Below are 280567 nucleotides of genomic sequence, written 5' to 3'. Positions count from 1 at the left end.
ATTGAGGAATTTTAGCCAAACTAACCAAAAGAAAGGGGGTACACAAATACTACATCAGACATAAGTAAGGCATATTCCAACAGATACCACTGAAATCTGGAGGATCATGATGGAATGTTTTTAAAATATTGTATGTCCACAGATTGGATAATGTGGAAAGTTCTAAGCATAAGGCCTACCAAAGTGGAACCAAGAGATTGTAAGAAGCCTAAATATATCAATAAGAAGCAATGATGTTGAGGAAGTAATAAAAGCAGATAGACTCACCAATTTCCCAGATTTTAAAAGAAGTACTAATACCAATTATCTTAAAACTATTCCACAAAGAGGAAAGGAAGGGATTCTTCCAAACTCTTTCTATGAATCCAGTATTACCCTCTCAGCAAATGTGAGGGACTGTGTGCACATAAAAACATTCACATACTGTAAACCAATATTCTCGAGGAACACAGAGACCAGTATTCTCAATATAATACTTACATATCCAATTCTACATGACATTAAAAAAGTCATGTACCATGAACAAGTTGACTTCATTTCAGGGACATAAGTTTGGTTAACCTTGGCAAATCAATAAATGTAATACACCACATAAATTGAATCAAGGTGAAAATCCTAGATTATCTCAGTGATGCAGTAAAAACCTTCAATAAAATTCTGCATAAATTCATGATAAAAACCCTATAAAACCTAGTTATAGAAGGGTTATACCTTAACATAATAAGTGCTATCTATAACAAACCCATTGCCAATATTGTTGTGGATGAGAAAAAACTGAAAGCACATCCTCACTATGGAATAAACCTAGATGTCCTTCAGCAGATGAATGAATAAAGACAGTGTGGCATATATACACTATTACTAAGCCATAAAGAATGACATTTTGGCATTTGCCAGTAAATGGATGGAACTGGAGAATATCATTCTCAATTATAGAAGCCCCAAATGTCAAAGCTTGAATATTTTCTCTGATATGCAGACGTTGGCACAAAATAAAGGGGTGGGGATGTTGAGAGCCACAGCCAAAGGGGCCCCAGCAAACTTCCAGCTGCCAGCAAACTTCAGACTGCCAGCTGATGATTGGCTCATAGCAGCCCCAGCAACATCTAGCTGATTGGCTCCTCCACGGAGCTGCTCATTGGGGGACTTCTTTGGCTCCGCCCACACAACCCAGCCAATCGGCCTCAAGAGCAGGAGGATTGTGGGAGGTTGAGAGGCTGGTGTGGGGGTGAGAGGCTTGTGGAAGCCGGTGGTGGCAGTTGGGCTCTGAGGGTTTTTTCCTGAGGAGCTGTTTTGTTTGGCGTTTGTAGTTCTAAAAATAAAGTTAGTTTCTTTTGACAAGTGGCTCCTGAATTGTGCCCAGCCAGACTGCGGCATTTGGTGGCTCGCATGGATAGCGACTGAGGGTAAGTAAACTGCTCGCCCCTGAGGGCAGGGCGAGAGGATGGGTAGCCATTCTGTTTCCTCTTTTGTTTTGCTTCATTTTTGTTTTAACTTGCCTGTCCCTGGAGATGAGTGAGACGGAAGAAAAACCGCTCACATCTGAGGAAAAACTATTTGCGTCTGAGGAACAGATAGGGAGAAAGGACGGATGCACATGTCAGGAGGATAGAAAGGCTATAATGAATTTTTGTTGTTCCATTTTTATTGGATTCTGTCTCAGTTTTGTTTGGCGTCATCTTGTTGGGTTGTATTATAGTAGAAATATGGGATCAGAAATTAGTAAAAAACAAACCGAAAGACTGTTAAGTAAATTATTAGAGGAAGGAGGCTTCCCAGTAAAATCAAGAGCAGTCAGGGCATACGTTGATATAATACAAAAATGTAGCCCATGGCTTTTTAAGGAGGAGTTGTTAGATATATCACAATGGAACCATCATGGTGAAGATTTAAAAAGAATAGAAAAGAACAACCCAGGGACTCTGCCAGTTGGCACATTGCCATTGTGGATGTTTGTATCTGGTTTGCTTAGTCCAAAGCCTTCAGTTCAGACAAAGACAGAGGAAGGAAGTTTAGAGCAGAAAAAGCCATCAGGGGAAAAGTTACAACAGGAGACTGCTAATAACACCTTTCTATCAGATAGCGAAAGTGTCCAACCAACAGCACCACCTCTACAGGAGACTGCTACTAATAGCATTCTATCACCAGAGGGCATAAGTGTCCAATCAACAGCACCACCTCCATATGCTAGGAGACTCCCAACCCCCGCAGTTTATAGTTGAGATCCTGAGACAGGATCTCAAGTATGCCCTGTATTTGAGGTAGGAGGGCAGCGAATTTACCAGGGTTTAAATTTCAAATCAGTGAAGGAGCTAAAAGAGGCTGTAACAACCTATGGTCCTCAAGCACCCTTCACTGTAAGCTTGGTCAAATCCATTACCAACTTAAACATCACACCAGCAGATTGGGCTAATATTTGTAAAGTTGTGCTAACTGGAGGACAATACTTGTTATGGAAGGTTGCCAATGAGGAATTTTGCAAGGAGATGGCTAGGCAAAATGCAGCACCTGGTTATCCTCAGAGAAATCTAGATATGTTATTAGGAAAGGGACCTTATGAGGATCGGCAGCAACAAATTGCATATGATCCTGGTTTATATTTACAAATTGCTGTAGATGCAGTTAAGAAATGGAAGTCTTTACAAGGACATGGAGGTTTACAAGGTCAATTATCTAAGATAATACAAGGAGCTAATGAACCTTATGCTGAATTTGTAGATAGGCTTATTCAAACAGCTACCAAAATTTTTGGGAATACAGAACAAGCAATGCCATTAATAAAACAACTGGCTTATGACCAAGCGAATCGTTGGTGCAGAGATATCATTAGACCATGGAAACAGGAAGATTTAAACACATATATTAAATTATGTAGAGACATTAATGAACAAGAACAAGTCATGGCAGCTGCAGTAAAACAGGCTTTAGATGCCAGAGACATTAATGAACAAGGGCAAATTGTGGCAGCTGCAGTAAAACAGGCTATATATGCCAGGCCAAGAACATGCTACAATTGTCAAGAAACAGGACATTTTAAAAGGAATTGCCCCATAGGAGGAGGGTTTAACAAAACTAGGTATCAAATGAGTAGAATACTGGGTATTTGCCCACGATGCTGTAGAGGGAGACATTGGGCTAATGAATGCCGTTCTCAAACCACCATAGAGGGTACTCCATTATCAAAAAACGAACAAGGACAAGGTGTTTATCCACAATATTGTGGACAAAGGCATCGGGCTCCGTTGCCAAAAAATGGACAGGGGGCCCCAATGCTCTGGGGCCCCAAACCACAAATATACGGAGCACTGGAGGAACCCAGCAACCCCAGCAACCCCATCAGGGTAGTGCCCAGGACATCAGATCCTTCATCAGACAAACCAGAGGGAGCACAGGGTTGGACATCTGCGCCTCCGCCAAATCAGTACTAACTCCAGAGATGGGAGTTCAAATCATTCCCACAGGGGAAAAAGGACTCTTCCCAAAGGAACAGTAGGCTTATTATTGGGATGCAGCTCTTCTACTCTAAAAGGACTTTTGATAAGTCCTGAGGTAATTGATCCTGATTATGAAGGTGAAATAAAAATTATAGCCAGTTCTCCAAAGGGTATATCAGTAATTTCACCAGGAGATAGAATAGCACAGTTACTAATAATACCAAGCCTACATGATAAATTTTCCAGTCATGCTGTAGAAAGAGGTTACAAGGGATTAGGCTCCACAGGTGTAGATTGGGCTATGCTTTCTTTAAATTTAGATTCTCGCCCCAAGCTAAAACTAAATATTCAAGGACATGAATTTAATGGGCTACTGGATACAGGTGCAGACCTTAGCATCATCTCTCGTCAAGAATGGCCAAAACATTGGCCATTACAACAAGCCACTCAAATGCTTCAAGGCCTAGGAGTAGCGACTAATCCCAATAGAAGTGCAATGGTATTAGATTTGAAGGATCCTGAAGGATGTGAAGGAACTATACAGCCATATGTATTGGATCATCTTCCCATAAATTTATGGGGACGAGATGTCTTAGATCAATTAGGTTTGACATTAACAAATAATATCAATCAAAATGCACCCACTATTATGGCTAGACAAGGTTTTAGGAAAGGAAAAAGATTAGAAAAACAAGAACAAGGTATAGCAGCACCAATACAAATAGATCAAGGAACAGACAGACATGGGTTGGATTTTCACAAAGGGCCACTGAGACATTAAAAATTACATGGAAATCAGAAAGACCAGTATGGGTTCCTCAGTGGCCCTTGACTAAAGAAAAGATACAAGTAGCCCAAGATCTGGTCAAACAACAATTAGCGGAAGGACATATACAACCTTCTGTATCTCCCCATAATACTCCCATTTTTGTCATCAAAAAGAAATCTGGTAAATGGAGATTACTGCAAGATTTAAGAGCCATTAATAATGAAATGGTCATTATGGGACCTGCTCAATTGGGGATTTCTCAATTGTCTGCTTTGCCAAAAACTTGGTATGTTTTAGTTATAGATATTAAAGATTGTTTTTTTTTCAATTCCAATTCATCTTGAGGATAGTCCACGTTTTGCATTTACTATCCCTGCACTAAATCATGAAGGTCCTGATCAGAGATATGAATGGAAAGTACTCCCTCAAGGGATGGATAACAGCCCAACTATGTGTCAAATTTATGTTAACAAAGCCACTTAGAAATCAAAATCCTGAACTACAAATATTTCATTATATGGATGATGTATTATTAGCACACAAAGCTAAAAACACGTTGCTAGAATTTATGCCACACTTACAAACTTATTAAAAAATTATAATCTAGACATAGCAATAGATAAAGTACAATTAAATTTTCCAATTAATTATTTAGGAGTTCTATTATCCTCAACCATGGTCCGTCCACCAAAAATTCAAATACGAGTAGATCAACTCAAATCACTTAATGACTTTCAAAAGTTATTAGGAGACATAAATTGGATAAGGCCTTATCTAGGTATTCCAACAGGAGAATTGGGACCTTTATTTGATATCCTAAAAGGTCCATCAGATCCAAATTCACCCCAAATGTTAATGCCTGAAGCAAGAAAGGCATTAAAAATCATTGAAACATATATGGAAAATATGCATTTGGATAGAATTGATATAAGTTTGCCTTTATTATTTATTGTACTACCAACAAAAAATATTCCTATAGGAATATTTTGGCAAGAAGGTCCATTATTGTGGATACATTTATCTTATTCTCCTAACACTATTCTTACTAGGCATCCTGAGGCTGTAGGACAATTAATACTCAAAGGAATAAAAGCAGCAAAGTGAGTGTTTGGAATTTCTCCCAATAAAATTATTACTCCATATACTATGAATCAAATTGATGAATTAGCTAATGAGTTAAATATTTGGGCAATAATCATGTGCAAATCTAATGTTTCATTTGATAACCACTTACCATCTAATCCTTTATTGTCTTTTTGGTCATTGCATCCTGTAATTTTTCCAAAAATGACAAGAAAAACACCTATCATGAATGCTCCAAATATATTCACTGATGGGTCAAATAATGGTACAGCAGCAATAGTTACACCTGATCAAACTTTTACATTTTTAGTACCCAAACAATCAGCTCAAAAGGTAGAGCTTAATGCAGTATTACAAACTTTTGTGATGTTTAAAGATTCTGTATTTAATTTATTTTCTGATAGTCAGTATATAGTTAATGCTATAATATCCCTTGAAGATGCTGGTAGGATTTCCCCTTCTTCTACTGTTTTCTCTTTGTTTTCCACTATACAAAGTTTAATCTGGGACAGGAAAGATCCATTCTTTATAGGACATATCAGGGCACATACAAGATTGCCTGGAGCCCTTAGTTTGGGCAATGATTTAGCAGATAAAACTACACATGACATACATATTTTCTCTACACTAGAAGAAGCTATAAATTTTCATAAAACATTCCATGTCAATGCTAATACTTTACAAAAGCATTTTAAAATAACTAAGGAACAAGCTAGACAAATAATAAAACAATGTCAAAATTGTGTGACCTTTTTACCACAAGTTAATCTTGGAGTCAATCCTAGAGGATTGATACCTAACCATATTTGGCAGATGGACGTCACACACTTGCCAGAATTTGGAAAATTAAAATATTTGCATGTTACAGTTGATACTTCTTCTGGATTTTTGATGGGCTCCCTTCATGCCAGAGAAAAAACTAAAGATGTTATAGCTCATTGCTTACAAAATTTTGCCACTGTGGGTGTTCCTAAACAGTTAAAAACTGATAATGGTCCAGGTTACACTTCTAAATCTTTTAAACAGTTTTGCTCATCATTTGGTATTACTCATATAACAGGAATCCCATACAATCCACAGGGACAAGGCATAGTTGAAAGAGCTCATCAAACTATTAAAATGTACTTATTAAAGCAAAAAGATGGAATTGGGAAGGGGTATATATTCCCCAAAGATAAACTTAAAATAACCCTTTTTACTCTAAACTTTTTAAATTTGGATTCATCAGGACTTAGTGCTGCAGAAAGGCATATGTGTCCAAAAAATGTACATAAGCCCAAGGTACTTTGGAAAGACATTCTAACAGGACAATGGAAAGGTCCTGACCCAGTAATTGTCTGGAGTTGGGGGTCTGTTTGTGTGTTTCCACAGGAAGAACAGCAGCCGATTTGGATTCCAGAGAGATTAACCAAGGTCCTGACCCAGTGATTGTCTGGAGTCGGGGGCCTGTTTGTGTGTTTCCACAGGAAGAACAGCAGCCGATTTGGATTTCAGAGTGATTAACCAAGGTTCTGACCCAGTGATTGTCTGGAGTCGGGGGCCTGTTTGTGTGTTTCCACAGGGAGAACAGCAGCCGATTTGGATTCCAGAGAGATTAACTAAAGCGATTTCTACAGACCAAAAAGAAGATGATTTAGCTCAAATCCATAACAGCTGATATCCAAAACTCCAATTTGGCTATCCTTACATCTGCGAGAGAACCAGGATGCTTTTCTCAATATCTATTTTATTATTGCCCTTTCCCATATCATGAAGTTCTATTTTGTTTTTTGAGCTCATACAGACCTAGGTTAATGTTTTGCTGATCAGTTCTATTTTTTTTTTTGACTATAGAGTTTTTAAACATTGCAATGGAGATTTCACCTGTAAAAAGTTATAAGGCCTTTACTATTATGTTATGTGTTGTATGTATTATATTATGTGTGCACACTTGTGTTTTGTGTTATATGTTTGAATGTACGTATGTCCATATATCATATATGATGAGCGCTCATGAAAAAATGGATCCAAATATTTTTTTTTATTCACGTGATTTAAATGGTTTAATTTAAATTGGGTAAATAACTGATTAAGAATTGTTTTAATATGTAAACAAAAAAGGAGGTTAACAGATCTGTTTGTTTACTTTCACCTTTCCTTTTCATTATATTTAATAAATCTCTTGAAGATAATGTAAATTGTTAAGAAAATTGTTTTCTTTTAGTGCCTTCTGGAATGTTACATAATTTTTTCTTTAGCCATTATTGCCAGAATTCCTATCTTCATCCCTATGCCAGTGAAGACAAAGAGAAAACTAATCTACAGTTTCTGCAATAGCCATCACTGAACCGCTTACAGAACTTGCCTAAACTATATGTCACTTGTATGCATTGTGAACTCATTTGTATGCATTGTGAACTATCTGTTGGTGCAGCGACTTGTGGTAGTGTTGGGGTATTTTTGCTGATGATGTCATCAGTGGTACAATTTTTCCAACAAGAGCCGTCAATTGGCTTGGCGTATCTTCCTCCCTTCTGCTTGTCATGATCATTCGGCTAAAATTTGGGGGCCAACAGAGGTGAGGCAAAGAACTTCACCCCTCGCTGGTACAAAGACCTCTCCACAGGTGTGGCTGTATACTGGACCAGTAGTCAATGATGGGTAAGATCCAATTACAATGGTACCAACCTAAGACAGGAGGCTGACTCCCTGAGGTCAGCTCATCCGAAGACGGGTAAGGACCATATGTAGTATTGGACAACCTAAGGCAGGCACAGTCCCTAAGCCACATGCTTGTTGTTTAAACAGAGAGGGGGAGATGTTGAGAGCCACAGCCAAAGGGTTCCCAGCAAACTTCCAGCTGCCTGCAAACTTCCAGCTGCCAGCTGATGATTGGCTCACAGTGGCCCCAGCAACATCTAGCTGATTGGCTCCTCTGCGGTGATGTTCACTGGGCTGTTTCCCTGCCCTTCAGACTGCCAGCTGATGATTGGCACACAGTGGCCCCAGCAACATCTAGCTGATTGGCTCCTCCACGAAGCTGCTCATTGGGGGACTTCTTTGGCTCCGCCCACACAACCCAGCCAATCGGCTTCAAGAGCAGGAGGATTGTGGGAGTGGGAGAGGCTGGTGTGGGGGTGAGAGGCTTGTGGAAGCCGGTGGTGGCTGTTGGGCTCTGAGGGTTTTTTCCTGAGGAGCTGTTTTGTTTGGCATTTGTAGTTCTAAAAATAAAAGTTAGTTTCTTTTGACAAGTGGCTCCTGAATTGTGCCCAGCCAGACTGCGGCAGTGGGGAGATAAATAAAACCAAGAAATAAAGGGGGGAAAGGGGGGAAGAAGGAATTCATTACAACAGAGAAAAGATCAGTGGAGTAGAAGAAGGGGATTGAGGAGGAATAAGGGATGTAAAAAGGGAAAAACTGTGAAATGAATCTACTGTCTTGTCTAGAGCACCACGGAGTAAATATCTGGGAAAGGTTTCTGAGTTTTCTGAGTTCTTTATTTTACATGCAGGAAAATGAAGGTGCATGAAAAGAGCTGGCTTCAAAGCCTTTTAGCCCATTGCAGTGAGTGGATATCCCTTTAAATCTCAAAAGCCCTGTTTCTGTAAGTCTTTTGGTGACTGCCCAAAGGATGACTGTGTCTCTCAGTGGACATCCTGGGACTTTTTGAAAGTTCCCATTGCCCACAAGACCTGCCCTGCAATATCAACTCTTGGAGGCCTTTACATCAAAATATTTGACAGGAATACCTCAATTCAGGAAGAGAACATTTTCTGGAATTAAAGAGAATATTAGGGACAATGAAGCTTTGAGGAATCACTGAGTGGGGTAGAGTTTTTTGATGTTCAGCTGTTATCCTAGTGGAAAAGATCACTGGGTTAGGAGAGACAAAATGGTTGGTTTTATGATGTGTGGATCATAAAAACTCACAAATTTTCTCTGTGCTGAGTTGGCATGTCCTATACTCTGTCTTAAACACTTGAATGATCTTTAGAAGTTGCCTGGCTATTCTAGAGGACAGTTGGGCTTCATGTTACCTTTGGGCAACCTCCACTTCTAGAACATTTATTCCATGAGAAGGTTTTTTAAATTTCAGAAATGATTATCACTTTTGATGCTGTGGCAAGAAAATTCTCCCATCAATCATTCTATAAGCTGAGAAAATTATATATTTTTCAATAGAAATGGCACCTCTATCTTGAGGTCCAGATTTTATTTACATATAGAGCAATAACTTCTTACTAGAGTTAAATAATTTTTATCAATGTATTATTGTTTTCTCTTATAGGTCTGCAATAATTTTCTTACTCTCATTGATTATCTTCCAGGAAATCATTACATTTTATTAAAAATATTGATTATGTGAAAATTTATTTTTTGGAGAAAGTAAAAAAAAAAAAAAAACAACATGAAGAATCCCTGGATGTTTATGATCCTCAGAACTTCATTGACTGTTTCCTGATAAAAATGGCCCAGGTAAAGTGTTGCCATCAGCCTAGTCTTTTGATTCCTTAATCATGTTCACTTACAAGCTGTAACTTTGCTATGGATGTTACATGGTCAGGACAATAGTGATTGTCAAGCACTCTGATAACCTAGGGGAGCATGAATATCCACGAGCATCATGGAAAACATGCAATTATTAAATAATTAGAATATGCTGACTCTATTCTTTAGATAAAAATCTATATGAGGAGAAAGAGAATGCACATCTATGTGTTTGAGAGAGTTAATAAATACATAAATTGTCAGACTGACTCAAAGAAAGAAGAGATGACACAAATTAATAATTAAACAAAAGCAAGGACATGGCTGCTGAAGAGACAATTTACAATCAAGTTACAACATATAAAATACCAAGCCATGACATGAGGATGGAGTTCATCACTGCACAGTGCCGCAGTCTGGCTGGGCATAAATAACCGAGCCGCCACGAAGTGTAAGGGTCCGGCGAAACGTCGGAGGAAGAGACCACAAGAGACCAGCTTTATGCAACATGCATAAGGAGATTTTTATTGAAGAGGATCCTAATTCAGCGTGCTGAGGCTTTAGGCTCACTCAGGAAAGGAAAACAGCCAAGAGCCCAGAGCAGAGGTCAAGCAGAGCTTAAGTAAATTTTTTGGGGAGGGCGGGGGGCTTTGCATACATCAGAACAAATCATCATGAGGCACGGGAAAATTGAACAACAACTCTGAGACATGATTAGTACATTCATTGGCGGGAACAGATTGGATGGGGGTGATTGGTCACTTCTGAGCAGGGTACACATTCAAACTGATTGGTTTTAGGGCCTAAATAACTACGTGACAAACTACACAGAGTCCCAGGTTATTAGACAACCAGGGAGTCAGTGAGGATATTTACTGGGCAGTTCCAGTATTATCCTAACAGCTACAGGGATTACATGTTTTGGGGGTAGCAGAGGAATTTTAACAATACCTGGTCTTTTACTTTTTAACTCAGGCCTTGCAGCTTAGAAACTTTACAATGCCTGGTCTTTTACACTTTAACTCAGGCTTTGCAGTTTAGAAACAGCTTAGAAATTTTACCTTTACAGAAGCATTTGTTGGTTCAAAACAGCAACTCTTTATTGATGAACTCCACCAGCACTCCACACATGCTCCCTGGGAACTTTCTCCCCTTCCACTGGGCTCCGCAGGCGCCTCTCGGAACCCCAGAACTCCAAAGTAGAGGGTGCCTGAGGCAGCAAGAGCCATCCTATTGCTGGACAGTAAAGTTCATATATACATTTGAATACACACCTTAACATGACCATCATCATCTCAATGGCTCACTGTTGTCACCTCTCAACCACTCCCTTCTGGCAAAATGCCATGCATCATCCCGACTTGGCTATGGTCCTCAACAGCACAGGGTTTGGGATATTGGAAAGGAGCAGCTTACCCTAGGTGCACCCTAGGTGCATCACCTGCAAGTCCTGGGGATTGAAATAGACCTTGACATGTGCAACGTGAACAGCAGAGTGAATTGCAAATGGGTTGAGTCTTGTAGATGGTGGTATGTGATGGGAAAGAGTAAGTGGAGAGATGAGAGAAGCCTTGTTGGATGTAACTTTAAATGAAGTCACACATATAAAGATGGTGTCTGTTGAAAGGTTATTTATTCCCATTGTCTTTCCTTGCAACCTTTGTCAAATATCAGTTGGTTCTAAATGTGAGGCTTTGTGTGCGGACTTTCATGCTCCTCCAATGTCTTCTAACAGAGACTGGCAAGTGCTATACACCACCTCTAGGAGTTCTGCCTCTATGACCAACCTTCCCACCCTAATAACCTTCACCATCCTGAGGGTGGAGACACTAGAAAACAACAGACAACCCACCTACTGGATAAGAAGGTAAGTAGGAATGTTTCTGAACTCCAACAGAAACAATCTTTTAATTTTCCTCTGACATTTTCTTTCTCTCTCTTTTCCTATCCTCACACTCACAACATTTGGGAAACCAAGTACTTTTCATGCATTAGGCTAATGAGAAATGGTATGTCTGAATGGTGTTGCTGCTGTTTACCTGTGACAAGTCCTTACTTCCCCCATGCTGTAGTATAACACTGTAAGGGTCCGGCGATGTGTAGGAGAAAGAGACCACTCATGCAATTGGCAGAAGGGGATTTATTGATCCAGCATGCTGAGGCTCCATGCCCACTCAGGAAAGGAGAGCAGCCCAGAGCCCAGAGCAGGGGTTAAACAATGCTTAAGTACACTTTTTGGGGAGAGCGGGGGCTTTGCATACATCACAGTCTCCTTTATCAAATCACCATACACCGCGGGAAAATCAAACAACAATTCTTAGACTTGATTAGTACATACATTGGCGGGAACAGGGCTGGCTGGAGTGATAGGTCATTCCTAAGGAGGGGGTTACATTTAAACTGATTGGTTCGGGCCCTGAATGTCTATGTGACAAGCAGCACAGGGTCTTGAATGCTTACGTGAGGAGTTACATAGGGTCCCAGGCCATAAATCAACTAAATTCCCAGTAGGGCCTTGTCTTAACTGCCTCAGGAATTTAACCCAGGCTTTGCAGTTTAGAAGCAGGTTTACAATGCCTGGTCCTTTACATTTTAACTCAGGCTTTACAGCTTAGAAACTTTACCCTTTCAACACCAGAGAAACACGCTGAGGCAAGTTTAGAGTGGAAAGTAGAAGCTTTATTAAAGGACAGCAGAAAAGACTTCTCCCTGAAGGAAGAAGGGGATCCAAGAGGTAGAATCCATGGAAGAGGGAGGCTTCCCTCTTTTATAGCTAAGGTCTTCTTTCAGCTTTCCCGCATTCCTGTGGGCTCCTGTCTTTTGTTCTGTTATCTTGCAGTGATAGAATGTAGGTGGAAAGGCCCAAAGGTTGAGGGACAGATGGGCCAAAGGAGTAATCTGGGCAGGAAGGACTTTTGGATTAGCATGTCCATGTTTGCTGGGAGCTGCTTCATTAACATTTCCTTGGGATGGGCTCTGGGCCTTGGGGACATTCTCAATTCCCCGTTCCCTGGACTCCATTCTCAATATGGCCTTCATTTTGGATTTTACTCGATTTTAGACCCGATTTACCTAACTATACTAACTACCTATCTTTAAATCTGGCTTCAATAGTATATTACACTTGTATTATATATTATTTTTTTTTACTTTTAATTTCTTCTTAATTATAATATTATGTTTTTTTGTATTCTATTGCTTTCCCACTTACTTGTCTCCCCAAAATATTTTTCTATTTTCTCCTGTTACTAACCAACTTCTAACTTCTTTTGATTTCTCCTTCACACTTCCTAAGATATAATCGCTCTATATCCTCACCTTTTACCTCCTTAACATCTCATCCTACAATCTCCTCCACTCTCTCTTTGTCTACCATAAGAAACTTTAGACACTTTTGCAAAACTTACTGCTTATATTGTAGATAATAACTGAACCCCGCATTTCTGTCTTTTGTGACAAAACCATAAATGTCTTAATAGGAGCTATTTGACTTAAGACTATATATGGTTTGTATTGGGATCTGTTAGTATTGATCTCCCCCTTAAAAAAGAGGTATTGTAACCCTGCAGAGACACCATAAGTCTATAGGGTAAAAATTATAACACCTCAGATCCTCACCTCTAGAAGGGAAGACATACAAACAATATGAGAAAACAAGGGAAGAAAGTGCCCCAAACAAATCAAGATACTAAATTATTAGAATCCTTGGTCAGCATAGCAGAATAAATGTCAGAGAAGGAGTTCAGGATGAACATACTTACAATGTTCTATGAATGAAAGGATGATATAAGAAAGCAAACATAGGCAGCAAAAGATCATTTCGGTAAAGAGCTACATAAGCAAATACAGGAATCAAAAGAATACTTCAATAAGGAGCGGGAGGTTCTGAAAACAAAACAAAACAGAAATCTTTGAGATGAAGGAAATAATGAACCAAATTAAAAACTGAATAGAAAGCATTATCAACAGATTAAATCACTTAGAAGACAGCACCTCAGACAATGGAGACAAAATATATAATCTTGAAAATAAAGTTTACCACACAGTGAAGATGGTAAGAGACCATGATCAGACTATCCAAGAATTATGGGATAGCATGAAAAGACCACATTTAAGAATTTTTGGGATAGAGAAAGTCATAAAGATACAAACCAAAGGAAGGAACAATCTATTCAATGAAATAATATCAGAAAAATTTCTTAACCTGAAGAATGAATTAATTGAAAGTCAAATACAAGAGGCTTACAGGACACCAAATGTATCAAATCACAGCAGATCTACACCAAGCCACATTATAATGAAAATGCCTAACATACAGAATAAGGAGAGAATTTTAAAGCTACAAGAGAAGGGAATCAGATTACATATAGGGGAAACCAATTAGAATCTCTTCAAATTTCTCAACCCAGACCCTCAAAGCTAGAAGAACCTGGAATAACGTGTACCACACTCCAAAAGAAAATGGATGCCATCCAAGAATCTTAAATGCATTAAAATTAAGGTTCATATTTGATGATGAAATAAAAACTTTCATGATAAAAAAAGTTAAAAGAATTTACAATGAGAAAGCCTGCACTATGGAACATCCTTGGCAAAATGTTCCATGAGGAGGAAATAAAAAACAGCAATGAAAATTATCAAAGGGAGGTATTACACTAAATCAACCTCTGGCTGGGATAAAGAGACTACTCTTATTTTCTATATTGTCTATGTACTGTAATTCTTGGGCACTGCCACCCTTTACTGCTCCCTCTCAATTGCCACAGTCGTAGCCTTAGTTTTCACTGGAAGATTAACAGCAACTGCTCCAGCCAGTTGACATTAGCTTAAAAAGCTTGTATTAGCAGTCTCTCACCTCCTTTTAACAATATACATTGTTATCATTGGTTGCTTTAAATCTGGCTTCTCTTTGTGGACTTAAGCCTCTTATCTTATGACCCATGTCTTTATATGACTTTATCTTACCCATTTCTCCTACCATGAAACTATCTCAGGAACCTACAGACTGGATAAAAGGGTCATTCACATCCCTGTCTAGACCTTAAAACTCCAGGAAATTATTTAAAATATGATTTTCAGCACTGGGGGAAATTCAAGGTTCTCATAAGTATTATTGTTTTTATGTGAAGGGTCTGCCTTTTCCTGCCTTGCCTATAAGAACTGCCTTGGTTATAAGATCTATTTCTAGTTTCTTAGAGGCTCGGATTAAAAGAAATCAGCCACCTATGTTTTAATGTTATGGAAATATAACCCATTAAGTCAACATGATACTTTTTAACCCCTAAAGGATCCAAGCATGAAAGGGGGAAATACAGTAGAGATTCTCTCAGAACACACACAAAAAAGATAACACAATGTCATCAGTGTCAATGTAAACCCTCTACAACTCAGTTGTAACATTGTTTGCCTTTAAATGACAACAACAAAACTCACGAGAACTAAGAAACAGCTCATTTGGATGAGATTCCCTCAGGGGTTCAACAACTCTCCTACACTCTTCCTTGGAGCCTTACCCCCTGACTTGACTGGGTTTCCAGGACAGAAACTAAATTTTGTCTTGTTACAATATGTTGATCACCTTCTGCTGACCAGTTCAACATAGGCTCAATGCCTCTGAGGAACAAAGGCCCTCCTTTCTCTGTTAACCGAAGCAAGATATGAAGTATTGGGGAAAAAAAGAAGGACACAAATCTGTCAGAGGCAAGTTAAAAACTCAGATTTTAACATTATGTGGGGATGCCAAATGCTGTGTACTAAATCAGTAACAACAAAAAAGTGCAGTTTGTACTATCCCTACCCCCACCACTCATTGAAAAGTCTGAGAGTTCCTAGGAGCAACAGGGTTCTACATGGACTCCTGGATTCTTGGGCTTGCCAAAACCCTGTATAAGGCCTTAAATGGAGAGGGAAAAAATCACCCTTTCAGTGCGGACCAAACCAGGAGGTAGCCTTTTGACAATGAAGCCTAAACTCTCTGAGGCCCCAGCCCTGAGACTTCCTGATGTAATCAGAGAGTTCAACCTCTTCATTCATGAAAAGAACAAAATATCCTTGGGAGTCCTAAGCCAAGAGTTTGTACCTAGGCAAAGGCCAATGGTATATTTATCTAAACAAATTAACTCCGTCACGGCTGGATGGCCACCCTGCCTCAGAGCACTGGCAGCCACCACTCTGTTGATCAAGGGAAGCTGACACTAGGACAAGACCTCAATGTTAAAAGTCCCTCACTCAGTTGTAACCTTGAATAACAGAGGTCACCATTGGCTCACAAATGCATGAATGACTCAATATCAAGTGTCGCTATGTGAAAATCCACAGGAAAAACTCTTAAACCCAGCTACCTTCCTCCCAGGCAATGCAGGCCCCCATGACCATAACTGTTTAGAAGTACTAGGTAGAATATTTTCCAGCAGACCAGACTTGGTCCTATACACTGATGGAAGTAATTTTATGAGAATACCCGATTATGCCATCATATTCAACTCCAAAATAGTGGAAAAAGAGGCACTTCTCCAAGGACAGTCAGCACAAAGAGCAGAATTTTGGACATTAATTAGGACACTGGAACTCAGCCAAGACCAGCAAGCCAACATCTATATTGAACCACAGTATCATTTTACTACTCTATATGTCCGTGGAAATTTATAAAAGGAAAGAGGACTCCTTACTGAAGAAGAAAAAAGGATCAAGAACCAAGCCGAAATTTTGGAACTTCTAGAAGTAGTATGGGAGCCAAAGGAGGTGGAATTGTCCCCTATTAGGGTCACCAAAAGGGAGATGACTCAGTGACAAAAGGAAAGCATCATGTTGATACTGCCACCAAACAGGCTGCCTGAAAAAATTAAAAATATTGCTAGCCCAGAAATGCTCACTTTTCTCAGGTACTCTCCTGAGGAAGAAAAATGGATTAAAAAAAGGTGTGGGGAGGAAACCAAGGCCACAACAGGATGGTGGTTCATAAGGGACCATCAAGTGTATATTCCCAAACAACTAGCTTACAGACTGATCCGCCAACAAGGCGACCTGACCCATGCTGGGAGCTATCCATGAAATGTGCATGGACTAAAGTGATGTTGAAACTATTAGTCATGAAAACCTGGTATTGGGAAATCCCAGTGGGAACCTCGCTGGTTTGAGAATGTGGCGTCCTGTCTAGCTCCTGCTAAGGTTCTAGCATAGCCCCAGAGACGGGAAAGACACCTTGGAGCCATATAACCTCCCAGAGATGGGTATGGCTTGCCAAATGCCAATCAACCTGTTTACTGCAAGACTCCTTTGCAGTAAATGGAAGAAGAAACCAAGAAGAAGCAAGCACTGAACTGAATCCTCCTACTGAAACCTTACCCTGCCTTTGATGTACTCCCACATAAAGAATTGGAGCCTTTTTTCAGCTGTTCATTTCCAGCTCCTATCAGGACTAGAAGACCCATCAGGCACTCCTCTTTGAATCTTATTTCTGGCTCTGTCTTTATTTCTTACTGATTATTTTATACTTTTTATTTCCAAGGCGGCTTACACCTCCTGAGCGGGAACCTACCCTATCCAGGTGCTAGTCATCTCGTTATAAACCCACGTGGGAAAAACTGCCTCGAGGACCTTACTAGGCTGGTTCTACCTCACTGCTTGTCTCCTTGCACTCTGCTCCTCTGTCTCTTAGCATTATACGACCTGCTTACAAAACAATGCTCACCAGGGATCTAAAAAATTGGCAGAAACACAGACAGCACTGTGGACTGTTCCTATTTGAAGATATAGAAATGAACTTCACCGAAGCACCCTAAACCAAGGATATAAATACTTAACAGTTTTTGTCTGCAGTTTCTTGGGATAGGTGGAAGCTTTTCCATCCTGAACTAAAAAGACAAAAGAGATAACTAAGGTTCTCCTGAGGGTGTTATTCCCAGATATGGAATTCCTATAACCATAGGGTCAGACAATGGACCAGTATTTGTGGCTGAGAGAGTACAACAGGTGACAAGGGCTTTAAAAATTCAGTGGAAACTACATGCTGCCTATCACCCTCTTAAAAATGAGATGCTTGCCCCAGGCAAACAGGATTTTTGCCATTTAGAATCCTATATGGGTGACCACCCTGACTGGTCAGCTTAAGGGGAAACACCAGATAATTAAGAGACTTAGATTTACATAAAAAGCTAAAAAGATAGGGGATCATCATCTCAAAAACACCTGGGGACCAAATATGGATAAGAGACTTAAAAAGAAGCCCTTAAAACCAATGTGAAAGGGGACCCACATTGTACTCTTAACCACCTCTACTGCTCTCAAAGGAACAGAAATGGACACTTTGATCCACCACTCCAGAGCCAAACCTGCTGGCCCAACTGAGGATCAGGGAAATGGAGAACAGCCCTTAATCCAGAAACATCCCTGTGTCTGATGTTACAGAGAAGGAGACAGTGATCTCAAACCCCTGCTGTGACCACACCAGAAGCTAGTCTGTCAACCTATGGCTGAAGACCAAGGAGTCAACTGCCTGATAAAAAAAAAATGAATGATTTGATTCTCTACAAATATTTTCTTACTGTTTACATACTGCCTTCCTTTGTCTAAGTATATATACTTATTGCAATTGCTTGTTGTTATTAATCTGGTCCCTCAGATTCTACCTCTTCATGTGACCTATGTATCTGAGAAACTGGATTAGACCAGGGAGTTGCAGAAAACTTGAGTAACTATTGTTTACGAAGAGATGACACAGGGGAAAGTTATAGAAATAAGATCACAGATCATATGGTAAAAGTGGTCCATGTGCCTGTACAGAATTGGAAAAAATTCTGGGTATGGATATTCCATCTATGACCCACATAGACAACCTCTTCAGAGGATGATTCTCTTGGATAAGAGGGATCAAGACAATAATTGGGGTGATTATGGTTATATTTGCTGGATGTCTACTTATTCCTCACTTTCTGCTCCTCCTAATCAACATTATAAGAAGTTTTATAAAAACAGTTGTCAAAAAAGAGAGAGTCTCTCATCTATTGCTCATGAGAAGATACCAGCAAGTGGTAAAAATGATGCTCTCTGAAAGCTGCATATGCATTCTGAGTGTTAAAAGGGGGCAAATGAAGCAGCACCTCCTTCCTAAGATGTTTCCTTTTATCTCTGTTAATAGCTGCAACCTGCTAGTTTTGGCTTCTGTAATCATCTCGCTCAGTAACTATGGTAGGTATCAGAGCAGCCTGGGGAAAGGGGGAAACATCAAGGGTACTTGCATGAAAAAGTCTTAAACCCTGGGAGTCTGTACTGTATATAAAAGGTACTGAGAACAAAGGGCTATGTTCAGTCTTTGTAAAAGACTCCACTGAGCCCACACCAGTGCTGAAAGAACCTTGCTTTTCTACATCTCCATATGCCACTTGTCTCTCTCCAGTGCCATGATTTCCATACTTTTCCATAACACAGGGAAATAGGAGCATGAAGAGAGGGTCTACAGAATGGGAGAAAATTCTTTGCCAGATACTCCTCTGAAAGGAAATTAATATCCAGAATATATAAAAAACTAAAAAATATTTTTTAAAAAATATTGAGAGAGAGAGAGAATTTTTAATATTTATTTTTTTAATTTTTGGTGGACACAACATCTTTGTTTGTATGTGGTGTTGAGGATTGAACCCAGGCCGCACGCATGCCAGGCGAGTGCGCTACTGCTTGAGCCACATCTTGAGCCCCTAAAAAATCTTAATACAAGAAGACAATTTAATTAATAAATGGACAAAAGAACTAAACAGACATCTCTGAAAAAAAGAAACACAATGGCCAAAAAATATTCCAACAACTCTATCATGGAAATACAAATCAGAACTGCACTAAGATTTCACCTTACTCCAGTTAGAATAGCAATTATAAAGAATACAAATCATAATAAATGCTAGCAAGAATGTGGGGGAAAAGGTATACACTGTTGTTGGGCTGTTAATATAGCAGTATGGAGTCCTCAAAAAACTAGGCATGGAATAATCATGACCCAGCTATACCACTCCTTAGTATTTATCCAATAGAACTAAAACCAACATATCATAGTGATACAGCAACGTCAATGTTTATAGCAGCCCAATTACAGTAACCAAACTAAGGAACCATCTCAGATGCTCATGTAGATAAATGGGAAAAAAGTGGTATATTTGTATGATGGAATTTTACTCAACCACAGAGAATAAAATTATGGCATTTTTTTTGTAAATGGGTGAAAATGGAGAGCCTCATGCTTAGTGAAATAAGCCAGACTGAGAAATTCAAGTGTTGCATATTTTTTTTTCTCAGATGTGAAGCTAGGCCAAAATAATGGGAAAAAAGTAGGGTGTTTGTGTATATAAATCCATGAAAATAGAAGGGATATAGTGAAGTAAAGAAAGGGGATTTAGAGGAAAGAAGAAGGGATGAGTAACAGGAGGAATGATGGAGTGAAATTGACCAAACTACCCTATGTACAAATGGATCTACCCTGGTGAATTTCACCATTATGTATATCTGTAAAGCACTAACTTAAAATCTATGAATAAATAGAAAGAAGAGTGGGATGCAGGAAGGGGTAAAAGTGGAAGTGTTGGGCACTGAATTAGAGCAAATTTTATTTGTGCTTATATGTCAAAATGAATCCTAATATTATGTATAACTAAAATGAATAAAAAAGAAAAAGAAGGAAAGACTGAGAATTGATGTAGAAATTAATGATGACTTTTATTCAGAACATGCAAGGGATGCATGGCTCTAAGGGGTCATATTCCAATCACTTTGCTCTTTTACAATGGTAGCCTATTAATAACTCAGCATTGGATCAGTGTTAGCACTTGGGGTGGTCAGTACAACTGTTATGTAGCACAGGGAAGAGCAGATCTATTTCTGTAGTCACCAGGAAATCTCTCCAGAAAGGAGAATGTGTGACCTGTGAATCCTGAGGGACTGGAGAGATGTGAGAGGAGAAAGAGAGTGGATAGACAATGCCCCATGCCCCAAAAGAAGTGGTTGAAGATAGGAACACAACCGCAGTCTGCTCTTCTTCAGATAGGAATGAAGCAGAGTTGGTATGAGGGTGGCAGATATTGAATTCCATTGGCAACTGGGGTGACATCAAGGTCTTTTGGGTTAACCAGAGATTTCAGGTGAAAGTGCTGTAAAATAGTAGTCAGGAATAAGAACAGCTCCATGTTGGCCAGGGACTCTCCCATACACTTTCGTTTCCCTGAAAAATAAGAAAGGTAGAGAGTGGTAAATGCTCTCATGTAACTGGGAGCAGTGACAAGCACTGTGATTCTTACTGGCAAAATAATAATATGCAGACCATTTGTTGAATGACTTAATGTTAAGATAATGGTAATGGAAAAAGGATGAACACACTCCTCCATTTATGATCTTAAACAAATATTTACTATAAACAATATATACTGAATATAGGCTTATAACAAGCACTTTAACATTTGAATTTTCTAAAGTATATTTTTCTAGAAACACATGCACAGTGGTGTGTTTCCTGTTCCCATAATAAAGTTCCATGATCTTGCTTCTCATTCTTCAGACCTTCTATCCCCATCTCTAACTATGCATACTTTTCAGAAATCTCCAAAGGACATGATATTCATGCTGGGTATCATGTTAATCGTCTTGCATAAGAGACAGCTTTCCTTTCCTAAGAAGCAGATGAAATTTCATTTCTTCTTAATACTCCCTATGATTCCTTCAAGCAATAAAATCTTGCCCTCTTTGGGTTTCCTCAACATCGTACTTATGATTTCATAGAAGCACGAATCACCTAGAATTATACTTTTTTATTTACTCATTTATTGTCTAACATGTTGAAATGAAAAGTAGTAGAGTAATAGAGGAGTAGAGTAGTCTCTGATCTGGTCACCATGGTGTCTATACTGCCAGATATAAGACAGACATCAAAGTCATGGCATTGAAGAAGAAGATTCCATGATCAGAGACTCAGGACACACACACATACTGTGGGTGTGGAGATCCAATATTCAAGACATGATCATGAATGTAGGAAGAGCAATGTGCTCTGAGATCATTGCAGTAGTTCCTGCCACATCCCCCAATTTTCCATGACTCCATAGTTTTTGGGAAGTTTCTGACATTCCTGAGAAGACTACCTGGTTCATTCCTTCCTTAAAAATGTGTTGCTATTTTTTTCCTGTCCATTCTATATGTCCCTACTGAGGCAACTGCAATGTCATTTAGCTAACAGAATGTTGCTTATTCCATTTTATTTTTGCAGGCAGCTTTTCCTTGTAAGCCTGGCCAGCCCCAGAAATCTGTGCTTCCCTATCTTACAGGTTACAATGAATTGGTCATTCATCTGCTTCCAAAACAGGGTGTGAGGTCATTTGATGTGTGTTCTGTGCTTGTGGAAACTTGTATTTCCATAGCTGAGCCTGGATTGGAGGGTTTAGAGGGTGAGCAACAAAATACAGAAAACACCCTATATCATTTTGGAGTGAGATGACTTTACATGATGGGTAAGAAAAGTTAAATAAGTTTTACCATATAGAAGGAGACCTATTGTACCTCAATAATGTATCTGGAGATATAGTTTAATCAAATATATTTTAGATTTCTCAATTTATAAAACCTGGGTCAACACCTCAAAACCCCACTACTCCATTCCACCAATGGGAATGTGTCACGAGCAGGGAGAGTGCATGGACACTGAAGTAGTGCTCCTGATCATGTACAAAGAACAAATCTACCAACACCTGTGGTGATACTGTGTGAGGTGTAAGTGATCCCCAAAGCCTGTCTTGAAGTCTGAAACACATATAAGAGGGAATTTCTTTTACCTGATGAGAAAGGTATGAAGTAGTCACTTTTCTTAAATTTGCCATGCTCATCCAGAAAATGGTGAGGGTCGAATATCTCTGGGTGAGGGAATTCTTTGTTGTCATAGAGCACTGATGTCAGTGATATCCATATGGGTGTGCCCTGGAAATAGCAAACAAAGACACATCATTTTAAAACGTTCTGGAGCTGAAAGATATAATGGAAATCACTGAGCTCAATATTCTTGTCTATAGAAACCCTGTCCAAGAAGAACAGTTACATTTTCAGAGAGAGAGAGAGAAGAAGGAGGAGGAAGAGGAGAAGGAGGAAGAGGAGGAGGAGGAGGAGGAGAAGGAGGAGGAGGAAGAGGAAGAGGAGGAGGAGGAGGGAAGGGGAGGGAGGGAGAAAATGTAACAAACGGGCTTTAGTTGAGGATAATGACAGTGAACTTGCTAAAGTCCTCTCAATATCTTTTAAAATATTTTGTACTTGGGTTTTTGGTGCCTAAACTTCTGAATCTATTCTCCTTATCATCAAGCTAGGACACTGGTGTCTGTCACCACCTGCTGCTCTACTTTATCACATCAGTATTCACACAAGTCACATGTGTATTGTCTTAATCAAAGTCTTCATCTGCACATGAAATGTCCAGAACTCTCTTCGTAGGACCATGCCTTCTAGTCCTGAAGCATGAGGCTCTAACCAATCACTACATTTTGTGGTGACTTATATGTTGTCCCAGCTCAGCTAGCAAGGTGGCTTTTCAGGTGTAGGTATTACCTGTGGGGTTGAGCTACACTCACCAATTCCTTTGTAATCCTACCCCTTGCCTCATTTGAATGACTTCTTCCCAATTAAAGAGTTCAGCACATGCTCCTCTCTCTTTTTCCACGGACCCTTAAGGTCAGAGGAGCTGTCACAGGACCCAAAGAAAAAGTTATTTCTCTGTCTCTGTGTGATTATTTTGTGCAGCCCGGTTCACCCGGAGTGACCTTGAGTGTTTAGTCGTGAGATGCAACATTAGGTGAGTGATTTTGTAAGTAGGATATTCTCATGGTCTTAAAGGATCATGAGAAAGATGTTGATCATTTACTTATAAGAGCAGAAGCTCTGCAATGGAGAGATCTGTTGGATACCACCTTCTTTCCTGAGGAAAGTAGTATAAGCTATATTGAGTAAGTGACATGATGTGTTCCCACTTCACCATGTGATTCAGTGAGACTTTCATTGGCACTTATGTAGTTTTATTTCCAAATTCATGATGAGAATCTAATCCCTGGCAAACAACCACATAAAACCAGCCTGAGGAATGTTTTCCTGGATTCCTCCAGTAAGGTGAACATGATGAAAGGAAACAAACAAGTGCCGCAAAGGGAACTACCCCTGATTACAAGAGAGTAAATGGAAAACATAATTACATTACATGCCCACTCTTTAACTGAATTGTAGAAAGAAAAACTAGAAAGAATATTTGAAAATTATTGGGATAATTCAAATATAGGCTATATATTAAATAATATTATTGTATAAATAATATCTTCCAAGTATGGATGCAATCAATGACTTACAGAGGAGAAAAATTACTGTTTTAGGAAAATTATTGAAGTATTAAGGTGTAAATAGATAGTTTAGTAGGTAGATATTAGAATAGAAATATGCATGTTGAATTTTTTAGATTTATTTTTTTAAATATAATGGTGGAGAAAATTCAATACTGCAAGATTTCCTAATAAATATTAATCACTGAATTTTAAAAAATTATTTCTTAGAATATTTTTGAACATGTAGTAAAAGGCAAAATTTCTTTAAGATACAAAAGTGGATATATTTTCAGCAAATGTTACTCAAACACATAGACATTCATAAAGAAAAAAACATGATTAGTACTCCAACATGCATATAAGGTAAAGGGAAAACTTTGGTCTTTCATCTAAATGTAAGAGCTAAAACCAAAAAATCTGCAAAAATAAGAGTAAATCTTTGAGAGCTTGTTTTTGCAAACTCTCTTCCATTAGGACACAGATTCACAAAATTGATTTCATATTACTGCAGAAAGTTCTTCTTAAATGGATGTCTTATAATATGTTTTGGAAAACAATGTTCACTAATGCAGCCTGCCATATGTTTTTTTATAGAGAGTGAAAAAGAAAATTTTTGAAATGTATAATTTGTGTGAATTTAATATTTGTTTCCATAACTTTGAACATGGCCATGACTGTTGGTTTGTAGATTGTTTGTAACTGCTTCCATGCTGTGACTGCAGAGTTCAGAAGTAGCATCAGGATTCTCATGTCCTGCAGAGTCTGAAATGTTGACCATTAAGCCAGTATAGAAAAAAAAATTGTCAACTCCTGTCTTAGACCATTGTCTCCACTGATATCAGTGATTTCAGTCTATAGCAGAAGAAAACAAGTAGCTAATTTTTAAAAGGGATAGAAACCTACACAGAGTTGCATCATTGATACCAGATTGTTCCATGCTGATGGGCATGTATGGATTCATCCTTCAGGGTTCTGTAGACCCAAAAAAGAGCAGTCTTTTATTATATTCCACTAAGCAGTGGGCTGAATGGGTATAAACTCAACAGATACAGCACTACCTCAAGCAGCTTCCCAAAGTGATGTAATAGATCAGGGAGACCAGCAATCCCTACCCAATTCCTCAGTCTATTTCTCATTTGTTATTTACAGGAAAATAAGCAACCTACACTAATTTTATCTTCTGACTCCAATATCAACCAATAAACATCTTTTTTTTTTTTTTTTGGTGGTGGTAGCGGTGGTGGGGGAATTGAACCCAGGGGCATTTAACAACTGAGCCAAATCCCCAGCCCTTTAATTTTTTTTTTTGAGACTGGGTCTCACTGAATTGCATAGGATCTTGCTAAATTGCTGGGGTTGACCTTGAACTTTCAATCTTCGAGTCTCAGCCTCCCCCATCACTGGGATTACAGATTTGAGCCACCACACCTGGCACCAATAAACATCTTATCTTGATTGTGTCTTTTGCTGGAAACAGTGAAATCAGGTCCAAATCCTATACTTAATCTCTCACCACTAGAGTAAGTCCCATAATCTTCGGCTAAAGTCACCAATTCAGTCTTTTCCACAGGATAACATTAGTCATAGCAACATAACGGATCTCACTGCATTTTTCCCATGCAAACACCATTCTTAACTGTATTCTTTTTAAATTTAATTAGGATATATTCTTCCACAAGTAAAAAAAGAAAAGGAAAGACAAGAAAAAGAGTAACTTGTAACATAGCATGTACAATATCTGGATAAACGTAGAAAGCATGTGTAGGAAAGCATGATAAAGTTGTGAAGACAAAATTTGGTCTCAGATTTTAGATGTGGGGGTTGGGGATGTTGCTCATGGATGGAGTATTTGCCTAGCATGTATGGTGTTATTTCCAGCATGAAAAATAAAGATTCCAGATAGAGGAGACTCTCAGAGAGGGACACTAATGGCTACAGTCGATTCTGACTATGCTCATATGCTGTTCAATAAGGAATCGGGGCAGGAAGTGTTCCATCATTCTGACTGCTTATGGGAGAGGAATAAATCCTTCAAGGAGAACATAAACACCACTTGACATTCTGCATGGTTCCCTATATAATAACTGGTACTTAACCAAAAGTTATTTGGCATCTCAAACACAAAGAGGCCACAAGAAGGAAGAAACAGATCCATTTTGGGGAACATTTATCATACAATTTTATGCAGCCAGCATTAGTTTGATATCTGAAATCTGAGAAGAAACATTTTCAAAAGAAAAATTATGGATCATAAGAGAATAAAGTAAATAAAGTCATAAATATGTAACAGGTCAAATATAACTCTGGGTTTATACTTCATATTTGTATATTTACTGACAATAGTGTAGTGGATACACACAACCAAACCCAAGATTCATTCACAATCAATATTGATTTAAAATTAAGAGGGTAAAATTCCATAATTTGAAAAAGAACATCTCCCCAAACCTAATTAAATGTCATTTTCAGCGCTGGGATATTAAAACTCTGCCCATTCCTGAAGATCAGATGAAAAAAGAACGCCTGTTGCCATTAATTCTGTTTACTGTTATCCAGAAACCCTACCAAGTGCAATAAGGTAATGAAGAGAAATTAAGAACATAAAAACTGAGAAACAAGAAATAAATCAAATCAACTCAGATAAGAGCGTAATAAACACCAAAATTCCAAGTGAATTTACAAGCCATTGGTTATTACTGGTAAATTTTTCAAGGTTACTAGATATAATGACATCATAATGATAACATCAAACACATTTCTATACCAGGTAGAAAGAAAAGGCAAAATCATTTTAAAAACGCATTACATCAACAAAAAATATTCATTTGACAGGAAAAACCTATCAAAGTATTTATAAGCCACTGCCCTAAAAGTAAAACATGACTGAGAAAATTAAACAAAGCAAAAATACAAGGGGAACATAATCATATTCATTCATGAATTATCCAAGATATCAGTTATTTTCCAATTTATATATAGGCTTACTGCTATCATGATAAAACTGTCTCTTGGGAAATTGACAATCTGAATTTCCAACTCTTGTTTGGCAATGTAAACATTTAATAATATAAAAAAAACAATGTTAAAGAAGTTGAATTTTTTGAAAGACTCACACTGTCAGATACTGACACCATTTAGAAAGCTGTATACTCCAATTGGAAATAGCACATAGTCAGTCCATTAAGCAGACAAAAGTAAGATTTTTGCACTTGTTTCATCTTGTGCGTTAGAGATTTGCACTCAGTTCTGTGAATTTGGAAATATGGAGAGCACCGAGGTGTAGCACAGAAGGAAAAAGCTTACCTTGGGAATGAGGTAGTTTCTGAATTTAACATCACAGGTCACTGAGTGGGGTATACCAATGGGACTGAGATTAATGTATCTATGGATCTCATGTAACACAGCGTTTGTGTAGGGCATGTGGTTCCTGTCCTGCATGCAGGGACTGTTGTGTTTGCCAATCACACGCTGGATTTCTTCCTGGAGTTTAGCTAGTAAAACATAAATAAGAAATGAGTGGTTGGGGCAGAAAGAAAATATTTGTAAGAAATGGAGTACTATGTGGATCAAGATGAAGGTGTCCCAACAGCATTATGAATATAAATATGACCTGAGTGGAATGTATACATAGATAGTTGTGCTGATAGAGATACAAACCACTTTCTCATAAGCTGGATTTTAAAATACATTGGACCAGACTTATCAATTAGCATCCTATACAACGTGTAAAAATAGAGGTAATTAAAAAGTAATAGCAAATACATCAAGAATTTATAGTACTGGCTGAAAGAAAAATCACAAATATTAAATTTATATGAAAGTAATTTGTGATGCTTAATATAAATTACAACAGAGCAATAGATGTGTGTGTGTAGTTTATGGGTGTGTGAACAATTTGCAATGGTGCTCCCATCCTACTCCCAAATCCTGACCATAGCCACTGAGCAGTTCATCAGCTTGTTCTGAAATTGATATTCACAACTCTAAAAATGATTCTCTGTTTCTTATTTATCTATTATTGGGCAATGGTGAATAATTTACTGGAATGGGTATATATACACATCAAGGTAAAGATACACACATAACCCCCACCACACACACACACACACACACACACACAATTCCCCATACTCCCTTTAGCAGTATAAACCAGTATTTATTGTTCATATCATTATGGTGTTACCCACATACTGTTCTGTGGTATAAAAACTATGATTATTTTACATTGTTGGTACTTTTTTGATCTTCACCCTTTTTCTCTATACCATTTTTGGGTTAGAATTATTCAAGTTGCTCAGGTAGAGATGATTCGTGCTCCAGGAATAATCTCCCAGATTGGAGAAACCTCAGACTATCAGTCACATCTCTTTGTTCTTGGTTTCTCCTCTCAAACCCACATCGTCCACCTGGTCCATGCTGAAGGGTGCTTCCTAGGCCTGGTACCCCACAGCCTCCCTGATGCTCTCATTCTTCTCCGGGAGCCCTTCCCCATTCCTGGAACCCGTGGTTTCCCCTGACATGGTTTCAGTTATTTGAATGCAGCACCTTCTCTAGTAATTTTCTAAGGAAAAAAAATAAAGGTATCCAAGTCTGAAATACACTTTTTCTATTAAATAACAAGATATTAGTTACTCCCGAGAACTCTGGTGTGCTATTCTGGTCCTGCACATATGGCATAGCAGATTTCTCTGAAATTCCCTGACCCTCTATCTTGGGTGGATGCTTTTATTTCATTCACTGTGAAGGAAGCTCAGAGAGAATTTTTTTTTTTTAAATAAAATGACTGAATACGGAGGTCTTTATCCCACAGTTCTTCCTTCTCTGGAGGGTACATCTTACTTTCTGGAAGCAGGAAGGAGAAAAAGAGTTCAGATTCTCCAGTCAGTGAAGGACCAAACCTTCCTTTGTCAGCATCACACACAAATCTTTCTGTGTCACTATGTAAGGTCCTTCAGCTAATGGATTTTTAGGCTCCATTTGTCTCAAAAGACTTTCTGTTTCTGAGAGAAAAAAAAATCAGTCACCTGATAAGGGGAGGTCTGGAAGGATCCTAGGCAGAACGGCTTCTTCTTCAACCTCATTCTCCCCCTTCATTGGCATTTGTGTTTTCCCACACAAGCTTCCATGTGGGGGTTGTAAGAACAGACCTTGCTTTTCTTTTTGTAAGTAAAATCTTTGAATAGTTCTATTACAAAATCATCCCTCCTGTAGAGCTAATCACCGTTCTGCAACTATCTCTGTGTTCCAGAAATTTGGTGAGGTCTGCTGACTGCTCCTTCTTCTCCCCTCCACCCACTTTAAAGGGCTTGCCTTTTCACTGTCATCTGTCTTCACTTCTCTCAGTCCTCCTCTGGATTACAACTGGTGGCACGGGAGACAAACAGTGAAGCTTGCTTCTCTAAGTTAACAAACAAGCGAGGGCCAAGCAGCACCTTCCCAACATCTAAGTTCACTTGCTCATCATCTGTGTTCATACCTGTGACCTGTGGGTACTTCAGCAGGAGCAGGAGAGCATATTTCAGTGTTATGCTTGTTGTCTCTGAACTAGCAATCCACAAATCAAATGCAGTGATGACCAAGTTTTCATAAGTAAACGCCAACTTTTGATTGTCCTTTTCCTAGGAATGATTGGATATCCATCAAATGCTAGCAGATGCAATTATAGTGAATATAAAATAATTCAGAATGTTTTAAAGCTGGCTAGCACAGACGCTGGAAAGGGTAGTATAACAAGAAACTAATGTTTGGTGTGGTAGAGACTAAACTACTTGATCTAAACTTCACTTCCTATACCTGGTTTTGTGTTTGCCTAACATTGCCATTCATGAGACTCTGCAGTTAGTTATGTAGCATGTGTCTTTCCCAAAATGACAGAAACAGAAGGCTGTGTATGTCTTTCCTTCTATTTTCTTCTTCTTAAAAAAGAGAGATGAAAGTGAAGGTAGGCTCTCACCTTGGGACACCAGGGTTTTATCATAAAAGTAAAATCCTCTATCATAGATATGGCGTAAAGAATGGAAGGCCCTTAATATCCTGAAGCTCCAATATTACTCTGACCAACCATGACTTTCCTTGCATTTGAGGTAAATAAACCTCTATTACTTGAGAAAATTATTAACTACATTTTTTTAAATTTTTATTAAGAGAAAAGGTGAAGGTGAACTAAACCATGATAAATGTTATAAGCCTGAACAGAAGTTTGCAATTCTTCTCCTCTGTGAAAATTGACATTAATTGACATGGAGCCAATAGTGCCCCAAATTTCCAAAGAATTGAAATTGTGAAAGAGCAAACATTGCAGCAATTTTTAAAGTATTTTTTTAAGTTGTTGATGGGCCTTTATTTTATTTATTTGTAGGTGGTGCTGAGACTCAAACCCAGTGCCTCACACGTGCTAGGCAAGTGCACTACCGCTGAGCCACAACCCCAGCCCCACATTGCAGCAATTTTAAGTAGTTATTTTAAGGAAAAAGAAATGGGTTCACCAAGACAGGATGAGCCAGCACTATTGTAATCCAGAGGCAGGGCAACAGAAACTATGGTCTAAGGAATGAAACAGGAATAAATAGAAATGTATAAAATGAAAAGACATAACTCAGGAAGACAAGAAGTTGAGACTATAACTAATCAAATACGATAAACCAAAGAGTAGGGGTGATGAGATGCCACAGAGAAAGTTTATGATTGAAAACACATGAAATTGAATTGACAATGTAGGTGTTTAAATATTGCACACAGGGTATCATTAATTTAGTATTATGTTATTTGTTAATTCCAGGGCAAGCATGGTACATTCATAACCTTCACATTACCTGTGTTATGCCTGACATTTTGTAATCAACACTGTCGAACTAAGGTAATCCTTCTCAACACATGTCCTGGCTAAGGGAAGACAGTATTTGCCTTGGAAATACTAAGTTCATGTTGTTTTTTTGACCTTGTCGAATTAGTTATTTAAGTAAGTCTTAAAAGTAAAATTACTCTAAAGCACTGCATTATTAAGTCAATATTAATATTTTCATCTTCTGAAGTGAATTTGCAGATTTACTTGCAACAGGCCAATAGTCTATCATTATTAATTAGGATGATGTAATCTATATTGAAAGAAACTAAAGAAAAAATAAATGGGCACATGTTCCATGCCAGAGATTAAAATGTTAATATTGCTAAGGTGTCATTACTCTAGTGATGCCACAAACATGGTCACAAATGGGAATTGGTACTTCTACCAAAGTAACTGTCATCCTCTTTTAATACACTTAAAGAAAGTTTTGGGGGGGGGAAGGTGGAAATGCAAAGACCTGCAGCATCAAATAAGTGCATGAAAAATTATACTAGATTTGTATCTCATAGAAGCTGACACTCTCTACATCCAGTACCGGGGCAGACAATTTGGAGAAAATGTATACGTATTATGTTGCTATGCAGCTTGCTTGCCCCTAACTGAAAATAGAAATACGTTCATTCAAAAATTGGTGCTGAATCTTTAGGTTACTGATGGTCTAGCACAGTGCCTGGCCATTGCTTCAATCCTTTTGGCTCAAGTCACTATTTCAGTGGCATTAAATAAGAAATTTAAATAAACAGATTAACTTTGTTTCTTTTGTCTTCTTATTGGTACCAGCAACTTAAAGATTTCTCTGTCAGTCTAATTTACCTTTATCAGATACAACTGAAAAGTCATGTGGTCACACTTGACATGAAATGTAGACTTTGCAAAAATTACTTGGAAAAATCACCAAGTAAATGACTTACTGCAGCCTTCATCATGTAACAATAGTAATTGCTGTACAGGAAGAAAGGTCTTATTTCCTGAGTTAACTGACTACAATATAGTAAAGGCCAGTAATCAACAATAAATTACACACTATAAAATGAAAAAAATATGGCTTATTAATAATTTAAAAATGAATTTGGTGGTAACCACCCATGCACATGTTGGACTCACTAGAAAATATTTTTATGTCAAATATCTCACATATCCTTATAGATCTTAAGAAAACCATGTACAAAGAAGTAAAAAAAAAGAGAGAGAGAATATATGTATGAAAGGCTCAGAATATCAATGAAGAGAAACTAATGATAAAAGGGAAATGATAGACATTCTGGAACTAAAAATGCAATAGGCAAAAAATTTATCAGACATGTTCAACTGCAGATTTGAAGAAGTGGAAAAATCAGTAGGAAATATGAAGACAAGACAACATAAATTACGTCGTTTGAAGAAATAAAGAAAAGGAAACAATAATGAATAGAACCAGACCAGTGGAATTCCACCCACTGCAGCATATTTCAAATTATGGGAAACCCATACTGAGAAGACAGAGAAAAGAGACAGAAAACAGTAAAAAACATAATGACCACCATCTTTCAAACTTAAAGAAAGTGATGCATCTATACAGGCAGGAAGCCCAATAAACTCCACAAAGGATATAAAAGCAAAGAGATTAGTTCTGAGGCATATTTATTTAAATTGTTGAAAACCAAAATCAAAGAACATTGAAGTCAGCAAGAGAAGTGAGTCATCATATCCCAATAATCTTCAATAAAAGTAAAATGTGTTTTTTTTTTTCAGAAAACATTGAAGTCCAATCAACCTTGGACTAGGAAGATAAGTGCAGGCTAAATGAAGACATGAAAAAAAAAAAGAGCTGAACAATCACTGGAACTAAATATCCCTTCTCAGAAACTGTAAACAAACTTATTAGCCCAACTGACCAAGAACAAAAAAAGAGAAGATACCAATGACTAAATGCAGAAATGATAACTGGGATTTTGCAGAAATAAAAAAGGTGAAGTGAGATTACCATAAAATACTGTGCAACAACAACTGAGAAAATCTGGATACATGGAAAAGCACCAGGAAACACAAATTACCAAAGTTGATTCAAGGTCAAGATAGAAAAAGTGACAATCACAAGAAGTAAAGATATTGAATTCACAATCAAGAAAGATGTGGGACCATATGAGTATACTGGTGAATTCTATCAGTCTACTCTTTCTCATTACACACAACTATTGATATGATCCTACCTATCTGAGAGTCACTCTTCTGTCCATCACTGCAAATATGTTAAGATCTATTTCAATATGAAGAACATGCAGGTAGTCCATCTAAGATAAGCTATTCATTCCCAAGCTCCCAAACACCATGTGCAGGATGAGCTCTATCTTCATGTAATGACATGTTGTTTTATGTTTTGTTTTTGGTACCAGGATTGAACTTAGGGGCACTTGACCACTGAGCCACATCCCCAGTTCTATTTTGTATTTTATTTAGAGAAAGGGTCTCACTGATTGCTTACTGCCTCATTTTTGCTGAGGCTGGCTTTGAATTCCTGATCCTCTTCCCTCAGCCTCCAGATTATAGGCATGCACCTCCGTGCCCAGCCATATTTTGTGCATTCTAACTTGGTTGGGTATTATTGTGTCTCTATATCTCTATAGCTATGTTCATACTTTGATTTCTGCATTTGCTATTGGTATCCTCTCTTCTTGTTATTGAGTCAGTCTAACAGATGTTCTATGGGTTAACTCTTGAAAGAATTATGTTTGCAGTCAATTTATCCTTGGCTAAATTATTTTTATCTAAATAATATGTTCAAGAAATTCAATTTAGCCACATGGTGGTACATGCCTGTAATCCTAATGACTCAGGAGGATTACAAGTTTAAAGCTAACAACTTAGGCCCTAAGCAACTTAGAGAAACTCTGTCTCAAAAACAAAACAAACAAGCAACAGCAACAAAAAACAACAACAAAAAAAAACTGGGATATGGCTCAGTGGTTAAGCATCCCTGGGTAATCCCTCCCTGGGAGAGAGAGAGAGAGAGAGAGAGAGAGAGAAAGAGAGAGAGAGAGAGAGAGAGAGAGAGAGAGAGAGAGAGAGAGAGAGAGAGAGAGAGAAATTTTATGTTTTCCATGATACCTCATGGAGATTCATGCATATCTATGAAAAAACTACTTGTTAATCATATTGTCCTGAACTTTTCAGCATCCCTGGAAAATACACAACTGTTTAAAGACCCACAACATGCTCAAGCAATGAAACAACTGAGCTGAGGTTCACACTTTACCGTCTTCATTTTTATCAGGAAATAATCAATGAAGTCTCGAGGATTGTTAACATCAAGTGATTCTTCATGTTCTTTTACTTTCTCCAAAAGATAATTTTGCATATATTTTACATTTTTAAAAAGAATGTTGTGACTCCCTGGAAGACAATTGATGAGAGCAGGGAAAGTATTGTAGATCTGTAAGAGAAAACAACAAAATACTTAAAAACAATAGTGAAGGAACATGCATGCACCATGTAACAAGCCCTGGTAAGAAATAAAAATTATGTCTATTTATTTATTTATTTATTTCGGCTTTTGCCAAGAATTGGTGCCCCATCTGCTGAGGTTGCTCCAACTTTCTACACTCAAATCCTGGGTAGCAGCTGCAGATGCTTCCTATCTTAAGATTCCAGAGTCTAGTAGTGGTGGTGGAAGCCAGAGTAGAGCAGCAGAGTTGGGTCTCATCGTCCAAAGCTAGTTTGGCACCTGGCATATTCCACCCAACCACCACCCACCACCTTGTTCACACTCTAGGTTCTCTGCCCTCCTCTGTGGAGTTGGAGGCCAGAAGACCATGGAAACATATCTTTGTTCCTCTTTCATGTTCCTTGGTCAGGGAACTGCTACCAAACCAGAGAGATGCCACCTTCCCAGAGCCAATGCTGTTGTCATTTTTGATTGGTTGATTTTATAAGATAAAAGTATACTTTATCCATGAAAAAAAAGCATCATGGAAAGCTCAGAAATTCTTGGGATTCTGGGAAGGGAAATTTCCCACTTCTTCCACCCACCTCCCTGGCATCACTGTGGAGGAAGAAACAAGAAGCTTATCTGATCTAGAAGGAAAGAAGGGCAGGCAGTGTCTCTCTCCTCTGGGGCTGCCTGGCCTCCAGATGGTCAGTTCTCACCTACCTTCGGGTTCCTTGCCCAAGTCCCCTGTGGAATGCAGGCATGGTACTGTGGCAGGCACTAAAGGGCATGTCAGCTGGTGAAGACAGATGGTGGTGGCAGCAACCGAGGGAGGAAAGTGAGGAAGAGGGAAAAGAGTGGAGAGGGAAGAAAGGAAAGGGGGGCAAGAAGGAAGAAAGCCAAAGAGGTGGGACAGCACCAAAGGTAGAGTAGGGAATTGGGAGATGGTATACACTCACTAGGTTTCCATCAACTCTTGTCTCTGAGTGTGTCTCTGTGCCCTTCACTTTTCTTTATACTTTCTCGGTATTCTCATTAGAACAACCCTAGCCCCCACACTAGGATCTCACTGTCATCCCAGTCATTCAAACAGAAGGCAGAGAAGGACCATTACTGAATGAGGGCTTGGCACTCCAGAGCATGGTAGAGGGACACATGGGGAGAGGTGGCCCATTGGGCCCCTGCCAAGAACTGTTTGTACCTGGTGTACTGGGTGAAGGAGGTTTGGAAAGAGCTAAGATATGCCTGGGAAAACGGGTCTTGATACTCAGCTTGGTATGCAGCTCAAGGTACTCGGGTGATGAGGATGAACTATACTGCCTCAAGGATCAATTGGTCTATTCCTTCCAGCTACTGGAGGCCACTGGTCTTGCCCACATCCAGCATAGGCAGTGGAAATGGGGTTCCCCTCAATGAAATGGGCTGGCTGAGAAATAAAAGCTAAGAAAAATAGAACAACGAAAAAACCCCCACAGAACACAGAAAGTAGTTTCAAAAGTACGGGCAGGATGGGCAAGTTGATCAGATGGATTGAGCTTATAGACCATGGCAAAATGAACCCCGCGCCTGCTTTACTTATATTGAGAAACATTAAAGGCCTTCCATAGAATGTTCTTTACCAATAAAGGTTAAAGGTGGGCTGCTCCATTTCTAACAGGTTACAACCATCTCTAGAGCTCCTATGGGGGAACTTTCCTAGCAGAGCAGAGATAAAAGTGATAAAGGTCATGTGCATTGGGCAATCTAGTTCTATGGGAGAGATAGTTCCCAAATCTAAATCTCCCTGGCTTCATGCTGGGAGAAGATCCTCAAATACTTCACAGATGGATTTCCACATATTCCCCCTTTTTATTTTGCAAATGTAAATGATGAGCTTTATTTCAAGTTCCTGGGTTCTTGTACTGAGGGTGCAACAACCTATTATCACAACAGAAAAGAGAATTAGTAGCAAACATATTATTCCAATAGTATACCATGAAGAATGGTTTAACATGTTTCCAAGATGGTAGCCATTTAATTTATAAAGTATTTGATCAGCTAGAGATGCAGGGCCCATGAGATTGATCCTTCTTTTTTAAGTATACTGGATGCTCTGATGTATAACCATGAGGTTTTAAGCTATTATTATTGTTATGCCAAATATCCATCAGATAATTTATAATTTTTTCCAAATTTCATTGGGAAACATAAAATTTTGACTGTAATAATACAGGCTTATTTATATTTAGCATGGCATTTAAGCACTAGTTTGAATTTGAGAGTAGAAAGCTTATTATTGATATCTATAATAGCTTTTAGAACAATCAATTTAGTTGTAAACTCTTATTAATACTTACCTGATTGCATAGGACTTTAGAAATATCTTGAGCTTAGTTAGATAACATTTTTTACAATTTACAGGATATCTATTATCCATTTTTTATTTCTATATATCCAATAATTAAAACATAAGAGGATTAAATATAGGCTCATGGGCCACAGCAGGAACCCTCTTTTTGGTTCCTGCCTATAAAGTTAGATATGGGGTCATTTGTAAGATGGAGAAAATGAGGCAGTAATTAAAAGCCAGAGATCTTTTTAAATATCATCTTCCCTGAAGGTTAGAATATTATCAATGAAATTTTCAGGGGTCATAAATCATGAGAGAATGAATTATGTCCATAAATATAGTGAATATGAAGACAGATATAAGCCTGAAAGAATACACTAAGATATATAGGACCCAAATTTTCACCAAATAAGAAATGACTATTATAAATCCAAATGCAAATTATTGATCTCTCTAGTATAACATCAATTGGTTTGCCAGGCTTTAATTTGGCCTTGATTATATGGCTGTAAATAATACCCAAACAATAGGGAATAATCTAAATCATATAGATTTTTAAAGAATCAAAATAATAGTATATCTAACCTTATTTTTATATTTTGAAAATTGTTTTAGATAACTCAATTACATTTATAGCTTCTTAGATATTTTACCAAATTAAATATGGTTGTTTGCAAATTTAAGAAGTAGAAGTGAAACACATTTAATGGCAGTATTTCCATGTTAAGCCTTCTTGGCTTTAGACTTTTTATAGGAAGTGGCATCTTGATGATTGCCTTTTATCAATTTTTGAAGGTTAACGCAAAACTTATTTATCACTATTAAAGATTTTATGTTGCACTGGCAAAGCATTTGTATATCATATTAGTTTAGGAGAGATGCCAAATTCTATTTTCAAATGATTGGGGCAGTAAAATATTTGTAGATATTCTGTGGAAATAACTGGCTTGTTATGAGAAAATTCTATTTCAATAATCATTCTATTTTTCTTTTTAGTTGTAGGTGGATACAATGCCTTTATTTTTATTTATTTATTTTTATGTGGTGCTGAAGATCAAACCCAGTGCCTCACCCACATTAGGCAAGTACTCTACCACTAAGCCACAACCTCAGCCCAACAATCATTCTATTTTAACAACCATCCAGACTTATAAATACAATATTAAGTTCTAAGGACCAGTATGAATGGTTTGTCTAGGTCCCTCCTATGTTGTTCTTTCCTCAAAAGATACCATTAAATAGCCAATATGTTAATTATGGGACCAACATATAGTTAGGTTCCTACTGTAGCCAGTATGATTAAATCTAGTCACATGGATGGGTGTAATATAAGTATATATATGTAAGACCACCCATCTATGAGTATCATTAATAAATACTAGGATGGATTATCCTGTCTACATTGTAAGGGACATTAGAGGTGGACTTGAGGAAAAGGTCTATAGAAGTCTCTATAGATTTCACTTTTGTGATAGCTCACAAGGTCTACATAGCTATAAACACTGTGGTTGAAGATTTACCTTCTTGTATAAAGTTTTTTGGCCATTTCCAAGATGGCTGGTTTAGAGTCTACCCTTTGAAATCTGAATTATCCCATTGTTCCATGTGTTGCTCAGCAGTAGTAAGACTTTTAGTATCACAATATAAAGTAATTTTTAAAATAACTTTGTGAAATTTAGCAGGGACATGTAGGATTCTGTTTTCCCCCTTTTTAAATTTAAAATTGAAGAAAAAAATGGATATAAGAGTATCATTAGTCTTAATTGTAGATAGTGACCTAGTATAGTCCTATGAACCAACCTAACTTTAAATGAACATGGATGGGTATCTGAACTTGGAATTATGTGAGAAGCAGAGTTTTAACTCATGAGAGGTGGCCTCTATAAAGGTATAAAAGGCATAAATAGACATCTTCTTGGAATAAAAAATACATATGTTTAGTGAGCATAGGAATTTTTTTTATTTATCACTAATAATAAAAAATGAAATAGAACAATGAATACACTTTTACTTACCAATTTAGGAAAAAAAATTGTTATAGTAAAATCTAATGTTGATCTAAGTATGGGGAATCAGTACTTTAAATATTGATGAGTAGAAGTGAAACAGCAGTATTGTTTAAGACAGTGATTTAATAAATTATTTAGTAAAATTTAGACACTAATATGGCATTGACCCAGCAATGACATCTCAAGGGACTTATGCTAAAACAATCGTTATGCATAAAGATATAGCTGTAGGAATATTTTTAATAATTTTGATTTTAAGGTAGTAAGATTAACTCAAGTGTTTAACATAAGATTTTGGATAAAGAAACTATATGATAGAAATTTGACATTGAATTCACATTGTTAAAAAGCATTACTATGTATAGTTTAAAATGATTTTATAAGTTTTGAAAATATTAAAATGAGCCTATATTTATATAAAATATGTATATCTATATGTATAGAGAAGAGTTTAGAAGGCTAAGTACTAAATATTAACTGTAGTTCTCTACGGACAGTAGAATTTTGTGAGATTTTTTTATGTACCTTCTTAATTTTTGTAACAATGGGTCTCTTGGCAGAACTTAGGTAAGGTGTTTTAATCTTGAAATTAATCTCAGTTTTTCATATAAATTTCAGTCTATAAACTTTGGTATATAATCCTTTGGGTCAATATAAAGTAGTTGACACATTTTAATGTTATATCTAGAATATGAAATAGACAAATTCAGAGAACCTCTAATCCCTTCTTGAGACAAGGTCTTAAAACATTTTTATATTTTATAATGTTACCCTTTAAATAAGTTAGTGTCTCTCAATTATCTTTTAAAAATAGAGATAAGTTTATTTCCTAGTGTAGAGACTAACATATAATAAGCTATATATTATATAATCATAGAAGAATAAATCATTTGATTAGATTTTTAATTATTTTGTTATTATTTTATGAGTTGGAAGAGACCATTATAAAAACTTTAGTCGTCTCTTAAACCTATACTTTAAGGATTTGTATATTTAGGAAACAGAGATACTGATAGACCCAACCTGATCTTTTCTTAAAATGGGGAATCTCGCCACAAAACCATGAAAAGATAATTTTGGCTTTACTATAAATTACCGCAAATTCTGAACCTACTTGGAATGCCTGCCAGTGCCCTGAACTCACCCATGTCCAATTTTCCCTGACCAGATAACAACCCTTTCCTAAACTTAGTGATGCCTCATAAATTCTGGCCTTCCCTGGCCAGATAATGACCCTCTCTGAGTCTCCAAGATCTCCATAAATTCTGATGCCGGGGCCAGCAAAAATGTAAACTTGTGTTATGCTCCTCAGAGTGTTGTTATCTGTAACCCCCCTTTGTGTAACTTTTTGGGCTATAAAACTGGGCCGCAAAGAAGCCTCGCGGCTGTCCTTGGCTCCCACGATTTTGATGGACAAGGCAGCCCGGCCGGTCGAAATAATAAGCTTGCTTTAATTTGATTTTAATTGGAGTCAGTGGTCTTTTCTTGCATCCTGGTCTAACAATACAATTGATATATAAGAATTAGAATAATTATAATAATTATCCTGATGCTTTTAAATCAATTAAATTTAGCTTTCAAAGAGAAATTTGAAACTTGGAACTCAAGATGGTATTTGAAAATATTTACCATTCAATCAAAAATGTATGAATCTTAATTTCTTAAAAATTAGCGCTTTTTCACAATTTTTAAAAAATGTTTATTTTTTAGTTGTAGTTGGACACAATATGTTTATTTTCTTTATTTATATGTGGTGCTGAGGATCGAACCCAGGGCCTTGCACATGCTTGGCAAATACTTTACCATTGAGCCACAACCCCAGCCCCAAATTAGCTCTTTTTTAAATAATAAAATTTTCCAGGCATAAGAGATTAATTTGTATTTTGATTTACATTAGCATGGTAATATTTGATCTTAGGAAAAAGGCTTAAATAACTTTGATTGTCTCATGTACTTCTAACCAAGTTAGTTATATATAAACTTTTCCATCAATTCAAATATCACCTATTTAGATCTTTCTGTATGTAACTTCTCTATCTTTCTATTATTAAAGCCTTTAATACATAAAGACCTTTTTACCCAGAAATATTTTCTGTCTTCTTTTAGGACTCTCTAATTTTTCTTTCCTCTCTGTAGAAACATTTCTTTCTTTCCTCTAGGATTCTTCTTTTTGGACATATTTTGAAACAATTGTAAATCTTTGAATCTAGATAAATTATTGTTTTTTAATAAGAAGAAATATTTTAATGGAAATGTAGCCAGAGTTTTTGGACACCTTTGTACTAAGAATTATATATGTTTACCATTTTATGAAAACATAAACAATAGGAGTTAAGATTACTTAATGTTAGCATCTTAACCTTATTAGACAATAAATATCTCTTGAAATAGGCATTTATATAATGAATTAAATTATCCTCGCCTTTATCTTTAACTGTAAAAGGCGGGGCATTGGGTAAATGTACATAATAATATGAGTTATATTTCCTGTTGAAGAAAAACTGTGAGAAGCAAATAGACACAATGTTAATTATCCTATAAATTAAAAATTATGTAGATTATTTAACCAGCTGGAAAAAATATGTATTAAGAATGAAGACATTGTTTTTTTTTTTGTTTAATTACCCACTTTAAATTGAATCTTATTAAATCACGTGATTTAAAAGTATTTTGATCAATTTTTATTTTACTTCAAATATTATGAGTGCACTTTTTATTTATGTAAACTTTGTCATTATGTAACGCAGTTAGAATAGAAATCTTGTGCGTATGTGTAGAAATCAGAAGATTTAAAAATCTGGTAATTACCAAAACATATAAGATATTTCAGATATTGCAGATGTCAGCATTTTATTTTCATAATTGTCAGATTTATTCCCAATAACATCCGTGAAGAAAAAAATAATAATCAAGAAGCTTTTTAGAATTATTATTGTTAGAAAAAGTTTTTACAACTCTTCCTTAGTAGTGTAGTTATACAGAGAATAGGAAATGAAGTTCCTTGGACAAACCTGTTATTGGGATTAGGATTAGTTTATGTAACTCAGCATGGGTGGGGGGGGGGAGTTAAACACAAGGCTGCTATTAAAGACACAGGAATTTGTTGGCTTGGAATTTGTAAAATAACTTTTTTGGTTAGCGAGCATTTCTTTGGAAAAATGAAAGAACATTTTGTAGCTGGACTTTCCTCTTTGAGGAGCAGCATGCAACACGCAGGCTTGGCAAAGCTGGAGGGCAGGCCTGGAAGGCACCCCCAGCCATGGTGGGAGGCACTGAGAGAAAGCCTGAGAAAGCCTTCCTAGCCTGCGGGAGGCGGGGCTTGGAAGAAGCCGGTGCAGAAAAAAATTTGCAACGTCGCTGCCGCCTGTCCTGAGCCCATACTTCCATGTGTCCCGAAATCTCGCCTGCAGCTCTGGTTCCCACCCTGCGCGCTGGCCTGTCTTGAGTGCTTTCCATGTTTGTCCATCTGAAGTTAGAATATTGGTAGTCCTGGCTGGTACCCACCTGCCAGAACGACCACGTTGGCCCCAGGTGCCACCAAGCCAAGAGCTGCAGCAGCCATGGCCGCTGCCGATGCCACCGCTGCGGTTAGGTGTCTGGCTCCCTTTCCAGGGCTGGTGCAGCAGCTGGTCCACCTGCCTGTCTCATTCATGGCTTCTGAGTCTGTGGCCCATTTCTTCTATGGACAGATTTCTCCATGTCTGCGGGCTGGCGTATGGACTTTTTTAAAAATATCTTTTCCCTTTTGTTTTATTATTGTCTTCAGAATTGCAAAACAGATTTTTTTCTCTGAAGAAAAAGAGTTCTCCGTGTTTAACGTCCCATGATAAAAACTTTCCCCTCTCCTCTCTCCTTATACGAATCCACAATATGATAATCCATAATACCCACAAGGGTGCTTTTTCTGCAAGAGAGGGCCAAACTCTCACTAGTTACCTTTCAGTTCCACACCATGGGAAGTTCTCACCTGCATGCTGTGCAGGTAATGGAAATGGGGGTCTCCTTGGTGGAATGGGCTGGCTGAGAAATAAAAGCTAAGAAAAATAGAATGACAAAAACAAAACAAAATAAAACAGAACAAAACAAAAACAGAACACAGAAAGTAGGAAGGGGAGGGAGCTGATCAGAGGGATTGAGTTTATGGATACACTATGGCAAAATGTAGCTCATGCCTACTTTATTTATATTGAGAAACATCAAGGCTTCCATAGATTATTCTTTACCAAAAAAGGTCACAGCTGGGCTATTCAGTTCCTAACAGGATACTCCCATCTCCAGAGCTACTACGGGGGATCTTCCTAGCAGAGTGGAGATAAAGCTCATGTGCATTGGGTAATCTATTGCATGGGAGAGCCATAGATAATTCCCAAGGCCAAACCTTAATCTCCCTGGCTTCATGCTGAGAGAAGATCCTCATGTTTTTCACGGATGGCTTCACACACACTGGTGGGGCCAAACTACTGGTCTTGTTGGCTTTCCAGGGCTGACTTAACCACAGACCTGGTGGGTCTGTTTCTCTCTCAGCCAATGGAGGTGGAATTCCAGAGCCACCTGTTCCTCTATGTCTTCATTTATGGCCTCTGAGTCTGTGGCCCATTTCTTGTTGTCTAAGATTTGCTGTTCAATCCCTGATTCCTCCACTCTCCAATGCTTTTACAGCATTCTTCAGGGACTTCTCTGCGGCCCCTGGTTTGAATGATGGCAGGCCAGGCCCCACCCCAATGGTGGCCTCGTTAGAATTCACCACTGAATTACAGTGGGTATTCTGATGATAGTTGAAGTGGATGGGTTCATTCTCATTTTGATGGTTAGGTGCTGTGCTATACTGTACAGCTCCCTCAATGGTTATACATGTCTGCTCTGACCTGCAACACAATGTGGTTGCCAAGGCAGCTATTTTTCCACTTCCGGTTGATGCAGGTAATAAAGTCTTCTGTGACACAGTTGGAAAAGTAGTTAGCATTCTTCATCAGGTAGTCCACACAGTGCATGTCTACAGCTTCCTTCAAGTCTTGGTCTCCACCTAGCTTGTGAGCTACAGTCTGAAATAGGGCCTTCTTCCTTCATCTGCTTGATGTTGAAGCCTTTCTTGTCCTGTGGGACCTTTTCAAACCAAAGCTTCTGCTGCTCAAAAGTAGCAGGGTCTGTGGCTTCCATGGGTGCTGAAGCTGCTTTATCCACCTTCACTGTTGTAGCTCTCCGCGATCTCCTTGGGCTCTGTTCTGCCCCATCAACTGCACCAACACTGGTGCTTGACATCAGAGCTTGCTGTGCATGGCCCAAAGTAGCAGCTATCCATGCCCACATCCACTGTGTCACCCAGAGCACTGCCGTGACCACCTTGGCCCCCAGAAAGAGGTGGTGATGCCTGTTGTGGCCAAGGACCTGCCACTGCACAGGGCAGCACGACCAGCACCCAGCAGTGTAGAGCACTGGGAGCTTTCATTAGGGGTCCCTGGGATGGTGGTGAAGCCCAGAAGGACCGCTATGACACATGGGTTGCTGTTGCTACCAACCCATTTCCACATCCTCCACACCTCAGTGACTCCTTAATGGGGTGAGGTAGAAAGGCAGTGACTTCTTTTTTTTTTTTTTTTCCTAAGTTGCTTAGGGCCTCACTGCATTGCCCAGGCTACCTCCAATTTTGGATCCTACTGCCTCAGCCTCCCCAGTTGCTGATATTGCAAGCCTGTCTTGAATTGTAATTTTTATTGTAATCATGAACAAATTCTCTACGCTTATAGAATGATTGATGAGAGAACCTTGGGACCAGAGAATAAAAAAAAAAATGGTAACTATTTTCTAAATTCTTAAGTGACTCCTCTTCTATAAAGGCAATTTTTAAAAGATATTCTACATAATTTTTTCCACAATTAAAAAATATAAGAAGACCTGTATTAACATGATTCACATTTTGTATTGCTACAAACGACATTAAGGGATTTGGGGTTATCTTATGGAGAACATAAAGCTCAGACACGGGATGAGTGTTTCAGAAATGGAAGGAGCTCAAAGAAACTAAGAAGCTCAGTTGTCCATGAGAGTGGTTGAGCAACTTGTAAAGACTACTCACATATTAATTCAGTAGAGTATAGGACATGCCAATTTAGCACAGGATGAAATTGTGAGTTTTTATGATTCACAAACCATAAAACCAACCATTTTGTCATCCCTAACCCAGTGATCTTTTTAGCTAGGATGGCAAACCATACTGAACACCCCTCCATGAACTCAGTGATTTCTCTAAGTTTCTTTGGCCCTAATATTCTCCTGCCTTAAAGATATCCTCTTCCTGTGTTGAGATATTCCTGCCAGGTATGTGAAAGCTCTCTAAGTGTAGATTATAGAGCAGGTCTTGTGAGCAATGTAAACTTTCAAAATGTACCAGGATGTCCACTGAAAGACATGGTCATCCTTTGGGCAGTCATCAAAGTCCTTATAGAATCAGAGCTTCTCAGATTTACTAGGATATCCATGGGATAATGGACTAACAGACTTGAAAGCAAGCCATAGATGTGCACCTTCATTTTCCTGAGTGTTGAATAAGGAACTCAAGCACCTTTCCCAGATATTCATACATGATGCTCTAGGCAGGACAGTGGAGTCAAAACAATTAACTTCACCTCACAGTCATATATAATTTTGGATATATCTGGAAAAAAACCATAAAACAAACAAACAAACAAACAAAAAAATAAAATGAACTACAAGTGTTTTCTTAGGAATAAAGTAACTTGTCCTTACCTGAATCCACTGGGAGCCTAGAATCCTGAAAATTTCATTTAGCCTTTGCATCAAGTCGAGAAAACATGGATCATTATAGTCATAACGATTATGAAAAATAGTGGTGTTGATAACATTGCAGACAGCAGAGCTCAGGTTGAAGGTGGGATCACAGGGTGAGCCTAAAGAATTAGATATGAAACATTACTCAGCATTAAAAGAGAATAAAATCATGTCATTTGCAGGTAAATGGAGAATATAATGCTAAGTAAAGTAAGCCAATCTCAAAAACCCAAAGTCCGAATATTTTCTTTGATGTAAGGATGCTGACTTAAAATGGTGATGGGTTGGGTAGTATGGGAGGAATGGAGGAACTTTAGATAGGGCAAAGGGGAGGGAGGGAAAGGGAGGAGGCAAGGGGGCAGGAGTGATGGTGGAATGAGTTAGACATCATTACCCTAAGTACATGTGTAAGACACGAATGGTGTGAAAATACTTTATATATAATCAGTGACTTGTAAAATTGGGCTCTATGTGTGCAATATGAAATGCATTGCATTCTGCCATTGTGTATAACAAATTAGAATAATTAAATAATTTAATAAAAAAGAATTAGATATGATATGAAAATGACATTAAAATATAAACCTAAAACACTATGTCTTTGTTAACAGATAAACATACTTCAGAAATTTTCAGCACTATTATACCTGCAAATTCCCCTAAGAGCAAAATAGAATGCATTAAGCCAGCACATCACCTATATCTGAAACCTAAGCTGGCCATTGTAGCCTAGCTACTTAAGTAAGAGAGTTTATTATATTCAATCCACATCCCTTGCTTTTACTTATACCCATTTAATTCAAGGGTTCTGCTATTTTGAAAAATATTTCTTACATAATAATTTAAGTATTCATACACAAATAACGCTAATTTAGATATTTTAAGCAATATTTTATCTACCCATCATCTGGCAGGAAAATATTTATAGGAATTAAAACAAAGCATTACTTTTACCTTAAAAATGAGTTAACTTTGAAAACTTAGATTGTTAAATAATGGAGATTAATATGCTCAATTCTCATTCACTGCTTTTACCTATATCCCATTAACCCCAGGAATTTACTTGCTAATGGCAAAGACTATGTTAATCATCATAATTTGAGTATTCAGAGCAGAATAAACTTGTGTCTATAAAGTCTTTACACAGTACAGCACTGAGGTAAAAAGGGAGAGTATACTGAGTACCTGGAAACTTTTTGTATGTAATGAGTGGCTGAAAGAATCATGTGGTGAACCAGTGGAGAAGAACAGAAAGGAGACTATGGGTGAGTTCATACCTTGGAAGGAAATAATGTGAAAAGGAGATTGTAATATCAAAAATAAATACAAAGAATGAAAATCCATCTCTGCCAAGAGTTTTGACTACCTCAGTGAAAAATAGGCCCTTTTTTAAAAAGTAGGGTTTTTTCTCTTGTTTTTTTTAACCTTTTTTCTTTGTTCTTTTATCCTCACTATTTTCCATTTTAATATTTTTTTCTTTAAATTTTAACTTTTTAACACTTTTTTTCAAATATTATTTAATCACATTATATTATCTTTTACTATTTTCCATTATGCAAGATTCTGTGTTTGTTTACATGGCATATGTGTGTAGATGAGTGTCTTCTCATTGCATTGATAGATTTGAAAAAATATATGTATGTTTATGTAACTTTAATTTCAAATTAATTACTTTCTCCTGCTCTTGTTTCTTATTTAGCCTTGATTTAACTCAATTGGATATAACTATATGAGGGTTAGAGTTGTTTTGATCTTACATTGACTGGTTTGTTCACACCTTGGTTCTTGTCCCTCTTATCATCCCTTCTTTACTATCTTCTCCCACTAATAATCGAATTTTCCTGTTACTACTTTCTTTATTTTTTTTATTACTGTTATTTTTTTTCTTTGTACCCTACATTAACTACCCACCTCCTGCATCTCATCTGATCATTTTTTAAATATTTAAAACTTTTTCTCACCTTCCTATCTCATTTTCTTTTTCCCTAAGAATCTGGAATCCTACTGAATGCTAGAATTATATAGTTTATGTAATTCTAACCCCATTTATGTTGTAATTATTAATACAAGAAAGATAACTATACATGAAAGAACACAGATTGCATAGTAGACACCTGCTGTTGAATGCTCACTCTAGTTCACAGCTTTTTACTGTATGTATTGATGTTAAATGCTGACCCCACCATTCCTATGTAGGTGGCAGTTAGTGTCAAAGTAGACACTGGACATTTATCTTAGAGCTGTCTCTCTGTTGGTGACATTAGTGTTATTCTTGGATCTCCTTCTCTCTAAGAGGGACTAGAAAGTGATTGGGACACTTCAAGATCACAGAGTTGGGATCCTGATGCTGAAAAATACATACAACTAGCCCAAGCAGCAGTGAATCTCAATCCACAGGTGATCTAGCCCCACCTAAGCCTTATCATTAGTTCAAATCACATAATTGGGGAGACAAAAGCCCTAAACCAACAACCATGTCCCAAGGAGGAACAGCCAGAGGAGAACTCCAGATCCCACTCCTTGAGTCCTACATATATATATATATATATATATATATATATATATATATACATATCAGAGAAAAATCTCAGAACAAGAAAGATAACTATACATGAAAGAACATGCTTATAAAAGAGGAAGGGGAAATCATCTCAATTGAAAACATAAGGTAACAGGAAAACAAATCCCACCTCCCCCCCAAAATACACAATTTCCTATCAAAGAATAAGTGGATGAAATTCCACAGTAAAATTATATAAAACTTACTATTAAAATGTTCAATGAACTTTAGACCAATATCTCTGATGAACATCGATGCAAAAATTATCAATAAAATTCTGGCAAATTGCATACAAAAAAGTATTTAAAAAATAATGCATCGTGATCAAGTGGAGTTCATTCCAGGGATGCAAGTTTTGTTCAACATACAGAAATTAATAAATATAATTCATTACATCAATATACTTAAAGATAAGAGTCATGATTATATCAATTGATGCAGAGAAAGCATTTGACCAAATACAGCACCCTTTTCTGTTCAAAACACTAGAAAAACTAGGGATAGTAGGAACATTCTTCAACATTGTAAAAGCTATCAATGCTGAACCCAAGGCAAAAAAATTCTAAATGAAGAAAAATTAGAAGTATTCCTCTAAAAACTGGAACAAGACAGGAATACCTCTTGCACCACTTCTATCCAATGTAGTCCTTGAAACTCTAGTCAGAGCAATTAGACAGATGAAAAAAATTTAAATTAAATTAAAATTTTAAAATGGTGGAATGTGATGGACATTATCCTAGGTACATTAATAGAAAAAGAAGAACTCAAACTATCATTATTTGTTGATGCATATGATTCTATACTTACAGAGTACAAAAAAGTCCACCAGAAAACTTTTAGAATTAATAAAGGTATTCAGCAAAGTAGCAGGATATAAAATTAATACCTATAAAACAAATGCATTTCTATATATCAGTGATGAATCCTCTGAGAGAGAAATTAGAAAAACTACCCCATTCACAATAGCCACAAAACAAAACAAAACAAACAAACAAAAAAATCCTTGGCAATCAACTTTAAAAAAGGATGAAAGACCTCTACAATGAAAACTACAGAACACTAAAGAAAGAAATTGAAGAAGACCTTATAAAATGAAAATATCTTCCTTGCTCTTGGATAGGCAAAATTAATATTGTTAAAATGGCCAATTACCCAAAGTGCTATACAGATTCAATGCAATTCTAATTAAAATCCCAACAACATTCCTCATAGAAATAGAAAAGGCAATCATGAAAGTCATTTGACAAAATAAGAGACCCAGAATAGCCAAAGTAATTTTTAGCAAGAAGAGTGAACCAGGAGGCATCACAATACTAGACCTTAATCTGTACTACAAAGGTATAGTAATAAAAATGGCAAGTATTGACACCAAAATAGACATGTAGATCAATGACACAGAATAGAAGATACAGAGACAAACCCACATAAATACAGTTACCTCACACTAGAAAAAAGGAGCCAAAAATATACATTAGAGAAAAATAACCTCTTCAACAAATGATGCTGGGAGAACTGGAAATCCACATGCAGCAAAATGAAACAAACCCCCTATCTCTCACCATGTACACAACTCAACTCAAAGTGGATCAAGGACTTAGGAATTAGACCAGAGACCCTGACCCTAACAGAAGAAAATGTAGGCCTGAATCTTCATCATGTCAGATTAGGTCCCGACTTCCTTAACAAGACTCATAAAGCACAAGAAATAAAATCAAGAATCAATAAATGGGATGGATTCAAACTAAAAAGCTTCTTCTCAGCAAAAGAAACAATCAATGAGGTGAGGAGAGAGCCTACATTTTGGGAGTAAATTTTTGCCACACGCCCATCAAAGAGAGCACTAATCTCCAGGATATATAAAGAACTCAAAAAACTTAACATCAAAAAAAACCCAAACAACCAAATCAATAAATGGGCAACAAATATATGAAAAAATGTTCAACATCTCCAATAATTAGAGAAATGCAAATCAAAACTACTCTAAGATTTCATCTCACTCCAATCAGAATGGCAGCTATCAAGAATACAAACAATAATAAGTGTTGGCTAGGATGTGGGGGAAAAAATACATTGCTGGTGGCACTGCAAATTGGTACAACCACTCTGGAAAGCAGTATGGAGATTCCTTGGAAAACTTGGAATGGAACCAACATTTGACCCAGCTATCCCACTCCTTAGTCTATACACAAAGGACTTAAAAATAGCATACTACAGGGACACAGCCACATCAATGTTTATAGCAGCTCAATTCACAGTAGTTAAGCTGTGAAAGCTACCTAGATGCCCTTAAATAGATGAGTGGATAAAGAAACTGAAGTATATATACACAGTGGAATATTACTCAGCATTAAAAGAGTACAAAATTATGGCATTCGCAGGTAAGTAAGCCAATCCCAAAAAACCAAAGGCCAAATATTTTCTCTGATAAGTGGATGTTTATCCATAATGGGGATGGGAGACATGGAAAAAATGAGAAACTTTGATTGTGCAAGGGGGAGGGGAGATTTGGGGGCAGGAAAAATGGTGGAATGTGATGAACATTATCCTAGGTATATGTATGACTGCACATATGGTATGAGGCCACATCATGTACAGAGAAATGAAAAATGCTGCAATTGTGTACAATGAATCAAAATACATTCTGCTGTCATATATATCTAATTAAAATAAATAAATAAATAATAAAAAATATTCAATGAACTAAAAGAATATATGAGGAATTAATAGAGAAATTCAGAGGTGAAAGGTCATTTTATAAAAGAGTTATTGAAAAGAAACCAATCAATTCTCCTGGAAATGAAAGACACAATGAATAGAATTAAAAATTCACCTGAAACCATCATCAACAGATTTGATTTTGTAGAAATTAGACCTTCACTCTTAAAGACAGAATTTAAGGCCTTGCAGACAGCGTACATGAATTTGAGTATATAGTATGAAACAAATGCACAAAAATGATAAAATATGATCAGAATACATAAGAACTCTTGGACAATATCAAGAGAACAAACCTGAGAGTCATTGGGCTAGCAGAGAACATGAGGATACAGTCTAAAGGCATTAAGAACAATTTCAATATTATAACCCAAAACTTCCCCATCAGAAAGAACATAGACATCCACATTCAGAATGCAAACAGTACCTCAAATAGAATAGATTACAAAAGATGTTCTCTAAGACACATCATAATCAAAATGCCTAACATAGAAAATAAGGAAGTGTTAAATGCAGAATGAATTTAACAAAATGATGCTCTGTTCATATGTAAATATAACACAGGGCATTCCATCATCATGTGTGTGTATAAAGCACAAATCAAAATAAATAAACAAGAAAGAGGAAGATCTGTAGAGTAAAATGAGAGTAGGGTTTGGAGAAGTGAAGGAAAAGTGGGTGTGAATGAGGACTAAAACAGAATGTATGTACAACTTTTAAAAAATGAACTTAAATGTATGGTGTATAACTGTAATTTTTGTATTAAAGAATTTAAAGCATCCAATACAAAAATGTGAAATTGGAGCTGAGGTTGTGGCTCAGCAGTAGAGCGCTCATCTAGTATGTGAGAAGTGCTGGGTTAGATCCTCAGCAACACATAAAAATAAATAAATAAAATAAAGGTATATTGTGTATAAATACAACTAAAAAAATTTTTTAAAAATGTGAAATTGATGAATAAATTTTTTTTTGATTTAAAGTTTAAAAGATGCTTAGGAACTATCTGTCTATTATCTCTAACAGAACTTCAAATTTGATTTAGTTGGACAAAGATGAGTTTTGTGAATGATTAGACATCATCCTATATAGAATTCTCAAAAGAATCGTATGTAAAATGAACTTGAAAACCCTCTCATCACATAGGCCAAACTGTCTGACACATAATGTAATCAAATTAAATTATCAGAAAAGTTTCCTTTTCTGGAGGAATCTCTGCAGTGAAATTGGCATGATCAAATGGCTAATGTGCTTTACTTGTGGGAGTTCACAAATTTACAGCGACAGACTCTAAATAAAGGAGAGTTGAATTAAAAGCATTCTGAATTAAAAGTAGGGCATATCAACAATAGTTAACTTGATAAGGTAGCTACTTGAATGACAGTGTCTTTTAAACATTACAGGGATATAAGCTTTTAGAAAAAGTGTTGTTTTAGCCAAGGAGGTAGAAAGAATTTGAGGAGTCTTGTGGATTAGTATGTGTGCATATATGCATCGTACACAGGTAAAAAAAATTTTTTTTTCACTACTGACAATGCAGGTCAGTCATATGTGTACACATACATTGGTAAAAAAAAAATACCTCTCTGGTTGAAATCATCTCTTCTCCCCATGGGGTCACAACTAGGGATCATAATATAAGATCTCATTCAGCCTGAAACACTTGCAAGGAGGTCAATCAAAACAGTAATCTGTTAAGGTTGATGACATAAAGAGGCACCCACCATTGTTTTTTTTCAATTCTTCCACAAGGCAGCGGGCTTCCTCTTGAATTCTGTCCTCAATGCTCCTCTTCCCCATGCCCAAATACCTCAGGCTCATGAGGGAGAATTGCCTTATTTCTTTCCATGTTTTTCCATTGTTGAAAGCTATTCCTATAAGGAGGAGAAACACATGGGAGAGAGATTCCATCCAGGCAGAGGAAAGTCACATGTGAATGGACAAACTCCTCCTGAGGAGCTATTCTGGTCTGTTCAAAACATCCTCCTCACCCCCATGACTACTGCCCAACAAACATATGTGCACACCCATATGCATTCAAACACTTACCAAGGCCTTTATTACATCTTTCAAAAATTGGGATAGAGTCTCTTCCAGCAAATTCCTCCCCATTATCAACCAGGGCTTCCTTCACAGCTTCATATCCATGCAACACTACAGTGGGCTTCATGCCCAAATACAGAGTGAACACAGGCCCATAGACTTTTGAGAACTGAAAGTGAGAAAGAATATAAAAATATTAGCAAAAGAAATAATGATTTATGCACACATCATGTCTGATTTTTACGGTTGTTACTATTGTAATTAATATGTTTGTTCTATGACACATAGGTGCAAATATTTTAAAATTTCCCATACAAAGATGATAGTGATTATAATAACTGTCACTTAGAGGTGGTTTATGATATGCCATTCAATGGCCACACAATTTGTACACATATTATAATTAATTCTCACATCAACATTTTCAGCAGGCATATTTGCCCTATTTTACAAAGAAATGTAATTCTTTGTAAAAGAGAATTCCAAATTAATTTCTAGTGCCTCAAAGCTAATATAAAAGAGACATAAATTAGAACCTCTGCCTATTCAACACCTGATATTTGAGCAATTTATTTTATCTGAATACACAACATGAATTTAATACCCAACAAACAGACTGCATCAGGATCACCTGCAAAACTCTTCTCAACAATATTCTGACTCAGTAGTCCTGTGGTGAGCACCAGAAATCTACAGTTTTAAATAAATCTATATGATCCTACTTCCAAGCTCCATTTAGACTCTACTCCTGCCACAAATTCAGAGAATGAGACTACATAGGTAGCACCAGGACATGCAGCAGCTACTAAGAAGAGCCATTTCTTCTACTCTCCTACATTCTTGACCCTAGACAAATGATTTGTGTAGAAACCCAAAAGATGCTGATATCATCAATTGGGCCCTAACTCATTGCTCGTTTCTTTTATTCTTTATGGTATTCCACACCCACAGTTATTTCCTTGACTTTGCCCAAAAGTAGATTCTTCAGAGAAGTTCTATTTATGATAATCCTGAATTAAACACAGGGCTAATATGGTCCATGATTTATTTAATGAACTCTCTACTCATAAGCACTCTCTTAGCATTGACCTTCAGGAAAAAATCACTCCAAATGGCTGTATAAGAAAAAAGGGAAGAAGCATTCACTACTTTTTCCAGTTTGTGATCTTGATTCGACTGGACAAGGATCTAAATGTTTCTGTAGTTACAAAAATCATTACTTTGTTGGACAATATCTGACAATGACAAACTGGAAAAAGCAATAAGTACATCAGAGCTTGTGTTGCATGTAGTATTTTGCTTTAAAGTTATCTAGTAAAATACTGTGCATCTAAAAATATATTTTATGGTTAAGTGGGCGATGATTTACTGCCTTTTGCAAACCACTGAAGGAGCATAAAATATACTTACCTCTGCTAAGGTTTTGCTCACATCCTTAAAATCTATCTGTAGGGCATTCCCAATAATTGGTAGAGGAGTGGGACCAGGAGGGAGCTTCCTTCTCCCAGATGTGGGTCTCCAGAGTGAAATGAGAAGCAGACAGGAGAGAAGGAGCACCAGGACCACAATGGGATCCATTGAAGTCTTCCTTCTTACTGAGACAACTGTGAACTCTGATAATTCAATAATGATTTCTAATAATTCAACTTGTAACTCTTTGACCTATGAGGGGCCGTTCACCTAGGTGTACTTTAATCCTTCTAAGTAATCTTTCTCTCAATGACTGGAATAAAAATAAAATGTTCTCTAGTGATGTTCTCTTTTTTGTCCAGTCCCCATGCAGGTGATAGTGCTTTAAATGCGCTAGGTTGGTGACCCGTTAGCAACAATTAAAAAAAATAGCCCACTTGCTTTCAACATGCATTCATCACTGAGAGAATTTAAAATTAAGTTTTGATGCATGAAAATGAAATTAATTTTGGATTCTTAGAGTAATAACCAGTTGGGAATTTATGACTTGGGTTAGTTTGGAATATTATTTGAATTGTGTGAAGATTATCTTTTGCTATTAAACACTGGGAAACTTTATCTCAGTAATAGAAGGCTTTCAAGTATTTAATATGCTACTTACAGAATCATTTCTCCACAAAGCACCAAATACCTAACATGATTCATATATTTTAAATCACCAAACATCAAATTATTATCTGAAGTTGCACAGTCTTCAACATTAAATAATTAGAAAGATAGACATTATTATTGTTTAAATTTCCAAAGGGAAAATTAGAGACATTGTGAGCTGGGATCAGAATGAGTGGCTTGTATGATCACATGGTACATATACTATGACTTCACTGCAGCTCAGGAAGAGTAATTTAGAAAAACAAAGCAAACCCCATAAAATGTTAGTTACTATGAAAGTTCATCACACTGACTCTGTTCATAAAGCACAGGCTTCCCATCAAATAGAAGCTCCTAATTTGACTTCAGGTGAGTAGGACCAGAGGTGCTCAAGAGAGGAAATTAAAGGTTGCCTTTTCCTCTGCCCATCACTGCAGAGATGAAACCTGCTCAGCAGAAATGTGGCAAGAGTCAACCTCAGGAAACTGAGTGGGGAGCACGAAGAACCATGGCTTCCCACTTCCCTGTCACCTCCAGACAAGCTGTTTCAGTTGTTTTGCATTTGTCATTGTTAGAAATAAAAAATGAAATGATGCACTGCAGTGAAGGGAAATTATAGACAGAACTACAGTTGTGGGGGTAATAGATGATGAAAGTGAGAAAGGAATTAAACCCAAAGTGCAAACCAACACCACTTGCAGACCTGAAGGGGAGGCAGCTTTGAGTCATAAGAAGTCTTCCACGATTTCTGGAATGATGTGTGTTACCAGATCACTGAGATTGATGCTTACTCAAAGGCATGTTTTGCAAAATGCTTTGCAATCATATTTTATCTAAATTGGTTAGTATGGTTACTTCTGAGCTGTTCTTAAGAAAGACTGTTATGTAATCTTTTCTTAATCATGTTTGTAGGGGAACTGACAGTTCACAAAGAATTTTCACATCTCTCAAACTCCTTGTCTAAGGAAAATTATTCTCACTGTAGAGCTGAGGAAGCTGGGTCTTGGAGATGCAGTGCCTTGGCCAAAGTAACAGGGATTGAAGGTGGGAAAGCTGTTTCTGGAATTCATGGCACCTGTATCTTGTACCCTTCCCTTCGAGAAGACACTTCTTATACGCTATTGGTGGAAAAATTATAAAATCATTGTGCAGAATGAAATGAAGTTTCCTTCATATGTGTGCACAGAAATAGAACATGAGAACTGGATTTATCATAAGACCCCATCACCCCAGTTCTGAATAAATACCCTAAGAAAATGGAAACAGAATGCTGAAGAGATATCTTTGCTACAAGCCCATGTTTATTTCGGTGCTATTCACAATAGCTAAGACAATGAACCAATTTAGGTGCTCATAATCAGTTGAATGATTAAAAATAATGTGGTGTATATTCATAGTGAACTATTATCCAGCCAAAAAAGGAGAATGAAATAATGTCTTTGCAACAAAATGAATGGAGCTGGAATATATTATGTTATCTGAAATTACAAGGGCACAGAAAAAATAAATATATGTTCTCTTATGTGTGGAAGCTAAAGAAAGTCAATTTGTAGAATAAATGTTAAATAGTGGTTAGTTGAGGCTTGAAAAGGCCTGGGGACACATTTAAAGAGAATATGAATTTGATGAAAGCATGTCATATGTGTGCATAGAAATAGAACATTGTGATAGCAAGGCACATATGTACAATTCATGTGTTAATCAAAAATTTGAAGAATGTATATTAAAAAGAAAAGAGGCATTGACTTCTATGTGGGTCTCAAACACTTTCTGTTTGTATCCAAAGTTCAATATTTTGTAATTCAGACTAAAAAGTGGACTTTGAAGGTAAACATGAATTTTATTAATAATTACTGAAAATATTGATTGATTCAGAGGTCAGAAAAGTTTGGTTGTATAACCTTTATAATTTCAGTGATTGGCTTTTTAAGGGGTGTGTTGGAGAGGGTAGGAATGGAGTGCAAAGGGAGGTACTGAGGAAAGAGATTAACCAAATTATATTGTGTGCATGTACAAATACATAAAAATGAATTACACTATGATGTTTAATTATAATTCCCAGTTAAAAATTAAAATAACTTTAGTGATCGCCAGTCATGGCGAATACTTTATCGAGGGAAAAATAAAAAGTCAATTTGCTGCCTGACCCACAGAGCCCTGAACCCTAAAGAATCACATTAACTTATTTTGTATAAAGTAAACTCAGTTGGTCTTTCTAAAACAATCCCTTTATTCCCTGAAATATGTGTATCCCTGCTTAGCTCATCCTTTCTGTTTCCCAATTGAGGCTCCTGATAATCCTTCCTTTAAAAGCATAAAAAAATCATAGATAGTTTAAAAATAGAAGGGATCTCTGCAGTCATTTTGTTTAAAATTTCCTTTTATTTTAAGGATTGAGCAATTGGTGTTGCAATGGGATAAAGTACCACCAATTCAGCAAGGTAAGACTTTCTCTCAATCCTGGTTTTCCTGCTCCTGACTTCTCATTTCCCTCGGCATAGAAATCACAAAGGGATTTTTATCACCCTGTCTTAATACTTAGAAAGGTATCAGCAGTAAACCCTTAAGATTTATAGGGTATGAAAACCTCATCTTTGCTTGAGTTGTAGATTAGAACTTTTTTATTATCAAAATTTATTAATTTTAGTTTCACAGTAAAACTAACTGGATATTCTGCAGTTTCCACAAGCATTCTGTGCACATCAACTCACATCTCTCACAATCAGCCACCCTCAGGAGTGTGGTTCATTGGATACAATCAAACCAACATTGATAGATCATAGATTACATAAGGTGCACTCTATGTACTGTATATTCTACAGCTTTTATCTAAGGTATAATGGCATGTATCTATTATTGTACAATAATGCAGAATGGTTTCAGTGCCCAAAGAATCCCAAATCCTTTGTGTCCTGCCTATTCATCCCTCCCTTCTCCATAAACCATTGATAACATTTTGAGCATTACCAAAATTGTACATTTTTCATTATGTTATAGAATTGGAATGAATTCTTTAACTTAGTAATATGTATAAAGTTCCTGCATATTTTTTCATGTCTTGATGGTTCACTTTACTTTAACACAAAATAGGATTGCCTTGCATATATGTATCTCAGTTTATTTATACATTAACCTGTTGAAGGACTTCTTGGTTCCATCCAGTTTTGGGCCAGAATGAATAAAACCCATACCTGTGTGCAGTTTTTTGCATGGATCTGTTTTTTGTTTTTTGTTTTTTTTTTTGGATAAATACCAAGGAGCATGATTCCTGGAGCACATGATATGTTACAATATTAAAAAAAGAAAAAAAAAGGCTGGGCACGTTGGTGCATGCCTGTAATTCCAGCAGCTAGGGAGGCTGAGACAGGAGGATTGCTAGTTCAAAGCTAGACTCAGCAAGGGCAAGGCACTAAGCAACTCAGTGAGACCCTGTCTCTAAATAAAATGCAAAAGAGTGCTTGGGATGTGGCTCTGTGGTTGAGTGCCCCTTGAGTTCAATCCCCAGTACCACCAAAACACACAACCCCCCCCAAAACCTGGTAAAATGTCTTCCAAAAGATTAACACTATTTTGCTTTGCTACCAGCAATGATTAATGGGCCCCACTGTACCACTTTCTTGCAAACATTAACTTTCATCAGTTTTGTTTTAGTTTATAAGTGTTTGTTTATATATAATGTTGTGCAATTTTCAGTAAGCTTATTTGTCATTTTCGTGTTCTTTAGAAAGAACTCTTTAAATGTTTTGCACAATGTTTTACTTGGCCTGGCTTAAGAGTCCTTTTTCAGATATGTCATTGGCAAGTATTTCACCAGTCTACAGTTTGTATTCTTATTTCTTTGGTAGTGTCTTCTGCAAAGTAGAAGTTTTTCATCTTAGACAAAGCCTATTAATCAGTTCCTCCTTTCCTGGATATTGTTTTTGTTACAGTATTTAAAAGGGCATTGCTAGTGCATTCAAAGGACCTCTATATTGTCTTTTCAGAATTCATAATTTTGCATTTTATATTTAAATCTGTGACCTAATTTGAGTTATTGTTTTTCATGGTTATAATATCTACCTGTAGATTCATCGTTTTGCAAATAAATGTCTAGATGTTTCAGAAAAATTTGTTGAAAACACTATCCTTTCTTAATTAAAATGGATTTGCTTTTTAAACTCTATTAATTATAAAGTATTTTCAGCTGTCTTTTCTGTTATAGTAATCTATTTGTGTGTTATTCCACCAGTTTCGTACCACCTGAGTTACTCTGATTTTTAAACATTTTATTAGTACATTATATTTATATATAACATTAGGGTTTATTTTGACATAATTACACCTGCACGGAATATAATTTGTTCCATTTCAGTCCCCAGTACATCCTCTTTCCCTTCTTTCTTTACTCCACTGTTTCCCTTTCATCTACTCTATTGATCTTCCTTCTATTTACTGCATTTTATAAATTTATTTTATAATTCATTTTATAAATTTATTGTATGTAAAATGTGAAATTTACTGTGTAATTTCTCCCACTCTTCCCCCTAATTTTACTCTAGCTTACATAAATGATAGAAAACATTCTACCTTTGACTGAGTCAGGTGTATTTCACTTAGCGTAATGGTCTTAAGTTCCATCCATTTACCAGCAAATGCCATGATTTCATTTTTCTTTATGGCTGTGTATATATACCATTGTGTATGTGAAGCCAGACTTAAAGCTAGGTAGTTAGTGTAGTTAGGTAAATCGGGTCTAACATAGAGGAAGATAAAGAAAATGGAGACCATTATCCAGAATGGAGTCCAGGAAAGCAGAGCAGCATTTGGGGAAATTGAAATGATAATGTCCCCAAGGCCTGGAACCCATACTAAGGAACTGTTAATGAAGTAGTTCCCAGCAAGCAGGGAGGTGCTAATCAAAAACCACCCCAGGCCCTTCCTGCCCAGATTACTCCTCCAGACCACCTATTTCCCACCTTTTGTCCTTCCCACCTGCATTCTATCACTTCAGGGTAAAGGGAATCAAAGGACATGTGGGAGGACTAAAAGAAGACCTTAGCTATAAAAAAGGGAAGACCTCACCCTTCCACGGATTCCGCATCTCTGGTCCCCTTCTTCTTCGGGGAGAAGTCTTTTCTGCTGTTCTATAATAAAGCCTTCCATTTTCCACTCTACACTTGCCTAGGTGTGCTTCTCTGGCATTATACTTCAGCATTCGGGGAAACAAGGATTCATCACTGGTAAAGAGTGGTAACATATATATACCACATTTTAGTTATTATTTCATCTCTTAACAGGCACCTGGGATGGTTCCACGACTTGGCTTTTGCAAATTGCACTGCTCTAAATGTTGATGAGCCTGTATCACTATAGTATGCTTATTTTTAGCTCATTTGGATAAATACTGAAGAATGGAAAAGCTGGGTCATATGGTCGCTTTAAGGAAGCTCTATACTGGTTTCCAAAGCGGTTGCACTAATTTGTAGTCCCACCAACAATGTATAAATGTGCTTTTTTCTCCAAACCCTTGCAATATTTATCATTTGTATTCTTCTTGATTGCCATTCTAACGAGTAAGAAGAAATCTCAGTGCAGTTTGAATTGCATTTCCTTGATTGCTAGGGATGTTGAACATTTAAAAAATATATTTGTTGGCCATTTATATTTCTTCTTTTGAGAAGTGTCTGTTTAGTTCTTTGTCCATTTATTGACTGAATTTTCGTTTGGCATTGAGACTTTTGAGTTCTTCATGTATTTTGGATATTAATCCTTGGTCAGAGAAGCAACTGGGAGAAGTTTCCTCTCATTCTGTAGTCTCTCCTTCATGCTCTTGATTACTTAATTGTGATTTCCTGCCAGTTCAAGTTATTTCCAGTGGTTAATTCACATTTATTCTCCTTTAATTGACTACTCTTCTAATGAGATGTATTCATACCCTGGCTCTGATATTTATTTTTCATTTCTTCTACATGAAATATTTCATAGAATATGTTTTGTAGAGCTGATTGTGAATTATTTTGTAGTGTTAGTAGTGAGTTATTTTAGTTTCTGCTTATCATGGAAAGTTTTTATTTAATTTAAACTTATGAAGGATAGTTTTTCTGGATATAGAAATCTTGGTTGGCACCTGCTATCTTCAGGGGTTGGTATATATTGCTTTAAGAACTCCTGGCTTTTAGGGTCTAGACTAGAAATCATTAGAAATTCTAATTGGATTATTTCTAAATGTGACCTGAGGTTTTTCTCTTGTGACTTTTGAAATTCTATTCTTATTCTATGTATTAGACATTTCAATAGTAATGAGTCTTGGAGAGAAACTTTTTTGACTTTGTCTACTTGGTGTTCTAAATGCCTCTTGTATTTGAATTTGTATCTCACTTCTAGATTTGGAAATTTTTGTGTTACTATTTCATTGAAAAGATTGTGTATTCCTTTAGTTCACATTTCGGTGCCTCCTGCTGCACTGAGTTTTAGATTTGATCTAAATGTTATCCCAGATTTCTTGAATATTCTGGCTGTGGTGTCTTGACATCTGTTGTTTATTGTCAACTCTATTTTCAAGATTATATACTTTATTTCCAAGGCTTGAAAGTTTCTTTTCTATGTTACATAATCTATTGGAGGTGCTTTCAATTAGATTTTTAATTTGATTTGTTAAATCTTTCATTTTTAGGATTTCTGTGTAGTTATTTTCAGAATCTCTTTATTGAAATAATATTTAATTTCTGTACTTTCTCTCTTAGTTCATTGCTTACATTATCTTTTAGCTCATTGAATATTTTAACTTTGAATTCCCCCAATTTTTTTATTCATTTCCTCTTCTGATGTCAATCGGATCAGTTTTTCAAGTTTGTATGGCCTCTTTGGGGTGATTTGTTCCTTTAATTTTTCATACTCTTTGTATGTCTACTTACCTTCTGGAATGATTATCTCTTTTACTTTTTTTGCAAAGGGCTATTTAGTGAGCTTTTCCTTAGGTACCCCAGACTATGTGACTGTGCAAATACTAATACTCCCACTCAGTACATATTCTTTGCCCTGAGAGATGATGAAACAAATTTTTAAACGAAAATTTTAAAAAATTGTTTTAGTTTTTGATGGAACTTTGTTTTATTTATTTGTATGTAGTACTTAGAATCAAACCTAGTGCCTCACACATACTAGGCAAGCACTCTTCCACTGAACTGTAGCCCCAGCCCCAAACAAATATTTTCTTATAAATTTTTATTAAATTATAAAATAAAAGAAAAAAAGAAACAAATTCCTTCTAGTCAAGGTTTACAAATGAAAGCAAGGGCCAGTGATGGGAGCTATGTTGATTTATCCTCTCTCTGGTTCTTATCAATTTGCACTTGGAGACACAAAGTTGTCCTGGAGTTTTCTATTTCCTGATTCTTCCCAAGTTGGAAGCTGCTAGGTATGGGGGATAATGACTATAGCTAGTTGAAGTTCCTAACTCTAATAAGTTGGGGACATATGAGCAGCACAAGGAATTTCTTGATGAACCAGTTTGGGCAGAATGTGGGCCTCATATGTTACTTCTCAGAGTACTTCTCAGAGCCTGTTAGGCTAAGTGCCCCCAATTGGGGCAAATGCAGAGGCTGCAGCAGGTATTCTTGCCAAACAATGCAGGGTAGAAAGCAGGTAGTGCCAGATTCATAACTTCTTTGCAGAATTTTAGGCTCTGTACCTGGGAACAGGGAAAACACTTGTATTTGGCAAGTCCCTCTCACAAAACAGGTTAGGGTAAAATGTGAGATGCACGTGTTATAATTCTATCTTGGGTTTCCTATGCTGTGCACAGGAGGAAGGGGTGGGTGGCTAGAGGTAGAGGCCAAAGCTGTGGTGGGTTCCTGAATGTTTCTAGGCGGAGGAGATTGACTCACCAAGTTCTGTGTTGGAGTAAGGCTGTGGGAACTGCAAAGCATTACAACTGTCATTCTCCAGCTGGTGACTTCAGACCTGGGACCCTTTGGAAATTGTTGAGCGCCACAGCCAAGTCAGGATGACGCATGGCATTTTTGCCAGAAGTAGTGGTTGAGAGGTGACACCAGCGAGCCTTTAAGATGATGACTTTTGAGTTCTCGAGTTCCCCCATTGAGTTCCGGTTGAGCTCTCCCTGGGAATTCCTGAAGAGTTCGCATTGGTTGGGGAAGTGTCGGAGGAGGGTTTTTCCAGTTGGTGGTTCCTGGAGGAATGCATGGCATTCGGGAGAGTTCCTGGGGAGCGTGTGTGGAGTGTGCTGGTGAAGCTCAGAAATAAAGTTTGTTCCTCTTGAATGGCTCATGATTTGTGCCCAGCCAGACTGTGGCAGGAAATCACTTTTTACTGGACCTGTTCTCTACATATTACTGATTCCATAGGGTTGTGTTCTCTGCTCCCCTCTACATCACAGTCTATGTTCCCCTCCATACATACCTGTGAGAAGATTTGTGTCAGCATCTACACCATGAGCCTAAACCATCTTGTGGCCATGCTTCCCACCTAGTCAATGTAGTGTCTGTGGGGTGCCAGAGAGGTGACAGTGCCAGAGTTTCTGATCCTCAGAGTGCTACAGTCTCAGACAACAGACTCCTTCTCAAAATGGCTTCTGGATATAGCACACTGTGTGTACACTGAGAAATGCAGAAAAATCCATTTATATAAGTAGCCTGCTTTGGACTGTAGGTCTCTTATTCTATTAACATTGTATTGGAGGTTCAGGATTTTGCAACAAGCTGTGGCACTGTCATTTTTTAACCTTTGCACCTTCAGAAGGAAGAATTCCACCTCCCCAGCAGTGGTGCTGGGTGCCTGTGCTAGAGTGTTTTGTTTCTCTTTATTCTGTTTTCACTACTCATTGAATTTTACTAGGTATCCCTCTTTGGTATTAAATTCCAGTGCTCACCCATGTCCCCTCATTTCATTGTGCAGTTTGTAAGGAGCGGTGGAAAAGCTCCATAAATTCGACAAGCCAAACAACTGTTTACCTGCCTGAGATTTTATTAACGAGACCACAGCTGCTGGTCACAGAAGAGAAGGGGGGGGGAGAGAGAGAGAGAGAGAGAGAGAGAGAGAGAGAGAGAGAGAGAGAGCGAGCATGAGCAGGGTGTTGATATTTATGGGCTCAATGCAGGGTGAGGGGAAGTAGAGTGGAGTGGGTTGTTACTTCTTTATTGGCCAAGAGTTCGTCTCTGGGCAGGACAGGTTATGAGTCTCCTAGGGGTTGGAGGTCACAGTTCGTGCCATTTCAGGGATTAGAGGTGATTTGCACCACTTAGGTGGTAGTTTGCGCCACTCAGTGCGTCATGGACCTGAATTCCCGGAAGAGTAGCACTCTGGGCACCATCTTTACCAACATTACTCCCTTTTTTGTTTTGGTTTGGGGGTGTTGTATTCATTCTGGCTACTTTCTGCTGAGTAGGGGCATCGTTTAGAGGGAGGGAGGTCAGTTGGTTGGAGAAGGAGGGCCAGGAGGCCCATATTCATGCGCTGAAGGCATGGATTTCCTCCAGGGAGAAGTCCATGAATGTACCCTGTAACCACAAATTGTTGGATATAATGAGCCATTCATTGGGGTGGCTCAAGGGGGGGATAAGCCAACTATTTTTCCAGCTCGTTGGCAAACAGCTGGTAATCCCTGAGGAGGAACTGATTGAAAGTTTGGTTAGATATTTTGTTAATTTGTCCTTGAAGGAATTTTAAAATGCAAACAAGGAAGGCACAGAATAAAAAGACTCCAATTAAAGGTCCCAGCATTGGGAGAATCCAGAGGATGAGGGGGTTTGTGAAGGGGTCCCAATAGGATGTTGTGCCAATTGTAGCTTTTTTTCTAGTTGTTCCTGTAGTTGTTTAATCTTCTCTTTCACTATACCTGACTGATTAATCTAAAACCAACATTCTTCCTGTAAGATCACACAGAGGCCTTCTTTCTCCTCTGTGGGTAGATCTAAGCCTTGGCGGTTTTGTAGGACTACTGCCGCTAGGGAATGTAATTGATTTTGGAGGGTAAATATGGACTCGGCCACCTGTTGGAGGTCGTCTGTGAACGCTTTGGACAATTGATTATAGTATGTGAGGGAGGTAGTCAAACCCGCTGAACCCATTGCCAAGCCTGCTGTAATTCCTAAAATAGAGAGGAGAGGTATAAATTGGATTGCTCTTTTGGGTCTTATGTGTGTCATGAGAGGGATTGGTATTTCTGTATCTCCTGGAACCATGTCTATATAGGGAAACAAGAGAACAAGTGCATATGTGCCTGTCCAGTCAGGGGGCAGACAGCTGTATAAGTTATTCCACATAAAAGTGATGCTTTGGAGACTGGTGGGCAGTGGGCCTTATTACCCTTTGATAGAGAGATTGTTTGTTGACATTGCTTCTCAGATAAGTTTTCTACTGGTATGTTCCCTGATGACTGAAAACATAATGGAGTAGCCTGGTAGAGAGGGACACCTGAGAGTTTGGCTGTGGTGTCTTGGGTTGAAGAGTTCTTCTTGAGTGTAGCCCAACTATTTATTTGGTTTGCTATTAGTTTTGGGGATTCAGTTCTAGCCTGCAAACACAGCCAACATCCCTGTACATTGTTTGTATTATTAGTGGCCTTTAATAGATTGAGAGAGATATTGATAAGTTTAAGAGAGAGAAGAGGATCTTTGACTGTTTTTGCCTCAACCAAATCAGGCAGTCATTTGGGTATATCAATCGTCCTTTTCCAGCAATTCTTCCTGTTGAATGTCCAGCCACTTGGGCTTGGTGTGGAGGGAGCTGGGCCCGGTTTTTACAATGGCCACCCAGTATCTATTGTTATTGTGCTCACAGGCCAGGGGATCACCGTAGTAACATTGCTTTAGAGGGGTTTTGTTGAAGAATTTAAAACTCCTCCTAGGAGGAGTTTGGGTACAGTTCATGGGAGGGGTGGTACAGGGTTTGGCTTTCCCTGCACTATGCTTTGAAAGAGAGTTAGAAGGGTGTACTGTGTTGTTGTGGGTTCCTAGATCCTATTGGGAGGCCATTCTTATGTGTGTTTTCCTTTTCTGGCATGGAAGGGAGGGTGGTGCGTGACTGTGAAAAACGGAGCTTGAGAGGGTTATTGGGGATATCTCACAGATAAATCTGGGTGATTGTGAGGGTCCTTCAAGGTTGGGAGTTGTGGTAGGATTGTCTTCTGCACGGAGTGCCACCGGTTTTAACCTAGAAATATGAATCCAGGGGGGTAGTTTCTTTCCTTCCTGTTGGAGTTTTGCAGCACTGGATGTACACAGGACTACCTTTAATGTTCCATCCCATTTTGGGGTTAAGGGGGATCTTTCCCCTGGGGAAGAAAAGTAGACCCATCCGCCTGGTTTGAGGGGAAAGGAGGCAGCTGAATTCTCTGGATCCAGAAGCAACAAATCTTGTTGCTTCCATAGCTCAGAGCATATAAGGAAGAGGAGGGGAAGAGCATATTGGTTGGGGAGGGGGCCAAGGCTCTGGTGAAATTCCCAGGGATAGAAGAGGATGACCATACATTATCTTGAAGGGGGAGGCAAGGGATGGCTTTTTTGGTAAAGCCCTCAGGTGTAGTAGGGCAAGAGGGAGGAGTTTAACCCAATCTAAATGAGTCTCTAAAGACAGCTTCATTGTGATGTCTTTCATTGTGCAGTTGGCTCTCTCAACCTTACCTGAGGCCTGGGGGCGATAGGGACAATGAAAGTGCCATGGGATGGACAATGTCTTTGCCACATTCTGGGTTACTTGGGAGATAAACTTAGGCCCATTGTCAGATTTGATTGAAGCGGGTATCCCAAAATGAGGGATTACTTTGATCAGGATGATGTTAGCCATTGTGATAACCTGCTTATTTGAGGTAGGGATGGCCTCCACCCAAGCCAATAATGTGTCTATTAAAACTAGTATGTAATAGACAAGAATATGTCTATTAAAACTAGTATGAAGTTTTTTACTCTGGAAATGTTGGTGAATTCAATTTACCAATCTGCTCCAGGAATATGGCCCCTTGCCTGATGAGAAAGGAAGGTTCAGGTTCTAAAGATGTATTGGGATTCACTCTTTTGCATATCTTGAGGCTGTGATTTGCTGTATCACTTCTTTATCCTGGGGAGTCAGAGTAAATAAAGAATGGAGAAAGGCTTTGAGAGTCTGTGGACTGGTGTGGAAAATGGAGTGGAGGTAAGTAAAGAGGGTGTGTTTTGGTGGGTCTCTGTTATTGGGTAATGTTGGAGTGCACATGTCGATGAGAGATCCAGTGGGGTCTGAAAGGGCAGCTGACCTGGCTGCCTGATCTGCTTTTGAATTCCCCTGTGTGATGGGGAGGAGTCATTTTGGTGTGATCTGCAATGGACAACTCCAAGTTTTTTGGGGACCTGGGAGGCTTGTAATAGCTGGATGATGTATGTGGAGTTGGTTTATAGACATGCCCTTTGAGTTCAGGAGACCTCTCTCCTTCCAAATTTCTGCATAAGATAAGAGAATGTGGAACACATATTTGGAGTCAGTGTAAAGGGTAAGATTTTTCCCCACTGCCAATTTGAAGGCTCAAGTTGCAGCTACCAGCTCAGCCTCTTGGTTGGTGGTATTTGCAGGCAGGGGATTGGCTTCTATTACTTGTGATAGGGGCACTATGGCATATCCAGCTTTTCTGATCCCCTCATGCATAAAGGAGCTGCCATCAGTGAACCAAGTGTAATCAGAACGATCTAAAGGTTCCTCAGTGATATTAGTTGGGCATGGGAGGAATTTTTCTAGAATTTCCCTGTATTTATGTATTGGGGGTTGTGTTTGACCTTGAACGTGAGTGGGTACCAGAGTTGCCGGATTGAGAGGGGCACAGGTTTAAAGGACATGGAGGGGAGGAGTCATAGAGGAAAGAGACCAAGAGAGAGAGAGAGAATTCAAAGAGAGGGAGGATTTGCAGTCCTTTGTACGTTAGCAAGTCCTTGAGGTGATGAGGAGAGGTGACAGTGATTTGAGCTCTTAAAGTTAAGATTTTGCGATTCTTTTAATAAAACATAGGAGGCCACTAGGGCATGAAGACAAGGAGCCCATCCCCGGACAGTTGGATCTGTTTTGAGAGGTATGCCACTTGAGCAAAGGTGGGCCCATAATTTGTCCCAGCACCCCCAAGCCTTGCCCTTTGTTTTCATGGACATAGAGAGTAAAAGGCCTATTAACATCTGGTAAGTGTAGAGCCGGTACTTGTAAGAGGGCCTTCTGGAGGGTTCTGAAGTGTGGTGCAGCTGAAAGTAACAAGGGCTCATGCTTGTTTCCTTTTACTAGGTCATATAGTGGTCTGGCAAGTAATGAGTAATTTGGTACCCATGCCCTAAAATAGCCTGCCAGACTCAGGAACTAGAGAATCTTCTCTTTAGTTTCTGGTACTGGAAGGCTTTCAATAAGGCCTTTTCTGTCAGTTGGGATAGCTTTCTTCCCTTGAGAAATGTGGAACCCTAAGTAAACAACCTCAGAAAGAGTGAGATGCACCTTTTGCAGAGAAACCATATATCCTTCAGTTCAGGAGGGTGGCTGTGTCAGACTTTGAGGTTTCTAATGAGGGACTACAGAGCAGGAGGTCATCTACATATTGTAGGAGGGTTAAGTCAGGGAATAGAGGGAAAAAGTCCTCAATATCTTCAACAAGGACTTGTCCAAAAATATGTGGGTTGTCTCGAAACCCTTGGGGTAGGACAGTCCAGGTTAACTGTTGGGAATGTGTAGTTTCTGGATCAGTCCAGGTGAAGGCAAATATGTCTTGGGAAGAGACGGATAGTGGAATCAAAAAGAAGGCATATTTAAGATCAATAACTAAAAAATAGGTAGAGTTTGCAGGAATAGAGGAAAGGATAGTATAAGGGTTTGGAACCAGGGGATGTATGGGCCTGGTTGAAGAATTTATTAAACTTAAGTCCTGCACCAAATGGTATGTTCCATTAGGCTTTTTTACTGCTAAAATTGGAGTATTGAATGGAAAGTGTATGGGACAGAGGAACCCCTTTCTTAATAAGCTCTGAATGATTGGATTTAGGCCCTTAAGACTGGCAGTTGGCAGCAGGTATTGGGCCTGGTTTGGGAAGTGGTTAGGGTCTTTAAGATGCACTTCCACAGGAGAGCAATTTGTAGAGGATGGGGTTTCAGTGTCCCACACAATGGATCTACTATTTTACAGGGGAGGGGAAAATATGTGTTCTGGTGGTTGTTGGAGTCTCCACACCATACTCAAAGGGGTAAAGTTTCTTCTTTGTTATGAGTAGGGGAGGACAAAAGGGTAAGGTTATGTAGGCCTTCAGGATGTATCCCTTCCCAGCAAGGGGACCTGGCATTGAGGCATAACTAAAAAATGATGTGAAAAGGAGAACTCAGATAAGGAGCAAGTGAGGAGAGGAGTTTTGCGTGGGATGATGGTTTAAGATTCAGAGGGATAGGTAGTTCCCCAAAACTCAGAACTGAAAGTGTGGCCCTGGTGTCTACCAAAAAGTTTATGGGATGCCCATCAACTCACATATAACCACCCTGGGTTCCTGCTTGGTAATTGAATAGGTTGGGAGAGAAGACCCAGGGCCCTGTAAATCCTTGGCTCCTAGGCCCAGCAAGTCACTGGCAGGGGGACTGACCTCAGCTCCCCTCCGGGAATTGGGGCAGTCTGATCCCCAGTGGCCAAGATGTTGGCATCTGGGGCATGGTCTGGGTGGTGCCCTGGGGTTTGGGCAAGCCCTAGCCCAGTGTCCTTTATTATCACACTTAAAGCAGGGCCCAGGGGGTCCTCGTTGTGGGGGTTGTTGTCTCCCCTTTTCTGTAGGTTGGAAGGAGCCCTGTAATACCTGGGCCAACATCTGGCATTTTTGGAGTTTTGCTCTTTCATCTCTGTTGTGGTAGACCTTGAAGGCTGTGGCCAAAACCCCAGTCTGAGAAGTTAAGGGTCCCCTCTCTAATTTTTTTTAGCTTTGCCTGTATGTCAGGGTAGCTTTGTGAGAAAAAATAGGTCATAAGAAGTTGCCTCCCATCCAGGGATTCAGGGTCCAAACTATTATACTGAAGGAGAGCCTTTGTTAGTTGGTCTAGGAAGGCTGAGGGGTTTTTATTCTTCTCCTGGATGACTTAAGGAGTTTATCAAAGTTAATAGCTTTTTGTGCTGCCTCCTTTAGGCCAGTCATCAGACAGATAATAAGGTGGACCCTGCACCCCAGTTCTTGGGGGTCATTATAATCCCAATGGGGGACTTGGTTGGGAACTGCCTGAGCCCCTAGGGGATGGTGGGCATCAGTCTGATGAACCTGGTCTGCTTAGGCCCTAGCCTGGTCCCAGACCCTTCTCTTTTCTTCAGGGAGGAGAGTGTCCAACAGAATCATATAGAGATCAGGAAAGGTGAGGCTGTAGGCTTGGGTTAAGTATTGAAACTCTTTAATATAAGAGACAGAGTTTGCAGTGTAAGATCCTAATTTTTTCTCTACTTGAGAAAGGGCAAGCATAGAAAAAGGAACATAAACCCTTAAAATCCCATCTGGTCAGGTGACTTCTTGAAGGGGGGCCACAACATGTGAAGTTTTAGTCAGGTGATGAGACATGGTGACTTGTGGGTTAGGTATTGCATTAGTGTGTGAACAGATGGCGGGTGGACTAAACTGAGGTGGAGGGACCAGGCGGAAGGAATGGAAGCTGGAGGAGGTTGTGGGGGAGTGTTGGCAGAAGAAGAAGCTGCAGATATAGAGGATGGGGAAGTTGGAAGGGGTAAAAGTTGGGAAAGCAGGAATGAGAGCGAGGGAGAGTGGTATGGAGGTGGTTCATTAGCTGGGTCAAAAGTAGAGGCGGACAGCAGAGAAGAGGAAGAAGGGGGAGAAGGTGTGGAGGCAGAGAGTAGAGAAGAAGAGGAGGAAGGAGGCTTGTGAACAAGGAGTAGCTGTTGAGGCTTGCATTGGGTGTAGAGATTTGAGTAGCAAAGGAAATCGTAGCAAGGAAAAAGCCTCCACATGGGGAATCTCATTCCACTTTTTTGATCGCTCACAGTAATTAAAAAGATACCAGAGTAAATTGGGATCCAGAGACCCACATCTGGGCCAAACGTTTTGGTTGTCCAGGGGATATATAGGCCAATCCTGGATACAGAATTTTATGAGCCTTTTTGGTTTAATATCAGGGGCTAGGCTCAGGGTTGTCAAATTATCTAAGAGGCACCGCAAGGGAGAATTGTTCAGGAGGGACAAGGAACTTCCCATGCTGAAAGAGCGAGATGAGAGTCAGAGAGGGGGAGGGGGGGAGAGAGAACCCAGGCCATAAAGAGCTTCCTGAAAGCTCTGGAGCAGAAGGAGGGTCAAGTGGGCATCCCCAAATGGCCACGACTGCTGAGAAATAGACAGAGGGCACTGCCTTGTCATCACAGGGGAGTTTGATCTGTGAGACCCAAATAGGGCCGAGGCCGCAGGCAACCTGACAGCAGAAAAGTTTTTCAAGTGGAACTAAAGAGTCAGAAGGAGACTTTTTCTGGGAGGAACAGAGTTTAAGGTGGAATTGAGGAGTCAGAACTCAGGTGAGATGGATTGTGGCAGCCATGCTAGCCCATCTGTGGGAGCTGAGAATGAGGGGAGACAGAGGAGTCAGGAAGGGAGAATCTATTCTATGTCCCAGGCAGTCAACTCCCAGAGGTGTCCTACTAGATCACCTAGGGGCCACCATGACCCTGACGGGTCTGAGTGGGGTGCACTCTCCCCCTAAAACTCCCAGAGGGATTGCCAGACATTCCCTCATTCTGGTGAGTTAGGGTTTAGGTGCTCATGGGATGGAGGAACTCACCAATCCGCTGGCTGGTGGTGGGTGTCAGGCAGGTGATCAGAGGAGTGGACTGCGACAGGAATGGTTGGGCTCGAAGTTTGGAAACAGGGTTCTGCCTTGAGCAATGTAGATCTATGTCCCAGGTTTTAGCATCAATGTAAAGAGCAACGGAAAAGGTCTGTTAATTAATGTAAGGAGCATTAATTAATTAATGTTGTTAATTCAACAAGCCAAACAGTTTACCTGTTTGAGATTTTATTAGCGTAACCACAGTGGCCGGTCACATAAGAGAAGGGGGGAGAGAGAGAGAGAGAGAGAGAGAGAGAGAGAGAGAGAGAGAGAGAGAGAGAGAGAGAGAGAGAGAAGCGAGCATGAGCAGGGTGTTGATATTTATGGGCTTAACGTAGGTGAGGGGAAGCAGGGGCTGTTACTTCTTTATTAATGGAGAGTCAGTCTCTGGGCAGGACAGGGTATGAGTCTCCTAGGGGTTGAAGGTCACAGTTCTTGCCATTTCAGGGATTGGAGGTGATGATTTGCGCCACTTAGGTGGTAGTTTGTGCATTCATTGCATCATGGACCTGACTCCCAGAAGAGAAGCACTCCGGACACCATCTTTACCAACACAGTTACACACCTGTTACTTGATTCTATCTTGCAGAGAAACAGATGACCCCTGGGTACCTCTAATCTTCCACATTGTCCCTTCCCATTACCTGCCCCCCTCCCCACTACTATTAATTTTTTTGATTTCTTCTTTTTATTTGGTACTGGGGATTGAACCTAGGGGCACTTAACCCCTGAGACACATCCCCAGCTCTTTTAATATTTTTTTTAGAGGCAGGGTCTCTCAGAGTTGCTTAGGGCCTCACTAAGTTACTGAGGCTGACTCTGAACTAGCAATCTTTCTGCCTCAGCCTCCCAAGCTGCTGGGATTGGAGGCTGTGATTCTTCTATTAGGGAGATTCTCCCATAGGAAGAACAAAGCATTTTAAAAGAATGATTCATTCCAGGTATTCCCCTGTGTCGGTTGTGATTCACTTCTTAATTTGGGAAAGGCCATTCCTTAGCTCTCAGGCACCATTCCTAAAGTCTTAATTACTTGGTTCCCATAGTGGGTGTGTGCAGATAACTTGGACTATGGTGGGAAAAAGGTAATTGTGTTCCTGGCCCCAGGTTAGGAAGGGGAAGAGGAAGAAGAGGAAAAGAAAACATCATCCATTTTAAAATGAGCCTCAGTGGAAGAGCAGCAAGGACCCTATTTAAAGCATGAGGTAGAGCACTGGTACAAGAAGGGCAAGCTTTCCTAACATGATAAAGTTCATTTACCAAAATGTACATAAAACATCATTCTTAACATTAATATGTTAAACCTCCATACATTCCAGCAGATGAGAATTGAAACAAGCATATCTCTACCAACAATTCTACTCAATGCTATGCTAGAAATTGTAACCAGTGAAACAATACCACAGAGAAATTAAGACATGAGAATTAGAAAATGCTAAATAAAATGATTAATCCAATCAGCCAGATAATGCACCTTGTAATTCCAAATAAATCTGCAGATAGGTCATTGGCAAGGAATAGTAAATTGTGTTAGGACAAATGACACACACGTGAAAAAGGAGGGAGACAGGAAGGAAAGCTCAGACCAGCAGGCTTTTCTTTATTCAGTATTTAGCAGTGGAGTTCATTGGTAGAACCCTGGTGTGGCTCATTTGGGGGGCAGAAAATGGTCTGGGTTATATAGGCTTCCTTTAGGGTAGGACAGAAGGGAATTTCCTGGGGACCTTTGTTTTGGCATTCACGTGGTACAGGAGTGTCAACAGGGAATTTTCTGGGGCTTATTGTATTGGTAGGCAGTGTCCCATTAGGTTGCAGGAGGGTCCCATTAGGTTGCAGAGGGTCGGGTCTGTGAGGTGCAAGTTCCTTTTGTGTTCTTTGTTCTGCCTGAGGCCTGGGATTTTAAAAGACAAAAGTTTAAGGGAAATGTCCTTGGACTTATTCTCCGTATCCTTCAAATTTCACAAGAGTTCCAAATATAAGATTATAAGGTCAAAATATGATTAAATGAATTCTATTTCCACAAAAAGAAATGACGGACATTATAAAAATTGTAATAACAAAACATTTTTATTATTCAGGAAAATCCTAATAAAAAATGTATAAACCACTGTACTGAACACAAAACATTAAAGAGAACATGATTTATTTATGAACTGAAACATCCATTGGTCACATATCAGTTCTTTTCAAATGCATCACAGATTTACCCTCACCATGGTAAAAGACCCAGATGAGTCAATGGGTGAATTGACAAACTGAATGATAAATATACATTTGGAAATGTAAACACTTAAGAAGACTGTGAGATCAGGTAGCAGGAGGCGACCAAAGGAGGCAGATTTAAAAGGAAGCCAAATGAGGGGAAGGAGGCTTTATTGAGATGTCACTCCAGGGTGGAACTCGATCAGACCCACAGAGTGGACAGGAGAAGGGTCTGAGGAGAAAACGTGTGGGGACTTGACCAGACTGGAATTTTATGGGGGCTCTTGGCCGGAAGGGAAGGGCTTGGGACAGGAAAAGGTGTTTTTAGAGTCCCTTGTCCCATTTGAATTGGTAGGGGAGCTGGCTGAACTCCAGGATTGGCCAGGAGACCCTGTTGATTGACAGGCGTTTCCGTTGACGCCTGACTGATGTTTCTTTCCCGGCTGGGCTGCTTCGTCCTAAGTCACCACCACCAACCTGACAAAGAACTAAAACAATATTAAACTGACAGAAGAAACTTGGAAGACTCGCACTGCCATATACCAGCTCCTCTTCTAAAGATTTATAGCCCAAAGTAGAAACAGTGACTTACCAGCTAGAGTCCAGGAAGAGATTGTGTGGTTGTCGACAGTGGATCCCTTGCATGCAGACAGGAGCTGCATGCCCTAGACAGGTGCTGTTTTGTCTTCCATACACAGACCTCATTCTCACCAGCCAGCCCCATGCAATGACCTCAGATGTTAAATTCAGAAACTACCTTATTCCCAAAGTGGGTTTCTTCTATGCTGCACCGTATTGTTCTCAATATTCCCCAAATCACAATATGATTCCAAACTTCTGCACGGGACAAAAGTGCTAAAACCTTACCTTTGACTACTTAATGGGTTTTTCATGGTTTGATTTTGGGTTATAAATCTTTAGAAAAGGAACTGGAATTTGGCAGTGCGAGTCTTCCAAATTTCTTCTGTCAATTTAACATTGTTTTAGGTCTTTTTAGTCCATATCCCCAATGACTCATCTGGGGTTTTTATCACGGTGAGAGAAATCTGCTATGCATTTGGAAAGAACAATATCTTGACCCATTGACTTTTCAATTCATAAATAAAGTACATTTCCAATTTATTTGGGCTGCACATTATGTTCTTTTTAATGTTTTGTGTTTGGTACCGTGGCTTATAAATCTTTTATTATATGGAAATACAATTAATTTAATCATTTTTTATCCTATATTTAGAACTCTTGTGAAATTTAGCATTCATTGCCCATGATCTATCTATAGATTTATTTGAAATTACAAGGTACATTATCTGGCTTAATATTTTTATTTAATATTTTCTAATTCTCATGTTTTAATTTCTTGCTGTTATTGTTTCACTGGTTAGAATTTCTAGCACAGCACTGAACAGAATGGGTGGTAGAGGTGTGATTGTTTCAATTCTCATTTGTAGGAAAGTGTGGAGGTTTAACATACCAGTGTTAAGAATGATGTTTTATGTAGATTTTTGGTAGATAAACTTTATCATGTTGTACCAGTGCTTACCTCATGCTTTAAATAGAATCCTTGCTGCTCTTCCACTGAGGCTCATTTTAAAATGAATAATGTTTTCTTTTCCTCTTCTTCCTCTTCCCCCTCCCAACCTGGGGGCCAGGAAGAGGATTATCTTTTTCCCACCATAATCCAAGTTATCTATATTTGAGCAAACACCTACTATGGGAACCAAGTAATTAAGACTTTAGGGATGATGCCAGAGAGCTAAGGAATGGCCCCTCCCAAATTAATAAGTGAATCGCGCCCCCCCCCTCCGGCGGGAATGAATATGTTCTTTAAAAATCCCTCTGCCTTGGGCTGGGGATATAGCTCAGTTGATAGAATTCCTGCTTTGCATGCACAAGGCCCTAGGTTCAATTCCCAGAATCACATCCAATCCAAAACCAACCCCCACTGTTCATCTCTGATGGGAGGTTCAAGTAGGAGGATCCTTATCTCAAAGCCAGTCTCTGAAGCCAGTTTCTGAGGCCCAGCTTCCTCATTCCTAAAATGAGATTAGGAAGATAAACATTATGTAAATGGGATCTTGATAAATTAAATTTTCTTACTAAATAGCTTATAAATAACCATAGTAACCAGGTTAGTGACATAGTAGTATACATCAGTCCAATGACGTATTGAATCATGACTACAAAATGTATTCTTCTATTTTGATTTGCATATTGTTCCCTCTGTGCTTGGAGTATGTTTGATGTAGTCCCTCCCACCTGCCTCCAAAGAACATGGCTGTTTTTCTATATTAAATATCATTGCTTGTGGTCCAACATTTAATTCCATTACACCTGACAAGAGCATAAAAAAACTGCAACAGAAGCAGTCCCATCTGGAAATGACTGGGGACAGTGAAGACATAGTTTCTCAAGCCTTCTCCTTTCAGTTCTCTGAGATTCGCTCTTCCTCAGTCCTGCCAAGAATGGTTCACCGTTTAGTGATGGAGAGAGGTGAAACCAAATCTGCCTCTTCTCCTTTGGTAGACTCTCTGATCCGGCTATGCTTGGAGTGAAATAATGAGTATAGACTTGATGGGAACTTTGTTGGTCTATAAACATAGTGTAGTGTGCATTCAGAGTAACTATAGGGAGTGTTTGTTTCACTTTTCTAATGTGGTTTTTTAGTCAGCTGTGGTGTCATAGTGCACCATTATGGTTGTAAAAAGAGTTCATTTAAATTCCAGTTCTATCCACAGTGAATTGTATGAGATAAAGGTATCCTGTTTTTGCAGAGTTTCCCTGACCCATTTGACAAAACAAAACAAGAAAAAAAACAACCAACCAACCAAACAAAAACACTGCTTTCTGTTCTTCAGATTTTTTTGTGGGGGAGGGGTAATTCTAAATGGCAAATTCCATATTTTCTTAGTTAACTATTTATATAGTCTTTTAAAATGTATAGATTTTAACTACATATTTTTATATTCAGGCAGTTGTGATTTTAGTTCAATTCTTTAAAATATTTAAAAGACTTCAAACACAAACTGTCTCCTACTGTTTGATAAATTATCACAAGTGTTAGACCAGGATGCAAGAAAAGACCATTGACTCCAATTAAAATCAAATTAAAGCAACCTTATTATTTCTACTGGCCAGGCTGCCTCTCCCACCCAAAACCGAGGGAATAAGACAGCAGCCTCATCTTTCCTGCAGCCCAGCCTTATAGCCCAGAAAGTTACACAAAGGGGGGTTACAGATAACAGAACTCTGAGGAGCATAACACAAATGGTAGTTTACATTTTTTGCTGGCCCCAACATCAGAATTTATGAGGACCATTAGAGCCTCAGAGAGGGTCGTTGTCTGGCCAGGGAAGACCAATATTTATGAGGTGTCACTAAAGTTTCAGAGAGGGCTGCTATCTGGTCAGAGAGCCAGGCAGGGGTGAGTTCAAGGCACGGGCATAGTATCACCAGAGGTTGTGTCCTTGTTTATTTGTTTGTTTCTTTTTTTAAAATTCTCTGTTCTTGTGCTCTGTCCCAGAATGGCCAAACCAGATGGTCAAGGATAGAGATTTGTAAAGAAGAGAAAGAGTAAACATAATTTATTTTTATCTTTATCAGGTGACCAATGGACACTCAGAAGGGATTAGAATTTATCTAGTTGATTGGCTCTGCACTTTTATGTCAACAGGACACATTCTTAATTATGAGGGAGAAATATAAAAGCTTTACCTTGACTGTAAACTCACAATTGTCTCAATGAAAGGAGAAGGCATCAATGGATCCAGCTATGGTCCTGCTTCTGAGTTTCTTCTGTTTGCTTCTGCTTTCACTAGGGAGACAGAAGTCTGGGAGAGAGAAGCTCCCACCTGGCCCTACTCCTCTCCCAATTCTTGGGAATATTCTTCAAATAGATGCTAAAAACATCAAGAAGTCTTTAAGCAATGTAAGTATGCCCATGCTCTTCCAGTGGCTTGCAAAGGGTAAGTAAATTAATGCTTAATTTTTAATTAAATGTATTCATGAGACAAATCATTAAGAGATTATTGCTTTGCAAATGCTCTCTGTGGGCTTTGATGTTTCCATTTGCCTTTTAAATCTTCCATTGTTAGAAATAGTGAAATGAAATAGTGTATCTGGGATAAGAGAAACATTTATTATTTTGACTCAGAATCAAAATATCAAAATGGCAAAGGTGTAATTAATGTGCCTCTACCCTTGTCTTAATGTCATTTTCTGTAATTTTTTGAAAAAGTTAAACAAAAATGAAAGTGTTTTGCAAGTAGAACATTCCTTCAAGATGTTATCTGATGCATTCTTTGTAGTTATGTTCATGACCATCAAAAGTAAACTTCTCTACATCATGCTAAGTGAAATGAGCTGACTCAGAAAAATTAAGGATGGAGTGTTTTTTCTCATATGTGGAACTAGAACTAAATAAGGAAAACAAAGTAGAACTGATCATGTATCAAAAAGATATAGATTAGTGGAGAAGGATACCCAGGAGGAGGTAGAGGGATAGGAAAGGGGAGGAAATGTGTAATGAATTTACAAATCACATGTTACGTGATTTTTGTGCACATATAAATATACCACAGGGAATTCCACCTTCATGCAGATTTAGAAAGTTCCAATCAAAAATAAATACATAAATGAGTGAAGGAAGATAGTAGAGTATAGGAAGCAGAATTGGGTAGGAAGGACAAAAAGGGAACAGAAAGTGTAATTGAGTAAAAGTCAATGTATGTATGATTTTGTTAAAATAAACCCAACTACTATGTATATCTGTAATGCTCTACTAAAATAACAATAATTATAAATATGAAAGAAAAGGTGGGCATTTCATTCAGCTGAGTGAACCAAATAAAACATTATGTACTCATTCTCAGGTAAGAAATATAAATGTACAATAATAAATAGTGATATCAAAATATAAACTTCTTTCAAGAAGAAAGCTATACATATGTTAAGAAACAGCTATGTGATAGTCTGTCAATGAAATGGTGAAATAGGATATCCTAGCCCTTTACTCCCTTTTCCTGAGAGAACTACCCACAAAATAAAAAAGCCCAAGGAGACTCAGAGAAGTCCACAATAGTAACACTATGTTGTAAAAACTCAAAAATAGTTTCTCAGCTCGGTGCAATGGTGCACACCTGTAATCCTAGTAGCTTGGGAGGCTGAAGCAGGTGGATTGCAAGTTTAAAACCAGCATCAGCAATTTAGCAAGGCCCTAAGCAACTTAGCAAAACCCTGTCTCTAAATAAAATATTAAAAAGGGCCAGGGATATAGCTCAGTGTTTGAGTGCCCCTGGGTTCAATCCTCAGTACCAAAATAAACAACAAAAAACAAAAAATAATAATTTCTCAAACTGCTAGGAAGAATAGTTTCATTTTACCTGCATCTGCTCCAGCAGATTAAAAAGTTCATCCACCACAATCAGGCAGGATCCATACCAGAGTTCTAAGGATAATCCAATGTACATAAATCAGTAAAAGTGATACAATGAAGGACAAGAACATGACCATTTCAATGGGTGCAGAAAAAGCATTTGACAAATTTCAAATCCTTTTCTGAGAAAACCTTAAAAAATGACACAATAATAGTGTCATTTAGCACACTAAAACACACATGACAAACCAATAACTAACATCACACTCCATGGTGAAACTTGAAAGTTTTCCCTAAAAAATTAGGGAAAGTGCAAGAATACTGAGTCTGCCAGTTTTACTCAACATAGGTCTGAAGTGCAAGCCAGGACAATTAAGCAATAAAAATAACTAAAATGTATAGAAGTTAAAAAAGAAAAGTAAGAGTCTCTGTTTCCATCAGATGTAATGTACACATGGAAGACTCTAAAGTTCAACCGAAAACAATTAGAACTAATAAATTAATTCTATAGATTTAGCATATGTAAATAACATACACAATTCAGCAGAGTTTTAAAAAACAAACTATTTGATAAACAATAAGTAAATATTTCATTTACAATAGCATGAGAAGATAAAAATATTTAGTAGCAAATTTCACCCAGGAAGTGAAAAATCTGTATCCTGAAATATAAAACCCATCAATGAAAGAAGTCATAGAAGACAGAATACATGGAAAAATAATCCATGATTATGAATTGAAATATTAATTATTGTTACAGCCTAAGTTGATGTACAGGTTTTATGTAGTCCCTGTGAATAATCCAAGGCCTTTTTCATAGAAATTTTAAAAATCCTAAAATTTGTTTAGAACCGCAAAAGATTCTGAATGGCCCATGAAATTTTATACAAGAAGAAGTCTGTAGGCACTGAATTATATGCATACCTACAGCAGGCAAAACATGAGAATGCAGGCATAATACGGCACATAGAACCAAGGACTCCATGCAGAGTGCAGAAATAAACTTACGTTTTTCATAAAAGGATGAGGAATATACACTGGGGAAAGAATAGTCTTTTCAGTAAAGAGTATTTGGAAAACTGTATATCCACATGCAAAAAAAATGAAATTAGATTTATTTATAACATTACACATAAAAATTAATTAAAAACAGATTTAAGACAAATGTAATTCCTGAAAGCATCAAACTTGTAGAGGCAAACATAGGGAAGATGTTATTGTTACAGCAATGATTTTTTTTACATTTCCCTTTTTAATTGACATCTAAGAATTATACTTATCTGTAGGATGCTGTCATGTGGAGACTCAAGGAAACAGATTTGTGGTCTGACAGGTGGAAAAATATGCAAGACACAGGATTGTAGAATTTTTTTTTTCAGAGATGATGACAGCCTTCAGCCTCCAGGTTCAGCTTCAACCCCCAGCCAGTTCCATTTTAGCCCCCTATTAACCCCCAGGGCTGTCCAGAAGAACTCATTGGTGCACTTCAGAGCATACAATACCCAGCAGGCAGAGGTTTTTGCTATTCTGGTGTAGGTGTGTGCCCAGTTCACAATGGTGTTGGTGAGGAAATGCCTATAGATGAAAGGACAAAGCAATTACAGGTATTAGTACAAGTAAAGCACATCCATCCAAGAGAATGCATGCCATCTCTGAGTCCCAGGAAAGCACAGGGGCCACCTGTGGCCCCTCCACAGCACAACTGTCAGTACATATCACTATGGGGGATGCTTCTTTTGCTATCACCATTCAGCTCAGCTCACTGACTTGCTTGTTTTGTACTGCTATCAAACCAGACAGCGTCTATTTCTGACTTTACAGCCACTGCCTTCCACACAAGCAGTTTTCCACAGCTGGTCATCAGTGTATGAAACACTGAACAGTATAGGTGACTTACCTGCAAGAATCAGAGCCATTTGCTGCTGCTGTTTCATTTCTGCATTACCAATCGTTGGGCTTACAGGTGTTAATCTTCCACTTCCTCCTCTTCAGACTTTGGGAGAGGCAAAGGGATATTTTCAAGGTATGTAGATCTTGCTTCAGCAAACATACTTTGACTCTCAAGGCCTCTTTATCTTGAAACTCCCTTATCTTTGCAGTCTCTGGTACAGCTGCATCAATTTTTGCTCTCAGAGCTGTAAAAAACATTTATCCCATGGCCCCAGTGGCTGTGCACATAGCTCCTCAGGCTGTTTTTCCATCTCATCTGCAACACTACTGCCATCTTTGTCCTTAGTGTTGGGATGGTGCCTGGGCTCCATTGCTCAGGTCACAATTTGATTTGCATGGACATATATGTTTATATATACTTGGTTTTTTTTTTAGCATTTTTTTTAGTTGTAGATGGACACAATATCTTTATTTATTTATTTGGTGCTGAGAATCGAGCCCAGTGTCTCACACATAGGAGGCAAGTGCTCAACCACTGAGCTACAACTCCAGCCCCATCACTTTTAACATTTTAAATGTACGTGTTTCTTCTTGCTTATCTTGAGGGTTAGGGCTTTGGTTTGTTTATTTCGAGGTTATTTTATTTTGTTTGCTTTCCTTGTTTCCATTTCTCTCTTCTCCCACTAAAAAAGTCACTTTTTTTGATCTTTCTCTCTCTCTTTCCTTTTTTTTTTCTCCCTATTTTCTCCTCTATCCTTATAACCATCACCTGCTTATCTCTTTTGCATTGTCTCTATTTACTTTTGGACATTGTAAACTCTGTTCTACCTTCCTATCACATTATCTTCTATCTTTATAAAGTGTATTTTTGCCATCTTTTAGAATAAATTGGTTTATATAAATTCTGCCCACACCATTATTGTTGCTGCAGTTATTACTGCTGTGTATGACATAGTAGACTAACCAGACCTGAAAGAAAATCAGTGCCAATTAGATTACTATATTCAGCAAAATTGTCCTTTAGAATTGAAAATGAAATAAAAATCTTCCATGGTAAATACAAACTAAAAGAATTCACAACCAATAAACCTGCACTATAAAATATACTCAATAAAATATTTTACGCAGAAAAATAAAAATAAAAAGAAGCATAGGCATGAATTATACTAGAATCATAGTAAATTAAAGGAGAATTTACTCCCCAGCTGGCCGTTTGGTTGGTGGGCTCCCATGCAGCATCAACATGTGCATTGAGAAGTTTTATTTCTGTTCAGGGACCATCTATCCAGGTCATGACATGATGTTTGTCCCCAACGATTATAAGGTATTCAGATTTGGTAAATCCAAATGTCATAAAGAAATTTAAAAAGAAGCATAATCCTCCATAATCAGGTGGACTAAAGCATCCCAGAAATCAGCTGGTAAGGAGCTTATGGTGGATAATTCATTTGAATTTGAAAAACATTGAAATGAATCTGTCAAATACCAGCAAGAACTATAGAATAAGGTTAGGATGCAATGAAGAAAGTTGAAGATATTAAATAGAAACACGATGCTAAATCAGATTGAAGAAAAATAAAGAGCTACAGAAAGTTCAGGACATTAAAGGAATCAAGCAAAACATCCATCTTATCTGATCCCCTCTTGGAGGCCAAGGAAGAAAAAAATGGTACAACAGTTACAACAGGATATGGACATGGAGAACGTTTCTTAAAAATAGCACTCTCTGTAACCATTTCTATATGTACATTTGAAAATCTCTTTTAGAGACTTAGAATTTAATTCTAAATTATTTATTTTTATGTAAGGTCAGTGAAGTGAAAGGTGATTACAAATACTTTCCTCCTACATTGCTATCTGCAAAGCATCAGATTATAGATGTTAGATTGTACCTCATTGTAACATCTTTATTGATAGACATGTTAATTATTTCATAAATCATGAAAATTCTGTTTACAAATGCACAAGTAGATTGTGGACAGAATGGCGATTCCATTTGGATAATGGCACTGGGCAGCATTTGTGTAATAACTAATTACAAGTTCATGTCCAGTGATATATAAAACAAAATTTTCTTTATAGTAAAATGTTCCCTTTATTATGTTATAGAAGGGAGGATACAACAAGAAACTAACAATTTGTATTACAATCTCAAAATCATTTATTTTTATTTCAGTATTTTCTGTTTTGATTTATGAGCTTAAAGGGGATTAATAGCCCAATACATGAAGCCTAGTTATGCTGGGCTGTTTAACCTGGTTTGCCTATTCTTGGCTGGTTACTGTGGGTGTTTGTCAGGAGAGTGAATAATCTTTAGTTGAAATGGCACTATACTATTTCTGCTTTAGAGAATAGTCAGTTCTAATTTGTGATTCATGTTAGAGAAAACTCCCTCCCTTTCCCAGCAATGATCTAGAAGCAAAGAAATCCCAGCATCTTTTAAATTTTTTTGTATAGTTTTCTTTTTCTCTCTTTCTCTCTCTCTCTCTCTTTCTTTCTTTTCTTTTCTTTTTTTAAAAAAAACAGATTCCTAATTATTATGGAAAATATAGTTTATGGGTATAGCATCTGCCCATCATTTGTATGCAAAATAAAAGCATTTTTTCAGTGGATAAAAAAGTAGAATAAATTCTAAATTAAATGTTAGAAATAAATAAAATGGCAGTAAAAATCATCTTCCTGAAATAACACTGAATTAAACAGTCTAAACTCTTCAATTAAGACATAGATTGGTGGGCTGGAGTTGTGGCTCAGTGGTAGAGCGCTTGCCTAGCATGTGTGAGGCACTGGGTTTGATTCAAGCAATTAAATAAATAAAGGTCCATCAATAATTAATAAAAATATTTATAAAAAAGACATAGATTGGCATATGGGATTAAAAAACAAGACCCAATAATATGCTATTTGCAAGAGACTCATCTTACAGACAAAGACATCCACAGACTTAAGATAAAATGATGAGAAAGGATATACCATGAAAATTGTAGCTAGAAGTGAGCAGGGAACTACTTTCATATCAGATAAAGTGAACTTCAAAGGATCAATGAAACAAAGATTTGGTTTTCTTTTTTTTTTGAAAGTACACATAAGATTGATAAACCTAGCCAAACGTAGGCAGTGTAGACCTAAATTAACTAAATTAAAGATTAAAAAAGAGATATTATTGCAAATACTACAGGCAAAGATGATGCATAAAACCTATTCGGGTAAGCTGAAATATCTTGAATTTATTGACAAATTCCTAAAGACATATGACCTACCCCAATTGAACCATGAGGATATAGACAATTGAAGAATATTAATATCAAGTAACTAAATTGAAGCAACTATTAAAAGCTTTCAAACAAAGAAAAGCTCAGAGCCAGATGGATTCTCAGCTGAGTTCTTCCAGATCTTTAAAGAAGAGTTAATATCAATACTTCTTATATTATTCCACAAAATAGCAAAGGAGGGATCACTGCCAAATTCATTCTATGAAGCCAGAATCACCTTGATACTAAACAAAGACACATCAAAGAAAGAAAATTTCAGCACAATCTCTTTGATGAGCAGAGATACAAAAATTCTTAACAAAATACTGACAAACTACATTAAAATGTATTAAGAAGATAATTTACAATAATAAAGTGCACTTCATTCCATGAGAATGAACTTAGTTCAACAAAGATTCAAATCAATCAATGTCATTTTGCCACTTAAATATTTACAGACAGTAATTACACGATTATCTCAATAGATGCAGAAAAAGCATTTGATGAAGTCCAGCACCCATTTATGTTTAAAACATTAGTTCTCTAGGAATAGAAGAAACTTAACTCAATATTGTAAAGGTTATGTGTGACAAACCCAAGGCCAATATCATACTCAATGGAGAAAAACTGAATACTTTTCTTCTAAAAAAAGAAACAAGGCAGAGATTACTACCCTCACCATTCCTATTCAACATATTCTTCGAAAACTTTGCTAGCACAATCAGGTAAAAGAGGAAATTAAAGTAATACAACAGGAAAAAAAGGAAGTCAAATTATCACTGCTTGCTGATGACATAATCTTATAATTAATAAACCCCAAACTCACCAAAAGACCTTTAGAGATGATAAACAAATTTTAATAAAGTCAGAGGATACAAGCTGTATGTACATAAACTGATCCCTTTCCTATATATCAATAATGAATCTGCTCAAAAAAAATTAGTAAAACTACTATTCCATTACAATAACTTTGGAAAAATACTTGGGAATTAATTGAATGAAGGAAGTGGAGGACCACTACAATGAGAAGATTATAGCACTGAAGAAAGACTTGAAAGATGGAAAAAGCTCCTGTGTTGAGGATAGTCAAATTTAATATTGTCAAAATGACCATATTACCAAGAATATTATACAAATTTAATACAAACCACATCAAAATACACATGACATTAATCAAAGAACTAGGAAAAAGTTCTTAAATTAATTTGGAAGAATAACATATCAAGAATGGCCAAAGCAACCCTGAGCCATGCTGGAGGAATCACAGTGAACCTAAAATTTTACTACAGAATAACAAAAATATCATGGTATTGGCACCATAACAGACCTGAAGACAAAAGTAATAGAATAAGAAACATGAGACAAACCCCCATAGATAATCATGTGATGCTTGATAAAGATGGAAAACACATACATCAGAGAAAAGATACCCCTTTGTAACAAATGGTGCTCAAAAAGTTGTATATTCATATGTAGAAGACTGAAAGTTGACCCCTGTCCATAAAAGTAAACTCAAAGTGGACCAAAGACCTAGTAATTAGTCCCCAAACTTTGCAACCACTAAAATAAAATGTACGACAACATGCCAACATATTGGCACAGAAATTATGTTCTTTAACAAAACTCATAAATTATAATAAATAAAACCCAGAATAAATAAGTGGGACAGCATCAAATTAAAAAGTCTCTGCTCAGTAAAGAAGATAATTAAGAAAAAAAAAGCATACAGAATGGGAAAAGGTTTTTGACACCTGCTTTTCAGATAGGGGGTTAATATCCAGAATATGTAGAGAACTCAAAAAATTTAACAACAACAGCAACAACAAACCCCAATTAATAAGTGGGATAAAAAACTAAACAGACACTTCTCAAAAGAAGAAATACATATGGATAACAAATATATGTAAAACTGTTAAACATCCTTAACAATCAGGGAAATGCAAAGCAAAACTAAAATGAGAATTCACCTTATTCCAGTCAGAATGGCAATTATCAAGAATACAAATAATCAATATTGGCAAGGTTGTAGGGAAAAAGTACCCTCATACATTGTTGGTGGGACTGTAAATTAGTGTAACCACTCTGGAGATGAGAATAGAGATTCCTAAAAAAAACTAGGAATGGAATCACCATTTGACTCAGCTGTCCCATTCTTTATTATATATACAAATGACCTAAAATCATCATGTTCTAGGGATGTGGCCACTTCAATGTTTATAGAAGCACAATTAACAATACCCAAACTATGGAACAAACCAAGTGAAAATGAAGTTTTGATATGAAACTTGATTCCCTTCTTCTGCTGACAGGTGGGACTGGAGTTTCTTCACTTCTGCTAGTGGGTGGGGTCTGCATGAAGTTGCAGGCCTCTGCATCCAAGAGGTGTTGCAGCTTTCTTTGATGGGCTATGGCTTCCCTTCTGATGTTGCAGCAGACCCCAGCAGCTCACCATCAATTTATTTTTCTTCCCAGTTCTTGTCTTATGAAATCCACAAACCAGGACGAGTGAATAAGAGTAGGATTTATTGAACAATAGAAAGTGGAACAGAACTCTTACAATAAAATAGGGGACCCAATAACAGGTTTTCTCTGCCTAAGTGTGCTAGTGTAGGGGTTTATAAAGCACTTGGGTCATTGCTATTGTCTAAACTTATGCTAATTAGGGTTTAGAAACCTACCAGTGCTATTGGTTAACTCTGGAGTCTGCCACGTGACCAGTGCTGGCTTCATGAAAGAAGGTTTGGTTCATAAGTAATTGCTAGGGAGTTTTAAATTAAAGAGACAAGACTCTCATTACCTTTAATACCAGCTCTGAGATGGCTTCTCCTAGCTCCTGCCTCCAGCCACCTAATTCGGTGGCGAGGTTTACAGAAGAGACTAGCGAGTGAGAGAGAGAGAACACACCAGGGAGTGGACTTTTATTGGGGCACAAAAACTTCTGGGGAAAATCCCATCCAATGAAGGTTAAAGGGGGCAGCATCCCAAGGTCAGGGGCAATGATTGGGTCTTTGGGGCAGTGGCCAGACACGGACAAGCCCTCGGACCTGGAAAAGGGTAAGGAAGGCTCTAACACATCTATGTCTAAGCGCCTCTCACTCAGCCAGGGAGGTAACTCAAATCACGTGTGAGGATGACCTCCCACATATTCCTCCTTTTTTCTTTTAAAAAGAAGGTGATGATTTACTCTCTTGAGTCTCAGCACTCTCGCTCTGAAGACTCGCCATCCTATAATTACAACACAAAAAAGAATTAACAGCAAAGAGAACAATCCAATAATGTACCAGGTCAAGTGTTTAAGAATATTTCCAGAGTTAAATCCATTTATTTCCTTCAATATTTGATTAGCCAAAGAAGAAGGATCTGAAAAATCAGCTCTATTATTTTGAATATCTTGGATATGGTGATGGAGTTCCAAAAGATCCAAGCTATTATTATTATTTTGCCAAATACCCAACAAATAGTTCTTAACCTTCTCCCAATCCCAGAGAGAAGCATTGTCGTTGGCAGCTGTAACACACACATATTTATAACTTGTGTGGCATATAAGCCTTTCTTTAAACTTTAAAGCTGAAAGTTCATTACCTATATTTATAACAGTTGCCTCTATGGCGTTTAACTTAGTCTCAAATCTTTCATCAATATTTACTTGATTGCGCAGAGCCTTGGAAGTATTTGGGTTAAATTATTAAGAAATTTTGCATGTTGAATATTTTGAGATAAAGTTATTGGGGCTGTGACAGTGGATGCAATGAAGGAAACCAAGGCCCAAACTCCCACAATTATAATTCCAATAGTACATCTAGGTCTCGCTAGCTGGGTATGAATTTGCTTTAAGACTTGGAAACCAGCATCAGAATACCATGGCTCTGAAATATTAGCAGGCAATAAAACAAAAGAGGGCTGATGAAGTACCAGCACTCCTTTTCCTTTGTTATATCTAGTAATACAATTGGTTAGGTTACATTTGTTACCTATTACAACATATCTGTCATCTATCCATTTAACTTTTACATTTCCAATGATTAAAACATATGGAGATTGGACATAGGCTCATAAGCCATAGCAAGATCCCTCCTTATAGCTCTTGCCAACAAATTTTGGTAAAGGCTTGTCTGAAAAATGTAAGAATTCTGAGGCAGCAATTAAGCACCAAATATCTTTTTGAATACCACCCTCACTGTAAGTCAAAATATTACTAACAAATCCTGCAGGTGTCATAGAAGAAGTTTTTCATAATTGTCTCATCAATTTTTGGAGAGCAGTCTAAAATATACCCACTACCTTTAGACACCTTATGTTATATACAGGAAAAGTAAATTTACACAATATATCCATCTCAATTGTAGAACTATTTGGACAGTGAGAAGGTTTTGCATAAATAACTGGTTTGTTATGGGAAAGTCCCATTTTAATCACTGATCTAGTATAAGGTTTTAAGTCTCCATAAATAGTATGATTAGTCAGTCTAGGTCTCCCAACCACTGTCTTTTCCTCAAATGATACTCTCAGACAGCCAGCATGTTTATTGTGGGACCAACACAAAGGTAATTGGGCACTGTAGCCAGAATTATTAGATCTAGTCACATGATTGGGAGTAATATGAGTATCTGTAAATCCTCCCATTATGAATGAGTCATTAGTAATACTGGAATAGATTCTCCAGTCCACACTGCTGGATGTACCAGGGGTGGATCTTGGAAATATGTCCAGTAAGTGTCTGCTCTACTGCCTTTTATCTGACAGCCCAGCAGGGCAATCACTGTAGCTACCATCAACAATGGAGTCTTATTCCTTCCTAGGAGTCGAATTATTCATGAAGCTTGTGTTGTCAACTTCTTCATGTCTCCCCATGAGCTCAGCTTTTCAGCTGGGTCATGTTGGTTCCTCTTCATTCTTCTTCCATATCACTTCCTTTTGAATGGAGGCTATTTTGGGGAGTCATAAACCTATCTTCCCCTTTTAATTTTTGTAATTGCAGCTTAATAGATAAATGAGCTCGTGCCACAATGGCTTGACCTTAGGGGTTATAAGAAATTTTTGTTTTATGGTCAATTTGAAACTCTTGGCAAAATTGTTGAAGAGCTTACATAAGCTGGTGCATTATCTATTTTAATCTGCAAAGGGCATCCTAACACAGCAAAGGCTGCTAGGCAGTGAGAAATTACATGTTGAGTATTTTCTTTTGTACGTGCTGTGGCAAAAATAAATCTGGAATGTGTATCAACTATCACATGTACATAACATTGTTTACCAAATTGAGGAATATGAGTTACATCCATTTGCCATATTTGATTTGGTTTTAACCCACAGGGATTTATCCCTGATGGCAGAGATGGAGTGTGAAAAACACCCTTGGGGCAGTGACTTACAATTTGACAAGCTTGTTCTCTGGTAATAATAAATTTTTTACATAAGCTACAAGCATTCTGATGGTGCAAGGAATGTGAGGCTTGTGCACAATCATATGGAGATATCTGTTGACAAACAGCTACTAATTTATCAATCTTGTCATTACCTGAAGTTAAAGGTCCTGGAAGATTAGTGTGAGCTCTTATATGTCCTATGAAACATGGGTATTTTTGCATTTGTACCGCCTTTTGTAGGTTATGAAATAATTTAAATACCTCTTGTGATGAGGTATATCCAATAACTGAAGTTTCAATATTTTTGGTAACTCCAACTGCATATAAGCTGTCAGAATAAATATCAATAGGCTCATTTGTAAAGTAATTTAAGGCACAAATGAGAGCTTGTAGCTCTGCTCTTTGGGCAGAAGCATATGAGGTTTGTATTACCTCTGTGTGAACAAGTCTATAAAAACCTGCTTTACCTGAGCTTGAACCATTAGTGAACACTAATAGGGCTCCATCTATGGGCTGTACACGTACAATCTTTGGGAAAATAAGCAGTGTTATTGATGCAAATTGAATAATTTTATCACAAGGGTAATGACTATCTATCTGACCAGAAAAATCAGCAAAAGCATTTTGCCATAAACTAGAAGCTTGAAAAAGCCAATTATTTTGTTCAACAGAAAAATGAAATAATTATAATATCAGGTTCAGATCCAATTAATTGTAAAACTCTCGTTCTACCTTTAATTACTAATTGAGTAATAGAGTCATGAAAAGGAATTAATGTCTTTTGGGGAGAGTGGGCTAAATGAATCCACTCAATAAATCCCAATCTTTGCCATATGGCTGCCATTGGGGTATGCACAGTTGGAAATATTAATAAAGATACTAGTTCTTTAGTATTAACTTTAGTAAGCTGTGCATTTTTAATTGCACTTTCAACCTTTTTTAAAGCTGTTTTAGCCTCTATTGTCAGCTGATATGGAGAAGTTGGAGAAGGCTCCTTGCAATATCTGAAATAAAGGACTTAAATCAGAAGTAGTCAGTTTTAAGGATGGCCTCAGCCAATTAATATCTCCTAATAATTTTTGAAAGTCATTAGGGGTATGTAATTCCTTAACTTTTATCTGTAGATTTTTGAGGACAGATTGTATGTCCTTGAATTATCTGACCTAAATATTGAAAGGGAGGCATCTTTTGTAACTTTTGAGGAGCAATGCACAAACCCATTGCTGTAAGTGAAGCCTCTAACTGAGTAAAAATTTCTGAAAGTACTTCTGGATTAGCTTGAGCCAATAATATATCATCCATAAAATGAATAATATATGCATCAGGGAACAAAAACTTTCTGGGGAAATCCCATCAAATGAATGTTAAGGGGGGCAGCATATCCCAAGGTCAGGGGCGACGATTGGGGCGGTGGCCAGACACGCCTCTGCATGGACAAGCCCTCGGACCTAAAAAAGGGTGAGGAAGGCTCTAACATAGCTGTGTCTAAGCGCCTCTCACCCAGCCAGGGATGTAACTCAAATAACATGCAAGGATGGCATGTTATTTGAGTTATTCCTCCCACACTGGACTCCAACTTTCATCCAAGTCTGCTCCACTTCCATTTTCTCACTGCAGGTCAGGAAGTGGGAGGTTGAGGTCCTAGAATGGACTATGCTCAGAACTTCTGAGTGCAGTCCTGTGCCAAGCAGGTTGGGCTTCTATAGCAGACGTCAATATCATGCCCAGGCCTGGATGCCAAAAGTGACAGGTCAGAATGCTTTGGTCCACAGTCCCTCAGGACCCAAATGCCTGCCTGATGGTTTCCACGTGGCTGTAGGCTGTGCTTTCCCGCTGGAATTTCAACCCTCCTGGGCTGCCACTCTGCCACTGTACTGCTCGGCTGCTAGTTGGCAGTCAGCTGGTTTCAGGCACTTGGCAGCCCAGGAGCCATGTCACTAGGTGCCCATCATAGACAAAGGCTTAAAGAAAATGCAGTATAGATACATAATGGAGTATTATTCAGCCATACATAGGAATAAAAAGAAATAAAATTATGGCATTTGTTTGTTAAAAGGATGAAACTAGAGACCATCATGCTAAGTGAAGTAAGCCATACCCAGAAAATCAAAGTTGAATGTTTTCTCTGTCCTACAGAATCTGGACCAAAATAAGAGACAAAAAATAAAAGGGGGGATTTTATGAAATATAGAAGAGATCAATGGATAGAGGATAAGGATTAGAGAGAGGTATGGGAAAAGAGATGAATGGTAGAATGTATCTGGCCTCACTTTTCTGTTTACTATATGAATATATCAAAAGTGAATCTCTCCTTTATCTATATCCACAAGGTATTAATTTTAAAAAATCAAATTGAAGAAAAATTAATAGAATAGAAGGAAGGAAATAGGGAGAGGGAGGAGGGAAGAAAAAGGGAAGTATTGAGGAATTAATTAGAGCAAATCATATTCAACACTTGTTTCAACACTTGTATAATTGTTTCAAAAAAGAACCCTAATATTATGCATAACTAAAATGAACTAATAAGAAATAAAAAAGTTATCTGCACGCCACATTAATTGCAGCATTATTGCAATAGTTAAGAAATGACACCATCCTAAGCAAGTGTTCATGATGGCTGAATGATCAAACCAAGTATGGTTTATATATAAAATGGAATCTTATTCCACCTTAAAAAAGAAGGACATCCTACCAATCACAACAGCATGAAATAAGCCTGGAGCTATGCACTTTATGCTGAGGGAAATAGCCAGACAGAAAGACTTTTACTGTATAATATCGCTTACATGTGGTATTTTATAAATAAATAAACAAAACAACCTCCCACAAATTCATAGTAATGGAGACCAGACAGGTAAGTGTTAGAATCTGTGATGTGGGAGAAAAGGTGAGATATTTGCCAGAGTGCAAGTATTCAGTTATAAGGTGAATAAGTATGGAGACCTAAGGCACAGCATGCTTACTACAATAAATCATAATATATCTTATACCCCAAATTTGCTAATGGGTTCTCAGCACACACAAATGAAAATATTAACACTGAGGTGATGTGTATGTTAATTACCTTGGTTGTGGTAATGCATACTAAATTTAAAAATCACACTTTATATTCTAAATGTATATAAATTTTATTTTTCAATTATACCTCAATAAAGCTGTTAAAAAAAGAAGGAGAAAATTCCAGGTTTGGAGTCGGTATAAGAGAAGAAAAGAATTGGATCATTCAGGGTCTGCTGGGGCATGGAGTGGGTAACATAATTCTGTGGATTCTACACAGTGCATTAGTCTGTACCCTATGAATTCTGTGAGGTCAGAGAAATTATTCTCCCATGAAATGGTGCATGGTCTGGCATTGTCTCCATGGTACTTGCTCTTCTACTGTATTAGTGATACCTGTGGTTTTGACTATAAAGAGTGTTAAGATCATCTAGGGTCACTTAAAAAATATAGATTTACAGTATATATTGCTGGCTTACTTTATCAGGATCTCTACTGCTCGAGCCCTGCTGGTGACCCTGAAGAAGTCACCTGGGTGTTGGTGTAAAAGTTGATGGTACTGAGAGCTGATAAATTGTCCAAGCTTCAGAAGTTGACAAATATAGGTTTAAATTTGGGTCTTCTATTTATTATTCATGGTAAATTAAAAATGAGTTTGTAATTCTTTTGACTTCATTTAGTTTACATGTAAAACAGGATTAATAAGTGCTCTAAGTGCATTGATGTGAGAGTTATAATTATTAGGATAGATATCAGTTGCCTGACCCAGGCATGGCGCATCAGAGACCATCCATAAGTGACAGCTATAATCACCATCATGTTTGTTAAAGAAATTCAGATTTGAAGATTCATATGGCAGCAATAACACAACAAGTACAATGAGAATAATCTGAATAACAGTGTGAATCATTCAAAATACATAGGTCCAGTACTGATGTCTTTGGCTAATATTTGGATTTTCTTTCCCATTTCCAGTTGTCAAAAGTCTATGGCCCTGTGTTCACTCTGTATTTGGGCATGAAGCCCACTGTGGTGTTGCATGGATATGAACCTGTGAGGGAAGCCCTGGTTGACCTTGGAGAGGAGTTTTCTGGAAGAGGCAGTTTCCCAGTATTAGAAAGACTAATAAAGGACTTGGTAAGGGTACATGTGCCTGGGGTAGTGGGCAGTGGTCACGGATAGGAGGAGCCCAGAAAAAAGAGACTTGGAGATCTCCTAAGGCTAAGCTGGGCCAACTTTTGCCTGCCACTCATCAGCTTCCTCTGCCTCACCTGGGATCTCACTCCTAGTTTGTGTTCTCCTTTTTTAGGAAACATTTTAAGTAATGGAAACAGATGGAAAGAGATGAGGTGCTTCTCAGTCATGACTCTGTGGAGTTTTGGGTTGGGGAAGAGGAACATTGAGGAATGTGTTCAAGAGGAAGCCTGCTGCCTTGTGGAGGAGCTGAGGAAAACCAAATGTGGGTGATTGATTATTACTGTCTTTACCAGACTGATCTCCTCCCTACTAAGGCCCTTGGACATAGTTCCACATTTTGTCCTGTCTGTCAGCCTTCATGTGGAGGAGGGATGATTTGAAGCAGAGAGCCAGAGTTTGTGTGTCTTTGCTGCCTGTGCACAGGCATGAGTGGGCATGCATGGTGGGTGTAAAAGGTCATATTATCCCCCTCTGACCAGCTTTATTTCTGTTTTCAAATCATTGCATTATAAAAATAGAAGGTTTAGAGTTTCATTTTCTTAAAGAATTAAAGAGCAGGGTTCCCCATAGCACATTTGTGAGTTTCCCACTCCACAACTTTCACCATTATTCATTGGACACAGTGGAAATATCTGCCTTAGACCCTGTGGCACTGAAGCAAGTGATGTGTGATCTTGTTGAATTGGACAATGGTTGTATAGACAACTTCACAGGTTTCTTCTAAGGCTGGTGCCTACAATTTCCACCAAGAATTACACTAATATATGGTTGCTCATATCCTAGAAAATCTCATTAATCATGATTATGGTAATTAGTTTCCTCTCCCTGTCCTCTGTTGTGATCCATCAAGTGTTTTTCACATTGTCTGATTTTTGGCTTGGATCCAGATTGATCCGTTTTTAAGTTTCTCTTCCAAATGTAATAAGAGGAAATACTAAAAATCAGATTTTTATCAGTGAATGACACACAGAAAGAAATTCCTAAGCTTCTGAAATTGCCCTCCAGTTCCTTAACTGAAATAAAGCCTTTTCTGAAAGCTTAGAACCCTTTAACAATTAAAGGATATTGGCAAAGTTGTATATAACTCAGCAGATTTGCTATTAGCCAATGCTGTATGCTGTCTTTTTTCCTGGTTTATTTTTATTTATTTTAAAAATTATGTTATTGCTCTTATTTATTAACATGTAGTTATTGTGCATGTTTATAGGGGTGAGTATGATATTTCCACACATGCATACTGTACACACTGATCAAATCCATCCTTTCTTCATCTAATGTCCTTGATCTACTCACTACCCACCTTTGCCCATTTTTAGTAATCATTCTTCTATCTTTATATTGACTTTCTTTTCAACTACCACACAAGACCAACCATTCAATATTGTCTTTCTGTGTCTGGCTTCTTTTATTTATCATCATGTTTTCCATTTCTGTTCATTAAGCTGTAAATAACAGGATTCTGTACTTCTTTATGGCTGAATATGACTCCATTTTGTATATATAACACGATATCTTCTCTTGTTGATAACTACCCATATTAATATCATGGCTTAGCTACCATGAGTAGTTTCACAATAAAACATACACATCTATGAATGTCTTTAGTATGCTTATTTCATTTCCTTCATCTATGTATCCATATCAGTTGATTAAACCACTGTTTAGATTATAATTCTCATAATCCCACTATTTTAATTCTGAACTTCCCTGCATTTTCTCACACATGAGCATTTGGAGGGCAATTTATATCCAAAACATAATAACCCAAAAAGGAAAACCTTTGTCTTATTTTAATTCCTTTACATTTAAAATGATAGGATTGTCCATAATGATGATCAACATTCAAATTTGTTAAAACATATTATTCTATTGGTGAATATGTTTCAGAAAAATATCTCAAAAGTTCACAAGAGAAAAGATTTGCCAAATAGATTTAAATTTGAAGCAACTGGAAATGATAAGTACTCCTTGCCAAGGGGGGGAGGGATTTATCTTCCCCTCTGTCTCTGAAATTAAGAAACAGATTCCATTTGTCATTTTAATCTTTTTGGTTTTGTTAGTTTAAAATAAAAAGATTTCTCACTTTTATTTTGACAAACACACGTCATTGTTTATGTATGTTTGCCTTTTTTCTCATAAAACATAGATGCTTTCTGCTTTTATTCATTTGTTCCACAATAGACAATTTTATCCAGAATTGCTCTCTGTTTACTCTGTCCCTCTGCTGGTTTTACACAAGAATCTTTGAAAAGGTCATTATATATGTATATTTAAAAAAATGTCTCCCTTACTACTTTTCCTTTCACCATCATTCGCAGTTACCTATAGGGTTTAATAATAAATAGGATTTTGTACTGAACGTGAATTAGCAGGTGTTTTTAAAAGTGATCATTTAAAACAGTTTCCAAAATAAACGATACTTTTTAGAATGGCTTAAATTAAGGAATGCTGAATGTTTTCCTGTTAAGGGGACTTCTTGATAGATCATGCTTGAAGTTTCTAAAATTACCTTTTCTTATTATTTCAAAGATATAAACTTACATAAGTATGTTTTAATGTTAATAGTTTTAATGTTTCTGCTCCTTTAGGCTCACCCTGTGATCCCGCCCTTTTCCTCGGCTGTGCTCCTTGCAATGTGATCTGTTCCATTATCTTCCATAATCGATTTGATAATAAAGATGAGCATTTTTAAACTTTTTGGAAAAAAAATAAATGAAAACCTCAAGATTTTGAGCTCCCCATGGATCCAGGTTAGATCAAATTTCCTTTTTCCTCAAAAAAAAAAAAAAAAAACCACTTATGGTCTTTTTTTAGACGTGTCAAACTTCTAATGTTTCAAGCAGTGAAGTGAATCTATACACCACAATCTCACCTATGGAGTTGGTGTCAAGGAGTGGGTATCAAGAAAAGATGAATGAGGGCTGGGGTTGTAGCTCAGTGGTGGAGCACTTGCCTGGCACGTGTGAGGCCCTGGGTTTGATTCTCAGCACCAATAAAAATAAATAAATAAAAATAAAGGTTAAAAAAAAACTAAAAAAAAGAAAAGATGAATGAGCCCTTTATTTTATGCACAGGAATATGAATGCCCACATAGAGAGCTGATATGCAAGCCCATTGGCTCTCTGGCCAGTGCTTTCCCAGTAACTCCCAGAGCCTAATTTTCATAAAATACTTTGGTGACTGCTCAAAGCAAGACCATGGCACTTGGTGGGCATCCAGACCCCTGTGGAGGACTTATCATTCACAAGGGCTTTCCTCCAATCACCACTTAAGAGATTTTATCACTTTACTTGGCAGAAACACCTTTGTTTAGGATATTAAGGAGAGAGAATTGATGCATGCACAGTTGTTGTCAATAAATAAATAAATAAGAGGGGTTTGATGCTTCAGTTGAGATCCTAGTGGACAAGGTCATAAGGTTAGAATAACAAAATGACTGGATTTTACTCTGTATAACCCCTGAACAAACACAGCTTTACCCTATTCTCAGCTGACATGTACTTTATTCTCCATAAAAGCTTATTGTGAGATGTTCAGAAATCTACTGGCTCTTGTGCAGATATTTTATCCATTGAATACCCAATTGTATTTTATGGTATTTGCAAAACCTTCCCTATTCCTTAGAAATTATTCTATTCTGAGGCTACTTTATACCAGCAGCAGCAGAGGGCAGCATTGTGCTCTTTGTTGGGTTACCCAAACACCCTTATATGTCCTTACTCTGCCCTCATCTACAAAATATGAATTGTGGTAATTCACACCAATTTACACATCCATATTATAAGGAAAAATTTGGTTGAAAAAGGAGAGAATTTATGTAAACTTATTTTTATCTCTAAAAAATGATGTGTAAGTATAGGAAATGATTATTATTTCTGATCCTCTAGTCATAGTTCTTTCCTTCATGTCTTTCTTTAAGCTTAGGAATTATTATATATTTACAATAAAGATCTACCCCTCAGGGTGAACACAATTTTTCTCCTACATTTTCTAAGATGGACTATGTGTAAGATTTATGTACCTTTATTACATATTATTATTTAGTGAATATTTTATCTTTTAGGTTTGCAATAACTTTCCTGCTGTCATTGATTTTTTCCCAGGGAGTCATAAAATATTTCTTAAGAATATTGCTGGAGGAAGCCCGGGGCCAAGCCAGACCAGACTGGAGGAGGAAGCCTGGCCCCGCCCCGAGCAATAGTCCAGAGGAAGCCCATCAACCCTTAAAACCCATCAAAGGGGTTGTGGCTACCAGCATGGTTCTGCAGCTGATCCAGGTACTCGGTTTCCAACTCCCCCACCCTTAGCTGCAATAACTCAAAACATTTCCCACAAGCTTTTGGGGGGTGTAGCTATCAATGCAAAACAATAACTGTACAGGCACCTGGTTTCCACCTCAGAGACTAGAGTAGGGAGGATACAGGTGGAAGCTCATGTCCTTTCACACTGGCTACATCTATTACCCTGAACACAGGGGCTCAAGCTATGAATAGACAACATCACCTACTGGAAGAAAGGAAAACAGAGTTCAGAGAGACTTTTTTTTCTCTCTCTCTTTCACAACCTTAACATATGTAAAACCAAGAGCTGTGCATGAACAACCGAATCACCTAAATAATATAATATAGAGGAATTGCATATGCCCCACCTTCCCCCATTTTTTTTCCTTATTTCTTTCTTACTTTCTTTTTCCTTCTCTCTTTTTTCTCTTTTCTTCCTTGTTATTTTTTTGTTCATTCTTACTCCCTCTATCTCACTTTCAACCCCCTAACATTTACTATCTATATGTAGGGTAACTTTCTAGATACAGATAGGAGGTTGAATCTATACATTCTTCCATAAATTTCCAGTCTATTGGTTAGAGTTCTCCAAAGTTGCTAAGTTAGTTTAACCTCATACCCTCACTCCTTTCCCTCTGAGTATAACATCCTTTGTCTGAAATTCAGTTTTCTATATGCCACCAGATATGGTATGCCTTTTATGAAACTAATGACTATATTTTTAAATAATAATTGAAACCAATATCTGTAGACTTAGATTCTAACTATAAATGTATTAATAAGGAAAACTTGTGCTTAGATTATGTACTGTTGATGTTAGGAGCTGTAACATTGTCTTTCTCCAAAAAAGAGGGATTTGGGAGCTATACAAGAACAATATAAATATATAAGGGGAAAACCATTAACACAACAGTTTCACAAAGCTAGAAAGAAACATGAGCAGTATGAAAAGACAAGTAAAGAAAGGATCACAAACAATGCAGGTCAATTCAACATTAGATAAGGTAATATCTGCAGCTGATGGAATGTCGGATAAAGAGTTCAGGATATACATACTTCAGATGATCTGGAGTCTCAAAGAAGATATTAGACACAAAATCAGACAATGAAAGATCACTTTGACAATGAATTACATAAACAAATCCAAGAAGCAAAAGAACAACTCTACAGGGAGATAGAGGATATAAAAAAAAAAACAGAAATCCTGGAAATGCAGGAAAAAATAAACCAAATTAAAAACTCAAATGAGAGTATTACCAGCAGAGTAGAACACCTAGAAGACAGAACATCAGACAATGAAGACAAAGTTTTCAACTTGAAAAGAACATAGAAAGCTCAGCGAGAATGTTAAGAAACCATGAGCAGAACATCCAAGAAATATGGGATAACATAAAAAGACTAAACTTAAAAGTTATTAGGATACAAGAGGGTATAGAGGTCCAAACCAAAGGAATGAGCAATCTGTTCAATGAAATAATACTAGAAAACTTCCCAGACTTAAAGAATGAAAAAGAAATCCAAATACTAGAAGCCTACAGGATGCCGAATGTACAAAGTCATAAGAGATCCACACCAGACACATAATAATGAAGATGCCTAGCATACAGAATAAGGAGAGAATCTTAAAAGCCACAAGAGAGAGGAAGAAGATTACATTTAGGGGTAAACCAATCAGGATAACTGCTGATCTTTCAACACAGACTCTGAAAGCTAGAAGATCCTGGAACAACATATTTCAAATGCTGAAAGAAAATGTGTTCCTACCAAGAATCATGTATTCAGCAAAATTAATCTTCAGGATTGAAGATTAAATAAAAATCTTCCACGATAAACAAAAGTTAAAAGAATTTGCAGCTAGAAAACCAGCTCTTCAAAGTATTTTTGGCAAAAGATTACAGGAAGAGGAAATGAAAAATAACAATGAAAACCAACAGCAGGAGGTAGTATAGTAAAGGAAAAACCAAACAAAGAGGAAAAACAAATCATGTTAAGTAACATAAATAACCAAATATGGCTGGAAGTACAAACCATATCTCAATAGTAACCCTAAATGTTAATGGCTTAAATGCAACATCAAAAGACATAGGCTAATAGACTGGATTAAAAAAAGATCCAACAATATGTTGCCTACAGGAGACTCATCTGATAGGAAAAGACATACACAGACTGAAGGTGAAAGGTTGGGAAATATCATACCACTCATATGGACCTCGGAAGCAAGAAGGGGTCTCCATACTTGTATCAAATAAAATAGACTTCAAGCCAAAGTTAATCAAAAGGGATAAACAAGGACACTACATACTGCTCAAGGGAACCATACACCAACAAGACTTAATGATCATTAATATATATGCCCCAAACAATGGTGCAGCTATGTTCATCAAACTCTTCTCAAGTTCAAGAGTCAAATAGACCACAACACAATAATCATAGGAGATTTTAACATACCTCTCTCACCACTGGACAGATATTCCAGACAAGAATAAAGAAACTATAGAGCTCAATAATACAATTAATAACTTAGACTTAATTGACATATACAGAATATACCACCCAACATCAAGTGGATACACTTTCGTCTCAGCAGCACATGGATCCTTCTCAAAAATAGACTATATATTATGTCACAGGGCAAATATTAGCAAATACAAAGAAGTAGAGATACTACCATGCATTTTATCTGATCATAATGGAATGAAATTGGAAATCAATAATAAAATAAGAAAGAAAAAATCCTACATCACATGGAGAATAAACAACATGCTACTGAATGAACAAAGGGTTACAGAAGACATCAAAGAGGAAATTAAAAAATTCTTAGAGGTAAATGAAAACTCAGACACAACATATTGAAATCTCTGGGACACTATGAAAGCAGTATTAAGAGGAAAATTCATTTCATGGCATTCATTCCTTAAAAGAAGGAAAATCCAACAAATAAATGACCCCACACTACACCTCAAAGCCTTAGAAAAAGAAGAACAAATCAGTAGCAAATACAGTAGAAGGCAAGAAATAATTAAAATCAGAGCTGAAATTAATGAAATCAAAATAAAAGAAACAATCAAAAAAATTGACAAAACTAAAAGTTGGTTCTTTGAAAAAATAAATAAGATTGATAGATTACTAGCCTTGCTAATAAAGAGAAGAAGAGAGAGAACCCAAATTACTAGCTTATAGGATGAAAAAGGCAACATCATATCAGACACTTCAGAAATACAGAAGATAATTAGAAATTATTTTGAAACCCTATACTCTAATAAAATATAGTGAAGGCATCTATAAATTCCTTAATGCATATGAGCTACCCAGATTGAGTCAGGATGATATAAACAACCTAAACAGACCAATATCAAGTGAGGAAATAGAAGAAGCCATCAAAAGACTACCAACCAAGAAAAGCCCAGAGCTGGAAGGATATACAGCAGAGTTTTACAAGAACTTTAAAGAAGAACTAATACCAATACTCTTCAATCTATTTCAGGAGATAGAAAAAGAGGCAGTACTTCCAAATTCATTCTATGAGGCCAATATTACCCTGATTCCAAAACCAGATAAAGACACTTCAAAGAGAGAAAATTTCAGACCAATATCCCTAATGAATTTAGATGCAAAAATTCTCAATAAAATTCTGGCAAATCAGATACAAAAACATATCAAAAAGATTGTGCACCATGACCAAGTGGGATTCATCCCTGGGATGCAAGCCTGGTTCAATATGGAAATCAATAAATGTAATTCACCACATCAATAGATTTAAAGATAAGAATCATATGATCATCTTGATCGATGCTGAAAAAGTATTTGACAAAATACAGCATCTCTTTATGTTCAAAACTCTAGAAAAATTAGGGATAACAGGAAGTTACCTCAACATGGTAAAAGCTATATATATACGCTAAGCCTCAGGCCAGCATCATTCTAAATGGAGAAAAATTGAAGGCATTCCCTTTAAAATCTAGAACAAGACAGGGATGCCCTCTCTCACCACTTTTATTCAACATAGTTCTTCAAACACTAGCCAGAGCAATTAGACAGATGAAAGAAATTAAAGGCATAAATATGGAAAAGAAGAACTTAAATTAGCACTATTTGTCAATGACATGATCCTATACCTAACAGACCCAAAAAGTTCAACCAAGAAACTTCTAGAACTAGTAAATGAACTCAGCAAAGTGGCAGGACATAAAACCAATACCAATAAATCAAAGGCATTCCTGTATATCAGTGACAAATTCTCTGAAATGGAAATGAGTACAACTACTCTATTCACAATATCCTCAAAAAAAAAACCCACAAACCTGGGAATCAACCTAACAAAAGAGGTGAAAGATCTATAAAATGAAAACTACAGAACCCTGAAGAAAGAAATAGAAGAAAACCTTAGAAGATGGAAGGATTTACCTTGCTCATGGATTGGTACAATTAATATTATTAAGATGGCCATATTATCAAGAGCACTTTAAAGATTCAATGCAATTCCCATCAAAATCCCAATGACATTCCTTGGAGAAGTAGAAAAAGCAATCATGAAATTCATCTGAAAAAACAAAAGACCCAGAATAGCTAAAGTATTTCTAAGCAGGAAGAGTGAAATTGGTGGTATCGAGATTCCAGATTTTAAACTATACTATAGAGCAATAGTAACAAAAACAGCACCAAAACAGGGTGGTAGACCAATGGTACAGAATAGAGGACACAGAGACAAATCCATAAAATTATATTAGACAAAGGTGCTAAAAACCTTATATTAAGCAAAGGTGCTAAAACCATGCAATGGAGAAAGGATAGCATCTTCAACAAATGGTGCTGGGAGAACTGGAAATCCATATGCAACAAAATGAAATTGAATCCCTTTCTCTCACCATGCACAAAAGTCAACTCAAAATGGATCAAGGACCTAGGAATCGGACCAGAGACTCTGCATCTAATAAAAGATAACGTTGGTCCTAATCTTCATCAAGGGGGGGCAGGCCCCAAATTTCTTAATAAGATACCTTAGCACAAGAGTTAAAACCAAGAATCAACAAATGAGATGAATTCAAACTAAAAAGTTTTTTCTCAGCAAGAGAAATAATATGTGAGGTGAATAGGGAGCCTACATCCTGGGAACAAATTTTTACCCCTCAAACATCAGATAGAGCTCTAATCTCTAGGGTATACAAAGAACTCAAAAAGTTAAACAACAAAAAAGCAAATAACCCAATCAACAAATGGGCCAAGGACTTGAACAGAAAGTTCCCAGAAGAGGATATACAATCAATCAACAAATACATGAAAAAATGCTCACCATCTGTAGCAATCAGAGAAATGCAAATTAAAACTACTCCAAGATACCATCTCACTCCAATAAGAATGGCAGCCATTATGAAGTCAAACAACAACAAGTGCTTGCAAGGATTTGGGGAAAAAGGTACACTCATACATTGCTGGTGGGACTGCAAATTGGTGCAGCCAATTTGGAAAGCAGTATGGAAATTCCTTGGAAAGCTGGGAATGGAACCACCATTTGACCCAGCTATTCCCCTTCTCAGACTATACCCAAAAGACCTAAAAAGAGCATACCACAGGGACACAGCCACATCAATGTTTATAGCAGCACAATTCACAATACCTAGAATTTGGAACCAACCTAGATGCCCTTCAATAGATGAACTGATAAAAAATGTGTTATACACAATGGAATATTACTCAGCACTAAAATATAACAAGATCATGGCATTTGCAGGCAAATAGATGGAATTAGAGCAGATTATGCTAAGTGAAGTTAGCCAATCCCTAAAAAACAAATGCTGAATGTCTTCTCTGATATAAGGGGAGTGATTCAAAATGGGATAGGGAGGAAGAGCATGAGAAGAAGACTACCACTAAATAGGGAAGAGAGGTGGGAGGGAAAAAGAGGGAGAAGGGGAGTTGCACGAAAGATGGAAGGAGAACTTCATTGTTATGCAGAATACATATATGATGTTGTGATGAGAAAAAGAAAAAAAAAGTTTGTCACATTAGATTGGATAGAGAGAAAGGATGGGAGAGGAGGGGAGGAGTAGGGGGGATAGGAAGGGCAGCAGAATAGAATAGACATTATGATTGATGTATGTACATTCCATGTATGTATTATATGTCAAAATACATTCTGCTGTCATGTACGACTAAAAAAAATAAAAATAAATTGTATGGTAAAAGAAAAGAATATTGCTGACTTGAAACAGTATTTTCTGGAGAAAATAAAAAACACTAAGAATCCCTGGATATTAACAATCCTAGGGACTTTATCGACTATTTCCTGATTAAAATGGAAGAGGTAGAATATGAACAACAGCTCAGTTTTCTGATTGCTTGTACATTTTGTGGTTAATGAATCACAATTTTCTGATTACTAGTGCTTGTTATAGATTGTCATATATCTTTATAGATCTGCATGAATCATCATGGAAGAATTGAATGTGAAATTTAATTGTTAAATAACTAGAATACATGAATCCTCTTCTGTAAGTGCTAGTAATCTAGCTGAAGATAGGTAGAATACGCACTTCAGGTGAAAAGGAACCAAGTGCCCGAACAGTGGCTCATGCTTGTAATCCCAGCAGCTCGGGAGGCTGAGGCAGGAGGATCACAAGTTCAGAACCAGCCTCAGCAAAAGCCAGGTGTTAAGCAACTCGGTGAGATGCTCTCTCTCTAAATAAAATACAAAATAGGGCTGGGGATGTGGCTCAGTGGTTGAGTGTGCCTGAGTTCAATCCCCAGTATACCCTTGCCAAAGGAACCAATTATTAAAAAGTTCCCAAATATAAATTGGAGCCATAAAATGCTGATTGAAAAGATAACTTGTACTCAGTGTATGGGAGGATGAGAAGGAAATAGTTGACCAAGAAGGGCTTCCTGCATGTTCTGAGGTTTGAGTAGGTCTTGACATATATTCAGTGAGGGATAGGGTAGGGATTTTCAAGTGGGTCAAATGGTCTTTGTAGAGGCTCAAAAGTATGTAATAGCAAAGAGATTAGGTGAATGGAAAAAAAAGGAAAGCCTTAGTTGAGTATCACTAAAGTGAATTTGAACAGAAAAGGAATGGAGAGTGGTATTTTCAAGTAAGCTATAAGCTATTTGTTGTCATGAAAAGTTGTGTTTTGAGTAGAAAGAAATATGAACTGGAAGAATGGAATTAGATAACTGTTAGGGAAATTTCTTAAAATCCTATAGAATGACCTATGATGATAACAGAGTACAAGAAATAGATGGATTATTTTCATGTCTTCAGTTTTGAGCTTGATGAGCATCTGGGTGATGAAAGTGCAGACGAGTCTGATAAAATCAAGGTCATCCATCTGGTCATATTCTCAGAAATGAAGGAAGAAAATCAGTTAGGCTAGGCCTAGAAGTCAATGTGGAAGCAACATTTTAGAATAAATAGAACATATAAAACTGGAAAGTGAAGAATGTTAATTTGACTAGAGTTTGTATCAGAGGAGTTCTATAGAGAGTCATTTTAGTAGAGGGAGAAAGAATGTAGTCAAATTATGGGGGGGCTTGCTTGGCAAATTTCCATATTAAAACCAGATATGCTGTTTGGGAAGTTTAACCCAGAGGAAAGATTTGGATGGTAAGTTTAACTAGATAGGATCTAGTTGAGAAAGTGTATAACAAGGGGAACATAAATATTGCGAAGAAATTTTATGAGCATTAAGTTCTCACTGAAGCAATGTGAGGTGGATTCCAGAACCTACTGAAAAGAGCCAACTCTAGAGAAGAAAACCGCTTCTTTGGAGCTCATGGTTATTTTATTGAACCACTTTTTTAGCACATTGCAGATGTGATAAATCAGTTATCAGGCCAACATCTCAAGGAGTCAAATATGCTGTAGAAAATGACATTTAAAAAATCATCTATGCATCAAGCACCATGGTGCATGCCTGTAATCTCAGTGACTGAGAAGGCTGAGGCAGGAGGAACTCAAGTTCAAGGCCAGCCTCAGCATTTCTAGTGAGGCCCTATGTTAACTTGGTGAGACCCTGTCTCAAATAATAATAATAATAATAATAATAATAATAATAATAATAATAATAATTGGCAGGGGTGTGTGTGGCTCGGTGGTAAAGCCCCTTTGGGTTATTTTTATTGAATTGACCCTCTTTGTCTCTTCTGATTGATTTTGACTTGAAGTAAGCATTGTCAGATATGCAAGTAGCTACTGATGCTTACTTTAGGTCTATATTTCCATGGAATATATTTGAACATCACTCACTTTCAGTCTATGCACGTTTTTGCCTATGACATTAGTGTCTTGAAAACAGCATATAATTGGGTCCTGTGTTTTAATCCATTCTGCCAGTCTCTAATTGGAGAGATGAAGGCATTTACATTCCATATTATTATAGAGGAAAGTTTATTAATTTCTGCCATTTTTATTGATGTCTAATGTTTGATTTTCTCTCATTTCTCATTTGCTTGGCTATTCCTCTAGTGAGATAGTTAATTTGCTGGTTCTGAAGTTTTGTTTAAAATTTCTTCTGTGTGCAGTATTTCTTGAATTATTTTGTGCATTGATGGCTTAGTAGTTAGTCACTATTTCTTTTTATGATCTGCTCATCTTAGAATAATTTTTATTTCCTCTTCAATTCTGAAAGATAGCTTTGACTGACATAGCAATCTTGATTGACAGTTCTTTTCCTCAAGACCTGGAAATTATCCTTTCAATTCTTTCTTTTATAGTTTGTCTTGAGAAATCAGGAGTAATTCTGTCTTACCTCTAAATGTAACATGATGTTTGTCTCTTAGGATTTTAAAGTTCTTTGTTCTCCAGGTTAGGTGTTTGATTATAATTTGTCTCGGAGAGGTTCTTTTTTGATCTTGTTTATTTGGAGTTCTGAATGTTTCCTGTTTCTGGAGTCCTTTTCATTCCCAAAGCGTAGAAATTTCTCTGAAATATTTTACTAAAAAGGTTATTGATGCCTTTCTTTTTAAATCTCAATTCCCTCTTCCATCCCAGTGCTTCTCAAACTTGGTCTCTTAATGCTGTCTCATGGATCCTTTAAAAAAAATTTTTTTTATTGGTTAGTTTTTGAGTTCATATATTGTGCCTTCAATTCCTGAAATTCTATCTTCTATGTGATCAAATTTACTGGTGAGACTTTTAGCTGAATTTTTATTTGATTTATTTAATATTTCATTTTTAGGATTTCTCTGTGAATATTTTTCATAATCTCTCTTACTGAAATGCTCTTTCACATCCTTTATTTTTCCTCCTTTTCATTCCTTAGACTTTCTTTATATTATTGATCCTTTTATTCATTAATTGTTAAAAATTCTTTGGAATTTCCTCTGCTTCAAAACTTGTGGATTCAGCTAAGGAGGAGTTATATATTTTTGAAGGTGTGTTGTTTGCCTATTTACTTATGATCTGAAATCTTTTTTTGTGCATCTTTTGGGAAGGATTCCTCTTCCTATTTGATGTGAGGATTCTTTAGTGAGTAGTTATCTCTTATTAATAAACCCTTTGCCAAGGATAAATCTTGTCTTCAAAACATCCAATCAGCATTTAAAAAATATTAATTCAACCACCAGTACCTCTTTTGAAGAAGAGAATAACCATGGTAATTTAAGAGTCAATCATATATCAACATATGCTATACAAGTTATCATTACTGATCACTGCAGCTCTATTTTTAAACATTTTTTTAGTTGTAAACAATACCCTTACTTATTTATTTTTATGTGGTGCTGAGGGTCGAACCCAGGGCCTTGCATGTGCTAGGTGAGCACTCTAGAGCCACGATCCCGGCCCCACTGCAGCTCTATTGACCAAAGTGTAATAATTTCAAATAAGATGAAAATATTGTTTATTTATAATAGTGTTTTTTATTGCATTGGAAAAGGGATAAAAATGGATAAATAAGGCATAAAAATCAAATTTAAAAGGAAGGAGGAAAAAGAATAGTGGTAAAGGGAAGAGAGATAGAAGTTAAAATGAGGTGAGTATAAAGGAAGAAGAAGGAAGGAAATGGACATGGAAAGGAAGAAAGGAGGGACCCATAAGGATTTAATTAATTGACAAAATACATAAAATTAGGTATAGTTCCGACAAAGCACAATATTTGGAGAGACACTAGGAAATAGTTAATATCAATTAGTTGATATAATATCTGTTCTATAGATTTTTTTTCCTTTCTCAGTTTTTTGAAATAGAGGTATTTCTTTCCAGGCTGTCAATCTCAGATCTTAAGAGGAAGATGATGCTTGTTTTTTTTTTTTTTTTTCCTGAGCTCTGACCCATATTGCTCAAACTTGTTAGTGGATTCTGTGTGCTGAGCTCCACCCTCTCATTTCCTGGCTGACTCAATCACACTTCTCATTAGAGCCTTAGTTCACATGCTGGGGTGATGTATGTGTGATGCATTGTCGCATGCCATCCATGGGCCTTGTGTGTGTGAGCTATGCACATTTGAGCTTATAAAGGGACTGGCCTGATGTTGCTGCCTGATTGGGCTGTGTGATGTATGTGTCCTTTTCTCTCTCTCTGCCTTTGATCCCACTCAGCCCCTGAGATGGGTGTGGCTTTCCAAGATGTCAGTCAATCTGCTGACCACAGGACATCACCAAGCAAGACTCCACCCTTCAGAACCCAATCCCTTGCCTTATTTGGGTGGAACTTTCTAGAATGTCTTTTCTCCAATAAATAGAAGGTTTCAGATGTACTCTCTTGCTCCTTCCAGTGCTGGAACTGACCTTTGAGTCACCAAGCCATCCTGTCTTTGAAACTTATGTTTGTGTGCTGCATGGTTTCTTTGCTGTTTTCTTAGTTATTGATACAGCCAGCTCCTTTGAACCTGGCTCATATCACCAGCCCAGTCAGCTGGCAATAATGAATCATCCTATCCTTCAAACTCCTTCTGGATTTGAGTAGATGGTGCAATGATCACTAGTTTGTGTTAACCCTAATCAGCCCCACACCCTCCTACCTCCAGTGTCAGACAAGGTCCTTATCCAGAGTTCAAATCACCGGTATCAAATGGAAGTATCCATCACTATTATTTTCTTTGCTTTTGAAAATAGAACTGACTGCCCTGAGTTTTTCTCCATTATCTTTTAGTCTCTCCTCTATGGACATATCATAGTTTGGCAGGTTTTGTGCCATAGTATTTCCCATGTGCTCCTCTCCTCCTTATCCTTTCTTTACTCTGTTGCTCTCCTTTCTATTTTTTGTCTCTCTATCTTCTACACATGAGAGAAACATTCAAACTTTGACTTTCTGAGTCTGACTTAGTTCACGTTGCATGATGTTCTCCAGCTCTTTCTATTTATCAAAAATGATATGATTTTATTCTTCTTTGTGACTGAACAAAATGCCATTGAGTATATATACCATATTTTATATATCCATATGTCTATTGAGGGACACCTAAGGTGGTTCCATAACTTGACTATTGTGTCTATAAACGCTGCTATAAACATGGGTATGAATGTATCAGTAAAGTATTCTGATTTCCACTCTTTTGTATAATATCAAAGAGTGAGTTAGCTAGATCATATGGAGGTTCCAGTTCTAGTCTTTTGAGGACTCTACATACTGTCCAAAGTGGTTGTACCATTTTTCAGTACCACCAACAATGAATGTGTGTACCTACTCATGTATCCTCACAATCAATTATGATTATTTGTTTACTGGAGAGAAGTGAAATGTCAGTGTAGCTTTGATTTGCATTTCCTTGATTGCCAGGAATGTTGAACATTTTTTTCACATATTTTTTTTGATAATTTGCTTTTCTTCTTTTGAGAAATGTATGTTTAGTTCATTTGCCCATTTATTGGTTGGATTGCTTGTTTCTTTGTTTTTGCTTGGAGTTCTTTCCATATTCTAAACATTAATCCCAGAAGAGTAACCAGAAAAGATTTTGTGCCATAGTATTTCCCATGCACTCCTCTATTTCCTATTCTAGCATTCTGTAGTTTCTTTCTTCATGCTCTTGTTTCTGTTGCTGAATAGATGCTTCTAAATTTTATGCTGTACCATTTATTGATTCTTGGTTTTATTGCTTTAGCTTTAGGAGTCTTATTTAGGAAATCAGTGACTGTGTCATTATGTCTGAGAGTTGAGCCTATGTTCTCTTCTAACAGTTGCAGAGTTTCTGGTCAATTCCTAGCCATTTGATCCACTTTGGATTTTTATGCATGGTAACAGATAGGAATCTGCTTTATTTCTTCTACATATAGATATTCAGTTTTTCCAGTACCATTTGTTAAAAAGGATATCTTTTATCCAGTGAACGTTTGTGACAACTTTGTCAAGTGTCAGAGATTGCATCTATGTGGATTTTACTCTGTGTCTTCTGTTCTATTTCATTGGTCTTTGTGTCTGTTTTTATGCCAATACCAATAACAATACCATGCTATTTTTGTTATTATAGCTCTGTAGTGTAATTTGAGATCAAGTATTGTGATGCTTCCCAAGTGCTGTTATTGCTAAAGATTGTTTTGGCTTTTATATATCCATATGAATTTTAGGACTTTTCTCCTGTTTCTATAAAGAATCTCATTTGCATCTTGATCAGGATTGCATTAAATCTGTAGATCATTTTTGGTAACATAATCACTTTGATAATACTAATTCTGCCTATCCAAAAACATGGGAGGCTTTCCTCATCTTCTGAGGTCTTCCTCAATTTCTTTCTTCAGTGTTCTCTAATTTTCAGTATAGCAATCTGTCACTTCCTTGGTTAGATTTATTCCTAGGCAGTTGGGGTTTTGAGTCTACTGTGAATGGAATTGCTTTCTTGATTTTTTTTCTCAGAAGATTCATTATTGGCATGTAGGAAAACGATTGAATTTTGTATGTTGATCTTATATTCTGTTACATTGCTGAATTTGTTTATTAGCTCTAGAAGTTTCCTAGTGGAATATTTTAGGTCTTTTAGGAATCATGTCATTTGTGCTTATTTTCTTCTCAGAGTGTGACTGCACTGGACTATGGTGTCCCTTTTCTTAAACTGGGTGGCAGAGATTCTATTGTCTCATTGGAGAGGAGCTGCTGAGCCACCACTTCCTGGACACTGCTGATGTCTATTGATTTTTTAAATTTTCTTTCTACTATGGAACATCATGTTTTGGTTTTGATCTGTTTGGTAACTCTAGGAATTTCCTCACAGTTCTTCCTGAGTTTGCCTCTGAAGAACTAACTGATGTTTCAATTAATGCTCTGGGAACTGCAAGGATATTGTGTGTTCCTCTGATCTAGAGTGTTCCTCATTTTCATTACTGTCATCTTAACAAGAGTAAAGTGCTTTACTCTATGACATTAGAGTGATGTGTGTTGTTTAGTGATGTGTGCAATTTAGTTCCTTGAAATTTTGACTTGAAAAACCTAGAAAGCTAGGTAAGGGCAATGTTACTTTTTCTAAGGAATATACCTATTGATATAATGTCTGTATGAATTTTGATTATGTATTATTGGACATGCTACAGACCACTTGGAGATTATACAAGCATCATTAAACAAATTCTTGCCTTTGGACTGGCTAAAATTATACATTTTATATGTTAATTATGTTATGATTATTTTATAGTTATATTTAAAAATTATCTTTAGCTAAAATTTAAAATTAATCCTTGCTGATGTCAATTTTATGTAAAATTATCCCTTTAGTCCTAAATAAACACCGTTTATCAAGTACTTTCTCTTTCCCAGTTTCCGAAGTCAGAGCTCTATTGAGTTAGCCCCCTTTCAGAATCTTCATTGTCCCTACTCCTTTCTTAATTCTCATTGTACAGTAAACATGCTTTGCTCATGTTTGTAGAATCTTTTCAATTTGTATATTAAAAGTAGGGTGAAATTCATGGTGAATATATTCTTGTATTTGTTTCCTAAGCCAAGTTACCTGTTGCTTCACATCTGAAATGCACTAGTTGCTAGCCCTATTTTGCCTTTAAAATTCATTCTCACATTCTGTACTCTGTTTTATAATGTGATGCTATATTAGTTTTTGCAAATTTTCCTGATTGTAATGAGTGTGTGAAAAGTCCTGAACCCAAATAAATTAGCAGTAGAAGAAAATTGCATATTCTTGATTTCTTATTATATCTTCTCTGGTATGGCCCTAATTTACTTGTTCACCTCAATTATGATCATGAATATTGACAAGTAAGAAAAATTCAATAACCAGTGCTTAAAATGGTGTATTTGGTCATCTTACATGCAAAGAAGTCTGTGGTGGGCCAAACTAAAGTTAGTACAGTCACCCAGAGACATTAGAGACTCAGGTGCCTCCATTTTCCTTCACTACATGCCTTGGGTTGCATATGGTTTCTTCACTCCAAAAATGAATTTGAAAGTTGTTCCATAATGTAAATTTTGAGAGGTTTGGGAAAAAATAAAACTTATTCTTTATAAACTACCCATTTTCCGAGAGTCTGTTATAGCAACGGATAATGAACTGAAAAATCATAAATGATTTTTAGATGCCACCTTTTATCTTCATGCTTAAATATTGCTGTATCAAAATGATTTCTGCCTTGCCAACAACTTGTATCTATGTTTTGAGTAAAAAGAAGTTAAGGGAAGTGTCATCATCAAACTTTTGCTTGTGTTTTATTGATAATAAATGTCTTAATTGGTCCTCCCAACTGTTAAAAGGATGGTGAACAGAATAGGTAACAAGTAGTGAGAGGGTAAGAAATGAAGATTTAGTTTACTCCTCTATAGTTTGCCACACTATACAGTAGCTTTTAAAAAATATTGCATTCTATGTTAGCGTAATTTTATAATAATCTGAATTCTTTCGTATTTATTATAATCAAATACAAAATTCACTGTCCAATATTTGCATTGTATTATTCATAGGAAAAGTTCAATCAAGAGACTGAATGAATTTACCACTGAAGCATTAATAACCACTATACGTGATCTCTTTGGAGCTGGGACAGAGACAATCAGCACCACTCTGAAATAGGGACTCCTGCTCCTGTTGAAGCACCCAGAGGTCACAGGTATTACTGCAGATTGTGAGCAGGGTGAATTTCACAACATAAATTGGCAAGACGCTGCTAGTGCCCTTCATCTTATTTCTCTTAAAGAAGATTCCTTATTGAAATTTCGGTGCCACCAGCTTTGATTTCTCCAAATTTAATGAAGGGATAAAACATTGTATAGTAGGGGACCATGTCTGAGAGAAGTAAAGGACCCCATGGGCAGTAGCAAGGCAGTGGAGCTCTGTTCACATCTGAATTCCACTGGGAAGTCATGTGCAGCATGCAACAGCCAACCTGACTTGGTCTAAGACTGTATATTGGTATTCCTAATGAGAAGCCACTTGGAACATTAAGTGTGTTCTTGCAAGATTTCTGCATATATCTTTCCCTATTCAGAACTGCTAATGCCGGATAGGAAAGATCAATACACTCCTTATTGGAGCATAAGTAGAAACTAGAAATTTGGTAGTGGGGAAATTGTCTATACTCTGAGAAGTATTCTAAACTGTTTGAATCATGAGGAAGGTGTTGCTACTTAGGTGTACCTAAAGGAGTTTTGAATTCCAGAAATATATTCCCATTAATCTTACCTTTTATGAACAATTTTTTTTGGAAATGCACCTTTAAAGTGTTCCAGTTATACAGATTATTATTGCAGATTAGAAGCATACACTATCTTTTCCTGTTTCAGGACCCCATCGAAACTATTATAAAGTAATTACAAATGAGAATTACACCTTTTAACGTGGGAGAAGAGGGCTAGATAAAACACTCAAGTTTCTGAAACACAGAGAGCAGAAGCAAAGGTCCTAATTAACTCAACAGACAGGATGAAGCTGTTATTTTCATAAGTGTGGAAAAGCCAGTCTGTGTCCCTGAAAAGTTCATAAGATTCAGGATTTAGAAGTATCAAATATTATATAGGTTAGGAATGAAAATAGGGGCCCCTCTGTGCTCAGGTCCCCTCTACAACTGCTTTGAGCAGTTGACTCTTTTCCTCTCATAGGAAGAGAGACATTTACTATCTAGAGAAACTGAACCCAAGAGGCTCTGTAGAAAAGGACACCATGCACAAACACGAAAGGACCAAAACACAGCGCTGAAAAGAAGGTAGAAATCCACTGCTTGGAATCCGATGCTCTTAGCTTTTTTTCTCTGTCTGAAAAACTAACAACCAGATATAGAATCCAGAAAATACATAGCTCCAAAGAGAAAGATCTGCATGTCCACTATCAAGGCAGAAGATTCTTTCCAAGTGACCAATGAGCAAATGAAATAAAATCATATACCAAGGAAAAGAGGTTCTTGGAATTTTAGAACATCATGGTTAAAAGCATACCAAGTTTCTGAAATAAATCAGGTCATATTTAAATCACAGATCAAAATAGCATCCGTTCTTAATAACTGTCATTTTCTGCATTATAAGGAAAGATAAGGGCTGGGCTTGGTGGTGCATGTCTATAATCCTCATTACTCAGAAGGTTGAAGCTAGAGGATTGCAAGTTGGAGGGCAGTCTCAACAACTTACTAAAACTTTGTCTCAAAATAAAATAAAAAGGGCTGTGGGTGTGGTTCAGTGGCAGAGCATCTCTAGGTTTAATTCCTGGAGAGGTGGGGGAAGGGAGAAGAAAGAAAAGAAATTTTCACATCTGCATGTTTGTTAAAATTTTTCTTCCCTTTTTCACTTTCACCTAAATACACTAGAGGATATGTTCAATCCAAATACTTGAAATCAAGGCGGAGGAAGTCAGAGGTTCCAGGAATCAGAAGATACATAAGGATGGGAGTTTAAGGGAGGGTCCTGGACACCAGGCCTAGGAAACAACCTGTTTTCCACACTAAGTAGATAAAGCAAGTGTAAGGGAAGATAAGAAAAATAAAAGAAGGAATCTGAAATTTAAACATTTAGAAAAAAACTATTACTAGAATTCTGAAACATAAAGCTAAGCTTTGGATACAATATTAATAAGAAACTAAAAAATTGGGAATTGTTATATATTAGTATATTATGTTCAAATATAAGTTAAACATAGGGAAAGAATGAAACATCAATAGTTACCTTACTAGTGATCAATAGTTATGTTTCATAACAGTATAAATCATGTACAGTGATATTAAAAATTGTGATCAAAATATATAGGTAAAGTATCTGAGGTGTGTGCGTGCGTGTGTGTGTGTGTGTGTGTGTGTGTGTGTGTGTATCTATTTGTGGTGTATATTTTGCATAAAGCAAGGGTGGATCTTCATCTTCCTTACCAGGAAGTTGTTAGAAATTATGTAACATTGGATAAACCAAGAAACATAATTGACCATTTCTTAGAAATATGAACATTTCAGAAGAAAATTCAAAAATAATTCTAAAAGTCTACAGCTACAGAGTGGGAGATTAATATGGGTCCCACTGACACACATACACACACACACACACACACACACACACACACACAGATGGGTACATGATTCATTAGTACAATATAATTTTAAAATGTCATATAATTTTGGTATAAAATTCAAATTTATTCCTGATTTTTTCTGCAGTGACTATAATTTCTTGAATCAATTATGTGATCGCTTCACATTTGAATCATATCTACTAGCATATCCAATATCTATAGGTTTGTATATATATAATTTAATATCTACCTTATAAGGGAGTCATAAATATATATGACTAATAATATATATGTGTATGTATTTGCGTGTGTGTGTGTGTGTGTGTGTGTGTGTGTGTGTGTAAAGAGAGGAGAGAGAAGGGAGGGAGGGAGGAAGGGAGAGAGAGAGAGAGAAAGAGAGAGAGCGAGAGAAAACAAGTGCCAGGATAGGTGATAGATAAGTAGATAGATATAGGTATCATAGCACTCATTTTATATTTTCAGATATATTTGGGGCCTATAACTTTGGACATAACCACAATGTAACCCTGTATTATTAACTTCATATAAGCTGTAACTTCATGTAACTCTGAATTAATTGGTAAGAAATACACTATTTCTCCTTTCCATCAGTTTTTATTTGTATCTTATCAGCTAAAGTCCAGGGAGAGATTGACCGTGTGATTGGCAGACACCGCAGCCCCTGCATGCAGGAAAAAAGCCATAAGCCCTACACAAAGGCTGTCGTGCATGAGATCCAGAGATACATTGGTATCATTCCAACTAGTGTGCTCCATGCAGTGACCTGTGATGTTAAATTCAGAAACTACTTCATCCCCAAGGTAAGACTGTTTCTCACACATTGCACTTTAGTGCTCCTGAAGTTCCCAAATTCGAAGTATGCTCCCAATCCTGTTCCAACACAAGACTGGGAAGTATAAAACTCATCCACATAGCAGTTTAATGGATTCATTTTTTGTTGGGCCAGTTTGGGTCATTAAGCTCCATAACTGTTCCTGATATGCGAAAGTATGAATTTTCCCAGTTTCTTCTGCTCTTTAAAGATTGTTTTATGTATGCTCAGCTGTTTACATTCCTAAAACAAATTTTAGTATCAGTTTGTTGATTTGCTAAAACTCTCTCCTGGAATATTTTCAGTATGTCATTAAATCTGCAGATCAATTAGGAAAGAATTGATATCTTGACCTGTTGTATTTCAATTCATGAACATTATATAAGTTCCCATTATATTTTGGCTCTCTGTAATATTTGCCAATATTGTTTCTTTTCAATGGAATGGCTTATACACTACTGAAAGTTTTTATTAGGTAATTAATATTTTGAAAGATATTATGAATTGTATGATTTAAATAATGTCTTTTCCATTTTGTTTTTCTTGGAATATAAGCATACAGTAACAGTTTTTATTTTAATCACTTTATATCTAGAATTCTTGTTAAATATATTCATCATGGCCAGTAATTTGTGTTTAGAATCAAATGGAATTTCTTAAGTACATTACCTTGCTATCTGGATTAGTACTTGTTTTATTGGTGATTTTCCCATTCTAGTGACCTTAAATTCTCTTTATTGCATTACTGCACTGGCTGAGATTTCCAGAACAGTGTTGAACAATGGTGTGTTGAGTTCACTTTTATTTTTTTTCCCCTCTAGCAGGGAATGAAGGTTTAACATTACATTATTTCATATGATATTTTACGTACATTTTGGCAGATATTCTTTTTAAAAATTGAATTTAAAAAAAACAAATGACAGCAGAATGCATTACAATTCTTATTACACATATACAGCACAATTTTTTTATATCTCTGGTTGTATATGAAGTATGTTCATACCAATTTATGTCTTCATACATCATTTGGATAATGATGTCCATTACATTTCACCATCATTGCTAACCCCCTGCCCCCTCCCTTCCCCTTCCACCCCTCTGCCTTATCTAGAGTTTGTCTATTTCTCCCATGTTCTCCCTCCCTACCCCACTATGAATCAGCCTCTTTATATCAGAGGAAACTTTCAGCATTTACTTTTCGGGATTGGCTAACTACACTTAGAATTATCTTCTCCAACACTATCCATTTACCTGCAAATTCCATGATTTTGTTCTTTTTTATTTCTGAGTAATATTCCAGATAAATAAGACCATTTATCCATTCTTCTACTGAAGGGCATCTAGGTTGTTTCCACAGTTTAGCTATTGTGAATTGTGCTGCTATAAACAAAGGTGCCAAAAACATGTATTGGAGAAAAGATGGCTTCTTCAACAAATGATTCTGGGGAAAACTGGAAATCCATATGCAACAAGATGAAATTAAACCCCTATCTTTCACCATGCACAAAACTCAACTCAAAGTGGACCAAGGACCTGGGAATTAAACCAGAGACTCTGCGTCTAATAGAAGAAAAAGTAGGTCCTAATTTTCATCATGTAGGATTAGGCCCCAACTTCCTTAATAAGACTCCTATAGTGTAAGAATTAAAACCAAGAACCAATAAATGGAATGGATTCAAACCAAAAAGTTTCTTCTCAGCAAAAGAAACAATCTGTGAGATGAATGGAGAGTCTACATCCTGGGAGCAAATTTTTACCTCTCACACATCAGATAGAGCACTAATCTCTAGGGTATAGAAAGAACTCAAAAAGCTAAGGACCAAAAAATCAAATAACCCAATCAGTAAATGAGCCAAGGACCTGAAGAAGATATACTTTCAATCAACAAATATGTGAAAAAATATTCATCATCTCTAGCAATTAGAGAAATGTAAATCAAAACTACTCTACGATTTCATCTCACTCCACTTAGAATGGCACCATTTGACCCAGCTATCCCTTTCCTTGTTCTATACTCAAAGGACTTACTATTTTTTATCTTTATCTTTATCAGATTTATATTCTTTATCAGATGAGGGAAGTTTTTCTTTTCTTTTCTTTTTTTGATGTTTCCTTAGAATGTGTTGTTTTGTTTGTCACTAATGAACAATTTTATCAAATGGATGTTCTGCCTCTATTGATCATATATGGATGGTCAAATACTTTGGTCTCCCTTTCCCCAATACATATGTATATCATAAGTACACACATAGCAGTATTTGATCTTCTACAGTGTGTTAAAGACATTTGTATTTATTTTTGTGACACATTATTCTTCAATTTTTCTTCTAGAATATTCCTTGTCATATTTATGATACCAAATTAAATCTGGCTTCATACTATGAGAGGGATCATATTTTCTACTGTGGACTACTTATTTATTTACCTTTTGCTATTCTACCTTCTTATTCTTATCTCTGTGACTTTTTAGTTGGTGTTTAGAATGCTTAGTAATATTTACCTAAGCGCGTATATATATATATATATATATATATATATATATATATATATATATATAAAGGAAAAGCAAAGCAACTTTGCATTTTCACATGATGTTCTTCTTCCAAAAAGACTTCTCCCTTCCCCTGCTAGGTGGTCAGAATGCTACAATACCTCCTGCCATGACTCAGAGCTATTGACTAACAGTTGAAAATTGCCTGCAATCACCAGCCAAACTCAGAGGTTCCTCCAGCTGTGCAATCTCAGAATCAATTTTTATTTCAGCAGCTTTCCAATGACTCTAACATAAGGCTTCTATGTATATCTGGACTTTGTAGTCAGTATGCTCCAAGCTACTCCATTATACATGGGGCCAACACATTATGAAGGAAAATTAAAAATGGTATAACTAAAAATTTTATTTTTGTTGGGTGTGGTGGTGCAAACCTGTATTCCCAGAGGCTTGGGAGGCTGAGGCAAGAGAATTGCAAGTTCAAAGCCAGCCTCAGCAACTTAGCAAGGTCCTAAGCAACTTCGTGAGATCCTGTCTCAAAATAAAAAGGGTTGGGAATGTGTCTCAGTGGTTCAGCACCCTTGGGATCAATTGTTGGCACACAAAAAAACTTAATTTTCATGGTGGAGAAATCATTTTGAATTTAGTAAGATTAGAATTAATATTTGCATCTTCTGGAGATGAAGGACTTGAGAGTTTTCCCAGAGGTGATGTGTCTTCCTCTGATGATGATAAATTTTATACAAGGGTTAAATTTTATTTCTTTTCTTTTTGTTTTTATTATCTTATAAATACAAAGGTTAGATTTTTCAATTTGCTATTTTAAGCAAAGAGCACAACCTGGAGTTCAGGCTGTACCCAGTACTTTTTGATTATAGAGTCTGGAACCCAAGGGAATAAGCTTTTCCTTTCTGTGTGGAACAATTCAATAAAGGAACTTGTAACACTCCCAAGCTGATTCTAATGAACCCTTATGAATTAATAACTTTTTTTCTGCTACCACAGGATTGGACCACCAAGCTAGATGGATAGAATGCTCTAAGACAATTTGTCAAACCTACTGTAATGAGTCAAAACAGTCAAAAGTCTAGTCTTTTAGGTAAGAGAGTTTCTCTTGCTGCTTCTCAACTCTGACATTGTAGCACAAAACCAGTCATAGTTTGTGTGTAAGTGAATGAAGATGGTATGTTCCAATATTTCCGACAGTGATTTTTACAAATTTTGCGTATCACAATATATATTCTTTTTTTTTTCAATTTTAAAAATTACTAGATAAAATTCTGTACAAGAACCAATGACATGTTGGATGGATTTGGATGGGTTGTGGTTTGCTGATGACTGATCTGAGTCAGCACTGTCTAGAGAACTTTTTAAGTGATAGAAATGTTATGCATATCAGTGCTGCCCACACAGTAGCTACTAGCCATATGTGCCGGGCAAGTGCCTGCAATATGATTAGTGCAAGTAAGGAACTGAATTTTAATTTAATTATTTTAAATTTCCAATTTGTTTTTAACACCATTGTTCACATTTTAACTTAATTTAGTTTTAATTAAATTTAAATATGTGACAAGAGTTTTTTTGTGTTGGCAACTGCAGATGTTAGACTTCCATTATAGTTGGGTAAAGGGGGTAATGAAATACAGTTAGACAACAGTAATAAATCCTAGTGTTCTACAGTACATGGGGATAGTTGTACTTCACAACAATTAATAATACATGTTAAAAAGAACCAGAGGAGAGAGCTTTGAATATTCCCAATGCATTGATAAAGTGATGAAAATACTACGCGCCTGATTTGATTTTGGCACATTGTACACGTGTATTAAGTTGTCACACCATAAATACATACATTTTTAAAAAACCAAATTCTTCACTATTATAAGCCCTGAAAATAAAAAAAAAAATGTAGGGTTGGTGCTATTTCACTGAGTGGCCAAATCAAATTGAATTGGAGTAAACCAATTACACTTTTTGTGAAACATTCATGAATTTTGCTAAAAATGTACTTGTTCTATGTTATTGCACTATATTACTCTATAGAGAGTATAATTAAAATCTACAGTGTATATGTCATAATGCCCTTTTAAGATGTTGAGCAATGTGACAATGGAAATGCATTGGGCTCCTGAGATATCACTTAGAGACCGAGTATTTGCACCTCTAAGACACACGTTTATACTTGATGTTCATACTCATGGTTGAAATAGAAAGGTAACCAACAATAAAACTGCCCCCTACTGACACACATACACAAACACCTAATTTTGAAATGGTTGATGAAACTTTTTTGAGATGGATGACTTCCTCTGAAATGTAGAGGTCAATGGTCATTACTGTTAGGGTCTGTAAACAAGTCAGGATGGCGCCTGGCATTTTGCCAGGGGGAGTGGTTTGTGAGGTGGTGCCATCGAGCCATTAAGTGTGGAGATTCCTTATTGGTTGACTGCTGTATCTAGTTTATGTTAATTAAGATAAGCTGTGTGGAATGTATATATACCACTCTTGTCCTATAATAAACGGCTCCCACTCCTGCTGTATCAATGTACACAAGTTGCTCGTCACCCCCCCGCCCCCGGTTATTTTACATTAAAAGTATGCCTTTTTTTGTGTGTTGGGGGATTCTTATTTCTCAGCCAGGGAAATGCAGGATCAGAATCACTGTTGCTTACATAAGGCAGCAGGTGAAAGGAGGGTTACTTGTGTGAAAGAGTATTTCCCTTTTGTCTTCTCAATGAATCAGGCAATGCCTTCTGACAACTGTATCCAGAAAATGGAAAAGTCAGGCAGCTACTTAAAAATGGAAGTTCCTTTAATCTAAGAATTTTTATTATCCAAGGGTCAGTGCTGCAGCCCGGCTTTTATCAAGATCTTGCTAATTAGGTTCATTTAAATCATCCCATAGAATCTACTCATGTCATAATCCTTGACAAAAATCCACCTATAATGTCAGTTTTAATTTTTGTAAAGAAAGCCATAGGTTTCAAGGATTCAGAGGTAGATGTTTTAGGGTATGAGGTCATTATTCAGCCTATGACAACATTATTATATCTTATTATTATCCAAATAACTGAGACAAGACTTTGTTAAGTATCCTGTTCAAAATACATAGGCAGAGCCAGGAGGTGAACCCCAGGGCCAGCTGACTGGAAAATAAAGATTTTTAACCAGTTGTTTTGAACACTTTTGGTTCATTATCATTTAGTTTTATAGCTTTATTGGTAGGCATTTGATATACATTTAATATTTGTTAATATTAACTGTAGAGAGAAGATATTTTCAAATTTCATAGGACCACAATTAATACCAAGAATCAAATTTTAGGAGGGAATGCAATTTTTCAAAAGCAGCACAGCACACTAGAACTCACTAAAAAAATGTCATGAGGATTGTAAGATAAACGACTTACAATCCAGAAACCTATGGTCAGCTGACTTATAATTAATTGATAAAGAAATATCAGAAAATTGATTTCCTGTATTAGTTAAGTTTCTCCAGAAAAAGATCCAAAGTGATACCTAGAGATGGATGAATAGATAGATAGATACAGATAGAAGATAGATGATAGATAGATAGATAGATAGATAGATAGATAGATAGATAGATAGATAGATAATAGGCATATGAGAAGGGATTTATTACAGTAATTGCCCCATATGATTCTGGAGACTGTGAAGTCCCAAGATGGACTGGCTGTAATCTGAAGAGACAGGAAAACAGGTGGTGTGACTCAGTCCAGTTCTAAGGGCAAGACCAATAATAGAATAATGCTCTTCTGAAAACACCCTCATAGGCATACCAAGAAATAATGTCTTACCAGCTTATCTGGGTATCCCTTTAATCCAGTTCAGTGGACACCTAAAATTCACCATCATGTCTTCCACGCACTTTTTCTTGGGAGGAAAATGTGTTCTTCCAAATAAGAGAGAAAAATAAAGACAAAGGAGAATCTGGATGCAGAAACAGAAGGTTTGAGAAGGTCAAAGAAAAACATCAGTCTAAGTTGAGGTATCATGCCTCAAGAACAATGTGTGTGGGGCGTGGGAGTCTCCGCTGACTTTTATATTTTTATGTATCAGTTAAAATGCAATGAAAATAAATAAATTATCTCTATATTTAAGGACCTATCAGATACTACCATACTTTAATTGCTTTTTGAAACAAAAGATAAATGTAGAATTAAATATATATGTGTATATTTTTATTTATATCAATCTTCATTATATCTTGCATATTTGAACTAAAATCTTGTGTGGTTTTCTTTCTTTCTTACAAAGGATGGTGATTTCTCTGAGACTTTTTTCTTTTATTTATCTTTTTATTGGTTCTTTTTAGTTATATATGACAGTAGAATCCACTTTAATATAATTACACAAGCATGGAACGTACCTTATTCTAATCAGGCTTCCATTCTTGTGCATGGACATGATGGTGGTATTTGCTATACTACATAAGAAAATTATGTCAGTTTCCTTTTTGTTCCAGCTAAAAAGCTGACTTGTTTTAGCATTTCTTGTATGACAGATGTACTCTGAAGAATTTCCTTACCTTTGTTTTATCTTGAAATGTCTTATTTTCCACAGAGTGTGGTGTTGGCAGGCAGAAAATTCTTCATTGACATGTTTCCTGTCAGCACTTGCTACGATGCCACAGGCTGATGTCTTGCATCATTTCTGAGAAAATCAGGTGTTATTTTCATGGAAGATACGAAGGTAAGGAGTCACATCTATCTTTCTGCTTTCAAAAGTCTCTGTCTTTGTTTTTGAAGTTTCTTTAAAAATATGCCATGATAGGAGCCTCTTAGGTTATATCCCACTTGGAGTTTATTTTCCAGCCTGGGTAGAGTCATGACTTTCCTTAAATTTCAAAGTTTTCAGTCATTATATCTTCAGAGGTGATCTGCAGGTTTAGTCACTCCTGGGTGGTCATTGCTTTAGTGGAGTGCTGCACTACCTGACTAATGGTTGCAGCATTTGCTGTGGTCTGGGTCAAAGCTACACCAGCTGCAGTAGCTGCTGCCACTGCAGCGAGGGAAGCAGCTACAATAGCAGCAGTAATCCCCAAATCTCGCCTAACTCGGGAAATGGAAATATCTTTTGTAAAGTGAATCTCTTGAATGGAGGAGTCATCCTCTGTTGGAAACGATAACATGGTGGGGAGGGGTGTTCTCATTAGCACTACTGTCATAAGAGAGGAATTCCAACAATTGGTTAACTCATATTGGGAATCATCACAATTAAGACGACCATTTTTGTGATTTTGAGTGGAAGTTACAAAGAAGAAAGGTGGCTTAACACATACATGGCCTTTAGTAGCATGTTTAGCTGAGGGTTTTTCAAAAGAACCATTCAACCAAATGGCATCCATGGTGACAATAGGACTGATATCTATATATTTGTAAGCACCACATGACAATTGTTTGCCTAATTGCAAAAAGTCTCCTGCTTGTCTTTCTTTTGTATTTTGAGCATTTGTTATCCAATCTGTATGATGTTTAAATATTAATGTATTTGTTTCTGTTAAAAATTCCATCTTCTCCATCCACCTTTTGTATGGGGACTTGACCAACTAATAAGCTCATCAGAAATGAAATAGGGTCTGGAAAGGGAGAGACAATCTCTCCAAGATATAGCTCTTAGAGGTCCTTAAATTTTTTCCATGGACATCTCTGCAGTAAGGGTTGGGGCCAATGACGTGAGTCTCTAGCGTGAGGGGGCATGGTCATGCCACTGACAGGCAGATCACTAACAGAGACTACTTTTGCTTCTCTTTCTAAGGAGAGTGGCCAAAGACCTAAAATGCCTCCTATTCCTGGCTCCCAAAGAATATCCTTGGGAAGGCAAATTGTAGACTGACACAACCTCTGTGCCTCAGACACATTCCTTAATATAATAAAGGCCCATGAATGATCAAGTGAGAGTGACATATTCCAAGGGTGCCTTGCGATTGCGTCAGATGTAACTGGACATCCTGAGGAAACATTAGCAGCAAACAAGGAAGGCAATTCAGTATCATCCAAACCAACAGGTAAAAGAATCCCAGGAGATGGAGCTCCCACCCACCAAGCATGTACTTGCGGTTGACAAAATGATGCACAAAAGCATAAACGGGGTCCTTTTCTGTGTTGATGCTAAAGAAGAGGAAAGTCCAATTAAAGTCCCAGCAACAGAATAAGTTGTTTCCAATCGTTTGGGTGTGGTCAACTCTGGTCAGGTGCAGGAGAGCCGCAGCTGCAGTTGTGGCTGTAAGAACCGCGAGCCTTATGATGATGTTGATCCAGGGGCTCCTGTTGTCCTCCTGAGTTTTGTCCTTGGGATGCATTCTGCAAGATTTGAGAGAGAAGTATGTACAACATCCTGATCACGATTACTTGAGCGTGGATTGCTCTCATGGTTATTTAATCCCAGTGGCATGAGTATTTTGCTCACTGAAGAGTTTTTGCCACTAGATGGTGCTAGCGGCTTCCCACTAGAGAAGAACTGTCCCACAGACAGCCATTTATGAGTGATAGCTATCTGCAAAGCAATTATTCCCTCATGGGACATACTTTGAAGTGTGTTCATTTTGCTTGGACAGACCAGAATAGGGCCTTGAGTTATCAGGCCATTAGGCAGAGGCCTTTCTTCCTCCATACTTACCTGTTGTGCATTTACCTGTGAGTTGCAGGTTATAATTGCACACATAAGCAAGAAGAGAGTAGTACCAGGGCTCTGGTCTCCAGCAGGTGACATGATCTGGGCTTGATCTGATAAGGGTTTGATATCACCCCAGGTTTTCTTGTGAGCCCTCTGGTGAGGAGGTGGTGATGATCTCTTCTCCTTTTGGCTCGGTTTCTGAGGCCTGCCTGTCGGTGGCTGGTCTGACATTTCTTGCTGGTACCCAAATGGAGTGAGAGTTGACCTCTGGAAAAACACACAGGCGAAGCCTCTACCCTGGGTAATCGAAGGGTGTGGCCCTTTCCATGCATTGTGAGCGGACCTTTCCACTGTACCAGGGGGACTGAAGTCAGGAAGGGAAAGGAGCCCCAGTGCTTGTATGCAGGGCTTATCCCATTTGAGTCAAAGGTAAGAAAACTGAGGGCAAAGAGAGCATGCGTCAATGCAAGGTGAGGATCTAGACATGTATGAGCATTCTTTTGTTTCTGCAATGTTTCCTTAAGTGTCCGCTTAGTGCCCTTGTGGATTATAAGGAATGCCTGTTGTGTGAGTGATCTTCCAGGACATCAGGAAATTTTGGAACTCCTGTGAGGTATAGGCTGGTTCATTGTCTGTTCTTAGAGACCAAGGCACCCCAAGCATTAACATTGCTGCTTTCATTGCCTTTATGGCATTTGAAGCGTTCTCTCCTGACTGTGCCATAGCATGTGTATATTTGGAGTAAGTGTCCAAGATAACATGGACATACTTGAGCTTACCAAAGGAGGAGATGTGAGTGACATCCATTTGCCAAAGTTTATTAGGGGAGAGGCCTCGAGGGTTTACTCCCTGTGGTTGCAGATGTTCAAGTGGCCCCAGAGGGGCACAATTCTTGCAAGCCTGGACTAGATGCTTGCATTGTGTCATAGTAAGTTCAGGAAACAAGACCTTCAAATAATTTGCAGACTTGTGAAACTTAATGTGGAGGATGCGGGCTTGCTCCATCAAGTCCAATGACACAGGACAGCAGGAAATAAATGTGTCTGTTTCCTGCAGTACAGCATCATTAGACCCATCGGAGATGAGTTTGTCCACTTGAGAGTTGCCTGTATCAATGAATCTAGGCAATCTAGTATGGATGGGATCTCACATGTGATATGAACCATGGACATTTCTGTTTTCTGTAAGATCCTTAAGGGTCCGGAGAGCTTGATCAATAGGCTTACCTGTGGGTCTAAAAATTGCACAGGGAATTGCTTTTGCCACCTGGACAGAGTACTTACTATCTGAAAAAAATATTTCTGGCAGTGTCTGCACTCATAAGGAGTGCCTGTATTAGTGCCCTAAGTTCTCCCAGTTGCACTGAGCCTGAGTGATGCTCCATGTGGGAGATGTCCTGTTTATTGGGAATTTTCAGGATAACACCAAAAGTGTGTTTGTTTGTGTCAGTAAATGCCCACATGGTGCTAAAGGTATGGGCTGAGATGCAGGGAATGCATGCTTAGGAGTTGTAATATCCAGCATTTGCAGTGTTAGGAGCAACTTATTGCGAGGGAGGTGATTATCAATCTGTCCAGGGAAGTTGGACAGTAAAGTCTGAAACAGAGTATTATTCTGTAGGAGTGTTGAGACCTCTGTGTGTGTTAATGGTAACACCAAGGTGTCTGGCTCTGTGTGAAAAATCTTGTTACAGTGATATCTTACTTTTAGCCCCACAAGAATTATACTTTCTAGCCTACCTGTGATTTTATGACATTCACTCCAGGCCAGATGCACCCAATACAGAGGTCCCTGGGCTTGCCATATAATGCCAAGTGGTGCTCCAGAAGTCATTAGTATTATTCCTAACAGGGATTTTGACTGGTCATATCTATGGGTCTCTAATCTCGAGACACTATCATTGATCATTTGAACAGTTGTCTCTGCTTGAGGAGTGAGCCTTATCTTGGAGGAAGGATCTTTCTCTTTTCTAAGCAAGTCAGACGCATTAGTGCATCCAGAGGCAAACAAAGGAAAGAGTTGAGCCAATTGATTTAATCACATAACTGTTGCAACTCATTAAGTGAGTATTGAGGTCTAATAGTCAGATTAGGTCTAAGAGGTTATATTCTTGCAGCAATTCTGTAGCCAAAAAACTCATATAGGGCAGAATGTTGCACTTTATCAGTGGCTATGTGAAGGCCCAAAGTGTCAAGATTATACATCAATTTCTCGAGGCAGACTTGCAATTTATCAGAATCCGCATGAGCAAGTAAAATGTCATCCATATAATGTATGACCAGGCAATGCTGTGTAAGAGGCCTGGTCGAATGAGAAACAAAGAGCTAACATATCGGAGGGCTATTTTTCATCCCTTGTGGGAGGACTGTCAAGTGATATCTCTGGGCAGGTGTCATGGTGTTAGGTTCCCACACTGTAAATGGGTCTGTCCTGATGTGCTATAGGTATGGAAAAGAAGCAATCCCTGAGGTCTATGGCATCAATAAAATAGTTGCTTGGGATACGGGCTGGATGAGGAATACCTGATTGAAATGAACATATCTTTTTCATATGTTTATTTATTGGCCTTAAATCTTGAAGTAACCTATGTTTCCCATTTTTCTTGGGGATTACAAAGATAGGCGTGTTGTGAGGGCTGGTAGAGGATTCAATATGCCCAAGATTTAATTGTTTCTGAACTAGTTGCTTAAGAATTGTTAATTTGGGTTCTAGGATAGGCCATTGTTCCCCCCAGATGTGATCTGTGGTGTCCCATTACAGGGAGATGGGATCTGGCTTAGTGATCAACGGAACAGTGGCCCCTAGAATTGGGGGGGGGCCACTGGTCTCCCCGACAGTCCTATTTTGTCATGTATCATAATTTCATCATAAAGGGCTTTAGCATCAGTAGTTATGACAGCATCCATTTCCTCCAATATGTCCCTTTCCCATAAGGTGTTAGGGACTTCTGAAATCAAAGAATAAAAGGCACCTTTCTCTCCATCAGTGTCCTGCCAGATATCAGGGGAGACAACTCTCCTGGTGGTTTATAACCCACCAACACCCTGAATTTGGGGACCCAGTACTGTCTTCCACTTCGTCATCTTGGATGCTGAGTTAGAATCCATTATAGAAACATCAGCCCTGTGTCCACTACGCCTTTAACAGCGACATCATCAAGCATAAGAGTCATTCTTGGCTTGGTGTCCAAAATGGGCAGCGTCCAGTGGATTTGAGGATGTTTCTTCCCTCTTGGTGGGGCTGAGGGTCACCCCGATGGGAGTTTAAAGGCCTGGCTCTGAAGTCTCTTGCCCAGTGATAACCCTTCTTACATCTAGAACAAAGAGTCTTGAGATACGGGGGTCTGGGGGACTATCATTCCTGGGACAGAATCTTCTGATGTGAACTGGTTGATTGCAGCCAAAGCAAATGAGATCAGACCCTTGCCGTGAAGGCCCATTATTTTTGTTAGTTACTAATGTGTGAATGGCAGCTGTCAATGCCTGGATGGATCCTGTAGAGGGAGAGCTCCTTTTAGCAATGATCCATTTAGAGAGGGATTCTTTATGTACTGGGGCAATTGCAGCCCTAGTTTCAGCATTGGCTCCCTCCTATGCCAATTGCTTCACCATCGAGTCTTGGATGGGGCCAGGCTGGATATGCTTCCCAACTGCCTCAGTAACTCGGGACAAAAAGTCAGGGAACCATTCCTAGGGACTTTGGATCAGGTTTCCAAAGAGTTCATCATATTTTGAAGGTGTAATATTTTTAAGACTCTTCATAGCAATGTCTCAAACTTGGTCAAAGTAAATGAGATTGCCAATCTTTGATTGTTCCTGTGGGCTCCCATAGGCACCATGAACCAGCAACATATCTAAAGTGGGATGGCAATGCCATAGGAGAGATTATTCCTCGCCATTTGCTCTGCTTCCTCCTCGAAGGAAGTTTTCCACTGGAAAATTGTGGGCCAGTTAAGCATGCCTTGAGAAGGTTCATCCAGTCATAGGAGGTTTGTAATTGGCCTGACCATTGTCTTAATATCTCTTCAAAGTAAGGAGAGTCAGGTCCAGACTCCTAAGAAGCCTTCCTCAGTAATACCAAGTCTGGCAAGGGAGTAGGCACCCCAGGGTCTACTTTCTGCATCAGAAGCAAAATTCACCGGAAAGTCAAGGAAAGGGTTACGAGGAGAACATGGGGGTTGACAAGAAACAGGGGGTCTTACAGATGGTGCCTCCTCAGCACAGGGGTGGTAAGGAGCCGAGGGTCTTACAAGTAGGGCCTCCTCAGCATAAGGGCATAAGTCTGCCCATGGGCATTTAGGAGGAGGGGAGTCAGACAAGGGAGCAGAGGGAGCTGCAGGATGCTGTGAAGCATAGGGCTCATCCTCATTCAAATTATTGTCCTCATCTGAATCAATGACACTTGAAGCAGAGGCCTGAAGGGTCATTGCTTTGTCCTCCAAAGACTCATTATGCTTTTCGATGACCTCTTCTGCAGAACAGCCATGAAGGCTGGCAATGATGGCAAGAAGGGTCAGGATGAAAGAGGCAGGGGGAATGCATCCCTCATGGACCTCCTTTTTTCTTGCAGAGTATAAGACTCTCATCCAAATTTGTGGATCCCATATGTTTACAGGGCCAATCCAGGGTGCAAAAAGGACAGCTTCCTGCCAGAATTGATCAATGTCTTTAGTTTTCACTTTGAGTCCACGCTGAGAAAGCAGTGCTTTCCATGCAGCTAATTGTGGGAAGGTTGCCTATGACTGATTGGTGGACCTATCAGAGGCCTCCTGAAGTCTCTCAAGGATAAACAAAGTCACACTAAGCCAAGCACTAATAAGGAGGAAGATGCCCAAAGTAGGGGCCCAACGCACATGCAGGGGCCACGGATCAGACAAGGAAGTCCCTAAGTAGGACAAATAAGAGTGTGTTTAGGGTCCAATGTGTTGTGCTTAGTGGAGGACTTCCTTGACTTGTTAGATCAAGGCCGTATGCCCACACCGTGCCCCCGGAGCCGAGTTCCCTTTAACAGAGAAATCCCAGGTTCCGAATTCTGGGAGGACCAGTCCCTCATGTGAATTCAACCAGTGAAACAGGGGAAAGGAGTGGTCATAAGGTGACGCCAGTCTTTATGACAGTATGTGCCTCAACTCGGGGTACCAATGGTACGACAAGGACAAGGAAAGGGGGTAGAGGAGGGGGTTACTTGCTCATCTTCAAGGAACCAACAACACACAGAACACAAACAGGGTCTACTACCCAAAATCCTACCTGAAACCTTATCTGAAATCAACGAGATGGCCAGTCCGGAAGGGCGAGGATGCGAGCAGACACATTGAGGCGCCAAATTGCTGTGGTTCTGGTCAACTAGTTGCTCGGCTACCTTGTCACGGAGGGTAGAGACATGGAATCAACACACAGACTCCTGGAGCTGGTGAGAGAACTGGCTGGAGACCCACCTCAGATCATCGTCCAGTAGCTCAGTTTATTTTGGGAATGCATATAATTGTTGTAGGGTTTGAGTGGGGCCATGCCCATCATTCATACACAAGCAAGATAGCATCCATAAGCCAATCATCTTATGACTAATGTAACTACACTATGAGGATGCTGTAAATATTGCTACCATCAGGAAGGGTCTTGGTCCCTACGGGAGGGGGTATCTATGTTAGGAGTTCCATGTGGAAGCTCCTGGCTATCAGTTTCCTGGTCTGGCAGGTTGGCAATGCTAACCACAAGTGCTAAGGATGTGGTTTCACTAATGGCTTGCTAGAGCAGATTATCCCATCCTGCAGGCGCTCCTATGAGGCCTGAACCAGTGTAGTTCTTCAAGCACTCTGAGCTGCTCATAGCTGCTAGCTGTAAACTGAAAGTTATCCCAACATCAATGGAGTATGAGAAGGGGATTGAGGGAAAGAAGGAGTGGCAGGAAAAAGGAAGAAAAGTGGAATGAATCCAAGTCACCAATTCCTTATTATTTAATATAAAGTATAAGAGAGCCGATCTTTGAGATTCTTTCTGTTGCTAATAAACTGGGATTCTCCATTTTTCCAAATTTTTATTAATGTTTATTATTTGTACATAATAATGGGGTTCAGTGTGCTACTTCATCACATACAAACAGCATGCACTAATCAAATCCAACATCTCTTTATCACCCTCCCCTCCTTCTCATCTTACCTAACCTCTAGTAATCACCATTTTGCATTCAAGTTGAACTTTTCTTTGCTTCTACATATGGCAGAGATTAGACACTACTTGTGTTTCTGAGCCTGGCTTATTTTACTTAATTTAATAAACATAATGTCTTCCACTTCTGTTCATTTTTTTTGCAAGTCATAGAATTTCTTTCTTTATACCTGAATTATATAGCATTGTACATGTATCACATTTTATTTAACCACTCATCTGATGATAGGCAGCTGAAATGTTTCTGTAAGTTAGCTATTGTGAAAATTGCCACAATAAGTCTAGATTTGAAGTTTTCTCTTTTGAATGTTGATTTTTATTTCCTTTGGCTGATTTTATTTTCCTTTTTTTTCCCCCCAAAGTGAGATACCTGGATCACATAGTTGATCTATTTCTTTTATTTGTTTTTAGAGGAGTCTCCACTATTTTTTATGATGGCTATACAGATTTTATTTCTCCTCATCCTCTTCAGAATTAAAAAAAATGTTTTTACTAGTGCCATTAGAGTAATGTATAATAGTTTGGTACATTTTGACATAATCATATATGCGTGGAATGTAAGCTTTTCCATTTCATTTCCAAATACCTGTTTTTGTTTTTGGTGGCACTTTTTTTTTTTTTAAAAAAAAAACTGTAATAGCTACTATAAATGGGGTGAGGATAATATCTTTTATGGTTTTGATTTGCATTTTCCTAATGGCTAAAGACATTGAATATTTTCTCATATATAAGTCTTTTGTATTTCTTCTTTTGAGAAGTGTCTGTTTAAATCATTTGTCCATATGTAAACTTGATGTAAGCCACCCATAAACTGTGTGTGAACTAAAGCACTGAAGTCATTAGATGCCAAAGTCTGGTATCTGGGAACTTACAGTGGCACTCCTACTGGTGAGATCACCCAATACATGTGAAATTCCTACCTAACTCTGCCAAGTTCAGCACTGCACTGGACTTGGGGTGATCTGCAGCAGCCACATAGACACACAATGTCTCTGAGATGGGTGTAGTTTGCCAAAGTGCCAATCAATTTGTTTGCTGCAAGTCCCCTGTCATCCCGAGAAGCAAGACTTTTCCTGCTGAAAGCCTTTGATGTACTCCCTTAAAGAATGGACCAGGAACCTTTTTCTAATTCATCCTGTTCCAGCTCCTGTATGAGCTGGAAAAAAAAAAAAATCAGGCGCTTCATTTCTCCTTTAAAACTATTTCCTGGCTCTGACTCTTTATTCTTCACCATTTCAGACTTTCATTTTCTCAGGTGTCTTATCCCCTTCTGAGCAGGAAAAATCACCCTAGCAGGGTGCTGGCCAACCCACAATAGTTACTTACCTCGTTTTTTGCTTTTTCAGAACACCTTTCTGAGTTGTTCATATATTTTAGATATCAATCTTTTGTCTTTTAAAGAATGGGTAAGTACATCCTCCAATCCTGTATGTTGTCTCTTGATTCTATTTATTGTTTACTTCAGTGTGCAGAAGGATTTTAATTTGATGTAATCCTTTTGCTTTTCTTTCCTGTGCTTTGGAAGCCATATCCAAAACCAAAAACCAAATAAACTCCACCAACCCCTGATAGAAAAAAAAATGTCCTGCAAAGAGAGAGTGCTTCCATGAAGGTACAGGTGCCCAAGAGAAAGTTTTCTACATTCCTGTATCTGAATTTAGGCTCTTACAACCTAATTAGTTTCAGAACTTAAGTTTACAGAGAGGCATTCAAGGTACCAATTCTGAGAAGGAATTCAGTGAGATGGGAAATCTCTGCCTAACCTACATAAAGGAGGAAAAAAAGATGAAAAAGAAAAAGTTGCCAACCTTAAAGAAAGCAGGGTCCCACAAAACTATTTGAGCATCAGGATACACAAAATCTGGATCTGGCCCTCACTGAATGGGCCTTCGCTGAAATGGATGGAAGCCACCAGGCATGTCCTGATACTTACCATTATTTGCAAGCACATGATGGATGGATGTACAATTTTAAAGCTTTAGTTAAAACTGCAAAAGGCTGGACTTTACTCCAGTATGTTCATGTGGTTTTGTTTGTTTGGTTTTTGAGGAGATTTTTGTGAAGGCCAGAAAGGGAGGATACCTATAGCTAAGACTACTAGCCATCTCAGAGTCAGAGGGCTCATCTTCCTGGATGAGCTGATTATATTTCTCATGCTCCATTGCAGTTCAGTGTGATCATGTGAATGAATTCTAGCCAATGGGATGTGGGCAGACGCATTGTATACCCAGACCTCAGCCATGAAAACCTGCACAGGAGCCACCATTGTTTTTCCTCCCACCAGCTCAAAGCACATGAGCAGTGACCTTGCAAACCACTGTGAAACAGGCAGAGCAGGAAATGGAAGGAAGCCAGGTCCCTGAACCAGCGCTTGAAGGAAAACCAAATCTGAACGCCCATTTCACTCTTCTAGTTGTTGAGAAATAAACTTTTTATTATTAAAAAAACCAAATAAACAAAAAGAAAACAAAACCCAGCCATCCAAGCAAACAACTGTCCCCTCAACAAAATAGCCTAAACATTGCTTCTACTAATGTCTTGACGAGTTTCTGCTATGTTTTCTTCTAGTAGTTTCAGTTTCAGGACTTATATTTGTATCTTTGACCCATTTTGAGTTTATTTTGTACAGAATGAGAGATGGGGATCAAGTTTACATCTTCTGCATGTGAATATATAGTTTTTATAGCTTATTAAAAAGTATATTAAAGGGAATGTTCTTTTTCCCAAGTGTGTTGTTAGTACTTTCTTTGAGCATCAGTTGACCAGATGTGCATGAGAAAAATTTTTGCTAATTTTTCTATAAACGTTTGATAGATTTCAGCACTAGCTCCATCCAATCCCAGCATTTTATTTCTTGGGAGAAGTTTTATTATTGATTAAAATTCACATCTTGTTATTGGTTTGCTTTTTTTTATGTCTTCATACTTCAATTTTGCTTGGTTTTCTATCTTCAGAACTTTATCCATTTTCTCTAGGAGTTACCTTTTGTTTCATAGTTTTTGAAGTACCTTTCAATAGTATTTTTTTACATTTCTCTGATATCAGTTGTAATATCTTCTTTTTATAATTGATTTTATTTTGTGTGTGTTCTTTATTTGTTTAAGCCTAACTAAATGTTGGTATGTAATGTTATCATAAAAACTTTGTTTCACTGATATTTTGTATTTTTAAACTCTATTTTGCAGACAAGTTGAGGTGCCAAATTGCTGTGGTTCTGGTCAACTAGTTGCTCGGCTACCTTGTCACGGAGGGTAGAGACATGGAATCAACACACAGACTCCAGAAGCTGGTGAGAGAACTGGCTGGAGACCCACCTCAGATCATCGTCCAGTAGCTCAGTTTATTTTGGGAATGCATATAATTGTTGTAGGGTTTGAGTGGGGCATGCCCATCAACCATACACAAGCAAGATAGTATTCATAAGCCAATCATCTTATGACTAATGTAACCACACTATGAGGATGCTGTAAATATTGCTACCATCAGGAAGGGTCTTGGTCCCTACGGGAGGGGGTTTCTATGTTAGGAGTTCCATGTGGAAGCTCCTGGCTATCAGTTTCCTGGTCTGGCAGGTTGGCAATGCTAACCACAAGTGCTAAGGATGTGGTTTCACTAATGGCTTGCTAGAGCAGATTATCCCATCCTGCAGGCGCTCCTATGAGGCCTGAACCAGTGTAGTTCTTCAAGCACTCTGAGCTGCTCATAGCTGCTAGCTGTAAACTGAAAGTTATCCCAACATCAATGGAGTATGAGAAGGGGATTGAGGGAAAGAAGGAGTGGCAGGAAAAAGGAAGAAAAGTGGAATGAATCCAAGTCACCAATTCCTTATTATTTAATATAAAGTATAAGAGAGCCGATCTTTGAGATTCTTTCTGTTGCTAATAAACTGGGATTCTCCATTTTTCCAAATTTTTATTAATGTTTATTATTTGTACATAATAATGGGGTTCAGTGTGCTACTTCATCACATACAAACAGCATGCACTAATCAAATCCAACATCTCTTTATCACCCTCCCCTCCTTCTCATCTTACCTAACCTCTAGTAATCACCATTTTGCATTCAAGTTGAACTTTTCTTTGCTTCTACATATGGCAGAGATTAGACACTACTTGTGTTTCTGAGCCTGGCTTATTTTACTTAATTTAATAAACATAATGTCTTCCACTTCTGTTCATTTTTTTTGCAAGTCATAGAATTTCTTTCTTTATACCTGAATTATATAGCATTGTACATGTATCACATTTTATTTAACCACTCATCTGATGATAGGCAGCTGAAATGTTTCTGTAAGTTAGCTATTGTGAAAATTGCCACAATAAGTCTAGATTTGAAGTTTTCTCTTTTGAATGTTGATTTTTATTTCCTTTGGCTGATTTTATTTTTCTTTTTTTCCCCCCAAAGTGAGATACCTGGATCACATAGTTGATCTATTTCTTTTATTTGTTTTTTAGAGGAGTCTCCACTATTTTTTATGATGGCTATACAGATTTTATTTCTCCTCATCCTCTTCAGAATTAAAAAAAATGTTTTTACTAGTGCCATTAGAGTAATGTATAATAGTTTGGTACATTTTGACATAATCATATATGCGTGGAATGTAAGCTTTTCCATTTCATTTCCAAATACCTGTTTTTGTTTTTGGTGGCACTTTTTTTTTTAAAAAAAAAACTGTAATAGCTACTATAAATGGGGTGAGGATAATATCTTTTATGGTTTTGATTTGCATTTTCCTAAAGGCTAAAGACATTGAATATTTTCTCATATATAAGTCTTTTGTATTTCTTCTTTTGAGAAGTGTCTGTTTAAATCATTTGTCCATATGTAAACTTGATGTAAGCCACCCATAAACTGTGTGTGAACTAAAGCACTGAAGTCATTAGATGCCAAAGTCTGGTATCTGGGAACTTACAGTGGCACTCCTACTGGTGAGATCACCCAATACATGTGAAATTCCTACCTAACTCTGCCAAGTTCAGCACTGCACTGGACTTGGGGTGATCTGCAGCAGCCACATAGACACACAATGTCTCTGAGATGGGTGTAGTTTGCCAAAGTGCCAATCAATTTGTTTGCTGCAAGTCCCCTGTCATCCCGAGAAGCAAGACTTTTCCTGCTGAAAGCCTTTGATGTACTCCCTTAAAGAATGGACCAGGAACCTTTTTCTAATTCATCCTGTTCCAGCTCCTGTATGAGCTGGAAAAAAAAAAAAATCAGGCGCTTCATTTCTCCTTTAAAACTATTTCCTGGCTCTGACTCTTTATTCTTCACCATTTCAGACTTTCATTTTCTCAGGTGTCTTATCCCCTTCTGAGCAGGAAAAATCACCCTAGCAGGGTGCTGGCCAACCCACAATAGTTACTTACCTCGTTTTTTGCTTTTTCAGAACACCTTTCTGAGTTGTTCATATATTTTAGATATCAATCTTTTGTCTTTTAAAGAATGGGTAAGTACATCCTCCAATCCTGTATGTTGTCTCTTGATTCTATTTATTGTTTACTTCAGTGTGCAGAAGGATTTTAATTTGATGTAATCCTTTTGCTTTTCTTTCCTGTGCTTTGGAAGCCATATCCAAAACCAAAAACCAAATAAACTCCACCAACCCCTGATAGAAAAAAAAATGTCCTGCAAAGAGAGAGTGCTTCCATGAAGGTACAGGTGCCCAAGAGAAAGTTTTCTACATTCCTGTATCTGAATTTAGGCTCTTACAACCTAATTAGTTTCAGAACTTAAGTTTACAGAGAGGCATTCAAGGTACCAATTCTGAGAAGGAATTCAGTGAGATGGGAAATCTCTGCCTAACCTACATAAAGGAGGAAAAAAAGATGAAAAAGAAAAAGTTGCCAACCTTAAAGAAAGCAGGGTCCCACAAAACTATTTGAGCATCAGGATACACAAAATCTGGATCTGGCCCTCACTGAATGGGCCTTCGCTGAAATGGATGGAAGCCACCAGGCATGTCCTGATACTTACCATTATTTGCAAGCACATGATGGATGGATGTACAATTTTAAAGCTTTAGTTAAAACTGCAAAAGGCTGGACTTTACTCCAGTATGTTCATGTGGTTTTGTTTGTTTGGTTTTTGAGGAGATTTTTGTGAAGGCCAGAAAGGGAGGATACCTATAGCTAAGACTACTAGCCATCTCAGAGTCAGAGGGCTCATCTTCCTGGATGAGCTGATTATATTTCTCATGCTCCATTGCAGTTCAGTGTGATCATGTGAATGAATTCTAGCCAATGGGATGTGGGCAGACGCATTGTATACCCAGACCTCAGCCATGAAAACCTGCACAGGAGCCACCATTGTTTTTCCTCCCACCAGCTCAAAGCACATGAGCAGTGACCTTGCAAACCACTGTGAAACAGGCAGAGCAGGAAATGGAAGGAAGCCAGGTCCCTGAACCAGCGCTTGAAGGAAAACCAAATCTGAACGCCCATTTCACTCTTCTAGTTGTTGAGAAATAAACTTTTTATTATTAAAAAAACCAAATAAACAAAAAGAAAACAAAACCCAGCCATCCAAGCAAACAACTGTCCCCTCAACAAAATAGCCTAAACATTGCTTCTACTAATGTCTTGACGAGTTTCTGCTATGTTTTCTTCTAGTAGTTTCAGTTTCAGGACTTATATTTGTATCTTTGACCCACAAAATGAACAGGATGAGAGATGGGGATCAAGTTTACATCTTCTGCATGTGAATATATAGTTTTTATAGCTTATTAAAAAGTATATTAAAGAGAATGTTTTTCCCCCTGTGTGTTGTTAGTACTTTCCTTCAGCATCAGTTGACCAGATGTGCATGAGAAGAATTTTTGTTAATTTTTCTATAAACGTTTGATAGATTTCAGCACTAGCTCCATCCAATCTCAGCATTTTATTTCTTGAGAGAAGTTTTATTATTGATTAAAATTCACATCTTGTTATTGGTTTGCTTTTTTTATGTCTTCATACTTCAATTTTGCTTGGTTTTCTGTCTTCAGAACTTTATCCATTTCCTTAGGAGTTACCTTTTGTTTCATAGTTTTTGACGTGCCTTTCAATAGTATTTTACATTTCTCTGATATCAGTTGTAATGTCTTCTTTTTATAATTGATTTTATTTTGTGTGTGTTCTTTATTTGTTTAAGCCTAACTAAATGTTGGTATGTAATGTTATCATAAAAACTTTGTTTCACTGATATTTTGTATTTTTAATCTCTATTTTGCTCATTTCTTTGGGTTATTTCTCATTTATTTCCTCCTATTAATTTTGTTTAGTTTGCTTTTATGTCACCAGATTATTGACCTGCTCCATTAGGTTATTTATTAGAAACATCAATATTTTTTGATGTGAAAGTTTATTGCTATAACGCCCTTATCAATAGTGCTTTTTTGGTGTGCTGGGTTATTCTTTGTTTCTATAAAGAGAGAAAGGGTCAGGCTATTGCCTGCTGGGTTAAAGGAAGATAGAGGAGACGCTCATATTGTGGTAGGGACTTTCTCAGAACAAAGGCACTATCAGTATGAATCTCCATGTTCCACAATGTTGTAACACTGTTGCAACACTCTACTGTAGAAATAGAATGCACAATCAGAATGTGTATTATCTTATGTGGGTGAAAAAGAGCTGGCAAGTAAAAGAAGAAGTAACAAGAGATACATAAAGGTAACTCCTTTCAGGGATTAGCCTTTGGATATGAAGCCACTAGGCCAATGCTGGCACTAATAAACACTGCTTTCTGCTGAATGCCACCCTGTCTCTTGTGTGAGAATCCCACAACAATCTCGTAGGGAATAAAGTCAATGAGCTAACTGAGCATCTAAGTTTATTTTGTCCAAAACAAGAGAGTATGGTTCTATCAGATTCAGAGCCGAACTTGTTGGTTTAGAATCGAGAGCTCTGTAAGTGACACAACAAATTATTGCTTTTCTGTGTCCTGGATAAAGAGTTTACCTAGATTTTTGTATTTAAAAATTCTAAAGTTCAAAAAAATTAAATCCTTCTGATCCCCATTTTGATCAGTAGATGCTGCAATGATTAACTCCATGTTTATTTCAAAAATCAATGATTATGTCCCTCTTTCAGCCTCCCTTGCTTGCTCCCCATCTCCCTCCTCCTTTTCTCTCTGACATACATTGGCTTGGATCTCCTCTCTCCTGCTCCGTTTTCTCTGCTTCCAGGGGCTGAGGTTGCTGTTGGGGGCCCGGCTGGTACCCAAGGTCTCCATTCAGCACTGGAGTGAAATCACAGGGGAGCTGGTGAGGGAGAGATGGGCAGGGGCCGGGCAGAGGGAATCATGGCCTGAGAGTTTGTGTGTGGGGGGAAGTAACCATGTTGGGGGGGCAGTACAAGGAAGGAGACTGAGTCCCCATTCCAGCTATGGACTAGATGTGGAAGTTCTTTGGTGATGATTAGTTTACTTTAATAAAACATATGTTTTGTCAAAGCTTGAGGATCTCCTTCTCTGCAGCTTTCACAAGAGTGTATGGTCCTTCTGGTAGGCTGGGCAATTGTATTGTACACATAAGGGTATATGTAGAATATCCTCTGTGATTGCTCTTCTAGACTTCAAAATTCTGGATGTTCCAAAAGGGTGTAGGAGCAATCTAAGTTGAGGTCCCTTATGGGTGTGGTGTCCATGATTCTTGTGTTATTTCTGTTGTTGCTTTGAGAGTAAATGTCCATTAGTAGGACCTTAGGCTCACCCTAGTCTTTTCTACTTGGGGCGTGTCCATTTTTTAATTTTTAAAAACTTGTTCTTTTTAGTCTTCACAATGTACAGTCATTTCCTATTTCTTTTTGTTGAAATTTTGCTGATATTTGAGTGGAGTTAAGTTCTAGGTAGAACAAAGTGCACTCTCTCTTAGCTGATTGGGTATTTACTTAGCAGTAGAGTGTCAGCTCTGTGAACTTGTAGTGTCGCACTAGATTTCCAGCACCACAGAGAAAAGAAGGAAATAAGCAAGAGTAACAAAACAATATTCAGATTTTTTAGAAAAATCAATGCATACTATGCATCTATGACACAAATAACCACAAACACAAACAAGAATACCGGGATCAACTATTAACAGCAATGCGAAAAAACAGTAATCCAGATATAGCATCATAGTAAACACCAGGTGTCAATTATGGTGTCCAGAGTACTAATAAGTGCAACAGGTATAGTGGGGGTGGAGATTATACAATGAATTTGTTCAAAAGATTTTAAAAGTATAATAGTTAAGAAAAAAGAAAATGGTTATGAAGACAAAAGAAAGTTTTAAATATTCAAAAGGTGAAAAGAAAGAAAACAACAAATAACAAGTAAGGCCATAGGGAGGAAAAAAATAAAAGAAAAAGGGAATCCGGTTTCTAGAGAGATAAAGTGGGAGAAAGAGTATCAAGAAAAAATATGACAAAAAAATCTGCTAACCCTCAAAAAATAAAACAGTGCAAAATAACAAAATGATAATAAAAAAGTCATAAAAAACAAAAAAGGATAAAATTTGAATAGATAACATATACATACACAAACTAAGTAAAAAAAAAAAAGCAAAAAAATCTTAAATAAAAAATAAAAGAATTATTCCAATGCAGTTAATTGAAACCATGGAAGAGGATGCCAGCTAGCAATTATTTCCTTTTATTTTTTGTCTATTCACCACTTAGAGAGAGCAAGAGCTCTTGTTTTAATGCAGGAATATGAAATGATTGGTTTGTGAAAGCAGTATCCTACTCAGTGCATCCTAGTTTGAATGGACTGAGTGGCAACTGTAGGTAGGTGGGGTTGACTGGAGGAGGTGGGTTGCTGAGGGTGACCCCTTCCTCTCTCTTTCTCTCTGATTACTTGCTGTCATGAGGCAAGCAGCTTCCCTCTGCCAGAACCATCCCTCCATGATGTTCTGCCTGACCTTGAACCCAGAACAATGGAGTTGGCTGTCTGGACTGAAACATCTGATGCTGTGAGGCAAAATAAACTTTTCCTCTTCTAAGTTGTTGTGTGTGTTTTGGTCATAGTAACAGAAAAGCTGACCACACCACTTGGGATTATATGGTAGACCTATAATTTTTTAGAAACCTCCAAACTGTCTTTATATTGGCTATAGTAATTTACATTTCTCCCAATAATGCATGAGACTTCCCTTTTCTCCACATTCTATCAAAAATTCATTTTTATGGTTTTTGAACTTTTATTATTGTTTGCTTTTTGTTTTTTAATGTTATTCATTATAACTGGAGGGATTTCACATCATATTACAGTTTTTAATTTTCATTTCCCTGATGGTTAACGATACTGACCATTTTTTTGTATATGTTGGGCGTATTTGAGAATTGTCCATTAAGATAATTTGTTCATTCTTCACTTGGATCACTTGTTTTTAGTTTTATTTTTTTGAGTTTTTCATATATTTGGGATATTAATCTTTTGTCAAATGAATATATGGCAAATATTTTATCCCATCCTATATGTTGTCTCTTCAATTTGTTGATTGCTCACTTTGATGTACAATAATTTTAGTTTGATGTAATGCATTTGTGCATTTTTGCTTCTGTTTCCCATGCTTTGGGGTCATATACAAAAAAATATTGTTTCTGTCAGTGTCTTGTGGAATTTCTCTTGTATATTCTTCCAGCAGTTTTAGAGCATCAGATCTTCCTTTAATGACTTTGACACATTTTGAATTTATTTCTGGGATCTCTATTCTTTCCATTGTCTATTTTTCCTTTTTCATTTTTTTTAAGTTTCATGCTGCTTTGCTTTCTAACACTCTGTAGTGTGTCTAGATATTAGGAATTAGGATGCCTCTAGCTTTGTTCCTTTTGTTCAAGATGTTATTAGCTAAAGGGTCTTTTATGCTTTTATTCAAATTTTAAGGCTGTTATTTCCAGTTGTGCAAAAAAGAATCCACTGGGATTTTCATGGTGATTGCATTGAATCCTTAAATTTCTTTGAGTTTCATAGCCCTTTTAATAATACAAATTGTTCCAATACATGAGTATGAGAGGTATTTCTATTTTTTCTCTCTTTCTTTGTGCATTTTCTTCAATTTCTTTCATTAATGTTTTGTGAAGATGAAAAGATGTTTCACTTCCTTGGTTAGATTTATTCCTCGATAGTTTATCATTTTATTGTAGCTTTTATGAATGGGATTTATTTCATGTTTTCTTCCTCAGAAGTCATATTGACAAGGACACATTGAACAGCAACAGAAGTGGTTCCATCTGTGAGTGACTGGAGGACAGAGGATACACTATTTCTCAAGTTCTTTCCCTTTGGTTCTCTGAGATTAGATCTTCCTCAGTTCTGCGGAGAATGTTTCACCTATGTAGTAATGGAGGAAGGCAAAGCCCTATCTACTTCTCTTCCTTTTCATAGAATCTCTGACCCAATTATCTTTGGAGCACAACATTAGGTAATGACTTGGTGAAATCTTGTTGATTTATGAAGACAGTCAGTATATTGCACATTCAAAGTAGTGTTTAGGGCATTTGCTCCACTTTTCTAGAGTGATGTTTCAAGCAACTATGGCGGAAGCCACACTGTACCATGCTGGGCTAAGGAGAACTCATTTAAATTTCAGTTCTATCCTCTGTGAGTTGTGTGTGTTTCCTTGTTCTCCTAGAATCTCCTTGAACTCCTTTGACAAATAAAAAATAACAATCTCTGTCCTCTGCTCTTTACATTTTGTTTTAATGGGTGAGGGTGAGGTAAATGGTAAATGCTATGTCTAATTACTTAGTTAACTACTGACATATGTTTGGTCTTCCAAAATATATAAATTATATAGTTACTTTATGTTTAGGCAGTTGTGATGTTAGTTCAATTTGTTAAAATATTTAAAAGACTTTATTTTCAAACACAAACTATCCCATTGTTTAATGAAGTATCACAAGTTAAATACTGTTGTTATGTTTTTAGATCATAACAACAGTATTTAACTTTAAGATCTAATCTCAGAGAACCAAAGGGCTGATTTAAAAATTAGGCCAGGCTGACTCCATGTTGTTCAGACGTCTGATAGTGTGAACTTGGGCCCCTTTTCCTCATGAGCCCACTTGCATAAAAGTTGACATCGCCACCTCCACCCACTTGCACTCTCTTTGAACTATGGAGCTGACTGACGATTGCTTCCTAAGTATGTAGAAAAAGGTGAAAATTCCAAAAAAATATATATAACTTGTGCTTTCTACTTTATGAAGTGTGTCTTGTGATTGTACTTGCCTCTCCTGCCCTGCTTCTTTGTGTGTGTGTGTGTGTGTGTGTGTGTGTGTGTGTGTGTTTCTGTTTTCTGTTTTTAAGCTGCTCCCCACCAGCCTTCAGTGTCTTGGGCTGCAGAACTGTCTGCTTTATGCTCCCTTGGCCCTGGCCAGAATAAATCCTTTGTCTTTACTTCAAAAAGACCAGGAGTTTAATTTGGGATTTTGGAATAGTGCATTAACACAGTTATATAGTAGTCAAAGATGTGTTGATTTCCCTCTAAAGTCATGAACTTCCAACTGGTCATCAGTCTGAGCACCCAGAATGTTGAGCAATGTTTTCAATCAAATGTGTCTTTTTTTCCTTAATCCTAGATGCACCTTGTTATAACCGAAGGTTGTGTCCTTATTTATTTGTGTCCTTGTTGTAAATTGTCCATCCCTCTGCTCTATCCCAGAAGGATCAAAGATAGAGGTTTGGAAAAGAGAGCAAAAGTAAGCAACAATTTATTTGTAACTTTATCAGGTGACCAGTGTACACTCATAAGTGTACACTGAGTATATTTATATGTGAACATACTGTTACCATATAAATATACTCAGTGTTTAAGGGCTGAGACTGACTCAGCCCTTTATATGTAAATAGGACATATTCTGGATTATGAGGGAGCACTGTAAAAGCTTTACATTGATTTCAAGCTCACAGTTGTCTCAGTGAGAAGAGAAGGTTACAATGGATCCAGTTATGGTCCTGGTACTCAGTCTCTCTTGCCTGCTTCTCCTTTCACTATGGAGACGGAGCCCTAGAAGTGGAAAGCTCCCACCAGGCCCTACTCCTCTCCCAATTCTTGGAAATATCCTTCAGATAGATGCTAAAAACATCAGCAAATCTTTAAGCAATGTAAGTCTGCCCCATGCTCCTCCAGTGGCTTCCAAAGGGGTAAGTAAATTAATACTAAATTTTTACTAAAGATATTCATGGATGAAAATTACTGAGAGATTATTCCTTTGCAAATACTCTCTGTGAACTTTATTTTTCCATTGCTTTTGTATGTTTACCATTTTTAGAAATAGTTAAATGAAATAGTGCATTGGGATAAGGGATTCATTTAACTCAGTGTCAAAATATTGAAATGGTAAAGATCTGAAGTGCCCCTGTTCTTTATTGTGTTATGGTCATTTGTTGTGATTTTTTTTTAATTAATAATATTGAAAGTGTTTTGCATTTAAAGCATTATTCAAGATGTTATCTGATACATGACTTGTAGGTATTTTTCATATCCATCAAAAGGAAGTTTCTCTACATCATGCTAGGTGAAATGAGCCATGCTCAGAAAATCAAAGGTTGATTTTCTTTTTCACATATGTCAGCCAGAGCAAAGAAGGTGGGGGAAATCATCTATCACAAAGATATAGAGAAGATCTGTGGAGAAGAAGGCTATCCAGAGGGAGGAAGGAGCCCTCTGTGGAATAAATGTAACAAAATCACAGTATGTTCACATATAAATATACTAAAGGGTATTCTATCTTTATGCATATTTAGAAGACATCAATAAAATAAATACATAAATAAGTAGAGGAAGCTGAGTAGGAGAGGGAGCAGGGAGGGGAAAAAGGGAGGACAAAGATGACTGAAATTGAGTAGATCAAAGTTCATGTACGGATAATTTTTGTCAACATAAACCAAACCTACTATGTACAACTGTAACATTCTAATAAGATTGATAATAATAAAAAACTAAGGGAGGACATTTTGTTCATCTGATTGAACCAAACAAACTATTATGCTCCATGAAAGAAATAGAAATGTACAATAATAAAGTAATAATTACTAAAAAGAAACTTCTTTCAGGAAGCAAACTATGCCTATGTTTGTCAAGAAACAGTCATGTGATAGACTCTCAGTGAGATGGTGAAATAGGATATCCCAGCCTTCATTCCTTTTACTCTAGAATGACAATATAGAGAATTATCCACAAATGAAAAAAGCTCAGTGAGACTCAGGAGTTCGTCACAGTAGCACCATGGTGTAAAAACTCAAAAACAACTACTCAAGAACAGGTTTCTTTTACCTGCATCCGCATCTTTCTATCCTCCAGCACATTAAAAGTATCATCCAGCATGATTAAGCAGGATTCATCTCAGAGATATGAGGATGTTTCAACACACACACATTAGTAAATGTGATACATCATGTTGACAGAATGAAGGACAAGAATCACAGGACAATTTCAACAGTTGAAGTAAAAGCATTTGACAAATTTCAAATTTGTTTATGACAAAACTTTAAAAAAATGACATGATATTGGCCACAACACAAAAAATCAGCATGTATGACACACCAATAGCTAATACATATTCCATGGGGAAAGATGAATGGTTTTCCTCAGAAATTAGAAAGAGCACAAAATGCCCATCTGCCAGTTTAATTCAATGTAGCACTGAAGTCCAAGCCAGACTAATTAAGCAGGAAGAAGAACTAAGAACCATACAAATAAAAAAGGAAGAAGTGGAATAGTTTGTTTCCATTGGAAGCAATCTATGCATGGAAAATTCTAAACTTCAACTGCAAACCATTAGTACTACTAAATGAATTCTAAAGATTCAGGATATGAAATAATGTAGAAAATTCAGTGGCATTTTCAACAACAAACTGATGAAGCATCAATAAAATATTTTATTTACAATAGCATGAGAAAAATAAAATACTTAGTAATAAATTTAACCAACAAGGTGAAAAATCTGTATCCTGAAATATGAAAAAAAATCAGTGAAAGAAGTTGTAGAAGACAGAAATACATGGAAAACTAATCTATGATTATGAATTGAAATACTTATTATTATTACAACCAAGATGATGTATAGACTTAATGCAATCTCTTATGAACAATTCAATGATATTTTTCATAGAAATTTTGAAATTTCGTTTAGAATTTCAAAATATTCTAAGTAACCAATGCAATCTCATGCATGAAGAAAGCTGGAGGCATCAAACTATGAACAAACCTAGAGTAAGCAAAACATGAGAGTTCAGGCTTAATGCAGATGCATAGATGCATGGACCTCATGAAAAGCCCAGAAATAAACCTACCCACATACAGTTGTTTAATTTTTCACAAAAGGAGCAGGGATATACAACTGCAAAAGGACAGATCAATCTTCAATAAGTAGCCTTTGAAAACTGTATATCCACACGTAAGTCCAAAATAAATTAGATTCATTTTTTAACACTACACACAGAAAAAAATCAGTCCAAAATAGATTCAAGATAAATGGAAGACCTGAAATCATAAAACCATTAGAGAAAAACATGGGGAAGATATTCCTTAATTTTGTCCTAGGGAATTTAGAAAGTTCATAGTTAAAATGTTCAATGAAGATCTAAGGAATGAAATTCAAGAAAGAATGCAGGATATGAATAATAATTTCAACAAAGAGAGATTCTGAAAAAGAACCAAATAGAAATTCTGGAAATAAAAAGACTCAATAAATCTAATTAAAAATTTAATGGAAAGCATCACAGAATAGATTAGACCACTTTGAAGACAGATTTTCAGGACTTTGAGGACAAAATGTATAATTCTGAAAATAAAGATGACAATAAAGAACACCCGTGAAGGGACCATGACCAGAATAGTCAAGAAATCTGGGATGATATGAAGAGACTTGATTTAAGAATATTTGGGACAGAAGAAGACTTGAATATAAACTAAAGGGACATACAATCTTTTCAATGAAATAATATAAAAAATATCCAAATCTTAGAAAGAATATGGAAATCCAAATACAAGAGGTTTGAATAATTCCAAATAAGCAGGAACAAAAGAGATCTTCTCCAAGATACATTATAATAAAAATGCATAATATATCTAATAAAGATAGAATTTTAAAAGCTGCAAGAGAAAAACAGCAATTAACACTTCAACTGATTTCTCAACCCAGACTCTAAAACCAGGAGAGCATAATAATAATGTCTCTGAGAGAAAACAGGTACCAGCCTAGATTACTAGATCTACCTAAATTGTCTTTCACAATGAAAGAAATAATAAAACCTTCCACGATTAGCACAAAGAATTCATGACCATGAAGGCTGCACTACAAAATATACTCTATGAAAATCAAAATGAAAAGAAATGAAAATTAAAATGAAAAGCAGCATAAAAATAAATTAAACAATAAAAATAATCAAAGGATAATCAAGTCTGAATTAATCATTAAAAAATGTACCCATGAGGAATGTATAGAGAAGAAATTAGGGAGAAATTTTTTAAAAATTCTCAGAATCAAGTGAGATACCAAACATACCAAACTATTTGGGGCAGTATAAAGGAAGTTTTAGCAGGATGTGAAGAAAAAGGAATACTTTTCCACAGTTGGTGGAATTGTAAATTAGTATAACCACTAGGGAGATCAATGCAGAGACTCCTCAAAAGACTAGATATAGAACCACTATATGACTGAGCTATACCATTCTTCAATACATGCATTTCCATGTTTATAGCAGCAAATTCACAATAGCCAAGATATGGAAACAACTTAGATGCCTGTCAATCGATGACTGGATAAAGAATATTTTATATCTATATACAATGGAGTATTACTCAGCCATAAATAAGAATAAAATTATGGCATTCACTGGTAAATGGATGGAACTGGAGACCCTCATGCTAAGTGAAATAAGCCACACTCATGAAAACAAAGTTCAAATGTTTTTTATGATATGCAGAAGCTAGACCAAAATAAGGGGGGGGATGAAAAGGAGGCATTTTATGAAAATAGAAAAGAGATCAGTAGAATGGAGGAAGGTGATTGAGGGGAAGGGAGGAGGAAGGGGAAAACAAAAAATGGAGTAATGAATCTGACCAAGCTTATCTATGAACATGTATGAATATACTATAGTGAATCTTACCTTCATGTATATTCACAAAGCAATAATTAAAAAGTTGCAAATAATAAGACGAAAGATCAATATAGTAGAGAGAAGGGAACAGAGGCAGGAGGAGGAAAAGAAAGTAGAAGTAGTAGAGAATGAGTTAGAGCAAATTATATTCAATACTTGTATAAGCACATCAAAAGAAGCTTTATATTATATATAATTAATAAAATAAGCATCTGTACTCCAAAAAAATGAAATTTTATTCAACATCAATAAAGAAGGACATTCTATATATAAAAAACTCAAAAAATTAACACCAAAAACTCAAAAACCAAACAAATAACCCAATCAATAAATGGGCAAAGGGACTGAACAGGCATTTCACAGAAGAAGAAATACGATCAGTCAACAAATATATGAAAAACTTTTCAACAACTCTAGAAATTAGAGAAATGCAAATTTAAACTACACTCAGACTCCATCTCACTTCATTCAGAATGGCAATTACCAAGAAATAAAATAATAGTAAATGTTGAAAAGGATGTGGGAAAAAGGTATACTTATACATTGCTAATGGGAATGCAAATTGGTGCTACCACTCTGGAAATCAGTGTGAAAATTCCTCAGAAAACTACAAATGGAATCACCATTTGACCCTGTTATCCCAATCTTCAGTTTAGACTCAAAGGACTTAAAATCAGCATACCACAGTAATGCAGCCACATCAATGTTTATAGCAGCTCAATTCACAATAACCAATCTATGGAACCAGCCTACGTACCCTACTACAGATGAATGGATAAAGAAAATGTGGTATATATATATATATATATATATATATATATACACAATGCAATATTACTCAGTCTTAAAGAAGAATGAAATTACAGCATTTGCTGGTAAATGAATGGAACTGGAGACTATTGTGTTAAGTGAAATAAACCAATCTTCAAAAATCAAAGGTTAAATGTTCTCGCTGATATTTAGATGCTAAGACACAATGAGAGAGGGAGGGATTGGATTAGATGAAGGGGAATTGAGGGAATGGAGGATGAATAGGAATATGAAAGACAAGAATGAACTGGACATAACTTTCCTATGTTCATGTATGAATACACAAGCAGTGTAACTCCACACTAAGTACAACTACAGGAATGAGACCCTAATTAGAATAAGTTATACTCTGTGTATAATATGTCAAAATATACTCCTTATATATATTTAAAAAGATAACAGCAACAAAAAGAAGGACCTTCTACTAATTAGAACAACATGGAATGAGCCTGAGTACTTTATGCTGAGGGAAATAACTAAACGGAGATAATTACTGCATGATCCCACTTACATATGGAATCTTATAAAACAAAATGACTCAAACTCATAGTAATGGAGACTAGAATGGTGGATATTAGGTGCTGTGATGTGGGGGAAAAAGGTGAGATGTTGGTCCAAAAGCACAAACATTCAGTTATAATGCACAGTATGTTGACAACAGTAAATAATGATGTATCTTATGCCCCAAATTTGCCAATGTGTTCTCACCACACACACATGAAAATGTGAACACTGGGGTGATGTATATGTTAACTAGCTTGACTGTGGAATTATTTTTCATGCATACATAAATTTAAAATAATCACAATATGCTCCAAATATATATACTTTTAATTTTTCCTCATACCTCAATAAAGCTGTTAATAAGAAGAAAATCATGGACTAGGAATCCGTATTATAGAAGGAAGAATTAACCATTCAGTGTCCACTGATTGATAACAGAATCCTTGTGGGTTTTCACAAGGCTGCAGTCTGTACCCTATGAATTGCTTCAGGGTGAGAGAAATTGTTCTTCCATGAGATGCTGCATGCCCTGGCACTGCCACCCTAGTACTCATTCTCTTCTTGTGTTAGTGATACCTGCGGTCTCAACAAATGAGTGTTAAGATCATCTGGGGTCACTTTTAAAAAATATAGATTTCCAGTACTCATTGTGGGCTTAATCAAAATCTCTAATGACCTGGAAGAAATCACCTGAGTACTGGTGCAATGGTGGGTGGCACTGGTGACCCATGTATTGTTCATGCTTCCAAAGTTGACAAAATAAAAGTTTAAATTTGGGTATTATGTTTATTGGTAGACTAAAATGAATTTGTAATTCTCTGATTTAATTTCCTTTACATGTAAAACAGGACAAATAAAATTCTCTAAGTGCATTGATGTGAGAATGATAATTATTAGGATAGATGTCAGTTGCCTGATCCAGGCATGGCACATCATAGACCATCCATAAGTGACAGCTATAATCACCATCACGTTTGTTAACAAAATTCAGATTTGAAGATTCATATGGCAGTAATAACACAACAAGTACAATGAGAATAATCTGAATAACAGTGTGAATCATTCAAAATACATAGGTCCAGTACTGATGTCTTTGGCTAATATTTGGATTTTCTTTCCCATTTCCAGTTGTCAAAAGTCTAGGCCCTGTGTTCACTCTGTATTTGGGCATGAAGCTGACTGTGGTGTTGCATGGATATGAACCTGTGAGGGAAGCCCTGGTTGACCTTGGAGAGGAGTTTTCTGGAAGAGGCAGTTTCCCAGTGGTAGAAAGAGCTAATAAAGGACTTGGTAAGGGTACATGTGCCTGGGGTAGTGGGCAGTGGTCACGGATATGAGGAGCCCAGAAAAAAGAGACTTGGAGATCTCCTAAGGCTAAGCTGGGCCAGCTTTTGCCTGCCACTCATCTGCTTCCTCTGCCTCACCTGGGATCTCACTCCTAGTTTGTGTTCCCCTCTTTTAGGAATCATTTTAAGTAATGGAAACAGATGGAAAGAGACGAGACGCTTCTCAGTCATGACTCTGTGGAGTTTTGGGTTGGGGAAGAGGAACATTGAAGACTGTGTTCAAGAGGAAGCCCGCTGCCTAGTGGAGGAGCTGAGGAAAACCAAATGTGGGCGATTGATTATCACTGTCTTTACCAGACTGATCTCCTCCCTACTAAGACCCTTGGATGTAGTTCCACATTTTGTGCTGTCAGCCTTCACGTGGGGGAGGGATGATTTGAAGCAGAGAGCGAGAGTTTGTGTGTCTGGGCTGCCTGTGCACAGGCATGAGTGGGCATGCATGGTGGGTGTAAAAGGTCATATCCTACTCTGACTTGCTTTATTCCTGTTTTCCATTATTGCATCATGAAGACACAAGTTTTAGAGATCTGTTTTCTTAAAAGTCAAAGAGCAGGGTTTCTCCATGGCACATTTGAGAATCTCCCATTCCACAGCCTCCACCATTGTCCACTGGACACGGTGAAAACATCCTCCTTAGACCATGTGGGGCTTAAGCAAGTGATGTGTGCTTTTCCTGAATTGGTCAGTGGTTGTCCAGTCACTTTCCGCTGTCTCACATGCCTCAGGGTCTCTTCTAAGGCCAGTGCCTACAATAGCCAGTGATTATACTAATCTATGCTTTCCCATTGATTTGCATATCACCTGTAAAGTCTTGTTAATCATGATTGTGGTAATTACTTACCTCTCCTTGTCTTTTCTACAGATCCATGAAGTATTTTTTCAGTGTCTCTGATTTTCAGCTTGGATCCACATTGCAATGTTTTTAAATTTCTCTTCCAAATTAACAAAAAAGTAAAGACTAAAAATCTGACTTTACCAGTGAATGACGCATACAAGGAAATTCCCCGGATTCCCAAATTACCTTCCAACTCTATAGCTAAAATAAAAATTTTTGTGAAAGCTTAGACCCCTGGAACATTTAAAGGAGCCTGACAGAAAAGTATAGAACTCAAATGGTTTGCTCCTATCCAATTCTCTACACTTAATTCACATATATTTTTTCTGGGTTTGTTTCCTTATTTTATATATATATATATATATATATATATATATATATATATATATATATATATATATATATAATTCTTTTTATTAACAAGTTGTTAATAAACTTGTTATGCATACAGCATACATTGATCAAATACATCCTCTTTCTCTCTACCATCCTCATCACCACCACACATCCTTTCCCAACTGTAGTAATCACTGTTCTATGTTCAAGTTGACTTTCTTTGCAACTTCCACACAGAGACAATGCGATGCAATACTTGTCGTTCTATTACTGACTTCATTCATACCATAATGTCCCCCAGTTCTGTCTATTTTGCTTCAAATGACAGGATTCCATTCTTCTTTATGGATAAATATAATCCCATTTCCTTTATCTATTAATTTGTTGATAGCCACCTACATTAATATAACATCTTAGCTATTATGAGTAGTTTCACAATAAAGCAGGAGTATGCAGAATCTCTTCAGAATGTGTATGTCATTTCTTTCATTTATGTATCAGATGCTACACACCTGGATCATATGATAGATTTATTAATTTTTAAAATATTTAAATAAACTCTAAACTGTTCTTCATAATGGTAATCCTAATGTACATTAACTGTCACCAACAAGTATAATGGGTCTCTTTTCAACACCTTCCCAATATTTGTTATTTGTTGTTATGATGGTGGGGATTATTTTGGCTTTCTTGTTTTTGTTTTTGTGTTTTGATGATAGCCATTATAACCTTGGTGAAATGATATCTAATGGTAGTTTTGATTTGCATTTCCCTGACGAGTAATGATATTGAGCATTTTAAAATATATTTATTAGTCATTTGTATTTTTTCTTTTGAGAAGTGACTCTTAAGATCATTTTCCCATTTTTAATTGTATTACTTGGGTTTTTAATTTTTTTGTTTCTTGTATACTTTAAATGTTAATTATTTGTGAAATAAATAATTGGCAATTTTTATCCCCCATTCTGTAGAATATCTCTTCACTCTATTGACAGTTTGTTGTGTAAGAACTTTTTAGTTTGATGTGATCAACTTGCCTATTTTGGCTTTTGGGGTCAAACACACACACACACACACACACACACACACACACACACACACAAATCATTGCCTGTATCCAACTTGAGGTGTTTGCTCTGTTTTCATCTATTTCTTTTAGGGTTTCAAGTCTTACATTAAAATTTTGAATCCATTTTTTATTTGAATTTTATATATAGTGAGAGACAATGTCAAGTATCAATCTTCTGCATGTACCATTTATTAAAGAGGCTCTCCTTTCTCCACTGTATGTTTTGATAACTCTGTTGAGAATGAGTCGACTGTAGATGCACGGTTTTTTGCCCCTGTGAGCCCCGCATCTCCATTCTCTTCCATTGTTCTATTTGCCTGTTTCTGTGCCAATGCCATGGCTCTATTGCTTACTGTGGCTCTGTAGTGTGGCTTGAAATCAGGAAATATCCTGCCTCCAGCTTTGCTCCTTTGCTCAAGATTGTCTTGACTATTCAGGTTCTTTTGTGCTTCTGCATGAATTTTAGGATTATATATATTTTTCTAGTTCTGTGAAGAATGTCATTGGTATTTCATGGGGATTGAATTGAATCTGCAAATTGTTTCAATAATATGAATCTTTTAAAAATCTTAATTCTTCCAATCTATGAATATGAGATTTTTTTCTCCCATTTTTTTGAGAATCTTCTTCAATTTCTTTCATCAGTTTTTTTTTTTTTTTTGGTGATTTTTATTCTAGAGGTCTTTCACTTCCTTGGTTTAGTTTTTTTTTTTTTTAATCAAGTCACCCAAATGAAGTTTATTGATGGCTTCATTGTAAATTCACTTTACATAGCCCTATGGTTTGGGTCAACGTTTTGAACTACTTTGACTAAAAAAAAAAACAATTCAGAGCAGGAGAAGTTTACTTGGGCTCATATTTTCAGAGGTTCAGTCTATGATCAGCTGACTCCATGACTCTGGGCCTGAGATGAGGCGGGATATTACAGTGGGAGGGTATGGTAGAGGAAAGTAGCTCAAGACATGGCAATATCAAAGGAGAGAGAGTGAGAGAGAGAGAGAGAGAGAGAGAGAGAGAGAGAGAGAGAGAGAGAGAGCGCGCGCGAGAGAGCGCTCCACTCACCAGGGACAAAATAAATAACCCAAAGTCATGCCCCAGTGACTTACCTAAACCCACCTGCCCAGTTAACACCTGGTTAATCCTTATCAGTATATTCATCTACTATTTAGATTGTAACAATCCAACCATTTTCCCCTGATCATTCCTGCATTATCTCACACATGAACTTTTAGGGCATAATTTATATCCAAACTATAACACCCACAAAATGAAAATCCTTTGTACTATTTTAATTTCTTTATCTATAAAATGATAGGATTGAACATAATGATGGTCAACCTTCAAATTTATTTGAGAATATACTACAGTGAATCCCACCATAATATACATCTATGAGATGCTAATTTAAAAAAAAAAACTGTAAGTAAATAGCAGAAAGTTCAGTAGAATAGAGGGAAGGGAATGGGGGAGGAGGAGGAGCATGGAAAGGGAAATACTGGGGACTGAATTAGATGAAATTATATTTCATGCTTTTATAATCATGTCAAAAGAATCCTATTGTTATGTATAACTAAAAACAACCAATAAAAAATATATTATTCTATTGGTGAGTATAGGGTTAATAAAAATATTCCAGAAGTTCACAAGAGGGCAGATTTGCCAAACAGATTAAATTTTGAGGCAATTGGAGATGATCAACTCTGCTTCCTAAGGTGGGGAAATTTATCTCCTCTCTGAAATGAAGAAATAAACAGTCCATTTATTAATTTAGCCTTTTGTTTGTTTTCCTCAGATTCAATTTAAGATAAAAGTTTTTCACTTGTACTTTAAAAAAAAAAGCATGTCATTGTTTATAAAGGTTTTTCTTTTTTTCTCTCATAAAAATGGATGTTTTCTGATTCTGTTTAATTGATCCACAGATACACAAATTCATCCCTAAGGGCTCTCTGTTTAGTCTTTCCCTCTGCTAGCTTTACAAATGAATCTTTCAAGGGTCATTATGTATTTTTAAAAGATTTACATTCATTCCTAACTACTTTTTTCTTTCTGCATCATTCCTATTTACCTACAGTCTTTGATGACAAATATAAATCTGCAGTGAACTGATGAGGGCCACAAACAAGTCAAGACTGCAGGCGCCTGGCACTTTGCCAAGAAGAGGGGTTTGAGAAGTAATGCCAGCGAGCCATTAAGATGATAGACATTCCTTAATGACTGACTGTTGTGTCTAGATTATGTCAATTAAGTTAAGCTGTGTGTAATTATTAAGATGATGAGGATTCCTTAATGACCAATTGATGTATCTGGATGTTAATTGAAACAAGCTGTGTATAATCAGTTAAGTGTGTGTGTGTGTGTGTGTGTGTGTGTGTGTGTGTATACATATATATACTGTCCGTCAATAAAGCAGCTCCCACTTCTGCTGTATCAACCTTCACAAGTTGCTCATCATCCCCCAGTTAGTTTGCCCAGCCAGACTGCGGCAGTGAACTTGAATTAGCAGCTGTTTCCAAAAGTGATCTTTTAAAATGTTTTCCCAAACAAGTTATACTTTTGGTTTAAATGGTTTAAATAAAGGCAGTGGATGCGAATGAAGCATTAGAAAAACCATTATTAACCTGGTTAGTAGAAAAAAAGTCAAGTCAAGTTTAAGGTAAAAGTAATATCCTCATCTTTAGCATGCTGAATATTTTCCTGTTAAGGGGATTTCTAGATAGGTATTGCCTAAAGTTTCTAAAATTGCCTTTTCCTGTTATCTCAAAGAAAAATACTTTTAATGTATACTTTAGTATTAATTATTTATTGTCCTCAACTTTTTAGCCTCACCCTGTGATCCTACCATTTTCCTGGGTGGTGCTCCCTGCAATGTGATCTGCTCCATAATCTTCCAGAATCTTTTTGACTCTAAAGGCCAGAATTTTCTAAACTTCATGAAAAAATTAGATGAAAGCCTCAAACTTATGAGCATCCCTTGGATCCAGGTGAGACCAAAATTCCTTCTTCATGAGAAGATACTTATGGTCTTTTCTTGGACAGGCCACTATTTACAGTGGTTCAAACAGTGAAGTGAATCTGTACATCACAGTCTCTCGCCCATGGACTTGGTGGTATGGAGTGAAAATTAGGAAAAGGTAAATGAGTCCTTTATTTTATGCACAGAAATATGAATGCCCACATATAGAGCCAACATGGCAATCCCATTGGCTCTCTGGCCAGTGCTTTCCCCAGTAATCTCCAATCCTCATAAAGTACTTTGGTGACTGCTCAAAGCAAGATCATGGCACTTGGTGGGCATCCAGGGCTTTCCTCCAATCACCACTAGATTTTTTATCACTGTGCTTGGCAGAAATACCTCATTAGGATATTAAGGAGAAAGAATTAATGCTTTCACAGGTGCTGCAAGGAGACTCTGAGCAAAGAAGAGATGTTTCATGCTTCAGCTGGGATCCTAGATGACAAGGTAATAGGGTTAGGATTAGAAAATAATTGCATTTTACTGTGTACAACTCCTAAACAAACCCAGTTTTTCCTATACGTAGCTGGTGTGTTCTGCATTCTTTATAAAAGCCTGTTGTGAAATGTTCAGAGATCTCCTAATCACTCTTGTATAGTTACTTTATCCATGGACTGCCCAATTGTATTTCAAGGTATTTTCAAAATCCACTGCCTGTTCTGTAGAAATCAGTCTATTTTTGAGGTTGCTTCATACAGTAACAGCAGTGTTGAGAGCTACAGCCAAAGAAGTCCCCCAATGAGCAGCTCCGTGGTCTGAAAGGGCAGGGAAACAGCCCAATGAGCATCACCGCAGAGGAGCCAAGAACAGATTGTGCTCTTTCTCAGTTTACCCAAAATCCTTTAAACTATCTTAACTTCTGTCCTCATCTACAAAATATAAATTATGGTAATTTATGTCAATCTACATTTCCAGATCTCTATGGAAAAATTGGTTTAAAAATTTGGTTTAAATATATTGTTCTATCTGAAAATGATGTATGAGTATAGGAAATGATTATCATTTCTGATCCTCAAGTCAAAGTACTTTCTCTCAAATATTTATATAATTTGGGAATTTATTATATATGTACAGTAAAAATTTTCCCTTCAGGGTGAACACATTTTTTCCTTTCTATTTTATTGGTTCTTCTTAGTTATACATAACAGTAGCATCCATTTTGATAAAAATTTATACAAATATGGAATATATCTTATTCTAATTAGGAGCCCATTTTTGTGGGTGGGCATACTTAATAGGTAAATTATATACAATAGGTGTAAATTATGTTATATTTATTCTACTGTCTTTTCTATTCTTGTTCTCTCTACCGTCCTTTTATTCTGCTTTATATAATCTATCAGTAGATTTCAAGTCCAATAGAGTTATTTCTGTGATGATAAGGCAGTTTAAGTTTCTAACATGGACTAGGACTAAGATTTCTATGTCTTTTTTACAAGTTCTTATTTTTTTTAAAGAGAGAGAGAGAGAGAGAGAGAGAGAGAGAGAGAGAGAGAGAGAGAATTTTTTAATATTTATTTTTTTTTAGTTCTCGACGGACACAACTCTTTGTTTGTATGTGGTGCTGAGGATCGAACTCGGGCCACATGCATGCCAGGCGAGCGAGATACCACTTGAGCCACATCCCCAGCCCACATGTTCTTATTTAATGAATATTTTATTTTCTAGGTCTGAAATAATTTTCCTACTCTCATTGATTATCTCCCAGGGAGTCATAACAAATTATTAAGAATTTGACTAAAATGAAACAGTATTTTTTGGAGAAAACAAAAGAACATCAAAAATCCTTAGATATGAACAATCTTCAGGACTTCATTGACTGTTTCCTGATTAAAATGGAAGAGGTCGAATGTGAACACAGCTGTTATCTGATTGTGTCTACATTTTGTGGCTCATTGATTAATTCTGTGGTTACTAGGGATGCTTAAGTACTAAGTCAAGAAATTCTTGACAGACATTTCAAGCATACCTTGTCTTTATGTATCTGCAGAAATCATCATAGAAAAATTAAAATCGAATTGTTAAATAACTAGAATAAATGGATTCTGTTCTGTAGGTACTAATAATATACCTGAGGACAGACAGAATTTGCACCTCAGGTGAAAAGAAAATAATTATAAACAAGTTACAAAATATAAAAGTGGAGCCATAAAATGCAGATTGAAAAGATTACTTGTACATAGTGTATGGGGAAATGAGAAGGAAAGGCCTGACTAAGGTTGGCTTCCTGCCTGTTGTGAAGTTTGAGTAGATCTCGACATATATTCAGTGAGGGACAGGGTAGAGAATTTCAGGTGGGTTAAATGGTCTATGCAGAAGTTCAGAAGTGTGTAATGGTGAAGAGATTAGGTAGATGGAATAAAGGAAGTCTTGGTTGAGCATAAATAAATTTAGAGAGAAAAGAAGTCCTAGTGTGGTATTTTCGAGTACCCTATAAGCTTGCATGTTGTATCATGGAAAGTTCTAATTTGATCAGAAATAAAAATGAGCCAGAAGAAGATTGGAATTCAGATAATTGTCAGGGAAAAAGTTTCAAGTCCTATAGAGTGATTTATGTGATGATAAGGCAGTTGAAGGAGTATTTGGAAATATTCCTGTCTGTAGTTGAGCTTGATGAGCAGCTGGATCATGGAAATTTAGATAAATCTGAGAAAATCAAGGCCATCCATCTTGTCATATTTTCAGAAATGTAGGAAAAAAACCAGTTTGTCAGAATTATATCTCTTTTATGTATTTCATCAATTACTTGGATTCTCTCTGGGTACCTCTTTTCTGTTTTTCCGTATCTGTTTCCCTGCACTCCCCTTTATCCTTTATCCTTCATATTTATCTCATTTTAACTTCTATTTCTCTTTTATTTGCCACCATATTTTTCTTCTATTTTCCTAACATTTTGTTTATCAATTTTTATTTTTTTAAAAAATGGAATTAAAAATGTATGTTAACATTTAATATTCTCAGTCTATTCTAAATCATTACTCTTTTGGTCAACAGAGTTGTAGTGATGTGTAATAGTAACTAGTGTAGCAGATGTTGTTATGTGGTTAGCTCTGAAATCACCATGGTCACTCTCTCAAAGAGGTACTGGTGGTTGAATTAATAATATTTTAAAAGCTGACTTGATGTGTTGAAACTAAGATATATCTCCATCCCAGAGCTTATTATTAATAGACAACTATTATTAAAAGACCCTCACACAAGTAGGAAGAGGAATCCTCAACACATAAACAAAACAGGACTCCAGATAATGAGCAAACAGGCCAACAAGACACCATCTTCTGGCTCATTTTTTCTTTCTGATCAAATCAGAACTTTTCATGACAACATCCAAGCTTATAGGGTACTTGAGAATACAAAACTAGGGGCTCCTTTTTTGTCCAAATTCATTTAGGCTCAACTAAAGCTTCCTTTATTCCCTCTACCGAATCTCTTCACCATTATACACTTCTGAACTTCTGCATAGACTATTTAACCCACCCCTACCCGTCACTAAATGTATGTCGAGATCTACTCAAACATCAGAACATTCAGGAAGCCGAGCTTGGTCAGACCTTTCCTTCTCATTTTCCCATACACTAAGTACAAGTAATCTTTTCAGTCTGTATTTTATGGCTTCAATTTTATTTTTCATTTCTTTCTCAGAAAATTCATTATTGGAATACAGAAAAACTTGAATTTTATATGTTGATTTTGTATCCTGTTACTTTTCTGAACTTGTTTATCGAGTCTGGAAGTCTCAGGTAGAATTTTTTAGGTCTTCTAAGTATGAAGTCATGCTATCTGAGCTTATTCCCTGCTCAGAATGTGACTGTGCCTGACAATGGTATCTGCTCTTCTTAATCTTGATGGGTAAGACTCTTTTGTCTCCTTGGAGGGGAACTTCCGTTTCCCCACTGAGCCTCTACTACCTGGACACTGCTTCTGTTTGTTGCTTTTGTTAATTCTCTTTCCACTATAGAACCTGATGTTTTAGTTTGAACTGTTTGCTAGCTTTAGGAATTTTCCCACAGACTTCCTACCTGAGTTAGCCTCTGTAGAACTGATGTTTTCAATTCATACCCAGGGAGCTGAAATAATCTTGTGTTTCCTCAGAGCTAGAGTGTTCCTTATTTTTAGTACTGCCATCTTAACAACAGTAAGTGCTTTATTCTAAGACCTGCCTATTTAAGTCTTTGAAATTTTGACTTGAAAATCTTAGAAAGCTTGGGAAGATCAATGTTACCTTGTCTAGGAATAGACCTGTTGAGAGAGTGTGTTGATTACATATTATTGGACATGCTATAGTTCACTTGGGGGATTATACAATCTCCATTAAATAAATTCTTGCCTCTGGACTGACTATAAAATTATGTACTTTACATAACTCATGAATTACAGATTTTATAGTCATGTTTAAAAATCCTCTTTTGTCAAAACTTAAAATTATCCTTGTTGGTGTCTGTTCTAATAAGTTCCCTCAGTTCTAAATCAGCCTTGATGCTATCTAGTGCTTTCCTTTCTCCATTTACAATATACGAGAGCTGTATTGAGTTAGCCACCTATCAGGATCTGTATTATCCCTATTCTCTCCTTCATCCTCAATATACAGTTAATACCTAAACTCTCTCTCCTCATGTTTGTAATGTCTTTTCAATTTGTATTAGAATTAGAAGTAGGGTTAAATTAATGATGAATTAATCTCGTATTTGTATACCAAACTAAGTTACCTATTGCCTCATAGCTGGAATACATTCTGTCTTTAAAATTCATTATCTTTGTCTGTATTCTACTTTATACTGTGCTTTAATATTAGCTTTGCACAGTTCCCTATTTTCAGTTCTTAATGGGTGTGTGGGAAATTCTAAGTCCAAATAAATTCTTAATCAGAAGAAAAAACCTGCATATTATTTTTTGACTTTTTCATTTATTTATTTTTGTTTGTTCTTTTTAAATATGCATGACTATGGAGTGTATTTTGACATATTATATTATAAATACATGGAATATTACATAGGATCCTATTCTTGTGGAGATTCACTGGTCATGTATTCATATATAAACATAGGAAAGTAATGTCCAATTCATTCTACTGTCTTTCCTACTCCTATCCACACCCCCTTCCCTTCATTCCCCTCTGTCTAATCCAATGAACTTCTATTTCTCACCCCTTTATTGTGTGTTAGCATCTGCATATCAGAGAGAACATTTGGCCTTAGTTTAGTCTCCAGTTCCATCCATTTACCATAATTTCATTTTTCTTTGTGCCTGAGTAATATTCCATTGTGTATATATACCACATTTTCTTTATTCATTCATCTTTTCTAGGGCACCTAGGTTGGTTCCATAGCTTAGCTGTTGTGAATTGAGCTGCTATAAACATTAATGTGGCTGCATCACGGCAGAATGCTGATTTTTAAGTTCTTTGGGTACATACCAAGGAGTGGGATAACTAGGTCAAATGGAGGTTCAGTTCATAGTTTTCTGAGGAATCTACATACTTCTTTCTAGAGTAGTTGTATCAATTTGCATTTCCCACCAGCAACATATGAGTGTACCTTTTCTCCTACATGCTTGCCAACATTTATTGTTACTTGTATTTTTGATAATTGCCATTCTGACTGGAGTGAATGGATCTCAGTGTAGTTTTAATTTTCATTTCTCTAATTGCTAGAGATGTTGAACATTTTTTTATGTTTGTTGTTTGTATTTCTTCTGTGAAGTTTCTGTTCAGAAAATTCAACTCAAAGTGGATCAAAGACTTAGACACTAGAACAGAGACCCTTTGCCTAATAGAAGAAAAAGTAGACCCAAATCTTCACCATGTTGGTCTAGAATCTGGCTTCCTTAACAAATCCCTAAAGTGCAAGAAGTAAAATCAAGAATTAATAAATGGGATAGATTCAAACTACAAATCTTCTTCTCAAAATGATTTCTTTCTTATCTGTACCTTGTATCTATGTTTTGAATAAAAATCAGGAAAGAAAACTGGCTCCAGTAAACTTTTACTTGTATTTTATTGATAAGAAATATGTTGTTTGGCCTTCCTGACTGCAAAAAGAATGATGAAGAGAATCTTTAGGCAACAATGGGTAATAGGGTAAGAAATGAAGATTTGGTCAAATAATGTATAGTTTACCACACTGCACAGTAAGTTTTTAAAATATTATATTATACAGTTTCCAGATTATCTTAAATTTCTAATAATTCCAGTTCTTTTGTATTTATTATAATTAAATGCAAAATTAATTGTAAAATAATTGCATTGAATTATTCCTAGGAAAAGGCCAACCCATAGACTGAATTTACAACAGAAGCCTTGACAACCCTTGTGAATGATGTGTTTGGAGTTGGGACAGAGCCAGTAAGCACCATTCTGAGATATGGACTCCTTCTCTTGTTGAAGCACCCTGAGGTCACAGGTATGACAGCAGATGGTAAGCAGGGTGAATTTCACAATGGAAATTTGGCAAGACACTGCTAGTGTCCTCCATCTTCTCTCTCTCTCTCTCTCTCTCTCTCTCTCTCTCTCTCTCTCTCTCTCTCTCTCTCTTTCTCTCTTAAATACTGGAGATTGAACTCAAGGGTACTCAACAACTGAGCAACATCCCTAGCCCTTTTTAAAAATATTTTATTTAGACACAGGGTCTTACTGAGTTGCTTAGTGCTTCGCTGTTGCTGAGCCTGGCTTTTAACTTGTGATTCTCCTTCCTCAGCCTCCAGAGTGGTTGGGATTACAGGCATGCACCACTGCGCCTGGCCATCTTATTTCTCTTGAAGAAGCTTCCTTATTGAAATTTCTGTGCCACCAACTTTAATTTCTCCAAGTTAATAAAGGCATAAAAATAAGAGAACATTGCACAGTAGGGGACAGTGACTGAGAGAAGTGAAGGACAGCATGGGCAGTAGAAAGGCCGTGGAGCTCTGGTAATATCTGGATTCCACCGGGGAAGTGATTGCAGCATGCAACAGCTAGCGTGAGGAGTTGGCCTAAGACTGCATGTTGGTCTTCCTAAGGAGAAGCCCCTTGGAACATTATGTAGGCTATTGCAAGATTTCTGTGGAAATTGTTCCTTATTCAGAAAATTCAGTGTCCTAATGCTGGATAGGGAATATCAAACATCTCCATTTGGAACATAAAGAGAAACTAGAAATTTACTAAGGTGGCAGGGAGGGATTTCTATACTCAGAAGTATTCTGAATGTGTTGCTATTTAGGAGATGTGCCTAAAGGAATTTTGTTATTCCACACAAATGTTTGTTATTTTGTTATTCCACACATACATTTCCATTAATTTTCTATTTTCTCAACAAATTTATTTTAGGAATGCACTTTTAAAAGGTTCCAGTTAATCATTGCAGATTAGAAATATGCACTATCTTTTCCTGTTTTCAGGACCTCTTCAAAACTATAACAAAGTAATTACACATGGGAGAAGAGGAATAGAGGGAACAGCTCACGAACCTTCAACAAATTTCTGAAACACAGAGAGCAGAAGCAAGGATCATAATTAATTCAGCAGACAGAATGAAGCTGTAATTTTTAGAACTGTGAAAAAACCAACCTGGGTCACTAAAAATGCCATAAGATTCAGGATTTAGTAGTACGACATGCCAAACAAGATAGAGGGGAAATTGAGGCAGTAAATAGGAGTCCCTCTGTGCTCAGGTCCCCTCTACAACTGCTTTGAGCAGTTGACTCTTTTCCTCTTATAGGAAGAGAGACGTTTACTGTCTAGAAAAACTGAACCAAAGAGGTTCTGTAATCAAGGACACCATGCACAAACACAAAAAAGTTCAAAGCACAGAACTGAAAAGAAGGTATATATTCACTTCTTGAAATCTGATGCTTTTAGCTCTTTTCTCTGTCCAGGAACTAACCACCAGATATAGAATCCAGGCATGCACTACTGCTAGTGTCCTCCATCTTATTTCTCTTTCTCCAAAGGGAAAGATCTGCATGTCTATGATCAGGTGGAAGATTCATTCCAAGTATCCAGATGAGTGAATTAAATAAAATCATCCACTTCAGAAACTGAGGATCTTAGAATTTTAGAACCTCAGGGTTGAAATCACATCAACTTTTGAGAAGCAAATGAGGTCATATTTAAAGCATTATGAATCAGAATGGCCTCAGAGTTCTTAAGAACAACTGTGATTTTGTGCTGTTAAGAGAAAGGATAAGAGCCCAGTTAGGCGGCACAAGCCTGTAATCCCAGTTACTCTGGAGGTTGAGGCTGGGAGGATTGCAAGTTGGAGGTCAGCCTGGGCAACTTACTGAAACCTTGTCTCAAAATAAAATTCAAAGACCTTTGGTATGGTTCAGTGGTAGAGTGGTAGAGGGATTTTGGGTTCAATCTCAAGGGAGAAAAAAGAAAGAGGAAAGAAAAGGTATTTCAAATTCATATGTTGACTAAAAATCTTATTCCTTTTTTTCACTTTCACAGAAAGATACTAAAGGATATGTTCAATCCAAATATTTGAAACTAAGGCAGAGAAAATCACATGTTCCAGGAATCAGGAGACCTCATGTATAAAGACGAGAGTTTAAGGGAGGGTCCTGGTAACCAGGCCTAGCAAACAACCTATCTTCCACAATAAGTAGATAAAGCAGGTGTAAGGGAAGATTAAAAAAATAAATAAATAAAAGAGAGAATCTGAAGCTTAATTATTTAGAAAATTGCTAGAAGTTTGAAATATCAACCTAAACGTTAAGATACAATATAAAACAGCAGCTAGAAAATTAGGTGTTGGTATAAATTGTTCAAATATATGTCAAACATATGCAAAAAATCAAACATGTACATAGCTCCCTTACAAGGTATCAATAGTTATGTGATCATAACAGTGTAAGAAATATATGTTGATATAATAAAAAATTGTGATCAAATATATACGTGAAGCAGTAGAGAGAAGTATGAGAGGGATGAGTGTGTGTATCTATTTGTGATATGTGGTTTGCATAGAGTGGAGATGGATCCTGACAAGGAAATCATTAGAAATTTTCTAGAATTGGGTAAACCAAAAAACAGAAATAGAACATTAGGTGGAAATATGAATATTTTAGAAGAAATATTTAGAATGATCCAAAAGGCTACATCTAAGGAGTGAGAGGTTGAAAACTGTCTCACTGAAAACTGTACACACACGTGCACGCTCAAAGATATGCAAACATGATTCACTAGTAGAATTTAATTATAAAATGTCATATATAATTTTAGTATAAAATTAAAATTTATTCCTGTTTTTCTTTTTGCAATGACAGTATTTTTTAAATTATGTGATAAGATCATATTTGAAACATTTAGTAATTTCTATTTGCCTTTTATATCATATATGCTAGTATATGAGGCTTGTATAGGTTTGTATGGATATATCTTAATTAGTACCCCATAGGAGAGTAATAAATATGCATGATTTATAGTGTATATGTGTCTATGTATTTACATATATATCACAGATATATACATACATGCACACATATATACATATGTGTAGGCACATAACACACATAGGTGTACATATATATACACATATATGCACAGACATACATATATGTATATGTGCACACATGTACACGTATATATAGATATATTAATGTGTATTTACATATACACATGTGTATATAAAGACATGATATATATGTCTACATATGAAGACACACATTCACACACATATATATACTTCCCATCAGTTCTTATGTGTATCTTTTCAGCTAAAGTCCAGGAGATTGAAAATGTGATTGGCAGACATCGCAGCCCCTGCATGCGGGACAAGAGCCATATGCCCTACACAGAGGCTGTTGTGCACGAGATCCAGAGATACATTGATCTCCTGCCAACCAATTTGCCACGTGCAACCACTTGTGGCATTAAATTCAGAAACTACTTCATCCCCAAGGTAAGACTGTTTCTCCCACATTGTACTTCAGTTCTCTTGAAAATTCCTGTATTCTCAGTATGGTCCCAATACTCTGTCAACACAAGATGAGAGAAGTACAAAACTCATCCATGCAGCACCTTGATGGACTCAGTGCTGGGCCAGACTAAGCCATGAGGATCCCTAACTGTTCCTGACATCCAGCGGGGTGTCATTTCTTCTGCTCCTTCAAGTTTTTTTTTTTTTTTTTTTGTCTACTCTCAGTAGTTTACATTTCCTGACAAAATTTAGATTCAGGTTGTTAATTTCCTAAAACTCTCTTGGGATATTTGTCAGCACGTCATTAAGTCCACAGACCAATTTGCAAAGAATTGACATCTTGACATGTTCAATATTTTATCTCATGAATATTGTAGATTTCCTACTTTATTTGGGCTTTATATTTTTCCAATAATAATTTGTTTTTAATTAAGTAGCTCACACATTTTTGAAAGCTTTTTTTAGTAGGTAATTAATATTTTGAAAACTTATATACATTGCACGCTTAAATAATGCCTTTTCCATTCTGTTGTTTTTGGCCGGTGGGCATGTAGTTACAATTTTTATTTTAATGACATTATGTTTAGAATTCTTGTTAAATTTATTCACCATGGCCAATAATTTGTGTTTAGATTCATTTGGAATTTTTTAGTACATTAAATTGCTACTGGGTTAATACTTGTTTTTTTTCTTTTTTATGATTTTCCAATTCTAGTGACCTTATTTTCTCTTTGTTACATTATTGCCCCGGGTGGAATTTCCAGCACAGTATTGAACAGAAGTTGTGTGTTGAGCAAGCATTAAAACTATATTTTGTCTCTAGCAGGGGGTGAAAGTTTAACACCACACTATTTCATGTGATGTTTTATGTATATTTTTGGCAGATATTCTTGAACAGATAGGGAAAGTGTTTTTTATTTGTGTTTGATTTTTTATAATGTATCATTTTGTTTGTCAACAATGTACCATTATATCAAATTAATTCTCTCCCTCTCTTGATCTTATATTTTGTCATGTATTTTGGTCTCCCTTTTTCCACTAAGTATGAACATCATTAGTACACTCCACAGCAGGATTTGATCATCCACAGTTTGTTATAGACATTTGTATTTATATTTGTGACAGATTGTTCTCCAGTTTTCCTTCTTGAAATTTTTTTTCTTTTTTTTTAGAGAGAGAGAAAGAAGAGGGAGAGAAAGAGAATTTTTAATATTCATTTTTCAATTTTTCAGTAGACACAACATCTTTATTTTATTTTTTATGTGGTGCTGAGGATAGAACCCAGCGCCCTGCACATGCCAGGCGAGTGCGTTACCGCTTGAGCCACAACCCCAGCCCCTTGAAATTTCCTTGTCAGATTTCTGATACTAAAGTAACTGCCCTCACAAAATGAGGAAGATCTTATAACCTACTTTAGGACTACTTTTATTGCCTTTGTATCCTCTTTTTCTTCCCTATAGCTTCTTAGTTGTGTTTTTGGAATGCCCAATAATATTTGTCTAAATACAGTTATATAAGAAAAACTGCAGTTTCACATGTTGTTCATCTTCTTCCAGAAAGGTCGTCAAAGTGCTGTAACATGTCTTTCCCTGACTCAGAGTTGTTGACGAACACAGCTAAAATTGATTGCAGCCATTAGTTAAACTCTGAGGTTCCCTCATCCCAGCAGCTTTCCAGTGACTCTTACATAAGGCTTCTATATTTAGACTCTATAATTATGTTTAAATTATTTAAAACTAAATTAAATTTATATAATTACCTTTAAAATAAATTGATATGATTTAAAATAATCAAATTGAAATTCACTTCCTTACTTGCACTAATCATAATACAGGAACTTATTTAGACTCTATTGTTGTGCTCTAAGTTACTCCATTTTATTTGAGGCTAACACATATTGCTAATGAAGTTTACAAATGATATAACTAAAAATTTTATTTTCGTGGTAGGGAAAATTATGAATTTAGTAAGATTAGAAATGCTATTTTCAACTTGTGGAGAAAAGGGAATAGAGGAGTTTCCCTAGAGGTGATGGATGGATCTTGCCCCGATGATGACAGATTTCAAACTGGGATTATATTTTCAATTCACTATTTTCAGCAAATATATAAGCAAGAGATTATGTTATGCCAGGTTTATTTTGAGTGAAGAGATTCCAGAACCCAAGATAATGAGCTTTTCCTTTCTGCATGGGACCATCCAATAAAAGAACTTACAATGTTTCAGAGCTGATTTTAATGATCCCCGTATGAGTTAAAACATGTTTTCTGCTATGATAGGATTGAGCCACTCAGCTAAGTCGACATAATGGTTTAAGACAAGTTGGCAAACTTCTTATATAATGGGCTAGTTAGTAAGTAGTTTAGAATTTTAGGCAATAGAGTCTTCCTTGCCGCTCCTGAACTCTACCATTATAATACAGAAACAGTTATAGATTGTATGTAAGTGAGTGAAAGTGTGTTCCAGTATTTATGGACAGTGGTTTTTATAATCTTGCATGTCACAACAGATATTCTTTTTTTCCAATTTAAAAATTACTAGTAGAAAGGGTGTACAAGAACAGATGGCAGTGGTTGATGATGAGTGGTCTGAGACAGCACTATCCATAGAACTTTGGACTTTGAATGATGGAAATGCAGTGTATCTGTGCTGGGCAACCCAGTAGCTATTAGACATATGTGCCTGCTGAGTTCCTGTATTATGATTAGTGCAAGTAAGGAAGTGAATTTCAATTTGATTATTTTAAATCATATCAATTTATTTTAAAGGTAATTATATAAATTTAATTTAGTTTTAAATAATTTAAATTTAAATATGTGGCAAGAGTTTATTGTGTTGGGAAGCATAGATCTTACACTTTTTTTCCAAACAGAATTAGAAGTCACCTATCATGGTTGGGAAAGGCATAGGAAATATAGTTAGAGAATAGTAATATATCCTGGTGTTCAAAGAACACTAGGATAACTGCAGCTTACAAAAATTGTTTATAAATCTTATAAAGAATCAGAAAACAGGAGTTTAAATATCTGATTCTGCAACATGTACACTCAGAAAAATGAGAAATTATATCCCATCTATATGATATATCAAAGTGCATAAATGCACTCTGCTGTCATATATAACTAATTTAAACAAACAAAAATATAAAAAGGTAAAAAAAAATGACAAAGAGATGAAAATGCTATTTACCCTGATTTGATCATTACACATTGAACATATCTCTTCCAATATCATACCTTTATGATGTTTAAAAAAAGAAATCCTACCCCACTAAGAACCTTGAAAATAAAAATAAAATGTATGTTTGGTGCTGAATCATTGAGTGGACAAATTGAATTGAATTGAGTGAACCATTTATATTCTTATTTACTTCAGTTTTGTGAAATCTTCATATATTTTGCTAAAAATGCATTTGATTCTATGAAATTACTTTATATTAACCCTTTAAATAAAAAAAATTATTATTACCCTTTGTAATAAAATCTACAGGGCATACATTATAATGCCTTTCTAAAATGTTAGACAACATGAAAATGGAAATACTAGGAGCTCCTGAGAGTTCCCTCAGAGACTGAACAATTGCATCTCCATGGCAGATATTCATATTTAAGGACTGACTCAGAAAGGTATGACCCAATAAAACTGCCCATCCAACATATACAGTCACATAATGTTGAAATGGTTGATGAAACAATTGTGAGACTTAGAGTAAGAGATGTAGAAAGGTCAATGGTAATTACCGCATTAAGGATATGCCTCTTTTGTTTTGGGGAGTCCTTATTTCTCAACCAGGAAAATGCAGGATCAGAATCACAGTTGCATATGTGGAAGAGGGTGAAAGACGTGTTACTTGGGTGAAAAAGTATGTAAAAACTGAAGTGATAAAATAGTACGGGGCAGACACAGCATCCAAGCTTGGTGATAAGGAGAACAGAAGGTTTGGTGCTTAAGTACTCATTTGCTATTTCAAATGACATTGGGAGGCATGTTAGTAAGTTCGTAGGCACTGGCCTTAAACTCATGCCTTCTATTATTTGGTTGCCTGACTGGAAATATCACTTCTCTTCCTTGGACAAGTGTTCCTTATCTATAGATCATAACAATTGGACTAAGTAAATTCCAACATTTCCTCTAGCTTCATGTCTTCTTCGTAATTTTATTTATCTCTATCTACTAATGGCAAGGCACGACAATAGTAACATCGCTGATATCTGTGCTACACGATAACAAAGAATTCCCTAACCCAGAGATGTTTGACCCTGGCCATTTCCTGGATAAGAGTGGCAAGTTTAAGAAGAGTGACAATTTCATGCCTTTCTCAGCAGGTAATAGAAATTTATTCTCATTAGAACTTCAGGGAACAACACATCTCCATGGGATCAGTTAAACTTGCATGATACCTATTTTGGGGTCAGGAGAAATGTTTTTTACATGAGATTAGGAGCAACACTCCCAGTGCCCATGCACTGTCCCTGATCAGGCTATAGCAACATTACTGGACTATATTAGTTGGACTTTGGAGGAATTGACCAAATTCTTCCAAAGTAAGAATGTTACTGAGAAGATGGATTTAATTACATCTTAAGATACATCATTGCCCTCCCAAACTCTTCCTAGATTAAATTCATCTCCACTGTCCTCATCTGCCCTAAAGGTACCTGACTACAGAATGTTGACTATCTTCCATGGTGACTCTCATTCTCTGGCTGAGCCCTGGGGATGCAAATATCCACAAGCATAGAATGGGTAACAAGAGGCCCAACCAGTTAACCAAGGAGATGAATATAGAGATTATTATAATCCAATATGACTGGTCCTTTGAGAAATAGAGAAAAGAAAGGATTGGCTGTTCATAATGGCAGAAAAAGAAAATACCTCCTTCCTTTTCCCTGGTACAACACAAGGAGGCATAAAGTGGATTGAGTTGCATTCAAATAGGAGAAAACAGAGCTGCCTCACAGCAGGCATAGAAACAGGAAAGAAGAAAAGCAGGACATCTTTTACAGAGGCAATGAGCCATAGGAGTAGGATACAGGATATTTTCTCTAGATCAAGGATGCCGGGATCTTCTGCCTGTTAAGTGAGGGTCAGAAAATCTTGGGTGTGGAGCAGATTAGCATTTAATGATTCCAGAGCACCTTGATCTCCCTATATCTAGTTTCTCTTTGGGTTACAGAGCCCTTCACACCTGAAGTGTGTGTGTTGAGTCTCTGGCATATTATTGCCTAAATTTATTCTTTGGCTCTGGATGCCTACTTTTGGGTCTGTCAATGTGTAGACACTGAGATGACAAGGAATGACCCTGCCTTAAGAGAACTTGCATTTAGTAGACTAGAAAAATTAAGAGAATAGTGATTTGAATAATCTGTGATTCATTGCTGATTAAAGCCAAAGAGGATGAGAATCTATTGTCTGGAGGAATCACAAAGAGCCTAATGGAAAAAAATGACATTTGATATATAATCTGAGGGGCATATGAGAAGTGCATCCTAGTCAAAAGGCACAGAATGGGATAAAGCTTGCAAGTGCATTGTATAAGACTGATGAGACTAAAAGGATCAGATGTGTGGGAGGAAAGATCATGAAACATCAAACCGGGAACAGGGAACACAAATAATGAGTGTGTTTTTCTGGATAAAGATTGAAAGAAACTTGAAATGTCAAAAAAGAAAAACAGTTATAATGTGGGAATGGTTAATGAAGTTCTTTGAGTACAGCTGATAAGCATAAACCAACAAATATTGGTTGAATGAAGTGTGCTGATAAAATATTAGGAGGATAGCAAGTGTGTCCATCCTTGAGGCTAATCAACCAGCCTTAATATTTGTTCTCCATCCATCCATCCATCCTGTCCTCCATCTGTCCATCCAATCGTTCATCAAATAGTGACTCTGTATTCTTCTGGTGCTAGTCAGAAATTAACTGTTCAAGGAGTATTTACTCTTAGTTATTTTCAGGAAAACGAATGTGTGTAGGAGAAGGTCTGGCCCTCATGGAACTGATTTTATTCCTGACCACCATTTTACGGAACTTTCACCTGAGATCTGTGGTTGACCCAAAGGATCTTGATACCATCCCAGTTGTCAATGGATTTGTCTCTGTGCCACCCAGATACCTGCTCTGCTTCATTCCTGTCTGAAGAAGAGCAGTCTGTACTGCTGTTGCTGCTGTGCTGTCACTTGGGATCTCCTTCTTGGGGCATGCTCCACCATATTCCCTAGCAGACATGCCTTCTCTGACCTTGCCTCTTCTCATCACACTTTCCTTTGAAGTCCAGGGAACATTCCACCCCCATGAAAGAGAGTTTCCTTGGTTCTCACAAATGCATGTTTCCTATTCCTATTTGCATTAGCCACTCTATTTTAACACTCTTGGGAGTTATTTTTTAATGTTTATTTTTTAGTTGTATTTGGACACAATACCTTTATTTTACTTATTAATTTTTATGTGGTGGTGAAGATCAAACCCAGGGCCTCACACACGCTAGGCCAGCACTCTATCACTGAGCCATAACCCCAGCCCTTGTGAATTATTACTATGACATCACTGTTAAGCCAAGGAAAAGTTGGGGAAAATTATGTGATATGAAATAGACCACATACAGCAAGATAAACACCATATGATATCACTTTTAGATGCAAAATAAAAAAGTCAAAGTCTTAGAACGGCGATAAGTAATGGTTACCAGAACTTGAAAAGGGACGATAATATGAGTGGATGGGGAAAGAAGAGAAATTAGTTAAAGGTAGACAGGAGGAATCAGTTCTAATGATCTAGTGCAGAATTTGGCGACTACTGTTAACAATAATGCCTTTCATACTTCAAAATTGAAAGGACAGATATTAAATATCCTGCCCATATATAAAGGACAAGAGTGTGAGAAAATAGCCATGTTATTGAGCCTGATTTAATCATCCTACCATGTATACAAGTATTACATTATCACAATGTGCCTCATAAATACATGTTATTACTAGTCATCAACTAAAAATAATATGGAAATAGATTAAAAAGAAACAGTGCAAATGAAAACTACAATGTATCCCTTTTTAACACTCTTGATTGGTAAAGGAAAATATATTAGTACTGACAAAAGTGTGGAAAAACAGACAGGCTTATAACTTGATAGAAAGTCAATTTCTCAATGATGCCACCTCTAAATATTTTACTAAAATTTATAATATTCCCTTTACCACCACATTCCCCATCATTCAAATTCTGATTCCCCTTAACCTGGTTTTGGCACTACACACACACATACACACACACACACACACACACACACACACACACACACACTTACTTACTCATTCTCATAAACCTATCACATAGACTGTATTTGTATTAGTTAAACCCATGAGATAGATTATATTTGTATTAGGGCAAATGAGGCTCAGGTCTGGGAACCAAGGTTTAAGGGTCCAGCAATTGAAAGAAGATGGTGGACATGGTGGAAATATTGGTCATCCTTTGGAGACAACCATAGCCATGAACCAGTCTTCCTACCCCCAGCCATTTGCAAAGGCCCTTTTTATGTAAAGTTCAAAACAGGAAGGCAAAATGTCAATAAGTTACAACAGTTTGCACATGCTCACAAGCAAACATTTATGACCTCAAGTACATGCACTAAATCAGATTGTTTCTGACCTTGATTACCTGCTAACCATAACATAGACAGTTCATGGCCTTGGCTACATACTAAGAACATAACATAGCCCGCCATAAGCCTTGGTGAGGGAGCTTAACTATAGCCATTTTGGGGCTGCCCGCCACCAAATCCACCCATTTAGGATTCCTCACCTTACCTACATGTCTGAAGTCATCCACAATGATCCATTAGTGAGGAGGGCAAAGCCCCGCATCCACAGGCCACAACAATAATATAAGCTGCAACAACATAAAAACAGGAAGAAAGTACCATCATCTAGTATTATTAAGAGCCACCTCTAGGTAGTGCCTATATTAGCCCACCATTCCTGCAAAAGATTACCAGTTAGCTACTGTATGGCTGCCACTTCAGAAGTCCTATGTGCTAAAACCACACTAATATTCTTGCCGTGATCTGGAATGTACAGCATTCATTACCAAGTACCACACATACCCTTCCCTGTGCTGTTGTTGACAAATCAAGTGCCATGTGATTTTGCAACACAACTTTACATATTTGATATTTGATACATTCCTTCATTTACCAGAGACAGTTAAGGCTTGGGCTGTGTGCTCAGCCATGGCAGTTACCTGCATCTCAGTTGCTAAGTATGCCCTTTGACCCTTGTAGGAGGAACAAAGCCAAAGGATAATACCACTGATTCTTCTGGCACACTCTGTAATGGGCTTGTACAGTCTACCAGTTACTAGGCCTCTGAGGCAATATTTGGCATATAGTCACCAGGAGGTGTGGGCAACCCCAGGTACAATGCTGTATCCAGTGCTATGGGAGGTACAGCAACCCATGAATGCCACAAACCCACAGGGTGACAGAGGGCATTCATACATGTTCTATTGACATCTAGTTGGACAATCTGTTAAAGACCTCTATGAACCCAACCCACAGATTCTCTACCTTCTGTTTTCTCCAAGCATCAGGTTACTGGGCTCCTTAGCTCTACATTTTCAGCTGAGAGCAAGGCCATTTCATCCCTAATGAAGTACTCCAGCCATGGGTGACAGGCATTAAGTTGTGCCAAGAATGCCATCACAATGATTGCCTTAGTTTCATCTCACATTGAAGTAGCAGCAAAAGTCTTTCCCAGTCATGCCCAATTGTCCAGGGACATAAGACTGAACTTGCCTGGTTTGGGCACTATACACAGGGCAGTCCACCAGCAGAACTCATATATACCTGGCAGGCATAAATGCTTGCTACTCTGGCATGGGTGTATCCCCAGTCCACGATGGTGTTAGCAAGGCCACATCTATGGATGAGAGGACGTGACAGTTACAGGCACTGGTAAAGGTAAACTGTGCCCACCTGGGAGCATGCAGGCCAGCTTTGAGTCACAGGAAAACACAGTGGCTACCTGTGATGGCTTCCCTAGAGTATGATATCACACTCATGCAGTTTCATCCTGTACTTCAGCAGGCTTGGTGTGCACCAGCACTGGGGGACTCACTGTCAGCCAAAGGGAAATAACATTCCCTTTAAAATCTGTGTCCTATCCACAGGACCTGGCCAAGTCACATGTACTGGGGGCGGGCATTCATTAGTTACCTATAGTGTTACAAGGAGATCACACTCCAAGCCTCTTCCCTGTGGGGCTAACAGGGCTACCCAATGAAGGTAGTGGGGGCCCTTTATGGTACAGGGTCATATTTAATTCATAGTTTTCCCCCTATTCAATCCAGTGGGAGCAGGCAAAAGAATATCCCCTTGCTTCCCAAACCCAGGCTTAAGTACAACATTCTTTGTTGTCACCTGGACCTGTATTGGTGCTGCTGTGCAATGTGGCAAATCCTCCACAGGAGCTGGTCCCCTCAGTGGGGACATTCCTTCAGAGCTCTCCACAACTGTCCCCAGGCACGTGCCCACCCCTTCTTAGCAGGTGGGTTGACTGTAGTCCTTGCTTGAGCAGGCATTATACCTTTCAATCATGCCTATAGACTGAGGGAGGTACAGCTTCCATTGAATCTGTAACTGAGAACAGAAGTCACCATGCACATCCTGACCCATAAAGTGAATGCCTTGATCAGTCTCTATTGTGATAGGCTGACCATACAAAGCAGTCAACACTGTCAGGGCATGAATTATAGTATGCATATTTGCTTGACCACTGGGCCAGCAAACAACAAACCTGTCAACCTGCAATGATGTCAAAGGAATGCATCCCCAATGTATCTGACCATCCACAGTTCAAAGGCATTGGGGGTCGTGGATATTCCTGGACACAAACCGCATATGCCTGGAAAGCCTCTACCAGGGCATCCCATATCAAAGCAGATCCCACCGTTTGACTATATTCCACATAGTTTTTACACCTGCCTGCCTAGGCAGTGATGCGATGCAGCCAAGCCACTAATTTGGTGGGAGGTGCCTGCTCTCACGGCACCCTAACCAAAGCATCTGCTTCATTATTCTCTGGGCTAGTCGGGATGGTATGGCCAGTAACATGTATACAGTTATCTTTGTTTCATGGCCTGTGGCCAAAAGGTCCTGACACATGGTTTGATGCACAAAGGCTGATGCCATGCCATTAAACTGTTTACTTTCCACATAGTAATCTGCAAAGTTAACTCCTTAAAACAGCCCAGCTGTCTATAGAGATAATCAGGGTTCCTGGTTCATGCAGTGCCACCATCCATTTGTCATGTAACTCATCCCTCTGACTGCTCTGTTCCTTTCCTACATTATACCACAAGGTATCAGTAAAGGGCTGCATAGCAACAGTAGTCCAATGAGCCAAAGGCCATCTACTGGATCCACCAATGTACCAAGCACTGTTGTCCACCAGTGATGCTCCTTCCTTCTGTGGAGATGGCTCTACTGACTCACATGTATCAGCATGGTCTGGTGCTTCTTCAGTTGGTTGTTGTACCATCCTTCAAATCTGTTGCAGTTATGGGACAATGGACTAGTAGACAAAGCACTTCTTTATTCCAAATCTGTCCCCCACTTTACTAGGGTAGGTGTCTGGGCTATACCTGTCCTTGGGGGTAACTGCCCAATTCTGCACCCATCCTGCCACAAGATACATAGTGTGCATCAAGACTTCAGCAGTACTTATAATGGCCTCTGAGGTCACCAGGACTATAGACACAGCTGCAAGTGGCTTCTCAATCAAGGTGCAAATGAGCCTCTACACCTTTCCACAACTGTGACCGGAGCCTATTGGTCTCTGCAGTCACTCATGCCACTGCCACACACCACCCTCCCCACCAAAGAAATTCCCTTCTTGGTTACATGACCATTTACTCAAAGGGGTGAGCTGGGTCTACCATCTGCAGGGTCTGATCTTTCAGGCCCTCTTAGTGGCCTATAAGTCTTGTTCAGCTGCATCAGTCCAGTTTCACCAAGCCCCTTTCTTCATCAGGGTATACAGAGGATGACACAATTGGGTTAAATGCTGAATAAAGTCTTACCAATATTGCAAAAATCTCACAATGATCTGCAATTGTGCAACCACTTTTGATTAAAATCTATGCCTAGATTTTAAGAATAAAGCTTCCTGCACAAATTTTGTCTTATCTGACCAAACAAGATATTATCACAAATTTTGTCTTACCTAAGAACCCAACAATCCAGGTCCCAGCACCTTGGCAGTGATTACTTCTCAGTCACGTCTCCAAATGGGCCACTAAGGTCATAATTACAAGATCTAAATCTATAAGACAGCCAGAGGCCAACAACACATCATTGATATAATGAAACATGTGTACAGTGAGAGGCTGAGTCCACTGGATCATGTCACTGGCCACCAAAACACAGCATATGGTCAGGCTATGGAAATAACATTGTGGCAACACTTGAAATGTCCACTGTTGGTCTTCCCATGGGAAAGCAAACTACTCCTGGCTCTCTGGAGCCAGAGCAATAGAGAAGAGAGCATTAGCCAAGTACAATACGTAGTGATATGTACACAGCTGCAAAGTCAATTGATCATGAGATCATGCACGGAGGGAACTGCTGCTTGCAGGGAAGGAACCACTTTATTCAGTTCTCAATAATCCACAGTCATTCTCCAAGTGCCATCAGGTTTCTTCACTGGCCACATTGGAGAGTTAAAGGAAATGTGTGTGTGCTGGGTTATGCACACCTTCCCCTGTTCCAAGATAGTAACTCCAATTTCTGCAGGCCTCCCTAGGAGATGGTACTGCTTCACTGTCAGAGTTGAATGTTTACTCCGATATGTAGAAGATATTCTGCCGAAGTCTGGCTTGGCACAAATCAGGAGCCACTTGTCAAAAAGAAACTAACTTTATTTTTAGAACTACAAACGCCAAACAAAACAGCTCCAGGGAAAAACCCTCAGAGCCCAACTGCCACCACCGGCTTCCACAAGCCTCTCCCCCCCACACCAGCCTCTCAACCTCCCACAATCCTCCTCCTCTTGAGGCCGATTGGCTGGGTTGCGTGGGCAGAGCCAAAGAAGTCACCCAATGAGCAGCTCCGTGGAGGAGCCAATCAGCTAGATGTTGCTGGGGCAGCTGTGAGCCAATCATCAGCTGGCAGTCTGAAGGGCAGGGAAACAGCCCAATGAACATCACCGCAGAGGAGCCAATCAGCTAGATGTTGCTGGGGCAGTCTGAAGCTTGCTGGCAGCTGGAAGTTTGCTGGGGCCCCTTTGGCTGTGGCTCTCAACATCTCCCCCTCTCTGTTTAAACAACAAGCATGTGGCTTAGGGACCGTGCCTGCCTTAGGTTGTCCAATACATATGGTCCTTACCCGTCTTCGGATGAGCTGACCTCAGGGCGTCAGCCTCCTGTCTTAGGTTGGTACCATTGTAATTGGATCTTACCCGTCATTGACTACCGGTCCAGTACAGCCACACCTGTGGAGAGGTCTCAGCGGGGGGGGGGGGGGGTGAGGTTCTTTGCCTCACCTCTGTTGACCCCCAAATTTTAGCTGAATGATCATGACAAGCAGAAGGGAGGAAGATATACCAAGTCAATTGACGGTTCTGTAAGCAGTTCAGTGTAAGTTCTGTAAGCAGTTCAGTGATGGCTATTGCAGAAACTGTAGATTAGTTTTATCTTTGTCTTCACCGGCACAGGGATGAAGATAGGAATTCTGGCAATAATGACTAAAGAAAAAATTAGGTAACATTCCAGAAGACACTAAAAGAAAACAATTTTCTTAACAATTTATATTATCTTCATCGGCACTGGGATGAAGATAGAAATTCTGGCAATAATGGCTAAAGAAAAAATTAGGTAACATTCCAGAAGGCACTAAAAGAAAACAATTTTCTTAAAAGAAAACAATTTTCTTAACAATTTATATTATCTTCATCGGCACTGGGATGAAGATAGAAATTCTGGCAATAATGGCTAAAGAAAAAATTAGGTAACATTCCAGAAGACACTAAAAGAAAACAATTTTCTTAACAATTTACATTATAGTGAAGAGAATTATTAAATATAATGAAAACTAAAGGTGAGAGTAAACAAACAGATCTGTTAACCTCCTTTTTTGTTTACATATTAAAACAATTCTTAACAGTTATTTACCCAATTTAAATTAAACCATTTAAATCACGTGAATAAAAAAAAAAAAATATTTGGATCCATCTTTTCATGAGCGCTCATCATATATGATATATAGAAATATGTACATTGGACATACGTACATTCAAACATATAACACAAAACACAAGTGTGCACACATAACATAATACATACAACACATAACACAATAGTAAAGGCCTTATAACTTTTTACAGGTAAAATCTCTATTGCAATGTTTAAAAACTCTATAGTCAAAAAAAAAAAAAATAGAACTGATCAGCAAAACATTAACCTAGGTCTGTATGAGCTCAAAAAAATAAAATAGAACTTCATGATATGGGAAAGGGCAATAATAAAATAGATATTGAAAAAAGCATCCTGGTTCTGTCGCAGATGTAAGGATAGCCAAATTGGAGTTTTGGATATCAGCTATTATGGATTTGAGCTAAATCATCTTCTTTTTGGTCTGTAGAAATCGCTTTAGTTAATCTCTCTGGAATCCAAATCGGCTGCTGTTCTCTCTGTGGAAACACAAAAACAGACCCCCGACTCCAGACAATCACTGGGTCAGGATTTTAGTTAATCTCTCCGGAATCCAAATCAGCTGCTGTTCTCCCTGTGGAAACACACAAACAGGCCCCCGACTCCAGACAATCACTGGGTCAGAACCTTGGTTAATCTCTCTGAAATCCAAATCGGCTGCTGTTCTGGGTCAGAACCTTGGTTAATCTCTCTGGAATCCAAATCGGCTGCTGTTCTTCCTGTGGAAACACACAAACAGACCCCCGATTCCAGACAATTACTGGGTCAGGACCTTTCCATTGTCCTGTTAGAATATCTTTCCAAAGTACCTTGGGCTTATGTACATTTTTTGGACACATATGCCTTTCTGCAGCACTAAGTCCTGATGAATCCAAATTTAAAAAGTTTAGAGTAAAAAGAGTTATTTTAAGTTTATCTTTGGGGAATATATACCCCTTCCCAATTCCGTCTTTTTGCTTTAATAAGTACATTTTAATAGTTTGATGAGCTCTTTCAACTATGCCTTGACCCTGTGGATTGTATGGGATTCCTGTTATATGAGTAATGCCAAATGATGAGCAAAATTGTTTAAAAGAAGTAGACGTATAACCAGGGGCATTATCTGTTTTTAACTGTTTTGGAATGCCCACAGTGGCAAAATTTTGTAAGCAATGAGCTATAACATCTTTAGTTTTTTCACCGGCATGAAGGGAGCCCATCAAAAATCCAGAAGAAGTATCAACTGTAACATGCAAATATTTTAATTTTCCAAATTCTGGCAAGTGTGTGACGTCCATCTGCCAAATATGGTCAGGCATCAATCCTCTAGGATTGACTCCAAGATTAACTTGTGGTAAAAAGGTCACACAATTTTGACATTGTTTTATTATTTGTCTAGCTTGTTCCTTAGTTATTTTAAAACGCTTTTGTAAAGTATTAGCATTGACATGGAATCTTTCATGAAAATTTATAGCTTCTTCTAGTATAGAGAAAATATGTATGTCACGTGTAGTTTTATCTGCTAAATCATTGCCCAAACTAAGGGCTCCAGGCAATCCTGTATGTGCCCTGATATGTCCTATAAAGAATGGATCTTTTCTGTCCCAGATTAAACTTTGTATAGTGGAAAACAAAGAGAAAACAGTAGAAGAAGGGGAAATTCTACCAGCATCTTCAAGGGATACTATAGCATTAACTATATACTGGCTATCAGAAAATAAATTAAATACAGAATCTTTAAACATCACAAAAGTTTGTAATACTGCATTAAGCTCTACCTTTTGAGCTGATTGTTTGGGTACTAAAAATGTAAAAGTTTGATCAGGTGTAACTATTGCTGCTGTACCATTATTTGACCCATCAGTGAATATATTTGGAGCATTCATGATAGGTGTTTTTCTTGTCATTTTTGGAAAAATTACAGGATGCAATGACCAAAAAGACAATAAAGGATTAGATGGTAAGTGGTTATCAAATGAAACATTAGATTTGCACATTATTATTGCCCAAGTATTTAACTCATTAGCTAATTCATCAATTTGATTCATAGTATATGGAGTAATAATTTTATGGGGAGAAATTCCAAACACTGCCTTTGCTGTTTTTATTCCTTTGAGTATTAATTGTCCTACAGCCTCAGGATACCTAGTAAGAATAGTGTTAGGAGAATAAGATAAATGTATCCATAATAATGGACCTTCTTGCCAAAATACTCCTGTAGGAATATATTTTGTTGGTAGTACAATAAATAATAAAGGCAAACTTATATCAATTCTATCCAAATGCATATTTTCCATATATGTTTCAATGATTTTTAATGCCTTTCTTGCTTCAGGCGTTAACATTCGGGGTGAATTTGGATCTGATGGACCTTTTAGGATATCAAATAAAGGTCCCAATTCTCCTGTTGGAATACCTAGATAAGGCCTTATCCAATTTATGTCTCCTAATAACTTTTGAAAGTCATTAAGTGATTTGAGTTGATCTACTCGTATTTGAATTTTTGGTGGACGGACCATGGTTGAGGATAATAGAACTCCTAAATAATTAATTGGAAAATTTAATTGCACTTTATCTATTGCTATCTCTAGATTATAATTTTTTAATAAGTTTGTAAGTGTGGCATAACATTCTAGCAATGTGTTTTTAGCTTTGTGTGCCAATAACACATCATCCATATAGTGAAATATTTGTAGTTCAGGATTTTGATTTCTAAGTGGCTGGATTACTTTGTTAACATAAATTTGACACATAGTTGGGCTGTTAGCCATCCCTTGAGGGAGTACTTTCCATTCATATCTCTGATCAGGACCTTCATGATTTAGTGCAGGGATAGTAAATGCAAAACGTGGACTATCCTCAGGATGAATTGGAATTGAAAAAAAACAATCTTTAATATCTATAACTAAAACATACCAAGTTTTTGGCAAAGCAGACAATTGAGGAATCCCCGATTGAGCAGGTCCCATAATGACCATTTCATTGTTAATGGCTCTTAAATCTTGCAGTAATCTCCATTTACCAGATTTCTTTTTGATGACAAAAATGGGAGTATTATGGGGAGATACAGAAGGTTGTATATGTCCTTCCGCTAATTGTTGTTTGACCAGATCATGGGCTACTTGTGTCTTTTCTTTAGTCAAGGGCCACTGAGGAACCCATACTGGTCTTTCTGATTTCCATGTAATTTTTATTGTCTCAGTGGCCCTTTGTGAAAATCCAACCCATGTCTGTCTGTTCCTTGATCTATTTGTATTGGTGCTGCTATACATTGTTCTTGTCTTTCTAATCTTTTTCCTTTCCTAAAACCTTGTCTAGCCATAATAGTGGGTGCATTTTGATTGATATTATTTGTTAATGTCAAACCTAATTGATCTAAGACATCTCGTCCCCATAAATTTACGGGAAGATAATCCAATACATATGGCTGTATAGTTCCTTCACATCCTTCAGGATCCTTCCAATCTAATAGCATTGCACTTCTATCGGGATTAGTCGCCACTCCTAGGCCTCGAAGCGATTGAGTGGCTTGTTGTAATGGCCAATGTTTTGGCCATTCTTGACGAGAGATGATGCTAAGGTCTGCACCTGTATCCAGTAGCCCATTAAATTCATGTCCTTGAATATTTAGTTTTAGCATGGGGCGAGAATCTAAATTTAAAGAAAGCATAGCCCAATCTACACCTGTGGAGCCTAATCCCTTGGAACCTCTTTCTACAACATGACTGGAAAATTTATCATGTAGGCTTGGTATTATTAGTAACTGTGCTATTCTATCTCCTGGTGAAATTACTGATATACCCTTTGGAGAACTGGCTATAATTTTTATTTCACCTTCATAATTGGAATCAATTACCCCAGGACTTATCAAAAGTCCTTTTAGAGTAGAAGAGCTGCGTCCCAATAATAAGCCTACTGTTCCTTTGGGAAGAGGTCCTTTTACCCCTGTGGGAATGATTTGAACTCCCATCTCTGGAGTTAGTACTGATTTGGTGGAGGCGCAGATGTCCAACCCTGCGCTCCCTCTGGTTTGTCTGATGAGGGATCTGATGTGCTGGGCACTACCCTGATGGGGTTGCTGGGGTTGCTGGGTTCCTCCAGTGCTCCGTATATTTGTGGTTTGGGGCCCCGGAGCATTGGGGCCCCCTGTCCATTTTTTGGCAACGGAGCCCGATGCCTTTGTCCACGATATTGTGGATAAACACCTTGTCCTTGTTCGTTTTTTGATAATGGAGTACCCTCTATGGTGGTTTGAGGACGGTATTCATTAGCCCAATATAATGGAGTACCCTCTATGGTGGTTTGAGAACGGCATTCATTAGCCCAATGTCTCCCTCTACGGCATCGTGGGCAAATACCCGGTATTCTACTTGTTTGATACCTAGTTTTGTTAAACCCTCCTCCTATGGGGCAATTCCTTTTAAAATGTCCTGTTTGTTGACAATTGTAGCATGTTCTTGGCCTGGCATCTAAAGCCTGTTTTACTGCAGCTGCCACAATTTGCCCTTGTTCATTAATGTCTCTGGCATCCAAAACCTGTTTTACTGCAGCTGCCACAATTTGCCCTTGTTCATTAATGTCTCTGGCATCTAAAGCCTGTTTTACTGCAGCTGCCACAATTTGCCCTTGTTCATTAATGTCTCTGGCATCTAAAGCTTGTTTTACTGCAGCTGCCACAATTTGCCCTTGTTCATTAATGTCTCTACATAATTTAATATATGTGTTTAAATCTTCCTGTTTCCATGGTCTAATGATATCTCTACACCAACGATTCGCTTGGTCATAAGCCAGTTGTTTTATAAATGGCATTGCTTGTTCTGTATTCCCAAAAACTCTGGTAGCTGTTTGAATAAGCCTATCTACAAATTCAGCGTAAGGTTCATTAGCTCCTTGTATTATCTTAGATAATTGACCTTGTAAACCTCCAGGTTCTTGTAAAGACTTCCATGCCCTAACTGCATCTACAGCAATTTGTAAATATACACCAGGATCATATGCAAGTTGTTGCTGCCGATCCTCATAAGGTCCCTTTCCTAACAACATATCTAGATTTCTCTGAGGATAACCAGCTGCTGCATTTCGACTAGCCGTCTCTTTGCAAAATTCCTCATTGGCAACCTTCCATAACAGGTATTGTCCTCCATTTAGCACAGCTTTACACAAACTAGCCCAATCTGCTGGCGTCATGCTTAAGTTGGTAATGGATTCGACCAAGCTTACAGTGAAGGGTGCTTGAGGACCATAGGTTGCTACAGCCTCTTTTAGCTCCTTCACTGATTTGAAATTTAAACCCTGGTAAGTTCGCTGCCCTCCTACCTCAAATACAGGGCATACTTGAGATCCTGTCTCAGGATCCCAACTATCAACTGCGGGGGTTGGGAGTCTCTTAGCATATGGAGGTGGTGCTGTTGATTGGACACTTATGCCCTCTGGTGATAGAGTGCTGTTAGTAGCAGTCTCTAGTAGAGGTGGCGCTGTTGGTTGAACACTTACGCCCTCTGGTGATAGAATGCTATTAGTAGCAGTCTCCTGTAGAGGCGGTGCTGTTGGTTGGACACTTACGCTCTCTAATAAAAGGGTCTTATTAGCAGTCTCCTGTTTTAACTTTTCCCCTGATAGATTTTTCTGCTCTAAACTTTCTTCCTCTGTCTCACTATCTCGAAAGACCTTCTCTTTTACTTGAATCTTTTCCTCTTTCTGACTAGCTCGAGCTTTTACTTGAATCTTTTCCTCTGTCTGACTAACTTGAGAGACTTCCTCTTCTACTTGAATCAATATGTCTTCTTCTTCCTCTACCTCTGTCTGAACTGAAGGCTTTGGACTAAGCAAACTAGATACCAACGTCCACAATGACAATGTGCCAACTGGCAGAGTCCCTGGGTTGTTCTTTTCTATTCTTTTTAAATCTTCACCATGATGGTTCCATTGTGATATATCTAACAACTCCTCCTTAAAAAGCCATGGGCTATATTCTTGTATTATATCAACGTATGCCCTGACTGCTCTTGATTTTACTGGGAAGCTTCCTTCCTTTAACAATTTACTTAACAGTCTTTCGGTTTGTTTTTTACTAATTGCTGATCCCGTATTTCTACTATAATACAACCCAGCAAGATAACAGCAAATAAAACCGAGACAGAATCCAATAAAAAGGGAACCACACAAAATCATTATAACAGCCTTTCTATCCTCCTGACATATGTATCCGTCCTTTCTCCCTATCTGTTCCTCAAACGCAAATAGTTTTTCCTCAGATGTGAGTGGTTTTTCTTCCCTCTTACTCATCTCCAGGGACAGGAAAGTTAAAACAAAAACGAAGCAAAACAAAAGAGGAGACTTAGAATGGCTCCCCATCCTCTCGCCCTGCCCTCAGGGGCGAGCAGTTTACTTACCCTCAGTTGCTCCCCGTGCGAGCCACCAAATGCCGAAGTCTGGCTTGGCACAAATCAGGAGCCACTTGTCAAAAAGAAACTAACTTTATTTTTAGAACTACAAACGCCAAACAAAACAGCTCCAGGGAAAAACCCTCAGAGCCCAACTGCCACCACCGGCTTCCACAAGCCTCTCCCCCCCACACCAGCCTCTCAACCTCCCACAATCCTCCTCCTCTTGAGGCCGATTGGCTGGGTTGCGTGGGCAGAGCCAAAGAAGTCACCCAATGAGCAGCTCCGTGGAGGAGCCAATCAGCTAGATGTTGCTGGGGCAGCTGTGAGCCAATCATCAGCTGGCAGTCTGAAGGGCAGGGAAACAGCCCAATGAACATCACCGCAGAGGAGCCAATCAGCTAGATGTTGCTGGGGCAGTCTGAAGCTTGCTGGCAGCTGGAAGTTTGCTGGGGCCCCTTTGGCTGTGGCTCTCAACAATATTCCAAAGTAAGGGAGGAAAAAATGAGAAAGAGAAAGAAAAGGACATGGAAGAGGTTATATGAAAATAAAAGAAAGACCTGTGGGCTAGATGAAGTGGACTGAGGGGGAGGGAGAACAGATGGGATAATGGAAGAAAAGAGAAATTAATCTGACCTAATACTGAGTCTTACCATCATGTATATCCAGAATAAGCTAACTAAAACAAACAACAACAACAGCAAAAACACCCAAATAACTAAAATAGCAGAAAGATCAATGGAATAGAGGGAATGGAAGAGGGAGAGGGAGGAGGTGAATAAAAGGGGAAACACTGGGGAGACTGAATTAGAGAAAATTATATTTCATGATTTTCAAATCATGTCAAAGTGAATCCTAATATTATACATAATTAAAGAGAAACAATAAAAAACATTTATGGTAGAGGAAGGGGTCAGGAAGAGGGAGGAGGGAAGAAAAAGAAGAAGCGCTGGGGATCACAGTGGAGAAAATTAAATTCTGTGTATATATGATTACTTCAAAATGGATCCAACTAGCCAGGCATGGTGGCACACACCATTAATCCCAGCAGATTAGGAAGCCAAAGCAGGAGAATGGTAAGTTCAAAGCCAGCCTTGACAACTCAGCAAAGCCATAAGTAACTGAGCAAGACTCTCAAAATAAAAAAAAATTTTAAAAGATGGACATGTGTCTCAGTGGTAAGCATCTCTAAGTTCAATTCCTTTTTGTTTGTACCCCAATCAAACAAAAAGATCCAACTATTATAATCAACTATAATGCATAATAAAAGCATTGAAAAATAACCCCTAATGCCCCACTGCTTGGACACATTGAGAATGTGTCATGATAAAGGAAAATGCATGGGCTTTGGTGCCTGTTAACAGTTGAATGGTTAGGTAAAATGTTATTTATAAATTTATCATGAAGTTCTACTCAGTCATAAAGAAGACTGACATTATGGCATTTGCTGGTAATGGGTGGAACTGGAGAACATCATGCTAAGTGAAATAAGCCACATCCAGAAAGTCAAGAGTTGACTGTTATCTCTCATATGTAGAAACTAGACCAAAATAAGGGGAAAAAGGGTGGGGGATCAGAAGAGAGATCAGAACAGAAGAGAGAGCAATGGATTAAAAGAAGGAGATTGAGGGGAAGGGAGAAATGACAAGAAAAAGGAAGAATAGGTGAAAGAAACTGAGTCACCAATTTCTCATTATTAAATATGGAGTATTAAGATAGGGGATCTTTGAGATTCTTCCTATTTCTAACAATAGGAGAGTCTCCCATTTTTCCAAATTTTTCTTTATATATATTATTTGTACATAATAATAATGGGGTTCAGTGTGCACTTCATCACATGCTTAGAGCATGCACTAATCAAATCTAACATTTCTTTATCATTTTTCCTTCTTTCTACCCTACTCAACCTCTAGTAATCTAACAGAGATTAGCAGTACCTGGCTTATTTCGCTTAACATAATGAACATAAACATGGAATTGCAAGTTTTTCTTTGGTATAGTGATTCATTTATTTATTTATTTTGGCTGTGTACCTACCCAAAGTTAGATACTTCTGTCCATTTTGCTGTAAGTTACAAAATTTCAGTCTTTATACCTAAATAGTATAGCACTGTGTGTATACGTGTGTGAGCCTTATATTTACCCACTCATCTTTTGATGAGCAGTTAAATTAATCCCTAATTTAGCTATTGTGAATATTGCCATAATAAACAAAGAATTGCAGGTTTTTCTTTGGTATACTGATTTAATTTTTTTTTTTTGGCTGTATACCTACTCAAAGTTAGATACCTGGATCATATGATTGAGCTATTTTTTTTTGTCTTTAGAGAAGACTCCATGCTATTTTCCATGATGACTATACTCATTTTTATCACCAAAGAGAAAGTTTCCTTTTCTTTTCATCCTCTTCAATTTTAAAAATCTCTTTATTAGTGCATTCGAGCAATACACACTAGTGGGATATATTTTGATATAATTATACATGTATGGAATGTAATTTGCTCCATTTAATTCTTGAGTACTTTTATTTGGTGGAATTTTTTTCCCTATGATAGCAATTATAACTGGGGTGAGGATAATATCACATTTTCCTAATGGCTAATGACATTACATGTTTTTTTAATATATGTGCAAATCTTGTATTTCCTCTTTTAAAAGTATCTATTTAAATCATTTGCCCTAATCATGCACTAATCAAATCCAACATCTCTTTATCATCTTTCAATTTTAAAAGTGATTATTTGCCTTGCTTTTGCTTTTGCTTTTAACTTTTTGAGTTATTTGTACATTTCAGTTATTAATTCATCAGAGAAAGAGTTGGCAAGGATTTTTCCAATCCTGTAAGTTATCTTTTCATTGCATTCATGATTTGCTTTGATGTGCACAAGCATTTCAGTTTGATGTAATTCATTTGTGTATTTTTGCTTTTTTTCCCCTCTCTGCTTTGGAAGTCATATGTTTTGAAGACTTTCCACTATGTTTTTATCTAGCAATTTTGGCTACAGGACTTATATTTATATCTTTGACCAATTTTGAGTTTATTTTGTGCAGAGTAAGAGGTAAGAATCAAGTTTCATTTTTCTGTATGTGAGTAAATAGTTTTCACAGCTATGTTAAAGAGAATGTTTTCTCCTATGTATGTTCTTAACACCTTTGATGAGAAACAGTTGACTGTATATGCATAACTCTTCTGGGATCTTGATTCTGTTCCATTACTTATTGATCTGTTTTTAAGCCAGCACCATTCTGATTTGATTACTATAGCTCTATTGTACATCTTGAAATCAGATACTGTTGTGCCTCTCGATTTGCTCTTGTTTAAGATGGCATTGCTTATTTGGAAGTCTTGAATTTCCATATGAATTGTATAATTGTTTTTTCTAGTTCTTAAAAAAATTCATTGGTGTTTGTATGGATATTGCTTTGAATTTGTTAGTATGCCCCTTTGTGCAATATTTATTCTTCCAATTCTTGAACATGGTATAAGATTGATTACCTCTGATAGTTTATGGGTACAATTTACATGGTATATATTTTCTCATTTTTTCACCCTCAGTCTGTTGAAATCCTTGCCTATAAGGTGAGTCTCTTGCAAACAACATATAGTTGGGTTTTGTTTTTCAATCCAATTTTCCAATCTATGTCTTTTAAAAAGTATTTATTTGTTTGTTTTTAATATATGGTGGCAGAATGCCATTCAATTCATATTTCACATATAGAGCACAAATTTTCAAGTCTCTGGTTGTACACAACGTAGGTTTACAACATTCATGTCTTCAAACATGTACTTAGGGTAATGATGTCCATCTTATTCCACCATCTTTCTTACCCCCATGTCCCCTCCCTTCCTTTCCCTCCTGTTTGCCATATTTAAAGTTCCTCCATTTCTCCCATGCTTCCCATCCCTCCCATCCCCATTATGAGTCAGCATCCTCATGTCAAATAAAACACTTGACTTTTATTTTTTGAGAATTGGCTTACTTACTTCATTTAGCATAATATTCTCCAACTCCATCCCTTTACCTGCGAATGCCATGGTTTTGTTCACTTCTAATGATGAGTAATATTCCATTGTGTATATATACCACAGTTTTTCCCTATCCATTAATGTACTGAAGGGCATCTGGGTTGGTTACACAATTTAGCTATTGTGAATTGTGCTGCTATAAATGTTGATGTGGTTTCATCCCTGCTGTTTTAAGTCCTTTGGGTATAAACTGAGGAGTGGGATAGCTGGGCCAAATAGTTTTTGACCCAAGTTTTCCAAGGAATCTCCATACTGCTTTCCATATTGGCTGCACCAATTTGTAGTCCCAATAGCAATGTATGAGAGTGCCTTTTCCCTTCATCCTTGCCAACACTTACTGTTGTTTGTATTCTTGATAGCTGCCATTCTCACTGGGGTGAGATGAAATCTTAGAGTAGTTTTGATTTGCATTTCTCTAATTGCTAGAGATGTTAAACATTTTTTCATATATTTGTTGATTGATTATATATTCTCTTCTGAGAAGTGTCTGTTCAATTCCTTGGCCCATTTATTGATTGAGTTATTTGTTTTTTGGATGTTTAAATTTCTGAGTTCTTTATATCCCTATAGATTAGTGCTCTATCTGATGTGTGAGGGGTAAAGATTTGTTCCCAAGCTGTGGGCTCTCTATTCACCTCACTGTTTATTTTTTTTTCTCAGAAGAAGCTTTTTAGTTTGAATCCATCCCATTTATTGATTCTTGGTTTTAATTCTTGCACTATGGGAGTCTTATTAAGAAAGTTGGGGCCTAATCTGACATGATGGAGATTTGGGCCTACTTTTTTCTCTATTAGGCACAAGGTCTCTGGTTTAATTCCTAGGTTCTAGACTCACTTTGAGTTAAATGTCATGCATCGTGAGAGATAGGGGTCTAATTTCATTTTGTTGCATATGTATTTCCTGTTTTCCCAGCACAATTTGTTGAAGAGGCTATCTTTTCTCCAATATATGCTTTTGGCATCTTTTCCCATTATGAGATAACAGTAGTTGTGTGGGTTCGTCTTTACATCCTCTATTCTGTACCATTGGTCTACCAATGGTGCCAATGCCGTGCTGTTTTTGTTACTCTTGCATTTTAGTATAGTTTAAGGTCTGGTAAAGTAATGCCACCAGCTTTACTCCTCTTGCTAAGGATTGCTTTGATTATTCTGGGTCTATTATTTTTTCCAGATGAATTTCATGATTGCTTTTTTGTATTTCAATGAGAAATATCATTGGGATTTTGATTGGGATTGCATTGAACCTGTGTAGTGCTTTTGGTAGTTTGGTCATTTTGAAAATATTAATTCTTCCTATCCAAGAACAAGGGAGATGTTTCTAACTTCTAAGGTCTTTTTAATTTCTTTCTTTAGTGTTCTGTAGTTTTCATTGTAGAAGCCTTTCACCTCTTTTGTTAAGTTGATTCTCAATTTTTTTCGAGGCTATTGTAAATGGATTAGTTTTTCTAATTTCTCTTTCTGAAGATTTGTCACTCATGTACAGATATGCCTTTGATTTATGAGTGTTGATTTTATACCCTACTACTTTGCTGAATTCATTTATTCATTCTAGAAGATTTCTGGTGTAATTTTTTGGGTCTTCTAGGTATAGAATCATATTGTTGGCAAATAGTGATAACTTGAGGTTATTTTTCCCCTATCCATAGCCCTTTAATTTATTTTGTCTGTATAATTTATCTGGCTAGAGTTTCAAAAACTTTGTTAAATAGAAGTAGTGAAAGAGGGCATCCCATTCTTGTTCCAGTTTTTAGAGGAATGCTTTTAATTTTTCTCCATTTAGAATGGTGTTGGCCTGGGGCTTAGCATAGATAGCTTTTATGATGTTGAGATATGATCCTGTTATCCCTATTTTTTTCTATGATTTTGAACATGAAGGGATGGTGTGTTATGTCAAATGCTTTTTCTGAATCTATTGAGATAATCATCTGATTTTTATCTTTATGTCTATTGATGTGATGAATTACCTTTATTGATTTCCATATGTTGAACTAACCTTGCATCCCTGGGATGAATCCCACTTGATTGTGGTGAACTCTCTTTTTGATATGTCTTTGTATTTGATTTGCCAGAATTTTATTGAGAATTTTTGCATCTATATTCATTAGAGATACTTGTTTGAAGTTTTATTTTTTGATATGTCTTCATCTTGTTTTGGAATCAGGATGATATTGGCCCCCTAGAATGTGTTTGGAAGTGTTCTCTCTTTTTCTGCCATATTGTCTTATAGTGTCCCTGCAGGTTACCAATACCTCAACTTTAAGGAGGATTTCAGTATTAACAGCACACAATGTACCCAACATGCAGTCATAAATCAATTAATTTCTATTTTGACATTTACAGATTTGTGGCTATAATCAGAAATGATGAGTTCAGTTATCTTCTACCATATAGTCAATAGATTTGCATAATGGTTTACAGTTTCTAATGGTATGAGGGGATGGGGGAGTTGTCTGTGATGTTTATGAGGTAGAAGTTGAGAATATAGAGGTATTTTATTATATATCTACTGAAAGGGTAATCATAAGAAGTTGGCTGTTAGGAGAAACCAGAGAGAGGCAACACCATGCAAGACTCCCTGTTACCTCATCAACAGGATGACTGTTAGTACCCATAGTAGAGAGACCTCTGGTGCAGCCAAGACCACAAGGACCTTGATGACATTTTACCAAGTCCTTATTTTTGTCCCTTGATAGAAGTAGTGATGTCCCAGTTTGATGTCTGTGGCAGCATCAAGGCTATATGTACCCTGATATTGGGCTGTGGAGCCACACTTTGGTGAATAAGGAACACCAAGTGTGGGGTGCCTCCCTGCTTGGGCACAGGGTGTCTCTCTCCTCTGGGTCCCTGAACCACCAATCTATGTCTTTTGATTAAAGTGTTTAGACTGTTTACATTCAATGGTATTATAGAGAGGATTTTATTTTCTTCCACTTTATTTCTGATATCTAATTCAGACTTGATTTTCCTTTAACTGATAACTCTTCTAACATAAGAAACCTCTATGCAGGTTTTCAATTTTATTTTTTATTTCTTCATAAAATATTTCATTCAATATATTTTGTATTGTAGGTTTTGTGTTATAAATTCTTTTGGCTTCTATTTATTATGAAAAGTTTTTATTCCATTTTTAATTCTGAAGCTTAATTTTGCTGGGGATAGTAGTCTTAGTTGGCACCCATCTTTATTTTGAGCTTGGTATGAATTATGCCAAGGCCTCTTGGATTTTAGGATCTGGGTTGAGAAGTCAGTTGAAATCCAAATTGGTTTACCTCTAAAAGTGACCAGCCATTTTTCTCCAACAGATTTTAGTCTTCTATTCTTATTCTGTATGTTAAGCATTTTCATTATAATGTAACTTGATTAGGTTTTTTTCAATTTTTGTATATTTGAATCCTATATGCCTCTTATATTGTAATTTTTATGTCATTTCTAAGGTTTAGAAGTTTTCTAATATTATTTCATTGAAAAGATTGTGCACCCCTTTGTTTGCATTTTAGAACATTAATCTCTCCCAATAATTCTTAAATTTGGTTTTTTGATGTTGTCCCATATTTCTTGAATATTCTGGTCATGGTCTCTTAACATCTTTTCTTTATGGTGAACTTTATTTTCAAGATTATATATTTTGTCTTCAAGGTCTGAAAATATATTTTTAAAATGATATGATCTGGTATAGAGTCTTTCATTTCCAGGATTTTTGTTTAATTCTTTTTCAGTATCTCCATCTCTTTATTAAAGTGAAATTTCACTTCCTGTATTTTCCCTCTAATTTAAATATTTTTTTTAAAAAACCTGATCTTTTAAAATATTTTTTATTTTTTTAGTTATAGTTGGACACAGTACTTTTATCTTATTTATTTTTATGTGGTGCTGAGGATCAAACCCAGGGCTCTGCACTTGTCAGGCGAGTGTTCCACAGCTGAGTCACAACCCCAGCCCCTCTAATTTAACTCTTTACATCTTCTCTTAGGTCATTGAAATTTTAACTATAAATTTTCTAGATTCTTTCTCTGACATCTTCTTCATTGTGTTGTCATTGGAGTCACTTGTTAAAGTGTTATGAGATATTTGAAGTAGTTTATTTCCTTGTTTTTCAATATTGCTTGTATATCTACCCATATTTTGGGATGGTTTTTGCTTTTTCTTTTGATCAATGGACTACTTCATTAGCTTCTTTTTCTTATGAGCCCTGAATTGAGTGAATATTCAGGTACTTTAATTTAGTGTGTGGCCTCAGTTGATTCCAGTCCACATTGGGAGATTCTGCTGAACCCTATTTACTTCAATCATTTCAAAGACAAGCCACATGCTATTCAACCATATGAAAGTTGAAAACCTTGTTGATATTGTTATCTAAATTTATTCTAATCCAGGTATAATCTTGTAGCAAGTTTCTGGAGCAGGTTGAAGAATTAATTATTCTATATAGTAAAATTGTTATAACATTATCAGGCTGAAAGTATAATAAAAAATTGAGCAAAGGATTGAGAAAAGGAAAGAAAAGAGAGAATAAAATGATATGGACCATGTTAAAAAGGAGAAAAAAAGTGGATGGAGGGTATTTGAGGTAGTAGCAGACAGTGTGAGAGAGAATAGGAGTTTTTAGGAGTCTAATCTAGGACTAGGAAAGTATATAATTATAAAGTATATATATATAGTATATAATTATTTCAATTAATATTTTAACAGTAAGAAGAAATACATTCAGATAGATTGAAGGTAAAATATTGGTTATATAAAAAGTTGATGTTAGAATTATGTATAGTAAATAATACCAAGATGAAGACAATACTTGTTGAATCTTGGCTTGAATTTCATTAGGATTGGGGACATTTCAAAGATGTTCATTATTCTTTGGTTTTAGATCCCTCCAGAGGTACTGGGGTGTAGGAGCCACTTCCCTAGTTGCTATGGACTTCTCACTGGCCAATTTTGGTTTGTCAGGTCAGTGGCCTGTGGCTAACTGCTCAGAAGTGGGATGTTGTATCTATTGGTTGTTTCTATTGTGTGAAGAGGTTCCGACTACAGGGTGTGGTCTGTGGTTGTGATTGTAGTTGGGTCATCATGTACCTACTCCCCTTTTCTTGCTGTAGATTCTGGTGGCTGTCTATCAGTGCAGGTACTGTGGTTGTGAATTTTCCATGAGTAATCTGTGGAGCAAAAATATTCCCCCAGGCTTATATAGCTCACTGATGTACCATTGCTATTACTGAGTAAACGGACTCAACAAGTTCATCTAGGTTTTAGTTTCCACTTCCCCAGGTTGTAAATGGCAGGCACCTATTTTTTCTGCTGATTATGGCTAAGGCAAGATCTATCCAGTATTCAAAGAGTGCCTTATCACTCTGCAGTTATGGTCAAGGGTCAGGCTGGGAGTCAGGTCAGCCTGGGAAATAAGTGAGTCTGGTGGCTGTTGTTTTTTATTGCATTGGGCCCAGGGAAACTTCTGCTTTTACTGACCTGCTGATGGCTGTAGTAATTGTCTGGGAACTTTTCCTTCAATCTTCTTGAGGACTTAGGCACCTTCTTGTTGTGGTTTTCTGCTATATGCAGCCATGATATGGAGATTCACACCTCTGTGTCACTGGATATTCAGGCAGCTTTACTCTGAGTCGGCCCAATGGAGGCCCATTATCAGGGGCACAGTCTCATACTTTCTTAGAACTAACACAATTTCCCACTGTTTTTCCTCATCCCCTCAGTGTAAGCAGGAAGCAATAGCAGTTCTAAGGGCTCCCCTTTCCCAATTCCTCTGCTCAGGGCTTAAAATGCTTTGGGGCTCAGATCTGAACTCTGATTTCCACCACCCCAAATTGTGGGCATCTTCTCTATTTCTGTCTGGGACTGGTGGCAGCCAAGAATAGCACTGTATTAAGTGAGCACTTCCCAAGCAGGGCTGCTCCACCCTGTTTCCCTTGTTCATGGTGAAGGAAGAGGTTTCAGTGACTTCCAGCTAGTACCAACCCCTCCATAAAATTTTTCTAGCTGGATTCTTAAGAGAACCCATAGCAGGGTGCTCTGATTTAATTGGAGGATAAGGAGGTGAGGAGATGGTATGTTAATTCAAGGGGCAACAGGTCAAATGTGGGCTCCCCAAAATGGCTGCTTGATCTTACAGGGCTTTCTATTCATTATTTGGTTTTATACTGCTTGATCTGCTTCAAGAAAATGTTGTTAAGGGTATTAGCTTATGTGCTTTTCAACTCCCTTCTTCTTTCTCTTCCTCTCTCTGTTGTCTTTCTACTCTTCCCCCATCCTGGTCTGGGTTCAGGGTTGGGGAACTCTGCAATTAGTTTCTACTAAGATAACCAATCTTCAAGTTTTCTAGGCCTCAGACTTTATAACATTGGTTCTTAGAGGACCTATTTTGTCATCCACCTCTCAGACATGTTGTTTCTTCTCTGTTTTCTTTCTGTGTTGTGAGGGGATCAGGAATCACTGCCTAGCTCCTTTCTGCCATCTTCTGAGAGCTGTTGTATATTAATTATTTAATTGAATTTTTCTATATTTCTTCTTTCTGAATTTTATCCTCTTCATTTTTCTATTTTTCCTCTTCTCATTACTTCTTCTCTCTTTTTTCTTCCCCACTTTTTATATTAGTTTTACTTTCATTAATGCTTAGTATAGAATAGGCTAAGAAATTAATCTCTTATAAATTTGTACTTCCTTTTTGTTAGTGGAGTTTTGGAGATCATTTTAAAAAGATATTGTTGTATGTTGATATCTGATTTGCTTCTAAGTTGTTGCTGTTACTTCCAGTTATTCTCTCCACTCAAAATGCAGCTGGGTATTGAACCTAGCACTTTGAACACATTAACTGGAAGCTTTGACAATGAGATACATTCCCAGATCTGGGAATATCACAAAAAAGAAAGTAACTTACTAAAAAGATCCTCACATAATAATAGAACAGATACCCAGCTCCAAATTATGCATCTTAACATAAAAGTACAAGAAAAATGAAAAAATAAGGGAGCAAGATGTACCCATAAATTCATAATTCCCCAATGACTAAATTTGTAGATACCAAAGTGGATGCCAAAGATACCTAGAAAATGATTAATCAAATCATCAGTAAATTCAAAGAAGATTAAAAAGTAAGCAGAATAAATTATGAAATATAATGAGAGATAAGAAAGAACATTTTAATAAAGAGATAGAGACTCTAAGAAAGAATCACTAGAAACTTTGGAATTTGAAAGTTCAATATGTCAAATAATGACCTCAGGTTAAAGTATTACCAAATACACTAGGTCAAACGGAAGAAAGGACATCAGGTAATGAAGGAAAGGTGAATGAACTAGAATATTCTGAGAATAATAAAAAAGTAAGAAACTTTGTTCTCTATAGATCTTTGTAGTAGAAGTTTTGAAGTACCAAATGTAAGACTCATAATTCTTGATGAAGGAGTAAAGATAGATGTTAATAGTATAGAAAATCTATTCAGTGACTAATAACAGAAAATTCCCCAAATCTTTATGTATATATATATATATGTGTGTGTGTGTGTGTGTGTGTGTGTGTGTGTGTGTGTGTGTGCATGTGTATATATATATATATATATATATATATATATATAATATTTGTTCTTTTTAGATATACATGACAGTAGAACAAATTTTTTCATATTATACATACATAGAGTATAATTTATTCTAACTAGGATCTAATTCTTGTGATTGAACATGGTCTGGAGTTACAACAATCATTTATTCATAAATGATCTTAAAAATATTATGTCCAATTCCCTTCACTGTCTTTCCTAGTTTCCCAAATCTTGAGCATAAGATGGACATTCAGATACTGGAGTCATTTAGAACCTCAAAAAGACATGAGCAAAAAGTACCTCTCCACAACATAGTTAATTTGCCAAAAGTTCAGAGCAAAATAAAATATAAAAAATCAGGAAGATAGAAGCACAAAATTCCATATAAAGGCAAACATATCAGAACAATAGGTGTCTCAGTAGATATTCTAAAACAGGTTGTGAAATGATGTATTTCAAGCCCTGAATGATAGTAACTGCTAGTCTATATTGTCCATCCAAAATATCCTTTCAAATTGAATAAGAAAATCCTCCAAGATAAACATAAAGTAAAGGAATTCATGATTACTAAGTAGATTTTACAGAACACCTAAAGAGATCATACACAGGGATGAGGAAGATATATAAAGTTGTAAAGCATGAGAAAGAATAAATTTTATTAGGAAAAAAACCTTAAATGACTAGAACACTTAAGCAAATGATTATTAGGAATGAATCAAACATTAGGAAAAAAGAAAATGGCAGGTATTGTTGCATATTCTTAATAATAACTATGAATGTAACTGATCTTAAGTCTCTGACTAAACCACACAGACTGGTGGATTGGAATTTAAAAAAACAAAACAAAACATGTCCTAACTGTATTTTGCCTTCAAGAAATACAGCTACTGGCAAAGACATACATGGAATGAACATGAAAGGATAGAAAATTATATTACATGTGTAGAGAATCAGACGTGACTGCCTGCATGCTTGCAAACAAGGCGCTTTGTGATCCTTGGTGGAGCTTGCCTGCCAGCAGGATTTTCTGCCAAGTGGGCTGGAAGGTGTCTGAGAAAATAATATACTTGGAAATAAGAATGTTTATCTGTTCTTAAGAAGAAACAGAGCTCAGAATGCTCCAGCCCAAGAGTAGATTAAGACATGATCAGCAAGTTACTTCTGATTAGTAGGTTAATTCTGCATATAATGTTTTGCAAGCTTATAGACCTGAGACATTGCTGTTGGAATGCTGCCTTCTTTGTTCACAATGCTATATAAAGACTGCTGTGTTCAATAAAGAGAGCTTCTGCTTCTTCTTCTTCCTTGCTCATGCTGACCTGCGTTTGAGTTCTTTGCAATTGGCATAGTTGGCAGGATACAGCACCAAAAAGGTAAGCACCCTGGGTTAAGAAAATGAAAGGGGGACTTTTGGTATGAACAGTGGAAACTCCCAATCCTTAAAGGAACAATATGTAAAGTTACTACAAGGATTATTACATTCCATAGATGTAAAAACATCTCATAAGAGACTTAAGGAGTTATTTAAAATTATAGAATGTCATTATTACTGGTTCCAGGATCAAACCAAGGTCCAGTTAAATTTAGGGGAATGGAAACTCATTCAGAAAGAGCTCCCTAAGCAGCATCAGGCAGGAAATGTTATTTCCTTAAAGATTTGGACACTATGTAATGTTATTACTCAAGCATTACAATTATTAGAGAGTAATACAAAAAGGGTTCTAATCATGAAGACAAAGTTGACACGTCAAAATCTGATACAAAATTAATGAAACGGAGCCCAAAGAAGATATCTGTGATACTGTAGGTGATTCTCCTAAATCAGATTTGCACGATGAAAAGGATTTAGAAAGTTCAGATAGTGACTCTAGTATGAAAGAAATAATGAAAACCTTTGTGGAACAAATGAAATTTAAAAAGCAAAGGTCCTCTCTTAAACCTACTGCTCCTTCTTATGCTTCCCCTTTTCCAATTACAAAGTCTAAAGTTGATGTGGATAGAGAACAATAGCGCTTTTCATTTTCTCTTACTATCATATATGATGATGATGATGATCTTCCAGCTCCTTCTGGTGGTTTTATTAACCCACCATATTTGTTTCCTATTACTAGACAACAAAACTCTCATAATCCCCAAATGATTGATGTTCAGTATACTGCAGTGGAATACAAGTTTATAAAGGATTTAAAAGCTGTGGTCTCTCAATATGGCCCTCGATCTCCCTTTATGCTAGCTATGTTAGAAAATTTAGGAACTTCTAAATTACTTATTCCCTTGGACTGGGAGGCATTAACACAAACAGTTTTGGAAGTATCTCAATGGTTACAATTAAGAAGTTGAGAAGAAGATGAGGCACGGAAACAAGCTCGAGAGAATGAGACTCAATTGGCATATCCCCCTGGACCTATGGAGGATAAGATAATGGGGGAAAATAATTACCATGCCTTAAAAGAACAGGCTCAATATACAGATCAAGATATTAAAAAAGTTCGACAGGTTTTCTTGAAAGCTTGGAGGCATGTAGTACCCACTGGTCAAGCGCAACCTTCCTTTATTAAAACCATACAAGGGGCTACTGAACCTTATATGGGATTTTCTTGTGAGACTGTGTACTGCTATAATGAGGGCAATAAGTCAAGATCAGATAGCAAAGGTATTGTTGGAAACATTAGCATTTAGGTGCTAAAAGCATGCAATGGAGAAAAGACAGCGTCTTCAACAAATGGTGCTGGGGAAACTGGAAATTCATATGCAACAAAATGAATCTGAATCCCTTTCTCTTGCCATGCACAAAAGTTAACTCAAAATGGATCAAGGAGCTTAATATCAAAACAGAGACTCTGCATCTGATAGATGGAAAATGTTGGCTCTGATCTACATACTGTGGGGTCAGGTTCCAAATTCCTCAATAGGACACCCATAGCACAAGAGTTAAGAACAAGAATCAACAAATGGGACTCACTCAAACTAAAAAGTTTTTTTCTCAGCAAGAGAAACAATAAGAGAGGTAAATAGAGAGCCTACATCCTGGGAACAAATTTTTACTCCTCACACTTCAGATAGAGCCCTAATATCCAGAGTATACAAAGAACTCAAAAAATTAAACAATAAGAAAACAAATAACATAATCAATAAATGGGCCAAGGACCTGAACAGACACTTCTCAGAAGAGGACATACAAACAATCAACAAGTACTTGAAAAAATTCTCACCATCTCTAGCAGTCAGAGAAATGCAAATCAAAACCACCCTAAGATACTATCTCACTCCAATAAGATTAGCAGCCATTATGAAGTCAAATAACAACAAGTGCTGGCAAGGATGTGGGGAAAAGGGTATTCTTATACATTGCTGGTGGAACTGCAAATTGGTGCGGCCAATTTGGAAAGCAGTATGGAGATTCCTTGGAAAGCTGGGAATGGAACCACCATTTGACCCAGCTATCCCCCTTCTCAGACTATTCCCTAAAGACCTTAAAAGAGCGTACTATAGGGATACTGCTACATCGATGTTCATAGCAGCACAATTCACAATAGCTAGACTGTGGAACCAACCTAGATGCCCTTCAATAGATGAATGGATAAAAAAATGTGGCATTTATACACAATGAAGTATTACTCAGCACTAAAAAATAACAAAATCATGGCATTTGCAGGGAAATGGATGGCACTAGAGCAGATTATGCTAAGTGAAGCTAGCCAATCCCTAAAAAACAAATGCCAAATGTCATCTTTCATATAAGAAGAGCAACTAAGAACAGAGCAGGGAGGAAGAGCATGAGAAGAAGATTAACATTAAACAGGGATGAGAGGTGGGAGGGAAAGGGAGAGAGAAGGGAATTTGCATGGAAATGGAAGGAGACCCTCAGGGTTATACAAAATTACATATAAGAGGAAGTGAGGGGAAGGGGGAAAAAACAAGAGAGAAATGAATTACAGTAGATGGGGTAGAGAGAGAAGATGGGATGGAGGGGAGGGGAGGGGGGATAGTAGAGGATAGAAAAGAAAGCAGAATACAACAGACACTAGTATGGAAGTATGTAAAAACGTGGATGTGTAATGGATGTGATTCTGCAATCTGTATACGGGGTAAAAATGGAAGTTCATAACCTACTTGAATCAAATGTATGAAATATGATATGTCAAGAGCTTTGTAATGTTTTGAACAACTAATAATAAAAATAAAAATTAAAAAAAAAGAAAATGCAAACCCTTAATGTAAACGTATTTTGGGGCCATTAAAAGGACAAAACACCTCATCGGGTGAATATGTGAGAGCTTGTGCTGGAGCGGGAGGAATTGAACATTAAGCTTCTGTATTTGCTGCAGCAATGGCTGGAGCCCTTGAACCCAATAAATCAGGAACTTGCTTTAATTGTGGAAAAGCAGGTCATTTTTGAAGATTGTCACAAAAAAGATAGCAATAGTAATAATAGTATATCTTCCAAGATAAAAAAGATACCTACTAAAGTTTGCTGACAATGCAAATGAGGCAAATATTGGACAAATGAATGTTGTTCAAAGACAGATAAAGATGGAAACTCTTTTCCTCAATTAGGAAACTACTCAATGGGCCATCAGCCCTGGGGCCCACAAACAATACTGAGGACCACCTATCATTTGTTTCCCACAATAATGACCCCCCAAGTTGAGTTAAGTCACCCACCAAACAATCCCAGGATAGTACTAAGTTAACTATTGATAATCTTTATGCAGCTACCCAACAAAATGCTGCTGCTGACTTATCTATTAGTGAAAATGTCTTAATGTCTCCTGGAGGTGGTATTTACAAAATAAAGACTGATGTTTATGGACCTCTTCCCTCTAAGAGTTTTGGATTAATTGTCAGACACAGTAGCTCTGCCTTACGAGGCATCCATGTAATTTCTGGAATTGTTGATCCTGATTTTACAGGAGAAATTTTAATCATGGCATATTCTACCTAAACCCTTTCATTGATTAGTGGAGAATGAATCATCCAGATTTTTGTTTTACCTTTTTTTTTCAATTTCCTTCCAAAAATCAATCAAGAATTGGAAGATTTGGTAGCACAGGAAAGTATATATTTTGGGAAAATTTAATTACTGATAAGAGACCCTCTTTAACTCTAAATATTCCAGGAAAATATTTGGAAGGATTATTAGATCCTGGGGCTGATGTCTCAGTTATTTCCATAAAACAATGGCCACAAGAATGGCCTAAACAAAAATGCCAAATAACATTAAATGGATTAGGGGCAATGGCAGATGTGTGGGTCAGTTCCGGCCCTCTATCATGTCATACCTTAGAAAATATTAGGCTTCTAACAACTTTTTACATAAATTAACTATGTAACATTAAGTTCCAATTAATATTTGGGGCCCAAATATTTTATCTCAACTTGGAGCACATATTCACATTGCTTCAAAAAACTTGTAGCCACTGTTCATAGTTAATAGCAATGCCATTAACGTGGTTAACTGCTACTCCTAAATGGATTGAACAGTGGCCTTTAAATAAAGAAAAGCTTGAGGTATTAAAACAATTAGTTATTGAACAATTACAGGCTGGACATATTGAATATTCCACATCACCTTGGAACTCCCCTGTATTTGCTGTTAAGAAGAAGTCTGAAAAATGGTGACTATTGACAGATTTAAGGGAAATTAATAAATGTATTAAACCTATGGAGGGATTACAATTAAGACTTCCCTCTCCTGCAATGATTCCAAATAAATGGTCAATTTCTGTTATTGATTTAGAAGATTGTTTTTTACTATCCCTCTCCCACCTCAGGATAAGGAAAAATTTGCTTTTACAGTACCTGAATATAATCATCATCAGCCTGCTAAGCGTTATCAATGGACTGTGTAACCTCAAGGTATGATTAATAGTCCTACATTATGTCAGGAATTTGTTGCCTGAACCTTAGAACCAATTCGGCAACAATTCCCTATATCATTATATGGATGATCTTTTATTAGCAGCATCTACAAACAATGAGCATGATTGTTTTTATGAAGCAGTTCTAAAGGCTTTATCAAAATTTGGATTACAAATAGCTCCAGAAAAAGTACAAATTAATTTTCCTTATTCATATTTAGGATTTATATTAAATAAACAAAAAATTAAACCTCAAAAGGTTCAAATAAGAAAGGATAATTTAAAAAGTCTTAATGATTTTCAAAAATTGCTAGGGGATATCAATTAGATTTGTTCATCTATAGGGATCCCTACTTATCAGTTACATTTATTTGCTACTCTAGAAGGTGATACTGAATTACATAGTTCTGAAACTTTAACTAAACAAACATTACAAAAATTAACCTTAATTGAACAACATTTAAATGAATGATATTTATCTTATATAGATTTAGAAAAATACATACAACTAATTCTCTTTCATACTCCTCATCCTCGTCTGGAGTGCTAATTAAAAATTATCATATAATAGAATATTTTTTTTTACCTAATAAGTATAATAAACGATTAACTACATATGTAGATAAACTGGACTTTTTAATAATTAAAGGTAGATCTAAACTGTTACAATTGAGTGGTAGAGAGCCAAATCAAATTATTACTCAAATAACTCATCAACAAATTTCTTATAATCTACAATTAAATGAAAATTGGCAAATTGCTTTAGCCAGTTATTCTGGAGCTTTATCTACTCAATATCCTAAATCTAAAATTTTGAATTTTTTAGAAAATATTCTATGATATTAGTGAACCCTATTTCTTGAATTCCTCTTTCCAGTATTACTGTTTTTACTGGTACAAACAAAACTTCAGCAGGATACTGGACTCCCATAGCTTCTAAAGTGTATCCTCGTGAGTTTTCCTCTGTTCAACCTGCTGAATTATGGGCTATTACTTTAGCTTTATTAGATTTTTCCAATGTTCCTCTTAATATTGTTTCTGACTCTCAGTATGCAGTTTTGGTGTGCACACATCTACCTTCAGTTAGTCTTCCTATCAATTCAAAAACCATTATTGAGAAACTATTTGCATTTACACAAAGATTATTATTACAGAGAACTATTTCAGTATATTTTACTCATATTAGGGCACATTCTACACTGCCAGCACCATTAACTAAAGGAAATCAAAATATTGATCAACTATTGTTTCCTTTACAAAAGACACATCAAGAACATGCTTTACATAATACAAACACAAAAGGACTTTACAAAAAATACAAAATAACCCAAAAGCAAGCACGTGACATTGTAGCTAACTGATCTTCATGTACTCCTTTTTAATATCCCTTACTGTCCTCCTAGTATTAATCCAAGGGGACTCCATCCTAATGCCCTTTGGCAAATGGATGTTATTATAATTCAGTCATTTGGACGACTAAGATATGTACCTCATACCATTGATACTCATACTCATTTTCAATGGGCCACAGCATTTTCTTCGGAAAAAGCCAATGCAGTCATTTCTCATTTATTATCTTTTTTTTTTTTTTTTTTGCTATCATGGAGATTCCTAAAGAACTTAAAACTGACAATGTACCTGCATATATGTCACAAAAATTACATTCATTTTTACAGAAATATGACATTACACATACATTTGGTATACCATATCATAGTAAGAGTCAAGCTATTATAGAATGGGCAAATTGTACATTATGAGAATATATACATAAAATAAAAAGGGGGGGATGGCTATGGCTTATGCACCTCAAAATATACTTCATAAAACCTTACTGTTTTTGTATATGAGCCAAAGCAGAAGCAATTAGAGAGGTTTCACGTTTCAGTTGTCTTTGCCTTTTCCAACGTTGGAAGACTGTATACAAAACAAAACATAAAATAAAAATTATTACAGTGTTACCAAAAGAAGTTGACAACAAGGTAGAGAAATGACTTAAAGGATTCAAATTAGCAATACTTGAAGACAATCCATGTAAAATGTCAGATCCTGTCAAATCAGGTAACGCCTTACTAAAGGTGTCCATATAGTTTTTTTCCAAATTCAATATTTCTAAATTTAAATTTTGATGTACAATTAACTGTCTTTTAACAGTTTTCCATGAATCACTGGTGTTATAAGGTACAGGAGTCACACAAATATGAGAAGAATTCCAGTCACACTTCAGAACACTTCTGGTAGCCAAAATAGTTACTTGATCGCCAAGCCAGGAAACAGAATGTTGTAAATTTATCATATCTGTAGCTAATTGAGAGTCTAATCTTTTTGTTGTTACCATAATAAACAAGCATCTTGATGCCATGTTCTCACAAAGTCCACAGTTTAAATGCCTTGATGTAAGTAACGCCAGCTGTAGCAGCAGTGGCAGTCAACAGAAGTAACCGCAAGGATTGAAGCTGTAACTATTCCTATCAATCATTGAGAGCGATGTAATAAAACTTGAATAGCATTGCACAAATGAGTAACAAAGAATCAGACCAAGGGCGAGTCAAATTAACAGGCATCCACAACTCTGTGTGAGCTTTAACAATAACTAAAGAATAATTATTAAATTCTTCTAAATTCCAAATAGCTCTATTTACATATTGAGTAAGATTACAGTCTTCACCTGATATTGTTCCCCAAGTTTTATTCCATACCCAGTTTCCAATCATTAGAGAATAAGGGAATTTTACACATGCAGATGCAAAATAAGTCAGATTATTATGTAGATGTACTTCTAAAGGAGAGGAATGGGATACATTTAACGTGAAATTCCCAGTCCAAACAGTGAGCTTCCCAGATACTGCCTATAATTTCCATATATCCCCTCAAACATTGGAAAACTTGTAACATTGGAGGGACCAAAGCATAGTGTTGCATTTTAATTGTCTCTCTACCCTAAGCATTTATTGTCCAATTATGTCAATTCCATCTTAAAGTACAATTTGACCAACTTTCTATAAATTCAGAATGATCAGGACTCCAATCTACTATTGTGATATTTTGATTTTTGACTACTGTTTTAGGGTGATGATCATGACATTTTTCCTACTCCAAATGAGTTAATAAGGCTTTGAAATATTTAGCTGAACATAAAGGAAGATGAGTTCTAACAAAACATTTTTTAGATGTTAACGATGATTGATTAACATACATATTAGAGGTATTAAACCCTCGGGATGATACCATGATAGTGAAAACAGCAGTAGAATAACTTTGATAACTAATTCCCCAATCATTATAAGAATGAGAATTGTTATGTGCTATAACAGGTAAACAGAAAGAACGAGTCCCTATATACAAGGCATTAAAACAATTAGTTATTGAACAATTACAGGCTGGACATATTGAATATTCCACATCACCTTGGAACTCCCCTGTATTTGCTGTTAAGAAGAAGTCTGGAAAATGGTGACTATTGACAGCTATAGTTATATTTATTATACAGATTTTTATGGAATGGTATATTTTCAATTCCCCCACATTCAGGAGGGGATGAGAAATTATTATTATTAGTACACACACGAACCTCAGGTTGTCCCCAGGAAACACTTTGCCCCAAAGGAGGATTAGGTACATAGGCCCAATAAGCAAAAGAATGAGCAGAAACTGAACTTACCTGGCAGTTAATAACTGCAAGCATAGCTAATAAAAGAGTAACAGGATTTAAAGGCTGATTTGCCTTTAGAGCGGTTTTTTCAGCTTCTTGAGTCAACCTTTTCATCTGTCCCCATGTTGAGGGGGGGTGTCCGCTGTTCTCGTCACCATCATAAAGGTTCTCTGCATTGACAGCTCCTGAAATTGTCTGAAAAATGGGTCGCTCATTCTGAAATTTGATAAGTCTTTTTTTTTTACCACCATCTTTCCCACTATTCCCATTACTTTTGTAATCAGAAACAAACAAAAAGCTTTTTTTCAGTTTTGAAAATAAAATCCATTTTTAAAGATATGTGATGACAATTACAATTCCAGGAAATGGGTTATTCCACTGAACAATCTGATTTTCCTCTAAATATATTGTCAGTGGGTTTATTATCATTTTTATTCTATAATATAGTAAGATACCTGAAGCTTTTTACTGATATAATTTTTTTGTATCTTTAACCTTCCCTCATAGCTTATGCCAAGCATTCAATAAAAAGCTTCCTGATTCATGCAACCCATTCTTACTAAGCTTCCTGATTCATGCAACCCATTCTTACTGGACTCTTCATCCTGTTTATCAATTGCTTAAAATTAAAAGGCTCTTATGAGTGTGTCATTAGGTCCAGCATGATTTGTCATAGACAGAATTAAATTTATAGCTCATCTGTGATGATCAATACAATATAAACCAGATTTGTAACTGCATTAAGCCTGAGAAAGATCTTCAAAACATTTTTTGTAATTGCCCTTAATTCCCCTACTGAATCCACTTAAAGTATTAACAACAAAGTTCCTAAATGTCATTAAGCATAAGTAGTTGAAACCTGGGAAATTTTAATCAGCTGCTATAATGCAGAAATGCAATTCTACTTAATGAGGTGTGGATTTTATTAAATCTTTTATGCCAATGTAGATATCAGTTTGGGAATTTGATGTTCATTGGTAGAGTTGAGAATAAAACCATATATCTGGACAGAGGGATCTTAAAAGCTTTTGTTTTGTTTCTTGGCAAGCAATTAACAAGAGACTACTTTTCACATTTCTAAAAATTTGACTTATTACTAGATCAGAGGTTCACTTTGAAAGGGTTGGGAAAGAATTTGCCTGGGGTGAAGAACTAGCTTCTTAGGCTGAATCTCATGGGGTGGCATCATTGTCCATAGTCTTCTTTCCTGATCTTAATTTTATCCATGAATCCAAGCTGGTGAGCCTCAATAAATTATACATAAGACATAAGATCAAATTTACTAATTCTGAATAAAAATAATAACCATCAAATATACTGCATAGTTATCAAATTCACTGACCTTCCATGAAAATATACTAATTTAACATAGAGGGTAGACCTCACCATGAATAGCATATTATGTCTATTATTGGCATCTGGTTAATCAAGAGGCAAATTTAGAAATTAACAAAATTACTTGCAATCACAGAAAGTGTATAAACCAGAAAAAGATTTTTTGTCCAAGCCATAATAAAATCTGACTTAAAAATACAATCTCTGCCCACAATAGAGATATAAGTAACAATTTGGTTCTTCTTCATTTTCCAGACAGACTGGATAAATGTTGCCAAAATCTTCCCCTTTGACACTGTGTTTATTATATTTCATTTTCATGTGACCTTCTACATTCTTTTGGCACACCCTTCTTTTAAGTATATTAATACTGTCAAGTCTTTCTTTATCTGTTTATAGCCCAAAAGACTTTCTGGCTTTGAACATGACCTGCATTGCTATCAGCTATTACATGTTGATTTTATCAGTATAGCTCCGCTGGCTGGGAGAAGACACTGCTACTGTGACTACGTCAGATCCCCGGGATAATGCACCATTCACTGGTGCACCATAACTACTTCTCTTTAAGATCTGTCTTGGCTATTGGGTCTCTGTAGTCTTACTTCACTTTTCTTTTCTTTTTTTTATTGGTTGTTCACAACATTACAAAGCTCTTGACATATCATATTTCATACATTAGATTGAAGTGGGTTATGAACTCCCAATTTTACCCCAAATGCAGATTGCAGAATCACGTCGGTTACACATCCACAATTTTACATAATGCCCAATTAGTAATTGTTGTATTCTGCTACCTTTCCTATCCCCTACTATCCCCCCTCCCCTCCCCTCCCATCTTCTCTCTCTACCCCATCTACTGTAATTCATTTCTCTCCTTGTTTATTTTCCCATTCCCCTCACAACCTCTTATATGTAAATCTTGAAAGTACCCCAAAAGATGTTTTACCTATAGAAATAAGAGCAACATGTGGTACAACAACCCAGAAGTCCATTCTTTATTTTCATCCCTAGACCATATAGTTATTTCCAACTTTTAAAATAATGGCTATGATTTAAATGTTGACAAATGTTGCTGGACTGCAGGAATCTCGGAAGCTGACCAAACATTTAAAAAATTTGAAGTTAGTAAGGTTTTATGAAGTATATTTTGAGGTGTATAAGCCATCGCCATCAAATGGCGTATACACCTCAAAATATAGATGTAGAGAATCAGACGTGACTGCTTGCATGCTTACGGACAAGATGCTCTGCAGTCTTTGGTGGAGCTTGCCTGCAAATAGGATGTTCTGTCAAGGATGTAGAGAATCAGATAGGGTCACTGCATGCTTGCAAACAAGATGCTTTGTGGTCCTTGGTGGAGCTTGCCTGCCAACAGGATGTTCTGCCAAGTGGGCTGGAAGGACTCTGAGAAAAAGAACATTACTTGCAAACAAAAATGTTTATCTGTTCTTAAGAAGGAACAGAGCTCAGAATGCTCCAGCCCAAGAGAAGATTAAGACATGACCAGCAAGTTACTTCTGATTAGTAAGTTACTTCTGCACATAATGTTTTGCAAGCTTATAGACCTGAGTCATTGCTGTTGGAGCTGCCTTCTTTGTTCACAATGCTAGGTAAAGACTGCTGTATTGCATTCAATAAAGAGAGCTTCTGCTGCTTCTTCTTCTTCCTTGCTCATGCTGACCTCTGTTTGAGTTCTTTGTGACAACATGAAAATGGAACTGACAATAAGCAGGAATAGCTATGACAATACCTAGCAAAGCAGATGTCATATCAAAATCAGGTAGAAAAAAACAAAGAAAGTTATTAGATATTGGTAAAGGGACTAATCTACCAAGGAAAGAAAATATCATAAAAATATATTCAGGCAATATTTGTGCACCTAATTTCAAGGAAAAAACAGTACTGAACATAAAGGAACAGAAGGGTTCAAGTACAATAATAGTGATTAACTCCAATATTCCATTCTTACAATAGTGTCTGTTATGGTTTGAATTTGAGGTTTCCTCTAAAAACTCATTGTGTGAGACAATGCAAGACTTTTCAGATGTGAAAAGATTAGATTATAAGAAGTCTGATCAAATCAGTGGGTCACTCCACTAATATGAATTAACTGGGAAGTAAATGTAGCTACTTATTTATAATGCAGATTTATTTTATTTTGTTCTGTCTCTTTTTTTATTTTTTCCTTTGTTCTTTTTAGATATACATGCATGGAGTAAAATTAATTTAAAAGTACACTAAAAAGTTCTAGTCACAGAAATGATGCAGTACTCAAATTAGAGATAGACCAATGGAAAATAATAGAGCACAGAGAAATAAATCAATACAGCTATAACCTCTGATTCTCAACAAAAGCTTCAAAAACATACATTGAGGAAAAGGGCTCTTCAACACATAGTGATGTAAAAACTGGATGTTCATATATAGAAGACTGAAACTGGATCCCTCAGATCAACCCATAATGATGGTAATTCAAATTGGATCAATGACCTAGGAATTAGACCAATAAATTTGAAACTATTAATAGAAAATAGAGGGGAAATATTTCAAGATATAGACACAATAACTTCCTGAATAGGACTACAATAACTCAGGGAATCATAACAAGAATCAACAGATGGGATTGCATCAAATTAAAAATCTGAAAGCAAGGAAATAGATGACAGAGTGAAAAGACAGCTACAGAATGTGAGAAAATATTTATGAGTTGCTCTCTTAACAAAAGATAAACAACTATCAGAGAGTACTGAAAAAAACTTAACACCAAACAACAACAAAGCCTCAGACAAAAATACAGCCAAATAACTCAATAAATGAGCAAATGAACTAACCAGACACTTCTCAAAGAAATACAAATGGACAGTAATTATATGAAAAAATATTTAGCCATCAGAGAAGTGCAAATCAAAACTACGTTGAGATTCTGTATCTCCTCAATGAGGATGACTATCATGAAGAATATAAAGAGCAACAAATACTGGTAAGGATAAGGAGAGAAAAGGAACACTTATATACTGTTGTAAGAAATGTAAATTACTGTAGCCACTATGGAAGATTGCTCAAAAATACTAAAAAATGGAAATACCATTTTATCTGGAGACATCACTCCTTGTTGTATCCCCAAAGGAATTAAAGTTAACTTCCTACAGAGATAGCTACATGCTCATGTTTGTCACAGCACAATTCACAATAGTTGAATTATAGAATCACCACCCTAGGTGCCTACTGATAAATGAATGCATAAAGAAAATATGGTCTGTGTACACAATGTAGTATTATTCAGCAGTAAAGAACAATGAAATCATGCTATTGGCAGCAAAATGGATGGAACTTGAGATCATCATGTTAAGTGAAATATGCCTGACTCAGAAAGAAAAGCATCAACTGTTTTCTCTTGTGGGTGGAATCAAGAGGAAAACCAGAGGACATGAAAGTAGATGATAAATCACTAGAGATAAGGAAGGAGATCCGGCTGAGGGGTGAGAAGAAGTTAAAAGAGTAGTGGAGGAGTGGAAATGATCAAAGTTTGTGATATGTATGTAAGAATATGCCACAATGGAATACATCATTCTGTATAATCAATCTGAAGGAATAAAAAAATTTAAAAGAACCTTATTTATTTATCTACTAGATTAAATAGTCAAACTTTATAATAAATTTACTTAAAGCTTTAAAAAAGAAATCAAGAAAACAATTCCATTTACAATAGAATTTAAAAGCATGAAATACTTAGGGATAAATTTAAGTACGTGAAATATCAGTATGCTAAAATAGATGAAATATCAATTGAAAAAAATTGTAATAAATAGAAAATGTAAATAAATAGCAAAATAATCAAAAGTCATGGATTTGAAAAAATAATATTGTCAGAATGTTTATGCTACCCCAGGTGATCTACAGATTCAAAGAGATCACTATAAAAAATCCAATGGCACTTTTCTCTCTCTTACACACACAGAAATCCTAAAATCTGGATACAACCTTAAAAACTCTGAATAGTCAAATAATCTCATAGTCAATATAATCTCAGAATACTGGGTGCATCAACCAACCTGACTTTAAACTATATACAAATCTGTAATAAACAAAACACTTTAATGCAGCCAAAACAACACATAGACCTATGGATCTCAATGGAAAGCCCAGAAATAATCTCATTCATATACATCAAATTTTCACAAAAATTTGTGCAAAAAGGTGCCTGGAAAGGATATTTTATTCCTAAGAGATATTGGTTTTATCTTTTGAAATCTTTGCCTTGCTTTACTCTCAGAGTAGCCACAGATTATTAGGAAGTATTACCTCCTTAGTAATTTTGGAAGAGTAGATTGATTTTAATTCTCTTGAATTTTTTTTTGGTAGAATTCACCAGTAAAGTTATCTGGCCCTCTTTCATTTTTTATGGGTTCTTAATTACAAGATCAACACCTTATTTGTTGCAATTATTCTCATTTTCTATTTGACATATAGTTCTTTTGGAAATATTGTGTGTCCCTACGAAGTTTCCTATTTGTATAAATTGATTCATTTGTTGGTGAGCAAATGTTTTATGGTATTCTCTTTTCATTCTTTTTGTTTCTATAAAATCAATTGATATTCCCTGCTTTCATATGTGAAGTTAGCTGTCATTATCCCTCTTTTTCATTTTAATTGGTGTCTGTTTACTTAGGGATTTTCAGTTTGTTGACTGTTCTAATAAAACAATATTTGGTTTAAGTGATTGTTCTACTTTTTGCTTCTCTTTTCCTAGTCAATAGTTTACAGAATTACATTGTTGATTTGAGCTCCTTCTTCTCTTCTGGTAAAGATGTTTACTGCTCTAAATGTTCTTCTATAAACTGGTTTTTCAAGAATAATATTATCTTCTTATGTTTTGTTTTGATTTTCATTTATCTCTCAATATTTTTTAGTTTTCCTAGTGATTTCTTCTTTAACCTATTTGTTTTTCAAGAGTATGTTCTTTAACATCTGTATTTCTTGCTGGTCTTGATTTCTAGTTTCATTTCATTGTGATCAGAGAATATACTCAGTATGATTTAAATATTTTAAAATTAATTGAGAATTATGCATTATCTATGAATGGTTTATGCTGGAGAAATTGTTTTTGTGCTCCTAAGAAGAATTTGTATTCTATAGTTATTGAGAAAATTGTTCAATATATGTTTGTTAGTTATAGGTGATATCTAGTGTTATTCAAATCTTCTATTTCCTTTTTGATAATTGTCTAGATGCTCTATCCATTATTGAAAGTTGAGTGTTGGAATCTCCCACTTTTATAATCATTCAATGCTTCAATTATCAATGTTTGCTTTTTATATTTTTGGGCTCTCTCAATTATTGCATATACTTTTATAATGTATCTTCTTCAAAACTTCTATTTGATTCTTTTGACAAGTTTTTATTAATATCTATTGTCTGTGATATTAACATATTATCCCCCCATTTGTTTACTACTTACTTGGGAAATTATCCATTTTTTGACTTTCAACATGCTTGTGTTTGGTGTAAATGAGTCTTTCATAGACTGTACATAGCCTTTTCTTAAAAAATCCTTCTATATTCCTTTTTTAAAAAAATTCATTCATGGTGTACCTGATACTTTTAAAGTTCAAGAACTTTACCATATTGAAGATCTTCTTTCTACTATAATGCTAACTTATTCTATATGTCTCATATATTTTTGTTCCTCATTTCTTCCTGTATTGCCTTTTATTCTGTTTCATCATCTCTATTTCTATTGAAGTTTTTTATTCCCTTTTGATTTTTCTCTGTATATGTATGTCTTAGGAGCTACCATGGGGGTTACTGTTAACTTCCCAAATTTATAAATATATGATTTGAAATGATTTTCAGTTAGCTTTAAAGGAAATATCATTAATTCTGCTCTCATCCAACTACATTTTTCTTCTTTTGGTCACAAGTTAAACTTTCCTACATTGTGTATCCGTAGTATACATCTATAATTATTCTATTCATTTTCTTTAAAATAATATAGAAATTAAAGAGGGTTAAATATAAAGCAGAATAATATTGAGATTATATTCATCAGTAGAATTACACTTAATGAGGATTTTTATTTTTTAATATTGTGTTGATTTATTTTCCAATATCTTTTTTTTTCAGCTAGAAAGATGAGTCACCTTAGCAGTTTTTTTTGTTTGTTTGTTTGGTTTTTTTTTGCATGACAGATCTACTTGTGAGGAATTCCGTTACCTTTTGTTTTATTTTGGAATATTGTACTTTGTCAATTCTGTGGAAGAATAGCATTGGCAGGTAGAGAATTCTCATTGACTTGTTTTCTGTTAGCATTTTAAATAAATGCATGATTCCACAGATTACTTCCTTCTGTACTTTCTGAGGAAACACTATCAGTTACTTTCATGGAAGATACTTTATATGATGAGTCATTTCTTTCTTGCTACTTTCAACAGTCTCTCTTTGTCTTTGGTTTTCAACAATTTGTTTAAAATATGCCTTGGTATGAATCCCTTGGGGTTTACCCTGCTTGGAATTTATTGAGTTTTCTGCATGTATAAATTTGTGATTTTCCTTAAATTTTAAAGTTTTTACCATTATTTCTTCAGATATGATCTCTCTCCCTTCTCTCTCTGCTCTTGCTGGGATTCCCATCAAGTGTACCTTGTCATAATGGAATTTCATAGTCCCCTTGGATCTATTTATTTATCTTTGTTTCTTTCTCTGTACTATTAGGACTCAAATATTTCTGTTGTTGTCTTCATGTTTACTATTTATTTCTTCTGTCATTCAAGTCTGCTATTGAAACTCTCTGTTGAACAGTTTTCTTGTATCTATTATATTTTCAATTCTGAAATATCTATTTGTTTCCCTTTTAATTTCTTGTCCCTAAATTGATATTTATGACTTTTTCACACACATTGTTTTACTGACTTTTTTTTTTTAAATTTGGCTTTTGAAAGATATTTTTTAAACAAATTTGATATCTGGGTCTCCTCAGAGGTAGTTTTTGTTAAAAAAAAATCTTTTAGCTATGGACATTATTTTTTATACTGTATAATTTTTATAGTTATTATTAAGAACTAGATATTTAAAATATCACAAACATTAACATAATAAATAAGGCATTTTGCCTTCCATTGGTTACTATTGTTTTTTTTTTAAAAAAAGGTTACAATAATCCATTTATTTAATGAAAATTTTTCAAGGACCATAGTATTTCTTGTCATCTATAATTAAGTAAATCTCTATTCTGTTATGTCTGTAGCCAACCAATGTTTTGATAGAGATTTCCTTACACACCTGAATCTAATAAGAAAAGGGGAAAATAAAGATATCCTTTTTAAAAAAATCCTTCATTTAATGTTATTGAGAAAATTTACTGTCCACATAAGTATGAAACAATGGTTATATCTGTGCCAGTCTATTAGCAACCAAAAGTCACAACCTTAGCTGGGCATGATGGCTCAAACCTATACTCCTAGCAACTCAGGAGAATAAGGCAGGAGAGCCATAAGTTTGAGGCCAGCTTGGGCCTTTGAGTGAGAACCTGTCTCAAAATAAAAAAAAAAAAAAAAAGGAAAGAAAAAGATTGGGAATGCAACTCAGGGTAGAGTTCCCTAGGTTCAATTTCCAGGACTACAAAGGAAAAAGAAATTACAAACTTGATATTTGATGGGAAAAGTCCCCATGTCTAGTTAGAGGCCTATGAGCGTCTCAGAAACACAGTACACAATCCTCTATACTGCCTCCTGTGTAGCTGGTATATGCAGAATGTTAGTCTCAATGTAAGATGCCCAATTTACTTACATTTGTGACACTTTCTTCATCAAGTACTGCCCAGGAAGCTGGAAAAATTTGACTAGATTTTAAAGTCCTAAAATAATTTCTTCAGATTAATTGTGGAAACAGTGATTGGTTTGGTGGAGAGACAAATTACTGAACATCTGGATCTACCATCTTTGTGACACTATACTCTAGTAATATCAAGTGATATTAATACTTCAATCTCTGGTATGGAATGCAATTCCACACATTTAAGTTTTCTTTAATTTCTTTTGACATTGTGTGATTTAACCTAGATTAATGATGATAGTCTACATGTCTGGAACCATTCAATTTCCAACTTCACTTCAACAGATTGAAATATTACTTTTAGCTTATAAATGCACTGCTTTAAGTAATTTTAATTTAAGGCTTAAGACTAACTTCATGAGATCAGAAAAGTACCCGAAGTTGACATTACCTCATAACTGTCTCTGTGTGGCTTGTATGCATTGGAGAGGGATTAGTTCTTGCATTGGTCCTTGTGTTACTTCTCTCTACGTTGTGGGTTAGCATGTGTCCATTAGTGGTACCTATGGCTCACTTTAGTCTTTTCTACTTATGGTCTGGATTTTTCTCTTCCCCATTACTTTTGTTAAAATTTTGCTGGTTTGAATGGAGTTAGGTTTGGTGTGGAACAAAGTGCATGCTCTCTTAACTAGTTGGGTGTTTATCTCAGTCGTAATCAACTTTGTGAACTTGTAGTATCACATTAGATTTCCAGCACCACAGAGAAGAGGGGGAAATAAACAAGAACATAAACACCAGTTAGCCTTTCAAAAAGCAGATGCCTACTATAAAATCTATGACACTAATAACCACGCCAACAGGAAGAGTGTTCAACCAGGAACAACAGCAATATCAAACAACTGTGATGATAGAGCACTAAAGTAAACACCAGGTGTCAGTTTTAAGATATCCAGAGACCTAATAACTGCAAAATGTATGGTGGGGGCAGAAATTATAGAAACTATTTTGTCTGAAAAATTTTTAAAAATACAGTTCATTACGAAAAAATAAAATGGGTTAGGAAGATAAAATAAAGTTTTAAATATTCAAAAATTGAAAAGGAAGAAAGCAACAGATAGCAACCAAGACTGTAAAGAAGGAGAAAAAATAAACAAAATAAATAAGAGAAAGAGAGAATGAGAGAATATGGTTTTTAGAGGACTAAAAAGGGGGGAGAAAGAATAACAAGAAACACAAAACAAAACAAAAACCTACTCACCCTCCGACAACAAAACAGAGCAAAATAACAAAATGATGGGTAAACAGAAAAAAGTCATAAAAAAGAAAAGGAAAAAATTTGTGTGTATATATATATATATATATATATAAAACAAACAAAGTAGCACATAAAACAAAAGTAACCAAAAATTCTGAACAAAGAATGAAAAAAAATTATATCCATTGGAATTAGTCAAAACTATGGACAAGGATGGATATTTACTGTCAATGCCAACCAGCAATTATTTCCTTTTCGTCTTTGTCTATGCACCCTTAGTGAGAGCAAAAGTTCTTGTATTATGCAGGAATATGAAATCATTGTTTGGTGAGAGCAGTAAGCTGCTCGGTGCATCTTAGTTTGAATGTTCTGGGTGGCAGCTGTAGGCAGGTGGGGTGTGACTGGAGGAGGTGAGTCACTGGGGGTGTACCCTGGAGGGCCCATCTTCATCGTGACACCTTCCTCTCTCTTTCTCTCTCTCTGATTACTTGCTGGCATAATGGAAGAAGTTTTCTTATGCTACAACCATCCCTCCAGGATGTTCACTGTGACCTTGAGCCCAGAGTATTGGAGTCAGCTGTCTATAGCCTGAGTTGTTTGATACTGTGATCCAAAATAAACTTTTCTTCCTCTAGATTGTACTTGTGAATTAACTTGTTCAGACCAACAGAAAAGCTGACCAAAACACTTACGATCATTTGAGATATATATATATATATATATATATTTTTTTTTTTTAGGGACTTCTATAATGTCTCCATAATGGTGATACTAATGGTGATACTAATTGACATTTCTCTCAACAATGAATGAGACTTCCCTTTTCTCCACATCCTATCAAAATTTTATTTCATGATTTTTGAGCTTTTAATTTGTTGCTGGTAGAGGCTTCTTTGTTCTGTTTTTTTTTTTTTTAAAGATAGAGTCAGAGAGGAGAGAGAGAGAACTTTTTTAGTATTTATTTTTTAGTAATCGGCGGACACATCTTTGTTTGTATGTGGTGCTGAGGATCGAACCCGGGCCACACGCATGCCAGGCGAGCGCGCTACCGCTTGAGCCACATCCCCAGCCCATGTTCTGTTTTGTTTATAATAATCAATATAACTGGAGGGAGTTGATATCACATTGTTGTTTTACTTTGCATTTTCCTGATGGCTAATGATACTGAGCATTTTTTATATGTGTTGGGAATTTGTATTTCTTCTTTTGAGCAGTGTCCATTGAGACCATTTTTTTTTCATTCTTTATTTGGATTACTTGGTTTTTATTTGAAAAAAATCTTTCAGTGTTTCATATATTTGGGATATTAATCTTTTGTCAAATGAATAGATGGCAAATATTTTCTCCTATCCTATATGTTGTCTCTTCACTGTGTTGAATGTTCATTTTGATGGGTAGTATCTTTTTAGTTCAATGTAATGCATTTGTGCATTTTTGCTTCTGCTTCCTGTGCTTTGAGGTCAAAAGCACAGGAAGGTCATATGCAAAAAAATATCATTGTCTCTGTCGATGTTTTATAGAATTCCCCCCTATACATTCTTCCAGTGGTTTTAAGGTTTCAGATCTCCCTTTAATGTCTTTGACATATTTTCAAGTTTTGTACAGTCTGAGAGATAAAGACAACTTTCAATCTTTGTATGTGGATTTATAATTATCATAGCTGTATTGAAAAGGGTGATTTTTCTCCAATATATGTTATTGACACCTTTGCCCATAATCATTTGCTATAGGTGTACAAGTTTATTTCAGGATCTCTTTTTCTTTCCATTTTCTATTTTTATGCCAGAACCATGTTATTTTGCTTACTATGACTCTGTAGTGTTTCTTTAAATTAGGAATTAATATGCCTTTGACTTTATTCTTTTGTTCAAAATAGTATTAACTTTTGGGGTCTTCTGTGTTTCCATTTGAATTTTATGCTGTTTTTTTCCCCACTCAAATCCTTGTATATAGGAGAAATGGATTTAAATCAGTGAATATGTGGTTTACAACTGCAAAGGAGGAGAGGAAAAATAAAAAAGTTTAACAACAACAACAACAAATTTCATTGGGATTCTCATGGGGATTGTATTAACTCCTTAAATTTCTTTAAGTTTTATAGCACTTTTAATAAGGATTAACTCTTCCAATTTATGAGGATGAGAGGTCTTTCTGTTTTCTTTGTCTCCCTCTCTCTCTTCAATTTCTTTCATCAATGTGTTTTAAAATTTAGAGGTATTTATTTCACTTTCTTAGATTTATTCCTAGTTATTTTATTGTTTTGTTGTAGCTTTTATGAATTGGATTCCTTTCATGATTTTTTTCTCAGAAATCATATTAATAGTTTATTAAATTGCTACTGATTTTTGCATAATGATATTGTATTCTTCAAATTTACTGTATTATCTTATCAATTCTAATAGACATTTAGAGGAGTCTTTAAAATTTTCTATTTTTAGGATTATGTAATGGAAAACAGGGATAACTTGGACTTCTTTCTTTCCAATTTATGCCCCATATTTCTTTTTTTAGCTTATTTCTCTGGCTAAAACTTTTATGTTGAATAAAATCAATAAGAGCGCACACCCTTGTCTTGTTCTAGATTTAGGGGAAAAGCTTTCAAGTTTTACCCATTTTTTTATGTTGACAGTGTTTTTACCTTACAAAGTCTTAATTATGTTAAGTTATAATCCTTCTGTAGCTAATTTGCTCAGGGCTTTTATCATGAAGTAATGTTAAATTTTATGAAATGCTTTTTTATCCTTTGTTCTGTTGATGTGATGTCTTATTTAATTGATTTCACTCTTTAATACCATCCATGCATCCCTTGAATAAATCCAATATCATTATCCCGAACGATCTTCTTGATGTTGTGTTAGCTTTTATTTGCTAATTTTTTGTGTGAATATTTGCATTTATGTTCATCAGGGATATTAGTCTGTAGTTTTGTTTTTTGTTGTGTTCTTTTATGGTTTCAGTATCAGGTTGCTGCTGGCCTGAAGAATGATTCTGGAAGAGTTCCCTCTGTTTCAATTGTTTAGAATTGTTTGGAAAAAAAATTCTTCTGTGAGAGTTTGGTAGAATTCAGAGATGAAACCTTTGAATATTGAACCTTTATTTGTTGGGAAATGTTTTATTAGTTTTAATTTCAATACCCATTACTGATCTTTTTGGTGTTTTTTATGGTTTAATATAATTAAATTTTCATAGATTAGAAGTGTTCAGAAATTTCTCTATTTCTTCTAAGTTTTCCCCTATTTTGACACATAGATGTGGAAAAATCTCTTGTATTCTTTAGTATTTCTGTGGTACTTATTATAATCTGTTTTTTGTTATGTCTTATTTTACTGATTTATGTCTTCTTTATTTCTTTTTTCTTAGTCTAGATAAATATTTGTTAATTTTGTCTATGGTTTTTAAAAACTTTGTTTCACTGATTTTTCTTAAAATTTTATCTATTTTTGATCTGATATTTCTTATTCCATTGCTATTATTATTTTTAGGTTTAGTTTCCTATTATTTTAACAGGTCATTGATATGCATCTTTAGATTATTTATTCAAAATTTCCCCAATTTTTATGCAGGCATTTATTAATATAAACCTTATTTTTAGTATTACTATTTCTATATCCCATCTTTTGATAGGTTGTATGATTCCTTTTTTCTACAGTAAGGAAAAGGCTCAGTCAGGAGCCTCAAGGATTATAGGAGGAGATTATAGACATTCAACTCATAGTGAATTAAGTAAATAGAACAAAGAGAGAAGTTTAATTCATTTTATACGTAATGATTCAGAGTTTGAAGACTGACTTGGTTGGTTTGGACTTCAGAGTTTTGTGAGTCAAGAAGCAAATTACTGTTTCTGTTTGACCCAAGAAAAGAGTTTATTTTGAGCTGCTTTATGTAAGTTCTAAAGATTAAAAAAATTAAACTTTCCTGATTCCCACTTTAGCAGGATGCTACTGGCCTTTTGGGATGAGTTTGGAAGAATGCCTCTTTTTCAATGGTTTGGAACAATTTGACTAATGTTATTGATTCTTCTGTGAGAATTTTTTAGAATTCAGCAGTGAAACCTTTGTACCCTGAACTTTTTATTTGTTGGGAAATGCTTTATTACTGACCCAATCTCAATACCCATTATTTCTCTGTTTGTGTTTTTCATGTCTTATTGCTCAATTTGGGGAGGTTATATGTGTCCATAAATTTAAGCAATCCCATTAGGCTTATAATTTTCATAATACTCTCTAATTATCTTTGTATTTCTGTGATATCAACTACAATGTCTACATATTTCATCTGATTTTATTTATTTATTTCTTCTCTTTTTTATTCCTAGTCTAGTTAATAGATTACTGATTTTTGTCTTTTTAAAGAAACTTCTATTGATTTTTAAGTCTCTATTTTATTTATTTCTTCTCTGATCTTTTTTATTTCTTTCCTTCAATTAATTTTTGGTTTTGTTTCTTCTTACTTTATTAGGTTATTGAGATCCATTATTCTGTTATATATTTGAAATTGATTTATGTAGGAACCCATTGTTAGAACCTTATTTTTTAATGCTACTTTTCCCGTGACCCCCAAATTTTGGTATGTTGTGTGATTCTCTCTTACTATAAAAAGAAAAATGGTGAGGCAGGAGCCTCATGGGATGAAGTATGAAAGTAGAAAAATTCATCTTACTGATAATAAATCTAAAGTACTGAAGACAGATATCACATTTATTTTATTAAAAGTAAAAATGTGTGGTATTTTTTTGGTGTTTAGAGGCTGAGATGGTTGGTTTAGAGGTTATAGCTCTGTGAGTCACACAGCAAGTTACTGCTTTGTGTTGATATGAATAAAGGTTTCATCAAGACCTGAGTTAATGAAAATTCTAAAGGTTAAAAAATCAAACTTTTCTGACCACCATTTTAACCAATGAATGCTGCAATTATTAAATCAATTTCTAGTTCTAAAGTCACTTATGAGTGTCACCATGGAATAATGCAAAATAATACACACTTGGTAAACATTGAACTTGCTTGATTTTTTTTTTGAGGTAAGAGAGTCAGGGTATATGAGGTCCAGTCTCAGTTCTACTATCTACAATCTGTGTGCCCTTGGCCATAGCATGGAATCTGTGAGGCCCAGATTCCTCATTCCTCAATGGGAATAATTTTACTTTCTAAATATAATTAAGAAAATTAAAAGTGGTACGATAGATGTGAAAATTTCCATCTCTATAAACATGGAAATTGAACATTTTGTAACTATGATCTTATGTCAACAACTTAGCTCTCTTTACTAAATAGCTTAGAAGTAACTATGCTAACCAATTTGTTGATCTAGTAGTATCTATCAATCCAATGATGTATTGAATCATGACTACCAAAGGTATTCTATTTCATTTGCATATTATTCCTCCTGTGCAGGTAGTCTTGATGTAGTCCCTGGCTTCCATTCACCTCCAAAGCACATGCTTATTTTTCTATGTCCAGTATCATTGCTTGTGATCCAATATTTCATCCCATCACATCTGATAGTTAAGTAGTAAACAGCAACAGAAACAGTTCCATGAGTAAGTGACTGGGGAACATCTGTCAGTTTCTCAAGCCTTACTCCTCCAATTCCCTGAAATTGGCTCGTATTCATTTCTGTGGAGAAAGTTTCACCCCTGTACTGATGGAGAGGAGATAAGCCCTATCTACATCTCCTCCTTTTATAGAATCTCTAATTCAGTTATCTTTGGAGTGAAATAATGGGTATTAATTTGAAGGGAAGCTTGTTGGGCTATGAACACAATACAGTGTACATTCAGAGTAGTGTTTGGGGTCTTTTTATTCACTTTTTTAACATGATTTTCTAGGCAGCTATAGTGTGAGCCATGGTACACCATGGCCATCTGAGTTCATTTAAATTTCTGGTCTACCCCCAGTGAGTTGTGTGAAATGATGGTCTCCTGTTTTTCCAGAATCTCCCTGAACCTGTTTGACAAATAAAAAATAATAATGATCTCTGTTTTCTGCCCTTCAGGTTTGGTGGGGTTAGGGAGAAAGAAGAGTATAGGCTAAATGACAAATTCTAGGTATATATTTGTAGTTAAGTAGTGATATACATTTGTCTTTCAAAATGTATAAATTATACTACTTACTTTAGTTCAGACAGTTGTGATGTTAGTTAAATTCTTTAAACTATTTAAAAGACTTTATTTTCAAACACAAACTATCCTATTGTTTAATGATGTATCACAAGTTCAATATTGCCGTACAAAAGTCAGAGATAAAGTGGATTTTCCCAAAGTCATTAATTTCCAATGGGTCATCAGTCTGAGAATCCAGAATGTTGAGCAATATATTTGATCAAATGTTTCATTTTTTTCTTAATCCTAGATGCACATTGGTATAACCAGAGGGTTGTGTCCTTATTTGTTTCTTTACTGTACCTTGTCTCTTCCTCTGCTCTATCCCAGAATTGTCGACAGTGGAGTTTGGGAAACAGGGCAAAAGTAAATAACAGTTTAGTTTTAACTTTATCAGTTGACAAATGTATTCTCAGAGGGAATGGATTTTTTCTTGTTGACTGACTCAGCATTTTATATGTAAATAGGACATATTTTGAATTTTTAGGGAGAACTATAAAAGCTTTATATTGATTGCAAGCTCACATTTGTTTCAGTAAAAAGAGAAGACTTCAATGGATCTAGCTGTCATCCTGGTGCTCAGTCTCTCTTGTCTGCTTTTCTTTTCATTATGGAGACAGAGCTCTGGGGGAAGGAAGCTTCCACCAGGCCCCACTCCTCTCCCAATTCTTGGAAATATCTTGCAAATAGATGCTAAAAACATTGGCAGATCTTTAAGCAATGTAAGTATACTCATGTTCCTCCAGTGGCTTGCAAAGGGTAAGTGAATTAATTCTTATTTTTAAACATATTCACGGGAGCAAATTATTAAGAGATTGCTGCACAGCAAATATTCCTGGTGGACTTGATGTTTCCATTGCTTTTATATGTCTGTCAATGTTCAACATCTCTAGCAATAAGGAAAATGCAAAGCGAATCTACACTGAAATTCCATCTCACTTTAGTCAGAATGGTCATTATCAAGAATATGAATAATCATACATTTTGATGAGGATCTGGGGGAGAGGTACACTCATATGTTAATGGGACTACAAATTTTAGTGCAATCACTGTGGAAGGCAGAATGTAGATTCTTCAAAATACAAGAAATGGAAAGACCATATGAATCAGACATCCCACTCTTCAGTATATATCCAAATGATTGAATCAGCATACTATAAAAATGTAGCCACTTCAATGGCTATAGTAGCACAATTCACAATAGCCAAGCTATGAAATCCACCTATGTGCCTGTATCCAGATGAATAATAAAAGAAAGTGTTATGTATGTATATATATATATATATATATATATATAATAGATTATTAGTCATACAGAGGAATAAAATTATGGCATTTGCTGGTGAATTGATGGAACTGGAGAGAACTGTGTGAAATGAAGTAAGCCACAGGCAGAAAGTCATAAGTCAGATGTTTTCTCTGATATGAAGAAGCTAATACAAAATAAAGGGGAAAGAAGAAAAGGGTGGAATCTATGAAAATAGAAGAGAGATCAGTCGGGCAGAGGAATGAGATTAAGGAGGAAGAAGTAAGGATGGGAAAAGGGAAAAATGTTTGAATGTATCTTACCTTAATTTCCTAAGTACACATACCAGTCTTACCTTCATGTATATCCAGAAGGCATTACTTTTTTAAAAAAAATCTGTAAATAAATAGAAGAAATAACAGTGGAATAAAGGGAAAAGAACAGGGGGAGGGAGGAAAGAGGGAAAGGGAAATTTCCGTACTAGGCAATGAATTAGAGCAAATCATATTCAATGCTTGTTTAATTATGTAGAGTGTAGACAACTTTTTTTCTTTTTTTCCTTAGTTTATTCTAGTTATACATAACATTGGGGTTTGTTTTGAGATAATTAACTATTAACATATAATTTCTAATGATCTCACATGTGGAATCTTACAACAACAACAAAAAGACATGAATGCATAGTAATGGGGCTGGGATGTGGAAAAAAAAAAGGGTGAGATATTTTGGTCCAGGGAACAAACATTCAGTTACAAGGTGAATAAGTATGGAGACATAAGGCATAGCATGGTGACTACAGTAAATAATTATGTATCTTATATCCAAAATTTGCTAATGTGTTCTCACCGCACATACCCATGAAAATGTTAACACTGAGGTGCTGTATGTTAATTAGTTTGATTGTGGTAATTATTTCACAATGCAAAAATAAATCAAGACATCACATTTTATACATTTACATTAAATTTTTCAAACATACCTGAAAATTTTTTAAAATTTAAAATTTTCTTTTAAAAAAGAAAACTATGGTCTGGGAATCAGTATAAGAGAAGAAAAGTATTGACCATTCAGGGTCCATTGAGGGGTAAGAGGATCCTTGTGGATTTTGAACAATGTTGCTGCTGTGCCCTATGAATTTTGTGGGGTGAGAGAAATTATTCTTCCATGAGATGCTGCATGGCACTACTCCATGGTACTCGCTGTCCTGTGTGTTAATGATAGCTGTGGCCTCAACTGCAAAGAGTGTTAAGATAATCTATACTCACATAAAAATATAGACTTACAGTATACTTTATCTGAATTTATGTGGCATGAGCCTTGCTAAGTGCCCCTGAAGAAATCACTTGGGTAATGGTGCAATTGGGGGAGGAATTTCAGTAACTGGGTATTTCCCTGTTTTCTTATAGAGTGCTCTTGGATAAATGGTGAGATTGGTATGTGTACTTAGGAAATTAAGATGAACTGAGGGCTGATAAATTGTTCAAGCTTCAGACAAAACAAAGGTTCAAATTTAGGTCTTCTGTTTATTAATCATGGTATACTACAAATGAGTTTTGTAACTCTCTAACTTTATTCACTTTAAATGTAAAACAGGACAAACAAGTCTTCTAAATGAATCGATGTGAGAATTAATTACATCATAGGTATCCATTGCCTGAGCCAGGTACATCAAAGACCATCCATAAGTAACATCTATAATTACCATCATATCTGTAAGCAAAACTTAGAAATATTTGAAGGTTCATATGGCAGAATAAAATATAACAAATACAATAAGAATAATCTGAATAACAGTATGAATCATTCAAAATATGTAGGTCAAGTACTTATTTCTTTGGCTAACATTTCTATTTTCTTTCCCGTTTCCAGTTGTCAAAAGTCTATGGCCCTGTGTTCACTCTGTATTTGGGCAAGAAGCCCACTGTGGTGTTGCACGGATATGAAGCTGTGAAGGAAGCCCTGATTGATCGTGGGGAAGAGTTTTCTGGAAGAGGCAGTTTCCCAGTGGTTGATAGAACAAGTACAGGTCTTGGTAAGGGTGCATGTGCGTGAGATAGTGGGCATGTGGAACACAGAAAAAAGAAAAAAAAAAGAGAGGGAGAGAGGGTGGAGAGAGAGAGAGAGAGAGAGAGAGAGAGAGACAGAGAGAGAGAGAGAGAGAGAGAGACTTGATGATCTCCTAAGGCTAAGTTTGGCCATCTTTGTGGCTGACACTTTTAGCTTCCTCTGCCTCACCTGGGATCTCACTCTTCGTTTTCTGCTCCCTCTCTTTTAGGAATCATTTTAAGTAATGGAAACAGGTGGAAAGAGATGAGGCGCTTCTCAGTCTCGACCCTGCGGAGTTTTGGGATGGGGAAGAGGAACATTGAGAAATGTGTTCAAGAGGAAGCTCGCTGCCTTGTGGAAGAGTTGAGGAAAACCAAGTGTGAGTGATTGATAATCACTGCCTTTACCAGACTATCTCCTCCCTAGTAAGGCCCATTGATCCATTCCACACAGAGACATTTGTTCTGGGTCCTGTCTGTCAGCCCTCATGTGGAGGAGGGGTGATTAAAAGCAGAGATCCAGAGTTTGTGTATCTGTGCTGCCTGTGGGTGGACTGGGCATGCATGGTGGGTGTAAAAGGTCACAGCATCTTACTCTTTTTTTCTGTTTTCAAAATCAGTGCATCATGAAGATACAAGGTTTCCTTTTCACTGTGGCAGGAATTGTCCCACCTCCAGCTTTATTCCTACTATGATTTAGATATCAAAAACTCATGAATGGACAATGAAAAAAGAGAGGTAAAAATATAGGGGTTTTATATATATTGTTTTTGTCAAATATTTTGGTCACAGTGCCAAAAATGCTGACTAAAGAGGAGGTTTTATCCATGACACATTTGTGAGCTTCCCATTCCACAACTTTCACCATTGTCCATTGGACACAGTGGAAACACCCACCTTAGATCCTATGGAGATGAAGCAAGTGTTGTGTGTGATTAATGGGACTGTGTTTACGCAGACAACCTTACTGACTGACATCTCTCAGGGTTTCTTCCAAGGCTGGTGTCTGCAATTTCCACCAGTAATTACACTAATGTAGAGTTTCATATTGACTTGCATATCTCCTGGAAAGTCTCATTAATCTTCATTATGGCAATTATTTACCTCTCCCTGTCCTCTACTTATCTGTGAAGTGTTTTTTTTTATATTGTCTCTGATTTTTAGATTGGATCCAGATGGCTCTGTTTATAAATTTCTCTTCCAAACATAACAAAAGACTGAAAATTAGACTTTGCTAGTGAATGACAGACACAAGGAAATTCCAGACTTCCCAAATTGTCTTCCAATTCCTTAGCTAAAATAAAGCTTTTTCTGAAAGCTTGGAACTCTGTAATAATTAAAGGAGTCTGGTAAAGGTGTAGGTAACTCTACAGGTTTGCTATTTTCCAATGCTGTATTCTTTGTTTACATCATTTTTTAAAAGTTTATTAATTTTTAAATATTATTTTATTATGAACATGTAGTTTGTACATGTTATTGGTGGTCAGTATAATACTCCCACGCCTGCATACGGCATAAACTGATCAAATCCATTCTTTCTTTATCTACTCTCCGTACCACCACCACATCATACTCTTCTCCATCTCTAGTATAATCACTATTTTAACTTCAGATTAATTTTTTTAATGTCCACAAATGAGAGACAGTGAAGACTTACCTTTCTGTGTCTGTCTTCTTTCACTTACCATAATGCCCTTTAGTTCTGTCCAGTTGGCTACAAATGATTTAGTTCTTCTTTATGGCAAAAATATGATTTCCTTGTATATTTAGTCAGTATTTTCACCACTGTGACCAAAAGACTTGATTAAAAACAACTTTAAGGAGGAAAAGTTTATTTCGGGGCTCATGGTTTCAGAGGTCTCAGTGCATAGATGGCCAACTCTATTCCTTAGGGCCTGAGATGAGGCAGAACATCATAGTGGAAGTGTGTGGCAGAGGAAAGCATCTGGGGTTATGACACCAGGAAGGGGAGAGGAATGGAGGGGAGTCTTAATCAACAGGACAAAATATAAAACCCAAATCCATACTCCCAGAGACTCGCCTCCTCCAGCCACACCCTGCCTGCCTAGAGTTATAGTTATAGTCTTGGGGTGTTGGGTTTGTTGCGTCCGTTCAGCAAAGAATTGAAGAACAGGACACAGGGATAGGAAGCAAGAAGTAGATTTATTGAAAAAATAAAAGTGTGTTTATTGAAAAGAGACAGAGATGCAAAAATAGGCTTCTCTGAGGAGAAGGGACCCAGAACTGGGAATTTTGGCCTATATAAAACTGGTGAGTTGTGGCCTGTTCTTTCTATGGTCTCTGGAATTTTCTTTTCCTTATCTCCTCCCCTGTCCACATGCTCCTCCCTATTATTGATTGGTGCCCTCTCTGTCCATGCATCTGTTTTAGTTTTTCTATCGGATCCCTACCTTAGGATCATGAGTATGGAAGTGTCTGTCTGATTGGGTTCCCCGCTTGTGTCCATGAGCCCTTTTGTCAACCAAGAAGTTGACTTCATCAGAAGACCCCTTCCTTGCTCCTTTGTTCTGGCCCTACCTGCAACCTCCTCACTTGCCAACTTGCCCTGGCTGCCTAAGCCCTTCTGTATCTCCATCATTACCACCAAGTTAATTGCTCTCAGGGCATTAGTGCATTAGGGCATTAGTTGTATGTTGTGTAAGGTGAGAGATAAGGGTCAAGTTTCAATCTTTTGCATGCACCACTTATTGAAGAAGCTCTCCTTTTCCCACTGGATGTTTTGGTAACTTTGTTGGGAATCGATTGGCTACAGATGAATATTTTTTTGTGTGATCTCTATTCTCTAATACTGTTCTAGTTGCCTGTTTTTGTGCCAGTGTCATGGTTTTTTTTTTTTTTTTTTTTTTTTTTTTTTTTTTTTTTGCTCACTGTGGCAGGAATTGTCCCACCTCCAGCTTTATTCCTACTATGATTTAGATATCAAAAACTCATGAATGGACAATGAAAAAAATAGAGGTAAAAATATAGGGGAGATATATATAGTTTTTGTCAAATATTTTGGTCACAGTGCCAAAAATGCTGACGCAAACATTTCATTTTGCTCAAGATTTTCTTGACTATTCATGATCATTTGTGCCTCCACATTAACCTTAGAATTGTTTTTTCTACTTCTGTGAAGAATGTCATTGATATTTCATGGGGACTAAGTCAAATCTACAAAATACTTTGGGTGGTATAAACTTTTAAAAATATTAATTTTTCTAGTCTATAAACATGGGAGATGTTTCTATCTTTTTATGTCTTCTGTAATTGTTTTCAACAGTTGTTTGTAATTTTATTTTTTTTTAAATTTGAAACTATTTTGAAATCCTTATCTTCGGTTAAGACTATATTTCATATCTTGCTGTCTTTTGACTAAGGATATGAATTTGTCATTTTTTAAAATTTATTTTAATTAGTTACACATGATAGTACAATGACCTTAACATATCATATATTTGAATCAGGTGGGAAATAATTTCTCATTATTCTGAGTGTACAGGTTGCAGAATCACATTGGTCATGCAGTCACATATACCCACAGCAATAATAATTTCATTCTATTGTTCTTCCTTTCCCCTCTTCCCCTCCCCTCCCTTCCCATCACTTCTCTCTACCTAATCTAAGGTGAGACAATTCTTTTTTTTAAATTTTTTTCTCACATCTTCATACATGTATTTTGTATAATGTGGGGGCACCTTCTATCTTCCATATGATTCCCTTTCTCCCTCCCTTTTCCTCCCACCCCTTTTCCCAATCTAGAGGTAACCTTCTTCTCATTCTCTTCCTCCCAACTCCATTTTGAGTCACCCCTTTATATCAGAGAAGACATTTGGCCTTTGTTTTTTTTGGGATTGGCAAATTTCACTTAGCATAATCTACCCTAATGCCACCCATTTCCCTGCAAATGCCATGATCTTGTTATTTTTTAGTGCTGAGTAATATTCCATTGTGTATAAATGCCATTTTTTTTATCCATTCATTCATTGAAGGGCATCTAGTTTGGCTCCACAGTCTAGCTATTGTGAATTGTGCTGCTATAAACATTGATGTGGCTGTGTCCCTATAGTATACTGTTTTTAAGTCCTTTGGATATAGACCCAGAAGAGGAATAGCTGGGTCAAATGGTGGTTCCATTCGCAGCTTTCTGAGGACTCTCCATACTGCTTTCCAAATTGGCTGCACCAATTTGCAGTCCTACCAGCAATGTATCAGTGTACCTTTTTCTCCGCATCCTCGCCAGCACTTGTTGTTTGACTTCATAATGGCTGCCATTCTTACTGGAGTGAGATGGTATCTTAGAGTAGTTTTAATTTGGATTTCTCTGACTGCTAGAGATGGTGAGCATTTTTTCATATATTTGTTGATTGATTGTATATCCTCTTCTGAGAAGTATCTATTCAGGTCTTTGGCCTATTTGTTGATTGGATTATTTGTGGGGTTTTTTTTATGTTTAACTTTTTGAGTTCTTTGTGTACCCTAGAGATTAGAGCTCTATCTGATGTGTGAGAGGTAAAAATTTGTTCCTGGGATGTAGGCTCTCTATTCACCTCAAATATTATTTCTCCTGCTGAGAAAAAAACTTTTTAGTTTGAATTCATCCCACCTGTTGATTGTTGGTTTTAATTCTTGTGCTATAGGTGTCTTATTAAGGAACTTGGGGCCTAACCCCACATGATGGAAATTAGGGCCAACTTTTTCTTCTATTAGATGCAGGTTTGATTCCTAGATTCTTGATCCTTTTTGAGTTAACTTTTTGTGCATGGTGAGAGAAAGGAATTCAATTTCATTTTGTTGCATATGGATTTCCAGTTTTTCCAGCACCATTTGTTGAAGATGTTATCCTTTCTCCAATGCATGCTTTTAGCACCTTTGTCTAATATAAGGTAGTTGTAATTTTGTGGGTTGATCTCTGTGTCCTCTGTTCTGTACCATTGGTCTACCAGCCTGTTTTGGTGCCAGTACCATGCTGTTTTTGTTACTATTGCTCTGTAGTATAGTTTAAAATCTGATATAGGGATACCTAACCTGTTTCACTCTTCCTGCTTAGAATTGCTTTAGTATTCAGGGTCTCTTATTTTCCCAGATGAATTTCATAATTGCTTTTTCTATTTCTGTGAGGAATGCCATTGGGATTTTGATTGGAATTGCATTGAACCTGTATAGTGCTTTTGGTAATTTGGCCATTTTAATAATATTAATTCTGCCTATCCATGAGCAAGGTATATCTTTCCATTTTCCAAGGTCTTCTTCTGTTTCTCTCTTTAGGGTTCTATAGTTTTCATTGTATAGATCTTTCACCTCTTTTGTTGATTCCCAAGTATTTTTTTGAGGATATTCTAAATGGGATAGTTTTCCTCATTTCAATTTCAGAGGATTTGTCACTGATATACAGGAATGCCTTTGATTTATAGGTGTTGATTTTATATCCTGCCACTTTGCTGAATTGATTTACTAGTTCTAGAAGTTTCTTGGTAGAGCCTTTTGGGTCTTCTAGGTATAGAATCATATCATCAGCAAATAGTGCTAGTTTAAGTTCTTCTTTTCATATAGTTATAGCTTTAAGTTCTTTTATCTGTCTAATTGCTCTGGCCAGTGCTTTAAGAACTATGTTGAATGGAAGCGATGAGAGAGGGTGTCCCTGCCTTATTCTAGATTTTAGAGGGAATGCCTTCGATTTTTCTCCATTTAGAATGATGCTGGCCTGACGCTTAGCATAGATAGCTTTTACAATGTTGAGGTAAGTTCCTGTTATCCCTAGTATTTCTAGTGTTTTGAACATAAAGGGGTGCTGTATTTTGTCAAATCCTTTTTCTGTGTCTATCCAGATGATCATATGATCATTTAAGTCTACTGATGTGTGAATTACATTTATTGTTCCATATGTTGAACCAACCTTGCATACTGGGGATGGATCACACTTGATCATGGTGCAGGATCTATTTGATATGTTTTTGTATCCGATTTGCCAGAATTTTATTGAGAATTTTTGCATCTGTATTCATTATAGATAATCATCTGAAGTTTTCTTTCTTTGAAGTGTCTTTGATTTTTTAATCAGGGAGATATTGGACTCATAGAATGAATTTGGAAGTAGTCTCTTTTTTTCTATTTCCTGAAGTAGATTAAAGAGTATTGGTATTAGTTCTTCCTTAAAGATCTTGTAAAACTCCATCTGATCCTGGGCTTTTCTTGGTTGGTAATCTTTTGATGGCTTCTTGTATTTCCTCACTTGATATTGGTCTGTTTAAGTTGTGTATATCTTCCTGACTCAATCTGGGTAGATCATATGACTTAAGGAATTTATTGATGCCTTCAGTATCTTCTATTTTATTGGATTATAAGGTTTCAAAATAATTTCTAATTATCTTTTGTATTTCTGTAGTGTCTGTTGTGATATTGCCTTTTTCATCCTATATGCTAGTAATTTGGGTTCTCTCTCTTCTTTTCATCATTAGCATGGCTAAGAGTCTGTCAATCTTATTTATTTTTTCAAAAAACCAAATTTAGTTTTGTTAATTTTTTTCAATTGTTTCTTTTATTTCAATTTCATTGATTTCAGCTCTGATTTTAATTATTTGTCTTCTAGTGCATTTGCTGCTGATTTGCTCTTCTTTTTCTAGGGCTTTGAGATGTAGTGTGAGATTATTTATTTGTTGGCTTTTTCTTCTTTTAAGGAATGAATTCCATGCAATGAATTTTCCTCTTAGTACTGCTTTCATAGTGTCCCAGAGATTCCGATATGTTGTGTCATATACAGCTAATCAGCTCTATATGAGTGCACTTCTGTATTTTTAATTTTGTTTTGCTTTGTGTATTCATTTATCTCTAGGAATTTCTCTTCTACTCTAAAAGGACTTTTGATAAGTCCTGGGGTAATTGATCCTGATTATGAAGGTGAAATAAAAATTATAGCCAGTTCTCCAAAGGGTATATCAGTAATTTCACCAGGAGATAGAATAGCACAGTTACTAATAATACCAAGCCTACATTATAAATTTTCCAGTCATGCTGTAGAAAGAGGTTCCAAGGGATTAGGCTCCACAGGTGTAGATTGGGCTATGCTTTCTTTAAATTTAGATTCTCGCCCCATGCTAAAACTAAATATTCAAGGACATAAATTTAATGGGCTACTGGATACAGGTGCAGACCTTAGCATCATCTCTTGTCAAGAATGGCCAAAACACTGGCCATTACAACAAGCCACTCAAACGCTTCGAGGCCTAGGAGTGGTGACTAATCCCCATAGAAGTGCAATGGTATTAGATTGGAAGGATCCTGCAGGATGTGAAGGAACTATACAGCCATATGTATTGGATCATCTTCCCATAAATTTATGGGGTCGAGATGTCTTAGATCAATTAGGTTTGACATTAACAAATAATATCAATCAAAATGCACCCATTATTATGGCTAGACAAGGTTTTAGGAAAGGAAAAAGATTAGAAAAACAAGAACAAGGTATAGCAGCACCAATACAAATAGATCAAGGAACAGACAGACACAGACATGGGTTGGATTTTCACAAAGGGCCACTGAGATAATAAAAATTACATGGAAATCAGAAAGATCAGTATGGGTTCCTCAGTGGCCCTTGACTAAAGAAAAGATACAAGTAGCCCATGATCTGGTCAAACAACAATTAGCGGAAGGACATATACAACCTTCTGTATCTCCCCATAATACTCCCATTTTTGTCATCAAAAAGAAATCTGGTAAATGGAGATTATTGCAAGATTCAAGAGCCATTAATAATGAAATGGTCATTATGGGACCTGCTCAATCGGGGATTCCTCAATTGTCTGCTTTGCCAAAAACTTTGTATGTTTTAGTTATAGATATTAAATATTGTTTTTTTTTTCAATTCCAATTCATCCTGAGGATAGTCAACGTTTTGCATTTACTATTCCTGCACTGAATCATGAAGATCCTGATCAGAGATATGAATGGAAAGTACTCCCTCAAGGGATGGCTAACAGCCCAACTATGTGTCAAATTTATGTTAACAAAGTAATCCAGCCACTTAGAAATCAAAATCCTGAACTACAAATATTCCACTATATGGATGATGTATTATTAGCACACAAAGCTAAAAACACATTGCTAGAATGTTATGCCACACTTACAAACTTATTAAAAAATTATAATCTAGAGATAGCAATAGATAAAGTACAATTAAATTTTCCAATTAATTATTTAGGAGTTCTATTATCCTCAACCATGGTCCATCCACCAAAAATTCAAATATGAGTAGATCAACTCAAATCACTTAATGACTTTCAAAAGTTATTAGGAGATATAAATTGGATAAGGCCTTATCTAGGTATTCCAACAGGAGAATTGGGACCTTTATTTGATATCCTAAAAGGTCCATCAGATCCAAATTCACCCCAAATGTTAATGCCTAAAGCAAGAAAGGCATTAAAAATCATTGAAACATATATGGAAAATATGCATTTGGATAGAATTGATATGTTTGCCTTTATTATTTATTGTACTACCAACAAAAAATATTCCTACAGGAGTATTTTGGCAAGAAGGTCCATTATTATGGATACATTTATCTTATTCTCCTAACACTATTCTTACTAGGTATCCTGAGGCTGTAGGACAATTAATACTCAAAGGAATAAAAACAGCAAAGGGAGTATTTGGAATTTCTCCCAATAAAATTATTACTCCATATACTCTGAATCAAACTGATGAATTAGCTAATGAGTTAAATACTTGGGCAATAATCATGTGCAAATCTAATGTTTCTTTTGATAACCACTTACCATCTAATCCTTTATTGTCTTTTTGGTCATTGCATCCTGTAATTTTTCCAAAAATGAGAAGAAAAACACCTATCATGAATGCTTCAAATATATTCACTGATGGGTCAAATAATGGTACAGCAGCAATAGTTACACCTGATCAAACTTTTACATTTTTAGTACCCAAACAATCAGCTCAAAAGGTAGAGCTTAATGCAGTATTACAAGCTTTTGTGATGTTTAAAGATTCTGTATTTAATTTATTTTCTGATAGTCAGTATATAGTTAATGCTATAGTATCCCTTGAAGATGCTGGTAGGATTTCCCCTTCTTCTACTGTTTTCTCTTTGTTTTCCACTATACAAAGTTTAATCTGGGACAGAAAAGATCCATTCTTTATAGGACATATCAGGGCGCATACAGGATTGCCTGGAGCCCTTAGTTTGGGCAATGATTTAGCAGATAAAACTACACATGACATACATATTTTCTCTACACTAGAAGAAGCTATAAATTTTTATAAAAGGTTCCATGTCAATGCTAATACTTTACAAAAGCGTTTTAAAATCACTAAGGAACAAGCTAGACAAATGATAAAACAATGTCAAAATTGTGTGACTTTTTTACCACAAGTTAATCTTGGAGTCAATCCTAGAGGATTGATACCTAACCATATTTGGCAGATGGACGTCACACATTTGCCAGAATTTGGAAAATTAAAATATTTGCATGTTACAGTTGATACTTTTTCTGGATTTTTGATGGTCTCCCTTCATGCCGGAGAAAAAACTAAAGATGTTATAGCTCATTGCTTACAAAATTTTGCCACTGTGGGCATTCCAAAACAATTAAAAACAGATAATGCCCCTGGTTATACTTCTACCTCTTTTAAACAATTTTGCTCATCATTTGGCATTACTCATATAACAGGAATCCCATACAATCCACAGGGACAAGGCATAGTTGAAAGAGCTCATCGAACTATTAAAATGTACTTATTAAAGCAAAAAGAAGGAATTGGGAAGGGGTATATATTCCCCAAAGATAAACTTAAAATAACCCTTTTTACTCTAAACTTTTTAAATTTGGATTCATCAGGACTTAGTGCTGCAGAAAGGCATATGTGTCCAAAAAATGTACATAAGCCCAAGGTACTTTGGAAAGATATTCTAACAGGACAATGGAAAGGTCCTGACCCAGTAATTGTCTGGAGTCGGGGGTCTGTTTGTGTGTTTCCACAGGAAGAACAGCAGCCGATTTGGATTCCAAAGAGATTAACCAAGGTCCTGACCCAGTGATTGTCTGGAGTCGGGGGCCTGTTTGTATGTTTCCACAGGAAGAACAGCAGCCAATTGGATTCAGGAGAGATTAACTAAAATCCTGACCCAGTGATTGTCTGCAGTCAGGGGTCTGTTTGTGTGTTTCCACAAGGAGAACAGCAGCCGATTTGGATTCCAGAGAGATTAACTGAAGGGCGATTTCTACAGACCAAAAAGAAGATGATTTGGCTCAAATCCATAACAGCTGATATCCAAAACTCCAATTTGACTATCCTTACATCTGCGACAGAACCAGGATGCTTCTTTCAATATCTATTTTATTATTGCCCTTTCCCATAACATGAAGTTCTATTTTGTTTTTTGAGCTCATACAGACCTAGATTAATGTTTTGCTGATCAGTTCTATTTTTCTTGACTATAGAGTTTTTAAACATTGCAATGGAGATTTCACCTGTAAAAAGTTATAAGGCCTTTACTATTATGTTATGTGTTGTATGTATTATATTATGTGTGCCCACTTGTGTTTTGTGTTATATGTTTGAATGTACATATGTCCATATATCATATATGATGAGCGCTCATGAAAAAATGGATCCAATTTTTTTTTTATTCCCATAATTTAAATGGTTTAATTTAAATTGGGTAAATAACTGTTAAGAATTGTTTTAATATGTAAACAAAAAAGGAGGTTAACAGATCTGTTTGTTTACTTTTACCTTTCCTTTTCATTATATTTAATAATTCTCTTCACGATAATGTAAATTGTTAAGAAAATTGTTTTTTTTAGTGCCTTCTGGAATGTTACATAATTTTTTCTTTAGCCATTATTGCCAGAATTCCTAGCTTAATCCCAGTGCTGGTGAAGATAATGTAAATTGTTACGAAAATTGTTTTCTTTTAGTGCCTTCTGGAATGTTACATAATTTTTTCTTTAGCCATTATTGCCAAAATTCCTATCTTCATCCTAGTGCCGGTGAAAACAAAGATAAAACTAATCTACAGCTTCTGCAATAGCCATCACTGAACTGCTTGCAGAACTTGCCTAGACTATGTGTCACCTCTATGCATTGTGAACTCACTTGTATGCATTGTGAACTATCTGTTGGTGCAGCGACTTGTGGTAGTGTTGGGGTATTTTTGCTGATGATGTCATCAGTGGTACAATTTTTCCAACAAGAGCCGTCAATTGGCTTGATATATCTTCCTCCCTTCTGCTTGTCATGATCGTTCAGCTAAAATTTGGGGGCCAACAGAGGTGAGGCAAAGAACCTCACCCCCCCGCTGGTACAAAGACCTCTCCACAGGTGTGGCTGTATACTGGACTGGTAGTCAATGACGGGTAAGATCCAATTACAATGGTACCAACCTAAGACAGGGAGCTGACGCCCTGAGGTCAGCTCATCCGAAGACGAGTAAGGACCATAGGTAGTATTGGACAACCTAAGGCAGGCATGGTCCCCAAGCCACATGCTTGTTGTTTAAACAGAGAGGGGGGGATGTTGAGAGCCACAGCCAAAGGGGCCCAAGCAAACTTCCAGTTGCCAGCTGATGATTGGCTCACAGCGGCCCCAGCAACATCTAGCTGATTGGCTCCTCCACGGAGCTGCTCATTGGGGGACTTCTTTGGCTCCACCCATGAAACCCAGCCAATTGGCCTCAAGAGCAGGAGGATTGTGGGAGGTGGAGAGGCTTGTGTGGGTGAGTGGCTTGTGGAAGCCAGTGGTGGCAGTTGGGCTCTGAGGGTTTTTTCCTGAGGAGTTGTTTTGTTTGGTGTTGGTAGTTCTAAAAATAAAGTTAGTTTCTTTTGACAATGGTTCCTGAATTGTGCCCAGACAGACTGGGGCAGTTAGGCATTTTCATTATAATGTGTCTTGGTGTGGATCTCTTGTGGTTTTGTACATTCGGCATCCTGTAGGCTTCTAGGATTTAGATTTCTGTTTAATTCATTATGTCTGGAAAGTTTTCTAAATTTATTTCATTGAATATATTACTCATTCCTTTGGTTTGGACCTCTATACCTTCCTCTATCCCAACAATTCTTAAATTTGGTCTCTTTATGTTATCCCAAATTTCTTGGATGTTCTGCTCATGATTTCTTATTAGCCTTTCTGAGCTGTCTAGACTCTTTTTGAGATGATATACTTTATCTTCATTGTCTGATGTTCTGACTTCTAATTGTTCCACTCTGCTGGTGATACTCTCATTTGAGTTTTTAATTTGGCTTATAATTTCCTTCATTTCCAAGATTTCTATTTGTCTTTTTGTATAACCTCTATCTCCCTGTAAGGTTGATCTTTTGCTTCTTGGATTTTTATGTAATTCAAAGTCAAAGTGATCTTTCATTGTCTGCATTTGCTGTCTAAGATCTTTCTGACACTCCAGATCATCTGAAGCATATTTTGAAATCTTTATCTGTCATTCTTTCTGCTGTAGCTAATAACTCCTCTATTGTTGAGTTGTTCTGCATTGTTTGTGTTCCTTTTTTCCTTGTTTTTTTTTATGTTGCTCATGTTTCCTTCCAGCTCTGTGTGAGTGCTGTGTTATTATTTTCTCCTATAGATTTGTATTGGGTTTTGTATAGTTCTGAGATTTCTCCTTTGTGATGGGAGACAATATCCGAGATGTTGGATTGAATTGTAATTTAAAATAAATTCATTAGCTTCATAAAAGGCATACAGATTCTGGTGGCTACAGAGAACTGAGGGTCAGGCGTAAGACTTTATGATTAGGGGGAAAGATGTGAGGATATGGGGGTTAATATATCTTAGCAACTTTGGACAAGAGCTCTAATGAAGGGGGTTGTTAACAAGAGAATAGACAGGAGGTATTGTGGGGTAGCTAAATACTTGGGGGGACAATAAGAAGCATAAAACATTCACCTATTTGCATTTAGTAAATTAAATGTAGTAGAAATAGTAACGCTTGTGAGGTTGGGATAGGAAGCGAAGGAAGAAATAAAGTAAAAAGGAAAGAAGAAGAAAGTAAAAAAAGAAAAGATGGGGAAGAGATATCGAAAAAGGAATAAAAAAGAGAGAAAAAAAGAATAAAAAGATAAAAAGGAAAGAGGAAAGAGGGGAAAATAAAGAAAAATAATGCACTCTTAGAATTCTGTTTTCTCTTCTTCCAGTGGGTGGCATTGTGCATGCCAGGTTGAGTCTCTGCCCTCAGGATGTAGAAAACAATTCTTGTGAGGCAGCTCTCCCTCCCCTGCCAGGTGCCTCTCCAATCCAGATCTCTTTGGGTTGCTCCCAGTCTCTATTCCCCTCACTTCTCCTGCCCACGAGGCCCCAATTACTGGGACTCTTCTCCACAGCTCTGGGTTCACTCTGGGCATGTGGCACCCTGGCCTCCCTGCACTCTTGATCAACTGAGCATTATCTCTGTGTTGGGTAGTCACCAAGACATTACAGCTGTGGAGAGGGGGAGTTGGAGACTGACAACCTGGTCTGTCTTATTCCCTCTGATAGCCATGCCAACCGAGAGCTGGTGAGAAAGGTTTTGAGTTATCACAGCTGGGGGGGGGGCTGACTCACACACCTGTTCCAATGCCAATCTTGCTGCTTGTTACAATCACTCAAAGCTGATGAAGCAGATTTTACAAGATGGCAGCCACCTGTTTCTGTGCCGTGGTGTCCAGTGAGGAGGAGGGAACTGGGCTGTTTCTCCACTAAGTCCAGACTTCAGTCAACTCTGTCTGGTGCCCTGCAGAGATATGGGTTGCAGTCTAGCACTCTCTATCTCCAAAGGATCTGAAACTCTGAGTCTCTATGCTGCCAGAACTCTGCATTGTTCAATTGTGCCCCTCTACGGTGGGTTCCCGGGCTGTGCCTTGTTTGTAATTTTCATTGTAGAGTTTTTTTCACTTCCTTTTTTTTTTATCAAGTCACAGTTAAATCGGTAGTGGTGAATTTGGATGCATTTTACTAAATGAAGTTTATTGTTCATCTCATTATAATTTTATTTGTATAAAATAAAATTATTTTATACATACCATTTTAGTTAGCTTTTTCATCATTTTGATGAAAAATAATGACAAAAACAATTTAGAGCATAAAAGTTTACTTGGCTCATAGTTTCAGAGGTTCAGTCCATGGTCAGCTGACTTCTGGGCTCAAGATGAGGCAGAAGGATGTGATAGAGGAAAGCACCTCAGGGCACAGCACCAGGAAAGCAGACAGAACCCCACTCACCATGAACAAAATATAAATATCCCCAAGGCTCACCCCCAGTGACCCATGTACTCCAATCACATTCCACCTGCCCAGTTAACACCCAGCTGATTCATATCAATGAATTAATCCTCTGTTTCTGTTACAACTCTCACAGTGAAACCAACCATTTTACCTCCTCAACATTCCTGAATTATCTCACAAACTAGCTTTCAGAGAAATATTGACTGTCTAAGTATAACACCCACAAAAAGGAAAAACTTTGTCCTATTTTTATTTCTTTACACTTAAAATGACAGGATTGACAATAATGATGGTCAACATTTGAATTCATTAATGAGTTTTTGATGAATATATGCTTCATAAAAATATCCCAGAATTTCAAAAGAGGGTAGATTTGTCAAAATAAATTAAATTTAAGGCTATTGGATATGATGGACACTACTTACCAAGGTGGGAAAATTAATGTCCCCTTCTCACTATTAAATGAAAAAATAGATTTCATTTATCAACTTAGCCTTTTGTTTGTGTTACTTCAGATTTAGTTTAAAATTTAAAAAAAATTCTCAGTTTTATTTTGACAAACACATGTCATTGTGTATGGTTTTTTTTCCTCATAAAACATGGATGCTTTCCACTTTTATTTGTTGGATCCACAGATATATAAATTCATCCATGGCTGTGCTAGTTTTTCCCTTTGCTGGTTTTACACATGAATCTTCCAAAAGCTGATTTATATATATATTAAATGGATGTCCCTGACTACTTTTTCATTCTATATCATTCTTAACTACCTACAGGGTTTGATAGCAAATATAATTCTTCCCAAACTTGAATTAGCAGGTGTTTTTGAAAGACTAATCTTTTAAAACATTTTCAAAAATAAGTGAATTTGGATTAGAATGTGTTAAAAAATGGCAGTGAGTTGAATGGAGTATTAAAAAAAACATTATGAACTAGCTAGAAGATAATAATTAATTTAAGTTTAAAGTTTCAAAAAATTTGCTGACTTAGCATGTTGAATATTTTCCTAGTAAACAGATTGTAGATGGATATTGCTGAAAATTTCTAAAATTACCTTTCCTGTTACCTCAAAGACATATACTTATATATTTTAATGTTAATTTTTTAATGTTTCCAATTCTTTAGGCTCTCCCTGTGATCCCACCCTTTACCTGGGCTGTGCTCCCTGCAATGTGATCTGCTCTATTGTTTTCCATAATCGTTTTGATTATAAAGACCAGCATTTGCTAAGTTTTTTGGAAAAATTTGATGAAAACCTCAAGATTCTGAGCTCACCATGGATCCAGGTTAGACCAAAATTTCTTTTTCCAAAGACCACTTATGGTCTTTCCTCAGGAAAATCAAAACTGCTAATGGTTCAAGCAATGAAATGAGTCTGTAAACTACGTCCGGTCAAGAGCTTGATGTTATGGAGTGAGAATCAGGAAGAGATGTTTAAGCCCTTTATTTTATGCACAGGAATATGAATGCCCACATATAGAGATGATATAAAAGTGCATTGGCAAATAACTCCCAAAGCCCAATCTTCATAAAGTACTTTGGTGAATGAACAAAGACAGACCATGGCACTTAGTGGACATCCAGGCTTCTGAGAAGGACAGGGGCTGCCCTCCAATTACCACTTAGAAATTTCATTACTTTACTTGGAAGAAATTTCTTTGTTTAGGATATTAAGGAGGGAGAATTGAGGCTTGCACAGCTGTTACAGAAACTCTAAATAAAGAAGAGAACTTTGATGCTTCATTAGGATCCCAGCTGACAAGGTAATAGAGTCAATATAATAATTGGTTTTTACTCTGTACAATCCCTGAACAAACATAGTTTTACCCCATGCTGAACATGTTCTGCATTCTTCAAAATAGCTATTGTGAGATGCTCAGAAATCACCTAATGGCCTTTGTACACAATTGTATTTCATGGTATATTCAAAACCCTCCCTATTCTATAGAAAGTATTCTATTTTTGAGGCTACTTCATACTAGCAACAGCAGAGAACAGCATTGTGCTGTTTTTCAGGTTACCCAAATGCCTTTATACTGCTGTAAGTTCTGTCCTCATCTACAAAATATAAATTGTGGTAATTAATGCCAATTTACATTTCCAAATTGCAGGGAAATTTTTGTTTGAAAAAGGAGAGAATTTGTAAAAACTTATTTTTATCTCTAAAAATGATGTATGAGTATATAAAATTACTATTATTTATGATTATCTAGTCAAACGTTCTTTCCCTCAATTCTTATAAGCTTGGAGATTATTATATATTATATTATATTTCCCTCAAAGTGAACACATTTAAAAAAATTTTAAAGGTACAGTTTCTAAAATGGACTAGGCATAAGATTTATATATCTTTATTATATGTTCTCATTTAATGAATATTTTATCTTTTAGGTCTGCAATAATTTTCCTGCTCTCATTGATTATTGCCCAGGGAGTCATAAAATATTTCTTAAGAATATTGCCGATATGAAACAGTATTTTTTTGAGAAAATAAAGGAACACCAAGAATCCCTGGATATTAATAATCCTCGGGACTTCATCGACTGCTTCCTGATTAAAATGGAAGAGGTAGAATGTGGACAACAGCTCAGTTATCTGATTGCTTCTACATTTCGTGTTTCATTACTTAATTCTATTCTTACTAGTGAGTTCAGTGGTCAGGCAAGACATTCTTGACAAGCACTTTAAGCACATCCTGCTTTATAGATCTGCATGAATTATCATAGAAAAATTAAAATATTATTTTTAAAAAACTAGAATACATGGATTCTCTTCTGTAAGTACTGATAATCTACCTAAAGCCTCTGTCCAAATGCTGTGCTGCCTAGAAATTTCTTCAACCAGATTAAGAAGTCCTTCACTTTTTAAAATTAGCTTCACAGGAAGTCTCAGGACAAGGACAAAATGCAGACAACTTCTCATCCAGAACATAACACGAATGGCCTCTAGTCCAATTACAAATAGTGTCCTCCTTTTCCTCTAAAACCTTTTGAAAAATGTCTTCAGTATCCACAGTCCTATTGGAATTCTGGTCTTCTGGGATCAAACCACAGTTGGCCCCTAAGCTCTGCTTACAACAGTCTATAGCATTTCCAGCTTGTACTGCTACACATCTCAAAATTTCTCCAACAAATTCCAAAACACTCCAAAGTCTTTTGAACCTAACAGGTTATGTTAGTCACAGCAACGACCTCGCTCTTGGTACCAATTTCTGTTTTAGTTAGTTTTTTTGAAATGCTACGTTTTCTAGGAAATGAACCTATTGAGTAAATGTTTGTCTAAATGTTGGTTGTGTCTTATTAGGCACTTTATAGTCTGCCTGTAGATAACGGAAGCCCCATTAAATAAACTTTTGCCTATGGTCTGGTTATAAAACTTATTATTTTACATATAGTTCATGTATTATTGTTATTTCATATTTATATTATAAAATCTCTTTTAGTCCATATTTAAATAACTCTTGTTGATGTCATTTTTGTGCCAAATAATCCCCTCATCCTAAACCAACCCTATTTGTTCTTATCAAGTGCTTTCCTTTTACAGTGTCCAATGTATAAGAGCTCTATTTGATAGGTCTCTTATTCTCAGAATTTGCATGTTACCTACTCTTTTCTTAATCCTATACACACAGTTAAGAATAAGCTCTCTGTTCTCATGTTTGTAATGCCATTTCAAACTGAAGATTGGGAAGACTGTTAATTTAATGGTAAATTCATTGTTATAATTTTTTTATAAGTCAAGTTACATTTTACCTCACAATAAAAATACAGCAATTGTTAGGCCCATTTTGTCTTTTCAATTGATTCTCTATTTTATAATCTATTTTATTATGTTCTGATATATTAGCTTTTACACATTTTCAAGTTTACAATGAGTTTGTGGAAATCCTGAGTCTAACTAAATTTCATATCAGTAGAAGAAAACTGCATATTCTTGGTTTACATTATTGTATCTTCTATGATATGGGCCCAATTTACATATTTCTATCAATTTTGATCATCTTTGTCTACAAATAAGAAAAACAATACTAGCATCTTATAAATAGTGAATTTATTCTTCTTAAATAAAATGCAGTCTTATAATGGGCCAGAACAGAGTTAGTACAGGAGTCCATTAACATTTAGAGACTCAGATGCCTTACATTTTCCTTCACCATATGCTATAGTTTGGATGTGGAGTTGCTTTTTTTTGCATTCAAAAATAATACTGAAATTTTTCTGTAAGTAACAGAACTAAGAGCGGCTGGGACAAAATAAACTTCTATTCTTTATAATTCACCCACTTTCTGGTAGTCTTTTATAGCACCAGAAAATGAACTAAAATGTCAACATAATATACCACCTTTTACCTTCATGCCTAAATCTTGCTATCACAAAATGATTATTGTCTTACCTATATCTTGCATTTATGTTTTGAATAAAAAGAAGGAAAGAGAAGTGGTGCCAACAAACATTTTATTCATAAGAAATATATTGCATAGCCTTCCTAGCTATAAACAGAATCCTTAGGGAACAAGGAGTAAGAGTAGGAAATGAAGATTTGATCAACTCCTCGATAGTTTACCACAATACACAATAACTTTTTATAATACTGTATTCTCCATGTTCTATTTTGGCTTAACTTTATAAGAATCTGAGTTACTTTGTATTTGTTATAATTAAATATCAAATTCATTGTTAAATAATTGCATTGAATTATTTCTAGGAAAAGCACAACCAAGAGACTGAATTTACCACTGAAGCCTTGATAACCACTGTGAATGATCTATTTGGAGCCGGGACAGAGACAGTAAGTTCCACTTTGAAATATGGAATCCTGCTCCTGTTGAAGTACCCAGAGATCACAGGTAAAAGCACAGAGTTGAAAATAAGATAGAAATCCACTTCTTGAAATCAGATGCTCTTAGCTCTTTCTCTCTCCTGAAACTTAACAATCAGGTATAAGAATCCAGAAAATGCATAGCTCCAAAGGGAAATATTTGCATGTACACCATCAAGGTAGAAAATTTATTCCAAGTGTCTGGATGAGTGAATAAAATCAAATCATCCACTCCAGAAAAGAGGATCTTGGAATTTTGGAATAATATGGTTAAAATCACATCAACTTTCAGAAATAAGTCAGATCATATTTAAAGCATTATGAATGAGAATGTCATCAGAGTTCTTAAGAACAACTGCCATATTTTTGGTTAGAGAAAAGATAAGAGTCAAGCTTGGTGGTGGTGCATGCCTGTAATCCCAGTTACTTAGAAGGTTGAGGCTGGAGTATTGCAAGTTGAAAGTAAGCCTCGGCAACTTGTTATCTCAAAATAAAATTAAAAGGGCTCTGGGTGTGGTTCAGTAGTAGAAGGCCTCTATATTTGATCTCTGGGTGGGAGGACAGAGAGAGGAAAAATAAAAGAGAGAATGAAGGAAAGGAAGGAAGGAAGGAAGGAAGGAAGGAAGGAAGGAAGGAAGAAAAGAAAATTTCAGATCCACATTTGCTAAACAAATTCATTCCCCTTTTCACTGACAAAGAAAAATACTGAAACATATATTCCATTCAAATATTTGAAACCAAGGCAGAGGACAAATCAGGTTTTAGAAATCAGACAACCTTATATATTATGATGGGAGTTTAGGGGAGTGTCTTGGGCACGAGACTTAGGAAATAAACCATTGTCTATATTAAGTAGATAAAGCAAGTGCAATAGAAAATAAGAAAAATTAAAACGATAATCTGTAGTTTAAACATTTATAAAATTATTACTAGAAGTGTGAAACATTGACCTCAGCATTTGGATACAATATAAATAAGCAACTAGAAGATTAGGAATTGGGATACATTGGTATAAATTGTTCAAATATAAGTTAAACATGTGCAAAGAATGAAACATACATATAGTAAACAATAGTTATCAGGTCATAATGATATTGGTGATGAGAATCAGGGCCAAGTTTAGTGACTGTTGACCAAAAGGTGGGCCAAAATGTGAAATAATCCAAGGACATGACCAAAGCCATCCAGGGGTACAAGTTGGAAGGGAGTGGTACAGGGGACATTATTCATTAACAACTCCTTATAAGGAGGAAAAATTCCCTGGAGGCAGGTAACCTTGGGTGACAGGTGGAGGAGGAGGGAAAGGGGATCTTGAGGTATTAGTAACTTATTTCCTCTTGAATCAGCCCCCATTTTTCTGACCCAATTATTCATTACCTATACTGATTGTCCTTTTGCCCCAGCCTTATAGTGTAAACAATGCATATTGATAGCTAGGAATTGTTATCAAAATATATAGGTGAAGCAGTAAGGAGGAAAAGTATGTAAGGTAGGTGTGTGTGTGTGTGTGTGTGTGTGTGTGTCTATTTGTGGTGTATATTTTGCATAAAGTAGAGATGAATCTTAATCTTCCTTACCAAGAAATCATTAAGAGTTTTCTAAAATTGGATAAATTAAGAAATATAAATAGATGATTACTTGGATATATAAATATTTCTAAAGATATTTCTAGAATGATTCAAAAGGCTATATCTAAAGAGTGGGAGATTGAAAAGGGTCCCATTGAAAATCACACACACACACACACACACACACACACACAAAGATATGCAATCTCATTTAGATCTTTTAGTAGAATTTAATTTTAAAATGTCATTTATTGTTTTAGTATAAAATTAAAGTTTATTCTTGCTTTTTCTGAAATTACAATATTTCTTGCATTAATTATGTGGTAATTTCATATTTGAAACATTTAATCAATCTGATATCATACATTAGGTTTGTAAAGATTTAGGTTGTATGGCTATGTCTTAATACCTAGCTTATAGGAGATTCATAAACATATGTGACTCATAGTATATATGTTTGAATGAATATATATAGATAGATAGATAACATGTCAATCTTTTTATACATCCAGGTATATGTGGGGCATATAGCTCATGTTTTAATTCATTTGTAGATGCTCATAATACTATTTTTTTCTCCTTTCCATCATCTTTTATTTGTATCTTATCAGCTAAAGTTCAGGAAGAGATTGACCATGTGATTGGCAGACACCGAAGCCCCTGCATGCAGGACAAGAGCCATATGCCCTACACAGAGGCTGTCGTGCACGAGATCCAGAGATACATTGACCTCCTGCCAACCAGTGGGCCCCGTGCAACAACCTGTGACATTAAATTCAGAAACTACTTCATCCCCAAGGTAAGACTAAGACTGTTCTCCCATGTTGCACTTCAGTGCTCCTGAAGTTCCCAAGTTTGCAGTATGATCCCAATTTTGTGCCAACACAAGATTGGAGAAGTACAAAACTCATCCACATAGCAGTTTGTTGGACTCAGTGCTGGGCCAGTTTGGGTCATCAAGCTCCATGACTGTTCCTGATATCCGGCAGTATGAATTTTCCCAGTTATTTCTGCTCCTTCAAGATTGTTTTGTCTACTCTCAGCTGTTTACATTTCCAAACAAATTTTAGTATCAGTTTGTTAATTTCCTAAAACACTCTCCTGGGATATTTTCAGCATGATATTAAATCTACAGAACAATTAGTAAAGAAGTGACATCTTCACATGTGGAATATTTCAGTTTATGCAGTATATTATTTGGACTTTATTTTTCCAGTATTGTTTTGTTTTCAATGGGGGCTTACACATTTTTGAAAGCTTTTTTTTAAAATTAGGTAATTAATATTTTAAAAGCTAAAAAATTCACAATTTACGCAATGCCTTTTCCATTTTGTTGTTTTTGGCATGTGGACACATAGTTATAGTTTTTATTTTAATGACTTTATATCTAGAATTCTTGTTAAATTTATTCATCATGGCAATAATTTGTCTTTATATTCATTTGGAATTTCTTATGTATAGTACTCTGCTAACTGGATTAGCACTTTTTTAATTTATTACTTTTAAATGCTAGTGACCTTAATTTCTCTTTCTTACATTATTGCATTGCCTGGGATTTCCAATAGTAATGAACAGAAGTGATAGTGAGCTTATTATTTATTTATTTATTTATTATCTCGGGCAGGGGGTGAAAGTTTAACATCACACTATTTTATATGACGTTTTATGTACATTTTGGCAGAGATTCTTTATCACATGAGGGAAGTTTTCCTTTTCTCCATTTTGTCGTTTCCCCATAATGTATCTTTTTGTTTGTCACTACTGTACAATTCTGTCAAATGGATTCTCTGCCTCTGTTGATCATATATTGATGGTCATATGCTTTGGTCTCCCTTTCTCCCCTAAATATGTAAGTATACTCACAAAAGGATTTGATCTTCTACTGTTTGTTAAGGACATTTGTATTCATATTTATGTCAGACTGTTCTCCTGTTTTTCTTCTTGAAATTTCCTTGTTTCTGAAATCTATGTAATGCTGGCCACATAAAATGAGGGAGATCAGATTTCCTACCTTGGACTAATTTTGTTGCCTTTCTATCCTCCCATTCTTCTTTTTGTGGCCTCTTTGTTCTGTCTGGAATGCCTAATGATATTTGCCTATGTTTAGTTATATAATAAAAACTTCAGTTTCAAATGATATTCATCTTCTTCCAGAAAGAGTTTTTCCCTGCCCTCCTAGCTAAGTCAGAAAGCTACACCACTTCCTGCCCTGACTCAAGAGTTGTTGACTAACACAGTTAAAAATTGCCTGTAGCCATCAGCCAAATGGGGAGTTTCCCCCAGCTATGAAATATTGGAAACAATTTTTTATCTCAGCAGCTTTCCAATGACTCAAACATAAGGTTTCTATATTTTTAAAAGACTTTCTAGTCAGTGTGCTCCAAGCTACTCCCTTATACTGGAGCCCAACACATATTACTAAGGAAAATTAAAAATGATATAACTAAACGTTTTATTTTTATTGTGGGAAGAATAATATGAATTTAGGAAAGTTAGAAATATTATTTTCATCTTCTGGAGAAAAGAGAATTGAGGACTTTCCCAAGAAATGACTTAATGATCTTGCAGTCTTCCTGCCTCAGCCTCCCAAGTCAATTCACTAAATTCAGCATAGAGCACACAAGCAGATGATGTGATGGCTGGTCTCTGTGGAGTATAGAGAGCCCAGAACCCAAGGGAATGGCCTTTTCCTTTCTGCATGTGACAATTCAATACAGGAACCTTCAACATTCATAGCTGATTCTAATCATTCATTGTTTTTAATGGAGTCATTTGAATCCCTTAATAATTTAAGGGAGTCCATCACAGGATAGATTCCTGTGATTATGATAGACTTCTGCTGTTGCATGAAATTTCTACTATCACAGATTGAGCCACCCAGCTAGGTGGGCATAATGCTGTCAGACAAGTGGGCAAACTTCTTCTATAATGGACCAGATAGTATCTAGTTAGTCTTTTACTCTATAGAGTCTGTCTTGCCACTTCTCAGCTCCGCCACTGTGACGCAGAAGCAGTATGTAATGAGTGAAGATGGTGTGTTCCATTATTTGTGGATGGTGATTTTTTAAATTTTTGTAGGTCACAAATTTTCAATTAAAATTACTAGATAAGTTTATACAAGAACAGATGAGAGGACAGATTTGGGTGGGTTGTGGTTTGCTGATGATTGGCCTAAGTCAGCACGGTGGGGTGGAACTTTCTGAGTGACAGAAAAGCTGCACTTTCTGGGCTGCCCCACAAGATATCCCCTAGCCATATGTGCCTGTTGAGGAACTCCAATGCAATTAATGCAAGTAAGGAACTGAATTTTAGTTTAATTATTTTATATTATGTCATATTAGTTTTACTTCCATTGTTCGAATTTCAATTTAGTTTAAATTAATTTAAATTTATATATGTGGCAAGAATTTATTGTGTTGCACAGCACAGATCTTAGGATTTTCCTAAAAAGGATTATAGGTACTTCATTTTGGTTGGGTGAGGGGTAATAAAATACCATTAGATAACAGTAATAAATCCTACTATTCTGCAGCACAATAGAAGAATTGTCCTTTACAACAATTAATTATATATCTTGTAAATAACCAAAAGAGAGGATTACAAATATTCCCAAAGAAATCATAAAATGGTGACAATGCTACTTGTCCGATTTGATATTTATAAAATAAGAAGTTGCATAAACAAATCCAGGTCTATTTGACTTACATGCATAGAACAATTGTGAAGGAACATATATTCTTGGGAAGGTTATCACTAACTGGTGGGGACAGCTGTTCCTGGAAATTCCAAATTGTGTTCTGTGGTTAAATGAGATTTTTTTTTTACCAGATCTACTTTTGAGACAATGCATTGTTTTATTTTTAACTGAGTTCTAAGTAAAGTGATGTAAAATAAAATTACTTTTTTTGTGGCAATACTGAGGATCAAACCTATGGTCTTATTCATTCTAGGCAAGCACAATACCATTGTGTTACATTCCCAGCATGAAAATGCACTCTCTTAAGTGTATAGTCCCATGGATTTTGACAAACACATACAGTGATGCAATCATACAACAATTGAGGTATAAACATGATTGATTGGGTATGGTGGTGCACACTTGTGGTCTCTACTACTTAGGAGGGGATTGCTTCAACCTATGAGTTTGAGATAAGCCTAGGCTACATAGTGAGATACTGTCTCAAAAAATGTATGTGTGTGTGTGTGTATATATATATATATAAAATATTTCCATCACCCTGTAAAGTTTCTTTGTCCCCCTATTACAACCAGTCATACTCCCTTGCTTCCAGAACATGGTCACCATAGATATGTTTTCTGTACCTGTGATTTGGTTTATCAAATCATACAATGAAATTTGACATACAGAATTTATCAAATCTTTTATCTCTGGTTATTTTGACTTGATTTATTCTTTCTACAATACTATTTTTATACAAATATTTTTAATTACTTTATTGGTTTCCCTGGGGTAAAATTCTGCATGCACATCACACAGTTTGGTCAATTTCATTGCCCAGTACCTCCCTTTACCCTTACCTTCTCCTTCCCCTTAGTGCCTTCCCTGTACCCTATTTGTCTCCCTTATATTTCATGTACCTTTCACTGTTTTATGTAGAAGAATATGTTTTAGATTCACCTTCATTTTCATGTATCAGTAGTTCATTCTCTTATTATTCAGTAGTATTTCCAGTCATGAATTACCAGAAATTTTTTCTCCATTCATAGGACATACGTACTCTTGGTTGTTTCTAGTTTGGCGCTTTTAAATATAAGAAGTATGAACATTTGTGTGCAAACTTTAAGTTGGACTATGTTTCCTTTTCCTATTGAATAAATATATAAGACTGGAAGCATTGCACAGTTTTTAAACTTTATACAAAATTCACAGAATCAATTCCATTTTTCTTTTATAATTTGTTCTTTATGACCTATGTAAAAAATATTTGCCAGCACAAGACCACAATTTAATCACATTTTGAAAGTGTTAGCTCTTAAAATTTAATTGGTGATTCATTTCAAGTTAATTTAAATTTGGGCTATAATATAATGGTCATGCATGTGCTCCTTTCCTTTTCTTGAGATAGGATCTCACTGAATTACCCAGGCTGGCTTCAAACTTTCTGAGTTCAAGTGATTTTCTTTCCTTAGCCTCCTCATTTTCAGGAAAAAAGGTGAAACTTGAAAGCATTATGTCAAGTAGGATAAACAAAATTCAGAAAGCCAAGAGTCATATGTTTTTTTCTCAGACATAGAAAAAGGAAGAAAACGGGAAAAGGATCTCATGAAAATCAAAGGGAGAATAATCTAATAGATGAAAAGGACCAGGGAAAGGGCACAAGGGAGAGAAGAGAGAAAAACTGGGAAACAATATTGATCAACTTCTATCATTTCTATTTGCAGGTGTGACTATGTGACAACAAATCTCACTATTATATATAATGATGATGAACTAAAACTACAGAATAAAGAAACATTTTCACATACTGTTTTAAAATATAAAGGGAACAATTTTTAAGACATTAGCATGAACCAATAATCTTTAATGAATTATTGATTTTTTTAAAAAAATTACCATCTCTTCTGCATTTGAGGGATATTCATCTGAAAAAAATTCTCCCATATTTCTATATCAGAAGACACAAATTTTGTAACAATGTTAAGCACTTAATAGTTGATATTTCCTTTTTACATTCCCAGCAAAACTGTAGAGAGATATCCTGGATATTTCATGATTCAATAGAGATCTATTTTAAACCAGAATTCCATTAAGCAGTGTGAAAACTGAAATGGTTTAGACTATCAAGTAGGGGCAGACACCAGCATCCAAGCTTGATGATAACAAGAAGAGAAGATTTGGTACTCAAGTAATCAAATACTCTCTACTTCAAATGTTATTGGGGGGCACTTTAGCAAAGTCATTGCTACTGGCTTTCAACTCATGTTTTTTATTACTTGATTGGCTCACTGGAAATATCAGGCTCTTCTTTGGACAAGAGTTTCTTATCTATAGATCATAACATCTCTTATCTATTGATCATAAATAAATTCCAACATTTCCTCTAGTTTCACAACTTACTTACACCTTGGTTTATCTGTGTCTGTTCATTGCAGGGCACAACCATAATAGTATCACTGACATCTGTGCTACATGACAGCAAAGAATTCCCTAACCCAGAGAAGTTTGACCCTGGCCATTTCCTGGATGAGAGTGGCAAATTCAAGAAGAGTGATTACTTCATGCCTTTCTCAACAGGTAATAGAAATTATTTCCACTGGTAATTCTGGGGAAAAAACACGTTCATGGGATCAGGTAAACTTGCACAAAGCTTGTTTGGGGATTGGTAGACATATTCTTTGCCCATGATCAGGAGCAACACTTTCAGTGCCTATGCACTTTACTAGATAGGATATTTTGTTACTGAGTCAGACTAATTGGCCTTGGGGAATTGACTTAGTTTTTCCAAAGTAAGAAAACTACAGACAGGGTGGATTGAGTTATGTCTCAAGATACATGACTGCATTTCCCAGAACTCTTTCTAGAAGATTATATTCATCTCCACTGTCTTCAACTGCCCTAATAAAGAATATAACTCCACAACTTTGTTGAATGTCATACAAGTGGTGACTCTTATGCCCTTGCTGAGCTGTGGGAATGCAAATATCCACAAATACAGAAGGGGCCGCCAAGGGACCCACACCCTGGTTAGCCAAACAGATGAATAAAGAGATTGTTGTAATCCACTATGACTTGTGGTTTACAACATAGTAGATTGTTGTAATCCACTATGACTAGTGATTGGCTGTTCCTGATGGCAAAGGAAGAAACTACATCTTTCCTGTTCCCTCATACCACACAGTGAGACATAAAATGGATTTAATATTCCCTCATAAGAATGGCAGGGAATTTTAAGAGAGACAGTGAGTCATAGGAGTAGGAAACTTGCTCTTGATCAAGGATGCCAGAGCTTTCTGACTGGTAAATGAGGGTCAGCAAACTGTAGGAGTAGAACAGATTATCCTTTAAAGGCACAAGAGCACCTTTATCTTCCTACATCTGGTTCCTCCTTTAGATACAGAGCCCTTCATATCCAAACTGTATGCCGAGTCTCTGGCATATCATTGTCTAAATTTATTCTTTGGCTCTTCAAGCTTACTTTTAGGTCTTTCACTGTAGATACAAAATATGACAAGGACTGAGCCCTGCCTTAATGGATTTCAGAAGGCTAGAAAAATAGAAAGTAATAATTCAAATAATCTATGTTTCATCGCTGACTAAAACCAAAGAAGATAATAATATCGTCTGGAAGAATCATAAAGAGTATAATTGGAAAATGACATTTGATCTAAGATCAGAAAGAAATATGAGAAGTGCATCCTAGTCAAAAGGAATAGCATGAGATAAAGCTTGAAACTGTATTGTATGTTTTAGGCTGATGAGACTAAACAGATCTGATAAATGGGAGGAAAGATCATGGAACATCAGACTTGGAACAGGGAACACAAGTAATGAGTATGTGTTTCTGGAAAACGATTGAAAGGAACATGAAATGTCAAAACAACAACAACAAAAAACCAAACCATTTTAATGTTGGAATGGTTAGTGAAGTTCTCTGCGTTCAGCTAATAAGCATAAACCAATAAATATTGGTTGAATAAGTTGTGCTGATAAAATATTAGAATAGCAAGTGTGACCTTCAGTCTAATCAACTTTTGCTCTTTGTCCATCCATCCATCCATCCATCCATCCATCCATCCAATCTATCCATCCATTCATCCATTCATCTAATCATTCATCAAATAGTGACTCTGTATTCTTCTGATGCAAGTCAGAAATATACTGTTCAAGGAGTATTTATCCTCTCCCTCTTGGTTATTTTCAGGAAAACGAATGTGTGCAGGAGAAAGCCTGGCCCGGATGGAACTGTTTTTATTTGTGACCACCATTTTACAGAACTTTCACCTGAAATCTGTGGTTGACCTAAAGGATCTTGACATCACTCCTGTTACCAGGGGATTTGCCTCTGTGCCACCCAAATACCAGCTTCGCTTTGTTCCTTTCTGAAGAAGAGCAGTCTGTCTGCCTACTGCTGTCATCTGGAATTTCCTCTTTGGGGCATGCTCCACCTCCTTCCCTATCAGGCATGCCTTCTCTGATCTACTTCTTACCACCTTATTTCTTTGAAATCCAGTGAACACTAAACCCCCATTACAGAGAATTTCCTCAGTTTTCACAAATAATGCATGCTTCCTGTTTACGTATGTAACACTTGCATTAGCTATTCTGTATTTTAACACTCTTGTGAGTTTTTCCTATGGCATCACTGTTAAACCAAACAACAACAACAAAAAAAAAACTGGGGGAAAATTATGTGAAGTGAAATAAACCACACACAACAAGATAAACACCACATGATTTTTACTTTTATGTGTAATACAAAAAAGTTACACATTTATAATAGTGATAAGTATTGGTTACTAGAATGTAGAAAGGGGTGACAGTGTGAGTAAATGGGGAAAGAGAAGTTGGTTAAAGGATACAAAGTTTTATGTAGACAGGAGGAATGAGTTCTAATGATCTCTTGCTGAACATGGTAACTATAGTTAACAACAATGCCTTGCATATTTTATAATAACTAAAATGGGAGATATTAAACATACTCCCCATAAAGAAAGTTCAAGGATATGAGATAATGACCATGTTAATGAGCCTGATTTAATTAACCTTCCATGCATACATGTATCACATTATCAAAATGTACCCCACAAATACATATGATTACTACTTGTGAACAACAACAACAAAAAAGGAAGTAGATTAAAAACAAAAAGTGCAAATGAAAACTACATTTTATCCATTTTTATCACTCTTTATTGGTAAATGAAAATATATTAATCAAGTAGTGATAAAATGTGTAGAACAAAAGGGAGTCTGATATTCAGAAAGTCAATTTCTCAATGTCTACTATTAATATCTTACTAAAATTTGTAATCTTCCTTTCACCACTACCCTCCATCATTTATCTTCTAATTCCCCTTACTCTGCGTTTGCACTTTGCATGCTTTTCTTTTTCTTTTTTTACTTATACTTTCTCATAAACCTATGAGATAGTTCATATTTGTATTAGTTACCACTACTGCCTTAACAAATTACCACAAATATAATGACTCAAAACAATAGAGATTAAAAGTCTTATAATTCTGGGGTTCAAAGGTCCAGTGTCATCTCCCTTGGATTAAGATGATTCTACCAGTGTGTATGATTCCTTTGGAGGCTCTAGGGAAGATTCCATTTCCGTGATTTTTTCATCTTGTAGAGGCTGCCAGAATCCTTTGGCTTGTGAGTCCTTTGTCACATCAATTAAACCTCAGCCATCACATCTGCCCTTTCCCATGCCCTCGGTGATTACATTGGCTCCATCCAGATCATCCAGTAGAATATATGCATGCCATGGTCCTTGATATTTCTGAGTCTGCAAGGCACTCTGACAAATATTGAGTTTAATAAAAATCCCTCTTTCATTCACCTTGCTACAAAGTAGTACTCCTATTGCTTAAATCCTAAACCACAGAGCAATGAGGAATGCAAACTTCTTCTAATCTATCATCTTAAATCTTAGCTTATTTTATATTTCATATATCATTAAAATCCAATAAATAAATGAATTAATCTCTGTATTTAAGGGCTTACCAGATATTGCCATACTTTGTTTCTTTTTACAGAAGGTTAATTTAGAATATATTTATATCTTTTTTATATATTTAGTATTAGTCTACCAATCTTCATTATTTCCTGCATATCAAAACTAAAATCTTATACTATTTTTTTCATTCCAGTCAGAATGGCAATTATCAAGAGTACAATTAATAAAAAATGTTGGTGAGGATGTGGAGGAAATGGTACACTCATACACTGCTGGTGAGACTGCAAATTGGTTCAACCACTCTGGAAAGCAGTATGGAGATTTCCTAGAAAACTTGGAATGGAACCACCATTTGACCTAATTATCTTGCTCCTTGCATATACCCAAAGGAATTAAAATAAACATACTATTGTGGCATAGTCATATCAATATTTGAAGCTCAATTCTCAATAGCTTAGCTAAGGAGCCAACTTAGGTGCCCAGACAAATGGCTAAAGAGAATGTGGTATATATACACAATGAATATAGAAGAATGCAAATTATGGAATAAAGAAGAATGAAATTATGGCATTTGCCAATAAATGAATGGAACTGGAGAACATTATGCTAAGTGAAATAAGTCAATCCCAAAGAACCAAAGACTGAATGTTTTCTCTGATATGCAGATGCTCATATAGAATAAGAGGGGGCAGGGAAAGAAGAATAGAAGGTAATTGGATTATACAATTGGGAATGAAGGGAAGGGATGGGGAATAGGAAAAGAAAAGACAGTAGAATGAATGGACATAACTTTCCTATGTTCACATATGAATACATGACCAGTGAAACTCCACATCATGTACAGCCACTAGAATGGAATCCTAATAAGAAAAAGTTATACTTCATGTACGTATAATATGTCAAAATACATTCTACTATCAAACACAACTAAAAAGAACATAAAAATTTTTTAAAATTAAAGGTAAATTAAAGAAAGCAATGATTCTCCTAATGGTGGAATTTTAGATATTAGTAAGCAAAGGAAAATCTTTTGGGATCTGATAGGGTGAGAAATGAAAAAAAAAAAGATTGTCTAATTCCCCTGGAATATGTTAGATCTCCTCAATATCTCTTATGAACAGCTCTAAAGCCTTTTAAGCTTTTTTTTTGACCCACTAATTTGTTCCTCTGTTATTCACCCTATCAGGCATCTACAATGCTCAAAAATTACCTCTAGTTGTCTTCAACATATGGCATTTACACTGGCCAAGCTCAGAGTCAGGTTGCTACAAACAGCTGTGTATGTGGGAACTTCCAGAGTTCCAGGAGATGAGTTGAATAATGACAATGTTCTGGAATAGAGCTCCAGTGTCTGTGAGACCTCTGCTTTCACCCGTGATGATAGGCTGTCTCTTTTTAGTGTTCCACTTTAGTGCTGTGAAGATATAGGGAGGGAATGAGAAAAATTAGAACAAGATAATATCACTATTCTCACTTCTCACTCATACTCTCCTTCGTTGAATAAATACTTAAAAGTTTCTGGGACGTTGGTTAATTTCTAATAGCCTAAAAAAAAAAAAGTTGATAAAATTTTCACTGTGCTCTCATTGTTTCATGTTGGAGAGAATTTTCAGAAGTCTTCAGCATTTTTTGCTGACTTTCCCCAGTCTAATATTTAGTATAAATAATAAGAGTGAATATCTTTACCATATCTCAATTTTATAGGCAGTTCAATATTTCACCATTGATTAAAATATAAGATTTAAAAGAAATCCTCTTTTAGAATATGGAGGACACTTTCTTCTTAGTTTGCTGAAAGTGTTTATCATAAATAGGTTTTGATTATTATTTTAAGAGTGTTTCAACTTTATTGGGATATAAAATTTTGGGGGATTCTTCATGAAGCACATTGTACATCAAATAATATAATGATAAGTTGAGACTCAGGATGACTTTACCTTTCTTCTGCCAGAACCATGTGTTTAAGAAGCATGTTTAGGTGTGGATCAATGTGAACACAATTATTTCAGCCAAAACACTGGTTTTCAGATCCTTCAACTTCAGGTTTATTCAGAATCTTTGGATATAGACTTTTTTTATATAGTGATAGGAATTGAACCCAGGGCCTTGTTCATGTGAGTCAAGCACTCTCCAATTGAGCTATATCCCTAGCCCTGGATATTGACCTTTATGGTAACCTTCAGGCTTCAACTGAAGTCTAGGCGTTTACTTTGTTTTTCTTATTTGATGTGATCTCAATTCCATTTTTTGTCTTTGAGAATCTAACAAAAATTATTTTCCAGTTCTAAATATCCCAAATGGTATTTTGTAGTCAGTCTTTCAGTGTTTTTACCTCCCGATTTCAAATCCATAGTCATTTTAAATCACATCAAATATCAGTCTTCCCCATGTGGATTGTCCAATCACTCTGTTATGTTTTTCCCAAAAATGCTTACAACATTTGTTATTGTTCTATTCTCATAAATAAATGTTCATTTGCGTGCGTGCATGTGTGTGTGTGTGTGTGTGTGTGTTAGTCACCAAGGGAGCAAGACATAGAAAGAGAGAAACAGATACTGACACAGATATAGACATTAGTTTTAGAATTTTTTTCATTGTAATGAAATATCGTTTGCAGATTATATGGTTTTCTACTTCAGAAATCCATGAAATACTAAGTCTTCCAAAGAATTTGATCCTCAGTATTTACAAGGGCTTGGGAATATAGTTCTTAATTCTATTCACTGCTGAGAGCCATTACCAAGTAGGAATGACGCATCGAAATCCTTTCCAGCGTACCCCACGTTAAATGAACTTGCCTTGGAAATTTGCTGTGACCTTGCTTGTGTGTTTGAGAAAGGTGACCCTGCTCAATGACCAGGGTGGATCCAGGATTAAGGTGTATCCTGCAAGAAGTATCCCCGTCCTTGGGTTTAGGGCGTGACAATAGGAGTTTTAGGGAAATTGGAGGTTGAAGATTATTCCTGCTAGGAGTAGGGCGTGCCTACTGCCTGAGTTCCCGCTGAGTTCTTGTGGAGAGAAAGTATTTAGGACGTGAATTGTGCAGGGGGATGGGATTGCCCCTGAACCTGTGTGGAGGCGGTGTGAGAGCAGGAATAAAGAATTGCTGTTTGAACCTACAAAGCTGTGTGGTGGCTCGTGATCTTGTGCCAAGCCGAGACATTGGCATTTGGCAATTCACAATAGAAAATAAAAACTTAAATAAGTATTCAATAACTATATTCACTGTCTCTGAAAATAAAAATTTATATAAACTATGGTGCTGCCACATTCCATATCTAAGAAAACATTGTGAAGTAGTGTAGAGGTAATTATCATTGGGAAAAGACAAAAGGTATACATGATGAACCATCAAACAATTGTTCTCCTGGAAAGTTACATAGGTGAGAGGCAAGTAGATTTATATTTTATTTTAAATATTTTTGAAGTCTTAGAATAATTTCTGATATTTTTTACTAAAAATGTTAAATTTATAATGTTCTTTCTTTTTGGTATTTACTGAAAGTCAGATGTAGCTTTTGCTCTCAGGACTATATTACAAGAAGAACTATATGGGATGCTTAAATAAATGTGGAATTGATAAATATATCAATAAATGACTAACCTATGGCTTCTATTCCTGCACAAATCTGGTTTCCTTCCTTTCATTCCTTCCTTCCCTTGTGTCTACCTGTTCTGTTCTCTGAAAACTGACTTCTAGGGACTACATTAAGCCAGGAGCCAGATCCTTGGAATTTAGAAAACTGGGTGCTAAAAAATCCAGAGTAATTATTCTTTCAGTCCCACCCTCCCAGGTCACAGTTCTGGCAGTGGCTGTATTCATCTACCAACACATGCATTTGCAGTTTAGGCGTCCACTGTATCTTGGCTAAATGTCTATTTGGTTTCCAGGGACACTCTTCTTCCCTTGCACCTTCCAACCTGGGATGGTAACATCTTCCTGCTGATACTAGTCCTGAATCCTTTGGCACACTTGGCCACTTCCGTTGTCCTGTGCGTACCTTTGAAGACAGCAGCCTCTTTAAACCCTTCAATTAGCAATTTTGAGTGTGTGCCACCTGTTTCTTTCAAAGATCCTTACAAATTACAAGATGACAATTAAATGTTACTTCCTGAAAAACATCTCCCCTACCCTCTAACTGCCATTCCCCTGCCTCAAAAAAAAAAAAAAAAAAATTAGGCAGAAGCGGGATCCTCTCTCTGGGCTCCTACAGCGGCCTCTAGTGTAGCACTGGTTACACTGCAGTTTCATTGACTGTTCATTCATCTTCCTCTCAGGAGCAAGATCTGTTTCTAATTCACATTTGTAGCCCTGGATCTGAGCTCGGGATTGCTACATATGGTGTGCTCAGTAATGTTATTGACTGAACTGGCTTCTCTGGTAAATGAGAAAAGTCTTGGTAGAACTGGAAATTCTAGGAGCTCCTGAGAATCTCTGCAGGGCCAGGAAGCAGAATCAGTGGAGCCTCCAAACCACTGAGGAAAAAAAAAACCTAACAACCTGGACATGGGGAGTAGTGCCTCTGGCCTCAGAGAAATGACTATTCATAGCCAGAGTAACCTCCACACAAAGCCCTCCCTCTTCTCACTTGACCCCTGATGCACAGATGAAAACAGAGCTTGCTTGCCTGCTGAGAAAGCCAGGAAATAGTCACTCTTCTTAAAGTTGCCACAATCATCCAGAAAGTGGCCAGGATCAAACTTCTCTGGGCTGGGAAACCCTCTGTCGTCATGCAGGATGGAAGTCAGGGATGCTATTATGTTGATCCCTGATAGAAAGAGAAACAGATGAACTAGTTTATAAAGGAGGTCATGGGACTTGAAAAAAAACTTAGACATCCCTCAGAGAATCCTTTTGCTTTGTAGATGAGGAGAGGGAGGCACAAAAAGGAGAATTTATTTGCTCCATGTCACATAACAAATTCACAGGCAAGCCCAGCAGGTCTTAACCGTGTATGTAATGCCTAGTCCAGGGCACTGTTCACCGCCTGCAAGGCCATCCTCAGCAGGGTGTAGTCTGACACCAGCATTTCCTCTGCAGAAGATCAAGGAAGCTCCCTGAAGTGCATTGCTCTGGATGAATAAATTACAATATAACAAAGCTGATGTCACTGAATATCCAGCTCATGCCCGTTAGTGCTGAAACCCAGTAGTTGTGGGGTCATATTTTTGTAAACCCTTCAATTCTTTACCAAGATGAGTTCAACTTTTGGAAGACAGAATATTTTATTGAGTAAGTTTGGTATCTGGCCGCCTCAGGCTGTTTTTGTTAAGTTCTTATTTTAGCTATAAATAGACCTTATTACTGGCTTTTTAGTATTGTGTAATTTTATTGACATAATTGAGAATTAGGTATTTAAAATGTTATAATCAGTTAACTCAAGAAATAAGTTATTTTTACTCTCTCAACAGTTACCATTATTATTTGATGAAGGCTTCAATAATCCATGTATTCAGTGACTTTCCAAATATTTTGCAAAGATTCAGTTGTCATCTGTGATCAACTGAATCTCTATTCTGGCAGCCAGTTAGCAACCTAATAGAAATTTCCTTACATACCTGGATCCAATAGGAAAAGTGGGAAAAAAAGATATTCTATTAATCTTTAAAATAGTTCATTTGATGTCACTGAGGAAGTTTCTCGTCCACAAAAGTATGAAACTATGGCTGTATCTGTGCTGGTCCATCAGCAACCCAAAATCACAAACTTAGTGAGCCATGGTGGCTCACACCTATAATTCCAGTGATGCTGGAGGCTGAGGAAGGAGGGTTGCAATTTGAGGCCAGCCTGGGAAGCTTAGGAAAACCCTGTCTCAAAACAAAATGTAAAAAGTGCTGGAATGTGACTCAGTGAGTACAGTGCCCTGGGGTCAATCCCCAGTAAACTACAAAGAAAAACAAACTTGCAACTTTGATGTTTGAAGGAAAAAGTCCCCATTGCCTTGTTGGAAGTCATCAAGCTGAGCAGAAACACAGTACACTACCACCACCCTGCCTCCCATGTAGCTGGGTATGGGAAATGTTAGCCTCTCTGTGAGATACCCAATTACTGGCACTTGTCAGACACTTTTCTTCATCAAGTACTGCCCAGGAAGCTATACATGTTTGTCTACATTCCTAAAATAATTTCTTTAGATTCATTATACAAAGTCAGTGACTGATATGGTGCAGAGTCAAATTCCTGAATATCTGGATCTACCATCTTTGTGACATTGCTCTAATAATAACACTAAAGGATATTAATATTTCAATCTCTGGCATGGAATACAGTTCCACATATTTATATTCTGTTTAGTTTCTTTCATCAAATTTGATTTCACCTAACTTAATTATGATAATCCACATATCTGTAACTGCTCAATCTCCAATTTCATGTCAATAGATCAAAATATTAACCTTGGTTTATAAGTGCACTGCTTGAAGTAATTTTAACTTGACTCAATTCTTCAACTCCATGAGCTCAGAAAATTACCTGAGGTTGACATCAATACAGGAGTTGATTGTCTCTTCTCTAGTTAGTACACATGTTGAGAGGGTTCAGTTCTTGATAAGGGTGCTGGTTTACAAAACATTGGACACACTACAAGTGATCTAGAAGTTATAAAAACATTATCAATTCAATGCATTATTCAAGCATTATCATTTCAAAATTATATATATATATATCGTGTTAATTATCTCCTGTTCTCAGTATTTAAAATAGTAGCCTTGTTGACAATACTGTGTCACATCACCTTCTCAGTACAAAACCTTGGCTTTCACATTGGAATCACTTCTATGCTTTCCTTTATCATATCTGTGCAGTTGATGCATCAATTATCTGTCTTCAACTTTGTGTCTGTGTATGTGTGTGTATGAGTGTCACTTTAGTTTGTATTTTCCTATTTACTCCTGTGCTTGTTCCCTGGACTAAGTAGCGGTGGCCCCCCACCTGGATCACAACAAAGCTGGCACATCCTGTGTTGGTTTAGCCATTATTGTACACTATGATTCTGTGAACGTCTAGAGCGTTCGGGTCCCTGGGAAGGGTTGCGAAATCACCGGGACACAGGGGATGCAGAGCCAAGGCAGCAATTGCAACTGCATGCTGAGGTTTATTTGTAAGTTTCTTTTATATTCTTCTTCTAACAAAGCAAGTGATTCTTCAGTAACACTTTGCCAACATTGCCCAAATATCATGCCTCAGTGGGTACACAGAGCTAAATTCAGATTGTTCCTGTCTATTTGATAAGTACCCTCTTAAAGTTCTTTGTAGACATTATCTAATCCCATGAGGATGTATTTGTTTCATTAGAATGTACTGTTCCAAGGACAAGTATGCAGGAAGCTTCTTCCTCTTGGCCAAACCATGCAGAACTTGTGGCTTGCGATAAGGGGAAGAGAACTTTTCCTCCTCGTAGCTGAGGTTTGCCTCAGCTGACCTAAATCACAGCCACAGCTCTTGCAGACTGTCAGGCCTGAGGGAGCTAAACTCTGCACACTCAAAACCCAATATGATTCATTTTAAGTTTTGCTGCCCTAGTAGCTTTTTCACAATTCCAACTGCATAATCATTTGTAGGCAAGATTGAGCCCATTTAAATTTTTCACGGAAAGAAGAATTGCAGACTCATGATTCAGGCTTATAACCTCTAGCATGAAATGTCCCTCATTTCCTGATTTCTATTAAGTAAGTTTCTGTTTCTCTGAAAATAAAATAAAATCTAGTTATTAAAGGGTTAAACAAATATTACATTTATTTACTTCAAATACAAGCAGACTCAGTATGGTTAATTCTAGGAATAGTACTATAGCCCAAAACATTAGAAAATCGAGTACTTTTTATTTTTCTATACTTTCCCTATTTAGCATGTAGACTTCCATTTTCATGATTAAAGTCTCATGTTTCAAGATAATTTCTACTCTACCTCCTCATCTTATCTGTGATTTAAATGAGAAGGAGAAATAGAGCAGGAACACCAATAGTTTTTGGCTTATATCTTTTTAGAAAATAAACATCCTCATGGAACTTCTAGCAGTAAAGAATCTCATAACTGAAAAATTTAAGCCAACAAGGAATAAGGGTAAAGATAATGAAATCTGGTCAACTGATCACAGTTTCTACCATACCATACAGAGGTTTCTTCTGATCCTGGGATCTCCAGGGTCTGTATTAACCAACTATAAACCACTGTGAGTCATTTTGGATTTGGTATAGTTACATAAATTGGCAAATAATTCGACAAAATAAAAGAAATTATTCCTAAGAAAAGCACAATCAACAGTTGAAGACTATTTAGGATTATTTGGTAATTGCTCATGGATGATGTGTTTAGTATTGAGATAGAGACAGCAAGCACCCCAGCAATAGATGTTCTGCTCTTGATGAAGCACACACTCAGGTCTGACCATAGACAATGAGTGATACGGATTTCAGAGGGATGTGGGGAAGATGCTGCTAGTGTGCTCCTCTTGTTTGTCTTGGAGAAACTTCACTATTTAACCTTCTGTTTCACCAGCTGTAATCAGGAGGATGACTGAGAAAAATGAAGAGATCATGGCAGTAGGAGAGGCAATGGAGTTGTGGTGCAGTGTCTGGATTTCAAGGGACATGGTGTGTGGCTGGCACAGATGGCACAAATTAGCATGGAATTATACATCAGGTTTCTTATGGAAGTGCCACTTTATGTAGCAGATGAATCCTTGAAGTTGCCTTTTCCTACTCTGATAATTCTAATTCTGGAAAAGAAAAGAGGAAACTCTCCTTATTGAAGTGTAAGTGAAAATTTGAGAAATTAGTGAGTTTCTAAGATGATTTTCATTCTAAGAAATGTTCTAAAAACTAAGATCCATTATAAAGCTATTCCCAATTAGACAGACAATGAACCTAAAGAAATTTTATTACTACAGAAGTATGTTTCCATAAGTTCATTTCAAGAAAGTAAGGATGTCAGGTCAGAGAGGGGGATCAGTAATTTTATATTTTATGAAAAATATACCATCAGAATTCATTTTTCAAGAGGTCCAGTGGTGCAGCACACATAAAGCATTCTTTCCGGCCTCTCTCTGGGTTCCAGGGAAGTAAAAATATATGAGTGAGAACTGGTCCTTTTTTAAGGTAAAAGGAGAGAAGAATAGTAAACACTCAACAATCTTCAAAAGGGCAACTTTCAAAGAAATATGAAAATGATCTTAGTTTTCACAGTAAGAAACAATGTTTATGTAGTCAGCATGGTTTAAACACTCAGTATAAACAAAATTATAGTCTAATAGATTCTGTTAAATGGATGAGGGGAACTCTGTGTGTGTGTGTGTGTGTGTGTGTGTGTGTCTGAATCCATTTGTAGATTTGTATTTAATTTGATGGATTAAGAGATAAAAATTCTTATCTTCCATATCAGGAAATCAGTAAAAATTATCTAAAAAATTGACAAATAAGAAACACTCATTGTTTCAAAATATGAGCATGAAATTTCAGAATGTTTTGGAAGCAGCTGAGAGAATGTTCAGCATGACCACATTTGGGATGTGAGAGTGTGATGGGGGCACTATTGCAAATTGCTTACATAAACAAAACCATCAAATATATATTGATTCATTATTATTTAATTTTTAATACCATGGATTACTTTTCTAAAAATTTAATATCGGATTCCTTTTTATCTTTTTTCAAGAACTCTAACTTATTGACATAATTATGTTGTTTATATTTCAGAACATTTAGCTCTATTTATGTTACTCATCATGGATGATGTATAGGTATTTGCTGATGGTTTGCAATACATAGTTTATAGAAGAGTAATATTCATCTATTTTTTGGAAACTCTTTTTACATGTAGAAGTGTAAGATTGAGCATACCATTTCCATTTACAGCTTGGCATCCTTCATTATACTCCATGTCACACTTCGTGCTATGACAAACAAGATATATTTGGCCTGTCCTATTATTTCTTACTTGTGTCCTATCATTAATGTGTAGAAATTAATGTGATTAGCAGACACTGGATTCCCTGAATGCAGGGCAGAAGCCACTTGCCTTAGACAAGTGCTATATTGCAAAAGATCCAGAGATACATTGACCTCATTTCTACTGGCCTGCTGCATGCAGTGACCTCTGATGTTAAATAGAGAAATGACTACATTCCCAAGGTGGGCTTCTTCTATGCTGCACTACAATGCTCTCCATGTTCCCAAATTCATAGTATGACTACAAACCTCTACCACACAAGATCAAAGTGCTAAAACCTTACCAACCTTATCTTTGTCTACATAATGGACTTTGTGCTGTTTCTACATTGGGCTATAAATCTTTATACTAGGAGATGATATCTGCCAGTGTGAGTCTTCTGTTTGTTCTGCCACTTCAATATTATTTTAGGTCTTCTTAAGTGTTTACATTTTCAAATGAATGTTTATCATTCAGTTTGTCCATTTCCCCAGTGACTCATCTGGGGTTTTTATCATGGTGACAGTAAATTTGTTCATGCATTTGAAAAAAACTGATATCTTAAACCAATGGTTTTGTCCACTCATGAGTAAGGTGGTTTCCAGTCGTTTGGGCTTCCTGTAATTTTCTCTGTACTGTTATGTTCTCAGTGTGGTGGCTTGTAAGTTTTCTCTTAGGATTTACTGGGATGAAAAAAAGTATTATTATAATTTTTAAAATGGCTTTGCCATTTCTCTTTACCTGGTATATGGAAACATGATTGGTTTAATCATTTGGTTAATCTCCCATTTAGAATCCTTGTGAAATTTACTGATTATCTATAGATACATTTGGAATTTCAAAGTGCATTATCCTGCTCTCAGGAATATATTTTCATTTATTATTTTCTAATTCTCATGTCTTAATTTCTCTTCATGGCATTGTTCCCCTGGCTAGGATTTATAGCATAACAGTGAACAGAATTCATGATAGAAGTAACTTTATTTCATTTCTGATCTGAAGGAAGGCATGGAGGTTTAACATATCAAGTTTAAAATGATATTTTAAGTAAATTTTGGTAGACATTCCTTATCAGATTAAAATGCTCCCTTATATGACTTTTGAAAATGTGTGTGTGTACAATTCTATCAAATATGTTCTCTGTATATATTATTATGATTGTGTATATTGGTTGTTTTTCCTCAGTAAATACACATATTTATGTATATATACACAATTGAATTTGATCCAATCCACATTGTTCATGACAACTCTATTTAGAATCCAAAGGTATTTTGCTCTATAATTTTTCCTTCTCAAAATCATCTTGTTGTCAGGATAATGCTTACTGCCTAAAATTAAGTTATAAATGCTCCCTGATGTGGGTCTTGTAACATTTCCTTACATCTTGTGAGTTCTTCATGGTGACAATTTTTGTTAAGTTTGAGATATTATACATGAAAACAATGTAGAATTTAAGTCACTGTAAATCTCTTTTCAGAAAGTATTGATCTTTTTCTCTGGGCAGTCAGAATTATGTCACACTTCTGGCCCTGATTCAGAATTAAGAGATAAAATGAACAGTCACAGGTAGAATGTAGGCACTAAATTATCTCTCTGATATTCTCCTATAACTGGAATACTGATAACAATTGTTGTCTCACAGCTTTACAACACTTTCTAATCAGGCATTTAATTGGTTGGGGTCAGATAGAAGAGCTGTGACAATCAAGTGAACCCTAACGATGACTGAATCTCAATTAGATACATTTAGATGTAGTTGGAATGTATCTTAACAACCTAGGGATACATTTTCAAAACATTAGTAGAGAACTGATTTCATAGCTTATTACCATGGTAGGTAGGTATAAGGTTATTCTCATTTTGGGGGGATGAAAATTTAATATCTAGTACTGATATAGGATCACCAATAAATGTAAAAATTGGTGTAATATTAGATTGAATCTATGTTTTAGGAGATGTTAAACATTCCCAAATAAGTGTAATTTATACATCAGTGCAGGCTTGAAATGAAACTGCTGCAACCTGCCTTCATTGTATCATAGATGCACTGAACCTGTCTGAAAGAAATGAAACTGCTGCAACCTGCCTTCATTGTATCATAGATGCACTGAACCTGTATGAAAGAAAATTTTTCTTTTTAAAAGAAAACTAGAGAATGAAAAGAAAAAATAAGTGATTACTTCATACCTTCTTTATCAGGTAATGGAAAATAATTTCCAAGTGCTTCAGATATCTTTCTGGAATCAGATGGGACTTATATGGTGCCTCCTTGGATCTAGTAGAATTATTTGTACAGAGATATTGTCTTTGTCTTTCAGCCGGGACCACATAGCCATCCAGATCAACAGCCATATATCTTAACTTGGCAGGACCTCTGCAAATCTCCTCCTCCATGGGTGAAGTCTTTCCTTGTCCCTGCCCCTGCTCCTACTCCTCCCCCCACGATTCTATCTCTCAAACCCTCTGCTCCTTCTCCACCCTTTGTTCTCCCTGAGTCTCAAGATTTGACTCTGCTGAACTCTCCTCCCTTTCCTTATCCCCTGCCTTTGTTCCCCAACCCCCAAAACCCTCTAAGTGATTCCCCTGCTGCTGACTAAGCCTCTCCACCATTGGAGGAAGCTGAGCCAGCCCAGTGCCCTCCAGATGACTCCCCCACGGCACACACAGCCACCTCTGGCCTCAGATCAATGTGCCTACTGTAGAGAAAAAGGACACTGGGTCAAAGAGTTCCCTAGAAAGAAACAGCCACGCCAGCCAGCCATTCTAACTCTGGAGGATGACTAGGCAAGTCAGGGCTCGGATCCCCTCCCTGAGCTCAAGGTAACTTTTGAAGTGGAGGGAACCTCAGTAAACTTTGAAGTGGATACAAGGGCAATATACTCAGCCCTTAAGGCCCCCTTGGGCCCTCTATCAACTAAAAGGTCTCAAGTTCAAGGGGCTAATGGCAGTAAATATTGGGCTTGGACAACTAAGAGGATCATGGACCTGGGGAAAGGAAAAGTCCATCACTCCTTCCTAGTGATCCCAGAATGCCCAGCACCATTGATGGGAAAAGATCTGCTCACCAAACTCTGGGCCAAAATAACTTTTAACCCTGAAGTCCCCCAAATGGAATTTCTAAATCCTTCAGTATAAACTCCTATAGTCATGGCTTTAACTATATCAGTAGAAGATGAACATCAACTCTTCACACCCCCCAAGACTGATCAAACAGGCAAGCTATCCCAGAACTGGATAACAGATTACCCAGATGCCTGGGCAAAAACTGCTGGATTAGGCCTAGCCGTAAAACAACCTCCAATAACAGTGGAGTTAAAAACCTCAGCCTCCCCAATTAATATTAAACAATATCCTCTGAGCAAAGAAGCTAAAGATGAGATAAGGCCCCATATTCAGAAATATCTGGCCTTAGGGGTCCTAAGGCCCTGTCAATCGGCCTGGAACACTCCCCTGCTACCAGTAAAAAAGCCAGGAACTGGGGACTATCGCCCCATTCAAGACCTAAGAGAGATCAACAACAGAGTGCAGGACAGTCACCCCACAGTACTTAATCCGTACAATCTGCTTAGCACCCTGAACCCTGAACGAAAATGGTATACTGTCCTGGACTTAAAAGATGCTTTCTTTTGCTTGCCTCTGCATAAAGATAGTCAGTTGCTGTTTACTTTCAAATGAGTAAACCCAGAAACTGGAACGACTGATCAACTAACTTGGACCAGACTTCCACAGGGGTTCAAAAACTCCCCCACTCTCTTTGATGAAGCCCTCCACAGAGATCTCAATAACTTCAGAACCATGCACCCCGAAGTCACCCTACTCCAATATGTGGATGACCTGCTACTGGCAGCCGATACCAAGGAAAATTGTGAGACTGGGACCCAAGCACTATTATCCAAGCTTGCTCAACTCGGATATAAAGCTTCTGCCAAAAAGGCCCAAATTTGCCAACAAGAAGTAATCTTCCTGGACTATTCCCTTAGGGGCAGTAAACAATGGCTCACAGAGCCCAGAAAACAAACCATTGTGCAGATACCACCCCCATCTAACAAGAGGGCAAATAAAGAGGCTAAATTGGCAGCCCTAAACGGAGTAACCATGTTAACACTTTCCATACGGGGGAAATATGAGTCAGGAGATTTAACTACATCAGAGCACCCCAACAACTTAACATCTGAGGACACTGACACTGAACTCCTTGACAAAACTGAACCCAACTTGCAATTTCAGAAAGCCCTACACTACGTTAAGAATGTACATCAACTCACTCACCTTGGTTCAAAGAAACTGCAGGCATTCCTAAAGGATCAAGAACAGAGTTTTCCACTAACCGGCTCACAACGAAAGGAAATAGCTGAACGGGTAACAAAAGCCCGTTGGGTCTATCAATTGGTTAATGCTTACCCTTCCAAGCTCCCTATACAAAGGCACCTTTGAGGAACCAGACCAGGACAATTCTGGGAAGTGGACTTTACTGAAATTAAGCCAGCAAGATATGGACTTAAATATCTCCTAATCTTTGTAGATACATTTTCAAGATGGATTGAAGCCTTCCCCGCAAAAAAAGAAAGCGCAAATGGTAGTTAAGAAGATCCTGGAAGATATTTTTCCAAGATACGGCCTGCCTAAGGTAATAGGGTCTGATAATGGACCAGCGTTCGTGGCCCAGGTAAGTCAGGGATTAACCAGGACCCTAGGGATTAATTGGAGGTTACATTGTGCTTATAGACCCCAGAGCTCAGGACAGGTAGAAAAAATAAAATAAATAAAACCATTAAAGAGACCTTAATGAAATTAAGCTTGGAGACCGGCATAAAAGATTGGACTATGCTCCTGCCTTATGCACTGTTTCATACAAGAAATACTCCCTCTGTTTCTTTGCGTAACCTTACCCCCTATGAAATTCTCTATGGTGTCCCTCCTCCAGTAAGGGACCTGACCCCAACTCTAAGACCTAATGATTCCTTTCACACCCCCTTGCTTGACAGACTAAAAGCTCTTGAAAGAACCCAGTGATACCTATGGAAACAGCTGGCCACTGCCTACCAACCTGGGGACAAAAAAACTCCACATCCATATCAAGTGGGAAACTTCATCTATGTAAGACGACATCAGGTGTCATCCCTAGAACCCCACAGGAAAGGACCATACCAGGTGCTACTTATAACACCTACAGCGGTAAAGGTAGACGGAATCACTTCCTGGATCCATGCCTCTCATCTCAAGCCTGTGCCCTGTCCAGACTCTGGCTGGAAATTGGAAAAAAACTGGTAACCCTCTCAAATTGCATATTCACTGTGTGGATAAGGCTATGGATTCTCCCCCTGACCACCAATAGTCCTAACCCTCATCAGCACATTCAGCAGCGATGGTTGATCATAAATCCTACTGGACAGAAAGTATGATCTATCTCACATACATATGCCCCCTTAGGGACCTGATACCATCTCTCCACCCAGACATTTGTCAATTGCTATAGGTCTTTCCTATTGGGTATCCCTAATGAAGAGAATCCCACTAAAATTCCATTAAATCCCATCTGTACCATAGATAATAGAAACAAACATTATGGATGTAGGGACACGCAAGCCAGATGTAGGTTGGCTAACCTAAATTACTATGTTTGCCCGGCGGACTATCAAAGCCACAAACAGTCATGGCTGTGTGGGAGAAAAACCGACTTCTTCTGTAAGTCATAAGGATGTAAACATACAGGGGCTACCTAATGGAACCCAAACCTCCACCGGTTCTCAGACCATTGCCCCTTGCTGAAGTAACAGGTACTGAGGTATCTCTCCACCCATTCACTCCTCTCTTTTCCTGTCAGTGCCCACACCGGGTCCCACCAGGTCCTCTTACCTGCTAACCCAAAGCTCAAACCAGCTGAGGAAAGCCCTCAGACCCCTATTCAAGATCTGGTAAAAATGGCCTTTAAAGTTGCTTTGACATCGCTAAAAACAGGTTACTAAAAATTTAAAGTCCCTCACAGGCTTTTTGGGATACTCACTCCAGTCTTCCCCTCTGCTCTACCTGTTCTACTACTCGAGTTTTTATTGCTAGGAAAATCCCAAACCCCTTTCCCATTATTCTTTTACATCTATCCTTCCTCTTTCTCAGATCCACGGAGCTGCTCTCAGCACCGCCTTCCCCGTCCTCCCCCTCTGTACCAGGCCCACAGAAAAGTCTTAACTGACCTTCTCCAGAAGTCTTCACTATGGCTGACTTTAGGACTTTCAGCAAAAAAGTCCCTATAAAAGAGTTCAGTGTAGATAAACTTCCTCTTTTCATGTTGCCCTGTTCTACTTGGCCACTGGCTGGAAAAATCAGCACTCCTAAGCTAGACACCCCCTTACTAATTTTTCACAAAATATGTGAACAAGGCCTCTAGCCTTGAGCTGGGGCTTCACAGAGATGGCTACATTTCTAAGATAAAAAGTTATCAACTGGGCTCCATGGAAAGAGCTGGCAAGGAAAAAAGAAAAAAGAAAAAGTTCTCCCCCTCCCAGGTGTCCTTGAAAAGTTAACTTGCCCAGAACAGAAAAAAAAAAAAAAACAGAAACAAAAACTGCTTTTTGTGAACTTCTGCAGACTGGAAACTTCTGAGCCCCTTCCCTTACATGTTAAGTACAAAATTCTAAAACTACCTAAACTTGGGATTCAAGGGATTAATTGACTACAACAGAAGCAGTGCCCTCTGAATCCAGTTGCAACCAAATAGAACTGTTTCCCTGTCTTCAGTGCTATCTTAGGTGCCTTGCTTTGTCCGTCCCTACAACAGTATAATTATATATACTTAAACATTATTTATGTTTTCATAAAATGGTCAACAAATATAATTAATTGTATAATAGTGCAGATGTTTCCCAGAGTGCTCTATCATGACGCAGATTCATTTGAAGATCAAATAGAGGAACATACAACCCGGTTTCGCCGGGAACCTGTATCCCTCACTTTAGCCATCTTATTAGGAATGAGAATTGCTGCAGGAGTGGGCACAGGGACCACTGCCCTGGCCCATGGGACACAACAAATGACCCAATTAGAAACAGCAATGAACCAAAACTTAAAGATATTAGAAACCTCCATCACAGCTTTGCAAGAATCTTTAACCTCTCTCTCTGAAGTTGTTTTACAGAAGAGGCGAGGGTTGGACCTCCTCTTCTTGAGAGAAGAGGGCCTTTGTGCTGCATTAAGGGAAGAATGTTATTTTTATGCTGACCATACTAGAGTTTTAAAAAAAATCTATAAGTAAACTAAGAAGACGCCTTGAAGAGCGTCAAAGAGAGAGAGACCCAAAAAGGGTGATATGAGTCTTGGTTCACACAGTCCGCCTGGTTAACTATGCTTTTATCAGCCCCGGCCGGTCCTCTAATAATTCTTATATTGTTGCTAACTCTAGGCTCCTGTTTGCTCAACTGTGTAGTTTCCTTTCTCCAGGCCCAAATTGGACAAATCAAACTTATGTTAATCAGACAACAATATACCCCACTAGCAGACACAGAATATGACACCCCCTAATGATCACTTTTATGATTAAAAGTAACCAGAAGAAGAAATGAAAGGTTAATAAAATAGGTACTTGTCACTCTGTTTCTCTATATGCTTAACAAAACACTGTTGAAATCTTAAGAACTATTTGCTAATCTCGTTCCCAGAATGTGCTGTCCCCAACTGTGGACTGTCTGCTAATCTTGTTCCCAGAATGAGCTGTCCCCAACTGCCAAACTACAAAATGTAACTTCTCTCGCTGCCCTCTCCAGAAAAAATATATAAGCTCTGCTCAAGCTGTTCTCAGGGCTCTATCTCTCTTTGCTATAGAGAGCTTGGGCCCCAGCATGCTGGTCTCCAAATAAACCCACCCTTCTGCTGTTGCATAAAACAGTCTCTTGTGGTCTCTTACTCCGACGTTTCGCCGGACCCTTACAGTGTGAAGTGTTTGTATCCTTCATTTATATACATCACAGAGGTATCAAAAGTCTCCCCTAGAAGATAAAACCCATGAAGGCTCTCTTCATCCATTAGGAGAAAGGATCTCACTTCACAACTTGATTGTCTTTGGAGTAGTGTTACCCGTAACCCAGGTTCAGCTATGGATATAATGAAAGGTTAATAAAATAGGTACTTGTCAGTCTGGTTTTCTCTATGCTTAACAAAACACTGTTGAAATCTTAAGAACTGTTTGCTAATCTTGTTCCCAGAATGTGCTGTCCCCAACTGCCAAACTGCAGAATGTAACTTCCCTCCCTGCCCTCTCCAAGGAAAGTATATAAGCTCTGCTTAAGCTGTACTCGGGGCTCTTTGCTCTATTCAAGTGAGCTCTGAGCCCCAGCATGCTGGACCCCCAATAAACCCTTTGCTGTTTCATGAGACAGTCTCTTGGTGGTCTCTTCCTCCGACACTCGCCCGACCTTTACAATAAAAGTCTCCAATAGCAGAGATCAGCACCAATACCCTCCTATCCAGTTAGGGAAGCAGATGAGTAATCAGTCCATTGTGATGCAATAGAACTAGTGCTGTGAGAGAGGGGAGCACAGATTGCTGGGGTAGAGGAAGTTATGTGTGAGAAGACACCAGGTTTGCACCCTCTCATAGGCCACTATAGAGCATAAAATGGAGCAAGGAACACTGTAGAAGTATAAATGACAGCTGAGCTGCCTCAAAAGGGACAGAATGGAAAAGAAAAAAAGGCATTTTGAGAAGGAAAAGTACCACAGGAAGAGGATCTTTGTTTTTAATCAGTAATGTCAAAAATGCTGCGAAATATCCATAGAGTCAGAAACATGTAGGATGTGCCAGGATACCCTGAAATAATCATACAGCATGTGTCATGCATACTGGATCAGCATACTGGCATTGTTGTGTGCTGAGTCTCTGGCCATGGAATCTCCTTCCTTGATTCTATCACTTCAATGTCTGCTCTACACCAGGCATTATGGATACCACAATCACAAGGACAGAGATCTCTCTTTAAATCTTCATTTCAACACAACAGAAAGATAAACAAATAAATTGAAATCAATGTGTCTAGATGATTTATTCATCAATGAAATCATGAATATTATGTTGAGAAAAAACTAATGATGCCAAGATTTTATTGTTTGTGAGAATCACAAATAGTAGAAAAAGGAAATGCAATTTGACCTGGGTGTTGTAGTTGTGTAAAAGTGCATTGTAGACAAAAGGAACATCATGATAAATCACTGTAAAGTACTTGGTGTGTTGCAGATAAAAAGTAGGTATAACTAGGACTGTGCATAGAGGGTATGAAAGATGAGGAAAAGGTTAATGAAACATTAGACTGGGAACAGGAATCATAATCAATCTGGTTGTGTTTCTGGGAAAATATAGTTGGAAACTTGAAATGTCAAAAGAGCAGCTATAACATAGGAATATTTAGTAAAATGTTGGCATGAATATGGAACTCAGTAAAACTTTTTGAATATTACACTTATTAGGATGAAATGTTACAGAGGAAAGAATCATAACTTTCTTATGTTCATATATGGGTACATCACAGTGAAACTCCATGTCATGTACAACCACAGGAATAAAATTTTAATTAGCATCTTAATTAGAATAAGTTATACTTCGTGTATGTATAACTTGTCAAATATAATTTACCGTTATGTATATCTAAAAAGAATACATAATTTTATTTATAAAAAGATGAAATATTAGATAATTAGCAATCTGTCATCCTTTGCCCTTATGCCTATCTGGCTGTCCAGCCATACTTCCATCTATCCAATTATTCCTCAAACAATTACTGTGTATTCTCTTAGTGCCAGTTAGAAACAGAGTGATCATCAGAGTCACAGTCCTTGTTTATTACCATCTGGAAAACAGATATATGTAGAAAAGGGCCTGGCCCTCATGGAGCTGTGTTTATTCTTGACCAGTATTGTACAGCATTTTAACCTGAAATCTGTGGTGAAGTGACTTGATACCAACACATTTTCCCATGCATTTGCTTCTCTGCCAAACAGGTTCCTGACTGGTTGGTTGCTTCCATGTTGTCATCTACAGTCCTCCCCTCTAGGGCACTGTTCACATCCTTCTCCTACTGGGGATACCTTCTCTGCCCTCTCCTCACATTTCCCCATTTCCCCAGGATCTGGAGAACACCCTGTCTTCATTTTAGAGTGTTTACTGGGTCACTGTACAACTACATCTGCTATTCTCCATGCCCTTTTACCCTGATATTGACAACGCCAAGTGTCAACGTTTACCTAATGTTCAGTTATTTGTATGTCGTACAGGTCCAACAGCAAAATGGTTAAGATATGACAATTCAGAGTCATTTCTCCTCCACATGATCTTAATAATGATCACAATTAATTACTGGTTTCAATTTCAGACTTTCAATTTTGGGAAATAATTTAGGTAAAAAAAAATGGAAGAATTGGGACCCCCAAAGGACCTGCTGGCCCTCAAATTGATAAGCATAGAGTGTGAAAGGGGAAATGGTAGAGAAGCTCTTTGGCAGGGCTTGGGTGTAGCCAAGAGGTAGAACACTTGCCTAGCATGTGCAAGGCTTGCAATTGCCGCAGTCTGGCTGGACACAATTAACCCAGCCGCCACAAAGCCTTGTAGGTTCAAACAGCAACTCTTTATTCCCAAACTCTCACCGGCACTCTACACACACTTCCCGGGAACACACTCCCTCCACCGGGCTCCGTGCACCAATTCTCTCGGAACCCTGCAGAACTCTATGGGAACTCCAAATTAGGGGGCACCCGAGGCAGCAGGATCCGCCCTAATCCCGGAGCCTCCCTATTCCAGAGCAGGGTCACCTTTCAACCATACCCTCTGGCAAGATGCCAGGTGTCATTCCAGCTAAACTGTGGCTCTCGACATTCAATCAGTAGCCAGCATGAAAGAAACAAAAAACAAACAACAAGAAAAGCTCTTTGGCTAAGCATCACCTATGGTTACCAGGTGTATAGATTTTACACAGAGAAATAACATTCGGGCTGCTGCAAACCATAGGATACTGTGAAGATCACTCATGAAGAGGAACAAACATTATGGTTACAATTCATGGCCCTGTTTTGTGGGTTAACATGAAAATTTGAAATATTCTCTATCCTTCATGTTTCCAACTCGGAACCAAGTATGAATTTGTTTTCTTATTACTAAGCATATATTGAACATTAGTCTTCTCAACAAGAACAGATTCCCTGAAAGCATGAGCTTTCCTATTATTTTTCTAGCTTTCACACATTGTTTTACACTCAACATAAATGTGATGGCAATCTGGTGCTATTTCTCTGAACTCATTAGTCTAATTTAATCTCCAGAATACACACAATTGACCTTCTATTTCAAGTCTAATTCTATTTATATTCCCTTCTTTCTGTCTAAAAATGTATTAAGGGAGAAGGGTCACTCATAACCCTTTCTGACCTCATCTCCAGAGGAAGTCACTTTGTCAGGTGTTTTAAGGTAATGCATTAGTGCCCAGACCCACAACTGTAACTGTGCATTTGTACATGCTCAATGTTTCATGTCCAAGGCCTGTACTTAATTCCTTTTCCCTCCTCCATGCAGGGGCATCTCTTCCTAGTGCTTGGCTTAGAGTTGGGGTTGGGGCTGATGCAGGCAAGTCTTTCCTTTCTTACCTTCTTTAATGTGTCTTTTTATTGTCTGAAACTCAGGCACTAAAGACTCATCTGCCTTCCTTATATCTTGTGAAATTGATTTGGTGCATGAATAGATAGTCTTTCTATATGTGTCTCTGGGATGTGCAGGGAACACAACACAATCACTGTAGGATTCTACTTATCCACCATCTTTTACACACTCTAAAAATATGTTTTAAATAACACACAAGAAGCACAAACCATTACATAACAGAAAATATTAATTTGTTGAAAGTCTTAATTAAGCAGTTGAAAACCAATGTATTTAGAATTTATATAACTGAGTCTTCTCATTCCTTATCCCCTTTGTTAGACCAGGACGCAAGAAAAGACCACTGACTCCAATTAAAATCAAATTAAAGCAAGCCTATTATTTAGACCAGCCAGGCTGCCTTTCCCTCCCAAAACGGCAGGAATAAGACAGCAACCCCACCTTTCCTACAGCCCAGCTTTATAGCCCAGAAAGTTACACAAAAGGGGGGTTACAGATAACAGAACTCTGACAAGCATCACACTAATGGTAGTTTACATTTTTTTTTTTTGCTGGCCCCAACATCAGAATTTATGAGGACCATTAGAGCCTCAGAGAGGGTCGTTGTCTGGCCAAGGAAGGCCAATATTTATGAGGTGTCACTAAAATTTCAGAGAGGGCTGCTATCTGGTCAGAGAGCCAGGCATGGGTGAGTTCAAGGCACGGGCAGGCATTCCAAGCAGGTTCAGAATTTGCAGTAATTTATAGTAAAGCCAAAATTAGCTTTTCATGGCTTTGTGGCAAGATGGCTCCCAATTTTAATAAAAGATCAGGTTGGGTCTATCACCCTTCCCTCCTGCTTTCTTCTTAAGATGTAAAATACCAGATTCACTATGGGTCCATGCAAGTTAGGTATTTATGGTAGTAGTGATGCAGCTGTTTTTCAAGTTAGTTAGGAGAGCCCACTCAGGCTGAAAAGGGTACATAAAAAGAGGGTTATCCAGGGTGATAAATGAGACCCTGGAGAGGGAGAGAAGAGTGCTGAGAGAGAGGGGAGGCTGAGCATGCTGCATCAGACCCTAGGCAGGCAAGCAGGGTCTCCATGATGATGATTTCCTAATTTGAAACTTGATAGACTTGATCAAAGAAGAAGGCACCCACGATGGTAGCCAGGCATGAAGTATCAGAACCTGAATAAATTAAGACAACATTGGGAACATGGGACTGCCAGGTAAGAGGACTCAGAACAAAACTGGATGAAGAGAACATCCCCATGGAAGGCCAGGCCAGCAAGGGTGTCAGAAACCAGAAGACATGAGGAGGGCACCATATTGGGCAGGTGGAAAGGCTGTCTTGATTGGAGAGCCAGAGAATGGATTTTGAATTGGATATTAGTGACACAATTTGCCTTTTTTTTTGGTAAAACAAGAATTGGGTTTGATAAGTAGATGGTCCTTACCCATCAATATAAATTTCCTGATAGTGATAGTTGTATTAAGTTTGTAAAGGAGAATTTCCTTGCTTTGGGGGAAACTCATAATAATATATTCCAGGTTAAGATATCAGCTCAGGAATTTTCTAATAATTTTAAATAAATAAAGAGTTATTTGAGTATGCATCCAACATTTCTGCACACATGTGATTGTAAAATCTATTTATCCATCTATTTAAAGCATGGTTTACAATCAAACTATATGCAATTATTCACAAAAGAGTAATTGATATTGCCAAGGGGCATCTGAAAACTTTCTTGGCATCTTTGTTCTTCACAGAAAAGTCAACGTGATATGATTACATGCCCATCAGGAAAGTTAAAATGAAAAAATGTGAATCTACTAAGTGTTGCCAAGGAATTAAAATTTGCCACTCTTAGAG

The 280567-nt window shown here is 36.9% G+C and overlaps 2 protein-coding genes, 2 long non-coding RNA genes and 4 pseudogenes across 17 annotated transcripts; 5 read left to right on the top strand and 3 right to left on the bottom strand.

The window, feature by feature from the left end:
* Nucleotides 1-19314: 19314 nt before the first annotated feature.
* LOC101971054 (cytochrome P450 2C9) lies at nt 19315-54409 on the bottom strand. The gene is made up of 9 exons (XM_005333700.5): nt 54174-54409; nt 52770-52932; nt 52445-52594; nt 45407-45567; nt 34154-34330; nt 29554-29695; nt 27381-27568; nt 22557-22698; nt 19315-20956 (listed from the first exon to the last, which is right to left on the bottom strand). The coding sequence occupies exons 1-9, from the start codon at nt 54339-54341 to the stop codon at nt 20775-20777; spliced, it is 1473 nt and encodes a 490-aa protein (XP_005333757.1). The 5' UTR covers nt 54342-54409; the 3' UTR covers nt 19315-20774.
* On the bottom strand, nt 34337-45400 carry LOC144374983 (OTU domain-containing protein 5 pseudogene; annotated as a pseudogene).
* Nucleotides 54410-77416: 23007 nt separating the features above from the next.
* On the top strand, nt 77417-97035 carry LOC144366915 (cytochrome P450 2C9-like; annotated as a pseudogene). Its single transcript, XR_013426106.1, has 5 exons — nt 77417-77733; nt 93656-93817; nt 93990-94139; nt 96466-96627; nt 96952-97035. The product of XR_013426106.1 is annotated as a cytochrome P450 2C9-like (transcript).
* LOC144374975 (putative ribosome biogenesis protein RLP24 pseudogene) lies at nt 77990-84144 on the top strand (annotated as a pseudogene).
* A 947-nt stretch (nt 97036-97982) lies between the features above and the next one.
* On the top strand, nt 97983-154101 carry LOC101964587 (uncharacterized). 5 transcript variants are annotated; one of them, XR_013434217.1, is made up of 7 exons: nt 97983-98154; nt 112985-113130; nt 116139-116326; nt 123412-123540; nt 134816-134919; nt 137017-137076; nt 151134-154101. It is a non-coding gene; the product is annotated as an uncharacterized LOC101964587 (long non-coding RNA). The 5 variants fall into 5 exon arrangements; XR_013434215.1 differs by lacking the exon at nt 151134-154101 and adding an exon at nt 142769-143259 and having other exon boundaries at nt 137017-141555; XR_013434214.1 differs by lacking the exon at nt 151134-154101 and adding an exon at nt 124606-124855 and having other exon boundaries at nt 137017-143259.
* Nucleotides 154102-156392: 2291 nt separating this feature from the next.
* LOC101970768 (cytochrome P450 2C18-like) lies at nt 156393-168020 on the top strand (annotated as a pseudogene). Its single transcript, XR_013426101.1, has 3 exons — nt 156393-156572; nt 162861-163002; nt 166295-168020. The product of XR_013426101.1 is annotated as a cytochrome P450 2C18-like (transcript).
* Nucleotides 168021-169957: 1937 nt separating this feature from the next.
* On the top strand, nt 169958-256690 carry LOC101964311 (cytochrome P450 2C18). 5 transcript variants are annotated; one of them, XM_078037688.1, is made up of 10 exons: nt 169972-170822; nt 224141-224326; nt 226720-226882; nt 227126-227275; nt 242250-242410; nt 243516-243692; nt 245829-245970; nt 248122-248309; nt 253625-253766; nt 255394-256690. In XM_078037688.1, the coding sequence occupies exons 2-10, from the start codon at nt 224159-224161 to the stop codon at nt 255573-255575; spliced, it is 1473 nt and encodes a 490-aa protein (XP_077893814.1). In that variant the 5' UTR covers nt 169972-170822; nt 224141-224158; the 3' UTR covers nt 255576-256690. The 5 variants fall into 5 exon arrangements, with proteins under 5 accessions (XP_077893828.1, XP_077893839.1, XP_077893814.1 ...); XM_021731931.3 differs by lacking the exon at nt 243516-243692 and having other exon boundaries at nt 169975-170822; XM_013362136.4 differs by lacking the exon at nt 169972-170822 and having other exon boundaries at nt 221819-224326.
* On the bottom strand, nt 255913-273462 carry LOC120885403 (uncharacterized). Of its 4 annotated transcripts, XR_013434218.1 has the most exons (6): nt 273274-273458; nt 269270-269357; nt 263627-263745; nt 261783-261923; nt 258365-258568; nt 255913-256995 (listed from the first exon to the last, which is right to left on the bottom strand). It is a non-coding gene; the product is annotated as an uncharacterized LOC120885403 (long non-coding RNA). The 4 variants fall into 4 exon arrangements; XR_005727995.2 differs by having other exon boundaries at nt 255913-258568; nt 273274-273462; XR_013434219.1 differs by lacking the exon at nt 269270-269357 and having other exon boundaries at nt 255913-258568; nt 273274-273457.
* Nucleotides 273463-280567: the final 7105 nt, after the last annotated feature.

This window comes from Ictidomys tridecemlineatus, chromosome 1 (genome assembly GCF_052094955.1).
Source record: "Ictidomys tridecemlineatus isolate mIctTri1 chromosome 1, mIctTri1.hap1, whole genome shotgun sequence".
Lineage (NCBI taxonomy): Eukaryota > Metazoa > Chordata > Mammalia > Rodentia > Sciuridae > Ictidomys > Ictidomys tridecemlineatus.
This window is presented reverse-complemented; position numbering and strand designations above follow the sequence as displayed.

What these genes read in the sequence shown, in the direction of transcription:
- LOC101971054 (XM_005333700.5), bottom strand. Translation starts at nt 54,341, where the DNA reads ATGGATCCCATTGTGGTCCTGGTGCTCCTTCTCTCCTGTCTGCTTCTC. An exon ending in TAGGCTCCCAGTGGATTCAG is followed by an intron (nt 34,331 to 45,406) that starts GTAAGGACAAGT and finishes TTTCTCTTACAG; the next exon opens with ATCTACAATACTTTCCCTGC. An exon ending in CTTCATACCTTTCTCATCAG is followed by an intron (nt 20,957 to 22,556) that starts GTAAAAGAAATT and finishes CTTATTTTTCAG; the next exon opens with GGAAACGAAAGTGTATGGGA.
- LOC101964311 (XM_078037688.1), top strand. Translation starts at nt 224,159, where the DNA reads ATGGATCTAGCTGTCATCCTGGTGCTCAGTCTCTCTTGTCTGCTTTTC. An exon ending in AGAGTTGAGGAAAACCAAGT is followed by an intron (nt 227,276 to 242,249) that starts GTGAGTGATTGA and finishes CCAATTCTTTAG; the next exon opens with GCTCTCCCTGTGATCCCACC. An exon ending in TGAGCTCACCATGGATCCAG is followed by an intron (nt 242,411 to 243,515) that starts GTTAGACCAAAA and finishes TTTATCTTTTAG; the next exon opens with GTCTGCAATAATTTTCCTGC.